This window comes from Homarus americanus, unplaced genomic scaffold (assembly GCF_018991925.1).
Source record: "Homarus americanus isolate GMGI-L3 unplaced genomic scaffold, GMGI_Hamer_2.0 scaffold4896, whole genome shotgun sequence".
NCBI classification, from domain to species: Eukaryota; Metazoa; Arthropoda; class Malacostraca; order Decapoda; family Nephropidae; genus Homarus; species Homarus americanus.
The window spans coordinates 13,613,976-13,831,003 of NW_024749657.1; the positions used below are offsets into that span (position 1 = coordinate 13,613,976).

Below are 217,028 nucleotides of genomic sequence, written 5' to 3' on the forward strand. Positions count from 1 at the left end.
GCCGGTTTTTACTGAAGGTGGTGAGTGTTTTGTTTTCTGTTCAGGATCGTAAAGGAACTGCAATTGGGAGGTAATTTGACATTAAACGATAGCTGGTAGGATGCGCGCGCAGCCAATGGACTGTAGACTCTCGCAAGACTATTATTTAAATCAGGAGTAATTATTTACAATTCAGGTAACTATTAAATAGTACTTTAACTAAATATAACCTAGACTAAATGCAACATATATATAATTCCCTTACTAAATTTCTTCCATTATTTCTATCGTTCTGCTACTCAAAATATTAAATTAGCAATTACAATAACATATGTTCAATTTGCTACGGAAAAATTACGAACTTTTAATATGTGGCTTAAGACAACTCACACTGGCACTTTTGATAACCTTGTCAATATAATGGTTTTCGAGGAATTCAAAAGACGACGTCTCTTCAATATCATGGCTTATTTAGAAGACAAGTGTGAAAAGGGTCTGATGAAGCAAGCACAGCTGGCCGATAGATATGCGTTGGTACGCAAATTTACGGGGGAGAATAAGAAGCCGATCATTGTAAAGTCACCCACAGGACAAAACCTTGGGACTAAACGTGATGATATGTTGAGGTTTAGAGCTAATGCTAAAATCACTGGGACTTGATCATACTGTCGCATATATCTCGTTGTTGGGAACCAGGATGTAAAAGTTCAATATATTTTGGGAATTTTTTTATTAAACCTAATGTAAAAACTGAAACCAAAGCCACACCCTCAAAAACTAAGTATGTTAGCATTGTAGACAAAGTCAACGATTGTAAGAAAGATCTTTTGCTTGATTTTATATTCAAAATACATAGTGCGATCCAAGGACTGAGTAAAAATTATACAGGAGAGAAAGTGCTTTTGCAAGACATGTCCTCTAATTTTTCGGTCAACCTTGCCAAGTTTACCTTGATTGTGACTTGCTAAAGGGAATGGTGAAGGCGGGAGTGAGTGAAAAGTTGCCAGTAGTACGTGTTACATTTCTACTGGGTAATGATCTAGCTCAGTGGTTCTCAACCTTGTTTGCCCCATGCACCCCTTTCACCATATGTCAGAATGTCATTCCCCCTCCTTTCCAAGATTGTCTGCCTCAAAAAGTGCATTCCAAATAATATGCATATAATACTGAAAATTCTTTATTTTTCCATATTAGTACATATACATTTACAATTTTACATGGATTATTTTTATAGTGGAGTTTTACAAATTAAATGCCAATTGAAAATGTTGATGCATTTATTAAACTTGAATAAAAGTAAAATAGTTTTTTTTTATTTATAATGAATTACTTAACAGACCAAACTGAAGCATAATGCAATAAACAAAAAGTTCAATAGAATACCAGGATATTGTAAATTTGTAATTAATTTTATTCAGATGAAGATTACAGTCAATGAGAAACCTGTGATTGTTTTTCTTCGCCAATTCTGGGATACGCGGAGGAGTGCTTGAAAGGGCACAACGCAGGTCATTTTCTACCTCTAATCTACTACGTTGCTTCGTTTTAATTTGCAACAGAGTTGAAAAGCCTGACTCACAAAGATATGTCGACACAAACGGAAGCAATGCACGGATAGCTCTTTCTGCCACTTTTGGGTAGGAATCGCACATCAAGGGCCAAAATTCTGTGATTGATTTCTCATCGAACATATCTCTTGCTCCCGAATCAGTTTCCCCCCCTGAAAACCTGAATTCCCCCCTGGTTGAGAACCCCTGATCTAGCTGGTCCGCTTGCTGTCCCCAATTCTATAGTGGTCGTTAAACCTTTGACTGAGAGTTCTCCCAGGACTTGGAGAATGAATTTTCACGATTATTTCCTCTATGTACCGTCACTATATCTCAAACTTAACTTGACCAAGGCCACCTAGATAGAGAAGGCCTGGGAGGGGGTTTGATGACGTCTGCGTTTGCTCGCTCCCTCTGGCTCTCTCTCTTTACCTACCTTCTACCTCTACTTCATAATAGCTTTATTACCTTCTCTCTACCACTACTTTATTACCTTCCTTCTACTATTATTTTATTACCTTCCTTCTGCCACTACCTCATAACCTTTATTTACTTCTACAACTACTTAATATTTTTGTTAGTTCCCTTCTACCACTATTTCATTATAATATCCCTCCTCCCGCTTCATTATCTGTATTACTTCCCTGGAACCATTACTTGCCTATCTTTATTACTTCTCTGCTATCACTATTATACAGTATTTTCTATTATTTCCTTGCTGCCTCTACATTTCATTTATAAGTATAAATTCAGTATGAATCCACTTGCAATTGAGATATATATGTCGTGTGTATATAAACAATACCTTGCATGTACTTTTAGTCATCAAAATTTGTGTTATTCATATTACAGAACATAATCCTTTTTTCTTGTTCACCTCCTTTTTGACATTCTAATGAAGTATATTGACTAAATATGGCTGATAGTCTACTTTCTGATTTGTGATTATACATGCAATCAACACTGAATTATTTCTGAAGAAAATATTAATGTATTCTCTAAATATTCCATATTCATTATTAATCTGCCATTAAAAGTATGACTGTTACAATACCTGGTGTGAAGTTCAATCAATCAAATTATTTCTGCTACATTGAATCATTTTCATTATGTACAAATGTTTATAAAATTATTTTCATAATTTGGTTTTGCAATTGAGGTAATGTAAATCAAACACATAAATCAACCTCTGGTCTCATTTACATAATCAAATAGACTGCATGTAAGGGCAACATTTTTCCTGACTGTACAGTACATACCTACCAACAGGAGCTTTTGGGAAAATGATGTGACAACATATCGTCCTGGGAACAAATACACTGTATTAGCATTGGGTTACTAACATTTTATTTAAAATTGACCGTCAATTATCAACCACAGAAGCCTTTTTTTTTGTAGGTGATTTTTGTACATGCTGCAGCAGCATATGTGCAGTAAATTTGTGACCCCAGTATGATGAGACCATTAAAATTGACATGGCTGCTACTACTCTGGGGTACTAAATTTAAATACTACTACTCCATCTCTTCTTGCACCTTAACTTGAATTTTCATCTGTGAATGCAGTATAATAGTTGCATTAAGAAATACAATAATCATATTTTAATAATAATTGATTGTGCTCTTTAAATGTTTGATTATTACTATAATTTTTTATTTTTTATTATATTATGATTATATTTTCAGTCAAATATTATGATTTATTATGATTGTAATCATTGCCATGAATTGTATCATTTGATTAATAATCTTAATCAGCCCATGTGTGGTGCATATGATATAAACAACGTGTTCATATAATGAAACAAATACAAATGTACTTAGCCGTGTAATTTCTTTGCAAACAAATTTACTGTACATATGTTTTCCTGTGGGTGACTTAACAATGTTCGACTATTATTCTCCCCGTCAAATCTGTACCAATGCGTGTTTTTTTTGCAGAAGTTCTTCCCAGACACAGGTCACTGACTCATCTGTGGCCCTGGGGGCGAATAATAATAATTATTCATATTAAATAACATTTATAATAAAAAAGTAAAAATATAATAATAATAATAATAATAACACTGTAATAATGTAATAATATTAATAATATTAATATAATAATAATAATAATAATAATAATAACAGCTGTAATAATAATAATAATAATAATAATAATAATAATAATAATAATAATAATAATAATAATAATAATAATAATAATAAAGAACTATAAAGAAATACAAAAATGAAAAAAATCGATAGTGAAAACGCTAAATGTATGTTGTGTTGTCAAGTAAGAGAAACAATTGAGACCTGCGATTGAGTGTAAATGAGGCAGAAGACAGATCAGCAACCTGGGACTCGGTCACAATTTTCGTGATGCCATATATCTATCGGCCAGCTGTGGTTGCTTCATCAGACCCTTTTCACCCTTGTCTTCTAAATATTGAAGGGAAGTCGTCTTTTTATTTCCTCGAAGACCATTATATTGACAAGGTTATCAAAAGTGCCAGTGTGAAATGTCTTAAGCCACATTTTAAGAGTTAGTAATTTTTCCGGAGCAAATTGAACATATGTTATTGTAATTGCTAATTTAATATTTTGAATAGCAGAACGATAGAAATAATGGAAGAAATTTAGTTAGGGAATTATATATATGTTGCATTTAGTTTAGGTAATATTTAGTTAAATTACTATTTAATAGTTACCTGAATTGTAAATAATTACTTCTGATATAAATACCAGTCTTGCGTGAGTCTACATTCCATTGTCTGCGCGTGCATCCTACCAGCTACCGGTGAATGTCAAATTACCTCCCAACGTCAGTTCCTTAACGATCCTGACCAGAGAAACAAAACACTCACCACCTTCAGTAAAAACCGGCTATCATGGAGCGGCTCACCAGCTACGCCCAGCCATTAATTCCTGACCTCCATCCACGGCAGCAAACCTTAAGTATCAAAGATATGCTAACTTTATACTGTGTACGTAGTTTGGTGTAATGGTGTAATATAAACTCCGACATTGCTACTTAAGGTAATAATCACCCATTTCGAGTGTTTATTTAATCCGTATAATTTAATGTTAATATTTCTTGTCCTGATATCAACCAATTCAGGACACTTGTAAGAGGCTTCAGAAAATTTAGAAACATCTGACGGTATGACTCTCGAGTTATAGTATACTGTAAGCATTTAAGATACTATGCTTGACAAACTCAAAATCAGAATAATCCTCCAGACTATTAAATACTTGTACAGCTTTCCAAGTAAGCTGAGAAAGCTGTACACTCAAACAAACGCATTGAAGATTCAGGATCTGATTCTTCAAAATTAGGTACCAAGATTACGTTACGAGACCAATCAAAATGACTTTGAGTTTCCCTTTCTACTCGGTTTTTGAGTTTTAACAATTTCAATTCATGTTATCTCTCCCTTTCTCCTTCTTTTATCTCCTTCTCAAACTCCTCTCATTCAAATGACAATATCTCTCTTTTAACGTCAACTAGGGTTTGAGCTTCCACACTCACTATTTTCGTTGTCTCCAGCTGAGGAAGAGAACCTACCACATTTTCCCCCGCGTGCTCAGGACTATTATTGAGATAGAAGGCTTCACCAGAAAAAACACCACATAAAATTAATCCTTTGACAAAGGCTCCTTTTAAATGGTCTCTACGCAACTTCACGAGACTGGAATTTAAAAATGATCGGTTAGATTTTTCCAGTCTTCTTTCCTCATGTTTAGGGTTTGAGTCTGTCAACATTAGGATCAGCTATGAACTCTGCAATATTGAATCGAGATATGATTATTAAAAAGTAATTTTTTTTTTAATCTTTGTCTTTTCGGAATAAGAGGAACTCTCATTCAAACCACTTGTATATTTCATCTCACAAGAAGGGGTTGGTCATCAATCATTCTGGTGTTTTGTATAAAGTACATCAATGGTAAAAGATAATATTGTAGACCCCGTGAAATATATACACTTACAGTGTACTAATGCCGAATAAGAATTCAAAGAAAGATTTTTCCTCGAGAGAGAGAAAATCATTTATATTTCAAGGATGATAAGGCCCTTCATCCACTATTGTAACTATCTAAAGAGAAATCTGTGTAAAAAGCGTTCATTAAGTACTCCTTACCAAAATAAATACTACTTAGAGGAAGAAAATTATAACAAAAGTTAAAAGTCTACTCAGAGAAACGCGATGCTCAAAATTCAAAGTAAACTACCTCATTACCCACACATTTCAACCGCCCTCTACGCTTGGTGATAAACCCTGACTCGTTTATTACAAAAGGGAAATTTCAATGAACCCAAGCTAATGCTGCTCGGTGAAATAATTTCACAGATTCAAGCATTACGTATCCCACACCATTATTGTGACAAATATCCAATTTAAGCATTACAGGGTATGATGAATTAGAGTTAATCATAATTACACTAAATTCGCATTCAGAGCTAACCGACTCCACGTCGGAGCCTACATGTAAGGAGTCAACTCCCGTTATGGATAGTTGTCTGACGAAATAAGGTGGGGGAAACGGTTCCTACTCTACGTAACCATTCAAATTAATTTATTTAATCTTATCAAGGTCACAAATATTACCCTGCTATGAATTTGAACACACTATTTAACTTAACATACAACAACTGCTGTAGCGATTTGTCAACTTAAATGATCTGACCAAGTCACTCGCTATCTCCTAATCTCAAGTACATTTACAGGAGGTTTAACATTATGTAAAAAAAAAAAAGTAAACGAACAATAAGCAATCGGAAAGTGTTAACAGATAAATATAACTTGGACTACCGAAACAGCCAGAGAATATTTCATAATACCCATTAAATACTGTCCTGCACTGTTGTCATACAAAACAGAAGAACTTAATATGAAACAAAGTGAAACATCCAATACAAACAGTAAGTGAAAAATTAACTCCCGATTAGGCAACCCCATATGTTATGGAAAATAGCAATAAACAAGGGCCGAGATTCACTTACACTGCTGAGATACGAAGTACAAAACTGCCAGGAGATCTGAAGTCCATACGAACTATCGTAAGAACGATTCACAAATAGTTCGTAACTGAGCTGTGGTGTTCGTACAAACTCTGGCATTTGTTCGTAAAGTGCAGAGAGGTGGCGGTGGTGTCTTTATGTTTCCTATTGGCCAATCATTGTGACTGATACATAACTGAGTAGGAGACGTAAGGCAATCATGTCACAACAACATTAGACCCCCATAGGGTGCACTTGAGATCACTTGACATTTATAAAAGAAAATAGGGTAAATTATTTTGAACGACTCATCCGTCACCGATTTTTATTTCGGCAATGTGCTTTTCCGGTTTCTTTTTTAGTTGGGAATCAATTTTCTTCTATAGCTTTTCCGGTGCAATTTTATATTTTTCGAGTATTTTAAATGCTAAGACCTTCCCAATTACCAACAATATTGGTTGCTCAGTGTGGGCAGGGCTTTGAAGTAGAAGGAAAATGTGGGGTAAAATACTAAAAGGAACGCCGAACAAGCCTTTGAAAACCCTACCTAACCTTTCCTAGCCGATAAAAAGGTTAAAAATGGCTTTTGAGTTCATGGATCCGTCCTTATCTGAACACCGAAAATCACACCAACGCCTTAAACACCGAAAGCAGTTTTTTTTATTTTCTTTTAATATTTTCCTGCATACCTACTTATATTTTCATAGAGGTTATAAATACAATAAAAGTGTTAAACTTCATTTGAGTTCATTGTCCCTTTATTTCTAAGCAAAGTTCTTATGTAAAATGTTTCATAAGTAGCTTACACCTTCTTCTGCAACTGAAGATAGTAGTTATTGCAACTTCTTCGTAAAAATCTTAAAGAAATTCCTTGGTATATGAGCCACATATGACTCATTTATATGTGCCAACAGTGATCTACGTAGGAGCCTTGGTAATGGTGAATTTGGACAGTTTTATCTGCTTTTACCCTTTAGTTAGTGAGGTATATGGAAACACAGAAGAAGGCAGAGCATTCCACAGTTTGGCTGCGCGAGGAAAGAAGGATGTACTTATTGTACTATAACTGGTAATTTATTTCTTTAAGATATCACTATGGAGCTGTTAGTGATGAAAATTTGAATTGTATTTCAATTGGCTGTGCAGTTTCAGGAAAAGGGAAAGAAGAGTTGACACACACTGACACAGTGTGTTGATATTGAGCAGAAGTGGTGTGATGAGTTCGTAACAGGCTGCTTTAATAATGCAAGTAAAGTGAAAAACTTTGCAACAGAGGAAGTAAAAGTCAAGTTAACTGGGAAAGAGATGAAGATCCAAGAGATACAAGCAGTAAGAGGCCTATTTGGAAGGTTATTATACCTAGCCACAGAAAATTATATTGATATTTCTAAGGTTTTAAGCTACTTTATCCCCCTGTACCTGCATCTCTGGCACATCTTAATGGATTAATCAATAAAACAGGAAAGTCTGCACTCCTAAAGCAACTTGAAACGAAAGTAAACAGTCAGCCACCTTCCACAGTCGATGCTCCTGTTATAGATGCAAATTTTTTCATCAAAGCTTGTCTTGCTTGCTTGCTTGATTTGCTTTACTGGCCGTCAACATCTAAGGTCATTACGGCCCTAGTTTTGTTAAATTTGTTCTCGTTCTCTTCCTTTTGTTCTTTTTCTTCTTCTGGACGGTCCACATTTGATCTTCGTCACAAAAATATGTTGTTCGCTGTTTTTTTTTATTTCTTCGCGCTCTTCGTCTTCTTTAGTATCTTCGTTTACTTATTTGTGTTTTTTGTCTCTTCTTTTCTTCCGTTTTCCTTTCTTCGTTCTTTTCTTGTTTCTTAACTCTAAGGATAGCCTCCTTGTAGCGAAGTTTTTCTTGTATCGCAACTTGGCTACCCTACAGTCTTCCTTCCATTTGGGACACTCCCGGTCGGAGGAGGAGTGTGGGCCGCCACAAGCTGCACATTTCTTGGTCTTGCTGGGACATGTAGTGTGCTGGTGCCCGGTGGTTCCCAAGCCCGGCACTTCTTAGCAGGGTGTCCGTATTGTTGACACTTGTAGCACCGTGTAGGTTTGGCAACATATTGTTTAACTGGGATGGTTTCCCATCCCAGTCGTACTTCTTTTGATAGAATCTTGGTGTAACCGACCAGGGCCGCTATACTGGTCAGCTTCTTGATAGCATGGAGCTGGTTACCGAGTAGTTCGGCCCGCTCATCTTGTTCTAGATGTGCGATTTCGTCGTGGGAGATCATTCGCATCACCAGATTGCCCTCTTCATGGACTTCGATCACAATTCGGACTTCGTTGATGATGTCGACGTCTGCCACTTGCAATGGCCTGTCCCCATTCGGAAAAGGTGACCATGAGGCCACCGCTCACCGGTCTGTAGACGACCCTCGTAACCCATTGTTCCCTGGGGAGTCGAAAAACTTCCTCAGGGCAAGGAGGTTTAGTTTCTTAGATGGAGGAGGGGTGGGGGGAGGGTGGGGGGGGTGCCGTTGACGGGGTACAGCCGTACCCCCGTAGTTTGTTCCCTTATCAGGCAGAGGAGCAGGTCTCGGCGTGGTTCCGGTCGTTTTTCAAGTGTGGCTCATTTTTGTCAGATCTCCCTGCTACCTATGGTGGGGTGGCTGAAGTCCTGTTGTCAAAGTTGAGTGCTCATGCTAGACGTGTGGACTTTGTGTGTGATACTTGTACAAGTCCACCAATCAAAGACAAGGAACGATACATGAGTGGAGCAACTGAGGTCAACATTGTTATTGCTGTCCCTGAACAGAATCGAACGAAAAACCTCAGTCAAGCACAGCCATCCGGACTGGTGAAGACACCACTCATCAAATTCCTTGCAGCTGAATGGGAAAAACGACACCTACAAAGAAATGTTAGACGATCATGAAATCTACTGGCATTAGAAGAAGAGTGTTATAAATTTGAAGTAAAAAGAGGATCAGTGTTTTGGCAGATTGTACCTGAACTTGGCTGTCAGCATGAGGAAACAGACACGAGTTGTTTTGCTTGTGAACCATATCTAGGAAATCATGACAGATGCCCAGGTTAGTGTCAGAGCAAATGACATATATATGTATTATTGTTCCTTCTTTACCACGTTGCAAAGGGTACTGGTACTACTCAAAGTTTGGATGGACCTTGGATTTACCAGCAACAACTTTCGTACTGCCCTGGCTGCTAATTTAGGAGAGACCATCTGCTCTGCCTTACACATGTGAAAAGTCTAAGGTCTTTTTGGAAGCCTTTTCCAAGGTTGTGGATTATCCAGAAGTATCTCCAGATGTGATATTGTCATTAGAATCATTTGTGTTCACCCTATGGTTAAGAAAAGTTTAAAAGTGTGAATGATATAAGATTTGCTTCCTTTAGGCAAAATAATGCACATGCTACTCATCAGCATCCACTTGAAAATATTAAGCATAGTGATCCGACCCTTCTTCCTCCATGCAGATCAGATTTGGCTGAAAAATAATATGTGTACAAACTATGTTGCATCAGTATGAAAAAAGGCAGATACAACAATTTCAGTACACTTGCAAGCAGAAGACAGCGGCTAGGAACTGAAACATAGGCGGTACACAATAAAATAGTTTGAAGATGATCAGATTCCACAGGAAATATGCCTAGCAATGGATGGCACAACCATGTTATCTACAGATGTTAGTGAAGATGAATTAACATATGAATCATCAGATGAGTCAAATTATGATTTTGACTGATGCATACTTTACAAAGGCTCAATTCATTTTGTAACTATATAGTGCTGTGGACGATATTCTATTTGAATTACAATAAAATTGCTTTAGTTGTTTAGATAGATCTGGGGTATGAGGTATGATAAATAGACACTATGATTGTTTCATAAGAAGATTGAGAGTGATTATCATTTGTATAAGAATTATGACAGTGTACCTTTTCTTATGCACTTTAATACTCTTAAACTGCAGGTACAATATGATTTAACCATGTTTTGTCATAGGCATATACCGTAATTCAAAGATTGCAATAAAATATACAGATTGTCTACAGTTTATCTTGTATTCAGGTGCAATTATATGTGAATTAAAAATTATTTATATCAGGGATATTGTGCTTTGTTTAACTTATGCACTATATCAGAATTGTTTTAATATGTGATAACTATGCTTCTATAGTTGTGTTTTAATATGTAATACATATGTCTCTATGGTTTTTATAATGTATATTTGTTATTTATAAAATTCCAACACAACTGAACAAAATAATAAGGTCAAGTTGCAATTATGGTGATGTCATTTCCTTGTGTGTAAAAAAAGTCGCCACCGCGGCGACTTTCTTTTAACCCTTTGCCGCCGGGTTTTGGCCAGGCTGTATCAAATAAGAAATGGTATTTTGACTTACTCATATAATATATATTTCAAAAATACCATCAAACCTTTTGGCTCTATCAACTTTGAACTACACCACTTATCGGCGAGTCCCGGGAGGACAGATATTATATGAAACGCTATTTTCATATTAGAGGTTCATCATGGAGACTGGTGGTGGAGAATATATTATCCCTCTTCGAATGTTTTATTGACGTTATGAATAACGCCAGTCTCATTACCCATTATAGTTTACTGTAACATAGAAATGGCGATTCTAGACACAGTTCATGCTACTGACCACAACCTTTAATTTATCCAAGATTATGACGTGGTCATACAAAAACCGCTTGGTCATTTCACAAACTACAACCATGGGCTACCAGCACCACCATATCTCCCAGCGGGTTAAGTATCAGCGAGATCACAAAGCAGATGGGAGTCTCGAGATCGAAAATGTGAAGTTGGTTACAGTGATTTGAAGAGCCTGATAATTTAACAGGTTTTCCGAGATCAGGACGGCCTAGACTGACCAGAGGAGCAGACGATGCGAGGATTGTGACAGGTATTCGTGACTATCCTTTCACCAATGCGGTGGGCACGACGGAGCGGCTGCACTTGGAGGTTTCGACTAGGACAGTTAGGCGACGACTCCATGGCATTGGGATCCACCATAGGGTCCTTGCTGTCAAGGAAAGATTAGAACAATGCGACGACCCTAGATCGTTACATAAACACAAATTACTCAAGTCTTTCAGCTATATAAGTATTTATTATTATATCCTTAATCCCAAGTTCTCCCAACGAAGGTCAAGTTAACAGGTCAAAACCTAACCAAGTCAATAAAAATATGAACATTTATTAACTTATTCCCACCACCATACATGTACAGTTTCGTTCAAGAATCTTCGAACACTGATGGAAACAGCTGACAACTCAAGGCAGTTTGTTTACTACAGTACGTCGTAAAAATTAAGAATAAATGTAAAAGTGATTGGTGGTTGGCTACTTAGTTCCCCGTTGCTTAATTTACTGGTTGGCTTGGTGGTTTCGTATTATATTTTACTACGTACTACAGTGAACAAACGGCCTTGAGTAGCTAGCTGTCTCCAGCAGTGTTCGAAGAATCTTGAACAAGACTGTACATAGAATAAAATAAATAACTATAATAATACGCCCAAGATGTTTGGAAGTGGCTAAGTAAAGACTGAAGGTCCAACAAGATCACATAATAACGAGCAAAGCAAATCTTAATAGTCAAATGCCAACTCCAAAAACACCAGAGAGAGGGTATACTACTTAACTTAAAGACAACTGTGCCTAGACCGACTCGAGTGTACCAGTAGTGACCGACGTCACCTCTCTACCGCCAAATACTGACGTACTATACCCTGATTGACCAAAACGCAAACTTTATATAAATTACCCATTCACATTAGTTCCACTTATCTAACCTATATACAAACCTAATATAATAAAATACAATAAAACATAATACAATATAATAAACAAATTTAATACTTAAATAAGGGCTCAGTTGGTGTGGGCGAGTAGTGAGCGAAGCTGCCCGAGCCACCCACACACTATGAGAAACCACGAATTTTGTACAAAGAACAGAAACTAATGGCGAACACTCGTAATAGCCCCCTCGTTATCTAAAAAGTTTACGAACAAAGGAGAAAACTTTCATACATCACGAGACAGGGGGAGTGCCAAAAGATTGTCTTTCCCTTTAATATGTTTCACTTCAATATTGAAAGGCTGCAGTGCCAAAGCCCACCTAAGTAATCTTGGATTTTTATTTCTCATCCTCTGCACAAATTGTAAAGGATTATGATCTGTGTACACCTCTCCGGCATATGGTGAACCCTCAACATACACTGCAAACTTTTCTAAAGCCAACAAAACCCTCAAAGCCTCATTTTCTATGGTGGCACAACCACGCTGATGCGATTTTAGTTTCACACTATGGAAGCAAATTGGATGTAGTATATACCTTTTTCAAACTGTAGCAACGCAGCACCTACACCCACATTACAGGCATCAACTTGAATCACAGAAGGCTTGTCAAAATCTGTCACTCTAAGCACTGGACTTGAGGTTAACGGTTGCTTAAGGGTTTCAAATGCAACCCGACATGTTTTTGTCCACAAATACCTTCTTTTTGGGCTGATTAAGTCTGTCAAAGGAGCCGACACTTGTGCAAAGTCCTTACAAAATCTTCGGTAGAATCCTGCCATAGCGAGGAACCTATGCAGAGCTTTTCGATCTGCAGGAGGCGTGAGTCGCTGTAGTACCTCTATCTTTGCATTGACTGGAGCCACCCTCCCTTAGCCCACCACATGGCTAACGTAGGAGAGGGTTGCATAGCCAAACTCACTTTTAGCCAGGTTGACAGTAAAGTTGTACTCAGACAGGCGGGCGAAAAGGGCACGCAGTCGCTCCGTGTGTTCCTCCCAAGTAGCTGCTGTCACTAGCAGGTCGTCCAAGTAGGCACAGACACCAGGAAGCCAGACTTCACCACATTCATAGCCCTCTTGAATGTCTCAGGGGCACTGCGAAGCCCAAAGAGGAGGACTTTGTAGTGCCAAAGCCCATCAGGAGTGACGAAGGCAGAAATTCTCTTGGATTCCTTCGTCAGCCTCACTTGATAGTACCCCTTCATTAGGTCGAGCTTCGTGACGAACTTTGCCAACTCGATGCAGTCAAGGATGTCGTCTATACGAGGAAGAGGATAAGAGTTCCGTCTGTAGTCTGTACACATGCGGAAGGAGCCGTTGGGTTTTGACACCAGCTTGCATGTTGACGCCCAGTCACTGTCGCTTGTTTCGAAGAGGTCGTGTCAAAGCAAATTGTCCACTTCCTCCCTCAGAATCTTCGTCTTGGCAGGGCTGGTCCTAAAGGGTGCCTGCTTGATAGGGGTCGACTCTAGTAGAGGAGTCACCTGGTATTCTGTGAGGTTACAGGCCCGCGTCACGTCCTCAAACAGGTGCTTGTATTCCTGTAACATCCTCCTGACATCTTCAACCTGTAGCTGTGAATGATGTAAAACCTTAGAAGAGGGATCAGCTAAAATCTGGGGATTGCATAACTTAACTGGTACCTCCACCAGAAAATCTTGCTCTTGTTCCTGTGGCTCCTGGGTCTCCATAACACACACAATTGCTTCCCTGGAATAGTAGAGCTTCAGCCTATTTACGTGTACCAATTGCTCGGATTTCCGCTTTCCTGGGGTGGCTATGACATAGTTGAAGGGGCTTTGTTTCTTAGCTATTGTGTATGGGCCTTCAAACTTTGCTTGCAAGGGATTTCTGTGGGTTGGTCACCAGGTCACTTGGTCACCAAGGCTACACATTTGAACCTCTGGTCATACTGACCCTTCTTTTCAACTGAGCCTGGGACAAGTTCTCTCGAGAAATCTCCCCAACTCTCTTCAGTCTAGCTTTGAATTTGTCCACATACACTGAAAGTGGTATTTTTATCTTATTCACCCAACTCTCCTTCAAAGTTGTCAACGGACCCCTTAGATCTTGTCCGAAAACCAACTGAAAAGGACTAAAACCAAGAGCATCCTGACAACTTTCCCCAATGGAGAATAACATGAGTGGCACTCCTTCATCCCACTCCTTCTTATTCTCCCTACAGTATTTGTTTAACATTTATTTGAATGTCCGATGGAACCGTTCAATGGCTCCCCGAGATTGTGGGTGATAAGCAGTAGACAGATATTGCTGAATGCCCTACTCATTCATGACTTGCTGGAAAATAGACGACGTGAAATTACTTCCCCTGTCGGACTGTACGATCATGGAATACCACATTGGGTGAAAAAGTGAATCAGAGCCTTTACCACATTTTTAGCAGTGATTCGTCTAAGTGGAATAGCCTCTGGGTATCTAGTCGTTGCACACATGATAGTCAACAGGAACTGGTTGCCACTACGAGTTTTGGGGAGAGAATCAATACAGTCTGTTATTACCTTACTAAAGGGTTCTTCTATTGCTGGAATAGGCTGTAAAGGGGTTGGATTGATCGGCTGATTAGGTTTGCCTGTCATCTGGCATTCGTGACAAGTCTTGCAGTACTTTGCCACATCTCTGTTCAAGCCAGGCCAATAAAAATGAGGTAATATCTTATGGCAAGTTTTCCTAACGCCCAAGTTTCCTCCCAGAAAATCGTGTGCCAATCTCGAGATCTCTCCCCTATGACATTTTGGACAACAATTTGCCTAACCACATGCTAGTCTTTCCCAGCAGGCACCGAGGGCGGTCTAAATTTCCTCATCAAGCCAGAGTCCGAATAGTAACAAGCAAGCAAGTCATCAGCTTCCTCCTTGCTTACAGAACTGTTACTCAGCTCTAACAACTCTGGATCACTTTCCTGGTCAGAAATTAATCTTTTCCTAGTTATGGGTACTTGTCGAATCAACACTAGATGAGAGCGAGTGGTCAAATACGTCACCAGTGACATCAGGGGGATTATCACTGCTGTCGCCACTGGCTTCCGTCAAATACGACTCACTGTCATTAAACATAATTGTCTTGCGACACATATTGGTCCCTAATACCAAAGTCATTTACATCACAGACTGCAGGATCAACACTAGTATTCTGCTCTTCTCTAAGCAACATACCTCTGGTAACAACGCAGGCAGGGGATAAGCCAGGATACTGATTTTCAATCAATTTAGTATTAGTGTCCACCGTAGGAGTCGTAGTCAATTAAGGATCCGGGACAACACGAATACCGGCAATGTCATTAGCTAGCAAGAAGTTAACGCCAGATACTGGGAGAGAGTCTTTGACACCAATAGTCACCCACTGAGAAATCATGTCACTCCTCAAGAACATCCCACATGAAGGAACAGTGACTACACCACCAACACCCTTCAATAAGAACATAAGAACATAAGAATGGAGGAAACTGCAGCGGGCCTATTGGCCCATACTGGGCAGTCCCGTTTACACCCAACCCCTATTGCTCATATAAGCATCCAACCTATATTTGAAGCTATTCAGCGTATTCCAGTTAATGATGATATTTGGTAACTTGTTCCATTCATCCACTACTCTGTTTCCAAACCAGTGTTTACCTATTTCGCGACTAAATCTAAATTTGTCTAACTTAAAACCATTGTTACGAGTTCGCTGCTGGTTGGATAGTTTGGGTACCTTTGTTTAGCCCTGACTTCCATTTATACACCTCTATCAGGTCGCCCCTCGCTTTACGTCTCTCGAGGGAGTGCAAATTAAGATGCTTTAACTCAAGGTTCCTAATGCCCGGGATTAGTCTTGTCATTCTCCTCTGAATTCTTTCCAAGGATTCTATATCCATTCTGTAATACGGTGACCAGAACTGAACTGCGTAATCCAGGTGTGGTCTCACAAGCGCAAGATACAGTTTTAGGATGACCTCGCTAGTCTTGTAACAAACACTCCTTTGTGTGAACCCAAGTACTTTATTAGCCTTGTTACGAACAAAAACACATTGTTTACTTGGCTTAAGGTTCCTACTTATCATTACTCCTAAATCTCTCTCGCAGTCGGATTTCTCTATGGCATCGTTGTTCATCTGGTATCTGGTTTCCCTGTTTACATCTCCTATACTGAGTACTTTACATTTGTCCAAGTTGAATTTCATCTGCCATTATTCAGACGATTCGAAATTTTTTTTTAGATCTTCCTGTAGTTTTGCAGAGTCCTCGTCAGATTTAATAACACGTCCTATTTTAGTGTTGTCAGCAAATTTACTTATGTTGCTGTCTATGCCGATATCTATATCGTTTATGTATATAATAATTAATAATGGTCCAAGTACTGAGCCTTGCCGAACTCCACTAGTGACGTTGCTCCAATGGGACTTAGTGCCGTTAATGCTCACTCGCTGTTTCCAGTCATGTAACCACGCCCTAATCCATATAAGGATATTACCTTTGATGCCATGTGCTTCTACCATTCTAATTAGTCTTTCGTGGGGGACTCTGTCGAAGGCTTTGCTAAAGTCGAGATATACCACATCATAAATGTGCCCCTCGTCCACCAATTCGAAAACTGATGAAAAGAATGTTAATAGATTAGTTAGACATGAATGCCCACTTGTGAAGCCATGTTGGGAATCATTGATCAACGTATGCTTCTCCAGGTTGCTTTTGAATAGAGTTTGAAATGATTGATTCTAGTAGTTTGCCTACTATTGATGTTAGGCTGATTGGGCGGTAGTTAGAGGATAGTGATCTATCACCCTTCTTGAAAATCGGTATTACATTAGCTATCCTCCAGGATTCTGGTACTGTACTACACCTGTTTTTAAGGACATGTTAAACAACTTAGCTAAGGGCATACTAAGCTCTTCCTTACATTCCTTTAATACTCTGGCAAATATCTCATGGAGAACAGGTGACTTGTTAGGCTTTAGTTAGTCTATTTGCTTACTAACATTGTTACTAGTCACTACTATCTCGCTTAATTTTTTTTCTTCACTATCTCGAAATAGAGTCTGTGCCTTGGGTATCATGTTTAAATTTTCGGTGGTAAAAACCGTTGAAAAATATTTATTCAAATTATTGCTCATTTCTCCGTCGCTGTCAGTGAGCTCGCCGGTATCTGACCGTATTGGTCCAATCTTTTCTAGTGTTTTAGTTTGATACATTTGGTAGAATCCTTTGGGGTTTGTCTTTGCCTCCCTTGCTATTCTTACCTCATTATTCCTCTTGGCTTTCCTTATCTCGGTTTTAACCCTACTCGCAAGTACCTTATAATAATCCTGGAGGTAAATTTCGCCACGATTTATCTTCTACCTATAGCCTTACTTTGGCCAAGGATGTTCTTTAAATAATTATTTATCCATTTAGGGCCATTGTTGTCTGATCTGAGTTTTTTGTATGGTATGTTCTGCCTTTGTGCATTATTTAAATTGTCGTGGAACTCGGCAATCTCAGATCTCGTTATCAGGTCTGTGTCATCTGTCAGGTTCACGCCCATGCGCGACACCCTTCTCTCAGCTGCCTCTTTAAACTGTCAAAGTTTGCCCTTCTGAAATCTGGTACTTTAGTGGAATTTTCCTTACGTCTGCCCTGAAGATCTAACTGGAATCTAATTTCTTTGTGATCTCTGTTTGCATGTTCGTTCCCTACCTCGACATTGCTAATGAGGTTATCTCTGTTTGACAGAACTAAATCGAGTATATTATTACCCCTGGTGGGTTCGGTTATATGTTGACTTAGGAAACAGTCCTGGATTGTTTCGAGAAAATCCTCTGATTTTGAGTTACCCTTAAGGTCAGTCCAGTCTATTTGGCCAAGGTTAAAGTCGTCTACTATACAGACTTTGTTGTGTATGGAAGCCCTGCGCATTTCATCCCAGATAAGTCTCTCATTGACACTATCAAGACTGAGAGGTCTATATATTACTCCTATGATTAATTTTTCCCTATCGTCGATTAATTCTATCCAAATTGTTTCTGTATTCCGCTCAGTTTTTATTTCCTTATTTATTTCACACTTCAGATTATCCCTGACATAAATTGCTACTCCGAATCCTCTCCTGGTCTGCCTATCCGTATGGAAAAATTTGTCATCAGCAATTTGGTATTCGACCGGTAACTCACGTGAGTCTAGGTTGATCCATGTTTCAGTGAATGCTATTATGTCGATTTTTTCGGTACATACCAAGGCCCTAATATCATCCATTTTGTTTCTCATACTTCTACTGTTTGCATAGTAGACATTTAAGTTAGTCCTGTTCTGAGTCCTCCCTTTACCGCGTTTAGGTTTAAACTCCCTGTCTGCTTTAGTTTTGACAGCATTCGTAACACTATTTCCCCATAATCTTTCACTTTGTTTACCCGCTCCCACTGCAGTCGCCTCCACCCCCGTGCCCATATGTTCCCCTAGCAGTTTAAAGACATTAATATCTTTTGAACTGCCCCCTCAAGAGACCCAGCCAGGGTTGCCACACCCTCCCGAGACAGGTGTACTCCATCCCTAGCATAAAGGTCCCTTCTGCCGTAGAAGTTGTCCCATTTGTCAGTGAATGGGACTGATATTGACTTGCAATATTCGTCAAGACAGCCGTTGACACCAACTGCCCTTGACAACCATTCATTGCTAACTCTCCTTCTAGGCAGGACACAACATATGATAGGGATCCCTCCCTTAGTCCTAATACGATCTATAGCTGTCTTGAACTTATCAAGAAGCTCTTCACTCCTACACCGGGTAATATTGTTGCCTCCTGCACTGAGGCAGATATTGAGTTTGTTCCCATTACCAGACAAGATATCGTCCATCCTGTCAACTACATCCCCAACCCCAGCCCCTAACAAACACACCCTCATCCTATTTTTATTTTTACCACAAAAAGCCCTGTCCAAGTACCTTACCTGGGAGTCACCAACAATTAAAGTTTTTATACCTTCCTTGTCAGTCCTGTCCCTGACTGTACTAACGTCCATTTCGTCTATCAAGGGACTGAACCAGTTGGTACACTTAGCTGTTGTTGTCGTTGTTGTATCCTTGGTGTGTTTCTTGACCACCAGCTTGGTAGTCCCTCTCCTTACAACCTTCCATTCGTCATTCACCGGCTTTCCCTGTCTCGTTTCTTCCTTCATCTTTGCTATTTCTTCCTTTAATTTCAAGATTTCTTGCTCTAATTTCAGGTTTTTCTCCTTGGTATTCTCTAATTCGGCCTACAGAAGGGCATAACCCCGTTTACAAGTAGCACTAGTCATATCTGGTAATTATCCCCCGGGAGCGGAGCTAAGCTGCCGTGACCTTTCCCCTAGTGAGGTCAGAACACAACACATGCTCATCAGTATAGGCACTTTCCACTCAGGGAAAAACGCCTTTCACCACAATACTATGGTTTGCAGTGGTGTCTTGCAAAATCCGAATAGGGTACCGAACACACACATACACACATGTAATAAACACACATGCCAGAATTGTTACTACGCACGTAAAGATTCTTAGACAGATAGATAATGGTGTCACACACACACACACAAATTGTTCCTGAGATATGTGCCATAGAAAACTATGAGTTATTTCACCACCTTAGAAAGGACAGGAGAGGTGGGGGTGTAGTTCTGTACTGTTGCAGTGACCTCAAACCATCACCCCTAGGTGTTAAAGTACCTAAAGATGTAGAAGCCTTGTGGGTTCAGGTCACTCCCACCTCCCACCCCTGCCAGCTTGCCTCCCTCTTTGTCTGTGTTTGTTATCACCTTCCCCCCACCCGCGCACCAAACGCCAATGTACTGATTACTCATATAATAGACACTGCTGACTCCCTGAGATCCAGATTTCCATGTGCTAAACTAGTGATATGCGGTGACTTCAATGAGTTAGACATCAGTGACATCACCCAACACCTCCACCTTACACAAATAGTTGACTTTCCCACACATGGCAATGCCACCCTTGACCTCATCATGACAGATTTCGGTAACCAATACCTTCCCCTCCAGCCGCTGCCTCCCATGGGACGCAGCCCCCACCTGTCCCTACTGTGGTCACCTACCCCCACCTTCTCACCACCACCAGTTGCCACCAGGACTTACCGACCCACCCCAGACTCTGCTATGCGGCGTTTCGGACAATGGATAACCCGGTATCCCTGGACTGAAGTGATCACGGTAGACGATGTGCAGAACAAGTGGGATAATTACCTGGACACTATCACCAAAGCCTACCACCACTTCTTTCCAGCCAAGACACTGAGGATCCACCCGGATGATTTCCCGAGGCTTACACCCGGCATAAAAAGACTTATTGAGCAGGGCAACAAAGCATACTACACCAATAACCACCTGTACAAAAGTCTACGTGACCAGGTCATCAGGGAAATCAAGTCGGCCAAGAAGACTTATTATCCCAGGAAAGTGTAGGGCCTCAAGGAAGTCGGCATCGGTCAGTGGTATTCAAAGGTAAAAGACCTCTGTGGTCTGAACCGTCAGTCTCCCACACTTCCTTCATCTCACATTTACCTAGTAAGGAGGCAGCTGTGATAATTAATAACCATTCTGCTACCATATGTCATACCTTATCCAGTCTTGACCTCACTCTCCTCCCGGTTTACTTACCTTCCCCCTCCCCCCCTCCCAGTGTTCAACCATATGAAATCTCCAACAAACTCCTGAAATTTGAATCCAAACGCTACACGACCCCAATTGACCTTCCAATCAAAATATGCAAGGAGTTTGCCACCCCCCTCTGTTCTATTATAATAATTATTAATGCATCCCTCATACAAAGCAAATGCCCTAATGAATGGAAAACCGCATTTGTCACCCCATTAAGAAAAATGTAAGGAAGGCAAAAAGAGACAACGAAATCAGGATAGCAAGAGAATCCAAGGCGAATCCCAAGGGATTTTTCGAGGAATATAGGACAAAGGACAAGGACAAAGTAGGACCTTTAGAGTCAGGGAGAGGGGAAGTGATCAATGACAGGGGGGAAATAAGCAAAGCACTGAACAGCTACTTTTTATCAGTTTTCACAGAAGAAATTCATGAGGAAATTCCAGATGTGGAACTGATATTTAGGGGAAATGAAAGAGAGAAATTAAAGAATATCACTATCAGAAAAGAGGATGTTCTTAAGAAGATAAATAATTTAAAGAAGACAAAACCCCCAGGGTCGGATGAAATTTTAACTCGAGTTTTGAAAGAGTGTAAGAAACAGATTAGCGGACCCTTCGTAAATTTATTTACAAGATCATTAGACACGGGAGTTGTGCCAGGCTAGTGGAAACAGGCAAATGTAGTACCCATATTCAAAAAGGGAGACAGAGCATCAGCGTCAAATTACCTGCAGATTAGTTTGACGTCAGGAGTGGGGAAATTTCTTGAATCAATTATAGCAATTAGCATTCGATCGCATTTAGACAATAGCAGATTAATATACGCCTATCAACATGGGTTTACAAAGGGAAAATCTCGTTTAACAAATCTGCTGTTGTTTTTTAGGAAAGTCTTCGAGGTAGTAGATAATGATGATAGTTACGATGTTATTTACTTAGACTTTAGCAAAGCGTTTGAGACAGTACCACATCAGATACTTCTGAGAAAAGTGAAGGCTAATGGTATCGAGGGGAAAGTCTTAAATTGGATAAAATCGTGGCTCACAGATAGAACACAGAGGGTCAGCGTAGATGGTGTTAAATCTGAGTGAGGCTGTGTAACAAGTGGGGTTCCCCAGGGGTCAGTACTAGGCCCACTCTTGTTCATAATCTACATAAGAACATAAGAATGGAGGAAACTGCAGCGGGCCTATTGGCCCATACTGGGCAGTCCCGTTTACACCCAACCCCTATTGCTCATATGAGCATCCAACCTATGTTTGAAGCTATCCAGCGTATTCGAGTTAATGATGATATTTGGTAACTTGTTCCATTCATCCACTACTCTGTTTCCAAACCAGTGTTTACCTATTTCACGCCTAAATCTAAATTTGTCTAATTTAAAAATTGTTACGAGTTCGCTCCTGGTTGGATAATTTGAGTACCTTTGTAATGTCCCCTTTGTTTAGCCCTGCCTTCCACTTATACACCTCTATCAGGTCGCCCCACGCCTCTCGAGGGAGTGCAAATTAAGATGCTTTAACCTGTCTCTATACTCAAGGTTCCTAATGCCCGGGATTAGTCTTGTCATTCTCCTCTGAATTCTTTCCAAGGATTCTATATCCATTCTGTAATACGGTGACCAGAACTGAACTGCATAATCCAGGTGTGGTCTCACAAGAGCAAGATACAGTTTTAGGATGACCTCGCTAGTCTTGTAACTAACACTCCTTTGTATGAACCCAAGTTCTTTATTAGCCTTGTTACGAGCAAAAACACATTGTTTACTTGGCTTAAGGTTCCTACTTATCATTACTCCTAAATCTCTCTCGCAGTCGGATTTCTCTATGGCATCGTTGTTCATCTGGTATCTGGTTTCCCTGTTTACATCTCCTATACTGAGTACTTTACATTTGTCGACATTGAATTTGATCTGCCATTTTTCAGACCATTCGAAAAATTTGTTTAGATCTTCCTGTAGTTTTGCCGAGTCCTCGTCAGATTTGATAACACGTCCTATTTTAGTGTCATCAGCAAATTTACTTATGTTGCTGTCTATGCCGATATCTATGTCGTTTATGTATATAATAAACAATAATGGTCCAAGTACTGAGCCTTGGGGAACTCCACTTATGACTTTGCTCCAATGGGACTTAGTGCCGTTAATGCTCACTCGCTGTTTCCTGTTCTGTAACCACGCCCTAATCCATTTAAGGATGTCACCTTTGATGCCATGAGCTTCTACCTTTCTAATTAGTCTTTCGTGGGGGACTCTGTTGAAGGCTTTGCTAAAGTCGAGATATACCACATCATAATTGTGCCCCTCGCCCACTGATTCGAAAACTGATGAAAAGAATGTTAATAGATTAGTTAGGCAAGAACGTCCGCTTGTGAAGCCATGCTGGGAATCATTGATCAATCTGTGCTTCTCCAGGTGATTTCGAATAGAGTTTGAAATGATTGCTTCCAGTAATTTGCCTACTATTGATGTTAGACTGATTGGGCGGTAGTTAGAGGATAGTGATCTATCCCCCTTCTTGAAAATCGGTATTACATTCGCTATCCTCCAGGATTCTGGTACTACACCTGTTTTTAAGGACATGTTAAACAACTTTGCTAAGGGCATACTAAGCTCTTCCTTACATTCCTTTAATACTCTGGCAAATATCTCATCGGGACCAGGTGACTTATTCGGCTTTAGTTTGTCTATTTGCTTACTAACATCGTTACTAGTCACTACTATCTCACTTAATTTGTTTTCTTCACTATCTCTGAATAGAGTCGGTGCCTCGGGTATCATGTTTAAATTTTCGGTGGTGAAAACTGTTGAAAAATATTTATTCAAATTATTGCTCATTTCTCCGTCGTTATCAGTGAGCTCGCCGGAGTCTGACCGTATTGGTCCAATCCTTTCTCGTGTTTTAGTTTGATATATTTGGTAGAATCCTTTGGGGTTTGTCTTCGCCTCCCTTGCTATCCTTACCTCATTATTCCTCTTTGCTTTCCTTATCTCGGTTTTAACCCTACTCGCCAATACCCTATAATAGTCCCGGAGGTGAATTTCGCCACGATTTATCCTTCTACCTATAGCCTCCTTTGGCCAATGATGTTCTTTAAATAATTATTTATCCATTTAGGGTCATTGTTGTCTGATCTAGATACTGGGATCAGCAGTGACTTAAGGAAGTTTGCGGATGATACCAAAATAGGGCGGCAGATTAATTCAGGGCAGGATGCAAATGCATTACAGGAGGGTCTAAATAAATTGCAGGGGTGGTCTGAAAAATGGCAAATGAAATTCAACACCAGCAAGTGCAGCATACTTAATATTGGAAGAACAAATACTGTCAATGTATACAGCCTTAACAACATCAACCTCGAGAAGTCGACTTGTGAAAGAGACCTAGGGGTACTTGTAAGCCCGGACCTACGGCCTAGAAAACAGTGCGTTAATGTTCGAAATAAGGCAAACAGAGTATTGGGTTTTATATCTAGAAGTGTAAGTAATAAGAGTGCAGAGGTCTTATTGCAACTATATCTTGCGCTAGTCAAGCTGCACCTCGATTATGCAGTTCAGTTCTGGTGCCCTTATTATAGAATGGATATCAATTCACTAGAGTCGGTGCAGCGAAGAATGACGAAAATGATTCCGGGACTTAGAAACCTTCCATATCAGGATAGGTTAAAGAAACTAAACTTGCATTCCCTAGAAAGACGAAGAGTGCGGGGAGATATGATAAAGTTCTTATAATATCCGAGCAGGATAGGACTCGGAGCAACGGATTTAAGTTGGATAAGTTTAGGTTTAGGAAGGAATTGGTTTACAAATAGGGTGATGGACGAGTGGAACAAGCTTAGCAACTTTGTAGTAAGTGCTGGAACGCTGGAAAGTTTCAAAAGGAGGCTGGATAGATTCATGGATGATAGATAGTGGTAGTAACTCTCGACAGGAGCTGCCATGAACAGGCCAACCGGCCTATTGCAGACTCCTTATTTTCTTCTGTTCTTATATTCTTACAGTGACAGTAAGACCTGACCCAGGATAGCTGACGGCTACAAAGTACTTGTGTTAATCCTGCGATATGACCGTGTTAAATAAACCAAACCCAGCCAAGACACAGCTGGGTGGTAATAATTAGGAAACATTACCGACCGGCGACATAACCACGCACCTGGGCAAACACAACTGTCCACATCTATCCAGTTTAGTATTAATTATGAGAGGTCATCTGCCGGCTCTCCTCCAATATAAAGGCCCTGCAGCCCCTTCCACCGGGGATCACTTTCACATCACAATGGACAGAAGACGGAGTCACGCTCGTTACTATACTAGTCGAGGTCGGGAGGGAGACTTCCCTCCCCAGCACCGCGTCTCCGGCTAACAGTCTCCCACAGGAGACATAGTCCAGCACTCTCTTGAACAGCACCTGCTGGGCCTCCCTCAGGTCAAACGTGAGTCATTGTCAGAGCTATCCATAGGGTGAGTTACATACGGTGGGAAGTGTATTCATTTCATGTTTGTGTCCGAGATTCATGTCTGGTAACGTAAATATAATGTTCTAGAAACTTCGATATATTAATCTAATAATGTGTCCATGCTATTCAGTTAATTAATAAATAGTTGTATTGAAAGCGATGGTATAGAAAAGTCCCCTACAAATATAATAAACAGCTAAATAACTAATCGGCCACCCTAGTAATGACTAAATATTATTCCTCTACCTTGGACCTCTAAATTCCCCCCCCCCCATTACACTGGTAGCAGCGTACTTAACGTAAACCCACCCCTTCCCTCGTTTAGCCATTACACCTGGCTCGTCTCCTCCTTCATTTAATTCAATTTGAGCATTGCCTAACCGTGAAAAATGTCCGAGTGTAAATGTTTCTATTTGTTGTATATGCGAATTATTGCTAACAAAACACTCCCCAGAATATGTTCCGCGCTTGATATAATTTGTCAGTGTTCCCGCGGTTGGTAACGTTCTCAGTGACCCTAGTGCATTTTAATCATCGGTCACTGTTAAATGTACCCATTGTGTTTTAGTGATAGAAGTTGTCTATACTAACTGGTCAATCCCCACCTCACCCTCCTTACCCCTTCATCCACCCCCCCCTCACCCTACCCGACCGCCCCGCCCAGTGACCTCATTAATCCCCAGTCTGTTTTGTCCCGTAAGTTATGCTTTGAAATTGATGGTTAGTGCAACTTAATATTGCGATAATTGCAGAGCTTCACTCAGTGTAGTTTTAGGCTAGTATGATTTATAGTATACTCGTTGATACACGTTAAGAAATTATATTCAGCGTAGTGAGCAGAGCTTCACTCCCGACCCAGCCTAATGAGAACTTTGTCGCGATGGAACCCTAGTTGCCAAACTTTGACGTAAAATATAAAGTAATTATTTATTTTTACGGATACACTTCCAACTAATCCATCATCCCTTTATGATTGTGTTTCTCTGTCAAATGTCACACACAGTACCGCCCCATGGCCAGCCGGTTATTGGAGATAACCAGCTCACTTGACGTCGCATGTCCAAGCTGTATGCAGTGATATGCCAGGATGACAGCGCCTTATGACACAGCAGCAATCAAGAGGTGATGATGGAATAAGCATTGACTCCAACCACAGCACATACGAGCAGAGGAGAAGCATGAATGCAGCAATTCACCTACCCACTACACACCACTTTACTTCTTTCAAGTCCTCCCTTGGTCTAGGATTAAGGAGATTTTATATTTTTCTACATTAGGAAGTTAACACGTGTGGAATGCAGCACCACACATCAAACTCTGTCAAGCCGAACCAGGGAGGGGATTTCAGTTGCAGGGGCGTGGGACAGGGGTCAAGGATCCAGCCGATACTCGTGTACAGAGGGCGAACCCAGGTCCATGTATCCTGCCCCACACGTAGTCCTGAGCGATGGCACCCCCTTCCCAATGTGACCGGCTACCCCCGGCCGGATTGGCGGAAAATTATGTTGCATAGAAGAAAATCGGATGGAACAGAAAAACTTATCTGGAATATGAAAATGATGCTCTACACGTAGAGGAAACGCAGATGGAACTGAAAAAATCACCTGGAATACATTGGAAAATGATGCTGTACAGAAGAAACTCAGATGACACAGAAAATCTATCTGTTAGGACAGGCCAGGAATCCAATGCTCTGTTCATTCATATGAGAGATAATAAGCATTGCATTGACTGGGATAATGCCTCCTCAATATTACCTTGTAATTCAATTGACAGTAGGAACATTTTAGAATCCAGTCTCATTAAACATACCCAATCTGTCAACATGAATTTGAGTAATGGTATGTACAAATTGGATAATTTTGTGATTAAGAAGATTTGTAACCAGGTGAGAAGGTTGGGTCATCTTACCCTATGACCTGACTACGGACAGCTGATGTGCTTAGAGATGGCATGGTAAATTTCTTTTTATCAAGAAGATTAGTAAGGGTCACTGCCTTATGACCGGAACATTGTGGACCCCTGCTGTCCCCTAGGGATTTGATCTACTCTCCTCTACTCTATATATTAGCCTTGTCAAGTATATTCCTTAGTCTTTACTCACCCCTGAAGATGTGAATTACACGAAAGCGCTTGGGAACTTCATGTTTTCTTGTTTCCTTGTGGTTATCAGCATATATATATATATATATATATATATATATATATATATATATATATATATATATATATATATATATATATATATATATATATATATATATATATATATATATATATATATATATATATATATATATATATATATATATATTTTTTTTCATGTAAATCCACAATGAAAACGTGGATAGGATAAATCTTGATAAAATCACACGGGAAAATGGAAACAACGGAGTACCTTAGCTTTAGTCTTTATTCAAGACATCTTCAGAGGCAACTGGATTACATGGACAGAGAGAGGCTTAAATATACAAGGTGACCTAAAAACATGAGGTCAGGTCATAATGATAACATCCACTAATCCCCACACCAACACACACGTAGAGGAGCTTAAGAGAAGGGTGGTGACGTGACTAGCCAGGTCAGGTCAGAAAAAAGGGACCCACAAAATAACTATCATACATCTAGATCAAAGGTTTTCAAAGCAGTTTTAACCTTGGGCCACTGACAAATAAATTTATGTAACATATTATCAGTTTTGAACTGACCATCACTAAGGTTTATTGATTTTAATTCCTTAATCAAACTAGCTTCAACCAGAAGTCTTTCTGTGACACAAGATGATTTGAATACTTCTAAGCTTTTTTCCTAACATGAACGAACAAGGCACTGCTTTCAGATGCAGTTCTGATATTATACTTATGTTGTTTGATTCTGAGCTGCAGTGTTTTTCCTGTCTGACCTGTCAAGCTTCTAAATATTAATGTTGTTTTCAAGTATGACTCAACCATTACCAATATGTTAATAAGGAATAGCCCAAGTTTGAATGTAAATGGAAGTGTTTATTGTGTTCCATTTAGCTCCTCGACGTGTGTGTTGGTGTGGGGATTAGTGGATGTCATCATTATGACCTGACCTCATGTTTTTAGGTCACCTTGTATATTTAAGCCTCTCTCTGTCCATGTAATCCAGTTGCCTCTGAAGATGTCTTGAATAAAGACGAAAGCTAAGGTACTCCGTTGTTTCCATTTTCCCGTGTGATTCTATCAAGATATATATATATATATATATATATATATATATATATATATATATATATATATATATATATATATATATATATATGTGTAAAGAGAGAGAGAGAGAGATACTCTGTATATATTATATTCTCGTTGCAACCATAAGAACATTAGAACATAAGAATGGAGGAAACTGCAGCGGGCCTATTGGCCCATACTGGGCAGTCCCGTTTACACCCAACCCCTTTTGCTCATATGAGCATCCAACCTATGTTTGAAGCAATTCAGCGTATTCGAGTTAATGATGATATTTGGTAACTTGTTCCATTCATCCACTACTCTGTTTCCAAACCAGTGTTTACCTATTTCACGCCTAAATCTAAATTTGTCTAATTTAAAACCATTGAGTACCTTTGAGTTCGCTCCTGGTTGGATAATTTGAGTACCTTTGTAATGTCCCCTTTGTTTAGCCCTGCCTTCCACTTATACACCTCTATCAGGTCGCCCCTCGCTCTACGTCTCTCAAGGGAGTGCAAATTAGGATGATTTAACCTGTCTCTATACTCAAGGTTCCTAATGCCCGGGATTAGTATTGTCATTTTCCTCTGAATTCTTTCCAAGGATTCTATATCCATTCTGTAATACGGTGACCAGAACTGAACTGCATAATCGGGGAATGGTTCTCTTAATTTACAAATGATGTACAAGTAACCATGTTCAGTCTTGAGGTCTTAGTGGCTAACGTATCATTGGAGCCTCTTACTGATAACTAAAGCCCAGTGGCGTCAGTTAGCCGCATTTTAATGTCTAAACATTTGTGGGAAAGAAGCATTTCTCAGTGAGGAGATGGATTTTGTTGGTCGACCTAGTGGGTGTACTTTTATTTAGGCGGTTGGCACTAGAGTTATTGGCTTGAGTTTGAAAGGTTTCATACTGAGAATGTGAGGTTGCGCCATGCCAGGCTTCACACTCTACTTAGGGTGAGGAACTGAGGCATTTTAGTGTAGAGGCCACAGCCCGCTTTGTCCAGACAGCCAAAAAAGTCGTGTCTGAGTTCCGAACCCCGTAAATATTCGAGCAGGTAGGTCAAGGCAGCAGGGATAGTTTGGGATGGTTGGTAACTGTGAGTTGGGGTATGGGTTGACGAGGACCACACGGTGTGGGAAATTAGTGGTGGGGGTGGAGGACGAGAGTGCTGTAGTTATTGTTAATAATGTAGTATAGTATTTTATCGCAACGTAAAGGTGCCAATTGTGATATTACACATGATGTAACATCTGTAATATATATTGAAATGTATCGTCAATATAAAACAAGCCTATAACATGTTAGAAGCGTTAGCAGCAATGGCAACGTGGTACCCCGCCCCCTGCTCACCTTGCTACCACACTCCCTCCCCCGGGTATCAGGGAGTGGAGAACTTATCACGTAATTAACATTGGAATGAAAGACAGAGCGTTGTGTTTTTACTGTATGTTTACTCCCCTAACAAATCAGGATATACAAACCATGTCTGGTATTACATGGGGGCATGAGGTGACGCCGCTGTAATATCGGGAAGAGCATTTGTTCCCACAAGTGGTGGAACTTTGGTAAAGGGGTGAGGGAAACATAGCCGCAGGTGTTACGCAAGGTGATGAACCCAAGCTATACACCCACCAGCAAATAGTCATATCATCATAATCATTCGGTTCTCTGTATTGGGCGACAGGAAACTGAGGAGATATTACATGTTATCACTACTGACAAATGCCGCTTTATATTATCATAACCACGACGTTTCATAAGATTACACACACACACACGTTATGAAACGTGTTTCATCGTTATTCCTTCCTCCAAAGTATTCCATTATCAAAGATGAATACGACGTGACAACGTATATGTTTTTTTTTTTTTTTTTAATTGATTTGTAGGAATATTACCTACGTGGACTTAAGCTAAAATGTTGGTCCACCCACTGCTGGGATAAAACACCAGCGTCTTTTTGGTTAAATGCACATCTCCACCACTAATGTGGGGGGGGGGGGGATGCTCGGTAAGAAACTGTAGGGTTTCTTGAGAGTCGTTGGTGGTTAGCTTTCTGGCAACCTTCTCTGCTGTGATAGGTGGTTGTATGTTTCTCCTAGCTAATTGTGTTTCAGGGCACTCTATGAGGTAGTGCTGCAGTGTGTTTTCTGCTCCGCTGTCACAGGTCTTGCATATGCGCTGCTCTGCTTGTGCCGACACAAGTATTTCCCAAATGCATGGGTATCCCAGTCTCAGTCGGTGGAAGTTAACTTCTTCCCTTCTTGTTATATCCTTCATGAATGGTGGTCTCTCATAATTCGTGACCAGATAGTACCACCTGGCCGATCGTGATACTGGTGTTAATCTTCTATGTTTCTCTATTTTCCACTGGGCAGTTCGTGTTATTGTGGTCTTCTTTATCTGCTCCTGACTGGGCGGGATGAACGTATATGAATTTATATTTCCATTTATTTGGATTACATGGAACACATGATGATGCATTATGTTGCATCACAGAAAGACTTACACATGTAGACATTTAGAGACAGGTGTTGATAAATGTTGGCCATAACCTAATTACCCAAAATGTTATTCCTAATAATTTCCATTCGAAATTTATATGCATGATATGAAAACATGTAGTCAGGTAGTTTATGCATATACATTTGACATAAATGTAAAGGATCAACTCAAGAATCTAATTAGATGTCCAGCCGCCATGTGCGTTAATAACCTCATTAATCCTCTCTGGCATGGACTCCACAAGATTGAAGCATATATTAGGGCGGCGTCTCAGTCGTTCCCACACTTCATTAGCATGTCGCGCTTCAATTTCCCGGCTCCGTTCTTCGCCAACATCCCAGTTGCGAGTTATGATAGCCCATAGGTTTTCTATAGGATTTATGTCACAACCTTTGGGTGGTCAGTTTATAGGTTGAATCATAGGATGTTGATCGAGCCACAAGTTGACAGTGTTGCTTGTATGGACTGGGCTGTTGTCGTGCACAAGTATAATTGGTTCGTGGTCAGGAATTGCCATTGCTCAGACAGTGGGTAAGAAGACATCTTCCAATATGTGAATGTCGTCGTCACTAGTGAATCTACCCTCCAACACCACCAATTCCCCTGGGTCGTATGCCCACATCGATCCCCACATATTCACAGTGACACGACCACTTGTAGCTCTCTCGTCAATGTTCTTATCTTTGCATCGTGTATTAACTGGTCGCCAACAGAATCGTGCTCCAGCTTTAACTGATGAGAAGCTCTTCACATCGGTAAATATAACATTGGGCCATAACATTGGGTCGACGCCAAGGTATTCCAAAGTAAATCCAAGCCGAGCCTCCCTATGAGCTTGTGTTAATTTGTTTTGTTTTTTTGCTGGAACGTAGCAGTTTATACCGCTCTTGTGGAGACGGTTTCTACTCGTTTGAGGATGACAGGGGAGCATGAGTTCTCTGGTGAAGTCGATTACTATCTTATTAAGTGTGTTGTCTACTGCAGCCAGCAAACGGGCATTCTCGTCTTGTGTGGTTACCCTGGGTCTGCAACTCCTTGGTCTTGTCGTCAGAGAACCCTCCTCCTGCCACCTAGTGATCCACCTCTGCACTGTTTTCTTAGACACACCCATGGCGTCAGCAACGTCGGCAGGTGCCATGCCACCCTGCCACAGCCCGATTATTCTGCCCCTGTCAGCTAAAACCGCAGGTGCGTTAGCCCTCCCCGTGGCCATATCTGAGGAAAGAATGTGCGTTATAAAATAAGTTTCGTGATATATTAACATGTGTATAAAATTACTTGTAGGCTATAAATAAGAACATCATCGGACAAGAAAAATAATATATATATATATATATATATATATATATATATATATATATATATATATATATATAATATATATATATATAATATATATATAATATATATATATATATATATATATATATATATATATATATATATATATATTATATATATATATATGCAGGTAAATCACTGTAGTTGCGCGTGATCCAGGTATATGCTGATAACCACAAGGAAAGAAGAAAACATGAAGTTCCCAAGCGCTTTCGTGCAAATCACATCTTCAGGGGTGAGTACAGACTAAGGAGAAGCCCACCCATGACCATAAGAATCTCTTAGTATTGCCATTTCACAAAAATTTCTCTCAAATTCCCTTACAACTAAAAACCTGGAACGTCAATGTGGCATTTAAAAACTCATGCACTGTTAAACAAATGTTAATCAAGAACTCCCCCAACAACACAATTGGTTGCATTTATAAAGTTCCTTGCAAGGAATGTAATATGTTTTATTTAGGCCAGACAGGTAAAGATCTTGTAACTAGACTTAAACAACATAAATATAGTGTTAGGAAGGCCAGGAATCCAATGCTCTGTTGTTCATCTGAGGGATAATAAGCATTGCATTGACTGGGATAATGCCTCCTCAATATTACCTTGTAATTCAATTGACAGTAGGAATATTATAGAATCTAGTCTCATTAAACATACCGAAGCAGTCAACATGAATTTGAGTAATGGCATGTACAAACTGGACAATTTTGTAATTAAGAAGATTTGTAACCAGGTGAGAAGGTTGGGGCACCTTACCCTCTGACCTGACTTCCGACCGTTGCGGTGCTTTTTTTAAAAATTAGTAGGGTCATTACCTAATACCTTCAGTTGCCTCTGAAGATGTCTTGAATAAAGACGAAAGCTAAGGTGCTCCGTTGTTTCCATTTTCCCGTGTGATTTTATCAAGATTTAGCTTATCCACGTTTTCATTGTGGATTTACATGATATATATATATATATATATATATATATATATATATATATATATATATATATATATATATATATATATATATATATATATATATATATTGTTACGAACCCCTCCACCCAGCACTACGAACCACGCCATCTATTGTCTTGATCTACCTACCCAGCACCACGAGCAACGCCATCTAGGGACGAGACACGAGTATGACTCGTCTTAGTTAACACTCCGGGGTTTCCCTTCTCCATATCCTGGTTGTTGCGTCACTTCCTCCAAGTCTTCTTTGTGAGCTCCAATTCGAGGAGAGAGACTTGGCTCTGGGAAGTGACCACAGGATCATCTATCCTCTAAACCTACGGTGCAGTGACTACCTACCGTCTTCTACAATACTCAGCCTTACTCGTCAGCCATCTCAGCTCCTCACTTAAGTATTTGTATCTTGTATTGCCTCCCCCACGTCCACTTGCTTCAAGATTGTTTTATGTTTTATTATTATGTATATACTGTTAATGTTTAGGTTAAGTTTGGTTAAGGGTAATTTATAAGCTGAATATTTTGTTAAGGGATTTATGGTACTCTATTATACACAACGAAAACTCGCATCCTTTGTCTACCCTTTTATAGTCCGATTGTCTTTGTTTTTTTTATTGTTGTTACCTGTTGGGATCTGGGTAGACTTTTAACTATATTCTAAATCCCCATCCCAGCACTTCCATGTGCCTATCCAACTTCGTATTGAAGCTCCCTAGCGTCCCCGATCCTACTATAGCACTCGGTAGCCTATTCCACATATCCACAACTCTATTACCAAACCAGTGCTTGCCTATATCCTTTCTGAATCGGAATTTATCTAATTTAAAGCCATTTGTTCTAGTTATTTCGTTATTACTGAGCTTCAGAACATCTTCCATTTTACCCTTGTTAATCCCACTTACCCACTTGTACACCTCTATCATATCTCCCCTAACTCTACGCCTCTAATGAATGTAAGCCCAAGCTTTTCAGTCTTTTCTTCATATGGAAGGTTTCTAATATTATGGATCATTTTTGTCATTCTTCTTTGTACTCTCTCCAAAGAATCTATGTCCATTCTATAATAAGGACACCAGAACTGAACCGCATAATCCATGTGTGGCCTCACTAATGCTAGGTAAAGTTTCAAGATAACGTCAGCAGTTCTGTTACTCACAGACCTAGATATGAACCCAAGAATCCTGTTTGCCTTGTTGCGAACGCTAATACATTGTTTTCTAGGTTTCAAGTCGTTGCTAACAAATACACCTAGATCTTTTTCACAAACTGAGTTTTCTATTTCCGTGTTACCTAGTTTATACTTAACGTTTGTATTCGTCTTTCCTATCTGTAGTACCTTGCATTTATCAGTATTAAAATTCATTTGCCAGTCTACTGACCACTCATGTAAGGTATCTAGATTTCTTTGAAGGTGTTCAAAGTCACTGTCTGAATTTATCACTCTCCCCATTTTGGTATCATCCGCAAATTTACTAATCCTACTAGTTATGCCTAAATCAAGATCATTAATGAATATAACAAACAGCAGAGGGCCTAATACAGATCCCTGGGGAACTCCGCTTTTGACCGCACCCCAGTCTGACTTTAATCCATTTATGCTGACTCTTTGTTTCCTACCAGTTTACCATGACCTAATCCATTTTAATACTGATCCACCTATTCCATGTGCTTCTACCTTCCTTATCAATCTCTCATGAGGGACTCTATCGAATGCTTTACTGAAATCTAAATAAATTATATCATATGACTTATCATTATCTACCGCTTCATATACTTCTGAGAAAAGCTAAGCAAATTTGTGGAGACAAGAACGTCCCTGGGTGAACCCGTGCTGAGAAGAATGAATTAAGTTGAATGTTTCAAGGTGGCTTCTGATTTTTGTAGCAATAATTGACTCTAGCAACTTGCCTATGATTGACGTGAGACTAATGGGACGGTAATTTGATGCTATTGATTTATCACCCTTTTTGAAAATCGGAACTACATTTGCAAGTTTCCATGTAATACCAGACATGGTCTGTATATCCTGTTCTGTTATGAGAATAAACATACATTAAAAACTCAGCGCTCTGTCTTTCATTCCGATGTTAATTCCGTGATAAGTTCTCCAATCCCTGATACCCGGGGGAGGGAGTGTGGTAGCAAGGTGAGCAGGGGGCGGGGTACCACGTTGTCATTGCTGCTGACGCTTCTAACATGTTATAGGCTGTTTTATGTTGACAATACATTTCAATATATATTACAGATGTAACATCATGTGTAATATCACAATTGGCACCTTTATGTTGCGATAAAATACTATACTACATTATTAACAATAACTAAACCACTCTCGTCCTCCACTACCCTACCATAACCCCCCACACCGTATGGTCCACGTCAACTCGAATATTTACGGGGTTCGGAACACAGACAACTTTTTGGCTGACTGTACCAAAAGTTTTTGAGGAGGAACAGCTAAGCTTCATGATTAACCTGTGGATAAATGGGTATTGTTGGCACTCAGTTCTGTTGTGGAGAGAGCTCAGGAGCTATTTGGTACATTAGACGCCGCTCAGTTTGTGGACTACGAAGTAGTCAAAACTACAATGCTTAATGCATATCAGTGAGTTCCCAGACCTTATCTGCAAGTTTTACAACTGCTAGAAAGCCGACAAACAAACATTTTCTAGTTCTTCTGGAAGAAGCAGCTTCTGTATCGAAAGTGGGTCGAGAACGAGTTGTCTCCCCTCTGGCCCGGATAATTATTAGAATTGTTCATATTCGTAAAATTCAAGCATTGTATCCCTGCAAGGGTGCGAGCTCATATAGATGAGCGTGGGTTCCACACCTTGGCCACAGCTGAGCCTGCTGCTGATCATTTCTCTCTAATTAATATTGATAATTTTCACAGAGCACGGGTACAGATATTTCAGTCCTCTCAACCGAAGTATATCAATAACCCATTTAAGTTTACATAAGGAGCGGGCTACCATATATAGGTCTGCACTGCTGGATGCCTCGGGGATCTTTTCTCAACCTGTCTCGTCAGTTTCAGATGTGGACACTGTTCTGGAGAGTAGTAAAGCTGATGTTTCTGGTGAGAGGAATAGTGTATTTTGCCGTTATTGTAAACAAACTGGTAATGTCATAGCCAAATGTAGAAAATCGTCGTTAGATACAATTCCTCTGGCCAAAGCAGACGGCAGACCTGTCCTCCACATCAGTGTTGTCCCTAATACAATGGAATTATTTGACCCTCGTACCAGTGCTAACTTGATTCAGTGCGCACACATTCTGGAGTTGTCCCTGCTTGTGTATCACCTCCATTTAGACCATTTTACTCGCAATGTCTCCTATCCCATCAGGAATTAGTTTAGCCCTTTCTCCCTGTTATTGTTTTACAAACACCAGTTATACGAATGAGACTGATTTTATCAGGTTTACCTGGAAGTGTTAGATATCCCATGTGTAAAGTTTCCCTTAATTGTGCCTTTGTCTCTCAGTATGAGTCCATAGCAGTAGTCAAGAGTCTACCAGTCGCTGGTATCTCAGTCGTAAAAGGCAACGATCTTGCCGGAGACCAAGTGTCACCTTGCCTTGTAGTTTCCGCCAGACCCACTTGTGATAATATAACTCAGGAATTAGAAATTAAATTTCCTAAGCCTTTTCTTACTTGTGCGTAAAGTGCCGGAGACCCATATAACTAAGATTAATTCAATTAACCAGTCGATGAGTCTTGTGATAGTGAAATTCCTTTTCGAATGATTATTATCTAGTTAAATTCTTTAATAAGACCCCTTACGACTTAAATTCCACGCTACGAGTTCAAGACGATACTTCATGTCCTAATGTCATCAGTTTTAGGAATTCTCCCATCACTAGAGCTAAATTCATTTAAGAGCAGTCTCGTGATTACGGTTTAAAACAGCACTCCGATTGCATTATTGGTGAATCTGTTTTGGTTAATTTCCCTGATTGGTTTTACTTCACGTCTGGGCTGTTCATGCCTAAGCTTAGTCCGTTAACGGCCCAAGTAGATCACCTTTGGGAGACCGTCCAACAGATAGTCATTCCGAAGCCCTTGCGGGTGTGTACGAAAGACATACATTATGATTCTCTCTCATTTTTTCTGGCAAAAGCTTGAACATACTGTAGGACCTGCCACACTTGCCAGGTTAAAGGTAAATCTGGCATGATCACCAAACTCGCTCCTCTTCACTCTATCCCCGTTGTAGAAGAACCTTTCAGTAAAGTCATAGATTGTGTGGGACCGTTACCCAAGACTAGACGAGGTCATCAGTTCATGCTAACCATCATTGATGCTGCTATCCAGTATCTCGAGTCCATTCCCCTCTGGAATACTACCACGAAAACTATTGTTCGGGCCATGATCAAGTTTTTCACACAGGTTTGTCTGCCTGCCACTGTGCAGTCGGATCAAGGGTCAAATTCTACCTCTGGGTTGTTCGATCAGGTAAAGAAAATCTTGGGAGTCTGTCATTGTCGTACGACGGCTTTCCACTCTCAAAGCCAATGATTAATTGAGCGTTTTCACCACTCCGCAAAACTTGATTAAAGCATTTTACTTAGAGACAGGTCAGGACTGTGATGAAGGCATTGATCTTTTGTTGTTCTCTGTGAGTGAAAGTGTACAGGAAAGTTTAGGATTTACCACCTTTTCAATTGATTTATGGCTAAATGAAAAGGATGGCGTTCCAATAGCTGCATGTTCTTAAATTTAAGGAGTACCTAGAGATAGCTGTTAAAGATGCTCATGCTTACCTGGCTAAGGCTCAGGAGAGTATAAAAAATATGTTTGATAAATTTAATAAGGTGCCCTGTTACCCTTGCCAAAGCAACCTCTTCAGTCCCAGTACTCTGGTCCTTATCGAGTAGTTAATGTAGAATAACGAGTTGGGAATGTTAATTATGTCATTGAAATCCTAAAGAGGTGCAAAAAACCTCTTGAAGAAGTACCATTGTGGGATAGACATGAGTTGGATGTGATTAACAAAGATAATGTAGCACAGGTAACAAAGAAGGGAGTGATGATGGCCCTTCTCTTTTTGTCAGATCCAAATTATCTAATACTGAAGTCTTGATGGGTCGCAATGATAAACTTGTACACTTGCCTGTCGCCCAGGCGGCCGATATTACTTGTCCTCTACAGGAGCATCAGGACATATTTGGAGATACACATCGATTATGTCCCTTACTGCAACATGACGTGGACACCCAAGGAACCCATTCAATATGGTAAGCACCTTATCACCCCAATGCCGAGAAGAGGGAATTGATACAAGCGGAGGTAAAACGACTACAGGGGAAGGGCCTGATCCGTCCAAGTTTGATTCCTTAAGCATCGCCAGTGGTCCCGGTTCCTAAGTCCAGTGGGGCCTTCCGCCTTTGCGTCAACTACCGTAAGGTAAATAGTGTCACCATGCCAGATTCTTTTCCACTTCCCCGGATGGATGATATTATTGACGACCTGGGACCCGCGGGCTGTCTCCAAGCTGGATCTGCTGCAGGATTGCTATCAAGTCCCCCTTATGGAGCGAGCAAAGCTGGTCTCTGCCTTCGTCACTCCATCTGGACTCTTCGAGTTTATGGTTCTCCCGTTTGACGTGAGGAATGTCCCTGGGACCTTCCAGTGCCTGATGAATCTCCTGACGGCTAACTTGCCTGGTGTTCGGGTCTACCTGGACGACCTCGTCATCTGGAGTGATTCCTGGGAGGAGCATATACAACGACTTCGAGCGTTAATTACTACCCTGTCTGCATCCAACCTGGCGGTTAACCTCCTCATGAGTGAGTTTGGGCATGCATATGTTTATAGCAGTGGTCCTCAACTTGTATGACGCCTGGGGAACCAAAGTATGGAACCCACAAGGGTTTATTAGAAAATTGTGAATTATTTGGGATTCTTTGTATGAGTGAAATTAATGGAAATATGTAATAACTTGATACAACTGTCGTGTAAAGGTCGTGTGTATTACCCCCAGACAGGCACCAGAGAGCAAGCCTTCTCACTGGGGTAAATACACACGTCCTGTCCAAAGTAAATGTTAAAAGTATTTAGCTGGTAACAGTTAGATATGTAAATCTGCAAATAACTGTACAGTATATAAAAGATTTTTGTTCCTTGAATGTAGATCCAAAGTTTTAGTGCCCTCCACTATATTTACAATAATAAATGTAGCCTAGAGCCTGCAAAAGGAAGGGGTCCACTAGTCTATAGAATACAAGGTATACTCACTAATCAAAGAAAACGGAACCTTTCGTGATTCCTAGGAGGAGCATATACAACGACTTCGAGCGTTAATTACTACCCTGTCTGCATCCAACCTGGCGGTTAACCTCCTCATGAGTGAGTTTGGGCATGCATATGTAACCCAATGTTTTTAGCAGTGGTCCTCAACTTGTATGACGCCCGGGGAACCAAAATATGGAACCCACAAGGGTTTATTATGAAAATTGTGAATTATTTGGGATTCTTTGTATGAGTGAAATTAATGGAAATATGTAATAACTTGATACAACTGTCGTGTAAAGGTCGTGTGTATTACCCCCAGACAGGCACCAGAAAGCAAGCCTTCTCACTGGGGTAAATACACACGTCCTGTCCAAAGTAAATGTTTAAAGTATTTAGCTGGTAACAGTTAGATATGTAAATCTGCAAATAACTGTACAGTATATAAAAGATTTTTGTTCCTTGAATGTAGATCCAAAGTTTTAGTGCCCTCCACTATATTTACAATAATAAATGTAGCCTAGAGCCTGCAAAAGGAAGGGGTAACAGTTGATATGTAAATCACTACAGTCTATGTAGAATAGAAGTAGTATACTCACTAATCAAAGAAAACGGAACCTTTCGAAGCTCATGACGTCACTTGTTCCCAGAAATTCAACAACAACAAAAAGCATGCCGAGTACTTGCTCAGCTTTGGGATGTTTATCACAAATTAGAAACAGGGATGTTATAACTTCCCATTGCTTTCTGAAGGATAAAGAACTTAGAAAAAGATGGATTCACTTGTGCAAGAGGAAAGATTTTGTAAAGACTGAAAATGCTCAAATATGCAGTTTGAGGCAAGTGCATTTCAGGAGAACTTAAAATATAGGCTACACTGCTTGGACTACCAGTACCAAGAACTTATGTAAGGATTAAGAATGGAGAAATACAAAAAAATTACAGTTGCCATGTTCAAAAGGTAAGCCTATAATATTTCAGCAACAACATAAAAATAGGAGTGTTATAACACAATGTAGCCTAATGCGTGTCCGAAAATAAACGTATTCCAAAACAATTTAGAATAGCTTTTACATATATTTCAAAGGAGGAGTGTCAGTTTTACTTTTGCAAGTTTTTAAATGACTCTTATCATTACCTTAGATTGTGTTTGAATACATAATTTTCATGTGCGTATTTTCACATCAACTGGTTATCAATGGGCGTGGAGGTAGCAAAATTTTTCGTCATCTAATATACCCTGTAAACTCTCATATTGTATTGTGGTTGTTTGCGGTCATGACCCTTTTGCAGACTACAAACATTAAATTATATGATTAATTAGGCTATGCTAGTACCAAGGTCTAGAAAGTATATGGATTCTCTAGAGTCTAGACCTTGGCTAGTATTTTATAAGTTAGGGTATTAAGTATAGGATAGAATTCAGCATTTATTCGGTATTAATTTATTGATACATTAGTTAAGTGTTCCTGTAAGGCGAGTCTAAGCATATGTTCAGCTAAAATAGTTAGGATAGCTATGGATTTAGCACAAAGAGAGCCGAAATAATTGTGTAGGATATATGAGAAAAACTAATTGCTGATCTCACTGATTTTAATTAATTAGACTTTGTTTCCTGCAGTAATGGTATTGGTGGTGATTATTGTTATAATATAGAATATACTGTATATTGATACTGGTAATTGTACACATATAAAATAGCGACTATGAAAAATTTTTCCAGAAATTAAATAGAAATGACAATTACCGAATTTAGTCTCAGGATTATGTGATGTCAGCCAGAGAGAGAGAGGTAAGCACAGGTGACGTCACGAGCTCCGAAAGGTTCCGTTTTCTTTGATGCATGGGCAGATCTTATATTCTTGAAAAGTTTAAAGTGAATCTAGCCAATAGTGCTTACCCCAGAGCAGTTTTAATTTATCATAATCAACTCCCCTTTATTGAAAAGATTAAATTTAAAAATACACCAATGTTAAGGTGGGCTTCGGCTATATTGCCTTTTCACTTAAACTGAAGCATACTGTACGTATATAATAAGACGGTGAAAATCTGTTTTTTCGGATACTCCTGTGTGGGTGTGTGTGTGGGTGTGGGTGTATGTGAGAGTGTGTGTGTGTGTTTTACCATATTTATCCCTAACCTATTGGGGGACCCTACCTAACTTATTCCCTCGAAGCTTTAATATAAAAACACCATCACCACCTGCTTCACTACCTTGACCATGGTGGGTGCTACCTTCTCCCTGTTCATCACTATCTTGCAGCACTACTTGACTATGGTTATTGGCACCATCATCATCTTCATCACTATCGTGCAGCACTACTTGACTATGGTTATTGGCACCCTCATCATCTTCATCACTATCTTGCAGCACTACTTGACTATGGTTATTGGCACCATCATCATCTTCATCACTATCTTGCAGCACTACTTGACTATGGTTATTGGCACCCTCATCATCTTCATCACTATCTTGCAGCACTACTTGACTATGGTTATTGGCACCATCATCGTCTTCATCACTATCTTGCAGCACTACTTGACTATGGTTATTGGCACCATCATCATCATCATTATCTTGCAGCACTACTTGACTATGGTTATTGGCACCCTCATCATCTTCATCACTATCTTGCAGCACTACTTGATATGATAACTGGCACCATCATCGTCTTCATCACTATCTTGCAGCACTACTTGACTATGGTTATTGGCACCCTCATCATCTTCATCACTATGTTGCAGCACTACTTGTTATGATTATTGGCACCATCATCGTCTTCATCACTATCTTGCAGCACTACTTGACTATGGTTATTGGCACCCTCATCATCTTCATCACTATGTTGCAGCACTACTTGTTATGATTATTGGCACCATCATCGTCTTCATCACTATCTTGCAGCACTACTTGACTATGGTTATTGGCACCCTCATCATCTTCATCACTATGTTGCAGCACTACTTGTTATGATTATTGGCACCATCATCGTCTTCATCACTATCTTGCAGCACTACTTGACTATGGTTATTGGCACCCTCATCATCTTCATCACTATGTTGCAGCACTACTTGTTATGATTATTGGCACCATCATCGTCTTCATCACTATCTTGCAGCACTACTTGACTATGGTTATTGGCACCCTCATCATCTTCATCACTATGTTGCAGCACTACTTGTTATGATTATTGGCACCATCATCGTCTTCATCACTATCTTGCAGCACTACTTGACTATGGTTATTGGCACCCTCATCATCTTCATCACTATGTTGCAGCACTACTTGTATGATTATTGGCACCATCATCGTCTACTCATCACTCATCATCTGCAGCACTACTTGACTATGGTTATTGGCACCCTCATCATCTTCATCACTATCTTGCAGCACTACTTGACTATTCATCATTCATCACTATCTTGCAGCACTACTTGACTATGGTTATTGGCACCCTCATCATCTTCATCACTATCTTGCAGCACTACTTGACTATGGTTATTGGCACCATCATCATCTTCATCACTATCGTGCAGCACTACTTCACTATGGTTATTGGCACCCTCATCATCTTCATCACTATCTTGCAGCACTACTTGACTATGGTTATTGGCACCATCATCATCTTCATCACTATCTTGCAGCACTACTTGACTATGGTTATTGGCACCCTCATCATCTTCATCACTATCTTACAGCACTACTTGACTATGGTTATTGGCACCATCATCATTCTTCATCACTATCTTGCAGCACTACTTGACTATGGTTATTGGCACCATCATCATCATCATTATCTTGCAGCACTACTTGACTATGGTTATTGGCACCCTCATCATCTTCATCACTATCTTGCAGCACTACTTGATATGATAACTGGCACCATCATCGTCTTCATCACTATCTTGCAGCACTACTTGACTATGGATTGGCACCATCATCGTCTTCATCACTATATTGCAGCACTACTTGACTATGGTTATTGGCACCCTCATCATCTTCATCACTATCTTGCAGCACTACTTGATATGATTATTGGCACCATCATCGTCTTCATCATTATCATGCAGCACTACTTGACTATGGTTATTGGCACCATCATCATCTTCATCACTATCTTGCAGCACTACTTGACTATGGTTATTGGCACCCTCATCATCTTCATCACTATCTTGCAGCACTACTTGACTATGGTTATTGGCACCATCATCATCTTCATCACTATCTTGCAGCACTACTTGACTATGGTTATTGGCACCCTCATCATATTCATCACTATCTTGCATCACCATCATATCACTATCTTGCAGCACTACTTGACTATGGTTATTGGCACCCTCATCATCTTCATCACTATCTTGCAGCACTACTTGATATGATTATTGGCACCATCATCGTCTTCATCATTATCATGCAGCACTACTTGACTATGGTTATTGGCACCATCATCATCTTCATCACTATCTTGCAGCACTACTTGACTATGGTTATTGGCACCCTCATCATCTTCATCACTATCTTGCAGCACTACTTGACTATGGTTATTGGCACCATCATCATCTTCATCACTATCTTGCAGCACTACTTGACTATGGTTATTGGCACCCTCATCATCTTCATCACTATCTTGCAGCACTACTTGATATGATTATTGGCACCATCATCGTCTTCATCACTATCTTGCAGCACTACTTGACTATGGTTATTGGCACCATCATCATCTTCATCACTATCTTGCAGCACTACTTGACTATGGTTATTGGCACCCTCATCATCTTCATCACTATCTTGCAGCACTACTTGTTATGATTATTGGCACCATCATCGTCTTCATCACTATCTTGCAGCACTACTTGACTATGGATTGGCACCCTCATCATCTTCATCACTATCTTGCAGCACTACTTGATATGATTATTGGCACCATCATCGTCTTCATCACTATCTTGCAGCACTACTTGATTTTGGTTGTTGGCACCCTTATCATCTTCATCACTATCTTGCAGCACTACTTGTTATGATTATTGGCACCATCATCGTCTTCATCACTATCTTGCAGCACTACTTGACTATGGATTGGCACCATCATCGTCTTCATCACTATCTTGCAGCACTACTTGACTATGGTTATTGGCACCCTCATCATCTTCATCACTATCTTGCAGCACTACTTGATATGATTATTGGCACCATCATCGTCTTCATCACTATCTTGCAGCACTACTTGTTATGATTATTGGCACCATCTTCTTCTTCATCACTATCTTGCAGCACTACTTGACTATGGTTATTGGCACCATCAGCGTTCCCCTTATCCTGACGCCCCTCTTATGCATCGATGACAGTGACCCAGTCCGAGGCCAGATAGTATCTACCACCATCTTCGTCTCTGGCATCATCACTCTCTTACAAGCCTCCTTTGGTACCAGGTGAGACTACATTAGTCAACAGTACTTCACCAGTTATGTGAGACTGTTTTAGGCTAATTTATCAGTTAGGTGACACTAATTTAGTCTACCAATTGTTAGGTGAGGGTCTTTCAGTTTTACTTTATCAGTTGTTAGGTGAGGCTCATTTAGTCCACTTTCTCAGATGTTAGGTGGTGCTCTTTTTAGTCTAATTTACCGGTAATTAGGTGAGGCTCATATATTTCACTTTATCAGACGTTAGGTGGGGCTCTTTTAGTCTACTTTACCAGTTATTAAAAGAGGCTATTTTTGTGTACTTTACCAGTTGTTAGATTAGACCCTTTAAGTTTACTTTATCAGTTATTAGATGAGACCTCAGTTCTCCTCATCATCAGTGACCTGATAAGTTTCTAAGACACTTTGTTACATTTGTTTGTGATTCCATATTTTTCGTCATACCACTGTGTGTACACAGCAGAAAAATATCTTTACACCTACGATGATATACAATATGACACAACGGACGAAATATTGGTTAAAGTGGCGCGAAAGGAAAAGTAAATAACCGAAATGAATGAAATAATTTAAAGAGTAGACGAGAATATTGTGTATAAATCGTTGCCAGGGAGTTCATTAAAGACGTCTAGATAAATAGGTTTTTATTTCAAGGAAAGGAAGAGAATAATCGATGACGTTTTGTGTAGGAACTGCCTGCTTTGAATACACTATTGAGTCTCTGAGGCATGAAGGCCAGAAACTAATAATTATAATAATAATAAAATAATAATAATAACATAATAATAATAATAAAATAATAATAATAATAAAATAATAATAATAATAATAATAATAATAATAATAATAATAATAATAATAATAATAATAATAAAATAATAATAATAATAAAATAATAATAATAATAAAATAATAATAATAATAAAATAATAATAATAAAATAATAATAATAAAATAATAATAATAATAAAATAATAATAATAAAATAATAATTATAATAACATAATAATAATAATAAAAAAATAATAATAATAAAATAATAATAACAATAATAATAGTAACAGTAATAGTAACAGTAATAGTAACAGTAATAGTAACAGTAATAGTAATAGTAGTAATAATAAAAATGATAATAATAATAATAATAATAATAACAATAATACTACTTCTACTTCGTCAACTACTACTACTAACAATAATAATGATAATAGTAATAATAATAAAAATAATAATGATGATAATAATATTAATAATAATAATAATAATGACAAAGACAAAGAAAATGATAATAATAGTAATAGTAATAGTACTGTAATAACAATAACAATAATAATAACAATAACAATAATAATAATAATAATAATTGTCGTAGCTCTTTTGGTATTATATTAATTGTTTTAAATTAGTTCTGGAACTCTTAAGTAGATGGGCTGAAGTAAACACTTTGCTGTTTTTTTTCTTTATTGTAGAAAAATTTAGTTTCACAGGTACTTAGTTCGGTTGAGAGTATATTATGCCCTCTCTACCAGGGGAAGTGTCTTGGGTGCACTTATATATGAGTACAGTAAGTGAGGTGTTCACTGGGTAACTAGTGATAAGAGTCTGCTCTCTGCGACCGTGAGAAGAAAAGTCGGCCAGCAGGCTGCTGCGCTTAGTAGCTTGACCTCGCCTGACTCCTGATGAAGTGATGGACTCAGCATGTATAACATAAATAAGTACCGAATCATTGTTGAATATCTTTAGAGAATAATTTGAAATTATACATTTGGGTGAAAATTTATATAATGCAAATGGTGCTGTTCCACCGCTCTTCCACCTCCAACCGAGTCCTCACAGTTTAAATCCTAGGTGTACCTAACCTTGTTAAAATAAAATGTGCTTTAGCTAAACCTTTCTTTCTTGCACATGCTGCTGCAATTCCTTCCGAAAAGTCCTCTTAGAAATTATTGTGCACCTAGAAGAAATCTTTCCGTAACAAATTATCATAACAATCAAGGAACTGATAAATATGATAAGTATAAAGAAACCAGGTAGGATTATACCGGTAGATAAATATATTGGAAGAGAATCCTGTAAAGCAGGAAACTGTTTCATTAATATAAGATAGAAGTTTAAGCTTATCAGATACAATATGAATGCTGCTGAAAATCATATTCAAGAAAAATGGTATGCAAGGTAATGGCGAAAAAGCAAGGTTGTGATTGTATTACTGTTAATTTCACAATAGCCTGGTGCTATATGATAATAGGGTGTGTCATACGGAGGCGAATTTTTTTTTTTTGAGTTTGAAAAATCGGCCCATGGTATTAATGATGTAGTTCTATGTGCAGAATCATGTGATATCTTCAGATTAGAAAAGTTTTCATTTTTGCTAGGTAAATTTTAACTTGAAATCTTATGAAAATTCAGTATTCCCATCCTTTTACCAACACCACTAAATAGCTTATTTAAAGTAAAGTAAATGTATCAGGTTAATTTATTAGGATGAAAATGATCCAGAATAGTGAAACGAATGATCTTGACACATTTATTAAATTTAATATTCCTTTAGAAAACAAAATCATCAAATACAAAAACCGGTTTTACTACTACGACCCGGTGTTGCTGCACACCATAGAGAACATGTCTTTCTTGCTTCTGTTTCTACTCATCACCTCCCTGCTGACCACCTGAGCTCGGATGTAGCCTTCCCTCCTCTCCTGGCTGTACACGTGACTGCTGGCCTCGCTCACTTGCTGTACACAACGCTCTATACTCTGGGTGTGCGAGGGCCAGGCAGGGACATGCATGGGGTTGTCCAGGAAAGCTCTGACTTGAACATTGGTGAGGCTGCAGGTAGAGGGGCTCACTGCCAGCCTGGATGTTATCCAGATCTATGAGATCAGTGAGGGTCTTGGCACCTAGATTGACTTCAGGAGTCTTCCTGACCCTGAAGGAATCGTCACCAACTGATTCGTCATGCCCAGATCCTCTCATAAGTCTCATATCCAAGATCTTTTTGACTGCCACTCTTCTCTCCTCCTCATCCTTACTGCAGAGCATTGTCTGCAGAACTGCCTCGGGATGAGCATACCAGGAAGATCTCCTCACAGTCTGCTCCACAATCTGAACAACCTTCCTTGGCTGACTCCTCAGGAGCTCAAGCTGGAAGAGAACATGCCTCGGACCTTCGGAGAACGATGACTTGACCTTGGTGTTGAACCAATTTGGCAAGTAGACACTCACGATGAATTGGACAATAAGTCTCAGGTTGTGAAGCTGGTTCCCTTTCAGTTTATGATGAGCGACCCAAATTCTGCAGAACCTGAGAGCCGTTGTGAGCCACCTAGAATGTGAGACTGGACCTATCTGCAGGTAAGCAAGTCTATCAGGCATGACCCCAGTTTTGATGGCACTGCAAATCATGTAACCATAGTACTGGTCAGTACTCAGGTCGTCAATGACAGTATGTGCAAGCTCAACGAGTGGAGGGCCAACTTTTTTTTCAAAGCTCGGATTTATTTCTAACTCAGTGGCAGAGTCCAGCATCTTGCCAAGAGGACCAGACCATCTGTTGTTTGAAAGAGTCTTGCCATCCAGCTCCTGGATCAGATGTCTGAGTGGCAACTCGTTGGTGTGGAGGTCACAAACAATCCAGACCAGCTTCCTCCCAATCTTCCGCTCTATCCACTGTATGACCCCCCTTGCCACCCTGTGTTCGTGTTGGTGCTGTCCCCTCCAATGGCCTGCAGGGTCTGGTCTACGTTCCTCTCTCTGAGCCAGTTCACAATGTTATCTGCCACTATCTCAGCTGGTTTCCTGATGTCATCTTTCTCTGGAGTGAAATGCCACAAATACTTCCCTCCTGGTTCACTGCAGCAGGAGTAGTGTTCCTCCTTCACCATGGCAGGGAACAACTTGTCAGAATCTCCAACTTTCATGAACACTTTAGTGTCATCCCTTATCCCATCAAAGAACAAACAATTGATTCCATTTTCTCTTATCCCCTTATCAAACTCCTCTTCTAGGTTACTGACAAGTTTCTCCTGAGCACTCCTTACTTTGTTATGATCTATCACCAGGTGAACATTGTTCAATGTTCTGGGTAATAAGTTCAATATACAGTAGCGAACACAAACACCTGTATAGATTTTGTAGGTTCGATTTACTGGATAAGAGATATGTACACAAGGGGAGTAGTGCTCTTCAACCTGTCTGCTTGTCAACTGCTCTATAGACGACGTATGGCAAGTGATACATTAGCAGCTTCCATACATCGCCAGGCACATTAATTAAGCATGTGGGACATTGATAAATACATTGCCACACGCTACTAGCTAGGCTAAATAAATAATACATAAATGGAGCACATACATAATATACATAGCATTATATAAATACAGCATACAGAATATACATACAAACATCATCAGGTGTTATCAAACCACTGTCAATCCAGGCAGCTGTTGCTATCTCTGCAGTTTCTCTGAGACCAGTGTGGTGTCGCATGCTGGCCAGAGCTATGCTCGGGATATCTTTCCTATTTCGAATCTTATGCCTGGAAGGTTTGGGATCATTATTTTCTGGGTTAGGGACAAAGTCACCATTCTCCTGGTCAGCACTCGGATCAGCCATGGGGAAGTCATTAAACTCTGAATCAGCTTGACTCCAATCATCGGCCTTTTTTACCTCACCCTGGGCCTTCTCAAGTCTCTTTTCCTCGGCAACTCTTCTCCTCTTTTGTCTCTCTGTGGCAGCCTCCTGTCTCTTGGACTCCGGAATATCTTGGCTAGAAATCATGAGAGCCCCTATACTGCCAGTCTTCTCTCTCTGTGCTTTGACAAATGCCAGTTCGATCACAGGAATCTTCAGTTCACACTTGCAAATACAGGAGATGTGGGCCTCGGATTTACAGTCACGATCGCATCCAAACTCAGGACAGAGAACAATTGGGCACTTGCAAGTAATTATGTCAAATAACTGGTCCAGTTGCTTGGCAAAGCTGTCCTTAACTGCAAGTTTTCCTCTCCCAAGAGAGATATCTCTTGCCTTTTCCCAACTGGCTAGCAGTCTCTCACTAATCTTCTTCTGACTTGTTATGACTGGAGGCTTGAACTGAGCGTTAGCCAGAGTGTACTGTGCCAAGACAGCTGGTCATATCACTGGCAATGTCTTTGTTTGTGTAAGTTCTTTGGTTCTTTTCACTGATTTGCCTGATTAAAACACCGTATCTCAAAGCATCTCTCAATGTAGGCAACTCCGACTTCAGGAGCTCTCTCCCAGACCCAAGATAGTGACTGAGATGGCTGGATTTTTGGTTCCTCGTCCTGACACAAGCAGCCATCGCAAATATTATCAACTTATAAATGCATCAGAATCTGAAACAGAAAAAAATATTGTTAGTTGGGTTGTTAAAGAATGAAGTCAGAAAGCAATGTTCACTATTTAATTGTAATGCACTAATGCAGCTGTACGTTAGATTTTCGATAAATTTCACGCTCAAATTTACCTAGCAAAAGGTTGCAAAATATTGAAACTGAAATTATTTTCTGTTCATATACACTGAAATCTACCAAAAAAGTGATGGGCCATTAGTTTTAGCTGATCTTCCCTCCTATGACACACCCTAATATGATAACTTTCCACTACTAAATGTTTACCTACATCCTAGCATATCCGTATCACACTGGTTTGATTTGGGAAATAAAAATACTGCACATTATTGAGATGTGCACGAAACACTAATCTATATGGTATTGGAGTGTATTCACATTGTTGTAGGGCTGTAGATGCATTAGTTTGTACTATAGCTAATTCACATGTAGCTTCTGCAGCCCGTGTGATAGCAAAGCATACGCAGGACATACATGCAAGTGTAAGTATGTTGACTTTTCTTTACAGATCAAATGGCGAGAAAGCTTTTCTCCTTCTATTCTGTCTTTTATTCTGGATCTTATTTTGACACTTTCACAAATTTTGTTCCTGAATTCATTATTCTGGTTTTCATTGCCTTTATTTCTTCATAATTCACATCAAGATATTTAAATTCTTCATAAAGTTCTCTTAATCTACTTTGAAATAAATTAATTAGCCCATATTTTTCTTGCAACATTCTCTTACATAATTTTATATAAAAGTTCTTGCATTCTGGTTTAGCACATTGTTCCCACCACTAAAAATATTCTGGTATGTGTTTATTTTCTCCTTAACATGTTTCCAAAACACTCCAAAGTTTTTCTGTACCTCATCAGTTTAAAATACTACACTTCAGTTTCCCGAAACCTTTACCTACTTTTAATTTTTTTTAATGTTTACTTTTGACAGAACCATTGAATGGTCAGAAAAACTGACTGGAGCAATGAAAAATATTTTAACTACAATATGGGTACTTAACTGCATGTAATTTTTAAAGACATATTTTATTTTTTTTTTACTTTTAATCTTATTAAACATCTTATTTTATTTATAACATCATACAACATATCAACTTAAGATTTTCCTCATTGCCAGAGATCATGACTTTAGTCCTCGAGTGTACTCATACTGGTATATCGTACTCAATATTAAAGCCTGACATATTTCAATTGAATTTTCACATATAATAATCATTTCTAAAATTTTGATTCACACATTCTTTCTTTCATGCTATAAAGTCAAATTTTAGCAACCGTAATTTTACATGACCTATTAATAATTTGTTTGACGATTCTCGGACTAATTCCACAGTTACTAAAATGAACAAAATACTTCATTAGTTATGACCAAATCCTTCGCGAGTTTATCTTTTTATTAATGCTTACTTTTAAGAATATATATATTTTCTATGTGTTTATTTCCCATATCACATTAATGATGACCTATCTCCCAGGCTGCCTATCGTGCAGGGTGGTACCTTCAGCCTGATGGTGCCCACTATTGCCATCCTCAACACCAACTTTGAGAGTTGTGACCAATTGCCGCTGACCAACATGACTACTGAGGAACGGGAGGAGGTATGGCAGGTCCGCATGCGGGAGGTTCAAGGCGCCATAGCTGTGTCTGCTATCTTTCAGGTCGTCATCGGTTTCACAGGTAATGGAAGAGTTGACGGTTGCCATTTTATTATAAAAAGTAAAAAATAGGCTGAATTTCACTATGGTAACCATATTTTTCTAATCAAATCCATCAGAAACTATAAAAGATAAGGGTTAAAGTTGTTCAATAGTCACGTGACTGTAAAACGCCCAAGACATCACTAGCTTGTAGTCAAGTCGAAATTAGGAAAGGACTTGGGAGAGCCAGGCTTTGCTTGGGACAAACAGATATAGGCTGGGAATAGCCAAGAAACATGTTAGGGGTGCCCTAAGGAAAGGCTGAGGCCAAATACGTGACCCTTAACTCCCACCTTTTGTAGGTAAGGTTTCATTAGGTTATGTGAGGTTAGATTACGATACCTTGGGTCATTATGTTGCTTCTTATTAACTGTGATATTTCTTTCAATATCCTGCCAAGTTCGTTGTCAAAAGATTAAAAAATCTAAAGTTCCACCCCTGCATGATTGCTTTGACTTATTTATAAAATTCTATTAAAGTACCTGTTCCTCGGATATAATATTCTTAATTAAAACAAAAAAATAACTATCACTTAATATCCAATGTAAAAATTTAAATTTTCTTCCCACGTTTTCTTGAGCAAATTTAAAGTACTTGAACTTGTAATGACTGTTTCTCTTGCACAGAATATTAATATCTTTTGAATAATCTGTAGACATCGAGAATGTGGAAAAAAAAAGGTGTCTCGGTTGAGCAGCGAATGGTAGTGCTCTTTCCAGCGTTGGTGGATGCCTTCGTGTTTAATTTGGTAGTTACCGTCGGATGAGCGGAGGAGGGGTATGCAAGGAGGGATTGGCCCATAAATCGTTTTGTTATAAGAAAGAGCAAAGTACCTTCTCAGCCATCAGATACATATGCATCTGAGAAAGATAAACAGTCAGAGAGCCTTACAATTGAAAGTGTGGAGAGATCTCTTCCTCATTTGCCTCCCCTTCTGAATCCCCTGCCAAAAAGATAAGTCGTGGACAAGGCAGTATAATGCTGATTTTTTTAAGTACGGCTTTGCAAGGTGTGAACAGAGCAAACAAGAACCAAGGCCTCAGTGTGTGATTTGCAATGAAGTTATTCCAAATGAAATTTTTAAGCCGTCCAAATTGAAAAGACACCTAGAGACAAAACACGCTGAACTCATTGGCAAACCACTTGAGTACTTCCGGAGAAGAAAGGAGGAAATGAAGTTGTCAGTAAAAATTCTTAGTAAAGCAACCACTCTTAATGATAAAGTACAACTGGCATCATATTTAGTTGCTTCTCGCATTGCAAATGAAAAAGCTCAATATACATAAGCTGACAAACTTACTCTTCCATCCACTTTGGATATACTGTAGTGAGTACAGTTCTTGATAAGTTTGCAAATAAAATAAAATGCGTCCTTCTCAGTGATACAACAGTGTCTCGGCGGACAAGTGCTATTGCAGAGGATTTAGAATTCCAGCTAGTTTCATGTCTACAGTCTGGTGGAGAATTTGCTATCCAACTTGATGAAAGTACTGACATGTCTGACTGTGCAACATTGTTGGTTTATGATAGATATGCATGGAAAGATGACTTTTTGGAAGATTTACTGTTTTTTGAGCTGACCTACACACACTTTGGGGTTAGAGATATACAGAGTGTTAAATGATTGTGTATTTGGAAAATACAAACTGGATTGGGCTAGTTGCAAAGGAATTACAACTGATGGCGCAGCTAATATAACTAAAATAGTGGGGTTGTCAATAAAATATCAGAGGCAGCAGGTAATGACTGCCAATGGTATCCCTGATAATCTCGAGGATGTTCTGAAAGATGTGGTGAAAGTTGTTAATATGATCAAAGAAAGTTCACTGAACAGTCGGTTGTTTGAATTGCTGTGTTTAAAAATGGGAGCTGATTATTCACACCTGTATCATACAGAGGTTCGGTGGCTTTCCCGTGACAGAATTCTAACACGGGTTTATGAGCTAAGGATGGAGATTCGTCTTTTCCTCTTACTTTAAAAATCTGATTTGGCAGACTTATTTTGCAATGATGAGTGGATATTAAAACTCATACCTAGCAGACATTTTTTTTTTCAAAGCTAAATGAACTTAATCTGAAACTGCATGGGAAGGAAATGATGTATTCCAACAGAGTGAGGAAATAAAGGCATTTAAGAAATCAATAGTGCTATGGCAAGCCAGACTTGGAGTTGATCGCCCTATGTACTACATGTTCCCAACACTATTGAAATATATTGAGGAAAACTGCATCACTGAAGAGAGTTTGAAGAAAATGAAAGGTGATATACAGCTACACCTCCTTGCCTTGTGTGCCATCTTCAATGGGTAAAGATCCATATGCTTTTGAGAGGCTAGAATCTATTGCAGGGATAAACCAAACACCTGTTTAAAAGAAAAAAGAGCTTCTCACTCTCACATGTGATAATACATTAAGAATCAAGCACAAGTCATCATCTGTGTTATCATTCTGGATCAGTGTTACCAAAGAATATCCACTCTTAAGTAAGGAAAGTGTCTTACTGTTGCTTCCTTTTACAACAACTTACATGTGTGAGCAAGTTTTTTCACCCTAACAAAGCTAAAAACCAAAGAGAAACCGACTCAAGACTGCAGCTGATATGCATGTGGCGTTATTTTCCTGCAAGCCAGATTGGATCAAGATCACAAGCAACAGGCAGGCCCACCAGTCACACTGAACAGGTAAATAAACTGCCTTACTCCACCTTACTTGTTGCATTTTGCTTAGCAGTTTTACATGGTTTACAATTATTTTATGTCAAAATCTACAAAAGCACTGATTTAAAATTATATATATATATATATATATATATATATATATATATATATATATATATATATATATATATATATATATATATATATATATATATATATATATGTGTGTATTTATGTAGGTAGGTAGGTAAATATATGTGCATATTATGTATAATTGGGAAAAGTAATTCCTCTTCATGCAGTCATTTCAATTACTGGCATTCAAGTAAAACTACGGTATTAACATCACTATGATACAATAAAGAAATAGAATTTACATATAACATAATTTATCTAGGCAATTGATGTAATGCAAATTATAATTTGCGACTTATGAGCGACTTATAAGTCGCTCATTAACTCTTATCTAGATTGGGAGGTCTATATATTACTCCTATGATTAATTTTTCCCTACCGTCCATTAATTCTATCCAAATTGTTTCGGTATTCCGCTCAGTTTTTATTTCCTTATTTATTTGCACTTCAGATTATCCCTGACATAGAATGGCTACTCCGCCTCCTTTCCTGGACAGCCTATCGGTATGGAACAATTTGTAATCCGCAATTTGGTATTCGACAGGTAACTCACGTGAGTCTAGGTTGATCCATGTTTCAGTGAATACTATTATATCGATTTTTTCGGTACATACCAAGGCCCTAATATCATCCATTTTGTTTCTCATACTTATATTGTTCGCGTAGTAGACATTTAAGTTAGTCGTGTTCAGAGTCCTCCCTTTACCGCGTTTAGGTTTAAACTCCCTGTCTAATGTAGTTTTGTCATCATTCCTAACACTATTTCCCTGTAATCTTTCACTTTGTTTACCCGCTCCCACTGCAGTCTCCTCCACCCCCGTGCCCATATGTTCCCCTAGCAGTTTAAAGACTTCGATATCTTTTGAACTGCCCCCTCTAGAGACCCAGCCAGGGTTGCCACTCCATCCCTAGCATAAAGGTCCCTTCTGCCGTAGAAGTTGTCCCAGTTGTCAATGAATGGGACTGATATTGACTTGCAATATCCGTCAAGACGGCCGTTGACACCAACTGCCCTTGACAACCATTCATTGCTAACTCTCCTTCTAGGCAGGACACCACATATAGACACAGATTCACCAGTAAATTGATAAATATATCTACTTAGGGGGATCACAGATAGATATTGTACTGGTCACGACACCCACTAGTCACTCACGAATCAGATTTCCTAGAAATCAGACTGGGTACTGAAGGTTCCAAGTGTTCCCTGAAGAAGGCAGTGATGGATAGGGAAACACCGGGTAACACTGAAGTCCATTTATTAACGGATAGTAGAAATACAAGTAGTGACTAGCGTGTGCCATGCACGGCCCACAGAGTCAGACAGACTGCCTTGCCATATGGCAGCCTCGGGCAATGTTGCCACATAACACGTGCAGTGGTGCCACGTAATTACATATATAAATGCTACCACACACACGTCCCACCTCTCTGCGGCCACATGGGCATACACTGAAAAGTGAACCAGACAAGTTCAAGCAAAATTCTCAACTTTTTCTAAAGAATGCATTGCTACTCATAAAGGACTGTAAAAGTGGAGAGTTGCGGCTGGAATTCTTCAGAAATAAAACCCCGCTACGTTACTACTTTTCCTCTACAGCAGCAGTGCTAAAGCTACTGTACTGCGCTGCACTAAAAATTCCAGCTGGCAACTTACCAATAGTAGCTTTATAGTGTATTTGTATGCACGGATGGTGGACTTTTTTAGCAATTCATTATTAAATGTGTTTGTCAGGGTTAAGTCGTGAATTTCTTCTCATAATTTATACAATTCTTAAATTACTTGTATAAATAAAGGTGATGGATTATTAAGTACTATTCTGATGAAGGTCGTTGGTGGACATCAGAAATTTGTTCGTCAGATTACAGTATATCGCCCGGATCAAGACATTCTGGAGTCCTAAGTCCATTATTAATTTATTCCTTTTGGTCCTTCCTCGGGCTATAGTTTATACGCTTCTTAATTCACTTCCCTTTGTGTTTGCGCATTAAAGGTTCTGGCCTATTCAATTTTACTCTCTTTTAAAAATTAGAAAAATAAATTTAGTAGTCTTTAGTCATATTTCCAGCGAAGAAAATCTATTTATCTCTGCTACAGATCGACCAGGAATTAAAATAGGATCCATTCGACCATTTTGTAACGGTAATTCTCCTCTGCAGTTAGCCATTCTGGACCACAAAACCAAAATTGATCCCTCTTAAATTTTGAGACTGTCGAGTCTCGACGTAATAAAAGTGAAATTTAGACAATTTTGTTTACACTGTTTCAGGCTTAGGATATTGTAATGTCGTTTTTGTAATTCAATGTAAACATGACTCACTATCAGTCCAGATGAAGACCTTTTCATAAAGATCAATGGTTGTCATGGGTTAATTAGCCAACTGGGTCCCCATCTCTCTTGTGATACCCCGAGGCACCGACTATATACAGAGGTAGTGAAGAAATAGATTAAGCGAGGAAGTAGTGACTAGTAACGATGTTAGTAAGCAAATAGACAAGCTCAAGCCTAATAAGTCGCCAGGTCCCGATGAGATATTTGCCAGAGTATTAAAGGAATGTAAGGAAAAGCTTAGTATGCCCTTAGCAAAGTTGTTTAACATGTTCTTAAAAACGGGTGTAGTACCAGAATCCACAATGGAAACGTGGATAAGATTTATCTTGATAAAATCACACAGGGAAAAGGGAAACAATGGAGCACCTTAGTTTTCGTCTTTATTCCATTGTTTCCCTTTTCCCTGTGTGATTTTATCAAGATTTATCTTATCCACATTTCCATTGTGGATCTACATGAAATGCTTGTTGCTGAGTAAACATTACAACATATTTCTGTTTTTAACTTGGTGGTGCACTCATTAACTATTATTATTTATCTTTATTGTCATTATTTCCTAGAGTGTACAAGCAAAAACTAATTGTTAGAGGTATGGTCAAAGAGTACATAGGTTGGTAACCATGTGATAACTGGCTGTGAGGAAGGCCACAGTTTTTTATTCTAGATACTTTAATAGTTGTAGTTTAGACAAATATTACCAAGGACTATAAAGAGTAATTATAGACCACTGTAACGGCATAAACTTTAGCTCCGCCCCGTTCAATGACCTCAAGCTAGTGACTCACATCATCTGGTGACTCGGGGCAGTCACAGATGGTGACGGCCTTGCCTTGGTTGACGTTTAATTGTTTAATTTTTTGTGAGTACTCGTAAGGCTGTCTTTTCTGTGGCCAAGTATAACAAAACAAATGGCTTATGATCTCATAGTCCTATAAAAAATAAGTGATATAGCAAAACAAAATTAAAGCAAAATATCATAAGGAGACATAGACGAAGCAACATTTTTTTTTACCTTAATATCAATGAAAATATTTTCCTTTTGCCAGACATGGCAATATGAATGTCTGAGGGTACTCTGGACAATTAGATATGGCTTTACAATGTATATTTAAGAAAATAGAGCAAGTTTCTCTAGGCGTTAAGCATTACGACCGTCGCCAGTGAATTAAGTGATGTAACTCTGTTTTTGTTTTTTAAATTTTCGGGCAATATTGTGTTTTAGTCGGACGTGGCAAGAACAATGTCTCGCGGTCTTCTTGGTGACAGATATTGACTGACATTGCAGAATTAGGAAACTACAAGAAATCTTCCCTCACGTCTTGAAACAAGCGCGGTGTTGACTCCTCAAACCCATGAACCAATATACTGAATTTTTATTTTTTCAAGATTATTAAATATGTTCAGAGTTGTTTTTAGCCACATATAACAATATGAATGTCTCGCATTTCTGTAGATATCGACAGACATTCCAGAATTAAGGAGATACAAAAGATATGAACTCTCTTCTAAAAAATTATCGGCTAGCCTAATGTGGTGTTTATTTTATCAGAGTGTTTATGTGGTTTATCACGGTATCCCCAATTGCGACCATGTGTACGCTTATCACTAATTCATCTGGGTTATCGCGGCTGTATGACGAGACACACGGGCCAGTGGTGGGTCAGCGAAAGCAACAGTGGTAGCAGTGTCTGCCAAGAGATGGCAATACGGCTCGTAGCAACACCACAACAGGAAGAACAACAAGAACCAACACCAGGTCCATTAGGGGTCACTCATGCCCATGCATCAACCCCTACAGTAAGTGACCACTGTCACTTACCACCATCTCCAACTCCTAGTGAAGCTGACACCCACGCTTACGACGATGACGACGACGACGCCACCACCATCATGTAAATAAACCAAGCACCACTCTGGACTACCCAGACCCAGTAAGCAGGAGCCTTAAAGACATGCCCGTAAGTGTGGTAATCACTGATATGTTTTATTGTTTATTAAGTTATTGTTAGTGTACTTACACATTTTTGGGGTATATTTTGGTCAGTTAGGCCCGGGCAGTGTTCTTCAAACTTTTTTCATCGCGACCCAGTACGATTTTATGCAGTACCTTCACGACCCTATTGCCAGTCGTAAGAGCACCCCCCCCCCCCTTTCCTTATGGATAGAAACACATTTATAGATCATTCTACCGGTACATGCTTGCATACCTGTACATACATGCATGTATATTTATAATATATGTACAGTAGCCAAAACAATTATCTATGCTTACTTTGTGGGAAACAACATGAGACCATAGACGATAAATTTTGGTATATGAGGGCTGTCACTAGTCGCACGTAAAATTTCAGAGAATATCGACCCCCACCTGCACAGATAGTTGTTTTGGCTACTGTACATTCGGGGAAAGTACTTACCTGATAAAGCTATCAATGATTTACATTTAATGTTGATAATTGTCTAGGATGAAATGCGCAGGGCTTCCATACACAACAAAGTCAGTATAGTAGGCGATTTTAACCTTGGCCAAATAAATTGGACTCACCTTACTGGAAACTCAGTATCAGAGGATTTCCTCGAAATGATCCAGCACTGTTTCCTAAGTCAACATATAACCGAACCCACCCGGGGTAATAATATACTCGATTTAGTTCTGTCGAACAGAGAAAACCTCATTAGCAATGTCGAGGTAGGGAATGAACTTGCAAACAGCGATCACAAGAAATTAGATTTCAGTTAGATTTTCAGGTCAGACGTAAAGGGGATTCCATTAAAGTCCCAGATATCAGAAGGGCAGACTGTGATAGTTTAAAGAGGCAGCTGAGGGAGGGGTGTGTCGCGCTTGGGTGCGAGCCTGACAGATGACACAGACCTGATAACGAGATCTGAGATTGCTGAGTTCCACGACAATTTAAATAATGAGTTACTTAATGCACAAAGACAGAACAGAACATACGATGCAAAAAACTCAGATCAGACAACAATGACCCTAAATGGATAAATAATGATTTAAAGAACATTATTGGCCAAAGGAAGGCTATAGGTAGAAGGATAAATCGTGGCGAAATTTACCTCCGGGAGTATTATAAGGTACTGGCCGGTAGGGTTAAGACCGAGATAAGAAAAGCGAAGAGGAATTATGAACTGAAGATGGCAGATGAGGTGATAACAAACCCCAAAGGATTCTACCAAATGTATCAAACTAAAACACGAGATAAGATTCGACCAATACGTTTAGATACCGGCGAGCTAACTGATAACGACGGAGAAATGAGCAATAGTCTGAATAAATATTTTTCAACAGTTTTCACAACCGAAAATTTAAACATGATACCCGAGGCACCGACTCTATTCAGAGATAGTGAAGAAACCAAATTAAGCGAGATAGTAGTGACTAATAACGATGTTAATAAGCAAATAGACAAACTGAAGCCTAATAAGTCACCTGGTCCCGATGAGATATTTGCCAGAGTATTAAAGGAATGCAAGGAAGAGCTTACTATGTCCTTAGCTAAGTTGTTTAACATGTCCTTAAAAACAAGTGTAGTACCAGAATCCTGGAGGATAGCGAATGTAATACCGATTTTCAAGAAGGGTGATAGATCACTATCCTCTAACTACCGCCCAATCAGCCTAACATCAATAGTAGGGAAACTACTAGAATCAATCATTTCAAACTCTATTCGAAACCACCTGGAGAAGCACAAGTTGATCAATGATTCCCAACATGGCTTCACAAGCGGGCGTTCATGTCCAGCTAATCTATTAGCATTCTTTTCATCAGTTTTCGAATCGGTGGACGAGTGGCACAATTATGATGTGGTATATCTCGACTTTAGCAAAGCCTTCGACAGAGTCCCCCACGAAAGACTAATTAGAAAGGTAGAAGCGCATGGCATCAAAGGTAATATCCTTAAATGGATTAGGGCGTCGTTATGGGACAGGAAACAGCGAGTGAGCATAAACGGCACTAAATCGCATTGGAGCAACGTCACGAGTGGAGTTCCCCAAGGCTCAGTACCTGGACCATTATTATTTATTATATACATAAACGACATAGACAGCATTATAAGTAAATTTGCTGATGACACTAAAATAGGACGCGTAATTAAATCTGGCGAGGACTCTGCAAAACTACAGGAAGATCTAAAAAAAAATTTCGAATGGTCGGGAAAATGGCAGATGAAATTCAATGTGGACAAATGTAAAGTACTTAGTATAGGAGATGTAAACAGGGAAACCAGTTACCAGATGAACAACGATGCCATTGTGGAATCCGACTGTGAGAGAGATTTAGGAGTAATGATAAGTAGGAATCTTGAGCCAAGTAAACAAAGTGTTTTTGCTCGTAACAAGGCTAATAAAGTTCTTGGGTTCATACAAAGGAGTGTTAGTTACAAGACAAGCGAGGTCATCCTAAAACTGTATCTTGCGCTTGTGAGACCACACCTGGATTACGCAGTTCAGTTCAGTTCTTGTCACCGTATTACAGAATGGATATAGAATCCTTGGAAAGAATCCAGAAGAGAATGACAAGACTAATCCCGGGCATTAGGAACCTTGAATACAGAGACAGGTTAAAGCATCTTAATTTGCACTCCCTGGAGAGACTTAGAGTGAGGGGCGACTTGATAGAGGTGTATAAATGGAAGTCAGGGTTAAACAAATGGGACATTACAAAGGTACTCGAACTATCCAACCAGGAGCGAACTCGTAACAATGGTTTTAAATTAGACACATTTAGATTTCAGCGTGAAATAGGTAAACACTGGTTTGGAAACATAGTGGATGAATGGAACAAGTTACACAATATCATCATTAACTCGAATACGCTGGATAGCTTCAAACATAGGTTGGATGCTTATATGAGCAATAGGGGTTGGATATAAACGGGACTGCCCAGTATGGGTCAATAGGCCCCTGCAGTTTCCTTCATTCTTATGTACCAAGTGTAGGCCCACCAAGCTCCCCTCAGTGCTACGGCTTGTAATCTGAGCCCTGTCCAACCCCACCGTCCACCCTCCCCCACCTTCCCACAAGGCCACCCAGCTGACCACACAACTGCCAGCTACTCAGCCCTCTCTAGCTCCAATATGTCTAAGTTGGCTGCTAGTATCAAACATTCAAATTTCACGAAACAACAGCTGACTGGTGAAATAATGGAAGTCCAACGGTCTCTCATACCGGACATCATACAACAAATAAATAAGGAGACCATCAGGAAGCTAGAAGAAGCTGACTGGTGTCTCAGTGACCAACTAAGTGAGATTAAAAGAAGCTTGGAATTCTCGCAAGGGGAAATAAGTGACTTACAAGCAAATTTGAACGCTGAAGCTAAAGAGAACTGAACTCTAAAGACCCAAGTTCAACAGCCGAGTGAGTATAATTCCATGCCCAAAACGGAACTAACGACAACAGCAGACCGGGTGGATAATGTGGATGACATAGGGCGGCGAAACAACCTTAGGATTGCTGGAGTCCCTGAAGATATCCACGAGAACTGGGATTAACCCAACGCAAAATATTACGCCTGCTGAATGAACAATTTAAACTTCCTGAAGTAAAGTTTGACCGTGTTCAACGCGTCAGGAAACCCACTCTGCCGCGACATCATAACAAAATTCTCATATCGATCCTGATGCCTTTCTACAAAACTCACTGGGTTACACCAACCCCATCTGTAACTATTACTTTCCTGACTCTCCCGAGTTTAGTGCTAGTCTTCTACTACCCCATTTTTTCTCTTTGATTAGCCATAACATCAGCAGTATTCCCCTTCATATAGATACCTTTTTAAATCAGTGTTTATCTTCTATTGCCCACAAATTTGATGTACTTGGGTTCTGTGAGACCAAACTCACTAACGATATTGAACATTTGTAGAACATTCCTAATTATAATAGATACTGCATCAACACGTCACGACACAGTGGTGGTGTCACCTTGTATGTTGATATCAAGTATAACACTTCTGTAAGAGATGATTTATGGTTCAGGAGGAGTACACGAGTTTTTTCATTGAATTACGTAACGACACATGAAATATCCTAGTAGGAGTAATCTACAGAAGACCCCACACTAATGTAAGGAATTTTCTTGGTAAATTTTCGGAGCTTATCACTATCATAAGTTCAGTGAGGAAACGTTGTTACATTACAGGAGATTTCAACTTTGATCTATTAAAATCAGAAACCGACACCTTAGTATTAGACCTTCTTGCTACCTGTCATTTTCTAAACTCTTCTTCAACACTATAACCAAACCCACTAGAGTAACTGCCACCTATGCCACTGTGATATATCATATCTGAACTAACAACACTCCTAACAATCTTGCAAGTGGAATTATTTATAACAATATCTCAGATCACTTCCCAGTTTTTGCCATGTATAAAACAACCACAAGACCTGAAAGGTCTAGCAGAGTATCAATAGAATACAGAGACTACTGCACCGACAACATGATCCTTTTTTAAAACAACCTAATGAATGCTAACTGGAATCTTGTCTATGCCTCCGACAACCTTAACGTGAACAGCTACAACTTCTCTTGCATCTTCAATGCTAGCTTTGATAAATGTTTCCCGCTCAAGACTAAGTCAGTGAAAACTGTATCCATTTCCAAACTCTTTATCACAAGCGAAATTAAGATAGTGATATAAGAAAAACTCAAACTAGAAAGGAAATTTGCAAAAAGACCCATAACTTTCGGTGATGCTTACTGAAGTATCAGAAATAGAGTAACTCGAGCAGATAGAAATGCCAGACGTAGCTATTATACGAATAAGCTCTTAAATTCTATTCAGAACAGGAACACTCAGCCTTCGGCCCCCCACTCAGTTTTTATGATAAATGATTCAGTTGTAACGGGACTCTCCCCCATTGCCAATCACTTCAATGAATATTTTATTAATGTTGGCAAAAAATCTTGCAGAGAGCATTCCTGATTACCAGGAGGAATTTAGAGCCTACCTGCAAAACAGACAGCAAAATGAGCTGTTCTTATCCCCTGTCACAGCAGATGATTTACTGGCCATCATAAAAATGTCCAAAGATGTAGCAGCAGGCGAAGACAATATACCAATGAGCATCATTAAGAAAGTAGCCCGCTTCTTACTACTTGTTCTCCTACACATTTGTAACTCCTCCTTCACTAGTGGTGTCTTTACGGATAAACTGAAAATTGCTAAAGTTCTCCTAGCATATAAAAAATCTTGGGACAATGGTCTCTTCAAGAATTACCGCCCCATATCAGTCCTCCCAGCCTTGAGTAAGATACTGGAGAAGCTAGCATGTAGTAGACTAAATTCCTTCTGCAATGTCAATAACATCTTTACAGACTCCCAGTTTGGATTTAGAACTAGAAGGTCGACTGAAAGTGCTCTGCTATCCTTTACTAATGACATCTTAAATTCCTTTAATGACGGTCAGTTCACAGTCGGTATAATCTTGGACCTCTCTAAAGCCTTCGATACTGTCGACCATACCATCCTCCTTTCAAAGCTTGAACATTACGGCATTAGGGGCCTGTCCCACAATTGGCTTACCACATATCTGTCCAACAGGATGCATGCAGTATGTCTGCTATAATAATCACCAATCTGACTCCTCGCCAGTCTTGTATGACATCCCCCCAAGGTTCCATTCTCGGTCCAGTACTGTTTTTGTTGTGCATAAACGACATAGTCCATGCCAGCACACTCATAAAATACAACTTATTTGCAGACGATAGTAATCTCTATGCCAGCAACTCAAACGTCCATTCCTTGATGAGAACCATGAACACTGAATTGACTAAATTCAGGACCTGGGTAATACGTAATAAACTGACCTTAAACCTTGAGAAAACCCACTACACGATCTTTCACAGAAAGAAAAACTTACCCCCAGACTTGGACCCCCTGTACCTTGGTAATACAATCCTCAAACGCGAACAAAATACTAAATTCCTCGGGGTTATTGTTGATGAGAAACTTAACTGGAGAAACCACATACAAGCCATTCACAGTAAAGTAAATAAACAGTGCGGTATCATGTATCACACTCGACAGTCACTCACTCTCACAGCAATGAAAGAAATCTATCATGATCTTGTTTACCAACACCTGATACACTGTCGCACACTATGGGAGGCCTCTGGCTCTTCAAAAACACAATCTGTGGTTACTGCACAAAAGAGAATTGTACGGACAATGCCAACTTGAAAAAAAAAAACAGATCACACAAACAAAAAATTATCGAAATTGAAAAAGTTAAAATTCGAAGATATTAACACCTACTGCTGTGCCCTCTTTGTTTACAAATTTATCAATCACTTGCTTGACAATAATAATTTCCAGTTCCGGAATAATCAGAGATACAACTTAAGGCATCCAGAGCTACTAAGACTATCTCCCATGCACTCCTCGCAGTCCTAGACCTCCTTAAAATATCACGGTGTGAAGGTGTAGATCATCTTACCCCCACCCATCCGAGCAAAGACTATGCTCCCTTCCTTTAAATCATCTCTTATAAAAATATGTATTGTCTTAGTATTAATATTTGTTGTAATTATGTAATACCTACTATATATACAATACCTGCTTTTATTGTACCATCAAAACCGTTTCATCAGTGAAATTTTGCTCAAAGCTGCACTCTTCAGGCATTGTTCCTTATACATATCTAAGACTCCATGCCAAATTTGAAGCTGATATGTTGAGGTTTAGTCTGCCGCATTTTCTACTGAAATTTTTAAATTTACCTACAGTCCTAGCCAAACAGCCGCTGTGGCGGTGCAATGTTCTGTTCAGTGTTTATCAACTTTTTTTCATATCTCTTATTTCATTTAAGTTGTCTTGTTGCAGATGAGTATGGTGCTATGTCTATATTGATTATTATCAGCCTTTTCTCATTTCATTTCTCAATGTTGTGTTACTGTACTGTAGCTGTTATTGTCCCGTTGCCTCCTGTCAGGATGTGAGGTGCATAGTTAAGGAGTGTGACAGATATCACCTGGCATGTAATTGTGTTATAAAAGTTCCCAAACGTGAGGTGCAGTTTCTCCTTGACCAGCGAGGTGATAGGAAGATGAAGATTGCAGGGGTTGACATGAAAGTGACGAAGATGTGGGACAGAGTGACGGCAAGAGAGAAGCATGATGCGGACAGAGTTAGGAGACAGCTTGAGCAAAAACATAGATATCTGGTAGCTGGAGATATTCCTTATGTTGAGGATAATTCAGATGATTCAAGAGATATTCCTCTCGTTAATACTGATGCTGATTTTGTCCCTGATCCAAGGGCTCTGACAGGCACCAGTTCACAGAACCGGACAAGACTCCCTCCACTGGCTGCCGCTTGTGACCGATACTTGATTAGTGATTATGCTGGAGCTGCCATTGCTACTGCCACCTTAACTGACTATGGCATTATCACAAAGGATGACAAGAGTCAGGTTATTGGACCACATAAGCTGCGGGATGCGAGACAAAAATACCGATTTAAGAGGCAAGAAATTGAGATGGCTAGTTTAGATAATTTGACGTCACTCTATTTTGATGGTAAGAAGACCGCCACTCGTGTGATGATAAAGAATGAGAAGACCGAGAAATGGAGTTCGAGGATGATGGTGAAAGATCATTATGTCATCATGGTTGAGCCTGGCAATGAATATCTCACACATGTGACTCCCAAGACTGGACACGGAAAGCAGATTGCCAAAACTATTCACGAGTTTCTGGTGGAGAAAAATCTAACCCAGCAGCCCATTGTGTGTGTTGGTTGTGATGGAACCAATGTAAATGTAGGATCAGAAAATGGAGTCATTCATCATCTTGAAATGTTACTTGGTCACCCGCTCCATTATTTCATATGTCAGCTTCACGGAAATGAGCTGCCTTTCCGCGCAGTTTTTTATCACTATGATGGTAAACCAAGTGGTCCTGAGCATTGGCGTGGTCCCATTGGAAAGCAGATCAAGGAGTCCTTGTCTGAGCTTCCAGTTGTCGCCTTCCAGCCAGTCAGTTTCCCTGATTTCCCTGTGTTTAATGATGAAATGGAGAAAGATCTGTCCTGGGATCAGAAATACCTGTAGAGGATTTGTAAAGGAGTTATCACAGGTGTTGTTGAAGATGACTTGGCTGCTATTGAGCCAGGTCCTCAGGCTGTATGTAGCAACATCAAGACCCAGCCATGAGTTGAAAAGAATTGTCATTACAATAATAAAGTTCAGTGCTCCAATGTGGTTTTACATCAAGAAACACCCTTACGTAACACACGGCTCAAGGAACGTATTCCAGTCCCTGCTATATATGAAACACCTGAATAGTGAGGAGGAGACGATAGTGAAGAAGGCTGTCCAGAGAAATGCATACTTCGCCCACACAGATCAACTTCTTCTAGGTATGTGTGCAGATGAGGACATGACTGTTAGAGAAAAAGCTGTCTCAATGATAAGAAAAATTAGAGAGGAGAATCAGCAAAAGGAAGAATGCACTGGCAGATCTGAAGAGGAGGAGGAAGATTCTGATGCTGCTGTTGACGAGAATTTGTTAAACTATACTGATGAGGAGGGTAAAGCTGGAGATGGGAATGAGGATGTGCCTCCTGTAGTCAACATGAGAAAGGTGGTGACTCCGAAACTAAAGTGGCAAGTAAAAAACTATCATTCCATGATTAACTGGAGGGATGAACTCAAGACTGAGCCTCCTTACATTGCTTCTCTGTCAAATCTACAGGTTAATGACATTCTTGAGACACCATTAGTGGTGCCCAAGTGGCCAAACAGCACTCAGGCGGTCGAGAGAGGCATAAAAGTGATGACTGAAGCTTGCACTGAAGTGACGGGATACGAATCGAGAGATGGATATATTAGGCAAAGATTATTGTCTAGGAAAATGATGCCAAGGTTCCGCACAAAAAAGAATTTCAATATGAACTTGTAATGATTTTCTATACGGTGTACCTGTTAAATTACATGTGAATTAAATCGATGTCACCCATGTAAAATTTATCATTATCCTGGAAAACATTAAATGACACCTAATTTTTGGTATACACTAAAAGTTGACAAAAAGTCGTTCGCGATGCGGCAGGGTAAGTATGCATGAAATGGCATGAAATTTTGCACAGGTGTTTGTTACAGCCATTATACTTATGTTTTTCAATTTCACTGTAATTTATGTATATACTTACAAAGAAATAAAAATAAAAAGAAATAATAATAATAAATAAATAAAATAAATAAATACTGAAGTGATAACCGTGGTAACATTACGAAATGTTCTTATTACCACCATGCTATTGTACTATTCCAAATGTTACTAAATGTTACATAATATTTCCTCGAGATAAATGTATAGTATATATCAAGTGCCTAAAAGAGAGCTCAGGTTCTCAGCCATGTTAATATTGTTATTATTATCCACTCTGTGTCTGTCTTTTTCTGGCTAAATAAACCGTTTCAATTCAATTCAATTCAATTGTATAAATGTGATTTGTTACCGATTCCTCTGTCGACCGCCGAGTGTGCTACTCCTTAGTTTTTCTTCACTAGATCTTGCTTTTTAATTTGCTTCATTCGACCTTGGGATCCGGGAAAGTTTTTACGAAAACCCCAGGAATCTTGATTTTTTTAATCATTATTATCATAGGAGGCTATTATGCTGATAGGCGTTTCATTTCTAAAATACTATTATAAATTATTCATGACTAAAATACTATTATATATTATTTGTTCTTGAACACTTCACACAGGCAATATTGCCAGATAATACGTACTAGGAGGTAGGACTGGTAAAATACACGTTCCATTCACGAAGTAGACAAGTCACTCATAATTATTACTACTTGTCAGCTCAGTAGCCGGCTGGGCGGTTGGTATGGTTTCTCTTACGACTTTCTTAGAATCTGTGTCCAGTGTTAGTACAGGCAGGACACCAGGGTACCCGGAGAAAAACCTACCATGTTTAATAGGGTCACACTAAATAACATCCTTCTCACTTCTGATCTGAGAGGCAAGCGTACTAATGCTTTACTCCCATTTTTTTATAATGGTTTGCATTGCATCGCTATAAGACTCTGATTGAAGAAAATCTTCGAAAATGCAAATGAAAGTGTCTATCCGAACAGTTTTCCATGTGTTGCAAGTTAGCTAGCTAAACTTAATGTCAGGTCCACCCAAAGAGGCCAACTCGTAACAAAAGGAAGGTAATTTAAGAAAAATTCCAGGGGAAAGGGGTGGACATTATTATACAAAGAAGGAATTTTTCATATTTAATAACAATAATAACTAATTATAAAGACAATAAATTCCAACCGCTAACCCTACAGTACACCAGTGTCCTTAAGCCATCTACTTCTCTCTGCGGTGAATGTTATGGTACAACGGATGATTAAGGCGGTCACTTCAAGCGCAGGAATCCGGTGATAGGTAGAGGTCCTTAGGAAGATCCATTGTTCCAGGATAGAGGTTGAGAGTGAACTGAGGTTTTAGTGCGAGATACAGGTCACTCGTCACCTTGGTGGTTCACGGGAGAGGCTAGATAGAGTGTTATGGTAGAGGCTAGGGAGACGTAGCAGTGTTGTTATTGAGGCTTTTGACTCTTGCTCAGACGTCGTAATGCGGCAAGGTGGTGGTGGTTAATTTGCCGACCCCCAGATGGCGTTGACCCAGACGGAGGGATGTGATACATGTCAGCTATATAATCCACATATAATTTAGTTAAACACCTGTATTTTTTTTATCAGAAATTTTAATGAAAGTATTAGTATGTCTGAGTAAGACGGACTTGAGGCTTTGGTAGTTACCATTTTTAGATTTGCCCCCGAGGGAGCTAGTTTATTAGGCACCCCCTTACATCCTGTGCAAGGTGAAGCGCAGAAGCGTTTACAGCGCCCATCTGGGAAGTATGCAAAGTTCATACTTGCCTTTATGACTCGTGCATTATGGGCGTAAAAGCCTGAAGGGTCATAGGTTTTGTCAAGTTACATAAAGTGAGAGAATGAAGAGTGTGTGGGGGGAAAGTTCCCCGGTATATTTCATCTGTTTATGGCAAAGCGTGGCAGGTCCCTAATAATGTCAAGTGCCAGGCTTGTCACTAGGAGGAGGGATATCTGGTCAGGGAAGGAAGAGGTGTTGGTAACAGCTGGGGACCTGTAGGAGGAGCTTATAGGGCAAGTGAGGATGTAGTGAGAGAGGGTGTGAGAGTCGGGTTGGCCACAAAGTTTACAAACAGTGCGGACAGGCTCAGGGTTGCCAATGTACTCCCACAGGTACCTATACCCTAGGCGCAGTCTCATGTACACAATCTGTTGAGATCGAGTCAGGGATTGATACTCTATGTAGTAGCGGTTACAGCGTCATAGTGGCATAGTGTGACGCTACCCCGTTGTTTCAGGTGTGTCCAATTTTCGTCGAATGCCTCTCGTTGTGTGGTGTGTATGCGAGATTTGAGATGATTCAGGGAGAGGGCGAGAGTGGCTTCAATATATTCTTCTTGTGTAGCTTCTTTGGCAAGCTGATCAACAGTGTCACAGTTATTCCTATATGTGACGGGATCCAAATAAACTTGACACGGATGTCATCAGTTTGTTCTAGCCCGGCGACAGCGGCTAGGGTGTGTTGGGCGGCAGGGGAAGAGGGGGAGGATAATTTGAGCCTCGCTAGCGCAGAAGTGCTGTCACTGATTATAAGGAGGTTCCGGCGTTCAGTGCAAGCATAGGTCGCCCCCTCATGAATGCCCGCGAGGATGGCTATCCTTTCAGCATCAGTGGAGGAGGCCCAGTCGTGGACTGCAGGCTTGGCGCTCAGGAATCCACACAGCTGCCCCAGCGCTGCCCAGCGTGGTAACAGACCCATCACAGTAGACGAGGATAGGAGGGTGGGAGGTCTTAAGAGAGGAGGCGACATCATTAATCTGCTCAAGGCAGTTATGTTTGAGCATATAGCGCAGTTGGGTGGATTTACAACCAGGGAAGGTGTGGACGACAACATCAACACTCGGGGAAGTCCATGGCGGTAGAGGTGGATGAGTGTACTCGGGAGGGAGAGATGCCGAGGGGGTTTAGAGGTGATAACGCAGGATGTCAGCAGCAGTGTGGACAGGCCAGTGTTGAGAGGGGGAGGGAAAAGTAATGGGGACAGGCCAGTGCAGGAGGGTGTAAAGATGAGAGTTCAGTGAGCGCGACAGGGGAGTCGGTTGCTCACTGCTAAGAAGTTTAACACCAAGTATGGCATTGAGAGCAGTAATTCGATCGCAGACGGGAAGCAGGATCAGTTCACGCTGCAAGACTTCCATTTTGGTGGTCATAAGGCAGCCGAGGATGAGTCTCATCGCTCTGTTTTGGATTTTCTCTATGCTTTGTTTCTTGCGCTGGGAGGCAACTACAAGGACATCTCTGACGATGGCAATGTACATCAGACGTAGGACCCTGACAGAGGCTTCTTTGAGGCCGTGAGTGAGGGACTAGAGGGGCCTCGTTCGTTGGCGACACTGGGAGATGACGTGGGCGGCGACAGCGGAAGTGGTGGCACTGGTAGTGGTTCGCACAGGTAGACCAAGGTACCTGTACCTGCGTACTTGATCGATGTCTTGTCCTTGCAGAGTCAGCGGTGTCTAACGCCGGAAGCGTGAGATGAACTTGGTTTTAGTGTTTGAGATGACTAGCCCGAGTGTTTGACAGGTCCGGGAGAACGTGGAGAGTATAGGTTGTTCATGTTGCACTGTAGTAATTTGGAGATGTGACCGTCTAGGGCGCGCTCAGCAAAGATGTCGTTGAGGCGGCAAATGGAGTTTGTTACGAACCCCTCCACCAATTGTCATGATCTACCTACCCAGCACTACGAACCACGCCATCTATTGTCCTGATCTACCTACCCAGCACCACGAGCAACGCCAACTAGGGACGAGACACGAGTATGACTCGTCTTAGTTACCACTCCGGGGTTTCCCTTCTCCATATCCTGGTTGTTGCGTCACTTCCTCCAAGTCTTCTTTGTCAGCTCGAGTTCGAGGAGAGAGCACTTCACTCTGGGAAGTGACCACAGGATCACCTATCCTGGAAACCTACGGCACAGTGACTACCTACCGTCTTCTACAATACTCAGCCTTGCTCGTCAGCCATCTCAGCTCCTCACTTAAGTATTTGTAATCTTGTATTGCCTCCCCCACGTCCACTTGCTTCAAATTATTGTGTGCTGTATAAATGTGTATATACTGTTAATGTTTAGGTTAAGTATGGTTAAGGGTAAATTATAGAAAGCTGATTATTTTGTTAAGGAATTTATGGTACTTTATTATACACAACGAAAACTTGCATCCTTTGTCTACCCTTTTATAGTCCGATTGTCTTTGTTTTTTTTTGTTGTTGCCTGTTGGGATCTGGGTAGACTTTTAACTATATTCTAAATCCCCAACTCGTAACAGAGTTCATGAGAACATTAAAGAGTGAAGGGCTGAGTACACCTCCCTGAGGCGTGCCAAGATCAAGGTCCCTGATCGTAGAGTAGTGGCCCTGAAAACGGACACGGGCCTGTCGATGGAAGAGGTAGTCAGCAATCCACGTGAGGAGTTTGCCCTTCACATCCATGTGAGTGAGGCCCTCAAGGATCACTTCACTGTTGGCTTTATCAAAAGCACCCTTGAAGTCGACGAAGAGGGAGGTTTTGGCTGAGGTATTTGCCATGTAGTGAGCGATGCAGTGAGCGGAAACCATAGAGGTCAGGGTGCAGGTGGGCTTCAATTTTCCAGTGGAGGCAGTGGCGTATCATGCGCTCCAGTATCAAAAGAGAGGTTAAATTGACAGAGGAGGGGGTTACCAGGGGTGGCAATAAGGGCATTTAGCACATCATATGTGGCGCCATCATCGCCAGGGGCGGTTGACCGACCACGCTTAATAGCATTTAGTAGTTCACACTGTGTGAAAGGCACGTCAGTGTCTGCAGATAGGTCTTGGTACTCGGAGATGCGCTGTCGGCGTTGTGGTTGCAGTGCGAGGGTGAGGTCTCGTACAGCTAGCGCATCAATGGAGGCGGCCTCCTGCCACATCTGGGAGAGCGCCTCAGCTCGAGCAGCTGGACTGGGGTGGAGCGCGGGTCTAGCGTTGGTGCCCCGGGCACGTTTAATGGTGCGCCATATATCACCTATAGATGTAGACTGGTCAATAGAAGAAGCAAAATCAAACCACTGCTTCTCTCGTGCGAGAGTGATGGCAGATTGGAGCTCTTTATTTGTGCGCATTAGGAACCATAGAGAGTCATGGGAGCTGGGAGATTTCTTCCACTTCTCGACTGCTAGTCGGTGCCATACACGGATAGACTTAACATGAGGGTCACGGTTAACGTTCCACTGACTCCTGGGCTGGCGGTTAGGACGGCGGTGTTTTGGGACAGGGCGGAGGAGGTCAGTGCATTGTTTGGACAGATCAAGGTAGAGTTGGTCTGCGGTGGTGACAGTGTAACCCTGAAACCATTCAGAGTTGGTAGTGATGAAGGCGGGTATGTTGGCATGCGGTAGGCTGAGCCTAGGGCCCTTGGGTGGAGCGGGTATTCTCACGTACTGGAGGGTAGTGTGGATAGGGAAATGGTCACTGTGGGGGGAGTGGAGGATGCGGGTGGAGTGTGGGCGGTGAGGGTCAGAGTAGAGAGCGATGTAGTCAAGTTTCCCTCCCCGATGTGGGTGGGTGTTGGAGGGCAGAGAAGACGTACAGGGTCATCAGTGGTTTGTAGGTAGGAGAGCCAGGAGTTACCCCGGGAGTTTGAGTGGGGCCCATGGGAGCCGAGACTGGGGTGTCGGGCATTGAGGTCCCCCACAAGGAGGGTGGGGGTGGAGGTGATATGGTGTGGTAGGACAGGTACAGTAGGGGTGGAGGGGGGCACATATATATTGACAATATTGAGGGACATACCTTTTAGTGTGATTGAGATGGCGTGTGCGTCGGTGTCGTCATCAAGGGGGACGTCGAGAGGTTGGTAGGGGACATCCTTCTTGACGTAGATCCGCAGTCCACGTGCATGGCTTCGTGATAGTCCATCGATGCGGAGAACAGGGGTGGATGGGCTCTCAACACATGTGTAGCCACTGAGCACATAGGTACCAGCAGCACATCGCGTTTCTTGGAGGCACAGCACGTCGACGTCTTCAGTGTAGACCTAGGTTTTGAGGGCACCAAACTTGCTTTGCAAGCCGTTTATGTTCCAGGTGAGTACCTGCAGTCCTGTAGCGTTGCTATCCATTGTGGTGTATTAGACTGATTACCCCAGATGTGGACGGATGGGCTTTAGGTGCCGACATGTCGGTGGAGTATGGGTAGCCGGGGGTGGAGTCCTCAGGTCCAATAGGTAGCCCTGGTGGAGACAGCACAAAGACACAGGAGCGGGTGTGGCTTGCGGTGGGTAGACAGGTTGAAGCACCACGTGACGTGAAGATGAGGCAGGGGTTGGCTCGGGGGCAGTAGTACACACAATCTCTGAGCAGGGGGGGGCTCACAGGGGGACTACCAGCTTATGTCAAACCAAAAGAGGGGAGTGACTGGGTGGCAGCAAAGGGCAAGAGTTGGCGGTGTAGGTCGGAGATGGCTGTACAGAGTGTAACCAAGAGTTTCTCAACATGACTGGTAAATTCTTGGAAGAGGGACATGATCTGTGTCATGTCACTGGAGAGGGGTTGTGGGGGGGCACTGGTGGCGGCACAAGGCTTGACAGCGTCAGGGTAGAGACGGGGTTGTGGGGGGGGGCACTGGTGGCGGCACAAGGCTTGACAGCGTCAGGGTAGCGACGGGGTTGTGGGGAGGAACTGGTGGGAGCACGAGGCTTGATAGCGTCAGAGTAGAGACGGGGAGGAGGCTCTGTAGTGGTTGAGTTAGGGAATGGTTGGTGCTGTTGTGGTGCAGCCTGGTGAAGCCAGGCAGGGGCAGGTATCCCACTAGAGTGGGGGAGGCGTTGTGGTAGATGCAGGCCTTGGAGAGGCCGCTCCCCTAGGACAGAAGGGCGACTGGGGCACTGCCTTGAGTCAGCATTGTGCCAGCCGCCACAGTTATAGCACCTGGGCTCAACTACATAGCCCACACCACCCCTATTAAGGTGGTCTTTGATTTTCTGGACACAGGCGGCAGAGTTGTGGTTACATGAACAGAAGTGACCTCTGGGACGATCACGTCGGCAGCAGGCAGTGAAGGTGTGACCCCAATGAGAGCAGATAACACAAAATGCAGGCCCAGGATTATAGGGTTCTGCATAAAATGGTGGATGGATTGAATGGGCTTCCACAGTGGTTGGACATACCCTTCCCTTTCACTTGACAATAACAGCAGCTTGTGGAGTGTTTCCCCGGTAATGTTGACGGTAATGTTGACGTATACTAAGTACAAGTGATCGTGGGCACTTAGTGCCCGGTGGCGAATCCGATGGTACAGTTTACCGAGGTTGTTATAATCATGGTCGTGGTTGTTATAATCATGGTCCTGGTTGTTATAATCATGGTCGTGGTTATTATAATCATGGTCATGGGTTTTATAATCATGTTCGTGGTTGTTATAATCATGGTCGTGGTTGTTATAATCATGGTCGTGGTTGTTATAATCATGGTCGTGGTTGTTATAATCATAGTCGTGGTTGTCATAATCATGGTCGTGGTTGTTATAACCATGGTCGTGGTTGTTCTAATCAAGGTTGTGGTTGTTATAATCATTGTCGTGGTTGTTATAATCATGGTCGTGGTTGTTATAATCATGGTCCTGGTTGTTATAATCATGGTCGTGAATTGATGAGCATAGTCGTGGTTGTTATAAAAATGGTCGTGGTTGTTATAATCATGGTCGTGGTTGTTATAATCATAGTCGTGGTTGTTTTAATCATGGTCGTGGGTGATATAATCATAGTCGTGGTTGTTATAATCATGGTCGTGCTTGTTTTAATCATAGTCGTGGTTATTATAATCATGGTCGTGGTTGTTATAATCATATTCGTGGTTATGATCATATATAATCATAGTCGTGGTTCTTATAGTCATGGTCGTGAATGTTATAATCATGGTCGTAGTTGTTATAATCATATTCGTGGTTGTTATAATCATGGTCGTGGTTGTTATAATCATGGTCGTGGTTGTAATAATCATGGTCGTGGTTTATAATCATGGTCGTGGTTGTTATAATCATGGTCGTAGTTGTTATAATCATGGTCGTGGTTGTTATAATCATGGTAGTGGTTGTAATAATCATGGTAGTGGATGTTATAATCACGGTCGTGGTTGTTATAATCATGATTGTGGTTGTTATAATCATGGTCGTGGTTGTTATAATCATGGTCGTGGTTGTTATAATCATGCTCGTGGTTGTTATAATCATAGTCGTGGTTGTTGTAATCATGGTCGTGGTTGTTATAATCATGGTCGTGGTTGTCATAATCATATTCGTGGTTGTTATAATGATGGTCGTGGTTGTTATAATGATGGTCGTGGTTGTTATAACCATGGTTGTGGTTGTTATAATCATGGTCGGGGTTGTTATATTCGTGGTTGTTATAATCATGGTCCTCTTTGTTATAATCATGGTCGTGGGTATTAGGTACTGTAAGTATCTAGTATACTATAGGAAGGAATAGAATACAGGTTAGAATAATTCGTTAAAGAAATATTCGTTTTAAGGAGAAGTTAAAATCATAAAGCAAAAAAAAATATTATGAATCACCGAGTGATGATGATCACTCCGAAATAAATTATATTATGTAGAGAAGTGACCTTGATTCTGGTTAGATTAGTCACCATCTGCTTAAGTCATCACCTGTGTTAAGTCATCACAGTCATCATCTACGTTAGTCGGTTTTAGGCCCATCTCACATGACTGACCGACCATGGATGTTCTTTCTTTCCGCGCGAGGGTGTTGGGTCTTATTATTTACGCTGGTGGATGTAAGACCTCCTACCCTCACTGACGCAGCTCTGGGCAATTTGGTGTTATTCTTGTTTATAAATGCCTTCTAATCTGTCTCAAATCTATCCATCCTGTCTATTGCCATCCCAAGTGTCTGTTAGTCTGCGTGGTGTTTGAATGTAAGCCCGTCATTACTAATGTGAACCAGTCAGTCAGCTGTCTGTCTGTCATGTTAGTTGCCATATTGTCTATTTGTGCATGTATGAATCTGTCTATTTTTGTCAACCTCCTGTCTGTTTCACTGTCTATATTCACCCTGTGTCTATTGTAGTCATCTTCTCCATGCATTCCTGTTATCATCTTTTTTTCATGTACAGTCACCCACAGGAATAAGTATACACTGTAGCTGTAAGGTCGTCTGGTAATGTTGAAACTGCGCATCCAGACGCATGATGAAACTCATCTTTCCCCCCCCCACCTGTTATCTCTAACTATTTTCTGTTTCCCCTTCTTTATTTATTCTTCTTTTTACTCATCTTCCTTCCTTTACTAATCCAAACAACATTAAAAAAAAAGTAGGCTAAGAAAAAAAGTGGGGGTAGGAGGAGGGAGCCGTACGATAATTGCAATCGTGGGCTGGGTGCGCCAAGTCCGTAGCCTTGCATCGTTTTCCAGCGGAAATAATGGTTATGTAATGGCTTCCTAAGGAAACCGTCGATATAGGACCAGGTTTGTTCCACTGTACGAATTTTTTGCGAATTTTCCACCAACTTTGATGAAAAACGATTGTGCAGTTTCGGCTGCGCAGAGCACACACACACGCCTAGCGCTATAGTATATTAGATATTAGAATTAACGTCACGTGCATCTTCGATGTGAGCGTATAGGGGGAATCGTTTCACTAGGATGTGGCAACATTTATCAGTGTTTGCTGGAGGGGGGGGGGGGCACTAGGACAACCCCGTCAAAGTCAACAGTACTAAAGGTTTCATAGACTTCAGGAATCTGACACTTGATAAAGTTCCGGTTCTTACCTTGTCGGAATTGCATGTTGGGACCATGCTGTCTGCAGTACTTCATCATCCAATTAAACCGATCCTCGGCGGATTTTAATGAGTCCTTGGGAAAATGGAAATTCAGCTTACTTGTTTGTTTGGCAGAGGGCAGGGTGATAGGTTCCATGGCATTGCTGTTTCCACTGTGGCTAGTGTTTTCCATAGAAACATTACCGTCACTGTCATAATCACTGGGGTCTGACTCTTGAAGGGTGTTGGATTCAGTCAAGACCTGCTGTGTTTTATTCCCAGTTGAATTCTTTCTGCTTTCTTCTGTGTGTGTCGTCCTTTTCTTCCTATCATTCATGATCTCATCACTGTCACTTCCTTCACTTTTCTTCGCCGACTCTCGCCTCCTCTTCTTTTCTTTCTTACTATTCACCTCTTGAAAATTGTCTATCACTTCTATTGTTGTTTGCCGCGGATCGTCTGCTTCTGATTCGCTACTTGAAAGCCTCAGGTCGTCTTCTAAGTTGTTCAGTAGGGCAATCTTTTCTTCTTTAGCCAAAGCCTTCATAGGTTCCTGCCCACCACTCTCCCCATGCATTGTGCAATGCTTGTGTTCGGTCACAGGCGAGATGGAGAGGCAACGACGTCACTACACGTCATACGTCACGCTCTACGCACTACGCATGCGCAGATGCGAAAATAACCGACCAGAGGGTCCAGCCAGAAGGTCCAGATATTTTATCCAAAATATTGTCTAAGTCCAGTAACTATAAATTTCACAAGCGACACTGTGCTTACAACTGGGCTCCACTGTAGTTCTCTAAACAGACTGAGGGTAGTTGTCTCACTAAATTCATCAGAATTGGGAATTGTAGGGAGAGCTCACTCAGCCTTTGTTGACGTTTCACGGTGCGCATGTTGAATGGTACTTACCATTGTGATGCGCTAATGTGGGATTGTTTACTGTGGCTCTTGCCTCAAGTTGCTAAGATTCTATATAGTTTTCAATTTAAAGTCGTCATGAAACTGAGTGATCCTAAACTTAGTTTAAGTAGACAACAGGCGGAAGCAATTCAGTCGATTACCAACGTAATACGACATACAAACATTATGAACAGAACGCTGAAGGAGAAGAAGGCACTGCACCATGGTAATAAGTACGCCACAATAGTAGAAACAACTTCTGATGATAATTTGAACTTTTGATGAAAACTTTTTCGATCTGTATTCAAACATTATTTAAGTTTTTAATAGTATTGACAAGAGGCCATAGCAGTGATAGTAGCAGTAACCCGCTAATTTTTAAATCATAGATAGCTGTTGCGGTATTGCTGCTTCATTTTGGTCCGAGTAGCGGTAGTGATAGCACTACTATTACCAAGAGTACGTGAGTGAAAGTTCTCAAGTGCTTCGATGTCTCCTGCATATGATGTGTGCTATTATGCAGCAAGGTGAGGAGGACAATTGCTTGATAGTTGTGCAACTTTGTTGATAGTTTCAGCTCCTTACAGCTGAGGACTCGGGTATTCAGTCTCCCAAAAGCTTGAAATGCACATCTGATCCTATGTTGGATTTTTCATCGATGTCCGAGGTGGTGGACAGGTGGGAGGCAAATTACTGGAAATGGGTTATGATAGAGAGGGTGGTGCCAGCGTGGTTGAAATAGGGGCTAGCTGGAACATAATCTATTCATTGCATAACTTAATCTGAAGGCTGAAGTATGCATATCAGTCTGAGTGTACTGTATGTGCTCAGTACCTCCCGTAGGTCATGTTCAGTGTGAGCGGCGAGGGTGAGGTCGTGTGCAAATTGAAGTGCAGTAATGGAAACAGCCGTCACCCTTGTCTTTCCTTGGAGCCGTCTTATGCTAAAAATATCCCTTCATCCCAGTATTGGATGTCCACCTCGCCGACAAGAAAGGCACTGGAGCCGATGAAGAAGGCTTAAAGGAAATGGAAGAGATAGTTGGAACCAGTACATATCTTTTTTATCCTGTTTTGGATGGGGAAGATTTCCGACTGGGAGCCACTATCAATGGCACTGTAACTCATGCTATCGTGAAATTGTCTCGCAGTTACGATGAATTATTGTGGGCAAGTAAAATGACTTGAGGGTCCGCCAAGAGAGTTTCAAGTTCATTGTGTCAAAGGCCATGTACAGGTGAGACCGCTGTGTTCTTCACTTCTCTTGTATCTTGTGGAGAGTAAATAACATGTCTTTAGGTGGTATAAGGTCTAAGGCAGCATAGTGACTCTGGGGCGGACTTTTCCGACCTAGGAAGGAATCTGTTGAGGAGGATCCGGGTAAGAATCTTGCTACTTATGAATGACAACGAGATCCCATATAAGCCTCTCATGTTCCTAACCATAATTTTATGTTAATGATGGTGGTATCTTTGAGGTCTTGGGATTTCCTTCTGTTCCCATATACTTTCCAGGACAGAGTGTAAGCAGCTGGTCAATAGGGGCAGGGGCGAATCCAGGAATATCAACAGGGGGGTCCAAGAAGTTGTGGGTAGGAGAACATGGCGAGCAGAGCTAGCACACCCAGCTAGGGGGTTTGGAGGGGGCGCTGTAAGCTCACCCTAGAATTATTTTTCTTTAAATCTGTCCAATATCATGGGCATTTTGAGACCATATTGAAGTCATGTGCACTCGATATTAGGAGACATTCTGAGGTTAGTAGGAATTATTTTTTACTATACGAAAATGCTTGAGTACAATACACCAGTAGGGTGTGTCATAGGAGGGAAGATCAGCTAAAACTAATGGCCCATCACTTTTTTGGTAGATTTTAGTGTATATAAACAGAAAATAATTTCAGTTTCAATATTTTGCAACCTTTTGCTAGGTAAATTTTAGCGTGAAATTTATCGAAAATCTAACGTACAGCTGCATTAGTGCATTACAATTAAATAGTGAACATTGCTTTCTGACTTCATTCTTTAACAACCCAACTAACAATATTTTTTTCTGTTTCAGATTCTGATGCATTTATAAGTTGATAATATTTGCGATGGCTGCTTGTGTCAGGACGAGGAACCAAAAATCCAGCCATCTCAGTCACTATCTTGGGTCTGGGAGAGAGCTCCTGAAGTCGGAGTTGCCTACATTGAGAGATGCTTTGAGATACGGTGTTTTAATCAGGCAAATCAGTGAAAAGAACCAAAGAACTTACACAAACAGAGACATTGCCAGTGATATGACCAAAGCTGTCTTGGCACAGTACACTCTGGCTAACGCTCACTTCAAGCCTCCAGTCATAACAAGTCAGAAGAAGATTAGTGAGAGACTGCTAGCCAGTTGGGAAAAGGCAAGAGATATCTCTCTTGGGAGAGGAAAACTTGCAGTTAAGGACAGCTTTGCCAAGCAACTGGGCCAGTTATTTGACATAATTACTTGCAAGTGCCCAATTGTTCTCTGTCCTGAGTTTGGATGCGATCGTGACTGTAAATCCGAGGCCCACATCTCCTGTATTTGCAAGCGTGAACTGAAGATTCCTGTGATCGAACTGGCATTTGTCAAAGCACAGAGAGAGAAGACTGGCAGTATAGGGGCTCTCATGATTTCTAGCCAAGATATTCCGGAGTCCAAGAGACAGGCGGCTGCCACAGAGAGACAAAAGAGGAGAAGAGTTGCCGAGGAAAAGAGACTTGAGAAGGCCCAGGGTGAGGTAAAAAAGGCCGATGATTGGAGTCAAGCTGATTCCGAGTTTAATGACTTCCCCATGGCTGATCCGAGTGCTGACCAGGAGAATGGTGACTTTGTCCCTAACCCAGAAAATAATGATCCCAAACCTTCCAGGCATAAGATTCGAAATAGGAAAGATATCCCGAGCATAGCTCTGGCCAGCATGCGACACCACACTGGTCTCAGAGAAACTGCAGAGATAGCAACAGCTGCCTGGATTGACGGTGGTTTGATAACACCTGATGATGTTCACCTGGTGATAGATCATAACAAAGTAAGGAGAGCTCAGGAGAAACTTGTCAGTAACCTAGAAGAGGAGTTTGATAAGGGGATAAGAGAAAATGGAATCAATTGTTTGTTCTTTGATGGGAGAAGGGATGACACTAAAGTGTTCATGAAAGTTGGAGATTCTGACAAGTTGTTCCCTGCCATGGTGAAGGAGGAACACTACTCCTGCTGCAGTGAACCAGGAGGAAGTATTTGTGGCATTTCACTCCAGAGAAAGATGACATCAGGAAACCAGCTGAGATAGTGGCAGATAACATTGTGAACTGGCTCAGAGAGAGGAACGTAGACCAGACCCTGCAGGCCATTGGAGGGGACAGCACCAACACGAACACAGGGTGGCAAGGGGGGGTCATACAGTGGATAGAGCGGAAGATTGGGAGGAAGCTGGTCTGGATTGTTTGTGACCTCCACACCAACGAGTTGCCACTCAGACATCTGATCCAGGAGCTGGATGGCAAGACTCTTTCAAACAACAGATGGTCTGGTCCTCTTGGCAAGATGCTGGACTCTGCCACTGAGTTAGAAATAAATCCGAGCTTTGAAAAAATCACAGTTGGCCCTCCACTCGTTGAGCTTGCACATACTGTCATTGACGACCTGAGTACTGACCAGTACTATGGTTACATGATTTGCAGTGCCATCAAAACTGGGGTCATGCCTGATAGACTTGCTTACCTGCAGATAGGTCCAGTCTCACATTCTAGGTGGCTCACAACGGCTCTCAGGTTCTGCAGAATTTGGGTCGCTCATCATAAACTGAAAGGGAACCAGCTTCACAACCTGAGACTTATTGTCCAATTCATCGTGAGTGTCTACTTGCCAAATTGGTTCAACACCAAGGTCAAGTCATCGTTCTCCGAAGGTCCGAGGCATGTTCTCTTCCAGCTTGAGCTCCTGAGGAGTCAGCCAAGGAAGGTTGTTCAGATTGTGGAGCAGACTGTGAGGAGATCTTCCTGGTATGCTCATCCCGAGGCAGTTCTGCAGACAATGCTCTGCAGTAAGGATGAGGAGGAGAGAAGAGTGGCAGTCAAAAAGATCTTGGATATGAGACTTATGAGAGGATCTGGGCATGACGAATCAGTTGGTGACGATTCCTTCAGGGTCAGGAAGACTCCTGAAGTCAATCTAGGTGCCAAGACCCTCACTGATCTCATAGATCTGGATAACATCCAGGCTGGCAGTGAGCCCCCTCTTACCTGCAGCCTCACCAATGTTCAAGTCAGAGCTTTCCTGGACAACCCCATGCATGTCCCTGCCTGGCCCTCGCACACCCAGAGTATAGAGCGTTGTGTACAGCAAGTGAGCGAGGCCAGCAGTCACGTGTACAGCAAGGAGAGGAGGGAAGGCTACATCCGAGCTCAGGTGGTCAGCAGGGAGGTGATGAGTAGAAACAGAAGCAAGAAAGACATGTTCTCTATGGTGTGCAGCAACACCGGGTCGTAGTAGTAAAACCGGTTTTTGTATTTGATGATTTTGTTTTCTAAAGGAATATTAAATTAAATAAATGTGTCAAGATCATTCGTTTCACTATTCTGGATCATTTTCATCCTAATAAATTAACCTGATACATTTACTTTACTTTAAATAAGCTATTTAGTGGTGTTGGTAAAAGGGTGGGAATACTGAATTTTCATAAGATTTCAAGTTAAAATTTACCTCGCAAAAAATGAAAACTTTTCAAATCTGAAGATATCACATGATTCTGCACATAGAACTACATCATTAATACCATGGGCCGATTTTTCAAACTCAAAAAAAAAAAAATTCGCCTCCGTATGACACACCCTAATACACCAGCAAAGAATAAGTATTGTAATTTTCTGATGAATACGGCGGTCCGGACCCCAAGTACCCACCTGGATTTGCCCCTGGGGGGGTCCCTCTGCTTCATGTACTTTCACGGACAAAAATTGGCAGACTCCGACCTGGCGGTATACGGACATTTAATCTCAAAGCTATTCAGAAACAAGTGGGTCTGTTTACCAACAGATGGCGTGCTTCTATGAGTAGTTTTTGGTGTATATGTGCGTGTGTGCGTGCACGTAGGTGTAAGTGTGCCCAGATATACAACAGAGTTGATCATATCGGATATAATTACTCATGTGAATTTTATTGTCTCAGCATATGTGACAAAATACATTTATATAATATGTTTCTGAATATAATTTTAACCAACCGTAAATAACAATGAGGAACTAAAGTCCAACAGCTGAAGTGATAGTTGAGACGAAATGTGTGTGTGTGTGTGTGTGTGTGTGTGTGTTAGGGGAGGAGGCCTGGAAACGACCACGCCCGGAAGAGAAGGGTTTGCTGTGTACGAAAATGGGTGATTATTTAACCTGCTTATTTTCAATTATTTCAGTGTCCCCCCTTAAGGGATTCCCTTTTTTCCACCATAATGTTTATTAATATTTTGAATCATTTGCGTATTTAAGCAGTCATTTGGTAAATATATAATATAAAATGTATAATTATGCGTAGCATTACAGTGTTAATGAATTAGTATGATGTCCAGCCTCCGTGTACATCAACAGCTTCAGGAATGCGTGTTGGCATAGAATCGCTCAGAAACTGTTGTGCCTTGTTCTCTGTAGTTTGAGTGTTGTTGGTCTCTTCCACGTTCTACTCCCGACACATGTTAGCCCACAGATTCTTGGTGGGGTTTAAATCACACTCTGTACTTGGTCAAACAATCAATTCTATTTAAGGGTGACGAAAGAGCCAGCCCGTAACATTTTTTCCTCATATAAACAGAACTCCTGCCATGCACCAATCAAATTAAATTTCGCTGTGGAATTGCTATAGGTCGCACTGTTGACAGTAGCACATCTTCAAATATTTCCACATATTTTGTTGCTGTAAATCTTCCGTCCAATTGCACGATCTTCTCTGGCCGATACACTGACTCTACCGCTGGTGGCTCTTTTTTTAATGTGATCCTCCCTAAGTCGTGTATTCCATACTCTCCCGCATTGTCCTGCTGCAGCCTTCACAGATGTAAAACAGTTCTCATCATGGAATATCACAGTTCTCCAATAGTTGACTTTCAAGAAGAGATGTGAGAGAACAAACCTCAGTCAAGTTTCCTTATGTACCTGTGTGAGTCGAACTTTTATTGCCGGGACGTAGAAGTGTGTGTTGTTTTGGTCTCGTGTCACCTGTACAGCAGACGTCAGTGGCCGTTGTTTTGCCTCCCAAATCCCGTAATCGTCCTCAGGCATTGCTGCACATGGTCTGCCGCTGCGTGGCTTCCGTAGTCTCCCCCAACACACACACACACACACATATTTTGTCTCAAATATCGCTTCAGTTGTTGGACTTAAGTCATACAGTAGACGTCTCTAAAAATAATAGGACTGGCATCGGCCGTACTCGGGTAAAAGAACTTGGGTCTCTGACGGGTCCACAGATATGTCTTCATTCAGTTGTACTCGATACGATTTCGTTTTTTTGGGGGGGTTTGTAATCTCTTATTATGTTTTTACAAACCAAATAAAGGAAACTAAACTTTTTTGTGTACTGACCCTTATGAGTCAATTAATGAATGTAAACAGTTATAATATATGTCATTATAATAAAACATATTTTATAAAATAATGTTACACAAAAAGAGAACATCCTAATATGGTTGACACTAGCTAAGTATAAGGCAATAGTATAAGGAAACGTCCTTTACAAATGAACTTCTATATATATTCACTTGACACAATTAACAACTCAAAGAACAGAGTTTCCCTTGCCGCCTTAAGCATCCTAGTGTTTTGAATAACACACTACAGTGCTACACAATGTTTTGCACGCTCCTAAAAGGTGTGCCATAAAAGTATCTACATATGACAAACATGTTTTCAAATAATTGAAATAATATTTGTTCTCATCCTGAAGAGACATATGAAGGGCGACAGCACTATGTACAAAAAAGTCAGTAACCACTGTTGGCATACTCAGACCACGTTGATCAAGCTCAGCCACAAACTCTGGTGACAAACATTCCCCAGAATCTATTTCTGGCTGTCCATGCTTATGAACTTTAAATCCTGCAATGTTGACATTTTTATATTTTAAGGTACAATCCGAATCTAGAAGGAGCTGAGTGTCGTGTAATGTTAGCTTTCCAAGAGTTGAAAATTACTATCATCTATTGCTGCTGCACAAAATTCGCAGTTTACGTCAAATGTACTCTTAGGACCACGATACATCATACGAATCCATCCTGTATCGGGATTGAAAGCTATTCAGCTGAAGGAAATGTTACATGAAGCAAGTTATATGTAATTACCTAACCTAACCTAACCTAACCTAACCTAACCTAACCTAACCTAATCTAACAGTAATCACATATTACTTAGAAAAAGTTTTAGGGATTTCAGGAAATCACTGGTTACACAAATTCTCTGTAACATATATACGGCTTGACTCATTGGACAGTTGTCACAGACAAACGATACGGGATGACCACCACTACATTTAACAACATAAATACAGGGTGTCCATAAATGAATACCCTAAAAACAGTATGTTTTCTTGTTTTAATGACGAATCTTACATCCGTTTTCTTTATACAGGTGATCTCGTACACGCACTTGGGGTGCACATGTGATGGTTTATTAAGTTCATTAACCATGTATCAAAACTTTGTATTTTTATCTACTTATGATGAAAACTGTTTTTGATTACGAGTGTTTATTTAAAAGTCATAGCATGCTTTAATCAGGGTATTCATATATGGACACCCTGTAGCTTCATGTAACATTTCCTTCAGCTGCATAGCTTTCAATCCCGATACAGGATGGATTCGTATGAAGTATCGTGGTTCTCTATAATGACAAAATTTCAATAACAAGAGCTCATGTGGGTCAACTATATACTACCCTGTAAATTTAAGCTTAACTTTAACATGAATTATTAACTAGCCGCTGTTGTTTTTTAAACTGTTGAAAAAGGATTGGGAGACAAATGTCAACATAACTGCGAGACATCACTTGTCGAATCAATTTCTCACAAGGAAGACTAATTGCTCTCGAGTTTCTTAACATTCGGTATGTTGCAGGTGAAATACAAAAAAAGTTCTACTGCAAGAATAAGTATATGCGTTGTATATCGACGATTTTTTGGATGAATCAAAAGCCAAAAGAAGTTGCAGCTATGTTTGAATGAACTGAAAACTGTCAGTTTCATGAAAATCTTTGATAGAATCAAGTTCTGAGATTATTTTGCTTAAATATTCATTATTTGTTGTAACATGAGTGTTCAAAGTTTTCATGATTTCTTCAATTTGAAACCATTTGCGTGACAAACTTTTTTTTAAGGTTCAGTTTATTTTTTGGTACCTCCAGACTATCTTTCTCTGCTACTCCTAACTGCAAAAATCCAAAAGGAGACTGTATCACTCTAAAATGAAGAAACTTATGAACTGCTCTCCGGTTGTTGTCTGTCATAGCCAGTTCTCTACTATTTTGCTTGACATAGAAATCCGGGAAACGTTTTCCAATCTCTTCTGAAAAAAATTAAAAAAATTAGATTTTGTCCCGATCATTTTAAAATTCACTTTTTTGTAAGTATTCCTTCACTTGTAACTGTTTTAGTTAACCTAGGAGTTGGCAATTGTTGTTTCTGACAAATCTTGGGCACCTTTAAAAAGTGTAAGAGGCCCAACTGGCTGTTTGCCTCCCCGAACTGTGATCCAGTCTCAAAGTGTGATGCACAAATTCATATTTCTGACCCATCTCAAAACCTTCTGGGCTATTCGGCATTGCTCTAATCTATGCTTGACGCTCTTGTTCGTCGGTAGGAAAGCGCACTACAGGACTGTATGGTTCTCCTTTATAGCTCCTACGACAATTGAATGTAGCACACCATTTTGGCATTATTCCTGAGAATGCAAAGAAATATTAGTCACTAAAACATGAAACTGTGTGTGTGTGATTAACATCATTTTTTTCCTCAGAATATCGTAAAAAAACCCATTAAATATCAAGGAAACTACTGACATTTATTATTTTTTATGCTTTGTCATCCAAGTTTGCTGGCTAACATTCATTAGTAATTAACTTACCATAAAATTAGGGATAAAGAACAGCAGAAAAGAGCATCGCTTGCCAGTACCACTTCTCCTGACTGAATGTTGCACGATCAACTCGTACTTTGATGTTCTTCGAGTGGGCGGGAGATGTCGTTTAATTAAGGCGTCATTAGGGTGGGATTATGGGTGATTGTGTGGAAAAGTAGGTATGTTTGTATGTGAATCTATATGTGGGTGTGGGTTTTTGTGTGTAAGTGTGTATAAGAGACAACTGCTTTTCTGATGATGCATTTAAACAATGGACCCAAGTTTAAAACCCTGAGATCGCTCATTTCCACTCCTTATTTAAAGGTGAAAATGACTTTAGTTCCTCATTGTTATTTACGGTTGGTTAAACGTAGACTTAGTAACATACTAATGTATTTTGTCACATATGCTGAGACAATAAAATTCACATGAGTAATTATAACCGATATGATCTACTCTGTTGTATATCAGTGCACACTTACACCTACATGCACGCACCCAACAACGTCGGCTAGAGAAGGTACAGAAAAGGGCCTGCAGAATCATGCTCGGCGCAGACTACTCCGGCTACAACAACGCTCTCTCCACCCTGGAAATGCCACCCCTCAGTGACCTCCACCACCAAGCACTAGCAAGGTTTGGCAGTGAACTACTGCACCACCCTCGTCATCGCCACCTCCTGCCACCGGCAGTCTCCCACCCACCTCGCACAGTCCACCACTACAACAAAATTCAGCCCATAAGAGCCTGCACCGATAGATATAAGAATAGCACCATCCCATCTATTGTCAAAATAATAAACAACTCCTGATTTATGTATTGTAAGTTTGTATATTTTCAGCCACCGGCTGCACCTCCATTAATAAACCGTTTATTATTATTATTATTATTATTATTATTATTATTATTATTATTATTATTATTATTATTATTATTATTATTATTATTATTATTATTATTATTATTATTATTATTGTTGTTGTTGTTGTTGTTGTTGTTGTTGTTGTTGTCGTCGTCGTCGTCGTCGTCGTCGTCGTCGTCATCATCATCATCATCATCATCATCATCTACTCATAGAAGCACGCCATCTGTTGGTAAACAGACCAACTTGTTTCTGAACAGCTAAGAGATTAAATGTCGTATACCTCCAGGTCAGTGTCTGCTAACTTTTGTCTGTGACAGTACAGAAAGCAGAGGGACCTCTTTCTCCATGGTAAATCATGTAGGGTGGAGAAGGGGAATGGTCGACTTAGGGAAGGTCCGTTTGTTGGGGGTAGGAGGGTGATATGCGACGTAAGTTGTTCATCAGAGAATGAGGGGACTGAAGAAGGCAGGGAAATCATGAAAGAAAGAAAGGGAGGAGGGGTGTAATTTTCTTCTCTATATTACATCTTAGGTTTTCTTGATTGAAAGAGTATTAGATGATGACCCTTATTTTATGATTATAATAATGTGTCACCCATTTCGTTATTAATCACTTTTTCACGTTGTTGTTCTGGTTTTAAATAACGGTAACTAGATATTTATAATAAGTTATTGATATGAGGAGAAATATTGAATTAGAAGATGGAAATTACATTTTTAATATTTACCAACACAGCCACGTTCAATGACCTTCTCGCCTGTCAGTCGTGCTCTTCCCGGCCTAAAGTCATACCATTTATATGAATTAAGAATTCCAATATGTTTCATTTACATTACACACCTGAAATTAGTCATTTCAATATTTCAAATGTCAGCAAACCAATAAAAAAAATTCATGAAGGCCGGTTTCTCAAGTTCTCAGAATCCTTCCAGTTTGTTAACCAATGTCTCATAGTGACCCCAACAAACGTCAATAGACCTTGACCCCAATCACCTTTGTAATTTCTGACATATTGTAGCCAGCCGATAATTAGCTCGCAATTCGCCAATCGATGCTCTTTATCGTCCATCCTTGGCTGGGTGTAGAGAAGTGGCCAAAGTCCATTACCACTACCACCTGTCCACCTCATCACCTTGCAATGATTTTCACATCTCGAATAAACATATTACAGGGTGGACAATAATCCATTCACTCACATTCCTACCCAGAAACTCAAGTAAAGGAATAGATAACTAAGGGATTGTTAAGTCTATATGACACCTCCCCGGTCATTGGCCCATCAACTGCCAGGGTCATTTAAGGTCGTCAAAGACAAGCTACATCCACCACTCTTAACACCTTTTTCAAGCGTTCAGGATAATTCTTAGACCACTTACACTCTCACTACATATGTGGCCCTTTACTTGCGCCCTCCTACCTTACCCGGCTTTGCCACCCCTAGCTCTCCCGCACATCAATACCCTTTTTTCCCTTGTGACCCGTCGTGTAGAAACGCCTTGAGCTAGCATTATGGCAGAAGGAGGGGTGGATGCTTACCTTTGTCCGCGACTGTACCTCAACTGGAATTCCACCAGGACCGGTGGCCCAGATATATTTTATGTAACTGATCACAGTGGCTACCTTATTATGGGATGGAGTGTTGTCGAGGTGAAACAGCTCAGGGCGCCAAGGATCTTCTGATTAAGCTTATTCGAATGTGGTGATCTACAAAACATGATTGGACAAGTAATGGGCAAGTCAAGATCTCTTGTTCTAGAGCCACCAATACTGCGAGAGTCACTTAATCAAAGAAAGGCATATAAAGAGCTGGATATATAGATTTAAATCCGATCTCCAGAATAAAAATAAGTAAACAAAGTGTTATCAATATTATTTACATAAATAAAGAGTTCAATGGTGACGATAAATGTAAAACAAAATGATGGGAAAGTTCAACTTTTCATGAAGCTACATGAAAAATAAGTTATAAATAATGGAGTAATATTTGTTTTATACTATATGTCTAGACTTTGATTTCACCTGTAATTAGTGATTAATGAAATTCAGATCTTTTAGTTATCATATGCATCTTCACTTTAATATGATTTGCAATATTCAAGACACAATTGAAGTTAATATAATGTAATATGGACACCACTTGAGCTATTATAATACAAAGTTAGAAGAGCTGTTATGCACAGAATTTGAAGCGTTTGCGTCTATGTAATCCTGAGGGTGCTAATAATATCCCCACTTTTATGACATCAGTCGTCACGTACTCGTGGTCACAATAAGTAATAAAATACCTTGAAGAGATATGATTAGTCATCACGAGCCAGGAAAGGCATCATCCAGGACATTAGATGAAAGGATAAGTGTAGTATTGGATAGATCACGTATCAGTAGGTTACTGTGGTTAAGATTCTTAATCCTTTGTGTGTCTGCTTTGGTAAATATGTTTTTGTGGCTTCTTGTGTAACTGTATGTGCATCCATCACCATATTGGTACTTACATGAAAATTGGGTGTTTACACAAGTTCATTCACTCTCAGCCACCATATATTTTGGTACATTTTTTACATGATAAATCAAAGTAGGGTCCAGCATTTATCAGTAAGTCTCCAACAGCTTAGAAGTTATGTGACACACAACTTCTATTGGTACCCTCAATAAAACCTCATGACTTGCTGATGTGAACAGGGAATTAGCATTGTTTTACTAAAGTTGTAGGAGTACAATATTATGATGAGATTTTTAAGTCTGTTCATCATTAGAAATATATAATTCTTGTAACAAACGAAGTAGTGTCATTGTCTGAACCCTTTATTATTTATGTTTGAAATAAAACATAACTTGCGTGTAATCAGGTAACTTACCCGGTACTTATTATGATGCTGGCAAGGAAGGTCGCTATTTAATAAATCACATATCCAATGCTGAACTTGTACTCCTAGTGAGCTAAATTTCTTCCTTGGTTCCAGGGTTGATGGGCATCCTGCTAACATGGATCACGCCCCTAGCCATCGCTCCTGCAGTGACACTAGTAGGACTCTCACTGATTAGCGTGGCGACAGAAAAGGCAGCACACCACTGGGGCATCTCCTTCATGTAGGTCCTTATTGGACTCCCGATGGGGTGTCCTACTCAGAAGTATGACCTACCTCTGAGGTCGAGGTTTGGGGAATATTTGACCTTTAATGAATATTCTGAAAATAACAATTGTTAATTATTATAATGCTATTTTTTTTATTTTCTTAATAGAATGAACTTTTATCTTGTATTTTTCTCTCTCCCTTCTTTCCCTCCTTTTTTCTCTCTCTTTCCTTCGTCCTCCTCCTTTTGTCTTCTCAACCCCCTCCAGGACGATGGTGCTGATGATCGTATTGTCTCAGCACATGAGGAATGTGGCTGTGCCTTTCCCCACCTACAACACAAGCTCTGGCTGTGGCGTCTCCTACGTCTATATCTTCAAAATCTTTCCGGTATGGACAAATTATTTCTCACAGACGTGTAAGAAATAAATCAGCTACTTATAAATAGTTAATCTAAAGTTCCTCAATCGTTTCACATATTCTGTATCGCGATATATCTTGTACAGATTACTGATCAGGGCAGTTTACTTACGTTATCACTCTTCCTTTCCTAAAGGGTTATTATTATTATTTTTTTTTTTAACGGGGAATAGCCCACCCGGGTACAGGTTATCGACCCAAAACGGGGCCTGGGGAGGGGATAAATAAGAGTAAAATAAATTAAAAATAAAAGAGAAAAAAGGCTATATTAATCTTATTCACGAAGATGCAGGAGAACCAGCTATCTGAAGTGTGACAAATTGTAAGGGTATGGAAACACAGAAGAAGGCAGAGCATTACACAGTTTGGCTGTGTCAGGAAAGAAGGATGTACTATAACGGGTTATTCTAGTGTGACCGACATCCACACAGTAACGGTGGGCACCGCGGGCAAGACGAGTGTTACGAGCCCACGACCTTGCCGGCTGTACACAGGTGGCCAAATCCACCGAACATTGCCCGTTAAAGTACCTGTAGTACTCCAAGTTCGGACGAACGAATCCTTTATAAACGTGTAGCAACTGCTGAGGAGTGAAGTAGCTACGGCATCCGTACAACATTGTCAGCTTTCTGGAGGCAGCTTTAACAACGTTGCAGATGTGTGGCTTCCATGACAAAATAGAGGAAATGGTAAGGTCTAGAATATCTATTTTAAAATTTGGCAGAATGATTGATTCCTGAAATGTGAGTAGTGGGAGATCTTCTATTTTGTAAATTATAATTGATAAATACTGTGTTTTGTTACTATTGAATTTAACCAAATTTCTACTTTCCCATTCGGAGATGCTGCACACATCCGCATTAATAGATGAGACGATATCATCTCTAGAAACAAATCTAGTTTGAGAATTAGGGGAAGGGAAAAATGAGAAGGGTGAAGAGTAGAATCATCAGCGTAAGAATGGATAAAATTAGTTTGAAGTTAATCACGGATAAAAAGAAGGAAAAGAGTGGAACACCAATATTGGTAGATAAAGATCGATCCCTCGACAACACCTGCCATGGATCGGTTCTCGAGGAAGCTAGAAATTAGTGAACAAGGTGAGGAGCGAAACCATAAGATGGAAGTTTAGAAAGCAAACACTTGTGCCATACCCTGTCAAATGCTTTGGAGTTGTCGAGGGCCACGACGAAAGTTTCCCCATAATCCCTAAGAGAGGATGACCAAAGATGGGTGCAGTAGGAGAGCAGATCACCAGTAGATCTCGCCTGGCGGAAACCATATTGGTGATCCGACAAAAGAGAAAGGCGTTCAAGGTCATGGAGAAAATTAGAGTTTAAGATAGTTTCGAAACTCTTAGAAAGGGATGAAGTTAGGGCAATGCGGGTGATAGTTAGAGGGATTAGAAGGATCACCCTTTTTCGGGATGGGCTGAACCGAAACATGCTTCCAAGAAGAAAAGTTTGGGTTTTGAGGCAAAGACGAAAGATGCGAACAAGCAGAGGAGCCAGAATTTCAGCACACTCCCTCAGAACACGAGGGGGTATTCCGCCTTATTCACATCCAGATTTGATAACACACCAGCAACCCTACGAGTGGAGATTATAGGAAAGTGCATAGGTTCAGTAGGAGGAGCAGGGGTAGGAGGGGTAGAGTTGGATTCGTCTAAGGTAGAGTTAGAGGAGAGTAAGGTGCCAAAGAGATTGACTATAGAGTCATCAGGTCGGAAGAGAGGAGGAGAAGGGGGAGTGAAGAAGTTATTACAGAGGTTTTTGGTTAAGGACCAGAAGGATTTACTAGTCAGGTCAGCGGTCTTTCTTTTTATAAAATTCCACTTGGCCCTACAACGATTCCTTAAAGTAATGAAAGAGGAGTGGGTAACAGGAGGAGGAGGAGGTAGTTTCATAACTTGATCTCTCTCCCTACATGCAAGAGAACAGGAGCTATCAAACCAGGACTGTAAAGTGAAAGTTTTGGTAGAAGATAGGATAAATGCACTCATACCACCCTGTATAACCCCAGCAGTGATGTCAGCACATACCGAGGCGTCCCGAGTGGAAAAGCAACATTCATCTCAGGGAAAGTAGGAGAAGAATTCTCGCAAGGATTGCCTGTTTGCCCTCCGATAGAGCAATAGTTGGCGTTTAAAGAGGGGTGGGGAAGATGATTGTGCCCAGTTTAATTTTAATATAAATAAGATTGTGATCGAAGTCCCTAAGGGAGTAGAAATTGAGAATGAGTAGTGTGGGGGGTTAGAGGTAAAACACAGATCAAGAATGTTAGCAAGTTGATCGTGTCGATCTGGAACACGTGTAGGGTGTCTAATTATTTGTTCCAGATCAATAAGTAAGGAATAAGAGAGTGCCTCAAGCCACTCTATGTGATGAACATTGAAATCCCCAATTTAGAGGATCTCGGTGTTGGGGTGTGTGTATAGCAACGACTCATGGCAAGAAGTGAGATAGTCAAAGAGTTCCAAATAGTTGGTAGAGTTGGCAAAACAGTATTGGAAGCAAAGAAAAATAATTATAATTGGTAGAGATATTTTGAGCCAAATGACATCATAAAGAGAAGATTCAAGATCCGTGAGTCGAGCTATACTGTAGGTATAGAACGGAAAGAGGACTTAAAAAGGTTTTGATGAAGCTGATTTGGTCAGTTGTAGTAAGACGTCGGGGGAAGAAGTTAATAGATTGTGAGCCACAGAAAAAAAATTAGATCTCAGGCCGCAAATGTTGGAAAATGAAGAGTGAAAAAAGCCGATCCTCCAGCAACCGCGGTGACGTCAGTTGATGTCCCAGTAGTTTGATGATGATCAGGTCGGCCCTGGGGTCCACAACCTTCTCGACCAGTGGGACCCATCCGAGAAGGCCCCGTTTTAATATTATTGTCGACTGGTGTCATAGGAGAATAAAATAATAGAAAGAATAAAACTGATCAGGAGTGAGAAAAGTTTTGTATGTTGTGTTGTTTAAGTAAGAGAAACAATTTAGACCCTGCATTGTGTGTAAATGATGCATGAAGTCAGATTAGCAACCTGGGAGTTGGTCACAATTTTTATGATGCCATATGGCAGCAGGGTCTACTATTAGACAACGTATTATGCTCCCAATATCTTCCCAGGTGGTAGTACCAACCTGTTTGAAATCTGCCTACTACCTACTATTGTCACTCTTCATTGCCCAAAAGGGCATTATACAAGTGTTATTAATGTTCATCTTGGTCTTAAAGGTGCTGCTGGCAATCATGCTCTCATGGGGGTTATGTGCAATTCTTACGGCTACTGGGATGTTTGCTGAGGGTAGCAAGGCCAGGACTGACATGACTACGGACCTCTTCAGTGACTCTCCATGGTTCAGGCTCCCTTATCCAGGTACACGGCCCTTGTTCAGTTGCGAAAATGATTTCATACACTCCCTATGGTAACCCCTGGTTCTAAACGGTCAACCTATATGACGTATACAGTAACAAACGAATCCATGAATCACGTCCGTCGTTACACGGCCAATACCCATTCATTCATAGATAGTGATACTACTACTGCAACTGTGCCGTTTGGAGACACCACAGGGGGTGTAGGAACACTCTTCTACATCTGTACTACAGGTGTAGGTCCTTTGTGCAAGCCTTTTGTACATAGCCCTGAATACAATATTTATAATCAAGCAAGATATTGTCATTCTTAATAAATCCATTTATTAGCATGAGTGAAATGAAAAACAATTCTTGTAATATAATTCCTGAATATATGTATTGAAACCCTCCCGCGTTATATATAGATTTTAGTGTGTGTTCAGATTATTATAGGAATTATTTTTAATCCTCAACGATTTACCCGTGTGTTGTTAATAAAGTTCCAACTGAAAGATTTTTTTGAAAGTTTTCCATCAACTGCGTAGTTAACTATTATTTATGAATACTGTGAGAAATTTTACAATCTTGCAACAACACTCAGTCACACACGCAGACTTTGCTGATGCTGTACGCTCTAACACACACACACACACACACACACACACACACCCACACACATACAATATGTACATGCGCATGTACAAAGAATTTGAGTGACGGTCGAGGAGAAGGAAATGTTTAGGAATGGTGTCCACACTTACACTTGAAGGTTATCCCATACTTTTAGTGTTTCATACACAACATATACAGTCGTCCAACGAGGTGATGCCACGGTTTTAAATAAGATTAGTTTAAACAGCGGTATCTGGCAAAGTAGGAGACCAGGGAGTGATTAACTACAGAACACTGACCAGTCCAGCTACTCCAGTACTCCAGTGGCCTGGGCGCCGTTCTAGTAAGATGGTTTATTGACAAACTGCTGAGCTAAATTTTACGCTACCTAACTTTTTTCTGGCAAAAGTAAAATAACTATATCCAATCCCACGACTGTAAGACGAAGAGAATGCGTGCAGGAAAAAATAAGGACGGCTAGTCCAAGGTGATACAGCAACACAAGCCGCGTTATATAGTGTAGAATAAGTGATCGTGGGCCCATCGTGCCCGGTGGCGAGTCCGTTGGTACAGTTTACCAAAGCGTGAAAGTTCGAACGCTCGTGCTTGGCTAGTGTGCAAATGCTGGAAGGCTGACAGCGTACAGTGACATCGTTTGCCAGCGTAAATAAAATGGTTAATTAATGCCTTCCTAAAGAAACCATAGACATAGGACCAGGATTGTTCCACTCTACGGTTTTTTTGCGATTTTTCCACCAAGTTTGATGAAAAACGATTGCGCCGATTCGGAAGCCCAGAACAGACACACACACACACAGGCACACGGTTATAATCATAGTCGTGGTTGATATAATCATGGTCGTGGTTGTTATAATCATGGTCGTGATTGTTATAGGCATAGTCGTGGTTGTTATAATCATAGTCGTGGTTGTTATAATCATAGTCGTGGTTGCTATATTCATGGTCGTGGTTGTTATTATCATGGTCGTGGTTGTTATATTCATGGTCGTGGTTGTTATAATCATGGTCATGATTGTTATAATCATGGTCGTGGTTGTTATAACCATGGTCGTCGTTGTTATAATCATTGCCATGGTTGTTATAATCATGGTCGTGATTGTTATAATCATGGTCGTAGTTGTTATAATCATAGTCGAGGTTGTTATAATCATGGTCGTGGTTGTCATAATCATAGTCGTGTTTGTTTTAATCATGGTCGTCATTGTGATAATCATGGTCATGATTGTTATAATCATGGTCGTAGTTGTTACAGCCATGGTCGTGGTTGTTATAATCATAGTCGTGGTTTTGATCATTCTCGTGGTTGTTATAATCATAGTTGTGGTAGATATAATCATGGTTGTGGTTGTTATAATCATGGTCGTGGTTATGATCATGGTCGTGGTTGGTATAATCATGATCGTGCTTATGATATTAGTCATGGTCGTGGTTGTTATAATCATAGTCCCGGTTGGTATAATCATGGTCGTGGTTGATATAATCATGGTAGTGGTTGTTATAATCAGGATCGTGGTTATGATCATAGTCGTGGTTGTTATAATCAAGGTCGTGGTTGTTATAATCATGGTCGTGGTTGCTATAATCATGGTCGTGGTTGTTATATCATGGTTGTGGTTGTTATATTCATAGTCGTGGTTGTTATAATCATGGTCGTGGTTGTTATAATCATGGTCGTGGTTGTTATAATCATGGTCATGAGTGTTATAATCATGGTCGTGGTTGTTATAACCATGGTCGTGGTTGTTATAATCATGGTCATGGTTGTTATAATCATGGTCGTGATTGTTATAATCATGGTCGTAGTTATTATAATGATAGTCGAGGTTGTTATAATCAGGGTCGTTGTTGTCATAATCATAGTCGTGTTTGTTTTAATCATGGTCGTCAGTGTGATAATCATTGTCATGATTGTCATAATCATTGGTCGTCGTTGTTATAGCCATGGTCGTGGTTGTTATAATCATAGTCGTGGTTTTGATCATTCTCGTGGTCGTTATAATCATAGTTGTGGTAGATATAATCATGGTTGTGGTTGTTATAATCATGGTCGTGGTAATGATCATGGTCGTGGTTGGTATAATCATGATCTTGGTTATGATATTAGTCATGGTCGTGGTTGTTATAATCATAGTCCCGGTTGGTATAATCATGGTCGTGGTTGATATAATCATGGTAGGGGTTGTTATAATCATGATCGTGGTTATGATCATAGTCGTGGTTGTTATAATCAAGGTCGTGGTTGTTATAATCATGGTCGTGGTTGCTATAATCATGGTCGTGGTTGTTATAATCATGGTTGTGGTTGTTATAATCATAGTCGTGGTTGGTATAATCGTGGTCGTGGTTGTTATAATCATGTTTGTGGTTGTTATAATCATGGTTGTGGTTGTTATAATCATAGGCGTGGTTGTTATAATCATGGTCGTGGTTGTTATAATGATTGTCGTGGTTGTAATAATCATGGGCGAGGTTATGATCATAGTCGTGGTTTTGATCATTCTCGTGGTTGTTATAATCATAGTTGTGGTAGTTAAAATCATGGTCGTGAGTGTTATAATCATGGTCGTGGTTGTTATAATCAGGGTTGTGGTTGTTATAATCACGGTCGTGGCTATTATAATCATCGGTGGGGTTGTTATATTCGTGGTTGTTATAATCATGATCGTTGTTGTTATAATCATGGTCGTGGTTGTTATAGTCACGGTCGTGGTTGTTATAATCATAGTCGTGGTTGTTATAAACATGGTCGTGGTTGTTATAATCATAGTCGTGATTGTTATAGGCATAGTCGTGGTTGTTATAATCATAGTCGTGGTTGTTATATTCTTGGTCATGGTTGTTATATTCATATTCGTGGTTGTTATAACCATGGTCGTGGTTGTTATAATCATAGTCCTGGTTTTGATCATTCTCGCGGTTGTTATAATCATAGTTGTGGTAGTTATAATCATGGTCGTGGTTGGTATAATCATGGTCATGGTTGTTATAATCATTGTCGTGGTTGTTATAATCATGGTCGTAGTTGTTATAATCATGGTCGTGGTTGTTTTAATCATGGTCATGGTTGTTATAATCATTGTCGTGGCTATGATCATAGTCGTGGTTGTTGTAATCATAGTCTTGTGTTTTTTAATCATGGTCGCTAGTGTGATAATCATGGTCGTAGTTGTTATAATCATGGTCGTGGTTGTTTTAATCATGGTCATGGTTGTTATAATCATTGTCGTGGCTGTGATCATAGTCGTGGTTGTTATAATCATAGTCTTGTGTTTTTTAATCATGGTCGCTAGTGTGATAATCATGGTCGTGGTTGTTATAATCATATTCGTGGTTATTATAATCACGTTCGTGGTTGCTATAATCATGGTCATGGTTGTTAATATCATGGTCAAGGTTGATATAATCATGGTCATGATTGTTATAATCATGGTCGTGTTTGTTATAGCCATGGTCGTGGTTGTTATATTCATAGTCATGGTTTTTATCATTTTCGTGGTTGTTATAATCATAGTTGTGGTAGTTATAATCATGGATGTGGTTGTTATAATTATGGTCGTGGTTATGATCATGGTCGTGGTTGATATAATCATGGTCCTGGTTGTTATAATCATTGTCGTGGCTGTGATCATAGTCGTGGTTGTTATAATCATAGTCTTGTTTGTTTTAATCATGGTCGTTAGTGTGATAATCATGGTCTTGGTTGTTATAATCATATTCGTGGTTGTTATAATCATGGTCGTGGTTGCTATAATCATGGTCATGGTTGTTAATATCATGGTCAAGGTTGTTATAATCATGGTCATGATTGTTATAATGATGGTCGTGGTTGTTATAATCATGGTCGTGGTTGTTATAATCATATACGTGGATGTTATAATCATGGTCGTGGTTGCTATAATCATGGTCATGGTTGTTAATATCATGGTCAAGGTTGTTATAATCATGGTTATGATTGTTAGAATCATGGTCGTGGTTGCTATAATCATGGTCATGGTTGTTACTATCATGGTCAAGGTTGTTATAATCATGGTCATGATTGTTATAGCCATGGTTGTGGTTGTTATAATCATAGTCGTGGTTTTGATCATTCTCGTGGTTGTTATAATCATAGTTGTGGTAGTTATACTCATGGTTGTGGTTGTTATAATCATGGTTGTGGTTGTTATAATCATTGTCGTGGCTATGATCATAGTCGTGGTTGTTATAATCATAGTATTGTGTGTTTTAATCATGGTCGCTAGTTGATAATCATGGTCGTGGTTGTTATAATCATATTCGTGGTTATTATAATCACGTTCGTGGTTGCTATAATCATGGTCATGGTTGTTAATATCATGGTCAAGGTTGTTATAATCATGGTCATGATTGTTATAATAATGGTCGTGTTTGATGTAGCCATGGTCGTGGTTGTTATATTCATAGTCGTGGTTTTGATCATTCTCGTGGTTGTTATAATAACAGTTGTGGTAGTTATACTCATGGATGTGGTTGTTATAATCATGGTCGTGGTTGTTATAATCATTGTCGTGGCTATGATCATAGTCGTGGTTGTTATAATCATGGTCATGATTGTTATAATCATGGTGGTGGTTGCTATAATCATGGTCATGGTTATTAATATCAAGGTCGAGATTGTTATAATCATGGTCATGATTGTTATAACCATGGTCGTGGTTGTTATAATCATAGTCGTGGTTTTGATCATTCTCGCGGTTGTTATAATCATAGTTGTGGTAGTTATAATCATGATTGTGGTTGTTATAATTATGGTCGTGGTTATGATCATGGTCGTGGTTGTTATATTCATGGTCCTGGTTGTTATAATCATTGTCCTAGCTGTGATCATAGTCGTGGTTGTTATAATCATATTCTTGTTTGTTTTAATCATGGTCGCTAGTGTGATAATCATGGTCATGGTTGTTAATATCATGGTCAAGGTTGTTAATATCATGGTCAAGGTTGTTATAATCATATTCGTGGTTGTTATAACCATGGTCGTGGTTGTTATAATCACAGTCTTGGTTTTTATCATTCTCGTGGTTGTTATAATCATAGTTGTGGTAGTTAAAATCATTGTTGTGGTTGTTATAATCATGGTCGTGGTTATGATCATGGTCTTGGTTAGTATAATCATGATCGTGGTTATGATATTAGTCGTGGTTGATATAGTCATGGTCGTGGTTGTTATAATTATAGTCGTGGTTGTTATAATCATGGTCGTGGTTGATAAAATCGTGGTCGTGGTTGTTATATCCATAATCGTGGTTATGATCATAGTCGTGGTTGTTATAATCAAGATCGTGTTTGTTATAATCATGTTCGTGGTTGCTAAAATCATAGTCGTGGTTGTTATAATCATGGGTATGGTTGCTATAATCATGGTTGTGGTTGTTATAATCATGGTCGTGGTTGTTATAATCATGGTCGTGGTTGTTATAATCATGGTCGTAGTTGATATAATCATGATCGTGGTTGTTATAATCATGGTCGTGGTTGGTATAATCATGGTCGTGGTTGTTATAATCACGGTCGTGGTTAATATAATCATGGTCGTGGTTGTTATAATCATGATCGTGGTTATGATCATAGTCGTGGTTGTTATAATCAAGATCGTGTTTGTTATAATCATGTTCGTGGTTGCTATAATCATGGTCGTGGTTGTTATAATCATGGTTGTGGTTGCTATAATCATAGTCGTGGTTCTTATAATCATGGGTATGGTTGCTATAATCATGGTTGTGGTTGTTATAATCATGGTCGTAGTTGATATAATCATGATCGTGGTTGTTATAATCATGGTCGTGGTTGGTATAATCATGGTCGTGGTTGTTATAATCACGGTCGTGGTTAATATAATCATGGTCGTGGTTGTTATAATCATGATCGTGGTTATGTTCATAGTCGTGGTTGTTATAATCAAGATCGTGTTTGTTATAATCATGTTCGTGGATGCTATAATCATGGTCGTGGTTGTTATAATCATGGTTGTGGTTGCTATAATCATAGTCGTGGTTCTTATAATCATGGCTATGGTTGCTATAATCATGGTTGTGGTTGTTATAATCATGGTCGTAGTTGATATAATCATGATCGTGTTTGTTATTATCATGGTCGTGGTTGTTATAAGCATGGTCGTGATTGTTATAATCATAGTCGTGGTTGTTATAATCATGGTCGTGGGTGTTATAATCATAGTCGTGGTTGTAATAATCATGGTCGTGGTTGTTATAATCATGGTCGTGGTTATTATATTCTTGGTCGTGGTTATTATGATAATAGTCGTGGTTGTTGTAATCATGGTCGTGGTTGTTATAATCATGGTCGTGGTAGTTATATTCATGGTCGTGGTTGTTATGATAATAGTCGTGGTTGTTATGATCTTAGTCGTGGTTGTTATAATCATGGTCGTGGTTGTTATATTCATGGTCGTTGTTGTTATAATCATGGTCGCGGTTGGTATAATCATGCTCGTGGTTGTTATAATCATGGTCGTGGTTGTTCTAAACCTGGTCGTGGTTATTATACTCATGGGCGTGGTAGTTGTAATCATGGTCGTGGTTGTTATAATGATTGTCGTAGTTGTTATAATCATGGTCGTGGTTATGAACATAGTCGTGGTTGCTATAATCATTGCTGTAGTTGTTATAATCACGGTCGTGGCTGTTATAATCATGGTCGGGGTTGTTTTATTCATGGTTGTTATAATAATGATCGTGGTTGTTATATCCATAATCGTGGTTATGATCATAGTCGTGGTTGTTATAATCAAGATCGTGTTTGTTATAATCATGTTCGTGGTTGCTAAAATCATAGTCGTGGTTGTTATAATCATGGGTATGGTTGCTATAATCATGGTTGTGGTTGTTATAATAATGGTCGTGGTTGTTATAATCATGGTCGTGGTTGTTATAATCATGGTCGTAGTTGATATAATCATGATCGTGGTTGTTATAATCATGGTCGTGGTTGGTATAATCATAGTCGTGGTTGTTATAATCACGGTCGTGGTGAATATAATCATGGTCGTGGTTGTTATAATCATGATCGTGGTTATGATCATAGTCGTGGTTGATATAATCAAGATCGTGTTTGTTATAATCATGTTCGTGGTTGCTATAATCATGGTCGTGGTTGTTATAATCATGGTTGTGGTTGCTATAATCATAGTCGTGGTTCTTATAATCATGGGTATGGTTGCATATAATCATGGTTGTGGTTGTTATAATCATGGTCGTAGTTGATAATCAATCATGATCGTGGTTGTTATAATCATGGTCGTGGTTGGTATAATCATGGTCGTGGTTGTTATAATCACGGTCGTGGTTAATATAATCATGGTCGTGGTTGTTATAATCATGATCGTGGTTATGTCATAGTCGTGGTTGTTATAATCATAGGTCATGGTCGTGGTTGTTATAAGCATGGTCGTGATTGTTATAATCATAGTCGTGGTTGTTATAATCATGGTCGTGGGTGTTATAATCATAGTCGTGGTTGTTATAATCATGGGCGTGGTTGTTATAATCATGGTCGTGGTTGTTATATTCTTGGTCGTGGTTATTATGATAATAGTCGTGGTTGTTGTAATCATGGTCGTGGTTGTTATAATCATGGTCGTGGTAGTTATATTCATGGTCGTGGTTGTTATGATAATAGTCGTGGTTGTTATGATCTTAGTCGTGGTTGTTATAATCATGGTCGTGGTTGTTATATTCATGGTCGTTGTTGTTGTAATCATGGTCGCGGTTGGTATAATCATGCTCGTGGTTCTTATAATCATGGTCGTGGTTGTTCTAAACCTGGTCGTGGTTATTATACTCATGGGCATGGTAGTTGTAATCATGGTCGTGGTTGTTATAATGATTGTCGTGGTTGTTATAATCATGGTCGTGGTTATGAACATAGTCGTGGTTGCTATAATCATTGCTGTAGTTGTTATAATCACGGTCGTGGTTGTTCTAATCATGGTCGTGGTTGTTATAATCATGGTCGTGGTTGTTATAATCAAAGTCGTGGTTGTTATAATCATATTCGTGGTTGTTGTAATCATGGTAGTGGTTGTTATAATCATTGTCGTGGTTGTTATAATCATGGTCGTGGTTGTTATAATTATGGTCATGATTGTTATATTCATGGTCGTGGTTGTTATAACTATGGTCGTGGTTGTTTTAATCATAGTCGTGGTTTTGATAATTCTCGTGGTTGTTATAATCAAAGTCGTGGTAGATATAATCATGATTGTGGTTGTTATAATCATGGTCGTGGTTATGATCATGGTCGTGGTTAGTATAATCATGATCGTGGTTATGATATTAATCATGATTGTTATAATCAAGGTCGTGGTTGATATAATCATGGTCGTGGTTGTTATAATCATGATCGTGGTTATGATCATAGTCGTGGTTGTTATAATCAAGGTCGTGGTTGTTATAATTATGGTCGTGGTTGCTATAATCACGGTCGTGGTTGTTATAATCATGGTTGTGGTTGTTATAATCATAGTAGTGGTTGGTATAATCATGGTCGTGGTTGTTATAATCATGGTTGTGGTTGTTATAATCATGTTCATTGTTGATATAATCATGGCCGCGGTTGGTATAATCATGGTCGTGGTTGTTATAATGATTGTCGTGGTTGTTATAATCATGGTCGTGGTTATAATCATAGTCGTGGTTGCTATAATCATGGCTGTAGTTGTTATAATCACGGGCGTGGCTGGTATAATCATGGTCGGGGTTGTTATATTCGTGGTTGTTATAATCATGATCGTGGTTGTTATAATCATGGTCGTGGTTGTTATAATCACGGTCGTGGTTGTTATAATCATAGTCTTGGTTGTTATAATCATATTCGTGGTTGTTATATTCATTGTAGTGGTTGTTATAATCATTGTCGTGGTTGTTATAATCATGGTCGTGGTTGTTATAATCATGGTCGTGGTTGTTATATTCATGGTCGTGGTTGTTATGATAATAGTCGTGGTTGTTATGATCTTAGTCGTGGTTGTTATAATCATGGTCGTGGTTGTTATAATCATGGTCGTTGTTGTTATAATCATGGTCGCGGTTGTTATAATCATTGTCGTGGTTGTTATAATCATGGTCGTGGTTGTTCTAATCATGGTCGTGGTATTATACTCATGGTCGTGGTAGTTGTAATCATGGTCGTGGTTGTTACAATGATTGTCGTGGTTGTTATAATCATGGACGTGGTTATGATCATTGTCGTGGTTGCTATAATAATGGCTGTGGTTGTTATAATCACGGTCGTGGCTGTTATAATCATGGTCGGGGTTGTTATATTCGTGGTTGTTATAATCATGTTCGTGGTTGTTATAATAATGGTCGTGGTTGTTTTAATCATAGTCGTGATTGTTATAGCAATAGTCGTGGATGTTATAATCATATCGTGGTTGTTATATTCATGGTCGTGGTTGTTATAATCATTGTCGTGGTTGTTATAATCATGGTCGTGGGTGATATAATCATAGTTGTGGTTGTTATAATCATGGTCGTGGTTGTTATAATCATGATCGTGGTTATGATCATAGTCGTGGTTGTTATAATCAAGGTCGTGGTTGTAATAATCATGGCGTGGTTGCTATAATCACGGTCGTGGTTGTTATAATCATGGTTGTGGTTGTTATAATCATAGTAGTGGTTGGTATAATCATGGTCGTGGTTGTTATAATCATGGTTGTGGTTGTTATAATCATGTTCGTTGTTGATATAATCATGGCCGCGGTTGGTATAATCATGGTCGTGGTTGTTATAATGATTGTCGTGGTTGTTATAATCATGGTCGTGGTTATAATCATAGTCGTGGTTGCTATAATCATGGCTGTAGTTGTTATAATCACGGTGGCTGGTATAATCATGGTCGGGGTTGTTATATTCGTGGTTGTTATAATCATGATCGTGGTTGTTATAATCATGGTCGTGGTTGTTATAATCACGGTCGTGGTTGTTATAATCATAGTCTTGGTTGTTATAATCATATTCGTGGTTGTTATATTCATTGTAGTGGTTGTTATAATCATTGTCGTGGTTGTTATAATCATGGTCGTGGTTGTTATAATCATGGTCGTGGTTGTTATATTCATGGTCGTGGTTGTTATGATAATAGTCGTGGTTGTTATGATCTTCGTCGTGGTTGTTATAATCATGGTCGTGGTTGTTATAATCATGGTCGTTGTTGTTATAATCATGGTCGCGGTTGGTATAATCATTGTCGTGGTTGTTATAATCATGGTCGTGGTTGTTCTAATCATGGTCGTGGTATTATACTCATGGTCGTGGTGGTTGTAATCATGGTCGTGGTTGTTATAATGATTGTCGTGGTTGTTATAATCATGGACGTGGTTATGATCATAGTCGTGGTTGCTATAATCATGGCTGTGGTTGTTATAATCACGGTCGTGGCTGTTATAATCATGGTCGGGGTTGTTATATTCGTGGTTGTTATAATCATGTTCGTGGTTGTTATAATAATGGTCGTGGTTGTTTTAATCATAGTCGTGATTGTTATAGCAATTGTCGTGGATGTTATAATCATATCGTGGTTGTTATATTCATGGTCGTGGTTGTTATAATCATTGTCGTGGTTGTTATAATCATGGTCGTGGGTGATATAATCATAGTCGTGGTTGTTATAATCATGGTCGTTGTTGTTATAATCACGGTCGTGGTTGTTATATTCATGGTCGTGGTTGTTATGATCATAGTCGTTGTTGTTATGATCTTAGTCGTGGTTGTTATAATCATTGTCGTTGTTGTTATAATCATGATCGCGGTTGGCAAAATTATGGTCGTGGTTGTTGTAATCATGGCCATGGTTGGTATAATTATGGTCGTGGTTATTATACTCATGGTCGTGGTTGTTGTAATCATGGTCGTGGTTGTTGTAATCATGGTCGTGGTTGATATAAAGATTATCGTGGTTGTAATAATCATGGGCGAGGTTATGATCATAGACTTGGTTTTGATCAATCTCGTGGTTGTTATAATCATAGTTGTGGTAGTCATAATCATGGTCGTGAGTGTTATAATCATGGTCGTGGTTGTTATAATCAGGGTTCTCGTTGTTATAATCACGGTCATGGCTGTTATAATCATGGGCGGGGTTGTTATATTCGTGGTTGTTATAATCATGATCGTGGTTGTTATAATCATGGTCGTGGTTGTTATAATCACGGTTGTGGTTGTTATAATCATAGTCGTCGTTGTTATAATCATGTTCGTGGTTGTTATAATCATAGTCGTGATTGCTATAGGCATAGTCGTGGTTTTTATAATCATAGTCGTGGTTGTTATATTCATGGTCATGGTTGTTATATTCATGGTCGTGGTTGTTATAATCATGGTCGTGATTGTTATAATCATGGTCATGATTGTTATAATCATATTCGTGGTTGTTATAACCATGGTCGTGGTTGTTATAATCATAGTCCTGGTTTTGATCATTCTCGTGGTTGTTACAATCATAGTTGTGGTTGTTATAATCATGGACGTAGTTGTTGTAATCATGGTCGTGGTTGTTTTAATCATGGTCCTGTTTGTTATAATCATTGTCGTGGATATGATCATAGTCGTGGTTGTTATAATCATAGTCTTGTTTTTTTTAATCAAGGTCGCTAGTATGATATTCATGGTCGTGGTTGTTATAATCATATTCGTGGTTGTTATAATCACGTTCGTGGTTGCTATAATCATGGTCATGGTTGTTAATATCATGGTCAAGGTTGTTATAATCATGGTCATGATTGTTATAATCATGGTCGTGTTTGTTATAGCCATGGTCGTGGTTGTTATATTCATAGTCGTTGTTTTGATCATTCTCGTGGTTGTTATAATCATAGTTGTGGTAGTTATAATCATGGTTGTGGTTATTATAATCATGGTCGTGGTTATGATCGTGGTTGTGGTTGGTATAATCATGATCGTGGTTATGATATTAGTCGTGGCTGTTATAGTCATAGTCGTAGTTGTTATAATCATGTTCGTGGTTGTTATAATCATGGTCCTGGTTGTTATAATCATTGTCGTGGCTATGATCATAGTCGTGGTTGTTATAATCATATTCGTGGTTGTTATAATCATGGTCGTGGTTGCTATAATCATGGTCATGGTTGTTAATATCATGGTCAAGGTTGTTATAATCATGGTCATGATTGTTATAATCATGGTCGTGGTTGCTGTAATCATGGTCATGGCTGTTAATATCATGGTCAAGGTTGTGATAATCATGGTCATGATTGTTATAATCATGGACGTGGTTGTTATAATCATTGCCATGATTGTTATAATCATGGTCGTGGTTGTCATAATCATGGTCATGATTGTTATAATCATGGTCGTGGTTGCTATAATCATGGTCATGGTTATTTATATCAAGGTCAAAGTTGTTATAATCATGGTCATGATTGTTATAACCATGGTCGTGGTTGTTACAATCATAGTCGTGGTTTTGATCATTCTCGTGGTTGTTATAATCATAGTTGTGTTAGTTATAATCATGGTTGTGGTTGTTATAATCATGGTCGTTGTTATGATCATGGTCGTGGTTGTTATAATCATGGTCGTGGTTGTTATAATCATGGTCGTGGTTTTTATAATCATGGTCGTAGTTGATATAATCATGATCGTGGTTGTTATAATCATGGTCGTGGGTGTTATAATCATGGTCGTGGTTGTTATAATCATAGCCGTGGTTGTTATGATCATGGTCGTGGTTGTTATAATTACAGTCTTGGTTGTTATAATCATGGTTGTGGGTGATATAATCATAGTCGTGGTTGTTATAATCATGGTCGTTATTTATAAAGGTCGTGGTTGTTATAATCATGGTCGTGGTTGTTACAATCATAGTCGTGGTTGTTATAATCATGATGATTATGGTCGTGGTTGTTATAATGATGTTGTGGTTGTTTTATCTTGGTCGTGGTTGTTATAATCATGGTCGTGGTTGTTATAATCATCGTGGTTGTTAAAATCGTGGTTTTATAATCATGGTCGTGGTTGTTATAATCATGTCGTGGTTATTTATAATCATGGTCGTGGGTGTTATAATCATGGTCGTGGTTGTTATAATCATAGCCGTGGTTGTTATGATCATGGTCGTGGTTGTTATAATTACAGTCTTGGTTGTTATAATCATGGTTGTGGGTGATATAATCATAGTCGTGGTTGTTATAATCATGGTCGTGGTTGTTATATTCATGGTCGTGGTTGTTATATTCATGGTCGTGGTTGTTAAGATAATAGTCGTGGTTGTTATGATCTTAGTCGTGGTTGTTATAATCATGGTCGTGGTTGTTATATTCATGGTCGTTGTTGTTATAATCATGGTCGCGGTTGGTATAATCATTCTCGTGGTTGTTAAAATCATGGTCGTGGTTGTTCTAATCCTGGTCGTGGTTATTATACTCATGGGCGTGGTAGTTGTAATAATGGTCGTGGTTGTTATAATAATTGTCGTGGTTGTTATAATCATGGTCGTGGTTATGAACATAGTCGTGGTTCCTATAATCATGGCTGTAGTTGTTATAATCACGGTCGTGGCTGTTATAATCATGGTCTGGGTTGTTATATTCGTGGTTGTTATAATCATGATCGTGGTTGTTATAATCATGGTCGTGGTTGTTATGATCACGGACTTGGTTGTTATAATCAAAGTCGTGGTTGTTATAATCATATTCGTGGTTGTTGTAATCATGGTAGTGGTTGTTATAATCATTGTCGTGGTTGTTATAATCATAGTCGTGGTTGTTATAATTATGGTCATGATTGTTATAATCATGGTCGTGGTTGTTATAACTATGGTCGTGGTTGTTTTAATCATACTCGTGGTTTTGATAATTCTCGTGGTTGTTATAATCAAAGTCGTGGTAGATATAATCATGATTGTGGTTGTTATAATCATGGTCGTGGTTATGATCATGGTCGTGGTTAGTATAGTCATGATCGTGGTTATGATATTAGTCATGATTGCTATAATCATGGTCGTGGTTCATATAATCATGGTCATGATTGTTATAATCATGGTCGTGGTTGCTATAATCATGGTCATGGTTATTTATATCAAGGTCAAAGTTGTTATAATCATGGTCATGATTGTTATAACCATGGTCGTGGTTGTTATAATCATAGTCGTGGTTTTGATCATTCTCGTGGTTGTTATAATCATAGTTGTGTTAGTTATAATCATGGTTGTGGTTGTTATAATCATGGTCGTTGTTATGATCATGGTCGTGGTTGTTATAATCATGGTCGTGGTTGTTATAATCATGGTCGTGGTTTTTATAATCATGGTCGTAGTTGATATAATCATGATCGTGGTTGTTATAATCATGGTCGTGGTTGTTATAATCATGGTCGTGGTTGTTATAATCATAGCCGTGGTTGTTATGATCATGGTCGTGGTTGTTATAATTACAGTCTTGGTTGTTATAATCATGGTTGTGGGTGATATAATCATAGTCGTGGTTGTTATAATCATGGTCGTGGTTGTTATATTCATGGTCGTGGTTGTTATATATCATGGTCGTGGTTGTTAAGATAATAGTCGTGGTTGTTATGATCTTAGTCGTGGTTGTTATAATCATGCTCGTGGTTGTTAAAATCATGGTCGTGGTTGTTCTAATCCTGGTCGTGGTTATTATACTCATGGGCGTGGTAGTTGTAATCATGGTCGTGGTTGTTATAATAATTGTCGTGGTTGTTATAATCATGGTCGTGGTTATGAACATAGTCGTGGTTCCTATAATCATGGCTGTAGTTGTTATAATCACGGTCGTGGCTGTTATAATCATGGTCTGGGTTGTTATATTCGTGGTTGTTATAATCATGATCGTGGTTGTTATAATCATGGTCGTGGTTGTTATGATCACGGTCTTGGTTGTTATAATCAAAGTCGTGGTTGTTATAATCATATTCGTGGTTGTTGTAATCATGGTAGTGGTTGTTATAATCATTGTCGTGGTTGTTATAATCATAGTCGTGGTTGTTATAATTATGGTCATGATTGTTATAATCATGGTCGTGGTTGTTATAACTATGGTCGTGGTTGTTTTAATCATACTCGTGGTTTTGATAATTCTCGTGGTTGTTATAATCAAAGTCGTGGTAGATATAATCATGATTGTGGTTGTTATAATCATGGTCGTGGTTATGATCATGGTCGTGGTTAGTATAATCATGATCGTGGTTATGATATTAATCATGATTGTTATAATCAAGGTCGTGGTTGATATAATCATGGTCGTGGTTGTTATAATCATGATCGTGGTTATGATCATAGTCGTGGTTGTTATAATCAAGGTCGTGGTTGTTATAATTATGGTCGTGGTTGCTATAATCACGGTCGTGGTTGTTATAATCATGGTTGTGGTTGTTATAATCATAGTAGTGGTTGGTATAATCATGGTCGTGGTTGTTATAATCATGGTTGTGGTTGTTATAATCATGTTCATTGTTGATATAATCATGGCCGCGGTTGGTATAATCATGGTCGTGGTTGTTATAATGATTGTCGTGGTTGTTATAATCATGGTCGTGGTTATAATCATAGTCGTGGTTGCTATAATCATGGCTGTAGTTGTTATAATCACGGTCGTGGCTGTTATAATCATGGTCGGGGTTGTTATATTCGTGGTTGTTATAATCATGATCGTGGTTGTTATAATCATGGTTATGGTTGTTATAATCACGGTCGTGGTTGTTATAATCATAGTCTTGGTTGTTATAATCATATTCGTCGTTGTTATATTCATTGTAGTGGTTGTTATAATCATTGTCGTGGTTGTTATAATCATGATCGTGAGTTTGTTTTAATCATAGTCGTGGTTTTGATCATTCTCATGGTTGTTATAATCATAGTCGTGGTAGATATAATCATGGTTGTGGTTGTTATTATCATGGTCGTGGTTATGATCATGGTCGAGGTTCGTATAATCATGATCGTTATTATGATATTAGTCATGGTTGTTATAATCATGGTCGTGGTTGATATAATCATGGTCGTGGTTGTTATAATCATGATCGTGGTTATGATCATTGTCGTGGTTGTTATAATCAAGGTCGTGGTTGTTATAATCATGGTCGTGGTTGCTATAATCACGGTTGTGGTTGTTATAATCATGGTTGTGGTTGTTATAATCATAGTCGTTGTTGGTATAATCATGGTCGAGGTTGTTATAATCATGGTTGTGGTTGTTATAATCATGGTTGTGGTTGTTATAATCATGGTTATGGTTGTTATAATCATGGTCGTGGTTGTTATAATAATAGTCGTGGTTGTTATATTCATAGTCGTGGTTGTTATAATCATGGTCGTGGTTGTTATAATCATAGTCGTGATTGTTATAGGCATTGTCGTGGTTGTAATAATCATGGTCCTGGATATTATAATCATGGTCCTGGTTGTTATAATCGTGGTCGTGGGTAGTATAATCATACTCGTTGTTGTTATAATCATGGACGTGGTTGTTATAATCATGGTCGTGGTTGTAATAATCATAGTCGTGGTTGTATTAATCATGGTCGTGGTATATGATCATAGTCATGGTTGTTATAATCACGGATGTGGTTGTTATAATCATGATTGTGGTTGTTATAATCTTGGTCGTGGTTGCTATAATCATATCGTGGATGTTATAATCGTTGCTATGGTTGCTATAATCATGGTTGTGGTTGTTATAATCATGGTCGTGGTTGTTATAATCATAGTCCTGGTTGTTATAATCATATTCGTCGTTGTTATATTCATTGTAGTGGTTGTTATAATCATTGTCGTGGTTGTTATAATCATGGTCGTGGTTGCTATAATTATGGTCATGATTGTTATAATCATGGTCGTGGTTGTTATAACTATGGTCGTGGTTGTTTTAATCATAGTCGTGGTTTTGATCATTCTCATGGTTGTTATAATCATAGTCGTGGTAGATATAATCATGGTTGTGGTTGTTATTATCATGGTCGTGGTTATGATCATGGTCGTGGTTGGTATAATTATGATCGTGGTTGTTATAATCATGGTCGTGGGTTTAATCATTGTCGTAGTTTACCATAATCATAGTCGTGGTTGTTATAATCATGGTCTTGGTTGTTATATTCATGGTCGCGGTTGGTATAATCATGTCGTGGTTGTTATAATCATGGTCGTGGTTGGTATAATCATGGTCGTGGTTGCTATAATCATGGTCATGGTTATTAATATCAAGGTCAAAGTTGTGATAATAATGGTCATGATTGTTATAACCATGGTCGTGGTTGTTATAATCATAGTCGTGGTTTTGATCATTCTCGTGGTTGTTATAATCATAGTTGTGTTAGTTATAATCATGGTTGTGGTTGTTTTAATCATGGTCGATGTTATGATCATGGTCGTGGTTGTTATAATCATGGTCGTGGTTGTTATAATCATGGTCGTGGTTGTTATAATCATGGTCGTAGTTGTTATAATCATGATCGTGGTTGTTATAATCATGGTCGTGGTTGTTATAATCATGGTCGTGGTTGTTATAATTATAGCCATGGTTGTTATGATCATGGTCGTGGTTGTTATAATTACAGTCGTGGTTGCTATAATCATGGTTGTGGGTGATATAATCATAGTCGTGGTTATTATAATCATGGTCGTGGTTGTTATAATCATGGTCGTAGTTGTTATATTCATGGTCGTGGTTGTTATGATCTTAGTCGTGGTTGTTATGATCTTAGTCGTGGTTGTTATAATCATGGTCGTGGTTGTTCTAATCCTGGTTGTGGTTGTTATAATCATGGTCGTGGTTGTTATAATCATGGTCGTGGTTGTTATAATCATAGTCGTGGTTGTTATATTCATAGTCGTGGTTGTTATAATCATGGTCGTGGTTGTTATAATCATAGTCGTGATTGTTATAGGCATTGTCGTGGTTGTAATAATCATGGTCCTGGTAATTATAATCATGGTCCTGGTTGTTATAATCGTGGTCGTTGGTAGTATAATCATACTCGTTTTTGTTATAATCATGGACGTGGTTGTTATAATCATGGTCGAGTGAGGATTTGTTAAAATCATTGTCGTGGTTGTTATAATCATGGTCGTAGTTGATATAATCCTGATGTGGTTGTTATAATCATGGTCGTGGTTGTTGTTATAATAATCATGGCGTGGTTGTTATAATCATGGTCGTAGTTGTTATATTCATGGTCGTGGTTGTTATGATCTTAGTCGTGGTTGTTATGATCTTAGTCGTGGTTGTTATAATCATGGTCGTGGTTGTTCTAATCCTGGTTGTGGTTGTTATAATCATGGTCGTGGTTGTTATAATCATGGTCGTGGTTGTTATAATAATAGTCGTGGTTGTTATATTCATAGTCGTGGTTGTTATAATCATGGTCGTGGTTGTTATAATCATAGTCGTGATTGTTATAGGCATTGTCGTGGTTGTAATAATCATGGTCCTGGTAATTATAATCATGGTCCTGGTTTTTATAATCGTGGTCGTGGGTGATATAATCATACTCGTTGTTGTTATAATCATGGACGTGGTTGTTATAATCATGGTCGTGGTTGTTAAAATCATTGTCGTGGTTGTTATAATCATGGTCGTAGTTGATATAATCATGATCGTGGTTGTTATAATCATGGTCGTGGTTGTTATAATCATGGCCGTGGTTGTTATAAAAATGGTCGTAGTTGATATAATCATGATCGTGGTTGTTATAATCATGGTCGTGGTTGTTATAATCATGGCCGTGGTTGTTATAATCATAGTCGTGGTTGTTATAATCATTGTCGTTGCTGTTATAATCATGGTCGTGGTTGTTATATTCATGGTCGTGGTTGTTATGATCATAGTCGTGGTTTTTATGATCTTAGTCGTGGTTGTTATAATCATGGTCGTGGTTGTTATAATCATGGTCGTTGTTGATATAATCATGGCCGATGTTGGTATAATCATGGTCGTGGTTGTTATAATCATGGTCGTGGGGGTTATAATCATTGTCGTGGTTACCATAATCATAGTCGTGGTTGTTATAATCATGGTCTTGGTTGTTATATTCATGGTCGCGGTTGGTATAATCATGGTCGTGGTTGTTATAGTCATGGTCGTGGTTGGTATAATCATGGTCGTGGTTGCTATAATCATGGTCGTGGTCAATGGTCGTGGTGTTATAATGATTTTCGTGGTTGTTATAATCATGGTCGTGGTTGTTATATTCTTGGTCGTGGTTATTATGATAATAGTCGTGGTTGTTATAATCATGGTCGTGGTTGTTATAATCTTGGTCGTGGTTGTTATATTCATGGTCGTGGTTGTTATGATAATAGTCGTGGTTGTTATGATCTTCGTCGTGGTTGTTATAATCATGATCGTGGTTGTTATAATCATGGTCGTTGTTGTTATAATCATGGTCGCGGTTGGTATAATCATGGTCGTGGTTGTTATAATCATATTCGTGGTTGTTATAATCACGTTCGTGGTTGTTATAATCATGGTCATGGTTGTTAATATCATGGTCAAGGTTGTTATAATCATGGTCATGATTGTTATAATCATGGTCGTGTTTGTTATAGCCATGGTCGTGGTTGTTATATTCATAGTCGTGGTTTTGATGATTCTCGTGGTTGTTATAATCATAGTTGTGGTAGTTATAATCATGGTTGTGGTTATTATAATCATGGACGTGGTTATGATCATGGTTGTGGTTGGTATAATCATGATCGTGGTTTTGATATTAGTCGTGGTTGTTATAGTCATAGTCATAGTTGTTATAATCATGTTCGTGGTTGTTATAATCATGGTCGTAGTTGCTATAATCATGGTCATGGTTGTTAATATCATGGTCAAGGTTGTTATAATCATGGTCATGATTGTTATAATCATGGTCGTGGTTGTTATAAACATGGTCATGATTGTTATAATCATATCCGTGGTTGTTGTTATCATGGTCGTGTTTGCTATAATCATGGTCATGGTTGTTAATATCAAGGTCAAGGTTGTTATAATCATGGTCATGATTGTTATATCATGGTCGTGGTTGTTATAATCATGGTCTTTATTGATATAATCATGGCCGCGGTTGGTATAATTATGGGCGGGGTTGTTATAATCATGGTCGTGGTGGTTCTAATCATGGTCGTGGTTATTTTACTCATGGTCGTGGTTGTTGTAATCATGGTCCTGGTTGTTATAATCATGGTCGTGGTTGCTATAATCATGGTCATGGTTATAATATCAAGGTCAAAGTTGTTATAATCATGGTCATGATTGTTATATCATTGTCGTGGTTGTTATAATCATGGTCTTTATTGATATAATCATGGCCGCGGTTGGTATAATTATGGGCGGGGTTGTTATAATCATGGTCGTGGTGGTTCTAATCATGGTCGTGGTTATTTTACTCATGGTCGTGGTTGTTGTAATCATGGTCCTGGTTGTTATAATCGTGGTCGTGGTTGTAATGATCTTAGTCGTGGTTGCTATAATCATAGTCGTGATTGTTATAATCATGGTCCTGGTTGTTATAATCATGGTCCTGGTTGTTATAATTATGGTCGTGGGTGATATAATCATAGTCGTGGTTGTTATAATCATGGTCCTGGTTGTTATGATCATGGTCCTCGTTGTTATAATCATGGTCGTGGGGGTTATATTCATTGTCGTGGTTGCTATAATCATAGTCGTGGTTGTTATAATCATGGTCGCGGTTGGTATAATCATGGTCGTGGTTGGTATACTCATGGCCGTGGTTGTTATAATCATGGTCGTGGTTGTTATAATCATGGTCGTGGTTGTTCTAATCATGGTCGTGGGTTATTATACTCATGGGCGTGGTAGTTGTAATCATGGTCGTGGTTGTTATAATGATTGTCGTGGTTGTTATAGTCATGGTTGTGGTTGTTATAATCACGGTCGTGGCTGTTATAATCATGGGCGGGGTTGTTATATTCGTGGTTGTTATAATCATGATCGTGGTTGTTATAATCATGGTCGTGGTTGTTATAATCACGGTCGTGGTTATAATCATAGTCGTGTTATTATAATCATGGTTGTGGTTGTTATAATCATGGTTGTGGTTGTTATAATCACGGTCGTGGCTGTTATAATCATGGTCGGGGTTGTTTTATTCGTGGTTTTTATAACCATGACCGTGGTTGTTATAATCATAGATGTGGTAGTTATAATTATGATCGTGAGTGTTATAATCATAGTCGTCATTGTTATATTCATGGTCATGGTTGTTATTGGTACAGTCGTGGTTGTTATAATAATAGTCGTTGTTGTTATATTTATGGTCATGGTTGTTATATTCATGGTCGTGGTTGTTATAATCATGGTCGTGATTGTTAATTCATGGTCATGATTGTTATAATCATATTCGTGGTTGTTATAACCATGGTCGTGGTTGTTATAATCATACTCCTGGTTTTGATCATTCTCGTGGTTGTTATAATCATAGTTGTGTTTGTTATAATCATGGTCGTGAGTGTTATAATCATGGACGTGGTTGTTTTAATCATGGTCCTGGTTGTTATAATCATTGGCGTGATTATGATCATAGTCTTGGTTGTTATAATCATGGTCATGGTTGTTATAATCATGGTCGTGGTTGTTATAATCATGGTCGTAGTTGTTATAATCATGGTCGTGGTTGTTTTAATCATATTCGTGGTTGTTATAATCACGTTCGTGGTTGCTATAATCATGGTCATGGTTGTTAATATCATGGTCAAGGTTGTTATAATCATGGTCCGGGTTGTTATAATCATTGTCGTGGTTGTTAAAATCATGGTCGTGGTTATGATCATAGTCGTGGTTGTTATAGTCAAGGTCGTGGTTGTTATATTCATGGTCGTGGTTGCTATAATCACGGTCGTGGTTGTTATAATCATGGTTGTGGTTGTTATAATCATAGTCGTCGTTGGTATAATCATAGTCGTGGTTGTTATAATCATGGTCGTGGTTGTTATAATCATAGTCGTGATTGTTATAGGCATAGTCGTTGTTGTTATAATCATGGTCGTGGTTGTTATAATCATGGTCGTGGTTGTAATAATCATAGTCGTGGTTGTATTAATCATGGACGTGGTATATGATCATAGTCATAGTTGTTATAATCACGGACGTGGTTGTTATAATCATGATCGTGGTTGTTATAATCATAGTCGTGGTTGTTAAAATCATGGTCGTGGTTGCTATAATCATATCGTGGATGTTATAATCATGGCTATGGTTGCTATAATCATGGTTGTGGTTGTTATAATCATGGTCTTGGTTGTTATAATCATTTTCGTGGTTGTTATAATCATGGTCGTAGTTGATATAATCATGATCGTGGTTGTTATAATCATGGTCGTGGTTGTTATAATCATGGCCGTGGTTGTTATAATCATAGTCGTGGTTGTTATAATCATGTTCGTGGTTGTTATAATCAATGGTCGTGGTTGTTATATTCATGGTCGTGGTGGTTATGATCATAGTCGTGGTTGTTATGATCTTAGTCGTGGTTGTTATAATCATGGTCGTTGTTGTTATAATCATGGTCGTTGTTGATATAATCATGGCCGCGGTTGCTATAATCATGGTCGTGGTTGTTATAATCATGGTCGTGGTTGTTCTAATCATGGTCGTGGTTATTATACTCATGGCCGCGGTTGGTATAGTCATAGTCGTAGATGTTATAATCATGGTCGTGGTTGTTATAATCATGATCCTGGTTGTTATAATCATTGTCATGGCTATGATCATAGTTGTGGTTGTTATAATCATAGTCTTGTTTGTTTTAATCATGGTCGCTAGTGAGATAATCATGGTCGTGGTTGTTATAATCATATTCGTGGTTGTTATAATCATTGTCGTGGTTGCTATAATCATGGTCATGGTTGTTAATATCATGGTCAAGGTTGTTATAATCATGGTCATGATTGTTATAATCATGGTAGTGTTTGCTATAATCATGGTGATGGTTGTTAATATCATGGTCAAGGTTGTTATAATCATGGTCATGATTGTTATAACCATGGTCGTGGTTGTTATAATCATGGTCATGATTGTTATAATCATGGTCGTGGTTGCTATAATCATGATCATGATTGTTATAATCATGGTCGTGGTTGCTATATTCATTGTCATGGTTATTAATATCAAGGTCAAGGTTGTTGTAATCATGGTCATGATTGTTATAACCATGGTCGTGGTTGTTATAATCATAGTCGTGGTTTTGATTATTCTCGTGGTTGTTATAATCATAGTTGTGGTAGTTATAATCATGTTTGTGGTTGTTATAATCATGGTCGTGGTTATGGTCATGGTCGTGGTTGTTTTAATCATGGTCCTGGTTGTTTTAATCATTGTCGTGGTAATGATCATAGTCGTGGTTGTTATAATCATAGTCTTGTTTGTTTTAATCATGGTCGTTAGTGTGATAATCATGGTCGTGGTTGTTATAATCATAGCCGTGGTTGTTATAATCATTGTCGTGGTTGTTTTAATCATAGTCGTGGTTTTGATCATTCTCGTGGTTGTTATAATCATAGTTGTGGTAGTTATAATCATGGTTGTGGTTGTTTTAATCATGGTCGTGGTTATGGTCATGGTCGTGGTTGTTATAATCATGGTCCTGGTTGGTTTAATCATTGTCGTGGTTATGATCATAGTCGTGGTTGTTATAATCATAGTCTTGTTTGTTTTAATCATGGTCGTTAGTGTGATAATCACGGTCGTGGTTGTTATAATCATAGTCGTGGTTGTTATAATCGTGGTCGTCGTTGTAATGATCTTAGTCGTGGTTGCTATAATCATAGTCGTGATTGTTATAATAATCATGGTCCTGGTTGTTATTATCATGGTCCTGGTTGTTATAATTATGGTCGTGGGTGATATAATCATATTCGTGGTTGTTATAATCATGGTCCTGGTTGTTATGATCATGGTCCTCGTTGTTATAATTATGGTCGTGGGGGTTATAATCAATGTCGTGGTTGCTATAATCATAGTCGTGGTTGTTATAATCATGGTCCTGTTTGTTATAATCATGGTTGTGGTTGTTATAATCACGGTCGTGGTTGTTGTAATCATGGTCCTGGTTGTTATAATTATGGTCGTGGGTGATATAATTATGGTCGTTGGTGATATAATCATAGTCTTGGTTGTTATAATCATGGTCGTGGTTGGTATAATCATGGTCGTGGTTGTTATAATCATGGTCGTGGTTGTTATAATCATGGTCGTGGTTGTTCTAAATCATGGGCGTGGTTATTATACTCATGGTCGTGGTTGTTGTAATCATGGTCTTGGTTGTTATAATCATGGTTGTGGTTGTTATAATCACGGTCGTGGCTGTTATAATCATGGGCGGGGTTGTTATAATCGTGGTTGTTATAATCATGATCGTGGTTGTTATAATCTTAGTCGTGGTTGTTATAATCATGGTTGTGGTTGTTATAATCATGGTTGTGGTTGTTATAATCACGGTCGTGGCTGTTATAATCATGGTCGGGGTTCTTTTATTTGTGGTTTTTATAATCATGATCGTGGTTGTTATAATCATAGTTGTGGTAGTTATAATCATGGTCGTGAGTGTTATAATCATAGTAGTCATTGTTAAATTCATGGTCATGTTTGTTATAGGCATAGTCGTGGCTGTTATAATCATAGTCGTTGTTGTTATATTTATGGTCATGGTTGTTATATTCATGGTCGTGGTTGTTATAATCATGGTAGTGATTGTTAATTCATGGTCATGATTGTTATAATCATATTCGTGGTTGTTATAACCATGGTCGTGGTTGTTATATTCATACTCCTGGTTTTGATCATTCTCATGGTTGTTATAATCATAGTTGTGTTAGTTATAATCATGGTCGTGAGTGTTATAATCATGGTCGTGGTTGTTTTAATCATGGTCCTGGTTGTTATAATCATTGTCGTGATTATGATCATAGTCGTGGTTGTTATAATCATGGTCATGGTTGTTATAATCATGGTGGTGGTTGTTATAATCAAGGTCGTAGTTGTTATAATCATGGTCGTGGTTGTTTTAATCATGGTCCTGGTTGTTATAATCATTGTCGTGATTATGATCATAGTCGTGGTTGTTATAATCATAGTCTTGTTTGTTTTAATCATGGTCGTTAGTGTGATAATCATGGTCGTGGTTGTTATAATCATGGCCGTGGTTGTTATAATCATTGTCGTGGTTGTTTTAATCATAGTCGTGGTTTTGATCATTCTCGTGGTTGTTATAATCATAGTTGTGGTAGTTATAATCATGGTCGTGAGTGTTATAATCATAGTAGTCATTGTTAAATTCATGGTCATGTTTGTTATAGGCATAGTCGTGGCTGTTATAATCATAGTCGTTGTTGTTATATTTATGGTCATGGTTGTTATATTCATGGTCGTGGTTGTTATAATCATGGTCGTGATTGTTAATTCATGGTCATGATTGTTATAATCATATTCGTTGTTGTTATAACCATGGTCGTGGTTGTTATATTCATACTCCTGGTTTTGATCATTCTCATGGTTGTTATAATCATAGTTGTGTTAGTTATAATCATGGTCGTGAGTGTTATAATCATGGACGTGGTTGTTTTAATCATGGTCCTGGTTGTTATAATCATTGTCGTGATTATGATCATAGTCGTGGTTGTTATAATCATGGTCATGGTTGTTATAATCATGGTGGTGGTTGTTATAATCAAGGTCGTAGTTGTTATAATCATGGTCGTGGTTGTTTTAATCATGGTCCTGGTTGTTATAATCATTGTCGTGATTATGATCATAGTCGTGGTTGTTATAATCATATTCGTGGTTGTTATAATCACGTTCATGGTTGCTATAATCATGGTCATGGTTGTTAATATCATGGTCAAGGTTGTTATAATGAGGGTCCTGGTTGTTATAATCATTGTCGTGGCTATGATCACAGTCGTGGTTTTTATATTCATGGTCGTGTTTGTTATAGCCATCGTCGTGGTTGTTATATTCATAGTCGTGGTTTTGATTATTCTCGTGGTTGTTATAATCATAGTTGTGGTAGTTATAATCATGGTTGTGGTTGTTATAATCATGGTCGTGGTTATGATCATTATTGTGGTTGGTATAATCATGATCGTGGTTATGAAATTAGTCGTGGTTGTTATAGTCATAGTCGTAGTTGTTATAATCATGGTCGTGGTTTTCATAATCATGGTCGTAGTTGATATAATCATGCTCGTGTTTATTATAATCATGGTCGTGGTTGTTATAATCATGGTCGTGGTTGTTATAATCATAGTCGTGGTTGTTATAATCATGGTCGTGGTTGTTATAATTACAGTTGTGGTTGTTATAATTATGGTCGTGGGTGTTATAATCATAGTCGTGGTTGTTATAATCATGGCTATGGTTGCTATAATCATGGTTGTGGTTGTTATAATCATGGTCGTGGTTGTTATATTCATGATCGTGGTTGTTATGATAATAGTCGTGGTTGTTATAATCATGGTCGCAGTTGGTATAATCATGGTCGTGGTTATTATAATCATGGTCGTGGTTGTTCTAATCATGGTCGTGGTTATTATACTCATGGTCGTGGTAGTTGTAATCATGGTCGTGGTTGTTATAATGATTATCGTGGTTGTTATAATCATGGTCGTGGTTATGATCATAGTCGTGGTTGCTATAATCATGGCTGTGGTTGTTATAATCACGGTCGTGGCTGTTATAATCATGGTCGGGGTTGTTATATTCGTGGTTGTTATAATCATGATCGTGGTTGTTATAATAATGGTCGTGGTTGTTATAATCATATTCGTGATTGTTATTAGCATAGTCGTGGATGTTATAATCATATCGTGGTTGTTATATTCGTGGTCGTGGTTGTTATAATCATTGTCGTGTTTGTTATAATCATGGTCGTGGGTGATATAATCATAGTCATGGTTATTATAATCATGGTTATTATAATCATGGTCATGATTGTTATAATCATGGTCGTGGTTGTTATATACATGGTCGTGGTTGTTATAATCATGGTCTTGGTTGTCATAATAATAGTTGTGGTTGTTATATTCATAGTCGTGGTTGTTATAATCATGGTCGTGGGTGTTATAATCATAGTCATGATTGTTATAGGCATAATCGTGGTTGTTATAATCATGGTCCTGGTTGTTATAATCATGGTCCTGGTTGTTATAATCATGGTCCTGGTTGTTTTAATCGTAGTCGTGGGTGATATAATCATAGTCGTGGTTGTATTAATCATGGTCGTGGTATATGATCATAGTCATGGTTGTTATAATCACGGACGTGGTTGTTATAATCATGATCGTGGTTGTTATAATCATAGTCGTGGTTGTTAAAATCATGGTTGTGGTTGCTATAATCATATCGTGGATGTTATAATCATGGCTATGGTTGCTATAATCATGGTTGTGGTTGTTATAATCATGGTCGTGGTTGTTATAATCATTTTCGTGGTTGTTATAATCATGGTCGTAGTTGATATAATCATGATCGTGGTTGTTATAATCATGGTTGTGGTTGTTAGAATCAGGGTCGTGGTTATGGTCATGGTCGTGGTTGTTATAATCATGGTCCTGGTTGTTATAATCATTGTCGTGGCTATGATCATAGTCGTGGTTGTTATAATCATAGTCGTGTTTGTTTTAATCATGGTCGTTAGTGTGATAATCATGGTCGTGGTTGTTATAATCATATTCGTGGTTGTTATAATCATGGTCGTGGTTGCTATAATCATGGTCATGGTTGTTAATATCATGGTCAAGGTTGTTATAATCATGGTCATGATTGTTATAATCATGGTCGTGGTTGTTATAATCATGGCCGTGGTTGTTGTAATCATAGTCGTGGTTGTTATAATCATAGTGTGGTTGTTATAATCATGTTCGTGGTTGTTATAATCAATGGTCGTGGTTGTTATATTCATGGTCGTGGTGGTTATGATCATAGTCTTGGTTGTTATGATCTTAGTCGTGGTTGTTATAATCATAGTCGTGGTTGTTATAATCATGGTCGTTGTTGATATAATCATGGCCGCGGTTGGTATAATCATGGTCGTGGTTGTTATAATCATGGTCGTGGTTGTTCTAATCATGGTTCTGGTTATTATACTCATGGCCGCAGTTGGTATAGTCATAGTCGTAGTTGTTATAATCATGGTCGTGGTTGTTATAATCATGGTCCTGGTTGTTATAATCAGTGTCGTGGCTATGATCATAGTCGTGGTTGTTATAATCATAGTCTTGTTTGTTTTAATCATGGTCGCTAGTGTGATAATCATGGTCGTGGTTGTTATAATCATATTCGTGGTTGTTATAATCATTGTCGTGGTTGCTATAATCATGGTCATGGTTGTTAATATCATGGTCAAGGTTGTTATAATCATGGTCATGATTGTTATAATCATGGTCGAGGTTGCTATAATCATGGTGATGGTTGTTAATATCATGGTCAAGGTTGTTATAATCATGGTCATGATTGCTATAATCATGGTCATGGTTGTTATAATCATGGTCGTGGTTGATATAATCATGGTCGTGGTTGTTATAATCATTGTTCGTGGTTGATATAATCACGGTCGTGGTTGTTATAATCATGATCGTGGTTATGATCATAGTCGTGGTTGTTATAATCAAGATCGTGTTTGTTATAATTATGTTCGTGGTTGCTATAATCATGGTCGTGGTTGTTATAATCATGGTTGTGACTGCTATAATCATAGTCGTGGTTGTTATAATCATGGCTATGGTTGCTATAATCATGGTTGTGGTTGTTATAATCATGGTCGTGGTTGGTATAATCATGGTCGTGGTTTTCATAATCATGGTCGTAGTTGATATAATCATGATCGTGTTTCTTATAATCATGGTCGTGGTTGTTATAATCATGGTCGTGGTTGTTATAATCATAGTCGTGGTTGTTATAATCATGGTCGTGGTTGTTATAATTACAGTCGTGGTTGTTATAATCATATAATCACATAATCATGGTTGGTTGTTGTTATAATCATGGTCGTGGTTGTTATAATCATATGGTATAATCATGGTCGTGGTTGTTATAATCATAGTCGTGGTTGTTATAATCATGGTCGTGGTTGTTATAATCATGGTCGTGGTTGTTATAATAGTCGTTGTTGTTATAATCATGGTCGTGGTTGTTATAATCATGGTCGTGGTTGTTATATTCATGGTCGTGGTTGTTATAGTCGTGGTTGTTATGGTCGTGGTTGTTATAATCATGGTCGTGGTTGTTATAATCATGGTCGTGGTTGTTATATTCTTGGTCGTGGTTATTATGATAATAGTCGTTGTTGTTATAATCATGGTCGTGGTTGTTATAATCATGGTCGTGGTTGTTATATTCATGGTCGTGGTTGTTATGATAATAGTCGTGGTTGTTATGATCTTCGTCGTGGTTGTTATGATCTTCGTCGTGGTTGTTATAATTATGGTCTTGGTGGTTATAATCATGGTCGTTGTTGTTATAATCATGGTCGCGGTTGCTATAATCATGGTCATGGTTGTTAATATCATGGTTAAGGTTGTTATAATCATGGTCATGATTGTTATAATCATGGTCGAGGTTGCTATAATCATGGTGATGGTTGTTAATATCATGGTCAAGGTTGTTATAATCATGGTCATGATTGCTATAATCATGGTCATGGTTGTTATAATCATGGTCGTGGTTGATATAATCATGGTCGTGGTTGTTATAATCATGGTCGTGGTTGATATAATCACGGTCGTGGTTGTTATAATCATGATCGTGGTTATGATCATAGTCGTGGTTGTTATAATCAAGATCGTGATTGTTATAATTATGTTCGTGGTTGCTATAATCATGGTCGTGGTTGTTATAATCATGGTTGTGACTGCTATAATCATAGTCGTGGTTGTTATAATCATGGCTATGGTTGCTATAATCATGGTTGTGGTTGTTATAATCATGGTCGTGGTTGGTATAATCATGGTCGTGGTTTTCATAATCATGGTCGTAGTTGATATAATCATGATCGTGTTTCTTATAATCATGGTCGTGGTTGTTATAATCATGGTCGTGGTTGTTATAAGTATAGTCGTGGTTGTTATAATCGTCGTGGTTGTTATATCATAGTCGTGGTTGTTATAATCATGGTCGTGGTTGTTATAATCATGGTCGTGGTTGAGGTTATTATGGTCGTGGTTGTTATAATCATGGTCGTGGTTGTTATAATCATGGTCATGGTTGTTATATTCATGGTCGTGGTTGTTATGATAATAGTCGTGGTTGTTATGATCTTCGTCGGGTTGTTATAATCATGGTCGTGGTTGTTATAATCATGGTCGTTGTTGTTATAATCATGGTCGCGGTTGGTATAATCATGGTCGTGGTTGTTATAATCATAGTCGTGGTTGTTATAATCATGGTCGTGGTTGTTATAATCATGGTCGTGGTTGTTATATTCTTGGTCGTGGTTATTATGATAATAGTCGTTGTTGTTATAATCATGGTCGTGGTTGTTATAATCATGGTCGTGGTTGTTATATTCATGGTCGTGGTTGTTATGATAATAGTCGTGGTTGTTATGATCTTCGTCGTGGTTGTTATGATCTTCGTCGTGGTTGTTATAATTATGGTCTTGGTGGTTATAATCATGGTCGTTGTTGTTATAATCATGGTCGCGGTTGGTATAATCATGGTTGTGGTTGTTATAATCATAGTCGTGGTTGTTATAATCATGGTCGTGGTTGTTATATTCTTGGTCGTGGTTGTTATAATTACAGTCGTGGTTGTTATAGTCATGGTTGTGGGTGATATAATCATAGTCGTGGTTGTTATAATCATGGTCGTGGTTGTTATAATCATGGTCGTGGTTGTTATATTCATGGTCGTGGTTGTTATGATAATAGTCGTGGTTGTTATGACCTTAGTCGTGGTTGTTATAATCATGGTCGTGGTTGTTATAATCATGGTCGTTGTTGTTCTAATCATGGTCGTGGTTATTATACTCATGGGCGTGGTAGTTGTAATCATGGTCGTGGTTGTTATAATGATTGTCGTGGTTGTTATAATCATGGTCGTGGTTATGATCATAGTCGTGGTTGCTATAATCATGGCTGTAGTTGTTATAATCACGGTCGTGGCTGTTATAATCATTGTCGGGGTTGTTATCTTCGTGGTTGTTATAATCATGATCGTGGTTGTTATAATCATGGTCGTGGTTGTTATAATCACGGTAGTGGTTGTTATAATCAATGTCGTGGTTGTTATAATCATTGTCGTGGTTATGATCATGGTCGTGGTTGGTACAATCATGATCGTGGTTATGATATTAGTCATGGTTGTTATAATCATGGTCGTGGTTGATATAGTCATGGTCGTGGTTGTTATAATCATGATCGTGGTTATTGTGGTGGGATGAAATCCTAGACAAGGTTCTTCAAACTCCAGAGCACGAGCAGTAGATATATTCAATAAGTAGTACAAGACTTGGCGGGATAGCCGACCGATACAGAAGCGAGCACAAGGGACTCCGTGCCGTAGGCAGGCCGAAGCCGATCTGAGGGAAGTTAACTAGCTAGGCAAGGAGAGTTGCTAGACATTACTAGGACAATAAATGAGGTCTTCTAGTTACTTGACTAGCGCGGTGCAGACATAGTATATCGGGACATAGTAAGTGAACATAGGCATTAGACATAAGCATAGATATCAGACATGCTATAATAATATATAGTAATACAGACATGTGAATAAATGGAACAATGAATGGTAACAGAGTCTTGGCGTCAGGCGTGTTCACATATCTTGGTATTTACATATCTATACACCTCCCTCCCCCTTTACGCTCGTAGTGCAATCTCGAGCGGCTACGGACTCTTTTTCCATGAGTCGTGGGGAGCGGCGAGGGACAATGGGAGGATCAACTGACGACCTTCGTTCCTGGTCTGGGCAAGGGGACACAGGGGACGGGGAGGAAGGTTCGTCACTAGAGGATGGCACTGGGCGGAGGTGGCGTCTGTTTCGCCACCACACACGACCACTGGGGAGGCGGACTTGGTACGAACGAGACTCGCCACGGCCCATGACGACCCCGACCTTGTCCCAGCGGTGTGACGTCGGGTCCTGGATTCGTACTTGCTGGCCGACGGTCAACCTGGGAAGGGGGCGGGCGTGGGCGTCATAGTGGCTTGTCACTTGGGCCATCCGGGCAGCCTCACGGCGGTCACACTCGTCCGCCTTGATCTGCCATTCATCTAAGAAGGACTGGGGGTGGGCAGACACACAAGTACGAAGGGGGCGGCCATACAACACCTGGGCAGGAGAGCGTCCGGCGGGGGTAGGGGTGTTACGGAGTTCCAGTAGGCCCCTGTCGAACTCCTCGCAGTCCAGGTTCCCCGTTGGTGCTGTCTTGAGGATGAGGTATTTTGCGGACTTTACCGCTGCCTCGGCGTGGCCATTCGCCTGCGGTTAATGAGGGGAGGTGACGATGTGGTGGACGCCCCAGCGTTCGGCGAAGATCTTGAACTCGTGGCTATTGAACGGGGGCCCACCGTCGGTTCGGAGGCGGAGAGGCACTCCGACTTCCCGGAAGAAGCAACAAAACATCCGGATGACCCTGGAAGAGGTGGTGTCCCGACCACAGGGAACTACCACGGGCCATCCAGAGAGCCTGTCGGCGACCACCAGGAACAACTTTCCGGCCACATGAAAGAAGTCGACGGACACGGACTCAAAGGGCCACTTCGGGAGGTCATTGCACAAGTACGGCTCTTGTTGCTGGCTGGGCTGGAGTTGCTGGCAAGGCTCATAGGCCTCAACCGTGCTTTTAATATCGGCGTCAATACCAGGGCAGAAGACGGTCTGACGGGCTCTGCGCCTGGTGGCTTCAACGCCGCGGTGGCTGTCATGGAGGCGGGATAAGGTGCGCCGGCGGAGGGCAGCGGGAACGACGATCCTGGGGCCGTATAACACCAGCTCTCCGTCCGCATAGAGGCTATCCCTTTGCTTCCAGAAGGGGAGGGCGGAGGCGTGAATGTCGTAGCGGTTGGTGGGGAATCCAGCGGAGACGTAGTCGAGGAGTTGGACGTATGCCGGGTCTTGAGCGGCCGCGATGCGAAGCTCCTGGAGAGTCCTATCGTCTTCGATGGAGGGCGTCGGCGTCGTCTTATCAGCAAGAGAAGTGGCTGTGTGTGTCACTAAAGACCGAACGTGAGCCGCGGCCGTGGTACAGTCGACTTCATCTTCAGGTGTGGGGCGACTAACAGGGGCTCGGGAGAGGGCGTCTGGTATGTACAGAAGCTTCCCAGCGCGCCACACAGCTGTAAAGACGTAGGGGGCGGTCTTCTCTTTGAGACGTTGGAGGCGAGGATTTTCGATGGCGTCCAACGTGTAGTGATTGAGGATGGGTATGAGCGGGCTATGGTCCGTCATGAGGGTGAAATGCCCAAGGCCGAACAGGTAAAGGCGGCACTTGGCCATAGCCCAGGCGACTGCCAGCATCTCTAGTTCGATGGTGGCGTATCTGGTCTCCGTGTTGGTCAAAAACCTGGAGCCACACTGAACTAAGCGCAGTCTACCCTGGCCGTGATCTTGAAGGAGGGCATATCCGAGGCCATATAGACGGGAGGCGTCGGTCTGGAGGACCACTGGTAAGGACGGGTCGAAGGGTGCCAAGACTGGTGGTGACAGCAACGCCTTCTTAACATTCCTGAACGCTAGGTCGTGGTCAGGAGTCCAGAGGAAAGAGCGCTTGGGGCTCAAGAGGGGGCGTAGAGGTTGGGCTGATGTGGCGATTTTAGGGGAGAAGTCGGCCAGCTGATTTACCAGGCCCATAAACGAGCGAAGGTCGGTCAGGTTCGCTGGAGTAGGGAAGTCCCTGATGGCCTTGACCTTCTCCTCATCAGCTGAGATCCCCTCTGGCGAGATGTTGTAGCCGCAGTAGTTAACTTGGGAGGCGGCGACCACAAATTTATCTTTGTTCAGGGTGATGCCATGGGCACGACATCTTGTGAGCATCAGATGAACTCGGTTCAAGTGGGCCGGGAGATCATCGTCGAAGAGCAGGATGTCATCTACGACCTTCACGCAGTTGGTGACACCCTGCAGAGCCATATCCCCACGGAGGCAGTACGCATCCCCCGTTGCTGCGAAGCCCATGGGTCCGCGGCAGTGTTGGAAGCGGCCGTGGGCGTGATGAATGTAGTGAGGTGGCGATCTTCTTCCGCCAGGTCGACTTGCCAGTACCCATGTAGTGCATCCGCCGTGGTAAAGAACTTTGCAGACGGGGTGACGCTGCAGACTGCTTGGATGGGCGTAGGCGATGGATGGGCGGGACGGGAGACCTGCGAGTTGAGATGGGTGAGGTCCACTGTGATGCGAACACCTACAGGCTTGGGTGCCAAGACCATAGGGTGGCACCACTCGGAGGGCTCCTCACCGGCGTGTCTGATGATCCCCTGCTGCACCAGAGAATCGAGCTCCGCCTTCACCTTGTCCCGTAGGGCAAAGGGGATAGGCCTGGGTGTATGGATGGCGAAAGGCGTCGCGCCAGGCTTGAGGTGGATTCTCATCGGGGGGCCTGTCATCTTCTTGAGCGGCGTCTTCTGGAGGTCGGACTTGGAGACAAGGACGTCGCTGAACTGACGAAGAAAGAACTCCCGGGCGGCAGCAGGTGTGGTCATGGCTGAAACAGGTATCTCTGCACACCTGTTGAGGTGTGTCACGGCGAGGATGGGCTTTGGGAACTCGGATGAGACGATGGCCAAGTCCTGACAATGGCCACATGACAAGAGAGGGGTTTGGATGCCCTCATGGACGTGGACTGTGGCAAGGCAAGACTTGGGACCGAGCTGTAGTGTTGCCTTGAAGCAACCCAAAGGTGGAGACATCGGGGACCCGTCCGCTGTGAGCACGTCGTTCATGGCTGTGGGTGACAGGCTACTCCTGGGAATGTTGAGGGCGTCCAGGTGTGTTGGTCCAATCACCGTGATGTCCGCGCCCGTGTCAGGTATCATCAGGAGGTTGGAAGAGTTGGTACCGTAGGACAGACGAACATTGACGGGCTTGGGGGACCTGTCACTCGAGGCATCATCCACGCGTCGGCATCCTTTGTTGTTCTTGGGAGACGGTGGTGTGGACGTTCTGTCGGGCTGTGAAGAGACGTTTTGACCTGGAGATGGAGGCTTCTTGGTGGACCTGCAACACTTGGCGAAGTGTCCTTGCTTGTTGCAAGCGTTGCATGAGACCTTGTTGGCAGGACATCGAGTTGTGCGGGGCCAATGGCCTTGAAACCCGCAGTTTCGACATTTACTATCAGCCGCAGGGCACTTTCCTGGACCGTGCTGGCGCTGACAGTTTCTGCAGGATTCGGGAGAAGAAACTGGTGACTGTGACGGGGGCTGTGGAGAGGACGCCGTCTGCATCTGGCGTTGATTCCTCTTGTAGGTGGAGACGGCGTGAACTTGAGATGGCGATGAGTGTATAGCTGAGGCAGCCTCTCTTGTGGCCTCATACGACCTGCAACAGGTGACGAAGTCGGTGAGGGAAGAGGCGGCGTCGAGGGTGAGGAGTTTCTGAAGCAGGTCCTCGTCACGTACACCCATCAGCAAGATCATCTTGAGCTGGATCTCAGCACAGGTTACAGGATCGCCTGTACATAGGTCCACCTCGGCTGCTAGGTCCTTAAGTCGTGCATAGAAGTCTGAGAATGATTCCCCAGAAGCTTGTTTGCAGGATAGCAGTTCCCTACGAAGCAAAGCTTCATATCGGAGGCCTCGGAAATGACTCTGCAAGGCGTTTAAAACCTCTGTCACTGACATGGGGGAGTCAGGGGGAATGGCTAGCGTGTGCTCTAGGGGGCGTTGAACATCGAGTGAAATGCACGATCTTAATTGGATGAGTTGTTTATGAGGGGGCATTCGGTTGAGGTCAGACATAACAGCAAAGTCTTCGAAACGACGTCGCCATTGACGGTATACTTGATATGTTGCATCAGATTGAAGAGGTGGGGGGCTGGGAACTGAAGACTTGCTGTGCAGGGGTGTACTCGAGACGGCAGGTAATGGAGGAGGCACGGAGAGGTCGACGAGAGTTGAGACTGGAGCAGGTGGTTGAGAAGGCACTGAGGTATACCCAAGGGGGATAGGTGACGTGTGAGGAGGCGTTGTCTGAAGGATAGATGAAGAGGCTGAAGCTGGCGAATTGGTTGTGGCAGCTGGTGAAGTCGTCCTCGTTGCCAGCAATTCCAATAGTTCCAGGAATTTGCGGTTATCAGCTTGGTGTTGTTGTTGAAGTTGAAGACGGTAAGCTGATTCCTCTGACTGTCTTGACAATTCCTCTTGACGTCGTTTTTCCTCCTCTAATTGACGTCTTTGGGCTTCCTTCTCTTGGGAAACTTGTAGGAAGTGAAGTAACTGACGTATATCCTGGCTCCCATCCTTTGAATTTGGCGCGCCCAGCGTGTGAGGCTTCGTCTTCCTCATAATCCTCATATAAATTTCCCAGCAAATCGTCGTAGTCGGACATCTCGTGTTTGGTATGGTTGCGATGGGAAAGACAAGGAGAATAAGGTGAAGTGCTATGTTTTCGTCAATGTACTTGCCTAAGTGCAGGAACTGGCGGGCAAGTAAAAGAGTATTGACTGTAATATTTGTGAAGTGAGAGGAGGCGGCTGGCGGTGGTGTATTCCTCCGCGCGCCCGGGAGAGATGTCGGTGATGACTCAATCGAAGGGGAGACAGGCAGTGGCCTGGGGGCCGGCGGAGACGGAGGATGTATGCCGGAAGTGCTGTCTTGGAAACTGGGCTGAAGGCGTTTCTGCTACCTGTAGGGCCGCAGAAACATAGCAAAGAGACATAAAAGGCACTGCACTTCACAAGGTCACAAAGCACTTTAAATCCAACGGCACTGTGGAGTATATCTTCTGGGCGGGAAACAGACGAGGCCGGGCTCTTGAGACTTGTCAACTGTAGTGGTGGAGCTACTCATCTGCGCCATGTGGTGGGATAAAATCCTAGACAAGGTTCTTCAAACTCCAGAGCACGAGCAGTAGATATATTCAATAAGTAGTACAAGACTTGCCGGGATAGCCGACCGATACAGAAGCGAGCACAAGGGACTCCGTGCCGTAGGCAGGCCGAAGCCGATCTGAGGGAAGTTAACTAGCTAGGCAAGGAGAGTTGCTAGACATTACTAGGACAATAAATGAGGTCTTCTAGTTACTTGACTAGCGCGGTACAGACATAGTATATCGGGACATAGTAAGTGAACATAGGCATTAGACATAAGCATAGATATCAGACATGCTATAATAATATATAGTAATACAGACATGTGAATAAATGGTACAATGAATGGTAACAGAATCTTGGCGTCAGGCGTGTTCACATATCTTGGTATTTACATATCTATACAGTTATGATCATAGTCGTGGTTCTTATAATCAAGGTCGTGGTTGTTATAATCATGGTCGTGGTTGCTATAATCACGGTCGTGGTTGTTATAATCATGGTTGTGGTTGTTATAATCATAGTCGTGGTTGGTATAATCATGGTCGTGGTTGTTATAATCATGGTTGTGGTTGTTATAATCATGGTTGTGGTTATTATAATCATGGTCCTGGTTGTTATAATTATGGTCCTGGTCGTTATAATCGTGGTCGTGGGTGATATAATCATAGTCGTTGTTGTTATAATCATGGTAGTGGTTGTTATAATTATGGTCGTGGTTGTAATAATCATAGTCGTGGTTGTATTAATCATGGTCGTGGTATATGATCATAGTCATGGTTGTTATAATCACGGACGTGGTTGTTATAATAATAATCGTGGTTGTTATAATCATGGTCGTGGTTGTTATAATCATGGTTATGGTTGCTATAATCATGGTTGTGGTTGTTATAATCATGGTCGTCGTTGTTATAATCTTTTTCGTGGTTGTTATAATCATGATCGTGGTTGTTATAATCATGATCGTGGTTGTTATAATCATGGTCGTGGTTGTTATAATCATGGCTGTGGTTGTTATATTCATAGTCGTGGTTGTTATAATCATGGTCGTGGTTCTTATAATCATGGTCGTGGTTGTCATATTCATGGTCGTGGTTGTATGATCATATTCGTGGTTGTTATGATCTTAATCGTGGTTGTTATAATCATGGTCGTGGTTGTTATAATCATGGTCGTTGTTGATATAATCATGGCCACGGTTGGTATAATCATGGTCGTGGTTGTTATAATCATGGTCGTGGTTGTTCTCATCATGGTCGTAGTTATTATTCTCATGGTCGTGGTTGTTGTAATCATGGTCCTGTTTGTTATAATCACGGTCGTGGTTATTATAATCATAGTCGTGGTTGTTATAATCATGGTCCTGGTTGTTATGATCATGGTCCTCCTTGTTATAATCATGGTCGTGGGGGTTATAATCATTGTCGTTGTTGCTATAATCATAGTCGTGGTTGTTATAATCATGGTCCTGGTTGTTATATTCATGGTCGCGGTTGGCATAATCATGGTCGTGGTTGTTATAATCATAGTCGTGGTTGGTATAATCATGGTCGTGGTTATTATACTCATGGTCGTGGTTGTTGTAATCATGGTCGTTGTTGTTATAATTATTGTCGTGGTTGTTATAATCATGGGCGTGGTTTGGATCATAGATCGTGGTTGTTATAATCATGGTTGTGGTAGATATAATCATGGTCGTGAGTGTTATAATCAAGGTCGTGGTTCTTATAATCATGGTTGTGGTTGTTATAATCACGGTCGTGGCTGTTATAATCATGGGCGGGGTTGTTATATTCGTGGTTGTTATAATCATGATCGTGGTTGTTATAATCATGGTCGTGGTTGTTATAATCACGGTCGTGGTTGTTATAATCATAGTCGTGGTTGTTATAATCATGGTCGTGGTTGTTATAATCATAGGTCATGGTTGTTATAATCATGGTCGTGGTTGTTATAATCATGGTCATGATTGTTATAATCATATTCGTGGTTGTTATAACCATGGTCGTGGTTGTTATAATCATAGTCCTGGTTTTGATCATTCTCATGGTTGTTATAATCATAGTTGTGTTAGTTATAATCATGGTCGTGGTCGTTATAATCATGGTCGTGGTTGTTAAAATCATGGTCATGGTCGTTATAATCATGGTCGTGGTTGTTATAATCATGGTCGTAGTTGTTATAATCATTGTCGTGGTCGTTATAATCATGGTCGTGGTTGTTATAATCATGGTCGTAGTTGTTATAATCATTGTCGTGGTTGTTATAATCATGGTCATGGTTGTTATAATCATTGTCGTGGCTATGATCATAGTAATAGTTGTTATAATCATAGTTGTGTTTATTTTAATCATGGTCGCTAGGGTGATAATCATGGTCGTGGTTGTTATAATCATATTTGTGGTTGTTATAATCACGTTCGTGGTTGATATAATCATTGTCGTGGTTGGTATAATCATGATCGTGGTTATGATCATAGTCGTGGCTGTTATAATCAAGATCGTGTTTGTTATTATCATGGTCGTGGTTGATATAATCATGGTCGTGGTTGTTATAATCATGGTCGTGGTTGTTATAATCACGTTCGTGGTTGATATAATCATTGTCGTGGTTGGTATAATCATGATCGTGGTTATGATCATAGTCGTGGCTGTTATAATCAAGATCGTGTTATTATCATGGTCGTGGTTGCTATAATCATGGTCGTGGTTGTTATAATCATGGTTGTGGTTGTTATAATCATATTCGTGGTTGGTATAATCATGGTCGTGGTTGTTATAATCATGGTTGTGGTTATGATCATAGTCGTGGTTGCTATAATCATGGCTGTGGTTGTAATAATCACGGTCGTGGCTGTTATAATCGTGGTCGGGGTTGTTATGGGCATATTCGTGGTTGTTGTAAACATGGTCGTGGTTATGATGATAGTCGTGGTTGCTATAATCATGGCTGTGGTTGTTATAATCACGGTCGCAGCTGTTATAATCATGGTCGGGGTTGTTTTATTCGTGGTTTTCATAATCATGATCGTGGTTGTTATAATCATGGTCCTGGTTGTTATGATCATAGTCGTGGTTGTTTTGATTTTAGTCGTGGTTGTTATAATCATGGTCGTGGTTGTTATAATCATGGTCGTTGTTGTTATAATCATGGTCGCGGTTGGTATAATCATGGTCGTGGTTGTTATAATCATAGTCGTGGTTGGTATAATCATAGTCGTGGTTATTATACTCATGGTCGTGGTTGTTGTAATCATGGTCGTGGTTGTTATAATTATTTTTGTGGTTGTTATAATCATGGGCGTGGTTTTGATCATAGATCGTGGTTGTTATAATCATAGTTGTGGTAGATATAATCATGGTCGTGAGTGTTATAATCAAGGTCGTGGTTGTTATAATCATGGTTGTGGTTGTTATAATCACGGTCGTGGCTGTTATAATCATGGGCGGGGTTGTTATATTCGTGGTTGTTATAATCATGATCGTGGTTGTTATAATCATGGTCGTGGTTGTTATGATCACGGTCATGGTTGTTATAATCATAGTCGTGGTTGTTATAATCATGGTCGTGGTTGTTATAATCATAGTCGTGGTTGTTATATTCATGGTCGTGGTTTTTATAATCATGGTCATCGTTGTTATAATCATGGTCGTGGTTGTTATAATCATGGTCATGGTTGTTATAATCATGGTCGTGGTTTTTATAATCATGGTCGTAGTTGTTATAATCATTGTCGTGGTTGTTATAATCATGGTCCTGGTTGTTATAATCATTGTCGTGGCTATGATCATAGTAATAGTTGTTATAATCATAGTTGTGTTTGTTTTAATCATGGTCGCTAGTGTGATAATCATGGTCGTGGTTGTTATAATCATATTCGTGGTTGTTATAATCACGTTCGTGGTTGATATAATCATTGTCGTTGTTAATATAATCATGATCGTGGTTATGATCATAGTCGTGGCTGTTATAATCAAGATCGTGTTTGTTATTATCATGGTCGTGGTTGCTATAATCATGGTCGTGGTTGTTATAATCATGGTTGTGGTTGTTATAATCATAGACGTGGTTGTTATAATCATGGTCGGGGTTGTTATGGGCATAGTCGTGGTTGTTGTAAACATGGTCGTGGTTATGATGATAGTCGTGGTTGCTATAATCATGGTTGTGGTTGTGATAATCACGGTCGCGGCTGTTATAATCATGGTCGGGGTTGTTTTATTCGTGGATTTCATAATCATGATCGTGGTTGTTATAGTCATGGTCCTGGTTGTTATGGTCATAGTCGTGGTTGTTATGATTTTAGTCGTGGTTGTTATAATCATGGTCGTGGTCGTTATAATCATGGTCGTTGTTGTTATAATCATGGTCGCGGTTGGTATAATCATGGTCGTGGTTGTTATAATCATAGTCGTGGTTGGTATAATCATAGTCGTGGTTATTATACTCATGGTCGTGGTTGTTGTAATCATGGTCGTGGTTGTTATAATTATTTTTGTGGTTGTTATAATCATGGTCATGATTGATATAATCATATTCGTGGTTGTTATAACCATGGTCGTGGTTGTTATAATCATAGTCGTGGTTGTGTTAGTTATAATCATGGTCGTGAGTTTTATAATCATGGTCGTGGTTGCTATAATCATGGTCATGGTTGTTTTAATCATGATCGTACTTGTTATAATCATGGTCGTAGTTGTTATAATCTTGGTCGTGGTTGTTATAATCATGGTCCTGGTTGTTATAATCACGGTCGTCGTTGATATAATCATAGTCGTGGTTGTTATATTCATGGTCGTGGTTGTTATAATCAAAGTCGTGGTTGTTATAATCATCGTCGTGGGAGTTATAATCATTGTCGTGGTTGCTATAATCAAAGTCGTGGTTGTTATAATCATGGTCCTGGTTGTTATAATCATGGTCCAGGTTGATATAATCATGGTTGTGGGTGAAATAATCATAGTCGTGGTTGTTATAATCATGGTCGTGGTTGTTATAATCATGGTCGTGGTTGTTATATTCATGGTCGTGGTTGTTATGATCATAGTCGTGGTTGTTATGATCTTAGTCGTGGTTGTTCTAATCATGGTCGTGGTTGTTATAATGGTTGTCGTGGTTGTTATAATCATGGTCGTGGTTATGATCATCGTCGTGGTTGCTATAATCATGGCTTTGGTTGTTATAATCACGGTCGTGGCTGTAATCATGGTCGGGGTTGTTATAATCATAGTATTGGTTGTTATAATCATGGTAGTCGTTGTTATAATCATGGTTGAGGTTGTTATAATCATGGTTGGGGTTGTTATGGTCATAGTCGTGGTTGTTATAATCATGTTCGTGGTTGTTATAATCATAGTCGTGGTTGGCATATTCATGGTCGTGGTTGTTATAATCATATCTTGGTTGTTATAACCATGGTCCTGGTTGTTATAATCATGGTCCTGGTTGTTATAATCATGGTCATGGGAGATATAATCATAGTCGTGGTTGTTATAATCATGGTCGTGGTTGTTATAATCATGGTTGTGGTTGTTATAATCATAGTCGCAGTTGTTATAATCATAGTGGTTGTATTATCATGGTCGTGGTTGCTAAAATCATAGTCCTGGTTGTTATAATCATGGTCGTAGTTGTTTTAATCATGGTCGTGGTGGTTTTAATCATGGTTGTGGTTGTTATAATCATGGTCGTGGTTGTTATAATCATGTCGTGGGTGTTGTAATCATGGTCGTGGTTATTATACCCATGGTCGTGGTTGTTGTAATCATGGTCGTGGTTGTTGTAATCACGGTCGTGGTTATGATCATAGTCGTGGTTGCAATAATCATGGTTGTGGTTGTTATAATCACGATCGTGGCTGTTATAATCATGGTCGGGGTTGTTTTATTCGTGGTTTTTATAATCATGATCGTGGTTGTTATAATCATGGTCCTGGATATTATGATCATAGTCGTGGTTGTTATGATTTTACTCGTTGTTGTTATAATCATGGTCGCGGTTAGTATAATCATGGTCGTGGTAGTTATAATCAGGGTCGTGGTTGTTCTAATCATGCTCGTGGTTATTATACTCATGGTCGTGGTTGTTGTAATCATGGTCGTGGTTGTTATTATGATTGTCGTGGTTGTTATAATCATGGTCATGATTGTTATAATCATATTCGTGGTTGTTATAACCATGGTCGTGGTTGTTATAATCATAGTCGTCGTAGTGTTAGTTATAATCATTGTCGTGAGTGTTATAATCATGGTCGTAGTTGCTATATTCATGGTCGTAGATGTTATAATCATGGTCCTGGTTGTTATAATCACGGTCGTGGTTGTTATAATCATAGTCGTTGTTGTTATATTCATGGTCGTGGTTGTTATAATCAAAGTCGTGGTTGTTATAATCATTGTCGTGGGGGTTATAATCATTGTCGATGTTGCTATAATCATAGTCGTGGTTGTTATAATCATGGTCCTGGTGGTTATAATCATGGTCCAGGTTGTTATATTCATGGTCGTGGTTGTTATAATCATAGTTGTGGTTGTTTGTTATGGTCGTGGTTGTTATAATCATGGTCGTGGTTGTTATAATCATGGTCGTGGGTGATAATCATAGTCGTGGTTGTTATAATCATGGTCGTGGTTGTTATAATCATGGTCGTGGTTGTTATATTCATGGTCGTGGTTGATATAATCACAGTCGTGGTTGTTATGATCTAGTCGTGGTTGGTATAATCATGGTCGTGGTTGTTATAATCATGGTCGTGGTTGTTATAATCATAGTCGTGGTTGTTCTAATCATGGTCGTGGTTATTATACTCATGGTCGTGGTTGTTGTAAACATGGTAGTGGTTGTTATAATGGTTGTCGTGGTTGTTATAATCATGGTCGTGGTTATGATCATAGTCGTGGTTGCTATAATCATGGCTTTGGGTGTTATAATCATGGTCAGGGTTGTTATATTCGTGGTTGTTATATTCATGGTCGTGGTTGTTATATTCATGGTCGTGGTTGTTATAATCATAGACGTGGTTGTTATGATCTAGTCGTGGTTGTTATAATCATGGTCATGGTTGTTATAATCATAGTCGTGGTTGTTCTAATCATGGTCGTGGTTATTATACTCATGGTCGTGGTTGTTGTAATCATGGTCGTGGTTGTTATAATGGTTGTCGAGATTGTTATAATCATGGTTGTGGTTATGATCATAGTCGTGGTTGCTATAATTATGGCTTTGGTTGTTATAATCATGGTTGGGGTTGATATAATCATGGTTGTGGTTGCTATAATCATGGTTGGGGTTGTTATAATCATGGTTGTGGTTGTTATAATCATTGTCGGGGTTGTTATATTCGTGGTTGTTATAATCATGATCGTGGTTGTTATAATCATGGTCGTGGTTGTTAAAATCATGTTCGTGGTTGTTATAATCATAGTCGTGGTTGGAATAATCATGGTCGTCGTTGTTATAATCATGGTTGTGGTTGTTATAATCATGGTCGTGATTGTTATAATCATGGTCGTGGGGGTTATAATCATGGTCGTGGTTGTTATAATCATATCGTGGTTGTAATAACCATGGTCCTGGTAGTTATAATCATGGTCCTGGTTGTTATAAGCATGGTCATGGGTGATATAATCATTGTCGTGGTTGTTATAATCATGGTCGTGGTTGTTATAATCATCGTCGTGGTTGTTATAATCATAGTCGCAGTTGTTATAATCATAGTGGTTGTATTATCATGGTCGTGGTTGCTAAAATCATAGTCCTGGTTGTTATAATCATGGTCGTAGTTGTTTTAATCATGGTCGTGGTGGTTTTAATCATGGTTGTGGTTGTTATAATCATGGTCGTGGTTGTTGTAATCATGGTTGTGGTTGTTATAATCATGGTCGTGGTTGCTATAATCATAGTCGTGGTTGGTATAATCATGGTCGTGGTTGTTATAATCATGTCGTGGGTGTTGTAATCATGGTCGTGGTTATTATACTCATAGTCGTGGTTGTTGTAATCATGGTCGTGGTTGTTGCAATCATGGTCGAGGTTATGATCATAGTCGTGGTTGCAATAATCATGGTTGTGGTTGTAATAATCACGATCATGGCTGTTATAAACATGGTCGAGGTTGTTTTTTTCGTGGTTTTTTTAATCATGATCGTGGTTGTTATAATCATGGTCGTGGTTGTTATAATCATAGTTGTGATTTTTGTTGGCATAGACGTGGTTGTTATAATCGTAGTCGTGGTTGTTATATTCATGGTTGTGGTTGTTATAATCATGGTCGTGGTTGTTATAATCATGGTCGTGGTTGTTATAATCATGGTCGTGGTTGTTATAATCACGGTCTTGGTTGTTATAATCATTGTCTTGGTTGTTATAATCATGGTCGTGGTTGTATTAATCATGGTCGTGGTAAATAATCATATTCGTGGTCGTTATAATCATGGACGTGGTTGTTATAATCATGGTCGTGGTTGATATATTCAAGGTCGTGGTTGCAATATTCATAGTCATGGTTGTTATAATCAAGGTTTTGGTTGTTATAATCATGGTCGTGGTTGTTATAATCATTGTCGTGGTTGTGATAATCATGGTCGTGGTTGTTATAATCATGGTCGTAGTTGATCTAATCTTGATCGTGGTTGTTATATTCATGGTCGTGGTTGATATAATCATGGTCGTACTTGTTATAATCCACGTCGTGGTAGTTATAATCATGGTGGTGGTTGTTATAAACATTGTCGTTTTTGTTATAATCATGCTCGTGGTTGTTATAATTACAGTCGTGGTTGTTATAATTATGGTCGTGGGTGATATATACATAGTAGTGGTTGCTACAATCATGGTCGTGGTGGTTATAATCATGGTCGTGGTTGTTATAATCATGGTCAAGGTTGTTATAATCATGGTTATAATTGTTATAATCATAGTCGTGGTTGTTATAACCATGGTCGTGGTTGATATAATCATAGTCGTGGTTGGTATAATCATGGTCGTGGTTGTTATAATCATGGTCGTGGTTGCTATAATCATGGTTGTGGTTGCTATAGGCATAGTCTTGGCTGTTATAATCATGGTCCTGTTTGTTATAGTCATGGTCGTGGTTGTTATAATCATGGTCGTGATTGTTATAATCATGGTCGTGGTTGTTATAATCATGGTCGTGGTTGTTATAATCATGGTCGTGGTTGCTATAATCATAGTCGTGTTTGGTATACTCATGGTCGTGGTTGTTATAATCATGTCGTGGTTGTTGTAATCATGGTCGTGGTTATTATACTCATGGTCGTGGTTGTTGTTATCATGGTCGTGGTTGTTGTAATCATGGTCGTGGTTATGATCATAGTCGTGGTTGCTATAATCATGGTTGTGGTTGTTATAATCACGATCGTGGCTGATATAATCATGGTCGGGGTTTTTTTCGTGGCTTTTATAATCATGATCGTGGTTGTTATATTCATGGTTGTGGTTGTTATAATCATAGTCGTCATTGTTGTAGGCATAGACGTGGTTGATATAATCAGAGTCGTGGTTGTTATAATCATGGTCGTGTTTGTCATAATCATGGTCGTGGTTGTTATAATCACTGTCGTGGTATATAACCATATTCGTGGTCGTTATAATCATGGACGTGGTTGTTATAATCATGGTCGTGGTTCTTATAATCATGGTCGTGGTTGTTATAATCAAGGTCGTGGTTGCTATATTCATAGTCATGGTTGCTATAATCATGGCTGTGGTTGTTATAATCATGGCTGTGGTTGTTATAATCATGGTTTTGGTTGTTATAATCATGGTCGTGGTTGTTATAATCATGGTCGTGGTTGTTATAATCATGGTCGTGGTTGTTATAATCATGGTCGTAGTTGATCTAATCTTGATCGTGGTTGTTATAATCATGGTCGTGGTTGCTATAATCATGGTCGTGCTTGTTATAATCCACGTCGTGGTAGTTATAATCATGGTCGTGGTTGATATAAACATAGTGGTTTTGTTATAATCATGGTCGTGGTTGTTATAATTACAGTCGTGGTTGTTATAATTATGGTCGTGGGTGATATATACATAGTGGTGGTTGCTACAATCATGGTCGTGGCTGTTATAGTAATAGTCGTGGTTGTTATAATCATGGTCAAGGTTGTTATAATCATGGTTATGATTGTTATAATAATGGTCGTGGTTGTTATAATCATAGTCGTTTTTTTATCATTCTCGTGGTTGTTATAATCATAGTTGTGGAAGAATAATCATTGTCGTGAGTGTTATAATCATGGTCATGATTGCTATAGGCATAGTCGTGGTTGTTATAATCATGGTCGCGGTTAGTATAATCATGGTCGTGGTTGTTATAATCATGGTCGTGGTTATTATACTCATAGTCGTGGTTGTTATAATCATGGTCGCGGTTGGTATAATCATGGTCGTAGTTGTTATAATCATGATCGTGGATGTTCTAATCATGGTCGTGGTTATTATACTCATAGTTGTGGTTATTATACTCATAGTTGTGGTTTTTGTAATCATCGTCGTGGTTGTTATAATGATTGTCGTGGGTGTTATAATCATGGTCGTGGTTATGATCATAGTCGTGGTTGCTATAATCATGGCTTTGGTTGTTATAATCACGGTCGTGGCTGTTATAATCTTGGTCGGGGTTGTTATATTCGTGGTTGTTATAATCATGATCGTGGTTGTTATAATCATGGTCGTGGTTGTTATAATCATGGTCGTGGTTGTTATAATCATAATCGTGGTTGGTATAATCATGGTCGTCGTTGTTATAATCATGGTTGTGGTTGTTATAATCATGGTTGGATTTGTTATAATCATAGTTGTGGTTGTTATTATTATGGTCTTGCTTGTTATAATTATGGTCGTGATAGTTAAAATCATGGTCCTGGTTGTTATAATCATGGTCGTGGTTGTTATAATAATGGTCGTGGGTGATATAATCATAGTCGTGGTTGTTATAATCATGGTCGTGGTTGTTATAATCATGGTCGTGGTTGTTATAATCATAGTCGTGGTTGTTATAATCATAGTGGTTGTATTAATCATGGTCGTGGTTGCTATAATCATAGTCGTGGTTGTTATAATCATGGTCGTCGTTGTTTTAATCATGGTCGTGGTTTTTATAATCATGGTCGTGGTTGCTATAATCATAGTCGTGGTTGTTGTAATGATGGACAAGGTTGTTATAATCATGGCCGTGGTTGTTATAATCATGGTTGTGGTTGTTATAATCACGGTCGTGGTTGTTATAATCATAGTCGTGGTTGTTATATTCATGGTCGTGGTTGTTATAATCAAAGTCGTGGTTGTTATAATCATGGTCGTGGGAGTTATAATCATTGTCGTGGTTGCTATAATCAAAGTCGTGGTTGTTATAATCATGGTCCTGGTTGTTATAATCATGGTCCAGGTTGTTATAATCATGGTCGTGGGTGATATAATCATAGTCGTGGTTGTTATAATCATGGTCGTGGTTGTTATAATCATGGTCGTGGTTGTTATATTCATGTCGTGGTTGTTATGATCATAGTCGTGGTTGTTATGATCTTAGTCGTGGTTGTTCTAATCATGGTCGTCGTTATTATACTCATGGTCGTGGTTGTTGTAATCATGGTCGTGGTTGGTATAATGGTTGTAATCATGGTCGTGGTTGTTATAATGGTTGTAATCATGGTCGTGGTTGTTATAATGGTTGTCGTGGTTGTTATAATCATGGTCGTGGTTATGATCATAGTCGTGGTTGCTATAATCATGGCTTTGGTTATTATAATCACGGTCGTGGCTGTAATCATGGTCGGGGTTGTTATAATCATAGTAGTGGTTGGTATAATCATGGTAGTCGTTGTTATAATCATGGTTGTGGTTGTTATAATCATGGTTGGGGTTGTTATGGTCATAGTCGTGGTTGTTATAATCATGTTCGTGGTTGTTATAATCATAGTCGTGGTTGGTATATTCATGGTCGTGGTTGTTATAATCATATTGTGGTTGTAATAACCATGTTCCTGGTAGTTATAATCATGGTCCTGGTTGATATAATCATGGCCATGGGTGATATAATCATAGTCGTGGTTGTTATAATCATGGGCGTGGTTGTTATAATCATGGTCGTGGTTGTTATAATCGTAGTCGCAGTTGTTGTAATCATAGTGGTTGTATTATTATGGTCGTGGTTGCTAAAACCATACTCGTGGTTGTTATAATCATGGTCGTAGTTGTTTTAATCATGGTCGTGGTTGTTATAATCATGGTCGTGGTTGTTATAATCATGGTTGTGGTTGTTATAATCATGGTCGTGGTTGTTATAATCATATCGTGGGTGTTGTAATCATGGTCGTGGTTATTATACTCATGGTCGTGGTTGTTGTAATCATGGTCGTGGTTGTTGTAATCATGGTCGTGGTTATGATCATAGTCGTGGTTGCAATAATCATGGTTGTGGTTGTTATAATCACGATCGTGGCTGTTATAATCATGGTCGGGGTTGTTTTATTCGTGGTTTTTATAATCATGATCGTGGTTGTTATAATCATGGTCCTGGATGTTATGATCATAGTCGTGGTTGTTATGATTTTAGTCGTGGTTGTTATAATCATGGTCGCGGTTAGTATAATCATGGTCGTGGTAGTTATAATCAGTGTCGTGGTTGTTCTAATCATGCTCGTGGTTATTATACTCATGGTCGTGGTTGATGTAATCATGGTCGTGGTTGTTATTATGATTGTCGTGGTTGTTATAATCATGGTCATGATTGTTATAATCATATTCGTGGTTTTTATAACCATGGTCGTGGTTGTTATAATCATGGTTGTGGTTGTTATAATCATGGTCCTGGTTGTTATAATCATGGTCGTGGTTGTTATAATCATAGTCGTTGTTGATATATTCATGGTCGTGGTTGTCATAATCAAAGTCGTGGTTGTTATAATCATGGTCGTGGGGGTTATAATCATTGTCGAGGTTGCTATAATCATAGTCGTGGCTGTTATAATCATGGTCCTGGTTGTTATAATCATGGTCCAGGTTGTTATAATCAAGGACGTGGGTGATATAATCATAGTCATGGTTGTTATAATCATGGTCGTGGTTGTTATAATCATGGTCGTGTTTGTTATATTCATGGTCGTGGTTGTTATAATCATAGTCGTGGTTGTTATGATCTAGTCGTGGTTGTTATAATCATGGTCGTGGTTGTTCTATAATCATAGTCGTGGTTGTTCTAATCATGGTGGTGGTTATTATACTCATGGTCGTGGTTGTTGTAATCATGGTCGTGGTTGTTATAATGGTTGTCGTGGTTGTTATAATCATGGTCGTGGTTATGATCATAGTCATGGTTGCTATAATCATGGCTTTGGTTGTTATAATCATGGTCGGGGTTGTTATATTCGTGGTTGTTATAATCATGGTCGTGGTTGTTATATTCATGGTCGTGGTTGTTATAATCATAGTCGTGGTTGTTATGATCTAGTCGTGGTAGTTATAATCATGGTCGTGGTTGTTATAATCATGGTCGTGGTTGTTCTAATCATAGTCGTGGTTGTTCTAATCATGGTCGTGGTTATTATACTCATGGTCGTGGTTGTTGTAATCATGGTCGTGGTTGTTATAATGGTTGTCGAGGTTGTTATAATCATGGTTGTGGTTATGATCATAGTCGTGGTTGCTATAATCATGGCTTTGGTTGTTATAATCATGGTTGGGGTTGTTATAATCATGGTTGTGGTTGTTATAATCATGGTGGGGTTGTTATAATCATTTTTGTGGTTGTTATAATCATGGTCGGGGTTGTTATATTCGTGGTTGTTATAATCATGATCGTGGTTGTTATAATTATGGTCGTGGTTGTTAAAATCATGTTCGTGGTTGTTATAATCATAGTCGTGGTTGGTATAATCATGGTCGTCGTTGTTATAATCATGGTTGTGGTTGTTATAATCATAGGCGTGGGAGTTATAATCATGGTCGTGGGGGTTATAATCATGGTCGTGGTTGTTATAATCATATCGTGGTTGTAATAACCATGGTCCTGGTAGTTATAATCATGGTCCTGGTTGTTATAATCATGGTCATGGGTGATATAATCATTGTCGTGGTTGTTATAATCATGGTCGTGGTTGTTATAATCATGGTCGTGGTTGTTATAATCATAGTCGCAGTTGTTATAATCATAGTGGTTGTATTATCATGGTCGTGGTTGCTAAAATCATAGTCCTGGTTGTTATAATCATGGTCGTAGTTGTTATAATCATGGTTGTGGTTGTTATAATCATGGTCGTGGTTGTTGTAATCATGGTCGTGGTTGTTATAATCATGGTCGTGGTTGCTATAATCATAGTCGTGGTTTGTATAATCATGGTCGTGGTTGTTATATTCATATCGTGGGTGTTGTAATCATGGTCGTGGTTATTATACTCATGGTCGTGGTTGTTGTAATCATGGTCGTGGTTGTTGTAATCATGGTCGTGGTTATGAACATAGTCGTGGTTGCAATAATCATGGTTGTGGTTGTAATAATCACGATCGTGGCTGTTATAATCATGGTCGGGGTTGTTTTTTTCGTGGTTTTTATAATCATGATCGTGGTTGTTATAATCATAGTCGTGATTGTTGTTGGCATAGACGGGGTTGTTATAATCATAGTCGTGGTTGTTATATTCATGGTCGTGGTTGTTATAATCATGGTCTTGGTTGTTATAATCATGGTCGTGGTTGTTATAATCATGGTCGTGGTTGTTATAATCACGGTCGTGGTTGTTATAATCATTGTCGTGGTTGTTATAATCATGGTCGTGGTTGTATTAATCATGGTCGTGGTATATAACATTATTCGAGGTCGTTATAATCATGGACGTGGTTGTTATAATCATGGTCGTGGTTGATATAATCAAGGTCGTGGTTGCTATATTCATAGTCATGGTTGTTATAATCATGGTTTTGGTTGTTATAATCATGGTCGTGGTTGTTATAATCATGGTCTTGGTTGTGATAATCATGGTCGTGGTTGTTATAATCATGGTCGTAGTTGATCTAATCTTGATCGTGGTTGTTATATTCATGGTCGTGGTTGCTATAATCATGGTCGTGCTTGTTATAATCCACGTCGTGGTAGTTATAATCATGGTAGTTGTTGTTATAAACATTGTCGTTTTTGTTATAATCATGCTCGTGGTTGTTATAATTACAGTCGTGGTTGTTATAATTATGGTCGTGGGTGATATAAACATAGTAGTGGTTGCTACAATCATGGTCGTGGTGGGTATAATCATAGTCGTGGTTGTTATAATCATGGTCAAGGTTGCTATAATCATGGTTATAATTGTTATAATCATGGTCGTGGTTGTTATAACCATGGTCGTGGTTGTTATATTCATGGTCGTGGTTGCTATAATCATAGTCGTGGTTGGTATAATCATGGTCGTGGTTGTTATAATCATGGTCGTGGTTACTATAATCATGGTTGTGGTTGCTATAGGCATAGTCTTGGCTGTTATAATCATGGTCCCGTTTGTTATAATCATGGTCGTGGTTGTTATAATCATGGTCGTGGTTGTTATAATCATGGTCGTGGTTGTTATAATCATGGTCGTGGTTGCTATAATCATAGTCGTGTTTGGTATAATCATGGTCGTGGTTGTTATAATCATGTCGTGGTTGTTGTAATCATGGTCGTGGTTATTATACTCATGGTCGTGGTTGTTGTAATCATGGTCGTGGTTGTTGTAATCATGGTCATGGTTATGATCATAGTCGTGGTTGCAATAATCATGGTTGTGGTTGTTATAATCACGATCGTGGCTGTTATAATCATGGTCGGGGATTTTTTCGTGGCTTTTATAATCATGATCGTGGTTGTTATAATCATGGTCGTGGTTGTTATAATCATAGTCGTGATTGTTGTAGGCATAGACTTGGTTGTTATAATCAGAGTCGTGGTTGTTATATTCATGGTCGTGTTTGTCATAATCATGGTAGTGGTTGTTATAATCATGGTCGTGGTTGTTATAATCATGGTCGTGGTTGTTATAATCACTGTCGTGGTATATAATCATATTCGTGGTCGTTATAATCATGGACGTGGTTGTTATAATCATGGTCGTGGTTGTTATAATCATGGTCGTGGTTGTTATAATCAAGGTCGTGGTTGCTATATTCATAGTCATGGTTGCTATAATCATGGCTGTGGTTGTTATAATCATGGCTGTGGTTGTTATAATCATGGTTTTGTTTGTTATAATCATGGTCGTGGTTGTTATAATCATGGTCGTGGTTGTTATAATCATGGTCGTGGTTGTTATAATCATGGTCGTAGTTGATCTAATCTTGATCGTGGTTGTTATAATCATGGTCGTGGTTTCTATAATCATGGTCGTGCTTGTTATAATCCACGTCGTGGTAGTTATAATCATGGTCGTGGTTGTTATAAACATAGTCGTTTTTGTTATAATCATGGTCGTGGTTGTTATAATTACAGTCGTGGTTGTTATAATTATGGTCGTGGGTGATATATACATAGTGGTGGTTGCTACAATCATGGTCGTGGTTGTTATAATCATAGTCGTTGTTGTTATAATCATGGTCAAGGTTGTTATAATCATGGTTATGATTGTTATAATCATGGTCGTGGTTGTTATAATCATAGTCGTTTTTTTATCATTCTCGTGGTTGTTATAATCATAGTTGTGGAAGAATAATCATTGTCGTGAGTGTTATAATCATTGTCGCGGTTGGTATAATCATGGTCGTGGTTGTTATAATCATGGTCGTGGTTGTTCTAATCATGGTCGTGGTTATTATACTCATAGTCGTGGTTGTTATAATCATGGTCGCGGTTGGTATAATCATGGTCGTAGTTGTTATAATCATGATCGTGGTTGTTCTAATCATGGTCGTGGTTATTATACTCATAGTTGTGGTTGTTATAATCATAGTTGTGGTTGTTATTATTATGGTCTTGCTTGTTATAATCATGGTCGTGATAGTTATAATCATGGTCCTGGTTGTTATAATCATGGTCGTGGTTGTTATAATCATAGTCGTAGTTGTTATAATCATGGTTGGGTGATATAATCATTGTCGTGGTTGTTATAATCATGGTCGTGGTTGTTATAATCATGGTCGTGGTTGTTATAATCATGGTCGTGGTTGTTATGATCATAGTCGTGGTTGTTATAATCATAGTCGTGGTTGTTATAATCATGGTCGTGGTTGTTATAATCATGGTCGTGGTTGTTATAATCATGGTCGTTGCTGCTATAATCATTGTCGCGATTGTTAAAATCATGGCTGTGGTTGTTGTAATCACGGTTGTGGTTATTATAATCATGGTCGTGGTTGTTATAATCATGGTCGTGGTTGTTATAATCATGGTCGTGGTTGTTATAATCATGGTAGTGATTGCTATCTTTATCGTCGTGGTTGTTATAATCATGGCTGCGGTTGTTATAATCATGGTTGTGGTTGTTATAATCATGGTCGTGGTTGTTATAATTACGAACGTGGTTGTTATAATCATGGTCGTGGTTCTTATTATCATGGTCGTGGTTCTTATAATCATGGTCATGGTTCTTATAATCATGGTCGTGGTTGTTATAATCATGGTCGTTGTTGCTATAATCATAGTCGTGGTTGTTATAATCATGGCTGTGGTTGTTATAATCATGGTTGTGGTTGTTATAATCATGGTCGTTGTTGTTATAATCAAGGTCGTGGTTGTTATAATCATGGACGTGGTTGTTATAATCATAATCGTGGTTTTTATATTCATGGTCGTGGTTGTTATAATCATCGTCGTAGTTGTTATAATCATGGTTGTGGTTCTTATAATCATCGTCGTGGTTGTTATAATCTTGGTTGTGGTTGTTATAATCATGGTTGTGGTTCTTATAATCATGGTCGTGGTTGTTATAATCATCGTCGTGGTTGTTATTATTATGGTCTTGCTTGTTATAATCATGGTCGTGGGGGTTATAATCATGGTCCTGGTTGTTATAATCATGGTTGTGGCTCTTATAATCATGGTCGTGGTTGTTATAATTCATGGTCGTTGTTGCTATAATCATAGTCGTGGTTGTTATAATCATGGCTGTGGTTGTTATAATCATGGTTGTGGTTGTTATACTCATGGTCGTGGTTGTTATAATCATGGTCGTGGTTGTTATAATCATGGTCGTGGTTGTTATAATCATATTCGTGGTTGTTATATTCATGGTCGTGGTTGTTATAATCATCGTCGTGGTTGTTATAATCATGGTTGTGGTTGTTATAATCATGGTCGTGGTTGCTATAATCATGGTCGTGGGTATTAGGTACTGTAAGTATCTCGTATACTATAGGAAGGAATAGAATACAGGTTAGAATTATTAGTTAAAGAAATATTCGCTTTAAGGAGAGGTTAAAATTATAAAACACAATTTTTTTTTATGAATCACCGATGATCACTCTGAGATAAATTTTATTATGTAGAGAAGTGACCTTGATTCTGGTTAGATTAGTCACCATCTGCTTAAGTCATCACCTGTGTTAAGTCATCATAGTCATCATCTACATTAGTCGGTTTTTGGCCCATCTTACATGACTGACCGACCATCGATGTTCTTTCCGCGCAACGGTGTTGAGTCTTATTATTTACGCTTGTGGATGTAAGACCTCCTACCCTCACTGACGCAGCTATGGTTAATTTGGTGTTATTCTTGTTTATAAATGCCTTCTAATCTGTCTCAAGTCTATCCATCCTGTCTATTGCCATCCCAACTGTCTGTTCGTCTGCGTGGTGTTTGAATGTAAGCCCGTCTTTAATAATGTGAACCAGTCAGTCAGCTGTCTGTCTGTCATGTTAGTTGCCATATTGTCTATTTGTGCATGTATGAATCTGTCTATTTTTGTCAACCTCCTCTCTGTTTCACTGTCTATATTCACTCTGTGTCTATTGTAGTCATCTTCTCCATGCATCCCTGTTATTATCTTTTTATCTCTTCTCCTTTTCCATAAGCCACAGGAATAAGTATACACTGTAGCTGTAAGGTCGTCTGGTAACGTTGAAACTGCGCATCCAGACGCATGATGAAATTCAGCTCCCCCCTCCACCTGTTATCTCTAACTATTTTCTGTTTCGCCTTCTTTATTCTTCTATTTACTCATCTTCCTTCCTTTACTAATCCAAACAACATTAAAAAAAAAGTGGGCTAAGAAAAAAGTGGGGGGAGGAGGAGGGAGCCGTACGATAACTGCAATCGTGGGCTGACAGGGTACAGCAAATGAGGGTGGGCCAAATCAGTATGTAGACTTGCATTGTTTTCCAGCGTAAATAAAATGGTTATATAATGTCTTCCTAAAGAAACCATCGATATGGGACAAGGTTGTTTTCACTCTACGAATTTTTTTGCGATTTTTCCACCAAGTTTGATGAAAAACGATTGTGCCATTTTGGCTGCCCAGAACAGATACATACTGTACACGGCTAGTTCTATTTAGTATATTTGATATTCTGCATATTGGTTATTTCCTTGTTTGATAGTTGCATTATTTTTAGAATAGTATGAAAGGTTTCACAGAAGTTAGTAATTTAATGTTTTATATTTTATTCTTGGGTGCTAAATAGTACAGCACTTTCAGAATTTAAATGGCTAATAAATTTTATTATAATTCTTAGGGGAAAAGGTATCAAGAAATGTGGTGAATGTTAGTATTATTTTAATTCATATTTTTTATTCGATAATCGTTTTAGCTGAACGCAATTAATGTATATCTTTTTAATTTGACATCCAATTATAACTCCACAAATTATTCCTGAATGTCCTTGAGAGATAATCTCATTTGCTTATTATTTCGTTTCAAAATATACTAAAATTTTTAAGTACATGATTTGTTTTTACATTATTCTTATGAAAAATTGCATAAGCATTTATTGGTCAATTTGTTGATTTAACAGAACTGTGTTTCACCTCGAAAAAAAAATAAGAGCGAAAATAAAAGTAGTCTCAAAGTTGCCAGATACCAACTTTCTCATTGAAAGTTTCTGGAACTCATGATGTGATATATTTATATGACTGTACAGAGTATTTAAGCACACCCAGTTATTATTTATCCAATCAATCAAGGAGCCATCCTCATGTCTGAGGGATGGCAACCGTGGCCTACCATTAAAGACAAAACAAAACGAGGCTGTCTTTAACTATCTCCCCCAACTTTTAATATCATTTGTCCACCTATAGTCTCAGCCTTCTCCTAACTCCAACCAATGTTAGCACTTTTTGTCTGTCAGTATAGCCTACCTTTGGCGTTCTCCTTAAACACCACATATCAAAAGCCTCTAGGCCTCCTCACTGTGTCTGCTGAAAGTGTCTAGGAGTCTCATTTGTAACAGCAGCACTAAGAATATTTAACATTTCAGCAGACTTTTCTGCAGACAGATTTCAATTTTTAGCAGATTTCTATGATTACAAAATGCCGTTTTTATCGACTCATTATTTCAATTGAACTTTCTCAACTAGCAACATAATTTGCTTGCAGTGACCGTGCACATAACTTTCATCCTCTTAAAATTTAATGTTACCTATTATGATTTTTGTTTTAGTATCTGTAGGTTATGTATCTAAGCTACTGTGCCGAGTAGCAACCCTGTATATGAGCTACTGTGCCGAGTAGCAACCCTGTATATAAGCTACTGTGCCGAGTAGCAACCCTGTATATAAGCTACTGTGCCGAGTAGCAACCCTGTATATAAGCTACTGTGCCGAGTAGCATTTATGTATATAATTAGGTGGCAACACTGCACGTGTTAAGTGGCAACATTGCCCCGAGCCTGCCATATGGCAAGGCAGTCTCAGTCTGACTGTGTGAGCCGTGCATGGCACACGCTAGTCACCACTTGTATTTCTCCTATCCGAATAAACGGACTTCAGTGTTACCCGGTGTTTCCCTACCCATCACTGCATTCTTCAGGGAACACTTGTAACCTTCATGGCGCAATGACTAGGATCTGTGGACTTACAAGTGTGTGAACGATAGACAGTTAGCCGGCGATGTGATGTGCGCGTCGACTCTTAGTGTGTTGTGTTGTGTTTCGCCGCGATGTGCAGTGTTGGGCCGTCACATTGCTTTTTAGTGACGGTGGCAGTGTTAGTGTCAGTGTATTAGTGTGTCTAGAGCTGAGAGTTGAGCATTGGCCTGTTTTTTAGTGGTACCCACGGAGCATGCAGGCGTACACCCTTCTCGTGTGACATCCGGAGAGACACTGACGGTCATGCCTCCGCGAGCCACCACGCTCCCCTCTCTGAGACAGACACACACACACACACACACACACACGCACGCACTCACTCACGGACAGAACAGTGGACTCTATGCGTTATTTCTGCGCTGTTTATGTCATATATATGTGGTTCGAGCTGTTGAGGCGCCACTTTATATACTAAACAGTGCAGTCCACGCACACACAAAGATGGGCGGTAAGAAGGGACAACGTCAAGATGGGAGACACGACTCCCCACCACCTTCCCCTCCACCGGGCGCAGACTCTCATCCTCCACCTCCAGTGACGGACAATGCCACAATTCTGAGGTGGATGGACGACCGGGACGAGAGACGCAGAGAGATGGAACTTCAGAGGGAGGAGGCACGAAGAGAGGAGGAAAAGTTGCGTTTTGAGGCACTATTGGCGACCCTGGCGCTAACCCACCCTCCCTCCTCCACCACACCAGCGTCCTGCAGGCACTCTTGCTACCCCAACAGCTCCCAAGGCATCTGTTCAACCCCCACCCGCCCTCTCACCAGACGTCACGTTTCAGGTTTTTCGTGAGTGGAGGCGGCGTTGGACAGATTACTCTACGATGGTGGACCTTGACAGCATGCCTCCAAACAAACAGCTCATCCAACTGCGGATGTGTTTGTCGCTGGAGACCCAGAGAGTTTTGGAGCACACGTTGCAAGTGCCTCCCGATTCTACATCTTCAGTGACGGATGTGCTCGACCTTTTACAGGAGCACGTTAAAGGTCGGAATAACGAGGCTTTGGGTCACCGCGCCTTCACCAGCTGCAAGCAGGCGGAAAACGAATCCTTTGACGACTTTTTTGTACGCTTGAAGAGTTTGTCAGAGGAGATCGACGTCTGCAAGGCGCACAGCCGGGAATGTGAGGAAGCCTGGATCAAGCACGGGATCTTGACAGGTGTCAGGCACGAAGAGTTGGTGCAGTGACTCATCCCCCTGGACGCTTCCTCCACACTCCAGGTGGTAGTGACTGAATGTCGGTCATACGAGGCCACCAAGTCCGCCACCTCTGCCTTACGGGCCCCACCTGCTGTGAGAGCAATCTCTCAGTACAAGAAGGGTAAGAAGGCGGCCAACAACGCGAAAGCTGCCGCACGTTCTTCCACGCCTCCGCCTAGTGCTTCCTGTGGCAGCTGTAGAAAGCAGCACAGCCCCAAGACATGCCCGGCCGCCGACGCACTGTATCGTGGATGTGACCGTAAGGGCCACTGGTCTAACACAGACAGGTGCCCTGCACGAGGCCGCAAGTGTCAGGCCTGCGGTCGCTATGGACACTACGACAAGTGCTGCCGCCAACCCAAGCCCAAAAGCCCGAGACGAGGAGGAAAGCAGCGCATTTCCCTCGGGGTGGTTCGCACGCAGCCCCCTTCAGATGACCCACGCAGCCCCAAGCAGCAGCTGAGTCACATCAGGAGGGTGGAACCGACCACACGCCCCAAGGCTACCCCTTCCCCTACCATCCGTGTCGCCGTCACACACGGTGATGTGTCGGGTCACATCGAGATGATACCGGACACCGGCGCTGATACTACGGTGATTGGGTTGAAGCACCTCCAGAAACTGGACCTCACCAAACGCGACCTGGGACCACCGCCGCAGCTGCAGTACTACAATGCGGACAGTTCTCAGATGCCGGACGCTGTGGGCTCCTTTCAAGTGGAGACCACCTACGGCGAGAGGTCGTGTCACGGATGGATGGACGTGCAGCCTACTCTCGCTACACCCGTGTTGTCGTGGGAGCACTGCAAGGAGTTAGGCAAGGTGCCCAGAGACTTTCCCAAGCAGATTCCAGCTTCTCTGTACACTGCCAGCAGGGTGCGTGAATCAACGAGCGACGCGCCTGACGCTGCTGCACAGAGCTGCCCAGAACCCGCGTCCACTCCCACCCACACAGGACGCTCCCCTGCCCAGATCCTGTATGGCCACCCTCTCCGCTCTTGCGTTCCTGCACACGCCAAGGCCTTTGCGGAGGAGTGGCAGACCAGAGCCGAGAGCTGCGACCGCCGCGCCGCTTCACATGCCCAGGACGCCAAGGCTCGGTATGACGACCGTGCCCGCCCTCTTCAGCCACTGGAGATTGGTGCCCTTGTCCGCGTCCAGGACCCGACGACGACACGTTGGGACAAGGTGGGCATAGTGATGGGCGTCGGCCGGTCGCGGGACTACAAGGTCAGGATGCCGAGCGGCCGTGTCTGGTGGAGGAACCGCCGCTTCCTCCGGCCAGTCCCACCCCCTGCAACTGGCCCCCTGACGGAGGACGAGTCCCCTACACCTCACGAGGATCCGTCCCACAGTGCACCTCGACGCTCGGAGCGACTTAGGACTAAGAAGTCCGCTCAAGACAAAGACTATGAGCGTGAGGGGGGAGGGAGATGTAGGTTATGTATCTAAGCTACTGTGCCGAGTAGCAACCCTGTATATAAGCTACTGTGCCGAGTAGCATTTATGTATATAATTAGGTGGCAACACTGCACGTGTTAAGTGGCAACATTGCCCCGAGGCTGCCATATGGCAAGGCAGTCTCAGTTTGACTGTGTGAGCCGTGCATGGCACACGCTAGTCACCACTTGTATTTCTCCTATCCGAATAAACGGACTTCAGTGTTACCCGGTGTTTCCCTACCCATCACTGCATTCTTCAGGGAACACTTGTAACCTTCAGTATCTAATAGTGATTTGCAATTAATCTCTACTTCCATCACCTGTTTTTACTAATATGTTGAACAGTGTTTGTAATGGCTGTTTACTAATACTAACTACAAGAATATCAACAGCATTTGCAGATTCTGTATTTGATGCATGCATTACTTTACCATTAACTTCAAAAAGTTATTGTTAGTTACACTTTTCATGAAAAGCACTTAAGTGGATGCTCTGTGATGCTGGAGAGGACACAGCCTTAACTGGCTCACTGGTCAACCATCAAGGTGTATTTCTTCCAAAACATCATCAAGATAATTAGGTCTTACATTATCGAATACTTTTCAAAATCCACAGAACAAATATGCAAAAAGTTTTGAAACTCTTAACCCTTTCATTCAAAATTTCTTTAATCGATTTTGATTATCCGGTAATCCAATGCATACTTCTAGTACACTAGACTCCTATACTATTTCTACACTATATCCTACATACCATATACACTACATCCATTAAACTCTGATTATTATACTAGATACACTATACCCTACAGTATATCTACAACAATACACTACTTCAACTACACTATCTACACAATATCCACTACACTATCTTGTACATTATATCCACCTACCACTCATAAAGCCACCTTTGTGACATTTCTATGGTGCATATCCATGCCAAATTTCAGCTACATATCTTGAAAACTGTAACCATGCATCGGGAAAATCCACACATACATACAAACAAACCACCAAAAATCCACACATACATACAAACAAACCACCAAAAATCCACACATACATACAAACAAACCACCAAAAATCCACACATACATACAAACAAACCACCAAAAATCCACCTTCGTGACATTTTTGGGGTGTATGCGAATCTCCATACCGAATTTTAGGTCTGTTTGAAACTATAACTGTGCATAAGGAACATCAACACAAACATCCACTGTTTGACTCTTTCCAGTCTTAAGCTTTTCAGATTGTTGTTTTATTTTTAAGGCTTTGCTTTGCTAAGATTTGGTAACATTGTCCGGTAAGGGAACTCCATCCTCAGTTATTCATAATAAAATCGACTAAACTTTATAAAGGTTAGTCGATTTGTTTATGGTTTTCTGAAAATTCCTATAAATTTTATAGGAATTTATTGAAAGTCTTAAGAACCAGAAATCAAAATTTCAGTATTCAGAAAACTTACTTGACCATTAAGGCAGATTAAGATAAATAAAACTAACTTATTTTTGGATCCTGTACAGTTGGGGACATTTCCGATTAGTACACTCAGTGTTGTCAATCCACCATTTCCGTGAAATGTGAACCTGTAGCATTCACAGTGAGGGAGAGAGGTGTCTGTGAGATCTGTAATGGTGACGGAATAGCGAGTAATGGGGGTTGGTGAGGGTAATGGTGTAAGAGGGTGAGAGGGACAGGAAAGATTTAAGGAGTTACTCGTGCAGTTACAATGCAGTATTTATTAAGAAAGGATATGAATACGTGGAATGTGTTACCATACATTAGGGTGGTATTCCCAACTTGTGCTACAGGTCTGAGCAATTCTATACATATTCATAGATTTTTGTATAGAACTCTCACATAATTTAAGGGTTAATGGGGGGGGGGGGATGGAATCTCTCAATATGGTGTCCTTTTATGACCCAATACATCATGGATATATTTGATTATATTTACATAAGGATAAAAGTATTAATATAATGTAATTTGAAATGAAAACATACCCAGGGACTTAGCAAACTAAGTGTATAATAAATAATAATGTGTGAATGACAATGATAAGTGAGTTGGCATCAGTTCCATCTGTTGCAAACATTTTGTGTTTGTTTATTGTTTTAATATTATCAAATTGAGCGTCAAATGACTCATATTTACTTTTTGCTGAACATTTGTGTAAAGGCGAGGTGATGTGACGTAAGGAGGCGGAGGGGATGGGGAGGTCTCTGCTCCGGGCAGAGGATACGGGACAGTTGCACAGCCATACTGTAGTGCTAAGTAAAAGAATACTCAATCAGTGAATTCTGATGCTTTATATTTGGTTGTAGTATCACTGAGATAAACAATATATTATTATCCTGGCTGCTATAGTATGTAGACATAAGTCATGTTCTCCATGTCAATTTTGGGCCAAACCTAGGCCATGACAAAATGTGCCAATGCATCAGGGCTAAATGTTATTTTTATTTTGTATTTATTTTTTTTATGCTACAAAAATTTACTATACCATGTTAATGGTGTAACTATGCGAGTAATGATTAGAGATGATAAAAAAAGTAGTATTTTGGTGACTGAAGAGAAATTCGGCTGGCCAGACTGCATTTTATCTCGGAATCCGAGACACCACGCACCACCACACTTGACCCACACCACACTCCAGGATAAAACCTAGCGCAATGGACATATATTTTAATGTCTCTTGGCGATTTCATACAAATGAAAAAACTAGTATATTTATACTGTGTAACCATCCATGTTAATGTTTCAACCTTTTTTTGTCGACTTCAGGATAGGCCTTATCGACCCCACAACCATTAACCCGAAGACTGATGACATCATTACTCATACATTTACGTGCGTGTGCCAGGTTTGGCTTGGGCAAAGTGTTGCATAGGACTTAAGCTAGTTGACATATTATGGTTTTTATATTTATGTTTTGCCATTTTACGAATAACAGTTAGTTGGTAATGGGCCCCTACTTTAGACACGAGGTATAATTAAATTATTGTAAATTTTTAATGAAAAAATTGTTGTTAACATAAGGCAAAGTTTGCCTTTTATTCATGAATTAGTTTATAATTGTTCTCATTTACAGGTTGATCAGTAGTCGTAGCCTCACACATGTCCCCTCTCATATTATGGTTCTGTGCAGGTTAACACTTAGCACGGCACTGAAGAGATGCAATTTAATATTATTCAGCATAACACCCATGAAGGTTACTACATAGGTATATAATTATAACATATGCTTTGAAAGATTGAGAAGCTAATTTTTGGTGGTTTGGTAAAGCAACTGTACATTGCAATAAAGTCATCCCTATAGTCCTCCTGTCGTACAACAAGAGCAAATCGACGAAGAGTAGAAACCAGTAACCCGCGCTCATTTTCTATGGAAGTCTATAACTCCCAGGTCAGGAGGCAATTAATAGATCTCGGCCTCATATCACAAATGTAAGAGTGACTAGAGTTGCAGCAGAGTGGGGAGGGACAGGAAGTAGTTCCTGGGCGGGTCATAAGCTACACTAGCTTCACCTAACCATCAAAAGTAGGCTTTTAAAGCCTTTAAAACCTATATTTTTTGGCTTGGATTTGAGCTAGTGTACATTTCTACTTCCTATGCGGAGGAAGGTCTGAGAGCGACTCCGGCAAGACGAAGTGGGGCTAAGGAAAAGGGACCCAATCCCATTACCTCCACGAGGCACTGGGGAAGCCGGGTTGTTCCCCAAAGTAACAGTCTGTGTCATCCACCTTTAGAATGAGATACCTCGAACAGGACAAAGTTGACTTCCAGTGGCTTCTTTCTTGTACCCTCGTAAGAGAGTGGATACGAAGGACGGCAATGGTGGAAGCGTAGTGTCGGACTTCGTGAGCTTTAGGTAGGTTGCCAGGTCCACGTGCTCTATCATTCGGCGAAACATGGGAGCGATGTGAGGACGAATGCTTGGCTTGCTAAAGTCGTGACACACGAAAAGCGACTCCTTCGTCGCCTTTTTCGTAACCTCAAGGTAGCCGTGGATGACCTCCACAGGTAAACGTAGATGGGTGAGACTAACAATCCTATCTCTCGTGACCCACTCCATTAGGGTGTGTCATACAGAGGCGAAATTTTTTTTTTGGAGTTTGAAAAATCGGCCCATGGTATTAATGATGTAGTTCTATGTGCAGAATCATGTGATATCTTCAGATTTGAAAAGTTTTCATTTTTTGCTAGGTAAATTTTAACTTGAAATCGTATGAAAATTCAGTATTCCCATCCTTTTACCAACACCACTAAATAGCTTATTTAAAGTAAAGTAAATGTATTAGGTTAATTTATTAGGATGAAAATGATCCAGAATAGTGAAACGAATTTTCTTGACACATTTATTAAATTTAATATTCCTTTAGAAAACAAAATCATCAAATACAAAAACCGGTTTTACTACTACGGCCCGGTGTTGCTGCACACCATAGAGAACATGTCTTTCTTGCTTCTGTTTCTACTTATCACCTCCCTGCTGACCACCTGAGCTCGGATGTAGCCTTCCCTCCTCTCCTGGCTGTACACGTGACTGCTGGCCTCGCTCACTTGCTGTACACAACGCTCTATACTCTGGGTATGCGAGGGCCAGGCAGGGACATGCATGGGGTTGTCCAGGAAAGCTCTGACTTGAACATTGGTGAGGCTGCAGGTAAGAGGGGGCTCACTGCCAGCCTGGATGTTATCCAGATCTATGAGATCAGTGAGGGCCTTGGCACCTAGATTGACTTCAGGAGTCTTCCTGACCCTGAAGGAATCGTCACCAACTGATTCGTCATGCCCAGATCCTCTCATAAGTCTCATATCCAAGATCTTTTTGACTGCCACTCTTCTCTCCTCCTCATCCTTACTGCAGAGCATTGTCTGCAGAACTGCCTCAGGGATGAGCATACCAGGAAGATCTCCTCACAGTCTGCTCCACAATCTGAACAACCTTCCTTGGCTGACTCCTCAGGAGCTCAAGCTGGAAGAGAACATGCCTCGGACCTTCGGAGAACGATGACTTGACCTTGGTGTTGAACCAATTTGGCAAGTAGACACTCACGATGAATTGGACAATAAGTCTCAGGTTGTGAAGCTGGTTCCCTTTCAGTTTATGATGAGCGACCCAAATTCTGCAGAACCTGAGAGCCGTTGTGAGCCACCTAGAATGTGAGACTGGACCTATCTGCAGGTAAGCAAGTCTATCAGGCATGACCCCAGTTTTGATGGCACTGCAAATCATGTAACCATAGTACTGGTCAGTACTCAGGTCGTCAATGACAGTATGTGCAAGCTCAACGAGTGGAGGGCCAACTGTGATTTTTTCAAAGCTCGGATTTATTTCTAACTCAGTGGCAGAGTCCAGCATCTTGCCAAGAGGACCAGACCATCTGTTGTTTGAGAGAGTCTTGCCATCCAGCTCCTGGATCAGATGTCTGAGTGGCAACTCGTTGGTGTGGAGGTCACAAACAATCCAGACCAGCTTCCTCCCAATCTTCCGCTCTATCCACTTTATGACCCCCCCCTTGCCACCCTGTGTTCGTGTTGGTGCTGTCCCCTCCAATGGCCTGCAGGGTCTGGTCTGCGTTCCTCTCTCTGAGCCAGTTCACAATGTTATCTGCCACTATCTCAGCTGGTTTCCTGATGTCATCTTTCTCTGGAGTGAAATGCCACAAATACTTCCCCCCTGGTTCACTGCAGCAGGAGTAGTGTTCCTCCTTCACCATGGCAGGGGAACAACTTGTCAGAATCTCAACTTTCGCGAACGCTTTGGTGTCATCCTTTATCCCATCAAAGAACAAACAGGTGATTCCATTTTCTCTTATCCCTTATCAAACTCCTCTTCTAGGTTACTGACAAGTTTCTCCTGAGCTCTCCTTACTTTGTTATGATCTATCACCAGGTGAACATCATCAGGTGTTATCAAACCACCGTCAATCAGGCAGCTGTTGCTATCTCTGCAGTTTCTCTGAGACCAGTGTGAATTGTCGCATGCTGTGGAAGCTATGCTCGGGATATCTTTCCTATTTCGAATCTTATGCCTGGGAGGTTTTGGGATCATTATTTTCTGGGTTAGGGGACAAAGTCACCATTCTCTGGTCAGCACTCGGATCAGCCATGGGAAGTCATTAAACTCTGAATCAGCTTGACTCCAATCATCGGCCTTTTTTACCTCACCCTGGGCCTTCTCAGGTCTCTTTTCCTCGGCAACTCTTCTCCTCTTCTGTCTCTGTGGCAGCCTCCTGTCTCTTGGACTCCGGAATATCTTGGCTAGAAATCATGAGAGCCCCTATACTGCCAGTCTTCTCTCTCTGTGCTTTGACAAATGCCAGTTCGATCACAGGAATCTTCAGTTCACGCTTGCAAATACAAGAGATGTGGGCCTCGGATTTACAGTCACGATCGCATCCAAACTCAGGACAGAGAACAATTGGGCACTTGCAAGTAATTATGTCAAATAACTTTGGTCCAGTTGTAGCAAAGCTGTCATAACTGCAAGTTTTCCTCTCCCAAGAGATATCTCTTGCCTTTTTCCCCAACAGCTGGCAGTCTCACTAATCTTCTTCTGACTTGTTGTTATAGGCTGGAGAGGCTTGAACTGAGCGTTAGCCAGGGGGGTGTACTTTATTGCTTAGGAACAGCTTTGGTCATATCACTGTAATGTCTTTGTTTGTGTAAGTTCTTTGGTTCTTTTCACTGATTTGCCTGATTAAAACACCGTATCTCAAAGCATCTCTCAATGTAGGCAACTCCGACTTCAGGAGCTCTCTCCCAGACCCCAAGATAGTGACTGAGATGGCTGGATTTTTGGTTCCTCGTCCTGACACAAGCAGCCATCGCAAATATTATCAACTTATAAATGCATCAGAATCTGAAACAGAAAAAAATATTGTTAGTTGGGTGTTACGAACCCCTCCACCCAGCACTACGAACCCCGCCATCTATTGTCTTGATCTACCTACCCAGCACCACGAGCAACGCCATCTAGGGACGAGACACGAGTATGACTCGTCTTAGTTACCACTCCGGGGTTTCTCTTCTCCATATCCTGGTTGTTGCGTCACCTCCTCAAAGTCTTCTTTGTCAGCTCCAATTCGAGGAGAGAGCACTTGGCTCTGGGAAGTGACCACAGGATCATCTATCCTCTAAACCTACGGACAGTGACTACCTACCGTCTTCTACAATACTCAGCCTTACTCGTCAGCCATCTCAGCTCCTCACTTAAGTACTTGTATCTTGTATTGCCTCCCCCACGTCCACTTGCTTCAAAATTGTTTATGTTGTATTAATATGTATATACTGTTAATGTTTAGGTTAAGTTTGGTTAAGGGTAATTTATAAGCTGAATATTTTGTTAAGGAACTTATGGTACTCTATTATACACAACGAAAACTCGCATCCTTTGTCTACCCTTTTATAGTCCGATTGTCTTTGTTTTTTTTTTTTGTTACCTGTTGGGATCTGGGTAGACGTATAACTATATTCTAAATCCCCAACTCGTAACAAATGGCGACCGTGACAGGACCGACCTTAAGTACCATATTCCTTCCTCCCTTGTTACTCAGTGTTAATTATTCCTCCCAGTCACTTCTGTTCACAATTGCTTTACGGTAGTTTAAAGTTTCCTTCATATGTGTGTGCATATATTGGTATTATCGTACAGTAAGAGTGACAGCCGTAGGATATTAGGTTCCAAGTGTCATAAGGCTTACCTGTTATTACACGTGGCAGTTGTGTAGTAAGTCTTATCGAGTGTAGGGAAGTATCCGGATCTGTTTAATGCCGTACCCTCACTCCAGAGTAGGCTGTTCCATAGTCACTAGTTTACGGTGAAGTGATATCTTGGGACGCCCCGCTCTACCAGGACCCCATAATTATAAAGCCTCCATTATTGTTCTTCTCATGATCTCATTCGGGGTCAATCATACCATTTATCAGGGTTGTTAATCCGGATCTTTATATTAATGCCGTAATACGCCCTTCCTCTTTCAAGTATATCAGGGTTGTTAATCCGGATCTTTATATTAATGCCGTAATACGCCCTTCCTCTTTCAAGTATATCAGGGTTGTTAATCCGGATCTTTATATTTATGCCGAAATACGCCCTACCTCTCTCAAGTCTCTTATCCTTATCTAAGGATCTTCTCAGAAGAACAATAATCATAAGTGTAATTTCCCTAGGTATAACTTGGTTAGTTTTCGGGACTTTCTGGTTATCCACTGCCGTGATATTTTCTAGGGTTATCCACTTATCTTATCTTTTGGACCATTAGTTAATTTATCCTATTTTTCTTAACAATGGCCACCTCAGGTTTTGATCTCCAGGATTTTATTGAAAATCCTTCCGTAGCTAAATTACGTGTTAATATCCTGAAGAAAGAATGGAAAGAAATAGCCAACTATTATAATATCCCATTTTCACAGCAACTGACTAAGGAAATGTTAAAAAATCATGTGATTGAAGTGCTGGTTCAACATGAAGCTTTAAAAGAATCCGCTGTTGACAGATTAACGCCCATGTCCAAGAAACTTCAACCACTATCCACCACCCCTCCTCACTCAGAAGTTGCTTCAGGTCTGGCTAGCCATCAAGAAAAAATACAAAGAGTAGACGCCTTAGAACTAGAACGAGCTAGGTTCGAGTTCCAAATCAAAATGAAAGAACTAGAGTTGGAACAGGCCAAGTTGGAGCAGCAGGCCAAGTTGGAGCCTGAAGAAAGGTCAGAACAGGCCAAGTTGGAACAGGCCAAGTTGGAGCAAAAGTTGGAGCATGAGGGAAGGTCGGAACAGGCCAAGTTGGAGCATGAGGAAATGATGGAACGGGCCAAGTTGGAGCAGGAGGTTAGACTGAAAGAACTACAGGTAAGAGAGATAGAAGTCACCTTAACATCGGAGTTTAGATCAAAAGAAGTGGCATTAAGAGAGAAACTAGCTGCTTTTAACCCTGCTACTGCTTCTTCCCTTGTTCCCGGGTTTGATGAATCCGATATGGACGGGTCATTTAGGACTTTTGAGAAAATAGCCGGGAAGAATGAGTGGCCAAAGGACCAGTGGGTGTCAGTGTTAGTTCCTAAATTATATGGTAAGGCTCGTAGAGTTTATAACTGTTTAGACCAGACTGATGACTATGATAACGTAAAAAAGAACATCCTCACCTCTTATGCTATCACGCCAGATGGATACCGGCAGAAGTTTCGTAAACTAACCAAACCATTTTCCCACACCTTTGTTGAGTTTGCTCAAGAAAAGCTTAGGTTTTTTAAGAAGTGGTTAGAGGCTACAGAGACCTCCACATTTCAGGATTTGTTAAATTTGGTAGTCCTGGAGGAGTGGAAGAGCAAGATACCATTTCACATCTTGAAGCATGTGGAGGAGCGTGGAGAGGTTAATTTAGGGCGTGCTGCTGAGCTGGCTGATGCGTACGCTTTGTTGGTGGAGTCACTGGGCAGTAGAGAACGTGGTACTTCCCGACATGTTAGGTCCTCCTCTGATGATAACCTTGGGGACGTGAGTGGTAGGTCGAAAGGTCCAACACCTACTTTGCCCGATGCACCCAAGCTTACTTGTTCTTACTGTAAAAACCCAGGCCATACGATCCAGAATTGTAAACACCCAAAGTGTCGAATTGCTAAAAGTAGTTCCCTGGATCCCAAATCCAAACCAAAAGCAAATACCAATGTGGAAAGGCCCCATCAGGATCTCTTCTCTTCATTCACCTATGAGGGAAAAATTTCAATCATAGAGGGGTCTCGTTCTTTCCCTATTCGTATACTACGTGATACGGGCGCAGCACAATCTATCCTCCTGTTTAACGTCATTCCCGATATATCTACCGCATTTACTAATGAGAGTGTTCTAATTTCAGATCTCTCATCCCATTCTTCCTATCCTTTAGCTAAAGTGCACCTCCAATGTCCCTTGATTACTGGGGAAGTGCAAATAGCCATTAGGAAAGACCCAATGCCTGTGTGCGGCATTCATTTATTATTGGGTAATGACTTGGTAGGAGATCTAGTGGTTCCTAACATAAAGACAGTCGACTCTCCCTTACCTGTCAACTCCACCACTGACCTTAAAGAAACTATTCCTCATCTTTTCCCATCTTGTGCTGTCACCCGGTCACAGAGTGTGCGAAATGGGCCCTCTTCATCTAAAACCACCTCTAATATCTTCCTACCCACAGAAGATCTGTACAAAAAGACCATTAGTAAGGATGAGCTCGTTAAAGCCCAACAATCTGATCCATCTTTGAATAAACTTCATCATGCAGCAGTTGAGGGTAAAGATTTTAACACCCTTCCATGTTTTTATTATCATGAAGGGGTTTTGATGAGGGCCTATAGGACCCCTGAGCTTGCCCATCTAGACACGTGGTCTGAAATACATCAAGTGGTAATTCCCACCTCAGTCAGACCAGCATTAATTGCCCTTGCCCATGATGGTATTTCAGGACATTTGGGAATCCTGAAAACATATAAAAAGCTCCTCCAACACTATTATTGGCCTGGACTTAGGAAGGATGTGTCAAAATACCTAAAATCTTGTCATATTTGTCAAATGGTAGGAAAACCAAATGAAAGTATACCAGCAGCTCCCATTAAGCCCATCCCAGTATTTTCTACACCATTTGAAAAGATTGTTGTGGATTGTGTGGGCCCATTACCAAAGACTAAGAAGGGAAATCAATTCCTGCTCACAGTTATGGATACCAGTACACGTTATCCTGAGGCTTTTCCCCTTAAAAGCATCACTTCAAAAAACGTAATCAAACATCTTTTGCACCTTTTCACTTCAGTGGGCATTCCTAAAGAGATCCAATCCGATCAGGGCACCAATTTTACGAGCAATCTTTTCAAACAGGTGATGAAAGACCTCAGTGTGGACCATTGTACATCTTCGGCTTACCACCCACAATCCCAAGGTTGCTTGGAACGGTTCCATCAAACTTTCAAATCAATGATAAAAAAATACTGTATAGAACACCAAAAGGAATGGGATGAAAGCATAGACTTGTTACTCTTTGCCATCAGGGAATGTCCCCAGGAGTCATTGGGTTTCTCCCCGTTCGAGTTACTATATGGGAGACAAATTAGGGGACCCCTTAAAATAGTAAAGGAGCAGTGGTTTGACACTCCATCTATTAAGCCCGCAACAGTTTCCCAATACATTGACACTTTAAGGGACAAATTAACTGAAGTCCGAACCATTGCTCAGTCAAACTTAAAAAAAGTCCAAGAAAAAATGGTGAAGTCCCAACCTAAATTAGTTAAAAGATCATTTTCTCCAGGTGACAAAGTGTTACTCTTTCTACCCATTCCAGGCTCTCCCCTTAAAAGCAAGTTTACTGGTCCCTATATAGTTGCTAATAAACTATCTCCTCTCAACTATATAGTCCATACTCCTGATCGCAGAAAAGATTCACAACTTGTTCACATTAATCTCATGAAACTTTACCATTCCAGGCAGTCAGAGGAAGATATCCCAGAGGCTATAAGTCAACCTGTATTGCATATGGTTTTGTCAGGGCCGGAGCCGGAGACAGATGACATGGATCTATTGGAGAATTTAGACTTCCCTCTACCTAAAGAAAACCCTGCTAACAGTCACATACTCAACAACTTGGATGAGTATTTTTCTGTTTTGAATCCCTCTCAAGCAAAAGATCTCACTAAGTTATTATCAACAATTCATGAAGTCACGTCAGACCTCCCAGGGTTTTGCAATATACTTAAACATGATATTAAGCTAATCTCAGATGATGTACAACCCATTAGGCAATCAGCCTATCGACTAAATCCACAAAAAAAGAGATTATGAAAAAGGAGGTAGATTTTTTGTTAAAACATAACTTAGCTGAGCCTAGTACCTCCCCCTGGGCTTCACCTTGCCTTCTCATTCCAAAACCCGATGGCACTTTTCGTTTCTGTACCGATTATCGTAAAGTGAACCAGGTCACTGTCTCGGACTCCTACCCTTTACCTTTGATTGAAGATATAATAGACAGCATAGGCTGTGCCAAATTTATCAGTACGTGGACTTATTGAAAGGATATTATCAAGTGGGACTCACGGATAGGGCAAAAATAATCTCGGCATTTATAACTCCATTTGGTCTTTTTCAATATTTGGTTATGGCGTTTGGCTTTTCTAATGCTCCGGCCACATTCCAGAGGGCCATCAACTACCTTATTCAGGACCTAGGTGGGACGTTCGCCTACCTGGATGACCTGGTGGTGGTGTCGGACAGCTGGGACGAACATCTGGTGCGTTTGGAGATACTGTTTGCACGACTGCAAGAGACTGGATTCACCATAAACCTGGCTAAATCTGCTTTTGGCCGGGCCTCAGTGACTTACCTGGGACATATCGTTGGGCATGGTATGGTGAGACCCAAGGACGCAAACGTTAAAGCCATCTTGTCCTTCCCCACTCCAAGGACGAGGAAGGAACTCATGCGCTTCCTGGGGATGTGCGGCTACTACCGTCGGTTCTGCAGTAACTTCTCCAGCGTGGCCGGACCCCTCACAGACCTTACCAGTTCTGCGGTCCCTTACATCTGGAACCAGAGGTGCGACCAGTCTTTCCACCGCCTCAAAGCCTTCCTTGCCTCCAAGCCTGTAGTCCACCCCCCTGACTACACCTCGCCCTTCCATCTGCAAATCGACGCTAGTGGTGTCGGAGTGGGGTCTGTGCTCCTACAACCCGACCCAACCACTGATGTTCTTCACCCTGTGGCGTATTACTCCGCCAAGTTGAAAAAACATCAGACCAACTACTCGACCATAGAGAAGGAGGCCCTGGCTCTGGTGTTGGCAATAAAGAAGTTTGAATGTTACCTCCAGTCTTGCCCACAAACAACTCTAGTCTTCACCGACCATAACCCACTCACGTTCATCCAAACCAACAAGACCTCCAACCAGCGAATCCTCCGCTGGGCTCTCCTCACCCAGCCCTATAATCTACAAGTCCGGCACATAAAGGGGGTCGACAACCTGATTGCAGACTCCTTATCCCGAGCTCCAGTGGAAATGCAGCAGCTACTCTCCAGACGCACCAGTTGATCACCTCCTTCGCGACCGCGCTACGGAGGTCTTTAGAGGGGGGGGTGTGTTACGAACCCCTCCACCCAGCACTACGAACCACGCCATCTATTGTCTTGATCTACCTACCCAGCACCACGAGCAACGCCATCTAGGGACGAGACACGAGTATGACTCGTCTTAGTTACCACTCCGGGGTTTCTCTTCTCCATATCCTGGTTGTTGCGTCACCACCTGAAAGTCTTCTTTGTCAGCTCCAATTCGAGGAGAGAGGACTTGGCTCTGGGAAGTGACCACAGGATCATCTATCCTCTAAACCTACGGACAGTGACTACCTACCGTCTTCTACAATACTCAGCCTTACTCGTCAGCCATCTCAGCTCATCACTTAAGTACTTGTATCTTGTATTGCCTCACGTCCACTTGCTTCAAAATTGTTTATGTTGTATTAATATGTATATACTGTTAATGTTTAGGTTAAGTTTGGTTAAGGGTAATTTATAAGCTGAATATTTTGTTAAGGAACTTATGGTACTCTATTATACTCAACGAAAACTCGCATCCTTTGTCTACCCTTTTATAGTCCGATTGTCTTTGTTTTGTTTTTTTGTTACCTGTTGGGATCTGGGTAGACGTATAACTATATTCTAAATCCCCAACTCGTAACATTGGGTTGTTAAAGAATGAAGTCAGAAAGCAATGTTCACTATTTAATTGTAATGCACTAATGCAGCTGTACGTTAGATTTTCGATAAATTTCACGCTAAAATTTACCTAGCAAAAGGTTGCAAAATATTGAAACTGAAATTATTTTCTGTTTATGTACACTAAAATCTACCAAAAAAGTGATGGGCCATTAGTTTTAGCTGATCTTCCCTCCTATGACACACCCTAATGCACAGGCCAACTGGCCTATTGCGGACTCCTTATGTTCTTATGGGCCACCAATTTTCCTTGGATTTTTCACGATGGCCTCAACACATACCTGAAATACTGTACATAAGGTGAGGTTAGGTGGATTGACATAGATGAGTGTACTAATCGGAAAAGTACCCAACTATACCTTGAATAATATGTCGTGTTGTGAATGTAATGAGTAATCTCTAAATATCAGTGTATAAATACTGTAACTTAACTATAAAAATTCAGTGTATGAATAATTTATCTGGTCTGTAATGTGTAATTAGGAACATGATTGATGTCGATATTATGTAAAACATTGACTTCTTTTACAAGATTCATATAAAAATATCGCAAATACCTACCGAGTAGTGTAGTTCCACGTGCAATTGATATAAAAGATATTTCACATGTTCTATTATGTGACCAGAAGTAATATTCCTTGAGAGTAAGCATTGGGTATTTGTGTCCACAGGTCAATGGGGTGCGCCAACAGTGTCTGCGTCTGGGGTGTTAGGCATGCTGGCTGGTATCTTTGCCTCCATAATTGAGAGTATCGGCGACTACTACGCTTGCGCCAGAATTGCAGGTAATTTGTCGTGTCTTGTTTTCTATGTAGTTATCAGCATATAGATGGATTACGCGCACCTTTATTCAAGACATCTTCAGAGGCAACTGAATTACAAAGACTGAGAGAGAGCTTATGTACACAGGGTGACCTTACAAAACATGAGGTCAGGTAAAAAAACATGACATCCACTAATCCACACAGCAAACATAAGAAGAGATTATAAGAACCGGCGACATAACTAGTCATGTCACGTCTGGTAAGAAATATGAGACCCGCTAATCATTTATCATACATCTACCTTACATGCTTTAAAAGCATTTTTAACCTTGGGCCACTGACAAATAAATTTGTGTAACATATCAGTTTTGTACTGACCATCACTAAGGTTTAAAGAATACATTTCTCTAATCAAACTTGTTTCAACTAAAAGTCTTTCTGTGACGCATTATGATTTATACATTTCTAAAATGTTTTCCCAATCTATGGGATGATTATTGTTCCTTGTATGAACGAAAAGTGCACTGCTTTCAGATGCCGTTCTAATATTTTACTTGTGCTGTTTAATTCTAAGTTGCAATGCTTTCCCAGTCTGACCTACATAATTCCCATTACAATTGCTTCATGGAATACAGTAAACACTTCCATTTACATTTTTTTATGGGGATTAGTCCACCCGAGAACAGGTCACTGAGCCACAACAGGGCCTGGGGGGCGAAAGTATAATAATATTACTACTACTAATAATAATAATAACAATAATAATAATAATAATAATAATAATAATAATAATTGTGTTTAATAAATATATCTAATAATAATTATTAAAAACAAAAATTATAACCAAAAAAATACTACTACTACTACTACTACTACTACTAATAATAATAATAATAATAACCATAAATAGATACACAAACGAAAAAATAAATCAAGAGTGAGAAACGATATACCTGTATATAGTGTATATGTTGTGTTGTCAATAGTAAGAGAAACAATTGAAATCCTGCAATTATTTGTAAATAAGGCAGAAAGTCAGATCAGCAACCTGGGACTTGGTCACAATTTTTGGGATGCCATATGGCAGCAGGGTCTACCATTAGACAACACATTATGCTTCCAATATCTGCCCAGGCGGTAGTACCTCCCTTGTGGAAGACAGGTGCTTGGATTCACCACATGTCGGAGAATCTCAAAAAATTTTCTATTTGAAAGCTCCACCAATCCATTTGAAGATGGATGGTAGGCGGTTGTGATGGTTTGTTTGATGTCGCATTGTTGACATATTGCAGTTGAGTTTATTCTTAAATTCTGCCCCGTTATCTGAGAGTATCAATCTAGGTGTAGAAAACGGACAGATAAGAGCAGTGACTAATGCATGAGCCACTGAGTCAGCCGACTTGTTCAGCAATGGTGCTAGTACCACAGATCTAGAGAAGTGGTCAACGCAGACAAGTCCGTAACTAGAGCCTTGGTGGCTTTTTGGTAGTTGCATTAAATCGATCACATCTGTATCCCATGGACGTTCCGGCGTCGGGTCTTCTAAGATTGGAGCGGGATTCATCGTTCTCCCTTTGTGTTTTGCACCACAAGATAAACTTTTAGCAATGTGATGCTCAATGTCGGTCCTCATAGTTTTCCAATAATATTTTTGTCTAATTTCTGTTAGACATCTGTGTCGCCCTGGATGCCCAGCTGGGGTGCATCATGGAGGAGGATGATGGTGTGTTTGTTTAATGATGTAGAAATAACAATTTGAGCGATTGACTCTTGTTGTGTTTTCACTAAGCGCTATAGTATGTTGGGCCGCAGCTTAAACTGTGAGAGTGGTTGAGGTAATTTGGGAAATTTTACCTTATCTTCCGATTCTAAGGCATATATAACCTTGGACCACAGTGGATCCTGTAACTTTTCCGCCCTTAACTGTGACAGGGTGAACGTAGGAAGTCGCGTGGCAAGTGCTATGTGTCTAGATAGCGAATCAGCTACCACGTTTGCACTTCCCGGCAAATACTTGAAGTCGGGTGCGAACTCTCGTATGGTCAGATACCAGTTCTTCCCATGAAATATTTCTCCCGGCCACATGAAAATGCTTGAGAGCCCACACTACAGCTAATGCTTCCAAGTACATAGCTAAATAACTTGTTTCTGCATCGTTGAGGGTGCGACTAGCGTATGCTAATACACGCCATTTTCCTCGATGATCAGTTTGTATGAGCACTGCCCCTAAACCTAGGCTTGGGGCATCAGTACACATGGTAAATATTTTTGTGTAATCCGGAAAGGCCAACACTAGAGCGTTCGTTAAGGCGCTCTTGATGACATTAAAACTGTCCTCATGTTCTTTATTCCATGTATATTCTACATCCTTTTTGAGGAGTTTGTTAGATGTTCTGGGTAATAAGTTCTATATACAGGAGAGAACACAAACACCTGTATAGTTTTGTAGGTTCGGTTTACTGGATAAGAGTATGTACACAGAGGTGGATAGCACTGCTCCCTAGCTAAGGTCCTGGTCAACTACCATAGACGACGTATGGCAAGTGATACATTAGCAGCTTCCATACGTCGCCAGGCACATTAATTAAGCATGTGGGATATGGTAATAACATTGCCACACGCTGCTAGCTAGGCTGAATAAATATAAATGGAGCACATACATAATATACATACATAATACATAATCCAGCATACATAATATACATACACCTCCCTCCCCCCTATACGCTCATAGCAAAGTCTTGAGCGGACCTTTTCTTCTGGATCCGTTCTGAGCGTCGAGGGACTTCATCACTGGGAAGGGTATGGGACTCAACACTGGTGGCGGGGCCAGCAGAAGGCAGTGTTACGGGGCGGAGAAAACGGCGGTTCCTCCACCACACACGACCACTGGGTAACCGCACCTGGTAGTCCCGTGACCTGCCGAGACCCATGACTACGCCTACTTTGTCCCAACGTAGGGAGGTCGGGTCCTGAACACGGACTTGGGTGCCGACACTCAACCTGGGGAGAGAACGGGCGTGGTCGTTGTAGCGGGCGACGACGTCCTGAACACGTTCGGCGGCTCGGCGATCACAATCCTCTGTCTTGGCCTGCCACTCCTTGGAGAAGGATTGAGGGTGAGCAGGGACACAAGAACGAAGGGGGCGTCCATACAAAACCTGGGCAGGGGAGCGTCCGGTGTAGTTAGGTGTGTTGCGGAGTTCAAGAAGACCCCGGTCGAAGGCCTCGCAGTCAATGTTCCCAGAAGGGGCCACCTTAAGGATGAGGTGCTTCAGGGATTTGACAGCAGCCTCAGCGTGGCCGTTGGACTGCGGGTAATGGGGCGATGACAACACATGCCGGACTCCCCATCGGTCGAGGAACACAGCAAAGTCCCGGCTTGTGAACTGAGGCCCTCCGTCGGTTCGCAGGCGTACAGGAACGCCCACGTCACGGAAGTAGTGGCGGAACTTGCTGATGGTGGCGGCAGACGTCGTGTCATTACCGCCCTTGATGACAACCGGCCAACCAGAGAGACGGTCGACGATAACCAGGAAGGACTTTCCTGACACACAGAAAAAGTCGGCCGACACAGACTCAAAGGGGCGGGTGGGGTTGTCGTCACTCATGAAGGGTACCTGCTGCTGGCTGGGTTGTAATACGTGGCGGGGCTTACACACCTGGACAGCATTGGAGATGTCGGGGTCGATGCCAGGCCGGAACACAGTCTGTCGTGCACGTCGTTTGGTGGCCTCAGCTCCACGGTGACTGTCGTGAAGGCGAGCCAAGGCGTGGGGACGTGATGCAGCAGGGACAACTACCGAAGGAGAGGTGTCACTGGCCAGAGGTAGGGGTAGGGCGGCAGCAGGGTAGTTGCTGCTCCCTTCATGCACCCTGTTGGCGTAATTTACCTCGAGAATCGGTGTTGGGAAGTCCTGGGAGATGATGGCCAACTCTTGACAATGTCTGTAGGACAGCAAGGGAGTCGGGACACCATTATGCACGTCAATCCAGGCCTGACACGACCTGTTGCCAAAGGTGACATGTGCATAGAGTGAACCCAGGGCTGGGGCCATCTGTGAACCATCTGCCATGACGCAGAGGTCCTCGGGAGGCGGTCCTAGATCGCTTGGAGAGAGCCCCAAGCATCGCAAATGCTGGGGACCGATGACTGTAGCATCAGCGCCGGTGTCGGGCAACATCTGAAGACGGGATGACACACCGCCGTAGGTCACGATGGCTGATGTACTGGGTGACTTTGGAGCGAGGAGTACTGATGCGAGGCGACTGTGGGCGGCGTTGTTGACGCTGTTCCTTGGGTTTGTTGGAAGGGCAACACTTGTCATAGTGGCCCAGACGGCCGCACACATTGCACTGGACGCGTTTGGCTGGGCACCGTACTGTGAGTGACCAGTGGCCCTTACGGTCACAACTGTTGCATGTAGACTCAGCAGCTGGACACGCCTGTGTTCCGTGCTGCTTACCACAGTTGTTACAAAATGAACCGGGCGTGGACGTGGTGGGCGAAGGCGTAGGAGCAGACTTCTTGTCCTTCTTGTACCGGGAAACAGCGCGTACAGCTGTAGGGGGAGCTCGGATGGCGGAGGTGGCACACCTGGCAGCCTCATAGGAGCGACATATCGTCAACACATCCTGAAGAGAAGAGGAAGAGTCGAGGGAGGTGAGGCGTTGGACAAGTTCCTCGTCCTTAACACCCATCAGGATCACCTGCTTCAACTGGGTCTCCTCGCACTGCTGGTGGTGGCCTAAACATATATCTACCTCTTCCGAGGCTCTCTTAAGACGTACATAAAAAGCGTCAAAAGACTCACCCTCCATCTGTCTGCAGCTAAACAATTCCCTCCTGCGCAGAGCTTCATTCTGCTGTCCTTTGATGTGCCGTTGTAGAACGTCCAGTACCTCCTCTACAGACAGCGAAGAGGTTGGGGGTACCTGCAACGTATGTTCTAAGACACGCTGAACTTCCAAGGACAGGCACATACGCAGCTGGATGAGTTGTTTAGGCTGTGACAAACTCTGGAGATCCACCATTGTAGCATAATCAGCCCACCGCCGCCGCCATTCGCGAAAAGTCTGGAAATTTACATCAGGCTCCAAGATGGGCGGTGTTTGAGCTGCTGCTTTAGGTGGGGCTGGGGGGCGTGAAGGAAGCATGGATGAGGTATCTGAACCATTCAGTACCGAGGCAGTGTTAGAGCCAGGGGCTTGGTTAACAGTGAGGCGAGATATCAAGGCTTCAAACCGTGCACTGTCTTCCATTCTCCGTTGGTGGTCTCGTTCTGCCTCTGCTTGCCTTCTGTGCTCATCCGCCAAACGTCTGTGAGCTTCATCCTCGCGTCTCTCATCTCTCATAAACTTCATTAAGGCAATTATCTCTGGAGATAACGCTGAATGTTGAGGTGAAGGGCTGCGCGATGTTGTGGGAGCTGGGGTGTCATGGTCAGCCTGGTCATCCATCTCTGGGGGACTATCATCCGCTTGACTCATCCAGGCGCTGGGTCCACGGCTACGTAAGGCATGAGACATAACTACTTCCTCTGTGTACTGTGTCTTAAATCAGTGTTGACCGGTCAGCCCGTCGTATCAACAAGATTTCAGACAAAAAAATTTAATTAAATACACAGATAAGTAGGTTATATATATAAAATATATATAAGAAGCCGCGCGGTCAGCAAGTGTTAGTACATGTATGTGTGTGTGTCCCAGGCAGGCAGAGCGTCTCGCCCCAGCTGTGAGGGGGGGTGGAGGCGGCGCTGTGAGGGAGGGGGGTGGAGATAGGAGTAGCTCAGTCGCTCTCTGTAAACGGTCAGAGGAGGGTGCGCTGAGCTCTACACCCCACAAATGCCCAGAACATGCCGTATACCTTGGAAATCCGTTCGAACAAGGTCACACATGAATGGCACGAAACACACAATGCACTAAACACTTCACAGAAAATCACTGTCACTGACACTGCTCAAAGTTGCGAAATTCTTCGAGGGATGACGCGGGGTTGACCCAAGGCGGGGATCCATCAGCCGGCTTTCCACAAACTTGCACTAATCACTCGTAATAATCCAGTAAAACTACGCACTGCGCCATGTTAGATGTTCTGGGTAATAAGTTCTATATACAGGAGAGAACACAAACACCTGTATAGTTTTGTAGGTTCGGTTTACTGGATAAGAGTATGTACACAGAGGTGGGTAGCACTGCTCCCTAGCTAAGGTCCTGGTCAACTACCATAGACGACGTATGGCAAGTGATACATTAGCAGCTTCCATACGTCGCCAGGCACATTAATTAAGCATGTGGGATATGGTAATAACATTGCCACACGCTGCTAGCTAGGCTGAATAAATATAAATGGAGCACATACATAATATACATACATAATACATAATCCAGCATACATAATATACATACAGAGTTTAGTGAGTGGTGAGGCTAATTTGGTATAACCTTCAATGAAACAACGGTAGTATCTTGATAATCCTAGGAAACTACGAAGTTAATCCATGGATTTTGGTTTTGAGAAATTCACATTTGGAAAGTTTCACTTTCAATCCAGCTATTTGCAGGTTTGTGAAAAATTTTCGTAGTTTCTTTAAATGGCTTGATAAATCTTTGCTTACTATGATAAGATCATCTAGATAGGCATAGACTGTGTTACCCATCATTTCAGCAACAACGTATTTATCATTCTTTGGAATGTTAACGGCGCATTTCTTAGGCTAACTGGCATTCTTGAGAATTCGAAATGTTCCACTGGTGTACTGAACGCAGTTACCTCTCGGGATACCTCATATAAGGGAATTTGCCAGTACCCGCTAAGTAAATCTAGGGTACTGAAGACGGCGTTGTAAGAACATAAGAACATATGAATGGAGGAAACTGCAGCGGACCTATTGGCCCATACTGGGCAGTCCCGTTTACACCCAACCCCTATTGCTCATATGAGCATCCAACCTATGTTTGAAGCTATTCAGCGAATTCGAGTTAATGATGATATTTGGTAACTTGTTCCATTCATCCACTACTCTGTTTCCAAACCAGTGTTTACCTATTTCACGCCTAAATCTAAATTTGTCTAATTTAAAACCATTGTTACGAGTTCGCTCCTGGTTGGATAGTTTGAGTACCTTTGTAATGTCCCCTTTGTTTAGCCCTGCCTTCCACTTATACACCTCTATCAGGTCGCCACTCGCTCTACGTCTCTCATGGGAGTGCAAATTAAGATGCTTTAACCTGTCTCTATACTCAAGGTTCCTAATGCCCGGGATTAGTCTTGTCATTCTCCTCTGAATTCTTTCCAAGGATTCTATATCCATTCTGTAATACGGTGACCAGAACTGAACTGCGTAATCCAGGTGTGGTCTCACAAGAGCAAGATACAGTTTTAGGATGACCTCGCTAGTCTTGTAACTAACACTCCTTTGTATGAACCCAAGTACTTTATTAGCCTTGTTACGAGCAAAAACACATTGTTTACTTGGCTTAAGGTTCCTACTTATCATTACTCCTAAATCTCTCTCGCAGTCGGATTTCTCTATGGCATCGTTGTTCATCTGGTATCTGGTTTCCCTGTTTACATCTCCTATACTGAGTACTTTACATTTTCGACGTTGAATTTCATCTGCCATTTTTCAGACCATTCGAAAAATTTGTTTAGATCTTCCTGTAGTTTTGCCGAGTCCTCGTCAGATTTGATAACACGTCCTATTTTAGTGTCATCAGCAAATTTACTTATGTTGCTGTCTATGCCGATATCTATGTCGTTTATGTATATAATAAACAATAATGGTCCAAGTACTGAGCCTTGGGGAACTCCACTTGTGACGTTGCTCCAATGGCACTTAGTGCCGTTAATGCTCACTCGCTGTTTCCTGCCCTGTAACCACGCCCTAATCCATTTAAGGATGTCACCTTTGATGCCATGAGCTTCTACCTTTCTAATTAGTCTTTCGTGGGGGACTCTGTCGAAGGCTTTACTAAAGTCGAGATATACCACATCATAGTTGTACCCCTCGTCCACCGATTCGAAAACTGATGAAATGAACGTCCGCTTGTGAAGCCATGCTGGGAATCATTGATCAATCGGTGCTTCTCCAGGTGATTTCTAATAGAGTTTGAAATGATTGCTTCCAGTAATTTGCCTACTATTGATGTTAGACTGATGGGGCGGTAGTTAGAGGATAGTGATCTATCCCCCTTCTTGAAAATCGGTATTACATTCGCTATCCTCCAGGATTCTGGTACTACACCTGTTTTTAAGGACATGTTAAACAACTTTGCTAATGGCATACTAAGTTCTTCCTTACATTCCTTTAATACTCTGGCAAATATCTCATCGGGACCAGGTGACTTATTAGGCTTTAATTTGTCTATTTGCTTACTAACATCGTTACTAGTCACTAGTATCTCACTTAATTTGTTTTCTTCACTATCTCTGAATAGAGTCGGTGTCTCGGGTATCATGTTTAAATTTTCGGTGGTGAAAACTGTTGAAAAATATTTATTCAAATTATTGCTCATTTCTCCGTCGTTATCAGTGAGCTCTCCGGAGTCTGACCGTATTGGTCCAATCTTTTCTCGTGTTTTAGTTTGATACATTTGGTAGAATCCTTTGGGGTTTGTCTTCGCCTCCCTTGCTATCCTTACCTCATTATTCCTCTTTGCTTTCCTTATCTCGGTTTTAACCCTACTCGCCAATACCCTATAATAGTCCCGGAGGTGAATTTCGCCACGATTTATCCTTCTACCTATAGCCTTCCTTTGGCCAATGATGTTCTTTAAATAATTATTTATCCATTTAGGGTCATTGTTGTCTGATCTGAGTTTTTTGTATGGTATGTTGTGCCTTTGTGCATTAAGTAACTCACTATTTAAATTGTCGTGGAACTCGGCAATCTCAGATCTCGTTATCAGGTCTGTGTCATCTGTCAGGTTCACGGCCAAGCGCGACACCCCCTCTCTCAGCTGCCTCTTTAAACTGTCAAAGTTTCCCCTTCTGAAATCTGGTACTTTAGTGGAATTTTCCTTACGTCTGCCCTGAAAATCTAACTGGAATCGAATGTCTTTGTGATCGCTGTTTGCAAGTTCGTTCCCTACCTCGACATTGCTAATGAGGTTTTCTCTGTTCGACAGAACTAAATCCAGTATATTATTACCCCGTGTGGGTTTGGTTATATGTTGACTTAGGAAACAGTCCTGGATCGTCTCGAGAAAATCCTCTGATTCTGAGTTGCCCGTATGGTCAGTCCAATCTATTTGGCCAAGGTTAAAGCCGCCTACTATACAGACTTTGTTGTGTATGGAAGCCCTGCGCATTTCATCCCAGATAAGTCGCTCATTGACGCTATCAAGATTGGAGGGTCTATATATTACTCCTGTGATTAATTTTTCCCGACCGTCGCTTAATTCTGTCCAAATTGTTTCTGTATTCCTCTCAGTTTTTATTTCCTTATTTATTTCACACTTCAGATTATCCCTAACATAGATTGCTACTCCGCCTCCTTTCCTGGTCTGCCTATCGGTATGGAACAGTTTGTAACCCGCAATTTGGTATTCGACTGGTAATTCACGTGTGTCTAGGTCGATCCATGTTTCAGTGAATGCAATTATATCGATTTCTTCGGTACATACCAAGGCCCTAATATCATCCATTTTGTTTCTCATACTTCTACTGTTCGCGTAGTATACATTTAAGTTAGTCGTGTTCTGAGTCCTCCCCTTACCGCGTTTAGTTTTAAACTCCCTGTCTAATTTAGTTTTATCATCATTCCTAACACTATTTCCCTGTAATCTTTCGCCTTGTTTACCCGCTCCCACTGCAGTCTCCTCCACCCCCGTGCCCATATGTTCTCTTAGCAGTTTAAAGACTTCGATATCTTTTGAACTGCCCCCTCTAGAGCCCCAGCCAGGGTTGCTACTCCATCCCTTGACAGGTGCACCCCATCCCTAGCAAAAAGGTCCCTTCTGCCATAGAAGTTGTCCCAGTTGTCAATGAATGGGACTGATATTGACTTGCAATATCTGTCAAGACGGTCGTTGACACCAACTGCCCTTGACAACCATTCACTGCCAACTCCCCTTCTAGGCAGGACACCTCATATGATAGGGATCCCTCCTATAGTCCTAATACGATCTATGGCTGCCTTGAACTTATCAAGAAGTTCCTCGCACCTACACCGGCCAATATCATTGCCTCCTGCACTGAGGCAGATAGTGGGTTTGTTCCCATTACCAGACAAGATATTGTCCATCCTGTCAATTATATCCCCCACCCCAGCTCCTGGCAAACACACCCCCATCCTATTTTTGTTTTTACCCCAAAAGGCCCTGTCCATGTACCTTACCTGTGAGTCACCAACAATTAAAGTTTTTATACCTTCCTTGTCATCCCTGCCCCTGACTGTACTAATGTCCAATTCGTCTATCTAGGGACTGAACGGGTTGGTACACTTAGCTGTTGTTGTCGTTGTTGTCGTATCCTTCGTGTGCTTCTTCACCACCAGCTTTGTCTTCCCATGACTCACAATTTTCCACTCGCTTGATTTTTCGTCAGACACTGGCTTTACTCGTCCAGTCTCTCCTTTTAACTTCGCCAGCCCTTTCCTTAATTTCAGGTTCTCCAACGTGGCCCTCTCAATTTCTAACTTGGCCCTTGCCAATTCTTCAATGGACCACCCCAGTTTGGTCAACAAACTCTCATACCCAAGACAGCACATAGCACTGGCCATAGCTGATAATTATCCCTCCGGAGCTAACCCTGCCGTGACCTTTCCCCTAGTGAGGTCAGAACACAACTGAGTGAGGTCCGAGAGTCTGTAGTAAGTCAATTAGGACAGGCATTGGGAACCTCTCACGTACAGTTGCTTGGTTGACTCGTCGAAAATCTATGACTGGTCTCCATCCTCCATCTTTCTTGGGAACTAGGAATAAAGGCGAGTTCCACGGTGATGAGGAAGGTTGGAGTACCTGTTGGTCCACCATGTTTTGTACTATCTGTTGGATTACCGCCCTTCTGCTGTGGGGTAGCGTATATGCTGGGATGTAGATTGGGTTAGTGTCCCACTTCAGTGGAATATGATGGTTTGTCAACGTTGTTATACCTAGGGGTTCTCCAAGTAATGCTGTGATTTCCTTGAACTCGGCTAGTAATTCTGAAAGATCACTTTTGCCTTCAGGGTGATCGACTACTTTCACGTGTGGCGCTATTAACGCTACTTTGATTACAATATGTCATTTTTCGTTCGATTCCCCCTGTGTTATACTACCTATTGGTAATTTTATTGGCTGTGCGACAACCGCTTTGTCGTAAAAGAGGAAATTACCTAAGTAACATCCTTTTCTTAAGGGTATGGGTCCCCAGTTCTATTGGGAACGAGGGCATCTGTGAGACTACCTTATCTGCATATGCTTAAGGTAGACTCAAGTGACAAGCCTTTCACTTGTGAACTTTCACTCAGACACACAACATCTGTTCCTTCACTCACATTTGGCAAACGTACTGTGACTCTAGTTAGGTCCTGGCTATGTAACCCTTATACACCAGTTAACACAGCAGCCGTTAGAATCCAGTTCTTGCCGCTTTCATCAGAAATATCCTCTGAGCTACTAGGTGGAGTTTCAGGGAGTGACTCCATAACGAATTGCTTCTTTGCCAAAGACTCCCCCGCGCCTGTCGAGGCAGAACATCTGAAGTAAGCAATGGCTGTAAAGTTTGTATTGCGTGATATGTTTTGCAATTATGCCTGATTGTTTTCTTTCGTGGCTGAATGTTAATGTTGTTCTGCCTTAAATTGGCCAGACCAAGTAACCCGTCCGCTGGCAAAGAAAATGCCTTGACTATGTAGAAATCCGCCAGACACGCTTTACTGGACCTAGAAAAACGGATTGGTAGGGTTATCACCCCCGCTATGTCTAATTGGATTCCCGACACACCGGGCAGAGGAATGTCTGTAGGTCTTATTGGCCACTTATTTGGAGGATATCACCTCTTGAGTTCTCATTGAACGACGTTAATGAGATAACATTGGCATAGGCCCCCGTATCTATATCTAGGGATACCCGATTGTTACCTATCCTCGCTGGTACAGTCAACACTTCCACTTTGTTTAACGCTGCGATTAATGAGCCAATGATGGAAGCGTCGTTTTCTTGAACAGTTGACGCTATCATAGATCTTGTTGCTGGACGAGCGTCTCTTCCCCCGAAGGCTGTGTACTTGTCTCCCGTCGATTTTCAATTTCTTGCCTCATACGCTGTATATTTCTGCTATCGTCTGTGTTGTGGTATGGAGACTGATGTACTGTATACCATTTATTCGGAGTGCCCTTAGTGTTTGGAGACATATTATTTCCTGTGTAATGTCCCTTTGGATTTTGGGTTTAGCAGGACTCTCTGAATTTTTAAAGTTATGCAAGAATCTTTTTCCTCGATCTTGCCACTGGCTAGCTGGGAACTTATCTGCATGTCCTGCAAACCAGAATTTTTCTGTGGTAAGTCCCTTACGCTTGCAGACTTCGCAAAAAGGTATCTTTTTGGGTTTGGTTCTGGTGACGGTTTGTGGTTGTTCTTTAGAGCTGGTGACTGGTGCCACTGACAGGGCCCAAGGAGTACGTTCTGCCGGTTCAGCAATTTACTCCATGTAGTCTACAAGCTTAGTCCCAACTTTAAAAACTTTCTTGCGGGCTTTCTTGCGTAAGGGTTCATTTGATGACAAGAAAAACTGAAGGAACTCAATAATCCTGCAGAAATTTTCTTTAGACAAGTTGCCATTGTTATCGAACCAATCTGAGGATCCCTAATAAGTTTTAAGATCTATCTTAGTGTGTCAGGCAAAAATCTTGGCGTCTTACTTGTCATTTGCGACCAGACTGTCACGTGAACACTCTACCATCAGGAAAATCCAAGTAAGCTGACCTCCTTTGGTACCTGACCCCCCAAAAATAGATGAATTGTTTCCTAAACGTTGGATAATCAGCAGTTTCTTCATCGATGGCAGATGCATAGATAGCTCTAGCTGCGCTACTACCGGTTTTGATGAGGCTTCGGACGTATGAGAATTTTTCTACATCGTAAGTGACATTATTATTTCTCATTACATCTTCGCACTTACGCAAAATTGCTAAAGTAGTATAATGTGGATCATCTGCAGCAAAATCTTGTACCTTAATGTTATTTGGAAGTATTTTTCCAGTTTGATAGACCGATGAAGTCGGTGGGTTAGAAGAAGCGCCTGATGGCATTTTTGTTGTTGTAGTTAAAGCACTAGCGTTATTAACAGGTGAAAGTAATGGGTAAATGTTACCTAACCTTATTTGTCTACTGTGTAAATCCTGAAACTGAGAATCTATGAAATTTTCACAGCTAGCTAAAGAGTCTGTAGGTGTTAACTCTATTTGGTTAATTTGTGGTAACTCTTCCTCACTGTCAGTTGCCACTTGCTCCTATTATTTTTTAGATGACTGACTATCAGAGTCTGAGTCACTAATTTCATGTTTGATACCCAAAAATTTTGGAAGAGGGTCCATATATATATATATATATATATATATATATATATATATATATATATATATATATATATATATATATATATATATATATATATATATATATATATATATATATATATATATATATATATGAATATTTATTACTTTACTCACTGTATAAAACTCACTACGTTGCCCACTCACAGAGTAATGAAAAACAAAATATTTATAATAAGATAATGAAAATGAAGAATTTTTTTTTAATTATTATGAAGTACTATAAAGTCCTAAAAGTACTTTTTGTAAGTAGAGGACGTACTTTCTAAATATGTTTATTTGATTTTGCCTTTGCGCATTTGTGCAATAAATTTGTGTTTTATATTGACTACATGTGAAGACTTCTGGAAGTTCACTTGTGTTTGTGTAGTTTGTAAAATAATGATTGCTTGTGATACCTGGCTAACAATCTGTAGAGTTTCTTCGCTGGCGGTGACGCCAGGAGTCGATGACGTTCTGCTCTGGGAGGGATGACGTCACGTCTGGCGGTGATCCACTTGGGGGGCTGATCCTCTCTTGTGGCTATCAACCTTGGGGCTGACCTTCTTGCGGCGACCAGCCTGGGGGCTTTCCTGGGGCTGTTCTTTGTCTTGCTACTATCAGCCTGGGGGCTGACCTCTGTTGTGCACCGACGAGGTTTGCTTGTTTATGTAAGAGATTGTTTGCTTATCTGGAACCACTTTGACAACCTTCCTAAACTACTGTGATGTAGTGTTAGCTGGCTGGGGTTCTCAGCCAACACTAGGGTAGGCTGGGCTGCTCTCGGCTCCGGTCGGGGTAACCTTCAGTTGGGTGTGTCACTGAGAGTTTGACTGCTAAGTTGGCAATCTTTTGTAATGTTTTTGTTACCACTGTGTCTGTACGTTTTGCAAGTGTTTATAACCACTGCCCTCTTATTTTTCTTGTAATTGCTTGTTTGTTGATGATTCACTTAAAGTGCCACTTAAGTCACTGTAATCGCTTGCTTTGTTGTTTCTGAGTGTTTCCCTTTTTTTTTTGTATCCGTATCTCACTCGGCTGCCACCAGTGTGATTGTGAGTATTTTATATCACACACAATTGTTTTAAATTAGTTCTGGAGCTCTTAAGTGGCAGGGGTGATGTAAAAACTTATTCTGGATTTGCTTTATTACAGAAGTTATATACACAGGTGCTTAGTTTGGGAGAGAATGTATTGTGAATTCTCTTGAGTGCACTTATATTTGAGAACACTTAAGTGAGGTGTTCACTCGGTAACTTGTGGTAAGAGTCTAATCTCTCTCCTGTCTCTATGATGATCACAAAATGGTGACCTGTAGTGTAATGGTAGGCATGCTCGCCTCGCAAGGGAAAGGACCAGGGTTTGATCCCCGGGCAGGGTGAAACTATGGGCAAGTTTCTTTACGCCATTTGCCTCTGTCTACCCAGCAGTAATTGGGAACCTGGATGTTAGTCGATTTGTGGATCGTGTTCCGGGGTAATGGTTAGCCAGAGCAGTTGGCAAGTTGTCCGGTCTTCTGGGAATATTCCTTGACACTGAGTCATGCAGCTCGTTAAATCAAGGTGTGGTTGTTGTGTTGGCGACAGCTCCTACACCTTAAACAAATTCACGCCTAGGTGGCCCTTGGACCGGCCATCCTCGTTACAAGAGGGGAAACCACTATTTATTATTATGGCATCACAAAAATTGTGACCAAATCCCTCAGCAAAGCCTGGAAAGACATAAACACAATCAGAGGTAAAAACAGTAGACACGTGTCCTATCGAAACCCTCTGCAAAAGTCGAATGGGCTAATAACAAAGTGGGCTCATGTGTCTAGCTATGACATGTTACCAGCTAGGACTCGGGGACTCCTTGATGCGAAGTCTGAAGAGAGAAGTAATCTTATTAACTTTATGCTGGGCAAACAGCACGATGAGTGTGATGTTCCATATACTGAGTGGGAGCTTTTCGCCGCCCTCACCAGGGGAAGGTCTACTTCCCCTGGAGAGGACGGAGTCACCTACAACATCGTTAGACTACTAAGGCGTGTGCCGGGCAATCCATTATTGGTATTGTACAATATGAATCATGCCGAGGGCCAACTACCCACATCATGGACCAGCAGTATCCTCACTACTTGCCCTTGGCACCCTCGACTCAAGTTGTCACGCGCTTGTCTCTGAAGCCAGACACAAATATGAGTGCCTTGTTGACCGGGGTGTCAGGGTCAAACTGCTGTGGATCCCCTCTCACATCGGCCTCATAAAACATGACAGAGTTGATGCCCTCGCCAAACTCGCGTCTAACAAAGACACCGTTGAATATAATTTGGGTCTGTCAAAAAGAACCCTTAAAACTGTAATTAGGAAAGAACTTATTGATGAGTTTGACGCAAGTAGACTAGTACAAACAGGCACTAGTCGATCCATAGTTTACCATGATGAGATGTATCAAGTAACAAGATCACTAGATTACAAGATGTTGTAACCGCTAGATTAAGGTTAGGACATAAGTACCTCTGGCAGTATGTTCCTCAAGCAGATGTAAACAAGACTAAATGTAAAGTGTGTGGCCAGACATATAGCCACACGCTTGAACACTACGTCCTCGACTGTGTGAAGATAGAACCTTTTAGGGACAGGTCCAAGCTCACTGTGTGTGAAATGGCACAAATGGCCGACATATTAAGATTGTACCCACCTGTGTGCACTTAGTAACTATATCTGTTCTCATGTACAGAACCAAATACACAATGTGCTTGAATACTTCTCACGCAAATGTGTATAACAAAGTGTGCGGCCAGACATACTGCCTTACATGCCTGTACTCACGCATTTGTGAATAAGTTACCCTTTATACATAGAATTAAACAAACAATGTAATTGAAATACTGTGTAACATTCAGTGCCATAATATCCTGACAACGGGGGTTAATTATTATGACCCGTTGTAAACTCTACTCGGTAATCCTTTTGCGCTACTGCTCACAGGATGAGTGTGGGGTGCACAATAAAGTAGCCGCTGAAGGCAGCAAAATAAAAAATCAACCATTTTAACTTCAGAGACAAGTGGGTGACATTCTGAGTTGGGTATCTAGATCAAGTAGTAAATCCGTTATGCCGAGAGTGTCAGTGACAGTGACTTCAACAAATTTCAGGGTTGTGAGTATAGTTCAGTTTGTAGAGTGGACGCCCAATGATTAATTCTAGCTCCTTTCTCTATTACATTACCGTAAGGCTGAGTCACAATGGCAACACTTCCAGCCCTCCCACAGACAGTTTTAAGAGATCTGTTAGTGAAGATGGTCTGTGTGATGTCATGTTCAGTTTGTAGGTTATATATGTGTTCAAGAGCTCTCACTTGGGCAATGTGTGGGAAATGCAGCTTATGTGTGGTCAGTCGTTTAGGCGGGTACGTGGGTGTTGTGATGTCGAAGGTACCTGTCCGCCAGGGTGGCATGAAGCGCTGCTGTGTCTCAGCTATGTACAGATGGTCTAGTTCAAATATTCCCATATGTGTAGCAGTTTTTTAAACTTAAATATTTTATTAGCAATAAAAAAACTATTACGTCAAAAGGACAGGGTAGTATACTACTCCCAACCTCACCTTTGACATCCCATTCTGGGGCTTACAAAGAGTTTTTCATGTTATAACAATACAAGAATTATTTTTGCACCAATGAAATAAATTTTGACATGAACACTGTACTACATTAAAAGAACAGATAATGTAATCCTACACAAAGATAAATGTCATATCCTTGGAAAAAATTTTTTATACATTGCAAGAATTATTTTCAGCTTTCCATTATTAATCATCCAACAAATTGTTTCGTTAAAGAAGTGATCTCACTGTTCCTGTATGGTTTGATTTTTTCACATCCTAATACATAATGTTGTAGTGTATGTGCATCCCTAAGATGACACAGTTGACAAGGTTGACCTGCCCCTCCACTTATCTGCCAGTAATATTTGTATCCCAATCTTAGTCTCATTATAACAGTATCAACAGTTGGTAAGTTAGTCCCGTAAGTTACATTGGTGTTTTGTAAAACATACAACTAGTGCTGAAAACTCTCGCTACATATGGCAGTCACTTCTCTTCTTGCTTTTTACCATTCCTCTCTTTTTCTTTTCATTCCCCCTTTATTGTTGCTAACATTATCCATATCCAATTTCTCTGAATCTTTTTTGGCCAATTTGTCAGCCATATCATTTAAATGAATCCCCACTTGTGATGGAATCCATGCAAACTTCACAGTGCATTCAATTTCGTGCATTACTATGGCCAGTCGTTTACTGATATTAACAATATGAAAATTATATGTATTTCTTACTCTGCAAAGCTTCCAATGCACTTTTACTATCAACAAAAATATATGTTTCTTTATATTTCTCTATAGCACCCTGAAATCATTCACAAATTCCTGGCGGTTTGTGTGTGTGACGGGTGGGACATGTGTTGTGGTGAGCTCTGTGTTTTTCGTCGAAAAGAAGGGTCATTCTGGGAGTACCCCGTCTTACTCCTAGAAAATCCGATTCGTAAGTGTCTAGCGCGTGACGTGACCAGTAAAATGTCTACTGGTGATCCTCTTAAGTAGATATATTTGCCAAGTTACTGGTGAATCTGTGTCTACCACACAAGGAGTATTCGGCCCACCTCCCTTCAGTGCCACGGCTTGTTATCCGAGCCCTTGTCCACCCCACCGTTCTCCTCCCCCACTTTCTCACTAGGCAAGCCATCCCAGGTTAACCGTCTCATTATTGCCGGCTTGCACTCCCCTCACTAGCACCGATATGTCTACATTGGCTGCTAGTATAAAAAAATCCATCTCACGAAAGAAGTGCTGGTTGAAGTGCTAATGGGAGTCCAAACGACTCTCATACAGGTAGTCATACAAAAAATAAATAAGGAGATCATCGAGAAACTAGAGGAAGCTGACCACCGTCTCATTACTAAGCTAAATGAGGTTATAAGAAGCTTGGAATTCTCGCAGGGGGAAATTATACGACTTAAAAAACAAGTTGAACGTTCAAGCTGATGAGAACCGATCATTCAAGAACCGAATTCAACAGCATTTTTTAGAGTTTGTCAATGCCTTTTTCGTCACAAAGTACCAGGGCTGGTGCGTGGTAATCTAGCAGAGATTTTATATAGCTAGGTACATTCGCGAACAAAAGTTCTCTCCTTCTCCCAGCCATAGTGTGACTTCGAAACATCTGAGGTTTGAACAACGAAGCAGTAAAAGGAAGTGCCTTTTTAATCCAACAGATGTTGCACCTGAATGTTTTTAGGAGATGCAAGGGGGACGCTGGAAATGGGAGGAAGGTTGGTTGGAAGGAACAATAACATAATGAACTCTCCATCTACTGATACCATTAAGATGATGAAGGAAATAGTTTACAATAATAAAGATAATGAATATATTAACAAAAATCTTATATGCATGGTAAAGAATTATATGAATAAATACTTTGTAAATGAGGCCTAAAGACTTTTGTAACACAATACATGGAAAACGTCATTCACCGAGCCTTAGTACTCATTTATCTTACCAATATTCAGTAATTTTAAGGGATAATAACTGTTCAGTGGTGATCTCTGATAATTTCCACACTCTGGGAAGTAAAAAATAACACATGAAACACACTGGTAACGTTAATACAAAACGAATGACTTGAAATATTTTTAATTCTGTAAACCCGTCCTAAAATTTAATTGTAATCATTTAATTAAATTTCTTTTTAACTAGAAGATTTATGTAAGTTTTTGAAACTGCCATTCTTACTGCAGGGTATATTGCTCATCTTGTCATATTCCCGTGTTATCTTCCTCTTCCTCTTCACAGTCCACTAATTAATAATCATGATTTTAAATTGTTACAAATTTTCTCGTTATTATATATTAATAACAATAAATGTTTACAATTTGACATGATTGTAATTATTTTTTAATATCAAGAAAATTTTCTACAGTATTGAGAAAACAACATCTCCGTTTAAATACCCACAACTCACATTTAGGGCGGTATTGCCAAATCTGATATTGATATTGATATTGAAACAGTTTATTTAGCCAGACAAATACAGATACAGAATCGATGATAATAACAATATTGACATGGCTGGGCTAGTTGAGAATCTGAGCTCTCTTAATGCCACCTGATTTATCTCAAGGAAGTATTATGTAACATTTAGTATCATCTAGAAAAGTACACGGAACATTGTGTTAGTAAGAATATATCAGAATGTTACCATGATTAATACTTCGTTATTTATTATTTTATCTATTCTATTTTTATGTTTTTACATTGATATTATAAGTACATACATATTTTACAGCGGAGTTGATATACATTAAATATGATAAGGGAGTGATGCAATACAACCTTGGGTTGCATTAAGGTGAAACAAGAGGATAGGAGCTGTCAGTATCATGTCTTCTCGGCAAATAAAATTATAATTATTGCTATGGTAACGTCTATCTATCTACATGAAAATTTATGATATAATGGTTTTCGTGGTACAATAAAAGTAGGAATATTACAAAAAATATTAATAGTTAGACAATAGATATTTTTAAGACATGTTTAAAGGAAGGGAGCGTCGTCTTGCTCGGTTGGGTGGGTGGTAAGTTGTTCCACACTTTCACACCATGATATTCTATGAAGGTCTGGGACTAAGAGGAGCACATGGGGGTGGTCTTAGTAGCTCTGGGTGTCTTAAGTTATATCTCTGATTATTGCGGAACTGGAAATATTTATTGTCAATCAAATGATTAACAGATTTGTTAACAAATAGGGCACAACAGTAGGTGTTAATATCCTCGAATTTTAGCATTTTCAATTTCGCAAATTATTCGTTGGTGTGATAATTTTATTTTATTTTTTTCAAATAGGTCATTGTCCACACAACTCTCTTCTGTGCGGTAATCTGGGGTTGTGTTTTTGTAGAGCCAGAGGCTCTACGAATTATTTGATGTTCTTGCAATAATAATTATTATTTTTTGAGTAAAGCGGTTTGTTTTATTTTATTGATACTTGGTTGGTCTTCTCGACATAACGACAAGGAAAGTTGACACATAATAAGCTGTCTACAAGTATTTGGCATCTCTTACCTTTGCATTTCAATTATCATGCCAAATTCTGCTTCCCTAGGTGAGGAAATAATTATCAGAGATCAAGACAGCTATTATCTTTTTGCAATCGCCTTCTGGGCGATGAGGGGATAATAAGACCCGTCACATTGAACTCGAAAGATATTATTCGGTCAAACCTGTTGAATACAGTTCATTCTTAGTATTTCAAATAATAAATCATACATACGCAATCATACATAAATAATTAATCCAATTTATATTCACATAACAATCATAGCTATGTAATTAGTCCAATCTTAACATTCAAAATGAGTATTTAATTTGCCATATTTCCAAGTTGTCACAATGATAACCGATGCCATGGACACAATCTACCTGTGTGAACTTAAGAACAGGTTGAACTCATGTGTTGAAGGTCTCAAGAGATATAGATCAGGTGTTCACTCTATGATGGAGATAGCTACAGTGGCAGTGCCTGGCGTCACAGGCACAGCCCTGGCTGGCCGACTTTGCTCCGTCAGGTGTTTATACGCAAACAAGCTCCCCTTACTATCACCTACACACCAACCTCCTCCGTGTCTCTCCATCTCCACCAACTCGATACTCTATATACGGGCAGGCACGCCCAATAAACAAGACTTGACTTACAACCTAACATAACATTTGTTTATGGGTCATCCTACTCATTACTGTTTGCGGTAACACCCCCTCCATTGAACGTTCACGCTCAAAACCAGATCAGGCCTTTGATTCCTAACTTTGTCACGTTCTTGTGACTTTACTGCCCCCAGGTTGGTGGTACTTAATTTTGTCACTTTCTTGTGACTATGCTGCCTTCAGGCTATTGATACTTTGCTTTCTCACGTTCTTGTGATTATGCTGCCCTCAGGCTGGTAGTAATTGTCAGTTCCTTAGGACATCTCGATCCCTTGACGTTCGGACCTCACTACCTTCATGTGTGGGTACCCAAATAATTTTCCTGGCCGACTCCGTCAGCCCCTTCCATTGCTCCCTCCAACAAGCATATTGTAGTTACAGGTCGCAGCATCGCGGACATCGTCATCTTGACTACGGCTTGTCGTATGAGTCCATCCTTGCCAACCTTGACTTCCATCACTCAGCCATTTGTTACGTGGACTATTTGCTTCTGCTATTATGATTAGGTCACAAGGGCGAAAGTTGCGCCGTGGTCTGAAGTGCCCTTCTTGAGTCCTGAGCTGAGGAAGGTACTCCGTCAGCCAGCGCTTCCAAAATTGATCCACAAGGTATTGGACATGCTTCCACCAAAAGGGAGATTACCCTTTCAACTTGGATGCAAAGGTTCAGCAGGCGTGAGAGCCTTCGGTTCATTTGGAGTGTTTGGCACTGAGGTGATTGGCCTAACGTTAATTATGGCTTCCACTTCGCAGAACAGTGTTTGCAGACGTTCATCGTTTAAAACTTGTGAGATCATAATTGCCTCTAAGGCCTTTTTTACTGTGCGAATCTGTCTTTCCCATACTCCCCCTCGTAACAGCTGGTGGATTGAAGACCCAAACAATATCTGCTTTCAGTAAGGCACCTCTGAGTCTGTCATCCTGCTCCCAACTTTTCACAGCCAGTTTGAGTTCTTTGGCTGCCCGTACCATGTTTGTCCACGTTATCCGACCTCATACGCTCTGGAGTACCTCTGAGTGCGAGAACCTTGTTACTGCGTTGAGGAGGGCATCTGCTTCCAATGAGCCCAAGACCTCTCGATGAACAGCCCTCATTGTCAGACATGTAAACAGACATCCCCAACGCTTAACCTGTTTCCTCCCTACTTTGATCATGAAGGGACCAAAGCAGTGCGTTCCAGTGTAAGCAAATGGTGCCTTTCCAGGCGTGACACGATCTATTGGTAAGTCAGTTTGCCTTTCATGCATATTTCTCCAGTTGTCCCATCGGCACACTGCACAACGTCGGATGATTCTATCAAGCAAACGTCTGCCCTGGGGAAACCAATAGCTTTGCCTCACGCATGCCATCGTGTGCTCTCATCCAGCATGTCCGGCTCTCTCTTCGTGCATCTCCCGTACTATGATTTCGGTGACGTGGTGATCTCTAGGCAGCAAGATTGGCTCTTCACCACTTCGTCCAAGAAGGGTTCCATTAATTCTTCCTCCTGATATGAGCAACGTTCGCTCGTTCAAGTATGGTTCCAGTCTATATAGCTTAATGCCCCTGGGCAGCTCACCCTTTATGGCAGTTCGGATTTCTTTCTAGTAAACTTCTTTCTGTACCAAGCATATAACTGTCTCTTCAGCCGACTGCAATTCCTCAGTGCTTAGCCTCTTCAGTTTGAGGCGCCGGTCTCCGGACCTTATGCTGGATCCAAGCCACCAAATGAACCTTTTAATCCCTGCCACCCCTTTCACCAAGCTCTACCATGATGAGTTCCTGAGCCACAGTTTGGCGAGGGACCATTTTGACTGCTCACTAGCTGCCAGAGCAACTAAAGATCTCTGGTGTGCTCCTCCAATCACCTCCAGTAAGTCGTTCAGAGCTACTGGCAGTTCCTTTCCCTTTGGCCACTGTTTTTTTCCTTCAGTAGAAACTCAGGATTTCATATCCACCGAGATCCTGCAGCCAGGTCCAGAACAGGTAATCCCCTAGTTGCATCATCCACTAGATTCAGTGATGTGCTGACATATCTCCACTGGTCAGTTCTTGACAAGTCTTGTACGATTGCTGCTCTGTTGGCTACAAGCGTTTGAAATCGTCTACTCGAATTGGCGATGCACTGCAAGACTAGCATACTATCTGTCCAAAAATAAGATTCGTGAATAGTCATGGTCATTTCTTGGCGAATCGTTCGATCATTGTTCACTGCCAGGACAGCTGCTTGAGTGGAGCCAGCTAGGCCCGTCCGTACACGATGCATCGCAGAATATGTGCAACTGAGCTGAGATTATTTCTTTAGCACATGCTGTTTTTAGGCATCTGGATCCAATGAATTTCTCTAGGCGGGTCAGTAATCCTAGCCAGGTTCTCCAGGTTGTGTGATTAATAGTTGATAAGAGTTCATCCCATCCTAGTCGACGTCTGCATTCGTTCTGAAATAATATTTTAGCTATGACGATGAATGGGGCCACAAACCCCAGCGGATCGCAAACGGAACTGAAAAGGCTTAGTTATCCTCTCCTGGTCGCTGGCCTTGAATGTGTTTGCACATTGATGGCGAGATGATCACCTTCCAGGAGCCACCTAACCCCTAGGCTCGCTCCATTGGCAATTTGTCCTGCCTCAGATCAATTTCCTTCAGTCCATTTTGCCTCACCTCCGGTGGGATAGTAGCCAACCCTCCTTTTGATTACTGGCTCACTTAAATAACCGAAATCCTCCTCGCGCCAACAGTCTTCTAAGCTGACTTGCTAACATTGACGCTTCATTTGGCGAGTCCAGCGACATGAGTAGGTCGTCAACATAGAAGTTGTCTTCCTCTCTTTTTTTTTTTACGGGGATTAGCCCACCCGGGCACAGGTCACTGACCCAAATCGTGGGCCTGGGGGACAAAAATGTAATAATAATAATAATTCATAATAAATAAAATTTATAATATTTTTTTTTAAATAAAATCATAAATTAATAATAATAATAATAATAATAATAATAATAATAATAATAATAATAATAATAATAATAATAATAATAATAATAATAATAATAAAGCAATGCGAAACAATATATGTATGTTGTGTTGTCAATAGTAAGAGAAACAATTGAGACCCTGCAATTGTTTGTAAATGAGGCAGAAAGTCAGATAAGCAACCTGGGACGTGGTCACAATTTTCTTGCTGCCATATGGCAGCAGGATCTACCATTAGACAGACAACACATTGTGCTTCCAATATCTTTTCAGGCGGTAGTACCTCCCTGTTTGGTAGCTGCCTACTACCTACTGCTTGCGCCACCATATCGGGAAACTCGGATCTGCGGTCTTGAATTGTGCGCCGGAGGAAGTAAGTTGCACATGGAGGGCTCCACACCCCACCAAAGATATGCACCTTCATCCTGTAAGTTGCCGGCTCTCTCCCACCAGAGGAATCTTGATGCATCTCAATGTTCTGGGGCTACTTGGATTTGATGGTACATAGCCTCCACATCTGCAATGGTGGCTGAGGTTCCATGGCGAAATCTAAACAGACCTCCAAGTAATTTGCTATTGAAGTCTGGACCTTGAAGTACAAGGTTGTTCAGCGATGTCCCTTTGTGTTTGGCTGCACAGTCAAAAACTATGTGTATTTTGTTTGGCTTATTTGGGTTCAACACCGGGTGATGAGGCAGATACCAAACCAACCCAGTATCTGACTCCAGCTGGACCTTAGGCGCTGATTCAGCATATCCTTCAGCAAGCAGTTTATTTATTTCCCCCATGTATCTTTATCACAACAGTGCGTCCTTGGATAGACTCCTTTTAATCCCTTCTAGTCGACACTCCACCTTGGCCTAGTTGTTTGGGAGTTCCGTTTTCTCATCACGGAATGGTATGGGAAATTGGTAACGACAAGTAATTTTGATGCCAGTCTCTGACCAAAGTCGACAGCAAGGCTCCCTCATCCCTATTTCCCAGCTCCCAATAAATTTTAACTTGTCGTTCCAGGCGGATTTCAGAACTCACGACAGTTTCGGTCATCAGGCATCCTAACATGCAAATTCCTTGTACTGTCCAACCCAGTCGCGTTCTTATTGCGAATGGCATTCCGTCCCTTCCTGCTCTGACTTCCAAAGGTACTAGAGCCTGCGAAACATCTTGTCCTATCAGAATTTCTATGCTGTTGCTCTGCAATTCTGGTAACTCCACACCTCGCAGTTGGGTCCACCTTGAAATATCACTTGTTGTCACTACGGAGTTGAGCAGTGTGTTGGGGAAATTTTGTACAATGAGTACTTTCGGCATCAGTATGATCCTGCCTCGTTTCATGACTGCGCCAGCCACCTCTAGATCGTACTTCTGCTGACTTGTGTATAGTTTCTTGTGCAAGTATACCAATGGTTACCAGGGTAGGTGTCCATTTCACCCTTAGTTTCTGTGCCAGATCTTTGGTGCAATACGACCTGTCGCTGCCCGAGTTCAAGAGGGCTAAAGTTTTGATGTGATTTCGTTAGTGTGAGTCCTTGGCCCGAATTCACACTCAATATGGTCAGTACAATCTTGGCATTTTTCGTCGATAGTCAAATGCCCCCTTTGCAGCTGTATGGGCTTTCATGGCCGTCCTTTGTCCCTGTAGCGTAGACATGGCCTATTTGCCTGGCCTTGTACGAATTGTCGCTGACTTTCAGGGCCATGGATGCAACAGTTTAGAGTGCTTCTCTTTGCACCCATCAGTGCCACACCTGAAGCTTGACCAACACTCAGCAACAAGGTGGCCCATTCTCAGACACAAGAAACAACAATGTAATCTTTTCACCCTTTCTAACCTCTTCTTCACTGATATGCTCCGGAATTTGTCGCACCCTGCTAATCCATGTATTCTAGAACACAAAGGGCACGAGCCTTTTCTAGAGCTTGTTTCTCACACATTGCCTTTCGCGGGGACCGGTGGTAGAAGCGGTACCGTTCTTGCCTCGCAAGCGAGATGTCACGGGTTCGATTCCCGGGCCGGTGGAAGTTGTTTGGACTTACTTCCTAGCCCCCATTAGTCCCTGTTCACCTAGCAGTAAAGTAGGTACCTGATGTAAGTCGAAAGTTGCGAATTCGTATTCAGGGAGTTGTTGGAGCTTCCAATAACTTGATGACATAAACAACTGACTCTTCAGGCTTCTACGCCCTTGACTCTTCATGCTACGCCCTTAACTCATGAGACATAAAGGCAAGCATGATCTTAGCATGCTTCCCTGTTGGGCACTGTAAACGCTTCTGCGCTTCACCTTACACAAGGATGTAGGGGGGGGTGCCAAAGAAAAAAAAAATATTGCCTTTCGCTTCACTGATAGTCATTAGGCCCACGAGTCGATTTCTTCATGATGATCCTTCTGGTCTTTACTTGCTTTCTTCTTGACTGTCCTCGCTTGGTAGCAGAGCCATGTCATCCATCATCACCGCTTTCTCCTCAAAGTATAGCGCTAACCACTTCACCAGCCCCGATGTATGTCATCATCCACACGGCGTTCCCTCAATTTTGGGGGAAGCTAAACCACCAACGTTCTGAAGGTCTGTCGTGTTTCAAGTTCAGACATCAAAATCAGATTCTCCCGATGGCTTACTGCACCCTATAGCTGAGACCCCAGTTTCCGCAACCCTTCGCCGTTGAACGCCCTGACTGGGCGAGCGTCTATGAGACCTTTCACCAGCTGGTCATTATACGCATACTTATTTCCAAAACCTTGCCTTCAAGATCTTGATTGCCTTGTTGTAGGCCTAATCTGGCTCTAGATAGTCACATCCAATGATTGCTTTATGCAGCTCTTCTCCTTCACAAGCATCCATGTGCAGTTGGTACTTGTACTTCTTAGGCACAGCAACATTTGTCCTGTATCAACGGAAGGCATGCATAAAGGTCCAAAACTCCGCCAGACTTGTGGCAATGCGGCATACGCATCGTGGCCACTAATTCTCTTATTTCTTCACCCGTCCCTGGTTTTTCTTGTGGATGAGTCTTTGTGATCTGAAGCGCTTTCTTTACAAGTGTTTGCGGGAAAGATAAGGCCATTCGGTCGACATTGATCGATGCCTGTCGCTGGGTTTCTTCCAGTACTATTGGCTTCTCATAATTGCTGGAGTTCTCTGTCGAAAGCTGTGAGCTATCATTTCTTCACATCAGTGCTGATGCATTTTGACTTGCCACCATTCCAGTGTGCTTCGTCTTCATCCACTCTACCTTAAGTTTTCCAGCCACGTGTGTTTGATTATTGCACACTTACTCATGCCCCCAATACTTTGACACTATGTCTAGGCTTGGGTTCATTTGATGGTCACGTGCGTGTGCCTCGTCTCTCATTCATTTATTGGGGCACGTAAACAAGTTCCTTTTACTATTACTCACCCTTACTATCTCTCCATCTCCACGCCCAATGAACATGACATAACTTACAACCTAACATATTAATTGTTTATGGGTCATCCTGCTGATTACTGCTTGTGGTAAGACTCTTAAAATATCAAAGTATAAATACGATATATTAAGTACGAAGAATGGTAGATTGACCCTATGTGCATGTCAGTCCTCCAGCCAATCAAGTGCCTTGCTGCAAAGTGACCCTACGACTAATATGCAAAGTTCGAGTGAACAGACAGCGGTGAACCTATAAGTCATATTTGTGTTAGGATTTTAGAGTAGGGTTATAATCTATATATGTATAAAACAAAGAAGTATGTCTGTGTGTTTGTTTGTTTGTGTGTCAGCACGAGAATCTCGGAAACTACTTTACCGATCTGTAGTGATGATGGATGGCGTTATATGTAGTGATGATGGATGGTGTTATATGTCGTGATGATGGATGATGATGTTATATGTAGTGATGATGGATGTTGTTATATGTAGTGATGATGGATGATGTTATATGTAGTGATGATAGATGATGTTATATGTAGTGATGATGGATATTGTTATCTGTAGTGATGATGGATGGTGTTATATGTAGTGATGATGGATGGTGTTATATGTAGTGATGATGGATATTGTTATCTGTAGTGATGATGGGTGGTGTTATATGTAGTGATGATGGATGATGTTATATGTAGTGATGATGGATATTGTAATATGTAGTGATGATGGATGGTGTTATATGTAGTGATGATGGATGATGTTAGGTGTAGTGATGATGGATATTGTTATATGTAGTGATGATGGATATTGTTATATGTAGTGATGATGGATGGTGTTATATGTAGTGATGATGGATGATGTTAGGTGTAGCGATGATGGATATTGTTATATGTAGTGATGATGGATATTGTTATATGTAGTGATGATGGATGATGTTATATGTAGTGATGATGGATGTTGGTATATGTAGTGATGATAGATGATGTTATATGTAGTGATGATGGATATTGTTATCTGTAGTGATGATGGATGGTGTTATATGTAGTGATGATGGATGGTGTTATATGTAGTGATGATGGATATTGTTATCTGTAGTGATGATGGGTGGTGTTATATGTAGTGATGATGGATGATGTTATATGTAGTGATGATGGATATTGTTATATGTAGTGATGATGGATGGTGTTATATGGAGTGATGATGGATGATGTTAGGTGTAGTGATGATGGATATTGTTATATGTAGTGATGATGGATATTGTTATATGTAGTGATGATGGATGGTGTTATATGTAGTGATGATGGATGATGTTAGGTGTAGCGATGATGGATATTGTTATATGTAGTGATGATGGATATTGTTATATGTAGTGATGATGGATGATGTTATATGTAGTGATGATGGATGTTGGTATATGTAGTGATGATGGGTGGTGTTATATGTAGTGATGATTAGACAATAAAATAATAACAGTTTAATGTACTAGAAGGTACAATACTGACAGGAAATGCAAAAGGAGAGGATGTTTTTATAACAAGGATACCTCTCATCACCTGCCATTTGAGTTAAAGCGACTTCAGTTCCCGGTTAAAGTGAGCTTTGTCATGACCATCTACAAAAGCCAGGGACAGTCCCTAAAGATGGTTGGCCTAAACCTGGTGTTTCCTTGCTTCTCTCATGGACAGTTCAATGTTGGATGCTCCAGAGTGGGAACTGGCAAAAATCTGTACATACTTGCTGCTAAAGGTAAAACCAAAAATATGGTCTACCTTAATGCACTACAGTGAGACAATATGGAGCCTCCCGGAGGGTGGCGTCCTACCGTGGCCTAGCGGAATTGCCGCCAGGAGGGCGGCACTTCCGCTAGTTATATTTATAGTAATATACCCATTTGTAACACTTTCCACTTGTTAATATTCGGCCAGACCTATATGACTAAACCAGTTATACCGAACAATGTGTTTGTTTGTGTTTTTTCTATAATATTGATTTCCCTTACGCTAAATTAACGTAATTCAAATTGATTCTCTGTACTGTACCTCTGGCAGATGTGTTCAAAATTAAATGTAAAGAGTGCGGCCAGACATATGGTCATACACTACAACACTATACGTCTTAAATTGTGAAAAAAATAGAACCTTATAGGGATAGATCCAAACACACGGCTTTTGCAATGGCATGGCACTTTATCTCTGATGGCAAGATAGCTGATATACTTAGGATGTATTCATATTTCACATCTAGCGCCTAATCAAAATTCTATGTTCCGACTTAAACAAACAATGTACTGGGAATACTCGGTAATATTCAATGCCATAATACTGTATCATTATCACTGGGGTCCGATACACACCCCTTGTGGCCTCTACTCTGTAATCCATTTTTGCGCCACCTCCTTAGGATGAGTATGGGGTGTACAATAAACTAGCTGCTGTACCCGGCAAAAACAAAAGAACTGTGATAGGTTACCGTCATGCTGACAAGAAGACCTTGTAATTTCGATATACCCTTATCGTTACACCTCTAATGCTCACTTGCCATGTTCAAACCTTTGTCGAAATTGAAAACTGAGACTTTATATTAATATTCATAAATGTCATGGTTAGGGAGATTAATGGCTAACATGCTGATTGACAGTCCAATCCACTGGACAGTGGTGGTGGTGCAGTCACACAGCCTTACTCTGTGGTGACGGTAGGAAGGTCTACTGAGTCACAGTGTTTGCTACAATATTTTAGCCAAAGCATTGTTAGAAGACCGTATCAATCTAACCAAAAAAACTACATAACGTTACCTAACTTCTTAACTTTTCCCGGTATTAAACAGAAGGCACTTAATATGATATGGTGTAATTTTATGTTACACCATGTCATATGTTACAGTAAGTTATTAAATTACCATCATCATACTTCCATCTTCTCTTTACATCACATCATCATGATTATATTCTGCTAAGGTGATCCAAGTAGCATATGTAACTAATCAGAAATATATAATTTTCACTCCAAAATAACTTTCATCAGCTCATTACTTTACAAAATTATGTGAAGCAGAGTGTTATGTCCTTAAAATTCTTGGTGGTATCTAGTAACTTTAATGAGCAGTTATGCCCTATATCACAATAAAACTAAATGTGTTCTAATAAAATACTATTAAGTAATTTAAAGGGAAACTTATGGTTATTGATTTTCGGTATACACACTCAATATTATATCCAAACATTTCATAAATAATGAATAGAAGATCTTTAAATACAGATAAAAATTACCGACAGACGGTAATGTAAGAACTAATTGCGGCATAGCGGGTTTTATCGACAGCAGTAAGCCCTATCATGTTCGAATAAAAGTTATTTTAAAGGCCGATGGATATTTTGTAGTTAATATACCCTTTTTCGTCTCAAGTTCCCTTTCCAATTTTTACAGTGCACAGTACAAGGACTAATGATATAAACCTCAATCTTTATTATTCTTTATCACAGGAGCTCCACCGCCGCCTACTCACGCCATCAATCGGGGCATTGCTATAGAGGGCATCGGGTGTATAATAGCAGGATTGTGGGGTACAGGAAATGGAACTACATCCTACTCTGAAAATATTGGTGTTATCGGTGTTACAAAGGTAAGTTTCCTCTTTACCTGCAGGGCAAGTGTACCATTTACCATAAACCTATTTACTTATCCATCTACCTGTTTCTACCAGTCTTCGGACAATGTGTGATATATGTACAATAGAAGTAGATATGACTACCAATCACTGTGTTTCTGAAGGCCAGCACTCGACGTTTTGTTTCTTTATCAATGGATTGGGCTGAATTTTTAATCAGTGTGAGGACCCTGCTAGTGATGTTTCTGCCGAAGTTTGAGTGACATTGTCAAAATTGTTTATCATTATTTTGAGGAAAATGTGATTTCAATGGTGAAAAATTTTACCTTACCAAATGTTTCAGGAACTAGTAATTTTAGACAATGCACAAAATTGGGGTAATTTTTTGCTATATAATGTGCAAGTAATGAGATATAATTTTTTAAAAGTAATTTGCCCTATTTTTCAAAATTCTTGTACTCATTGCATAAAATCGATATTGAGTACAACATATATTCACCGTACGTTTTTCTCCCTGTCAATGACAATTGTATAGCAACTTAAACTTCTAAAATCACTCCAGAAGTTTTGGATATATTTCTAAATTTGTGCTAATAGCTTACACTTCGAGCTATGGGCGTTCAAGTTTTTGTAACTGTAGACCTCCATGCAATTCAATCAACACTGTATTATTGTCTATTGTTGGCCTTCCCTCAACTAATATGATGTGAGGTCACATAGTTGTGGTGTTAGGTGAGGTCTGGGGTGGAAAGGAGGGTTGGAGGGCGATAGAAGGAGGAGCAGAAGGGGTGAGATTTCTGAACTGTAGATACAATGCAATTTTCTTTTCTTCACAGCACCTCTTTATGCTTTTATATTATCATCTCTAAGTTGATTGAAGCTGTAAAAATTCTGTGAAACAGTATGGATTTAGAGGAAGCAGCTGTAGCGCTGCACTGCACAGCGCCATCCAACCTCATAACTTGGGTAGCCCGACACAGTAAGCACACAAATACTTTAGTTGCCGTTGCTGCCGGAGAGGTTATCGTACGATATGATTTCATGTATCAAAAAAAAATAATAATTGCATAATATAAAGTTTATTTTAGTATTTGATAAATAAAACGGTAAACATGCAACCCCGCGCCCCACCCCTGGTCCCCCCTAATGGGCTCGCTCTCCTATAATTTATTATATCTCAGCCATTTTCATCTTAGCCTGTCATATTTCACCACATTGCCCTGAGGCGAGCAAGAACTTGTGGGGTTTTTCTTCAGATTATCGGATATTTAAAAAAAAATTAAGTTGAGTGTTCAAAAGTAGGCACTATTAGTGTGTTTGTGTGGTTATGCAATTGGGCACTGCTAGTATGAGTGGGTACTAATAAGGAAGCCCTAAATTTCTTTGGTTATGTAGGTATTGTGGATACTATCATTACATAGTTCTGCTATCGGTAATAGTAGTACTGCATGTAGTGTACTAATGTCGTGTGTGGTTCTGTAGGAAGGTATTGACATTATATGGTTCTGTAGGCAAGTATAATTGTTCTATTTTGTGTGATTCTGCAGCTTAACCTAGAGTCCTAGACATTACCTGATACTCAGTAGGTTGGGACTAGTAGAGCACTTGGTGCTCCAGGTAGTACAAGTCGTGTGTGTGATTCTGCAGGTAGTTGCTAGTTTTGTAAGAGGGGTATTTCCTGTGGGAAATAATAGCGAGGGAGACTCTGCAGCTGAATACTAGTAGTGCACATGATTATCTAGGTGGTACTGTTGTGGACTTTTCCAACTGTTTTAGTCAGCGTTGTCAATCCGTGAGGTGTGAACCCGAGAATATCGACTCGGGAATCCGGGAGATGACGGGGTTCAGTGTGTGAGTGGGTGGAGGCTGGGGGTTGGGCAGGGTGTTCGGAGGCAGAGGGAGGGGAGAGGTGTAAGGAGTTACTTGTGCAGTTACAACAAAGTATATATTAAGTAAGGATATAAACAGATTGGACAAAAGACAAATTATGCTTAGAATGTTTTACCGCACTTTCTGTTGATATGCCTAGTTTGTGCTACACGCCTGAGTAATATGAGATTATTTATTTATTTATTCATTTATTTATTTATTTATTTATTTATTTATTTATTTATTTATTTATTTATTTATTTATTTTTTAATTATTATTATTTTTTTAACTCTCGTAAGCTAGGGGTCTCAATATGGTGTCGTTTCATGAAAGGGTGACTTACAAGACCCAATACATAACGGACGTAACATCAAATTGTTAATATTATGTAATTTGCAATAAAAACATACCGAATAAGCTGATTCTGCATTTCTCCAAGGCCTCACACAAAGCCGTCGCGGATCGGTTTAATTGGACGACAAAGTATTACAAACAACAAGAGCTCACCCTTAAATTCATAAAAGGTAGGAACCGAAACTTCAAGTGTTTGACCCCTGAGGTCTATGAAACACTTTTAGTGTCGGGTTTGACAGAGTTGTCCTCGAGCCCCCACCAGCTGACACAGATGAATGTTGTCACATCCTAGTTAAAAATTTCCTTTATTCGCCGTTATCGAAGATGCTCGTGAATTTAATCCTCGTGTACTCGATATACGTCGACAATACCATGGGAATTTCCAGCAAGTCGCCGTTGTTGTTAAATGGAAGGGGAAGAAGTGTCCAACCACTGTTGAGGCCCACCCAGTCCTCCCTCCACTTTATGCAGAACCCTATCATCCCGGGCCTGCTTTTGTATTGTATGTTGCCATTTGGGTCACACTATCGCTGTCTGCTGCCTACTTGGTCGTCCTACAGTGCCGTCTGTGCTCAGAAAATCAGAGTCTATCGTGATGGGGGTGGTGTGGGCCTGGTAGTTGAACCCAGGTGATGCAATTATCAACACCGACACAATGCTGACTCCCGGCACTGCCCCAAACGTCCGTCTGTTCCTGGGGACAAGCCTCCCCAAGACCTCCTCATCCACCATCTCCCCCTCTGACTTTTGCAGGGCAGCCCTGCTCTGCTGACCCCTTCGCCTTCCTCTCTTTGCCCCAGGCCACGCCTATCACCGTCACCTCCGGTGCCACCTCATTTCCATGCTGACGCTCCTAGGCCTCTTACCCGTCTGTATGCCGACGCTGCCATATCTAGTGCTGCCTCCGCCCCCTCCAAACTCTCCTCTGGCGAGGGGACACATTTCATGTCCCTCCTTCACAAACTAGAGAGCTGTGCCCTCCTCTCCCTGAGTCTCGGTCTGACTCCTCTCAGCACCCAATCCCCATCTACTCCGTGCCCAACCTGTCCACCCCCTGCAGGCCATGTCTACTCTTGTCTCTGGAATGCCTTCACCAGGGATATTTCTTGGATCAGGGGACGCGGGAAACCCCCCCCACACTTCTGCTCTCCGCTCGCCTTTGGATCATACCGATGACATGCACGTGGACTACGTATCTCCGCCACGATGGACGTCCCCCATTAACCCTTCGACCTCCTCCTCGTCACTGCAACTACTGACTCACACGTCATCAAACTAATGCTAAAAGGTTTATCCCTTAATACTGTCAATGCCTATGCGTTTCCCTCCACCCCCACCGTGCCTATCACCCCACAACACAGTCCCTAGCCGTCACCAACACCCCTTCCTTCTGACCAAATATCCCTCCTCCTCCAGACAGGCCTGGCACTTGAATTATTATGGACTTGCCATTTCTTGCCATAAACAGATGTATTTTGTCGGGAATTTTCCCCCCGACACATTTATCCTGTCACTTATATAACTTACCGATAAAATCCGTGGCCCTTAAGGCACTTATGCCCTTAAATGCATGGGTTGACTAGGCATGCATGAACTCAGCATGTTGCCGCGGAGCAAATTGTAAATTATGTTGCAATAATTTTTGGGGGGGTTATTGTTTTAATACAGTCATGCCATTTATTCATTGACCGGTTTTACGCTTACTCTCATTTACAGGTTGATCAGTAGTTAATGCCTCGCACAGGTCCCCTCTCTTATTATGGTTGTGTGCAGGTTAACGCTTAGCTAAGCATCCATACAGATTTAATTTATTATTATTCAACATGAAGCTTTTTACATAAACACATATAAAGTTGAGAAGTTTGTATCAATATTATTCCGCAACTATGACATTCATAAAAAAATCAGTTAAAAGATTTAACGAGCGTTATGAAACGTGGCAGCCAAAGTGCATGTTACGGGTTTGTGACAATGTTTACTCGATCTTTTTTTTTGTTTGTAGTCAGCTCAAAGAAACGTGATTATTCATTTACTTATTACATGTTTGAGCAACGTTGATGCTTTGTATGCTTCTTTGTTTTCATAATTATGCTCTCATAGATTGATTAATGTAGTATGGGAGTTTATCACATCATACACCTAACTAGCGTGTGGACTAACCTCCTCTGGGTCAAACATGGGGGTTTGTATGTGTCTTTATGATAATATTAGTGATTATCGTAACATAATCATTTTATTTACGCTTACCAAGTATAAGGAAACAATATTCTAGTCTTCACTGATATTAAGGTGATGTAAATTTAGAAGTAGCAAGAAGTGTCTAGCGGGTGTCCTGGTGGTCTGCTTTCCCCCTCCCCCATATCTCCCCACACACACACCCTCGCTTTAATAATAAACTTATTCGGTTTGTATTCTTAAACTTTAATGACAAGTTGTAGCGCGATTTTAGGAACGTACAATGACAAAAAATAGCGCTATACCGTTAGAAACTGTGAGGGAACTGCTGACTGTTTCATTACATAATGCTTGTTTGCCTCTTGTTCTTTCATCACAGCATCCCATATTCCTGACACTAGGGTTCAAGAATACGACCTATTGACAAAGATGGTGGCTGGACGCGGTATTAGCTGTAAGCTGTGTGTATAAATACAAACTTAAATACAAATTAAAATAATGTCTTGTTCAAGATATAAATTTTCCTTCACACTGAAAGCAGGAAGCTACTCTAGCAAAGTCAATGCCCTATATTGAAATAACAAAATATCCGTAGACAAATCACGAGCCTAATTTTTATAAACGATAGATAACATATGGATTGATATTGCATTTCACACAATGCTTATAAAGAATATGTATTGGAACGATTAAAATATTTATTGCCACAAGATATTACAATGTCATTGCAATAATATATCAAGGATGTTTATTTGTATACATGTATGAAAGGTAATATATGTAAGACGGTAAGGAATACAACTTGTTTTTGAAAATACTAATAGATACTCATAGATTGTTGATACAAAGTTAATAGTTGGTTACCGGGGTTGTAGGCTATCATTATAACGCGTTGAGTAATGGTGAGTCAGCTGATAGTTGTTGTGGTTCACCAGTATTTAGATTTAGATGGAACATAAAATTGGAAATGATTATTTTGACAATGACTTTGATGAAACAAATCCTTAATCCTTAATCATTATATAAGCTTATAAAACTTCAATTCACAATTAGTGATATGTAATGGAAAAATATACATTTATCTTTAGGCCAAATATTTGCTTTTACACTTTAGAATGATGCATTGATGTGTGTGCGTGTGTGTGTGTGTGTGCGCGCGAGAGTGTGTGTGTCTGTGTGTGTGTTTTGTGTCTGTGTGTAATAATTAATAATAATAATAATAATAATAATTAACGGTTTATTGAAAGAGCTTGGCAGCCAGAAGGCTGAAAATATACGGTTACATAATTGGGGAATGGGTTTCGAATTACAAATAATATACAAATAACATAAGTGATATATAATAACTAGATGGGGAAAAGCTCAAACTACAGGGCATTTCAACATAGTGACAGTGCAAGAAGTAGTATTTATTGGGAGTGAATACACTGGTTTATTACAAGTTATTGATAATTTTTACAATGGTTGGGACTGGGCTGTTCTAAAAACGATCAGTTCGTGCACGTATGGGCTGGATGCGGTTGTGGTGTCGAACAGCAATTCTCGGGCTAGGGATCTCAGGTGGTAGTAGGAGCCGGTGTCGAGGATGGTGCAGAAGCTTCTTACCAAATTTGCAGATGAGGTCGTGGTGATGGTCAGTGAGAGTCGAAAGGGTCAGTGTGTTGAGCACTTCTTGATATGTGGAGTAGGAAGGGGAGAGAATAATCTTGCATGCAGTCTTTTGCACTTTTTCTAGGTGTTTACGTTGTGTGGCATTTAGGGAGGAAGACCAGGTAGGGGAGGCATAGATGAGCTTGGGAAGTATGAATGTTGAGTAAACACTGAGGAGCTCGGGTGCAGGAACTCGGAGGGACTTGAGTCGGCGGAGGAGGTGGAGACGGAAACTGGAGGATTTGACAACTTCACTGACGTGTGGTTTCCAATTTAGTTTGTTGTCTATGGTGACGCTGAGTAGCTTCGTGGAGTCTACAACCTGGAGTGTGTTCGGACCTAAATTAATGGAAGGGGGTGAGACAATGTCGGAGGAGAGGTTGATGTGCATAGCATTGGTCTTGGTATGGTTGATGGTGACGTGGTTGTTGGTGGCCCAGTTTTGGAGACTGTTCAATAAATCCTGAAGGGCGGTATAGTCGGGAGCAGAATTGTTGACGCTGATCCCAATGGTGGAGTCGTCGACATATTTCCAGCGAGCGGGGGTTTCTTTTAGGGCATCATTGATAAGCATAAGGAAGCAGAGTGGTCCCATCTTGGTGCCTTGGGGGACGCCAGAGGTGAGTGACTGAAAGGTGGAGACAGCCCCTCGGAAGTGTAGAGCTTGGCGTCGGTCACTGAGGAAGTCTGTAAGCCATGGTATAAGACTTCTCCGAAGCCCGAGGTCAATAGCTTTGTTGATGATTAAATTGTGGTCGACTAGGTCGAATGCTTTAGTGAAATCAATAAGGCGACAGCTACAGAGGTTTTTCGTTTTTCGAGATGGCGGTATATGTAATCGAGAAAGCTGACAAGACAGTGAGTGATGGAGGAAGTTTTCATATTGCCAAATTGCTGAGGGTCTACGACTCCTGCAAAATCAGCATAAGCCCAGTCGAACACAAAACTTTCACAGATTACGATGGGTATTAGGGTGATTGCAATAGGTCGTAGCTGATTTAAGGATTGTGGGCTGGTTGACTTGGGCACTGGTGATACATAAGAGGTCTTCCAGTCAGCTGGGCATCTGGCTTGACTGAGAGAAGCATTGATGATGGAGCATAGGGATTTAGCAAGCTCCGGGGAGAACTCCTTGAAGAGTTTCATTGGTAAGTCAATGGGGGTGGTAGAGCGTTTTAACTTCAGTTTGTCCAGACGTTTTGCTACTTCAAATTCTTCTACTAAGTCAGTGGGAAGGGGGGGAGGTAGGTAAGCAGGGAGAGTGGTTGTGTCAAGCTGGGGGAGCGTCTGGCATATAGTAGCGAAATGGTTATTTGATTGCTCAGCTTACCATACCATTGACTGATGTTGGTCTGCTTCAGGTGTTGCAATTTGGTTAGGCAGTGAGACTTCTTTGCATTGCGTATTTCGAGGATGACTCGGTTGCGAAGGGACCTGTAGCGGATGTGGTCATTGAGATAAAAGGCTCTGTCTCTCTGTTGCATAAGTCTTTTGATCCGAGGTGTGATCCAGGGCAAGTCAGCTGGGTGAGATCTGACGAACTTCTCGGGGAAGAAGTGGTGGGGAGCTTCCGTGGTGGTGTTGGTATAATTTTTCCATTTGGTTTCCACGTCATCCACACTAAGTACTTCAGTCCAGGGATGGTGAACTATCCACTGCCCGAAGAGGCGCACTGCAGAGTCAGTAATCGGCCTGTAGGTCTTGATGTAAGTTCTCTGTACTTGAGTGGGAGTGGCAGCTGGGGACCAGAGCACTGATAAGTGTGTGCGACACCCTATAGGAGGCATTGGTTGAGGTGGTTGGTACTGTTCCGTTAAGTCAGTTAAGATAAGGTCAAGGGTATTTTGACCGTGTGGGGAAGTTCATAACTTGGGATAGTGACAGCTGGTCCTGGATATCAGTGGTGTCAATTTCATTATAATCCCCACATAATACTAACTTGGCTCTTGGGTACCTAACTCTGAGGTGGTCTGAGGTGGTAATGAGATGATTGATAAGAGTGTCTCTGGTGGGTGAGCGAGACAGATTATGATGGAAGCAGTGTGGCGTAGGTGGGCCCATGGCACAACACTTACCCATAATGCTTCCACATCTGCTGGGACTTGAACATCCAGGCGTGACGGACGTAGGTCATCTTGACAGAAGAGGGCAACGCCCCCTCCGCGTCTATGTGAACGAAGGTGATGAAAGAGTTGATATCCCTCAATATGACACGTTTCAGGCACAATTTGCCAAGCCTCACAAAAGGCAACGACGCTCGCGGCGGCTGACCTGACTGTAGTTGCCAGCTCGTCAAACTTGTTAGCTAGGGAAGTGACGTTGGATAGCAGTAGAGACGGGAGATCATACTATATCCGTGGAACTTCAGTGTAATGGTACGGTCTGTCAAGGGTGAGTTTCTCCGGTTTCCTAGTGGAGGTTACGCTCCTAATGGGCTTATTTGTATGACCGCCCTGTCTAGGCTATGCGCGTGGAATTTGTTCAGTGACTTGAGTCGATCGATAACTGTGTGTGTGTGTGTGTGTGTGTGTGTGTGTGCGCGCGCGAGTGTGTGTGTGTGTGTGTGTGTGTGTGTGCATCCACACACAGAGTGGTGAAATGCGTCTAGAGTGATAGCATGATGTTAGTGTTAAGGTGTAAGCACTGCTTGCTCCCTCGTGGCGAACAGGGAAGCAACTTGCATAAGTCTTCCCCTGCCAGTACACAGCCTCCTCACCATCAAGATTCCTGCTGTTCCTTCTCGTGGCAACACACTGTAACCGGGTGCCTCGTGGGCCCCAGAGGGATGGTGCATAGGCCCACTGGCATGTGGACACGTCCTGGCGCCTACCAACCACCGCCCCACTGCCTTGCGGATTAACCTTGGCAGGTATTAGGCTACGGGAGTAAACGTCGAACGAAAAATTTGCGGTGGAGCCCCGCATCAAGCAGACATGCATACAACAAGACCCCAATGGTGGTGTAGGCGGAAGAGGTGACCACCATGGAAACCCAACGACTACAACAGCAGACGAAGGCAATGCCTGATGGACAGGCTACTAAAGCGAAGCCAACAAACTAGGCTATCGGCAGTCCATTGTGACTCTACCTGTTCCCAGTCGTTGCAACACTTGCACCAATGGAACAGGAAAAGGGAAGCCAAGATGTGTGGTTGCAGCCTGCTCTCCTACCTCACCACATAAATCAACTCACTCGCAGCCATCATCCAATTCATCATACCTCTCATCATCAACAAAACCCCTATACCTCAAAAAGTCCTATGGCGACGGACGAGTAGCGACGGGGCAGGCAGAGATGACTGCCGGGAGTCTCTAGTCACAACTATGCACATGGGCGGCACAGATAAGAAGGTCGTTTATGCACTGGGATTTAGGCAGCAGTGAAATCCGGCCCTGTCTGTGTGACTGAGCAGCCCTTTTGGGGAGCCACTCTGCTCACCCCACATGGCGAGGGGCTAAAATAGGTGCCCTAAACATAGCCTGCCTGGGCAACCGCACCCAGTAAGGTCATCCTTCTGCGGTCGAAAACACAACCAAAATCACAGATCCAAAGAAAAACAAACAACATCATGTGGTCGCTGCATGGAATGTCAGGACCCTTCTCGATACTGACACAAATGAGCATCCTGAAAGAAGAACTGGTTTTGTGGCAAATGAGCTGGATAGGTATACCATCGACATAGCAGCCATCAGTGAGTCCTGGCTCCCAGATGAGGGCCAACTCACAGAACGGAAGTCTGGCTACACCTTCTCCTCGAAGGGTAAGCTTGCTGCGAAGAGAAACCGCATTTATGTAGTTGGCTGTGCCATACGCCAATGCATCCTACACAAGCTAACTGGAATGCCTATTGGGATCAAAGAGCGCCTCATGACGCTTTGAGTCCCACTGAATCACTCACGTCATGCCTTCTTCATCAGTGCTTACGCCCCAACACTGGATGCAGATGATGACATCAAGGAGACCTTTTTTGCCGACCTCGACAGAGTACTAACCTCTATTCCCAGAGAAGACAAGGTTGTGCTCCTTGACGACTTCAATGCCAGAGGTGCTAACATTTGGCAGGGAACCATAGGGAGAAATGAACTAGGCAAGTGTAATCTCACCGGCCTACTCCTCCTCAGCAAGTGTGCTGCACACAACCTCACTATCACCAATACCTTGTTTAGGCAGGACTACAAGTTCAAGGGTTCATGGAAACACCCAGGATCCAAACACTGGCATCTCATTTACTACATCATTGTCATTGAAAGAGAGAGCCAAGATGTCCTCACCACCCGTGCCAAGCATGGCTCAGACCACTGTGCCACTGATCATCGACTTGTCAGATCCAAGCTCTCACTTCACGTCGCCCCAAAACAGCAAAGGCAGGAAGACTCCAGAGGTTTTAATACTAAGCGTCTGGAGGATCCAGCGGTAACACATGCTATCAGAGAGCAGCACGAACATGGGCTTATGAACAACCCAAAAGTAAACAACGTGAATCCCAATGCCGAATGGGATACTCTTAATACTGTTATGACAAAAACCTGCAGAGAGACACTCGGCCAGATCAAAAGAATACACCAGGACTGGTTTGATGAAAATGGCCCGGCAATCAAAGTACTTATCATTGATAAACGTGCTGCTTTTACTGACTGGTACAACAACCCTCAGTCTCGGACCAAAGCTGATACTTTCCTCAAGAAGAAAGCGGCTGCCCAGCGGGAACTTCGCGATCTAAAGAACGACTGGCTTAAAAGTAAAGCATGTGAAGCACAAAAACTTGCAGATCAGCACAAGATGCGCGAATTTTTCATTTCCACTAAAACATTATGGGCCATTCACTCGTGGCTCATCCCCCCTCCACTCATCTGACGGTAACCTCATAATTAAAGAGGGTGAAGGCCTTCTTCAGCGCTGGAAAGAGAACTACCATTTTTTTCTCAACCGAAACACCGATGTAGATGTCTTGACTACCCAGCAGGTCCCTCAGCATCCATAGCTGACCCACCCCAGCTATCCTCCATCCCTGAATGAGATAGCTATTGCCATCAAACAGATGAAAAATAACAAAGCCTCAAGGCCTGATGGAATCCCAGCCGAAGTGTATAAAACAGGAAGACCTCTGCTTACCAGCCGACTCCACTCTTTCCTGGAGAATTTATGGGAAAAGAAGGAAATCCCCCAAGGTCTTAAAGACGCCTCTATTGTAAATAATTATAAGAATAAGGGAGAACGGTTAGATTGTGGCAACTACCATATGATCTCGCTGCTCTCTGTAGCTGACAAGATTATCGCCTGAGTCCTCCTAAACAGACTTCTTCCTGAGGCGGAAAATTTCCTCCGAAATTCTTAATGTGGTTTTAGACCATCACGTGGCACCACTGACATGATCTTTGCTGCCCGCCAGATACAGGAAAAGTGCAGAAAACTGCATCGTGACCTTTACATGGCTTTCATCGACCTAACCAAGGCCTTCTTTTCGGTCACCAGGGAAGTCCTTTGGTGGACCCTCAGCCGTTTTGGCTGCCCACCAAAATTTATCCCCATTGTGATGCAACTCCACGATGACATGAACGGCAGCGTCCTCCACAACGGCACCCAGTCTGAGTTCTTCCCATCCAAAGAGGGGTTAAACAAGGTATGTACTGGCACCAACTCTCCTTTCCATCTTCTTGGCTGTCTTCCAGTGCCAATTTAGCTAGCAGGGTGAACATTGAGTACCGGGTGACGGGGGTCTTTTCAACTTAGGACGACTATAGGCAAGAACAAAGGTGTCGGCATCTTCCATTACTGAACTTCAGTATGCAGACGACCTCACCCTTGTTGCTCACACTAAACACGACCAACAGGAGATCCTGAACACCTATGCAGACGCGTATGCACACTTCGGCCTTGAGGTAAATGTACGTAAGACTCGGATTCTCTTTCAACCTGCACCTGGTTCAGACACACCTCCACCATCCATCCAGCTTAATGGTACTACCCTCTCTAATGTTGCCCACTTTCGGTATCTCGGCTCCCACCTGTCCACCACTGCAGACAGTCCACCACTGCAGACATCGATGAAGATATTCAGCATCGGATCAGATGTGCATCTCAAGCTGTAGGGAGCTGAAATTATCTAGAAAGCTGCACCTATATAGAGCAGTGGTCATCCCCACCCTTCTATATGGCAGTGAGACATAGGTGACATACAGGAGGCACGTCAAGGCACTTGAAAACTTTCATCAACGTAGTCTACGTTCAATCCTCCGAGTTCGCTGGAAAGACAAGAGAACAAACACCAGTATTCTTGCTGACACCAGCTGGAGAGGCATCGAGGCTTCCATTATCCAGGAACAACTACGTTGGACTGGCCATGTTACACATATGGACGACAGTAGACTGACAAAGCAGCTACTTTACATTCACCTAACGAATGGTAAACGTAACGCCGGCGGGCAATTGAAAAGATATAAGGATAGTCCTAGGACAAACCTGAAAAAATGCCAATTCTACCTCCTCACCTGGAAGTCGATTACTCCACATCATATTGCTTGGAAGACCACCGCACGAGAAGGTGTCAATGCTTTCGAGTTAACCCGATTGCAAACCGAAACAGACAAGCGCCAACGCCGGAAAAACGCTGCCACCTCCCCTCCCGCAGTAAATGGAGCCCTCCACTTGTGCAACGAATGTGAACGACGCTGTGGGTCCCGTATCGGTCTCTTTAGTCACCTCAAAACTCACTAACCTAGATGACATCCCTAATAACTCATATCATTGTATCATAGCTGGATGATCGTCATACCCGATTCCGAGTGACAGCAATGTGTGTGCCTGTGTGTGTGTGTGTGTGTGTGTGTGTGTGTGTGTGTGTGTGTGTGTGTGTGTGTGTGTGTGTGTATGTAATGGTCAGCATGCTCGCCTTGCAAGCGAGTAGACTCGGGTTCGATTCCCGGGTGGAGTGAAACTATGGGCAAGTTTCTTTATGCCATTTTGCCTCTGTCTACCCAGCAGTAATTGGGGACCTGCATGTTGGAGAGTGTTTAGTTATACAGGTCCATATGTGAAATCGCTCTTATGGCAATCATGCGATCACAGGATAAGGAGACCCAGCACGTGGACACGAAGTATATAATTCGGTCAAAATCTGTCAACAACAATTATTACACGTAAGTAAACATCATTTCGATATCACAATAATACGATTACAGTGAGGTATTCAGCACCTTCCTTAACAAAGTGAACTTGACACAATAATACAATGGTGGTATCTTATATATGCACTAATGCTCCGTAAACAGGGTGTTAGGGTCTTAAGGAGAGATAGGGTTGATCCCTGTACGGCTCCAAAGCGTTTACTGACCCTCACAGCAGAGGGAAGCACCGAGGCACCAGGCGCCGCCTTGTTCTTATTAACAGATCAGCAAATTCCAGCGTCTCCCTTCTGTAAACACATGCCCGGCACCTCTACTCACTACTCACTCACTACATCTCTCTCCACCTTCACTACTCAGTAACCGCCGAAACTTAAATATCTCCTGGTTCTTCTCATGGGCGGTAACATTACCCCTGTTGAGCCCACACGCTCAAGAAGTAGCAAAAGTCGGATGGCTACACCCATAAATCCAACCTACATATCGGTGCCAACTCAGTCGACCGTAGGTGAAGCTCCCTCCAAATGACAAAGTCTTACTACAGTGTGCTCCATCGCACCGTGTGCAGTCTTTACCTTGACCCAGCGTACAAGTCCATCATCATCTGGATTTGTTTCAATTATCCTACCTAAGGACCACTGATGTCTGTGTGTGCTCTCCAGCGATTATGATCACGTCGTTGAGTTGAAAGTTTCGTTGTGGAGTGAGATGTTTTTGGAGACTGCGCAGCAGAGGCAAATATTCCATCATCCAACGTTTCCAGAAATGGTCCGCTAGTAAGTAGTAGTGTGTAGGGATATGAAGAAAAGATTCGAACTAAACAATAAGGTGTTTTATAAACATATTATTAGCGTTTTATTTGTAGAGGGAGATGCAAAATATAACTGTTTTTGGACATTGGCAATAGAAGTATTGTCACTTCTAACGTCCAATGCTGATGCAGGGCGTCCTTTTCTAAGATAAATTTAATTAAGGAAACAGAAATAGTCTTCGTATACAAACTGCAAATCCTCAATAACCTTGAACGAA

The 217,028-nt window shown here is 40.8% G+C and overlaps 1 protein-coding gene across 1 annotated transcript; it reads left to right on the forward strand.

Annotated features, from left to right (window-relative positions):
- Positions 1-44,856: 44,856 nt before the first annotated feature.
- LOC121853624 (solute carrier family 23 member 2-like) lies at positions 44,857-206,332 on the forward strand. The gene is made up of 8 exons (XM_042347882.1): positions 44,857-45,071; positions 51,913-52,115; positions 91,962-92,088; positions 92,342-92,462; positions 95,724-95,865; positions 171,524-171,637; positions 202,705-202,844; positions 206,114-206,332. Exons 1-8 carry the CDS (start codon positions 44,872-44,874, stop codon positions 206,330-206,332), a joined length of 1,266 nt encoding a protein of 421 aa, XP_042203816.1. The 5' UTR covers positions 44,857-44,871.
- Positions 206,333-217,028: the final 10,696 nt, after the last annotated feature.

Coding starts and splice junctions, on each gene's coding strand:
- LOC121853624 (XM_042347882.1), top strand. CDS start 44,872: ATGATTATTGGCACCATCTTCTTCTTCATCACTATCTTGCAGCACTAC. Junction 92,463..95,723: donor ATATCTTCAAAATCTTTCCG/GTATGGACAAAT, acceptor TTGGTCTTAAAG/GTGCTGCTGGCAATCATGCT. Junction 202,845..206,113: donor GTGTTATCGGTGTTACAAAG/GTAAGTTTCCTC, acceptor CACCCCCTGCAG/GCCATGTCTACTCTTGTCTC.